Source organism: Aotus nancymaae, unplaced genomic scaffold (assembly GCF_030222135.1).
Source record: "Aotus nancymaae isolate 86718 unplaced genomic scaffold, 86718_ANA_hifiasm-v0.15.2.pri h1tg000029l, whole genome shotgun sequence".
NCBI classification, from domain to species: Eukaryota; Metazoa; Chordata; class Mammalia; order Primates; family Aotidae; genus Aotus; species Aotus nancymaae.
In genome coordinates, this window is record NW_026988442.1 from 33,510,363 (window position 1) to 33,798,720 (window position 288,358).

Below are 288,358 nucleotides of genomic sequence, written 5' to 3' on the forward strand. Positions count from 1 at the left end.
AATGTGAGTGCATTCAGACTTTGAATTTTTCCTAAATGCCATAGAAACCATTTTACATTAGTCACGTCTAAGTTAAGAGAGAGATAGCTTAAGTTCTAGGAGGAAGACTGCAGCTAGAAGTCTCGCCTTTTCATCCCCTATAGGGACTCTTTATTATACAGTGAACCTCAGAAACAAAAGGGTTTATTTTAGAGCCGAAAGATTTGTGTCCATGCCACAGCGCTGGAATTTTAATTCTTTCTCTTGGAAGATGAATACAAAGTAGGAGAGGTTCAAGAAGGATGAAAAGACCAAATGAGTATCAAAGAAGAAGGTGACCTCAAAATGTAATACCATGGCTCATCTTCCAATTAATAAGGATCCAGATACAGGGTGATTATCAATGAGGACCTTTCTGTATGAGGGATTTCACTTTGAAACATGTCTCCTTCAAACCAGGGTAGATTTTAAAATAGCTCTTATAATCTATGTTCTTCAGTTTATTTGTTGGTCTTAAAGGGGACCTATGTAAAAATGACCTTTTCTGTGTTTTCATAGCCCTTTGTCTATACTCCCGTCAGAGAAACTCATTCATTCATTCTCTCACTGACTTGCTCATTTAAGAAGTACTTGTTGAGCATCAACTATGTGACAGGTACTGGGTTTCCTCAGGGCATAAGACAAAGCCTGTGCTCTTCAGGAGCTAGCAATTGGGAAATAAGATCTAAAAAATAATAAACAAGCAAATGCACAATATAATACACACTATTATTAAGGTACTTTTACTTCCCTTACCCTCTCCCATTGAATGCCTCACTTTAGAATAGGTTCACACCACTCAACTCAATATAACTTACATTGAAAATTATTACAAGGTTCTTGCATCTTATTCTTGATAACAAAATTGAAAGATACCAGTGATCCAATTGCTTCCATGCTATTTTAAGAAAGGAGAAAAGACGGGGGGAGGGGGGTGCCTCTTATAGAGTGAATTGCTTGAGGCCAGGAATTCAAGACCAATGTAGGAGACATAGCAAGAACCTTGATTTGTCCAGGTTTTGACACATCAACTAAAAAGCATGACTTGAAACCAACTGGGAACATTTCAATATGGCCGTGTATTGGATAATATTAAGAAAATGTGTGTGTGTGTGTGTGTGTGTGTGTGTGTGTTATGAAGGAAATCTTAGAGTTTTAAAAAATGTTTATTTGTTAAATTGACAAAAATTGTGTATATGCATCATGTACATGATGTGTTGAAATATCCTTATACTGTGGAATGGCTAAATTAAACTAATGAATATATGTATTGCTTGACATATTTTATTTCTTGTGGTGAGAACACTTAAAATTTACTCTTTTAGTAATTTTCAAGAATAGAATACACTGTTATTAACCAAAGTCATTGTGTTGCACATTAGATATCCTACATTTATTCGTTTCATTTAACTGAAATTTTATGTTCTTTCACCACTGTCTCAGCAACACTTCTTCCTCAACCCCAGTCATAGTAACCACTATTCTACTCTCTTCTTCTGTAAGTTCTTTTTTAGATTTCACATATAAATGAGGTCATATGGTATTTGTCTTTCGGTGCCTAATTTATTTTATAATGGTAAAAGACAATGCTTTCCCCTAAAATCTTTAAAATAACAAGGTTTTTCACTCTCACAACTTCTACCCATATTGCACTGGATGTTCTAGGGCAATTAGGCAAGAAAATGAAATAAAAGCCATCTATGCGCGAAAGGAAGTAAAATCACCTCTATTCATAGATGGCACAATCTTGTAGAGAGGTCATCCTAAGGAATCCATCAAAAAACTATTATAACTAATAAATACTTTCATCAAGATTTCAGAATGGTCAATTATATTTCTATATATTAAAAATTAAAAATCCAAAGGGAAAATGAAGAAAACAATTCCATTTACGGTAGCATCAAAAAGCATAAGGTACTTAGAAATAAATTTAACAAAGGAATTACAAAATTTACTCTCTGAAAACTATAAACATTGTTAAAAAATGAAAGAAGACCTAAATAAATGTAAAGTCCTATTTAGAACAAGATGGGCCATAGGTAATGTTTGATGCAACAAAGTTTTATTGGGTAAATTTGTACCAAAAACTATTCTAAGACCTGGTTATTTTTTTAAATGGTAAGACCTATTTACTCTCTTCAAACTTTTTATAATTTAAACATATATTTTAATTTTCATAGTCGTTAACAAGTCTACGACTTACTAGCTGTTTGACCTTGGGCAAACTAGTTAACATCTTTGGGACTCTTTCTCTGTCTATGTGTGTATGTGTGTACTAGCTTATTCTGGAAAGTTTTAAACATACATCAAAGTGCAGAGGATAGTGTAATGAATCCCCCAGGTATCTATCAACCAGATTCCGTAACTATCAACTCATGGTCAAATGTATTTTTTGTCTAAAGGACCTCCCTTTCCCATTTACCCCTCAACTATTGGGTTATTTTGAAGTTAATCCTTGATTTCATACTATTTTGATCCATCAGCCCTTCCTTAGGTACATCTAAAATTTATCATAACCATAGTGCCATCATCACACAGGGAAGATCATAATTCTTTAATTTTACAAACTATCCAGTGTTCCAATTTTCTTGATCACATCACACATATTGTCTTTCAAATCAGGTTCCAAACAAGGTCCACACATCACGTTTGATTGATACGTCTCTTAAATCTCTTTTAATGTACAAGTTCACATCTCTCTCTCCAAAACTCACTCTTGCAATTTATTTGTTGAGACAACTAGATTGTTCTGTAAAATTGCCATCCTGAATTTGGCTGATTGCAGCCTGTGGCATCATTTAGTACATCACTCTGTCCTTTGATGTTTTTGAAAATTGAGTCAAGTCCTCTTCCCACACTAAGGATACTACCTAGGTCATAGGTGGTGCTACGTGCATCCTGCCAGAAGACCCAGAATGCCTGGTGCTCTGCTTCTTCCAGGCCATGGTTGATGAGTGGGTTTAAGTATTGTCAGCCCAATCCATCTATTAGTAAGAGTTTCTTAATAGCTTTTCACTTCATAGCTTTTGCAGTCCTCAATCTACTATTTTAGTAGGAGTTGGAAAGTGGTAACTCCTCCTACATGCATTACCTGCCTGGAACTCTTCTGTGCTGAAAATCTCCCCTGATCTATTGTATGGTTACGTTGAGATACAGTCCATACCTGGATAGCAGGACAAATGCATGTTTTTTTCCCTCTTTATTCACTAGAATTCCAAAAAGTTGACCAGTGAGGTTTCCTTGGTTTGTGGTTTGGTTTTAGCATCATTTTTGAGGATTACAATAGTTCCCCTCTTTTTCTGTGGTTTCACTTTCTGAGGTTCAGTTATCCATGTTAAGCCTTGATCTGAAAATGTGATCTGCAAATGAAAATTTCTAGATATAAACCATTCATAAGTTTTAAATTGCACACAGTTCTGAGGAGTGTGATGAAATCTCATTCTATTTCGGCTCCATCCTGGGTGGTTGTGAATTATCCCTTTTGCCAGCATCTTCACACTGTCCCCTGACCCCTTGAGTCACTGAGACACCCTCTTGGTCATCAGATGAAGAAAACAGCACATATAGTCTTCAGAAAAGGGAGGACTACTGTATTATGGATGTATATTTTTGAAAACACATTTGATTTTCAATCTTTTTGTCTTTTTGTTTTGTTATGTTTGGTTTTGAGACTCAGTTCTTTTTATCTTTAACCAAGGGGAGCTGCTTCATGTTGGCTTCTGAGACTTTTGGACATAATTTCAGGAATCTCATAGCTTTCTGGATTTCCTATCCTACAAGATGCTTCTATTCATCCTACATTTTCACTGCCCTAGACCCAGGATCCCCCATTTCTCCCAAGAGCTCTGATTCTTCTCAGAGGAAAATGGCATTCAAAGAGCACAGTCTAGGTGCTGGGGTTACCTAGTAATACAGAGCTGGTCTTTGCCTATTGGTCTTTTCAGTGGACAGAGACAGGAAATATGTTTGTTTATGAAAAAAAATGTAATGAGTTTATACTGCTATTAGCAAATTAAATATATGGTTACAAGGTTATTACTTGATTTCTTTGATTTAACATATAAATCTTTATACTTTTATACTAGAAAAATTAGTTCTTAATGATATTTACATAATCACCTATTTGCTTTAATTTTTCAGCTTTGTTGAGGTATAATTGACAGAAATTGCTTTAGGGTGTACAACTTTATATTTTGATAAACATATATATTGTGAAATGATTACCAAAATCAAGCTAATTAACACAACCATCATCTCAAATAGTTACCTATTGTGTGTGTGTGTTTGTGTGGCGAAGGCACGTGAATCTACGTTCAGCATATTTCAAGTATATGTCATTATTAACTATAGTCATCATGTTATATATTAGGTGTCCAGTACTTATGCTTTAATTTTAATCATGTTTATCTATCTGGTGCATGTGATTCATCATATATGTGTGTGCATGTGAATGTGTGTCAGAATAATAATACCACTATAATCATTTGTGTGTATACATATATATATGATTAATCATATAGATATATATGTGTGAGAGAGAACAACACCACTGTTATTACTGAAACAATTTTGCTCTTATAATGTATCTCATTAAGGATATACTATCAAATTACCATGTTTTAAAGTCACTTAAAATAATTTTTTTCTGTGTGGTTGAGCTACCAATCAATACCCATTAGGCTGGTTTGTTTTATTTCACTTTTTATTTTAGAGATTGCTTTTTTATAAGTATTTGTTTCATTTTTATTTTAAAACTGAAACTTAAATCAAGACATGCTCAGGGAATATCTGGATTTACATCTCTGCCTCTTGACCTGTTTCTTCCTTTGCCCTGTGGATAATCTATTATTTTTAACATTCTAATTTGTCCTTTCATTGATTATAAAATAGACAAATGTATATATGCATTCGTATAATACCCATTTCTTAGATAATATGTGGATACTATATACTGTTCTATACCTTGCTTTTTCACTTAAAAATATATTCAGGAAGTCACTCCATGGAAGCATATTAAGATATTCCCCTCTTTTAAACAGTTGCATAGAGCTCCATGGTGTGCACATTCCATCACTTATTAAATCCGTTGTCTATCGACGGACATGTGACTTGTTTCCAATCTTCTGCTGTTTTAGATAGGACTGCAGTGAATAGCCTTGTGCATATGTCTTTTTAAAAAATATTTTTAGATCTACATTTTTTGGAGAGATTCCCAAAAGAGGGAGCACTAGTTGCATAGATAATTGTGTTCTACCTTGCTACATTCCACATACCATTTTATGTTTTAACCAGCAATGTTTAAACGTGCTTCTCTCCCTACAGCAAAACCAAGAGATGCTTTTTGTCACCCTAATAAGCAGGCAATAACATCTTCTTTACCACAAAATGTCAGATTGTCAGAGCAACTCGAGCAAGTCATTGATCTTACCGACCACTAGACTAGACTAATGATTCAAAAACTAAAGCAAGTAGCAACAAAGACTCAGCGTGTTTCTCTGTAGGGACCCCAACTCATCAGATGCAGCTTCCAAAAAATAGCCCTCATTCTCACATTGAAACATGTTTCGATGTCAGAGTAAAACAAATATTAACAATATGTGTGATACACATCAGCTCAGAGGAAGCTTTAAACACTTTGGTGCTTCTTTGTTTTTATTCTCCTGTTAGTCATGCAGAAAGAGAGTCTATGCAACCCAGCTTCCATTTTGCCACTAGCTCTGCTCTATATGTTAATAAATTCCGGGTCATTTATGACAGACAAGCTAGAGAAACCTGGTGTATCTTGGTAAAAGCCTTAGAAAGTTTAAAAGGAGATCTATTGAAGATTAACCCTCCCAGAGTGAGAGGGAAAGAGTCACAGATCTGCTATTCATTCTTTCCTTTCCAAATGATGTTTAACTAGCATCTTATTTATGAGTCAAGTTTGAACATTTTATATTATGTTAAAGTATATTTGTATTTTTACTGTGAACCATCTGTTCATATCCATTGCTTGTTTTTCTAGTAGATTTTTGAACTTTTTTTAGAGTGTTTTTCTGTCTTAAGGGTATTAATTCTTTAGTATAAATTGCACATATTTTTCCTGCTTTGTAATTTACATTTTTGCTTTGCTTATAGTGCAAAAGTTTATTTTAAAATATTTAGATTCAGAATCATTTCCTTTTGTGCATGCAGACTTTGAATTATAGTTAAGAAAATTTTCTCATAATTTATAGAGATTCATCAATATTTCCTTATATTAATATTTGTATTGTTTGATTTTTTCATTACATGTAAATCTTTGACCACTTGAAAATCATCATTGCACACAGTTTGAGAATTATATCTAACTTTATATTTTTCATAGAGTAATCCAGTTATTTGAACATCACTTATTAAAACATTCCTTTTTACCCAATTGAGTTATAATTCTAATTTTTTGTGTACTAAATCTGTTTACCTAATTGGATTAATTTCTGGATTTCTATTCTGATTCATTGTTCTCTATATCCACCCATGCACCAGTGTCACACCATTTTATTTGAGAGACTTTATATATGTTTTAATATCTGGTAGGATTGGCTGTTTTTCATTCCACCATTATTCTTTTTTTTAAGGGTTTTCCTGACAATTTTTGCTTTTTTGATTGACCAAATAAGCTTTATAATAAACTTGTCTAGCTCCAAAAATGCTTTTGTATTTTTACTGGAATGATTGTTGAATTTATAAATTGAGTTACAGAGAATTGACATTTTTATAATACCATTTCTTCAAATGACACTGTTTCTTTTTGTTCAAGTCAATTTTTGTGTCCTTCAGGAGTATTTTATAGTTTTCTTAATAGTTCTTAAACATTTCTTGTTAGGTTTACACCTAGATATTTTATTCATTCATTTATCTTTATTTTCCTTCTCTTTCATTTTATCTTCTACAGTTTGTCATCTTATATACAGTAAATCCTCACTTAATGTCATCAGTAGATTCTTGGAAACCTCAAGTGAAACAACATGTAATGAAACCAATTTGACCATAGGCTAGTTGATATAAGCAGTAACTAAGTTCCTACAGCCAATTTCTGGTCACAAAAACATAACCAAACTTCAAAATAAAGATCAAAACATTTCTAATATTAAGCACTGAAATAAATGTGGGCTATACATACATTTTAAAAAGGTTAATAAAAACAAGATAATTATTTATTCAATGATTCTAGTTCAGGGTCTCAGGTGGCTGGAGCCTGTCCCCAAAGCTCAGGGCACCAGGTGGGACCCAACCTGCCCAGGACCCCATCCCATCACAGGGCACACTTACATACACCCTCACCCACCCACTCACACTGGGATCAGAGTCAGGCCAGTTCACCTAATGGGCACAGCTGTGAGATGTGGGAGGAAACTTGAGTAGCCAAAGAAAACCCTTTCAGACACAAGGAGGATGTGCCAACTCCATGCAGACAGTGGCCCCAGCTGGGAGCTGATGATTTTTTTCTCATCAACATAGTGTAACAGCACTAAATGAAGCAACATTATTCAAAGACCTGCTGTACACATAAAAGCTATTGGTTTTAGTATGTTGATTTTATACCTGTTACTTTGTTATCGTTTGTAGAAATTTTTTCACTGTTGTGTTTAGGTTTTCCAGATACATAAATTTGTCATCTGACATAAAGATGGCAACAATAGAAACTGGGGACTACTGAGGGGAGGGGAGTAAGGACTGAAAAACTAACCGGCGGGTACTATGCTCAGTACCTGGGTGATGGGATTAATTGTACCTGTAGCCTCAGAGGAACGCAATATACCCAGGTGACAAACTTGCACAGGTGCCCCAGAATCTAAAATAAAATTAAACTTCTAAATGAATAACACCTAAAATTAAAAAGTAAGAAATTAAAAACTAAAAGTATTTTCACTTCTGGAAAAAACTGTCATTTGCATATAGGCATCATTTTGCCTCCTTTTTTCTAATTCTTATGCTTCTAATTACTTTTTCTTATTGTGCCAGTTTCTTAAACTGCAAAATGAAAACAATAATTTTATCTATTTTATAATTTTGTTGTGTGTATTAAAGATATAAAGTATGTGAACTGCTTAGAGCAATGCCTAGAATGTAATAAGCCCCTAATCAATATTGCACAATTATTTCAACATATATGCATATGTATATCATATATGTTAATATGTATATAAATTCTTGTATTTGATAAAATAAGCTCTCTAGAGTTATGCATTTTTTTCTAATGTCAAGCCTTTGCATACCTGCAATTTGCAACTATGTACATTAAAATCACTTTCTGAAGAGATTAGTCTTTGCCAAACTTTGGTCATTTATGTGTCACCTTCCCAAGTTTTGCCATATCCGTGTGTCATATTATTTCTTTTCTTTTCTTTTCTTTTTTTTGGAGATAGAATCTCACTCTGTCACCCAGGCGGGAGTGCAGTGTCGCGATCTTGGCTCACTGCAACCTCTGCTTTCTGAGTTCAAGCGATTCTCCTGCCTCAGCCTCCCAACTAGTTGGGAATACAGGCACCTGCCACCATGCCCAGCTAATTTTTGTATTTTTAGTAGAGACAGGGTCTCACCATGTTGGCCAGGCTGGTCTTAAACTCCTGGCCTCAAGTGATCTGCCCACCTTGGCCTCCCAAAGTGCTGTGATTACAGGTGTGAGCCACTGCACTTGGCCCCTATATCATATTATTTCTATTCTTATTTATTTAATGTTTTTCTTTAAATGGACAAGTCCTCTTTTTTCTTTACATGTGTAAATATATATGTGACTATATAATATATATACATTAATACAAATATAATATGTCACTGGCTTAAGTGGAGAAACAATCTTTTTCAGATACATATACAAATAAAGGCATTAGTTTTTTGTCTTTCTTTTTTTTAAGTTCAACATCTGAAGTCACTCCATATTCAAAATTTTGGGAAACTAGCGAATTTACACTTTAAGCAAGAGTCTTCTCTTCACCATGTTAGATAGTTGATAAGCTTAAGTTTAAAAACCTCTTGAGTGGATTTTATAATCACTTAATGACAATTAGAATATAAATTCTACAAAGGTGAGACCTTTGGTTTTATTTTTTATTGTCGAAACAGGGTTGTATGAGTGATGTATCTCTAGACAGACAGAAATGATAGGATAGATGTATATATATAAAGGGGAGTTTATTAGGTACTGTTAACTCACATGATCACAAGGTCACACAATAGGCCATCTGCAAGCTGGAGAGCAAGGAAGCCAGTTCGAGTCCTAGATCTGAAGGACTTGGGGTCCGATGATCAAAAGCAGGAAGCATCCAGCACAGGAGAAAGAGATAGGCTGGGAAGTTAAGCCAGTCTAGCCTTATTACACTTTTCTGCCCACTTTATATCCTGGCTGCACTGGCAGCTGATTAGATAATGCCTACTCAGATTAAGGGGGAAGTCTGTCTTTCCCAGTCCACTGACTCAAATGTTAATATCCTTTGGCAACACCCTCACAGACATACCCAGGATCAATACTTTGCATCTTTTAATTCAATCATGTTGACACATAGGATGAACGATCACAAGGGTCTTGCTGTGTTGCCTGAGATGGTCTTGAACTTTTGGGCTCAAGAAGTCCTTTCGCCTTGGCCTTCCTAGAAGCTGGGATTATAGGTGCATGCCACTAACCTAAAGGTGGGGTCTTTGGTCTTATTCACTGCTCAACAAATATTTGTGGAATTAATTAATTGATTCAGTTATTTACTGTCTTCACTTTCTCTGGGCCATGCTTTGTGAGTGAAATGGGAATTGTGACAACATGTCTCACTATAATGGTTATGGTTTTAGGGCATTCCACAGAGGAAATGGAAGAATTGGGAAACCTTGGGTCACCTATAGGAAATTCATAAAGAAATAAAAAATCCCGTTGTTTGTGGCTACTTGTGTTTTTAGGAGCTTTTCCTCGGGATATTTGGCTTTGATACTGAATCACGTCCTCATTCACATTTTTTCCCTTGCTTCTGGAAGTTTCCCTGTAGATTAATTTGAGTTATGAGGTTTTAAATTTCTGCAGAGGGTAGTGCTGATGCTATCACAATATAATTGGAAATTTAAAAATGTGGGGTAAAATCCAGCTAGTGTATATTTGGCTTTGGTTGGATCTGCAACTTATATAACCAGTGATAACTTGGTCCCAAATGCTGAATGTTGCCTATAATTAGAAAGACCCACTTTTATAATTGAGGGTTAAAATTATTGTAAACAGTGTTTATTGGGCTTACTTAAGGTATTCTTATAATCAAGATTGTGTAGGCTTCCTGTTTATGCCCTTTGAAGTAAGATTCACAAAAATTGTCTCTTTAAGAAAATAAGGCCACTTTATAAAGCATGATTCTCTTATGTTCTACTTTGCTAAATGACATAGTTTGTAAGTTTTCAAAGAGCCATCTGCATTCTATAATTAGAGCAGTATATTTTTTTTCCAAACATTTGACAAATTAAGGATCCCAAGGTCTCAAACATAACTTTTCACAGCATGTGCATAATGCTAGAAGCTGCTGTATATATCAATTCAAGATTAGCATAGGCCATTAGTAGGAAAAACAAGATTAAAAGAAAAAAAGAACTAGACTTGCAGCAATACTTGAGTTAAAGTCATAGCTCAGTCATTCACTAGCTTGGGAAATTCTCTGAACTTCAGTGGACTTCAGTTTCTCTGCAAAATTGGAATAATAGACCAGGGAATATAAGAAAGGGTCTAAAAGGGAGAGTAGTTCAGTTCAACAAATATTTTTCTGAGTATCTACCATGTGTCAGGTTATTCCTAAGTTTAGAGGAGACAGAAAAATAGGATAGACCCCCTTATCTTCAGGAAGTATATAGTCCATTTTGCAAGACAAGAAAATAAAGGTACTTATAGAGAGGTAGAGAGTGTCAAAATATGAAGTAAATGTGGATGAGAGGCCAAAGGATAAGTAGATAACAATTTCTTCATTTAGTTATACAACAGATATTGATGGACACCTTTTCTGTGCCAGAGACTGAAGACACTGGAGATGCATCTCTGAGTAAAACAAAAGATGCCTCTGCTTTCATGGGTATGTGCCATTTCATACATGCCATGGGTTGGCTGGGGGCACAAACACTATGAAAAAGAATAAAGTAGGGATAAAAAACAGAGAAGGAGGAAAGGGTAGAAAGAAGGAGACCTCTGTGATAAGAGGATGCTTAAGCCAAGGCTTTCAGGAGGTAAAAGAGTGAAATGTATCAGAGTGTGTTCCAGCAGATGAAAGTGACCTGCAAGCTCTGAGGTTACTTGGAGAATACCAATAAATGAGAATGTAGCATAAATATTTTAAGGCCTCACTGGCTGTGGAAAGGATTTCAGATTTACTCTGTGGGTAATGGGGGCATTAGGTTCCCTTTTTTTTTTTTTTTTCAGATGGAGTCTCACTCTGTCACCCAGGAATGCAATGGCACGATCTCGGCTCACTGCAATCTCCACCTCCTGGTTTTAATTAATTCTCCTGCCTCAGTCTCCTGAATAGCTGGGACTATAGGTGCATGCCACCGCACCAGGCTAATTTTTGTATTTTTAGTAGAGACAGGGTTTCACTATGTTGGCCAGGCTGGTCTTGAACTCCTGACCTGGTGATCTGTCCGCCCCAGCCTTCTAAAGTGCGGGGATTACAGGTGTGAGCCCTGCACCCGGCCAGTTCTTTAAACAAAGAGTGACATGACTCTGACCTCTGTATGAGGCAAGATTATGAACAAGGAAAGAAGGTGAGACAATTGAACAGATAGCAGATGCTATGACTCCCAAAGGAAAGGGTACGTTTACATCTGGATGTAGTGCAATGGCTGGAGAGAGGCCATAAGAAGCTAGGACAGTGCTGAGCCATGGCTTGGCCTGTGGAAAATGGGGTGTGGAAGAAAGTATCACTCTCCTTCAATGGTCTACAGAAATACAAAGACTCCAGTTGATGCCAATAAATAGAACAGATGGTAAGGAGGTAGATAAGGAGGAAGTAGAGAGATGCATGGTGATGATTTAACTGGTTTTCCAAGAATACAAGGTTTTGGAAGAGGGGAAGAAGAAAGAGGTAGAGAAACACAAAACAGTACTTGGATAAAAAGCATTTACAGGAGAATAGTTGTCCTGAGGAGCTTCCATTTTCAGTAGCAACAATACATAGCTGGGATAGAAGAGTTAATGGACATAAATTGAGATTCAAGGTCCAGTGCAGCTGTGGAGTCTGTGAAGGCAATCTTTCAATAAATGCTAATTTAAAACTATTTATTTAGAAGTTTTCCTACCATACACAAATCCTTTAACATGATAATTTCATGTTTCAGAAATGTATTATCTAAAATAATTAAGGATTTGGGGAAAGATTTAATTATAAATCTATGTAATGCAGCATCATTAATAAGAATTTAATTTTTAGAGTCAATGAGTATATATTGACTCTAGCAGTATATATTGTTTAGAGTCTAGCAGTATATATTGTTAAATGTATAGTAGCATATCCTCACAACATGTACATTAGCTCACAATATATACAATATTATATTCAATGATATTTAATAAAATAGAATATATTTATGATACATTATTAATCAAACAATGCAAGTTAAAAACAATGGTTTCTTATTTTTCCATTAACATATAAGGATCTTCACATCTCATATCTGAGATTTCTTTATCAGAAATATGTGGTTGAAGAGAAAGTAAAAGTTATATACTGATTTTATATAGTATAAAACAGAAATTAATAAACTACATCAAAAAGTAGTCCTTGCTTAAACCTTGCTCCCTTCTCAAAACCATCACAATAATGTTCTAGTTGTGATGCAAAGTTGACTTTTGGCTATTATAAATATGAGGGAACTTCAAAAAGGTTATGGAAAAAATGAATTAATATATAAAAATAAAACATATAAGCTTTATTTTTCAACATAGCCTCCATCAGGTTCAAGACAATTTTGTAAGCAATAATACCAATCATTTAGTCCATTCCTAAAGAACTGAGGGTCTTGGGAATTTATATCAATGCAACATCTTTTTCATTATTAACTGAGGAAAATTGGGTGCCCTTTACAGTTTTTTTAAAGATTAGGCAACAGGTAAAAGTAAGAAGGAGCCAAATCAGAACTCTGAGTTGGCAGCGCATGGTGGTTCATGCTTGTAATCCCAGCACTTTGGGAGGCTAAGATGGGAGAATTGCTTGAGCCAGGGGTTTGAGACCAGCCTGGACAACATAGTGAAACCTTATCTCTGCAAATAATTAAAAAATTAGCTGAGCATGGTAGCATGTGGCTGTAGTTCTAGCTATTTGGGAGGCTGAGGTGGGAGGATTGCTTGAGGACAGGTGGTTGAGGCTTCAGTGAGCTGTGATCACACCACTGCACTCTAGCTTGGTGACAGACTGAGACCATATCTCAAAAAAAAAAAAAAAAAAAAAGAATAAAAAGAACTCTACGATGGATACCTACTGATTCCCCAGTGAAACACTTTAAAAATTGCCTTTTTTAAAATAAGGGAAATGAACAGGAGCATTGGTGTGATAGGGAAGGACTCTCTGGTGAAGATTTCCAGGGCAATTTTTGTTTTTTTTTTTGCTAAAGCTTTGGTTAACTTTCTCAAAATACTCTCATAATAAGCAGATGTTATCGATATTTGTCCCTCCACAAAGTCAACAAGCAAAATTCCCTGGGCATCCCCTAAAAAACTGTTGCCATGATCTTTGCTCTTGTCTGGACCACTTTTGCTTTGAGTGAACCACTTACACCTCTTGGTAGCCATTGGTTTGATTATGCTTTGTCTTCAGGATTGTACTTTTAAAGTTCTGTTTCATTTCCTGTTATGATTCTTCCAAAAATGTTTCAAGATTTTGATCCCACTTGTTTAAAATTTTCATGGAAAACTCTGCTCTTGCTGCAACTGATCTGGGTGCAATGGTTTGGTACCCATTGAGTGGAAAGTTTACTCAACTTTAATTTTTAGTCACAATTGTGTAAGCTGAACTAATTGAGATGTCTATGGTGTTGGCTGTTGTTTGTACTGTTAATTGTCAGTCCTCTTCAATTAGGGCACAAATAAGATGAATGTTTTCCTTGCAAATTGACGTGGCTGGCCTGTCACTGCAGGCTCCATTTTCCATATTGTCTTGTCCTTTCTTCAAACAACTTGTCCATTTGTAAACTGCTGATTTCTTTAGAGAATTGTCCTCATCAACTTTTCACAAAGCATCAGTGATATCACCATTCTTCCATGGAAGATTCATGATCAATGTTTGTTCTTGCTTCAATTTTAGCAGAATTCATGTTTCTCTGATAAGTGCTCTTTTTTCAAACTTATGTCTTACCCTTCTTAGTGCCTCAAATTCAGACATTTGATAACAAATTAGTACAATTTTATTTTGGTGTAAAAAATTTTTTGAAATCTATACATACGTTTTTCATAATACATATTTTTCATGACCTTTTGGAAGACCTCTTATATCTGAAGGGGTTCACAAAAAGGACCAAATGTGTTCACTGATTATTGTAAACCATGAAAAGGGCCTTAATATTCACCAATTTCAACTCCAGAATGGGGTTCTCCATACATTGTCTTTCTTGATGCATGCGATTTTTTGACACACACCAACAAAGTTTTTTTCTTGACCTGGTTCATCTATGGGTTTTCTTATTGTTCCAGTACCAGGCAAAGGCAGAGGAGTAAAGACGAGTCTTTCAGTGAGGGCAGAGCAAGATGGATATAAATTTACCAATAGCAACCTTGGATTGTGATGAAGGCTCAGATCTTCATTATCCTCTTTGCTCTTCCTTTTTCATCCCATCGGCGAGGTAGTGTAATAAGGGAATTAAGAGCCAGACTCTGGAGTCAGACTTCAATTTTTAACTAAACAAATGTTCTTGGGTTATTACTTATTCTCTTCACTCATCTATAAAATGAAGTAAAATATTTTATTTGTTTCATAGGATGAATGTGAATCTTTAATGAGGTGGTATGTGTAAAGTGCTTAGGACAGAGATGATCACATATTAGGCTTCAATTTTATGTTAGCTACCATCTCCACCATGCCTGAAACCAACACCATCATCTTCATCATCACACCTATCACCATGAATATCATCATCCCCACTACCATTATCATTGCCATCCAATCAATGGTGCTAAGTGACAATGTCCACTTTCAAAATCAACCCTTCTAAATAATTTTCATTGTTTGATTTATTTAAACAATTATGTTTAAGCTCACCAGGTGGGCCACAATATCTAATAATTTACTAGTATCTTCCATATCATACTACCTTTACTATTAAATGTTTAGCGTTCATCAACCATCATTATTAAACAGCTAAAATGATAATATTAATATTTGACTTGCTCCATTATTCCATTTCCATCTTTCAGATAAAAGCCCTGAATTTAAGTGTTTGATTTTTCAGAGTATTTGAGAATAAATCTATAGTGTTATATGGATTTAAAGTCATAAATTTTACCATATAAAATGCTTATCTTCCATTTCTGACCCATATAATCTTGCATGTCTGCCTTCAATATTAAAGGAAATTGATGCTTATAATATCTTATTAGGGCAGAAGTTGCCTACTCAATAATTCTTCAATTCTTCTTTCTTACTTGGTTTTGATGAGGACAACAATATATCCAACTAAAAGTGCATGTTTCCCATCATCCCTTGAAGATAGGGCTTGCCATATGGCAAGGTCAGGGTAGTGAGCTATGAATGGAAGTCTCTTAGTAGAACTTCCTGAGAAAAACCTAAGTACTGAAAGGTACTCTTTTGTCCATTCTCCTCTTGCCTTTCTAGAATGCAGATGTAATGGCTGGAACAGCAGCAGCCATATAGCTATTATGAGGCAAGCTTGAGAATAAAGCCGTACATTAGGAACAGTAAAATGGAAAATTAGGAGACTGAGATGTAAGAATAATCTGCATTATCTAGACTGCCTTCAGGCTTCCAGTTAAATAAAAGAGAAATAAGCCCATGTTTTTTGGAACCAAAAAGAGTTCACATAGCCAAAGCAAGACTAAGAAAAAAAAAATCTGAAGGCATCACATTTCCTGACTTTAAACTATAATATAAGGCTATAGTCACCAAACCAGCATGGTACTGGTATAAAAATAGGCACATAGACCAATGAAACAGAATTAAAAACCAGAGAATCCAGAAATAAAGCCAAATACTTCCAGCCAACTTATGTTTGACAAATCAAACAATAACATGAAGTGGGGAAAGGACATACTATTCAACAGTGGTGCTGAGATAACTGGCAAGCCACATGTAGAAGAATGAAATTGGATCCTCATCTCTCACCTTATACAAAAATCAACCCAAGATGGATCAAAGACAAATGTAAGACCTGAAACCACAAAAATTCTAGAAGATAACGTCAGAAAAACCCTTCTAGACATTGGCTTAGGCAAAGACTTCATGACCTAGAACCCAAAACCAAATGAGATAAAAACAAAGTAAATAGACGGGACTTCATTAAACTAAAAAACTTCTGCACAGCAAAAGAAATAATCAGCAGAGTAAACAGACAACTTATAATGTGGAAGAAAATCTTAGCAAACTATGCATCTGACAAAGGACTAATGTCCAGAATCTACAAGGAACTCAAAAAAAAATCAGTAATGAAAAATAAAATATTAATAATCCCATCAAAAAGTGGGCTAAGGATGTGAAAAGACAATTATCAAAAGAAGATATACAAATGGCCAAAACATGAAAAAATGCTAAACATCACTAATCACAGAAATGAAAATCAAAACCACAATGAAATACCACTTTACTCTTGCAAGAATGGCCATAATATAAAATTTAAAAATAATAGATGTTGGCATGGATTTAGTGAAGAGGGAATGCTTTTACACTGCTGGTGGGAATGTAAAGTAGTACAACCTCTATGGGAAACAGTATGGAGATTTCTGAAAGAACTGAAAGTCCATCTACCATTTGATCCAGTAATCCCACTACTGGCTATCTACCCAGAGAAAAAGAAGTCATTATATGAAAAAGACATTTGCACACACATTTATACAATCTGCACAGTTTGCAATTGTAAAAATATAGAACCAGACCAAATGCCCATCAATCAATTAGTGGATAAAGAAAATATGATGTGATTATATACATATGTATACACACACACACACACACATACACACACATGCTCCATAGAATACTACTCAGCCATGAAACGGAACAAAATACAGGCATTTGCAGCAATCTGGATGGAGTTGGAGATCATTATTCTAAGTGAAGTAACTCAGGAATGTAAAACTAAATGTTGTATGTTCTCACTTATAGGTAGGAGCTAAGCTATGAGGACACAAAGCCACAAGAATGATGCAATGCACTTTGGGGACTTGCAGGGAAGGGTGGAAGGGGAGTGAGGGATAAAAAGACTACACATTGGGTACAGTGTACCCTGCTCAGGTGATGGGTACACCAAAATCTCAGAAATCACCAGTAAAGAACTTATCCATGTAACCAAATACCATCTGTTCCCCAAAAACCTATTGAAATAAAAGAAACAAACCCATATTTTTAACCCATGTAGTTCTTCTTGCCGCTCTTATTTTTTTCAATATAATACACTTACTAAAATAGACTATAAGAATTTGCCTTCATTTCTATCTGGCAGGTTAATGCTAACATACTGCTTTTTCATAACAAAAATATATTTTTGACTCTTATAACCGATACATTAATAAATTCGTGTTAAGAAACACAAACTCTCTGCCAATAACTGTGATAGACATTGTGAAGAATGCAACGATTCCTTCAGATTTCTTATGAACTGGTAATAAGCTGCTTATAAACTGAACATTTACAAACCAGTGTGTAGTTTCATTACATTAATACATTAGCATCCAAAGCCTGGATATTGCAGAAAAGTTGTAATAGGAAAGGTCTAGCCAGATTTCCCCTGAGATATTAAAGCAATATATTTTTGGCGCTTAATATTTTGTAAGAAGACTAAAAAATGCATCTTGCAGGTTGTCATGACTTTTTAAAGTCCCTCCTCTACACATAAAGCTATTTTCCTATGACAAGGAAAGTGCATTTTAGATGATTGTCCTAAAACTAGGCATTTCCTGTGAAAGACATTACTATACATAGGAAATGTCATTTTGAGCCATAAACGTTTGTGAAAAACCCACATTCTAAAAAAAAAAGAAAAGAAAAAAATTATATCCAACTACATTTAGATCAGCAACCTGTTTATTTCTCTAGATGTTTTGTGGCTTTCTGAGCCTATCAGAGTGCTCTTCAATCCACAGAGCCTGAGTCCTTGTGGGCACAGATGTCAGAAGAATGTGTATGATTAAAAACAATCCCATCTCCAGGGAATTTTTGGCTAAATTCACAAAGGTCATTTTTAAGGTGTAAGAATGTCCTCAGTACCGTATTTATGTAGTTTAAACATTGCAAAAAACGTTAAAATGTAATATGGTTCATAAACCACTGGATTTTTACAAATAAACATGGATCTGGGAAAGACCTGAGGATTATTAGTTTTTGTAGCACAGTCCTGCTTTGAGACATTTAATGATTATAAACTGTTGCTTCTTTTAATGAATATAAACATTTGCTTCTTTAATATCCTCATGATATTAGCATGACTCATTCATTCATTCATTCATTTATCCATTCAGCAATATAGCTATTCCAGGCATCCTTCTTAGTGCAAAAGTTACAGCAATTAACAAGAAGAGTTACTCGCATCCTAATCGGAAGGAGAAAAACAAAAATAAAAATTTCTAAGTAAATAAAAAGTAATAATTTTGGGTAATTCCATGAAAAACAAAGATATAAAATAAGTGATAGGGCCAAATCTTGATAGAGTGATAAGACAAAGTCTTTTTAAAGGAGCGTATCTTATCATAGACTTGAATTATGAACAGTAGTGAATTATGCAAAGATCCACAGAGAGAGCATTCATATAGCAGTAACAGTAGGTGCAAGACTAGGCACAGTGGCTCATACCTTTAATCCCAGCACTTTGGGAGGCCAAAGTGGGCAGATCACTTGAGGTCAGGAGTTCAAGACCAGCCTGGCCAACATGGTGAAACTCCGTCTCTACTAAAATTACAACAACAAAAAAATTAGTTGGGCATGGTGGTGCACACCTGTAGTCCCAGCTGCTCAGGAGGCTAAGGCAGGAGAATTGCTTGAACCCAGAAGATAGAGGTTGCGATGAGCTGAGATCACACCACTACACTCCAGCCTGGGTGACAGAGTGAGACTCTGTTTCAAAAAAAAAAAAAAAAAAAAACTGTAGGTGCAAATGCCCAGAGGCAAGAATGAGCTTGAACTGTTCATGGAGCAGAATAAAAAATGGGGAGATTTTTGATCAGGCTAGAAAAATATACAGGGAAAACACGTAGGGTTTTAATGGCCACAATTAGGAGTTGGCATGTGATTCTATTGTATTGGAGGGATTAGGAGCAAGAAGACACAGTCTAATTTCTAAAATCTTGTTCTGGCTGCTGTGTGAAAAATGAATGAATAAATATAGGGTGAGAGGGAACCAGGGAGACTGGTTAGGGGACTGTGGCCATCAGAGAGGAAAGAGATTGTGGTGGTTTAGACTTAATGAAAACCATGGTGATTGCTTATAATTCATTAGATGTTACACTTGTGCATGAAGAATATTAAAACTCACAACGATGTTTTGAATAGGTGCTATTATTATTCCTGTTTTTCCGATGAGGAAATTAGAGCTCAGAGAGGTTTAAAAAGTTTCACATGGTCATCTAGTTGGTGAGTGGCAGAACCTACACTGAATCAGTGAACCTTCAAAGAATTATGCTCTTAAATGGGCCATTATCATGACTTCAAGGAAACGGATGCTATAGATTTTCACAGAAGGGACGATGGGAGTGAAGACCATAGGGTCAGGGTGTGAAAGCATCTGATTCTCACCTAAGGAGAAAATTTTGCTCCACAGGCCTGTCAAGACTGTAAAGGGTCTGAGGGTTTATCCTACTTGCAGACAAAGTTTCATACAGCTGGCAGAAGACATGATGCTTTTGGGTCAGAAACAAAAGACTGCATTATGCACAGCAAGCATCATGAGCCTCACGTTTGTATTGGCTCCTACTGCCCTCCAAGTCTCTTGGCTGGGAGGACCAGGGTGGTCTGCATAGAGGGGACCGAGCAGGTTTGCATTGCAACTGAGAAATATTAAGCTTGAAGAATTCACTACTGTTATAATAGTGAGCAGTAAGCAAGCCTATTTGTTGTCTAGGAGGAGAGATGACCTCATCCTTCAAAGTTTCTTACTGCAAACAGAACCCTGAAAAGTGATGTTGGTCAAGAGCAGTCAGTGTCTTTCATTCTTGGCATCCCTGCAGGAATGAGCAAGGGTGTTCAGAGCCCATGGCCACTACTCCTTCCTGCTCAGACTTTCAGCTCATCTCAGAGGGAAAAGAACCATCTTTGGAAGAGCCGCTTCCTCGAGATTGATACAAGAAATTGCAGTAAATTTAATTTCACACCGTTTTAGAAAAAGGCAGGGAATAATAGAAAATCAGAGTATAGTTGACTCTTGGACAACAAGGGGGTAAGGGGTGTTGATCCCCTGTGCAGTTGAAAATCCAGGTATAACTTTGATTCCCTGAAAACTTAATATTAATAACCTACTGTTGACTGGAAGCCTTACCGATAATATACACAGTCCATGAACACACAGTCTCTATGTTATATGAATGATATACTGTATTCTTTTTTTTTTTTTTTTTTTTTTGAGACGGAGTTTTGCTCTTGTTACCCAGGCTGGAGTGCAATGGCGCGATCTCGGTTCACCGCAACCTCCGCCTCCTGGCTTCAGGCAATTCTCCTGCCTCAGCCTCCTGAGTAGCTGGGATTACAGGCATGCACCACCATGCCCAGCTAATTTTTTGTATTTTTAGTAGAGACAGGGTTTCACCATGTTGACCAGGATGGTCTCGATCTCTTGACCTCGTGATCCACCCGCCTTGGCCTCCCAAAGTGCTGGGATTACAGGCGTGAGCCACCGCGCCCGGCCGATATACTGTATTCTTACAATAAAGCTAACTGGAGAAAAAAATGTTATTAAGAAAATTATAAGGAAAATACATTGATGATTCATCACAGGGAACTGAATCATCATAAAGATCTTCACCCTTATCATCTTCATGCTGAGTAGGCTGAGTAGGAGGAGGAAGAAAAGGCTTGTTTTTGCTGTCTCAAGGGTGGCTGAGGCAGAAGAAGTTTCATGTATAAGTAGACTGGTGCTGTTCAAACTGTGTTGTTCAAGGGTCAGCTCTCACATAAAGTTATTTAATTTCTCACAGAAAACAGAGTTCTGGAGGAAGGTGATTTTCTGGTGATGGTTCAGTAGTTCAACCCTAGGCTTCAGGCCAGCTTCCTGAAATTCTCTAAACCCTCCACTTGCAGTAACAAGATAGTCCTGACACTTCATAGCATGATGTCTTTAGCCAACGATTTTGAAAGCAAGGAGTAACAATTATACTATAAACTGGGTAGCTTATAAACAACAAACTTCTATTTTTCACACCTCTGGGACTAAGAAGTCCAAGATCAAGGCACCAGCTAATGTAGTGTCTGATGAAGGCCCATTTCCTGTTTTATAGGCACAGTCTTCTTGCTGTGTCTTTGCTTCATGGAAGAAGCAGGGAAGTTTCTGGGGTCTCTGATATAAACACATTCTTCTAATTCATGGGGTTCCCACCATCGTGACCTACTCACCCCCGAAAGGCTGCATCTCCTTATACCATCTCATTAGTCATTAGGTTTCAACATAGGAATTTTGAATATGAATATATGATTACATGACTATGAATACGTGAACAAACAGCCAGACCATAGCATAAGGCGACGTAGGAAAAAAGTTGCTGGCCTTTCGGTTGGCATCCTTCTACCCCAGTTTCTCTCTGGCATTTAGACAAGGGCACTGAGCAAGCAGGATGACCTGGCATGCCATCATCACTTGCGTTAGTGATTGTTACCCAGGGGTAACAATGAAAAGGATTCTGTGGTTTACACCAGCCTGGTTGAAGATGGATACGGAGGCTGCCAATTAATTTGGCAAACAGCTCTACTCCAGTGAACTTTAAATAAAGAGCACAAAAGAGGACAAGTGGGAATGATTCTGTAGTCTGACTCAAGCCTGGCGTGTTCCTGAGTCACTGAACAGAGCAGGGAGAAGGTCCTCTTGGCATATGCTGTCAACGGGCAGAAAGTAGAAGGTAGTGGAGAGAAAGCTGTTAGTGTGCCTGGAAACTGTCACAAAAATCCCAAACAAGCAAAATGAATGCTACGTTTCTCAGTGGGTGACACAGCCCAGCATCCAGCACAGTCTGTTTGCTTGCAGGTTTAGTCAGCGTTATTTTCCTCCTTTTAATAATATTCACCATATTGACAGTAATTTGCAGATTTTTAAGTCCTGCATATGTTCCTACTGAAATAATCCTTCTATTTTGCTTTCCTGAGACCTTGTTGAAGAAACCACCTGCACTAAGCAAAAGAAAGAAAGAAAGAAAGAAAATTGTACATTAATCAGAAAACATCCTTGAAAAATTCTCCTAACTTTTGCACACAAAAAGTCTTGCCCCTATTGAAATGACAACAGCAACATTAAAAAATTTCTTGTTATGAATTGGAATTATAATAAAAATATATATACTACAGACCTAATAGTGTACAATAATTCTCAATGAGTGATTGTACACTATTAGGTCTATAGTATACATTTTTTAAGGCTTACAGAAAACTTCTTGGTGTTTTTACTTGACAAACACAGGACATTTATCACACAGTCTATTATTGTCATTTATTAAAGGTCCTAAGTGTACCTACAACTATGAATGTGTCTTTACGTGGACAGGTGTGTGTGTGTGTGTGTGTGTGTGTGTGTGTGTGTGTGTGCTTATTTGTATGTAGTAAATCTTAAAGGGACATCAAGGGTTGATCCATATTGGCAACTGATTCAAATATTGGCCCAAATAATAATATACTTAAAGTAGAGAATTATTGTAGATCCAGTAGGTCTACACTAGAGAATGGTTGAGAGTATGGCTCTAGGTTCTATTCAGACTGTGAGATTCCAATTCTTACCCTGGTGTTTGACCTGAGAAAGTTACTTAATTTCTCTGAGACTTAGTTTCATCATCTTGGTTAGTAACAGCAAAAACAATATAGTAGTAGCAGCAGTACTAATGATGAGCTGACGGTAATGACACTATTATCTAAGTTCCTGAGAAGAACGATTCTAAGCACTTTTCATGGTTTCACTCATTTGCATTTTTTCCAGCTTTATTATCATTGACAAATAATAATTACATACATATTGCACATATGGCTTTAAATTATGCATTTAAGATGTACAACTTAATATTTTGATTTATTCATACACTGTAAAATGATTACCACAACCAAACTAACATATTCATCACTCCACGTAGTTACCGTTTTCATTCTTTTTTCTTCATTTTTTGATGGCAAGAACACAGTTTCCAGTATATAATATGGTCACTGTACAATACAGTCACCACTTAACAATGATCACCATGCTGTACCTTAAGTCTCCAGAATTCAGTTGTTTTATGTAACTGAAGCTTTGTATCCCTTGACTAATATCTTCTGTTTTCCCCTCTTCCCTCCTCCCCAACAACCACCTACTCTCTGCTTTTTCCCATTCTACTCTCTGCTTCTATGAGTTTGACTTTTTTAGATTCCACAAATAAGTGAGATCATGCAGTCATTCTGTAGTTGTGTTTCTGTATTTGGTTTATTTCACTTAGCTTAGTGAAATAGACTTAATATTTCACTTAGTATTTTGTTCATCAATTTAAACGTCCTCCAGGTTCATCCATGTTGTTGCAAATGGCAATATTTCCTTTTTAAATATTAATAATAATAAGAGGGGTTTGTTAGGATAAAATGCAATGTTATGTGTTCAGTTCAGTACTTCATTTATTGCGACTATTTAAAAATACGTATTAACCAAACATATTATTAATTGAATGAATGAATTAGGCAAGCAAGTCAAAATGGGACAGACCAATTACACGTCTAGATCCAGCCAAAGAGCGCCAGTTTGTATTGTTATTTAATTTTAAAGGCAATGCCAAGCCCTTCTGGGCAAAAGATTTTCAAAGTACATCCTACCCTGCTAGAATTCACAAAAACATGTGACAGCAAAGGAACTCTTACCTAGATTCTTTTAAAGTAGACACTGAAAGATTTCCACGTTTGAATGTAGATCTGGTTATTTCTAGCTAGAACCTCAAGAGTTTAATTAAATATTTGCACAACAGATTTTTTAAAAGAACATTTTGGAAGGAGAGTCGCACCACCTGCTGCAATTCCAGATTGGCTCATCACCCAGTTGGCGTTTTCTGTTTCCATGTCTGGCACGCAGTAGCTGAGGACACCCGGCCCTCCCCACGGGAAAGGTTCAGATGGGCTTTTTGTGCCTCCTGGTTTCAGCTGAGTTGCTAAGCCCTTCCCTGTTGACTTTTTAATAATGAGCACAGAAAACTGGCTATCACCATTCATTCATTCATTCTCCAAAGAGTACCCAGAGAGATCTTTGAAGAAAGTAAGTCAAATCTCTCTCTCTCACTTTTTTTTTTTTTTTTTAATATTTAAAAGATTTGGCAGTTTCTCATAGTAGCTAGAAGAAAAGCCCAGCCCATTACCCCACCAGGGTCCCTGCCTCACCTGGCTCTGTCCCACATCACACTCCCTGTGGTGTTGATTCACCTGCCTCTGACTTACTGCCTTTCACCGAACCAGTCAAACTCACTCAGCCCCAGGCCTTGACTCTATACATGTTTTACTCCACTTTTTCCACAAGTTACCCAGCTCAGATATTTCTCCCCGGGGGATTGCTGTCAGAAAAGTGGGTTTGGGTGAGTTTTCTTGGATAGTTTTCATCCAGGGCAGGTGAGCCCCAAAGTGGAGCTTAGCCCATGAGGGTTCTTGGCTTTGCCTATGAAAGAATTGAAGGGCAAGCCAGAAGTAGAGGAAAACAGCTTTACTGAAGAGGTAGTGTTACAGCTCCTGGAGTGTTGCAACTCGGACTGCTTCTGAGGAGCAGAGCTACCCCATAGGCAGAAAGTAGCAGCTCAGGACAGTTCTGCTGTCATATTCATGCCTACTTTTAATTGCATGCAGATGAAGGGGTAGTTTTTGCAGAAACTTCTAGGGAAGGGGTAGTGACTTTTGGGTCATTGGGTCATTGCCGAGGAAAGGGGCGGCAACTCCTGGATGTTGCCATGGCAATGATCGTGTCCGATTGGAAAGCTGCTTCCGTCATGGCCTCGTTTTAGAAAGTTCTCAATCTGGTTTGGTGTCTGAGTCCCACCTCTGGAGGTGTGTCCTGCGTCCTTCCTCAGTTTGAGATGGATTTAACAATCATTTCTGGTGATTGCTTCTGCCTGGGATGGACTAGGACCAAAGGTAACTTGTTTCTCTAGAACTAGATTCTAAGAACTTTCGTGCTTATGGCAGTTCTATAAAGTAGGATTCTTTCTTTCTTTCTTTCTTTCTTTTTGACGGAATTTCGCTCTGTCGCCAGGCTGGAGTGCAATGGCGCGATTTCGGCTCACTGCAGCCTCCGCCTCCCGGGTTCAAGCGATTCTCCTGCCTCAGCCTCCTGATTAGCTGGGACTTACAGGCACTCGCTAACACACCCGGCTAGTTTTTGTATTTTTAGTAGAGATGGGGTTTTACCATGTTGGTCAGGCTGGTCTCAAACTCCCAAAGTGCTGGGATTACAGGCCTGAGCCACCACGCCTGTTCAGGTAGGAGCTCTTATTATTCCCATTTCATGTATGAGAAACCTGAGTTATGTGGAGGATGCATGGGTTGTCCAGGTTCTTAAGGCTGCTAACTGGTCTAACCAGGAGTTTTCAACTGAAAGTTTGGCTCCAGACTCCAGACTCCTAACCAGGATTCTTTTCTGCCTTCCATGGCCAGTGTTTGCTTTCTGTGAATGTCATGAGTTGATCACTTACAGGCATTAAGTTAATTCCTAGTTTGCATCTTTAGATTTTATTCCTTTTTAGTCCATCATTTGTTCTCATCTCCATTCGGTCTTTTAGGTAACAAATGACCACTTAAAGAACATCTGCAAGGCCAAATTCATAGATTTGAAATGCAGTGCCATTTAAGGTAATTGTTCCTAATATTTTTAGCTTCTAACAAAAAAGTCAGGCTTGCTTTTGCTGAAAGGTTAATAAGCAGAAATCTCGACTTCATAGAATATCAGGACAGAAAAATGACTAGATGAACAATAATGCAAAATTATAGCCTAGTTTAACCCTACTGAGTTTGTTCTTGACTCTTGGATCAATCTTGCAAAAGGTTAAATGGAAAATTAAGGGAATAGACAATTTATGTTCTATCTCCTACAGCTCACAGGAATAAACAGTCATGGCTTACAATTAAAGCAGAAATAGAAGAATTATAACTAGAGAGTGATAATTGTCTCCTACTCAAATGCAGACTGACTCAGAGAACAGGAGACTTGAACTCAGACTTATTTTCCCCAATAACTAGATATAAAATCTGGGTAAACGGGCTGAATCTATGAATATGTATCAGTTTCCTAGGACTGCCTTAACAATGTACCACAAACTGGGTGACTTAAAACAATAAAAATGTTTTGTCTCATGGTTCTGGAAGCCAGAAGTCTGAAATCAAGGTGTCAGTAGGGCAAGGTTCTGACTGAAGCCTCAATGGAGAACCCTTCCTTGCTCCTTCTAGCTTCTGGTATTTGCTAGCAATCCATGCATTCCTTGGCTCACAGATCCATCCCTCCAATCTCTGCCTCTGTTGCCACATGACCTTACCCCTGTGTGTCTCTGTCCCCGTGTCTCTTTTCTTATAAAGCCACCATTTGTATTGGATTAAAGGCCCTCTCTACCTACTATGACCTCACCTTAACTAACTACATTTATAATGACCTTATTTCCAAATGACGTCATATTTGGAGGTGTTGTGGGGAAGACTTTAGCCTAGACTTTATTTCTAAATAAGATCACATTCTGATGTGCTGGGGATAGGTCTTTAACCTTTCTTTTCAAAAGATATGATTCAACCCACAACACAAGGATTACATGTTCTCATTTGTTTTAGGATGATAAAATTGCCTTCCTCATTAGGGTACTAAGAGAAAGTATTGAGATTTAAGTGCTTTGAGGAAAAAGTGCTGTTAATTATTTTAACACATCACTGCCAGATTAATCCAAAAGATGAGGGCCTATTCACAAGACAGTCTTTATGAAGCCTACAATTCTTTAAAGCTGATTCCATCATCTTCCTTCATACAAAAGATAAGCTCCCCAAGATGCATTTTTTTGCCAGAATCACAAGTAACTTAAGCTCCCCAAGATGCATTTTTTTGCCAGAATAATAAGTAACTTCAAAATAAGTGAGATATACACAAAAGGATCATAATTTCTGACCTAGATGTGATTCTGCAGCAAGTTTCACAAATTGCTTTCTTTATTTATAGGCTGGACACTTCTTAAGAGAAAACCTGTTTCTCTCCAGAGATGCAAAGGAGTGTTTCTTTTGATTATTCTGGAAGAAAAGGAAAATTTCATCAACACAGACTATCCATATATATTTTTTTTTCACCAAACTTATAGAAAAGAATAACATTCAGACCACAATTTAATGGAGGAAGCAGGAAGTACACTCAGGCCTCTTAAGATGTAAGGTTTGCAGGAAACTGAAAAAAATATCCCATAATCTTGCTTTGGATTTTCTTGCTCATTGATTCACCTCTTCAACAAATGTAGGGCACGCTAAATGTCAGACACAGATATCAGAAATGCAAGGATAGATAAGAAGTGGTCTGTGCCACAGGTGGGCAGGGAATATATGTTAATGAGACAGCCATGCTATGGTGAGTTCCACTGAAGAGGTGATTCCAAAATGCTGTGGTTACAACTCATGCCATTGACAAAAATAAGGGAAAAGTTTTCTTGAGGCAGAAACAAAATTAGGGAAAGTGACTATGTGTATTAGACTGTTCTCATGCTGCTAATAAAGACATACCCAGTACTGGGTTATTTATAAAGGAAAGAGGTTTAATTGACTCACAGTTACACATGGCTGTGGAGGCCTCATAATCATGGTGGAAGATGAAGGAAGAGCAAAGGAATGTCTTACATGGTGGCAGGCAAAGAAAGAATGAGAATCAAGTGAAAGGAGTTTCCTTTTATAAAACCATCAGATCTCCTGAGACTGACTTATTCACTATGAGACTAGTATGGGGAAAACTGCCCCTATGACTCAATTACCTCCCACTGGGTCCCTCCCGCAACATGTGGGAATTATGGGAGCTACAGTTCACGATGAGATTTGGGTGGGGACACAGCCAAACCCTATCACTCTGAAGAGGCCAAGGGGTATAGATTCCATGTTATTTTCTCTGTGTGGCTGGGGTGTAGATTTGAGATGTGTGAGGAAAGTCAGTCAGTGAGAGATGAGGGCAGAGAGCAGGCTGGGCCATGTGGAAATATTTTCTTTATGCCCTGCCAGAGAATTTTGATTTTGTTGTAGAGTAATAATTTTTTTTTCATTTCATTAATGCTACTTACTTATTTATTAATTTATTTATGAGACAAGGTCTCACTCTGGTGTCCAGGCTGGAGTACAGTGGCATGATCACAGCTCACTGCAGCCTCCACCTCCCAGGCTCAAGCAATCCTTCCTCCTCAGTCTTCCAAGTAGCTAGGAATACAGGTTCATGCTCAGCTTATTATTTTGATTTTTTTTTGTAGATGGAGGGTCTTGCTGTGTCTCCCAGGTTGGTCTTTAATTCCTGGCCTCAATCAATTCTCATGCAGTGGCCTCCCAAAGTGCTGAGATTGCAGGTGTGAGCCACTGCACCTGGCCTATTTTTTTTTTTTATTTTAAATTGATCTGAGCTTTTTATACAAAATGTAAACTGTGTAAAAGTATCAATATAAAAATTGGAATAATCTTTAATCTCAATATCCATAGATAAAATTTTTCGTGTTTAGTATGTAACCTTCAGCATTTTTGCAATTAAACAAGTACAATGTATTTTCTTCATTTTTTGTTTACTTGTTACCATGTTAAATTTCTATAATTACGTCTACCTATCTATCTAGAGAATTATGTCTACATTTTTAAAAGAAGATTAATTCTGGTGGCTAGGACAGGTTCTAGAGTCATGGGTAATATCAAGATAGCTTTTGCCAAATAGTTTTGAACTGTTATCATTCCTAGCTATAGAATTGATTCAGTCTTGATGTATTTCAATCTATGATGTGATACAGAGAAACAAAATATATGTTTCCTTTTTTGTGAGGGGGAATTTTAAGTGATAAATGAAACAGAAAATATCTTGGGTAGATCAAGAAAAACAGCAAGGTTGGAGCATTGCATTGATTTTCTAAAAATAAACATCTCGCTTTAGTTAAACTTACAGCCTGACCATGTTAAAGATGTGATACCTTAAGCCTAAAAACGCTGTTAAACTGCATTATTACAAGGCACATAACTTTGCTGGCAATATTGTAAGAATCTTAGATAATCTGCTTGAACAATTCTTAGATCAAAATAATATCATACATCAGATATTTTATTTCTCCTTGAAATTTAAGATGATGATAATACCATTAGAAAGAATCAAAATAGACCCAATGGGCATTAAGTAAAATAACTGTGCACATGAATGTGGAATTGTACAATGCATCTCAGGCTTTGTCTAACTCTAAGATGCTTTAAATTTTTTTGACATGAAAAATCAGTAGTTTGTTGCAAGTAGTTTGTTGCAATTTCAACAATATTTAATGATATTCACAAATAGTGCCAATCAAGAGAATTCAAAATAGTGAATCAAAATGTGCTTTTTTGCCTTGCCTTAAATTAGAGATTGTATACTACTTTTAATTTTTGTGTTTTCTTAAACAAAAATAGAGACAGGAATCTTGCTGTGTTGCCCAGGTTAATCTGAAACTCCTGGCCTCAGTTGATCCTCCTGCCTCAGCTTCTCAAAGTGCTGGTATTACAGGTATAAGCCACCATGCCTAGCCATAGACTATATTTTAAAATTCACGTCACAACAAATTAATAACTTTTATCTATGATAACTTTCATATCTTCAAAGATAAAGAAAAATTACTTACGTGTCTAGAGGGAAAAAATCAAATTATCTGTAGAGAAATAAAATTCAATGCCTTCTGGGACTTCTGGGAGTGGGGGACTTAAGACAGGGCTTCCCATTGGTAAAAGATCATTTTTAGACAGAAACAAAATCACAGCTTTTATATACATATAAAAATGAACATGTGTTAAATATTTTATTTTACTCAAGAATCCAGGCTGATGTTATAACTGGTTCAAAGGGAAAGTCAAAATAACACGATTTGCCTAGAGTAAAGGAATATCAAGATGAATTACAAACAAAGACAAAAACTGTTTTCTCCACAGGGTGGGAGAGGAGACCTTTTGGACTTCCACCAGATAAGACATACTTTGCATATCTTCTGGTTATCTGCAACTTACAGAGTTGTAACATAGCTCAAAGTAAAGGAATAGAGCTAAACTCTGATAACCCAAAAGGGTATGTTATGGATGATGCATAGTCTTCCGTGGAAACCCAATTTTTTCATTTTGCGATGCCCTCCTTCTCCTCCTGGTTCTGTTGTCTTATCAGTCCTGTTATACCAGCCTTCTGCAATACTAACCTCCAGAATTGAATGAAACGATGCCTACAGATTTAGGAGAAAAAAAGAAAAGAAAAGAAAGCATGACTGTAAGTCTCAACATATTACTGTTTCTTCAAAGGCAATGGACAGGTGCTTTCCCATAGCAGTAACATGTTCCATGAACCCAAGAACTTTAGTTGTTTGGCCCACTACTAGTGACAGATTCTGTTTATTGTTGTCTGATACAATAATTACAGCCCTCCTTAAAATGGAAAAGAATAGAAAGTAATGAATACAGAATTAGGTACAGGGCAAAATATTTACTTAGAATGAGAAAACAAATCATTAAATAAATCATAAAAAATCATAAATACCAAGTTACAATTTATTTTAAAGTTGATAAAAACCACGTTACAAAGTCTAGCAGCATAGCATGTTATTCATTTTTTTTTTTTTTGTAAATAATGACTCACACCTCTGCAGTACCTTTCCCCTACTTTCTTATGGGCATACCTTTTAATCATTTCTTCATGTGACAGTGATTTTATAATATTTTCTAGAGGGAGAATCGAAAGCAAATTCAGTCTTTCTTCTACTATGATTGACGATCTCTATTTTGAGGGCAGTTTTGTGTGCTGTTTTGTCTGGGTCCATGAGACTTCATCAGGACAAGATGTGTCAAATAAGCTGAGATACGATTTAATATAGTGGCACTCATACCTTGTAGATGGTACACTATAAGTTCAAGGATTCTGAAATTCCATATCTCATAATTCTCAACAAAAGAGAAATGAAAATGTGTGGTACATTTATTGTCACTTATGCTATGTTATGGATTCTTAATAATAGAGACCTTTGTGTCAGGGTTTTCCATAGACTGGCATCTGACTGTGAACATTGAAATGTCATTTCTCCTCCATGTCCCACATACTTTTGGGGTCAGGATTACGTCTATTTTTGATATAATTTCTGTCCTCTCACTCAAATTGGTCATTTGATTTAATTTTGCTTTCTTCTCCCACTTCTCGAAGCATATTACATTGTCCCTTGTTAACTCAGACTTAAGAATTTAATGGAATTTTAAATACATAAATGTAATTTCTGCTTAAGGCTGAAGTCTTGGCATATTCATGTCATGATGCCAGTATAGCCAACCGAGTAGGCACTGAGAATGTCTCAACAGGCAACTTCTACATCAGAACAGTCAGCAAAAAAGTGAACACATCAATAACTATGAATCACCTAAATATATCCCACTAAAACCAAAATTAATGTATCCTACATTTATCTCTCTCTTAGCCAGATCCAAACAAAATCTATGATTACTCTCATGATGTCATGATGCCAGGATAGTCAACCTAATATGCACCGAGAATCTCTCAGTAGGCAATTTCTACATCAGAACAGTTAGCAAAAAGTGCACACATCAATAACTATGACTCACCTAAATATATCCCACTAAAACCAAAATTAATGTATCCTAAATTTATCTCTCTCTTAGCCAGATCCAAACAAAATCTATGATTACTCTACCACCATCTGATGAAAAAGAAAGAGTAACAAACCCGCAGTTGGTGGGGTGATGGCGAGACAGCTATCCTATGTAATTGTAGTTAAAATGTGTAAAAATATACAAAAATGTTGTCTGTGTGAAGATATTGCTAGTAACCCTCTCTCATTTCCTGCCCTATTCCCAATGTCTTGCCCTTTACATTAACTAGGCACTTAATAAATCTACATTTAAGTACTAAATAAATTATTGATGAAAGAAGGATATACTCATGCGAGGTTTTTGTTGCACTCAAAAATGGCTAGTGCATACAGAAAATACTGTTCAAAAGGTTTTTAAAAACTAGTATTCCATTCATTAAGATTATAAGTGTGAAAGTAAAACTAGCTCTTTCTTAACCTTTCAGTGTAGCTCACAAATTTATTATTATTTTTATAAATTCAGTAGATTTTAACAGCCAGTTTCAAGGAAACTTTGACAGTATTTGGTTCCTTTACAAGCTTACACAGCAATAGCATTTTCAACATTTTAAATAAATTTAATGTATTTGCTGTTTTTAATGATTTTAAAAGCCCGGTTTAATAAAAACAGCCTTCTGAATATTTACCAAGTATTTTTCATTGACTAATGTTTAAAGTTATAAAAATATAATATTCTCTCTCTCTATATATATATTTATATGTTTTTAAAGAACTTGGAGATTTTTTTAAAACTGTGTACACCTTTGTTACATAGGTATACACGTGCCATGATGATTTGCTGCACCCATCAACCCATCATCTCTATTAGGTATTTATCCTAATGCTATCTCTCCCCATACCCCCACCCCCTGACAGGCCCTGGATTGTGATGTTCCCCTCCCTGTGTCCATATGTTCTCATGTTCAGCTCCCACTTATGAGTGAGAACATGCGGTGTTTGGTTTTCTGTTCCTGTGTTAGTTTGCTGAGTATAATGGTTTTGAGCTTCATCCATGTCCCTGCAAAGGACATGAATTCATCCTTTTTTACTGCATAGTATTCCATGGTGTGTATGTGCCACATTTTCTTTATCCAGCCTATCATTGATCGGCATTTGGGTTGATTCCAAGTTTTTGCTATTGTGAACAGTGTTGTAATAAACATACATGTGTATGTGTCTTTATAGTAGAATGATTTATAATCCCTTGGGTATATACCCAGTAATGAGATTGCAGGGTCAAATGGTATTTCTGGTTCTAGATCCTTGAGGAATCGCCACACTGTCTTCCATAATAGTTGAACTAATTTATACTCCCACCAACAGTGTAAAAGCATTCCTATTTCTCCACATCTTCTCCAGCTTCTGTTATTTCCTAAAGCAATGGCAACAAAAGCCAAAATTGACAAATGGGATCTAATTAAACCAAAGAATTTCTGTACAGCAAAAGAAACTATCATCAGAGTGAACAGGCAACCTACAGAATGGGAGCAATGTTTTGCAATCTATCCATCTGACAAAAGACTAATATCCAGAATCTACAAAGAACTTAAACAAATTTACAAGAAAAAACAAACAGCCCCATCAAAAAGTGGGTAAAGGATATGAACAGACAGTTCTCAAAAGAAGACATTTATGCGGCCAATAAACATATGAAGAAAAGCTCATCATCACTGGTCATTAAAGAATTGCAAATCAAAACCACAATGAGATACCATCTCATGCCAGTTAGAATGGAGATCATTGAAAATATAAGAATTTTAAAATTTCTTGAAATATTTCAAATGTATAGTTATGTCCACATTTACTATTTACAGAAAAATAGTATTATTATGGTTTTGTTAGTCATAATTTTTATGCTTAATTTTAAAATGCAAGAGATGTGTTACCACTTAAGGGAAATAGTTACCATTCCAATTCATGACCAGAGGTTTCAACCAAAACAGTTAGCAGAAGATTTCCTGGACTTTTACTGGCTGCCCTGCTGAGACTCACTGAGCACTGTTTCACAGTTTTCTTGTCCCATTTCCATAACTTCAGAATGTCGCCAATTGGTCTATTTTCTCAAATTCAAGTTATACATGTTCACTAATTCATAAGTCTGTTCACTAGGTTCTGTAACTTTTCTAGTTTTTCAAGAAAGTCGGTCACTATATTTGATTTTGCTTTCCCCCTCCCACCTCCTGAAGCATATTACATTGTCCTTTGCTAACTCAGACTTAAGAATTTGATGGAATTTTGAAGACACAATTTTTGCCCAAGGATAAAGATTTGTCAGTTTTATGATATTACTTTTTAACATAATATTTTTAAATCTATACAACTGATGTTTATAATGATATTCAGCTGAATTTTGTTTACCTCACATGGCCTTTGTTTGATTTGCATTTAACTCATGAGGTTATTCTCCTGTCAAAAAAATAAAGGTATGTTTCCTGAAGAAAAATTAGACATCCTCCTGCTATTGATAAGAAGGCATCAAAGTAAATAATTGCAAGGCCAGGTATGGTAGCTCACACCTGTAATCAATCCCAGCACTTTGGGAGACCAACGTGGGCAGATTGCTTGAGTCCAGGAGTTCGAGACCAGCCTGGCCAACGTGGTGAAACCCCATCTCTACTACAAACAAAAATTAGCAGGGCATGGTGGTATGAGCCTGTGGTCCCAGCCACTCAGTATGCTGAGGCTAGACATAAGAATCGTTTGAACCCAGGAAGTGGAGGTTGCACTCCAGCCTGGTCGACAGAGCAAGACTCTGTCTAAAAAAAGAAAAAAAGAAGAATTTCAGAGAGGGAGTATGGCAGTATTGAAAAACTAGAAGTGCTCACGAGAGATATGAGATGTAATTTAATAGTAGGATTTAATTAAATGTTATAATAGTGAACAAAATGTATTTTGAGTGAGAAAATACATGAAAAAACGAATAATAGATCTATTGACTGAAAATCTCACACTGAGCCTGGCACAGTTTCTCACACCTGTAATCCCAGCACTTTGGGAGGCCAAGCTTCAGTGAGCTGTGATTACACCACTGCACTCCAGCCTGGGTAATAGAACAAGACCCTGTCTCAAAAAAAAAAAAAAAAAAAGTATGTGGTTTGGGTCTAAAGCACTAAGAGATATTAATTATTGAGTGAATGACTTAAGAGATGGGTAGAGAATAACTGAGTGAATCTGGAGAGAAAGGGAAAAGGTAAGTTTGGGGAAGGCTTAGAAGGTATCAGAAGATGGTCTCCCAAATCAAATGTGAGAAAGCAAATTTAAAAAGGGTGTCATTCTGAACATCAGAGAGAGTTGTATGGTTCAAGGGGAGAAAGCATGTGCAAGAATTCAGGGTTCCTGACAAACACACTGGTATTTAGACCCAGATAGCAAACGGTTACAGATCTCCAGCACAGGGGCAAAAACGCATTATCTTTCCCCATCTACTGTGAGGTTCATGGCTGACACTCCTGTAGCCAAACACAGACAAACAAGAGACGAGCATAACAAATTTATTTAATAGAAGTTTACATGATACAAGAGCCTTCAGAAATGAAGATCCAAAAAAACAAAGGAAACGGTACTTGGAGGAAAAGTGGCAGTTTTGGAGACGTGTGTTTGGACCAAAGCGGGTGGAATCTAATGGTAATAAACTTGGGGAATTTAGCAAGCCCTGATGGTTGATATTCCTCTTGGCCTCTCTCTGTGCCATTCCTTCTTTCCTGGTATAGGGCAGGACCTCTCTGGAGTGAGGATCTTCTGTTCTACTTTCAGAAGAAGTAAGTCAGAGGATTCTTTTTAGGGCCTTGGGGGAGAAAAGTGGGAGAAAGTCAGAGAGTGACCTTCCTGCTTCTGTAGCTTTCTCAATTTCCTTCAGCTTAAAATACACAGAATGCCAAGGTGCCATATTTTGGGATATCCTGTTCTGAGCCCCAACACAAGGATCAGAGAAATGCAAATTCCAATCAGACTGCAAGCTGAGTGGGAGGTGCAGACTTCTGAAATGCAACAGAAGGATGAGGACATTAAATGTAAATTGAATCCAGGAACGGGATCTGAGCAACCTGGAAGAGCATCCCTTTGGCTCCTCTGTGGGTTCTGTGACTTGGAAACTCTAAAATGGGGCCCAGTGACGCCAGGAAAGTTGCTGGTAAGAATCAGCCAGCACCCTGGGCCTTAGGAACCTCTAGCCTGAGAAGCAGACCACCTGTCAAGCTAATGGGAATAATAGTAATCATTGTTTTGTTTTAGTAATTGGTGATGGCGGGAACTTCTGAAGCATGAGGCCTCATGCCTTGTGTGAACTGAACTGGTACTTACAGGATATGCTTTGTGGAATCCAGGAAGATTTAGAATTATAGATTTAGGATATAGATAGGCATAGCAGAATCAAAATTACAGAATTATCATTTTGTTACATATTTAGACTTTTAAAATCTACTTGTAACATTTAAAGAATTTAGTCCATTTGAGTGAAGGATTTTTTAACTCCACACACATACACAAAAGGGTATATGAAGAATTGATTTAGGCTTCTGACTAAATTGGAATGGTACTAAGCGTTGAGATATTTAAGAAATATTTAGGCACACATATTTACCCATTTTAAATAGATACAAATTATTTGTATTAGGGAAGATGTTATATGCTAAGGTAGACAGTTGTACTTAAGAAGGAAATTGAATATATTCCATTTATAAATACAGTTTAAAATCCTTTAAGGTATTGAATTAAGTTTGGAAATGAAAGCAATCATCCTTCCAAGACTCCCTAGAAGTGACAGATAAGTTTTGAAGAACCAACAAATGCAATACTATTTTTTTTTAGAAGTTGAAGTTAAAAGGAACAACCAATTAAAACAAAAAACTTTATTTGGAAATTCAAATTTGCAGAAAGTTGCAAAGATAGTACAGAAAGTTTCCCTCTATCTTTCACTCGAGTTGCTCTCATTTTTTTCTTTTGTCTCAAGGTTTTTAAATTTGTAAATTCCCTAAGTTGAATATTACCAAAAATAAATGAAAGAAAGAAGAGTTCTGGATATTATTTTAAACACACAAACACATACATGGCTATATACGTTAGAATGCATACAGACATTATTTTAAACACACAAACACATATGTGGATACATACATGAGAATGCATACTCAATCCCTCTCAGGACACTGAAAAACCTCATTAACAGTCATTTATATTGGAACATCTGAGCGGAGTTTGAGAGGGCCAAGGGGCATGGAGACAGAGCTGTGGAATATTGGCAGAGCTCTCTGGTCCAGGGTGTACACTCCACAAGGTTCCATGTCGTGACCTGCCTTCTTTCTCCACACAAGGGCTGTGAGATGTTAACCTGTCTGTGCCACGACATTCTCCTTGGTGACCACAAACGATAATGGTGGTGCCTGCCCACCACCAGGACTGCTGGAAGGATTTGGTGAGCAAGTGCATGGCAGACTCCTGGGTCATGCTCGGCACACAGTATGTACTCATCATGCGTGGGCTGCTATTAGCATAAATATGGTTGTGGAACCCGAGAGAGAGGAAATGACACAGATTCACTCTTTAACCGAACTCTAGCCAGGGTCCTCTTGTTACAGTAAATAGGCAGACATGAGCAGGGCAGGAGAGGCCCCCTCCCTGCTAACCAGGTGTGTCAGGTGACCATCAAGCGACGGTCAGGCAGTTGTTAAGCTGTCTCTCTAAAATAATAATTGCTTACAGCCAGAGCCAGGGAAAGGCAGTCTCCCAGTGGATAGAAAAACCTGAAACTGGTGATTAGCTTCCTGATAAGATCTCAGGAGTTGGGCAAATAGGCTCAACCATGCACACTAAGTGGCAAAATTGGTAGAGTCTAAGTGGTCTGTAACCACATAGGAATACTCAACTGGTAAGGGAAAAATGCCTCAAGTGCGCATGTGCAGTTTCAGTAAACACTGTGCATGTGGCCCCCTCCCAGGTGCTGGCAGGCCCCCGTGCATGCGGACAGCCTACCCCAAGGGGAGAAGTAACTCAAGACCCTGGAAGTATGCCAATATATAAAACCCCACTTTAAAGGTCAAACAGTGCACTTGACTCTCTCAAGTCACCTGCTTGGGCCTCTTCCAAGTGTACTGTACTTCCTTTTGTTCCTGTCCTGAAAATTTTAATACATTTTCACTCTTGCTCTAAAACTTGCCTCAGTCTCTCACTCTGCCTATGCCTCTTGGTTGAATTCCTTCTTCTGAGGAGGCAAGAAGTGAGGTTGCTGCAGACATGCAGGATCTGCCACCACTGACACTCTGAGCCCTCTTCTCTACCAGGCCTCAAACTAGGCCTATAAAAGCTGCCGACTCTCAGCACAAACCCTCTCATCCACCCTTCTGCCCCCTTAAAAGACCTAAACCAACACTAGCATCCTTCCTAATAGCTCAAGGTGGTACTCCAACCATGACCTGATGCCTTCTTAAAGTGCCTGCCTAGGAAACCTCCAAGTCACCAGAAACATTTACCGTCTGTCCTACCCAACACCTGACATAGGCACCTGACTTTCTTGCTTAGAGCAGTTACTTAAAGGACTTACAACTGTGAATCCGTTCTCCATCCCTTTGAGATGTATGTGTATCTCTTCAGTTTAGGAGTGTCTTTTTCAAAGACCTGAAAGCCATTCCTTCATCAGGATGGATGGGGCCTCTGCCTCCAGAGCTTTGTGGGAGGACAGAATCTTAACTTCCTCAATTGGCAGCTGACAGACTCAGCTGGCCAAATTGCATTTACACTCAACTCGTTGTCATTTTCACTTCCCTGACCCTGCCGTGGCCACCCCCACCTCCCCTCTCTACTCTCCATTCTCCCTTTAAAATGTCCAGTCAGCTCCACACAAATCAAAGTTGAGTTCAGTCTACAGTGGACCCTCTTTCTGATTGCAATCATGTATTATTTATTAAAATGTGTCCTTGTTGCTTTAGTCTTCAGCTTTGTTTATCTTTGGCAGAAATCACAGTTCAGAAATGTATTTGGGAAGCCTATGCCTATACAAGGCAATGGAATCCTAGAGAATGTGTGTAGAATGAGAAAATTTAAGAGTGCTTTCACCAAACCCCAAAGCACACCAGCAGTTAAGGTACAGAAAAAGGAAGAGAGCCTACAGACACAAGCAAACAAATAATGAGAAGGAGAAGACTAGAATGAAGGAGGAAAAACAATACTGAAGGAAATAAAAATACTTTACTTTAAAATGTATATATTTTGAGATGGCTGTTCAGGGGGCCAGCACACAGAAGCAACCTGCAAAGCTGTCTTCTGCTGGGGAGATTTGCATCTGTAGAGAACGTGCATTGAGGCAGCCAACCCTTCCCTTGTCCTGATCTAGGGAAGATTGACTGAGAGTCTTACACCTATAAAGAAGAAACAGTTACCCTCTATTCTGAGGGCTGCTACCTGTTTGGTTCCATTTATACAACAGGACAGCCTTTGCTAGCCAAGGGGCCTCTTCTTTGCCTCCCATGACCTGTCTTGTCACTCTAATCTGGTTTACCAGCTGATACGGTTTAGCTGTGTCCCCACGCAAATCTCATCTTGAATTGTAGCTCCCATAGTTCCCACATGTTGTGGGAGGAACCTGGTGGGAGTTAATTTTATTATAGGGGATGGTTTCCCCCATACTGTTCTTGTGGTAGTGAATAAGTCTCATGAGATCATGGTTTTAATAAGGGGAAATTTCTTTTGCTTGGTTCTCATTCTGTCTTGTTTACCACCATGTAAGACATGGCTTTCACCTTCTGCCATGATCATGAGGCCTTCCCAGCCACATGGAACTGTGAGTCCATTAAACCTCTTTTTTAAAATAAAATAAAATAAATTACCCAGTCTTGGGTAAGTCTTTATCGGGAGTGTGAAAACAGACTAATAAACCAGCATAACCTGTTTTTGGCCATGCTCTGAGCCCCGATTCTTTCTGTAATCTCAAGATGGTTTATACGTTTCTGCACCCCATATGAAAGTTGGGGTATTCACTCTGTGGTTCTTGCTTGTGTGCACATTAATACATATGTATACCTTTTCACCTGCCGTTTGTGAGTTGATTTTTCAGCAGACCTTCAGAGGGTAAAGGGGAAGTTTTCTCCTAGCTCCTACCACAGTGTGAAAAGAAAAACTTCAACTGAATTAAATTTAAAGGAGTTTAATGGAGCAATGAACGATTCACAAACTGGGCAGCCCCCAGAATCACAGCAGATTCAGAGAGACTCCAGTGCAGCCACATGGTGGAAGAAGATTTACAGACAAAATTAAGGAAAAACAAAAAGGAAGTGGCATACAGAAACTGGAAGTGAGGTACTGAAACAACTGGATTGGTTACAGCTTATTTATGCATTTATTTATTTATTTGCCTCATTTGAACACAGTTTGAACGCTCCGCAGTGTATGGGTAGCTGAAGCATGCAGTGGCCAAGTCTCAGCCATTATTTCAGGCGCGTACTCCTCAATTAGGTTTTCAATCTTGTCTACCTATCAAGTTGGGTTGCAGTTCATCCACAAGGACTCAAATATAGAAGTACAGAGTCCTTCTTAGGCCATATTTAGTTTGCTTTAACCATAGAAAGCATGGTCACAAAGTAAGTGGGAATAAAACTGAATGTCCCCAAACAGATTCATATGTGGAAACTTGATCTATGACCAATGAGACATTGTAGATAAACACGGAAAGGTTGCTGCTACCAGTGGTTTCCACATGGAAATAAATAAAATTGGATTTCAATCTTCCATGGCACCTCTCTTTCAATAAAACAATAATTTCCAACAAATTAAACACTTACATATGAAGGAAAAACTTTAATTATGGAAGAATAATACAGGACATTTTTATAACATTAGGATACTAAAGAGTATATTAAATAAGGCTCAAAAATGACTATGAAAGAAATGATTGGTAAGTTTAATTTCAATAAAAATTAAAGCCTGTTCATTGAAAGACATCACAAAGAAAAAGAGAAAAGATTTTTGTAACACTTTTTTTTTTGAGACAGAGTCTCGCTCTGGCACCCAGGCTGAAGTGAAGTGACCTGATCTCTGCTCACTGCAACCTCCGCCTCCCAGGTTCAAGCAATTCTCCTGCCCCAGCCTCCCAAGTAGCTGGGACGAAAGGCGCCTGCCACCATGCTGTGCTAATTTTTATATTTTTAGTAGAGATGGGGGTTTCAGCATGTTGCCCAGGCTGGTCTCGAACTCCTGGACTCAAGTGATCCACCTGCCTCAGCCTCCCAAAGTGCTGGGATTACAGGCATGAGTGACTGTGCCTGGCTGATTTTTGTAACACTTACAAGTGATAAAATACTTCATGTATAGTATATTAATGAAATATACCTATAAATAAAAAATAAATAGAAAAAGGGGCAAAAGATATTCCCATGGAATATAAAACATAATTAGAAAGTATATAAATGACAATGCTCAACCCCTATGGTCTCCAGAGAAATGAACATTAAAATCTTATGTTGCTCTCCAGGGGAGAACATCTGGCTAGCGGGATTGCAAAGATCCAGTTTGGCTGGTGAGGACATAGCAAGAAAGTCAGTGTACTACATCTAGAAAGCCACAGAAAAGAAGGTAGAAGATGATCACAGAGATAGATCATTAATTTCCATGTCTCATAATTCAATCATTGACTTAAGAGGTCAAGATTGATAATAATAAAAATTAAGAAATTTGAGCATATAGTGGTCAAACTAATTTTTAGAGAGGGAAATAAAGTGATAGGAAAGTATAAGGTGTTTGAAACAACAAATATTTAAGTTAATTCAGGCAACAGTTATTAAACATCTGCTAAGTGCCAGGCCCTCTGTCAGGGACTGAAAATTCAAGGATAAAGAAAGAAACACTCCTGCCCTAGAAACAACCACATGCCAGTGAGATACAAAAGTGGTTATCTGTATCATATGCAATGCTCATAACAAAAGCAATGTTTATTTGCAGACTTTTCATGCTCAAGGTCCAGATCTTGGTGCCTTAAGCACATCTTTACTAATCTCCACATTAATCTTACATGACTAACAACATCTGTTCACCTTTTACAGATGAGAAGGTGGTAGTTTGTTTAGAGCAGGATTTCCCAACCCCAGCACTATTGACATTTGGTGTCAGATAATTCTTTGCTGGTGCTGCCCTGTACATTACTGGATGTTTAGTAGTATCTCTGGTGTTAAATCACGTTTAGCCTAAAGCTGCCTCCTTACATATTTTAAGTTATGCCTAAAGGTTTTTCTGTACACTGTGAACTAGAACAAGTGCAGATATAAACAGACATAGCCTACACTTGTGCCAGTCACCAAGTTTTGGCCAATCAGATGTAGCCAACTGTTCGAACTGTGTTCGGATAAGGCAAAAACACCAACCTGTAACCCATCCACTTGTTTCTGGATTGGTTACCTCACTTCCGTTTTCTGCCCATCACTTTCCTTTTTCTGTCCATAAATCTGTTACATGGCTGCGCTGGAGTCTCTGAGCAAACTCTAGCTCGGGAGGCTGCCCAATTTGCAAATCTTTATTGCTCAATTAAACTTTAAATTTAATTTGGCTGAAGTTTTTGTTTTATCACTGGCCTCTATCCACTAGATGCAAGTGGCTCCCCTCCCTCCAGAGTAATGACAACCACAGTATCTCCCAATGACTGTCTCCTGAGTGGCAAAATTGCCCCCAGTAGAACCACTGATTCAGAGACACAGGAAGTGGTGGCGCAGGAATTCCAACAAAATGTTTGACTCCCCAAACGATAGTTGCTGGTTGTTTTTGCTTATTTGTTTCAATTTATTTCTTCATCCAGTATACAATGCCTTTATGGAAATAGGTCTATCTTGAACACTAACACTGGCATTTAACTACATAAGTGTAAAGCAATGCAATGAGGAAGAGTCTTTATTCACATAAATGGCTCGTGCTGGAGGAAGATAGAAGTGAGATGATAGCCAGGCATGGTGGGTCATGCCTGTAATCCCAGCACTTTGGGAGGTCAAGGTGGGTGGATCACTTGAGGTCAGGAGTTTGAGACCAGCCTGGCCAACATGGCGAAACCCCATCTCTACTAAAAGTGCAAAAATTATCTGGGAGAAGTGGCACATGCCTGTAGTTCCAGCTACTCAGGAGGCTGAGGCAGGAGAGTTGTTTGAACCCAGGAGGTGGAGGTTGCAGTGAGTTGAGGTCACACCACTGCATTCCAGCCTGGGTGACAAGGGCGGAACTCCATCTCAAAAAAAAAAAAAAAAAAAAAAAGCAGTGAGATGATAATGATATAGATATTATTTTAGGTTTCTATTATTCAACATCTCAGGACACATAGATTATCAATAGACTCCAAGAACTGTGTGTATTGCTTTAATTCCATTCATTTATTCATCCATCTATCCATACATTCATTCAGCAATGCCAGGGGTAGTCCTAGGAACCGAGGCTCTCCAATGCACAAGTTGGAAAGGTCCCTGCTCATGCTTGGTCTTGGGCAGGTGGAGAACAGACAGGAGACATATTAATATATCATTAAACAAGATAATTTCAATTCATGATAAGTGTTTTGAAAATAATAAAAGTTTTATAAAGGTGAGTGACTTGGTTGGAGGGAGGGTGCTAATTTGGATTCAGAGGTCTAGAAAGCCTTCTCTGAGATGATGCGAGCTGAGATCTAAATGAAAAGAAGGAGGCAGCCATGTGAAAACATGCAAGAAGAATATGCAAAAGAGGGGAACAAGCAAATGCTAAGATGCTGAAGCAGGAGTGAGTTTGGTGTATTTCAGGAATGGAAAGAAAGGTAATACCAGGGGCAAGAGGAAGGATATGACGTCAGGGAGGTGGAAGGTGGATAAGGACCCAGGCATATGTGCCCTTGTAGGCCATGAGAGGAGTGTGGATTTCTTTCTGTGTGCAAATGGAATATGATCTTGTTGAGGCCACTCCGAAAGGAAGGCCAAATGTTAGCTTTCATTCCATCAAAATACTAGTCCTACACGTTCTTGCTTCTTGCGGTCATAGTTACATGTCTGCAGTTATTTAAATAGACTGATGTGAGAGTTAAAATGTGAAGTTTACAGGGGAAATCAAAGAAATATTTAAAATATATTAGTTTAGTTTTTATTCTCCCTATAGAGTTTCTGCAAAATAGACTCTTTTATTGCACTACTGTCTCAGAAGGTCTATTGAGTATTTGATTTCATTTAGAAAAGCCCATGAGCACCTATATTTTTAAGAATTCTGATACTCAGTGTCAGTGACTGCCAGTGGTTTTAGATATTTTTTAGAAAGATATTATTGCAGTGATGATCTTATCCCATATTTTAGGCATAACAATTTAAGGCCTATTGCTGGATAGGGATAAAATGGAAGTAATTTAAATGTTTATCAATGAAGAAAGCAGAAAAAAGATGTGTTATTGTCATACAATGAACTATAATTCAGCAGTTTAATGAACCAGATCTCCCTATAGTCAATCTGTGCAGGTCTCCACAGAATGGAGGGGGAAAAGCTAGGTTGTAGTCAAATAGATATAGAAATACATTATTTTTTAAATGTATAAATAATTCACCATATATTTTCATTCATATATTGGATTGAAAAGGTACACATGAAGTCATCATCACAGTTTCTACTTGAGAAGGCAAGAAATGGATGGGGGAGAAATATGGGGTGATTTTAACTTTATTTGTTATGTTTTATTTAAATCAAAAATAATCTGAAGTAAATATGACAAAACATTGATATTTGTTAATTCTGAGGTCTTCCTTTTATATATTTTTTGAGACAGGGTCTCACTCTGTTGCCCAAGTCGGGTGCGATTGTGTGATTATAGCTCACTGCAGACTCAACTTCCCAGGTTCAAGCAAGTCTTTTACCTCAGCCTCTAAAGTAGCTAGTAGTAGCTTTGGAAGATAGCTATCTTCCAAAATTAGAAAATTGTAATAACATCATGCACTAAACACAACTACTGAGTGCAAACTTTGTGAAACATTCTGCAGGTCAGTGTGGTCTGTGTCTTCATGGAGAGATTGTGGTTTGGAATGTCTGACCAAAACTGCCTTTGCAAAAATTGTAACAGTGAGAAAATTATAACAGTGAAAGAGATCTGACCCTGCTTTCAATCTCCACGCTACCCTTGTTTATTCCTGAGCGTAAGCTAAGCTAAGTTTGGGATGAACTTACTCTATAGTTTAACTTTGAAACAAAGATGATAACAGCCCTTCCCCAAACAAACTCCCTTCTTGCCTGGGGACATTAGTCACAGGATTAGAAATTATGGTTTAGGAGTCATGCAGCTGCAGGTCACAAGATTGCAGACCTTTCCAATTTCTCCTAGGGATAACATCACTATTGTAAAACCAAAAATTGGTACTCAGGATATTTTTTTCAGACCCCATATTATAATGTACCAACTGGCACCACCCAGACTGGTAATCTGGCTCAACCATTTCTGTGATCCCACCCAGGCACAGAAGAGAGCAAGAAGAACCTACTTCCCCTAAAATTTCATCTCCAACCCAACAATCAGCACTCCCCTCTCCCTGTCACCCACCCACCAAATTATCCTTAAAAAAATCCCAGTCTTCAAATTTTCAGGGGGACCGATTTGAGTAATAAAACTCCAGTCTCCCACTCAGCTAGCTCTGCCTCAGTGTCAATAATCTAGTTATTTCTCTGTTGCAGTTCCCCTGTCTTGATAAATCGGTTATATCCAGGCAGTAGCAAGAATAACTCATTGAGCTGTTACATGATAAGCACATAAAAATATGCTTTATATCCTTAAGCATCGGAGAAATAAATATTAAAACCAGGATGAAGTATATTTTACTGCTATTAGAATGGATAAAATTTTAAATGACTGAAAATACCAAATGCTAGTAAGGATATGAGTAACTGAACCTCTTGTAATTGCTAACCACTTTGAAAAGCTGTTTGACAGTTTCGTACAAGTTAAACATAAACCTTATGACCCAGCAATTCTTTCCCTAGGAATTTGCTCAAGAGAAATGTAAAAACATTCATACAAAGCCTTGCCTAAAAATGTTCACAGCAGTTTTAATCTTAGTGGCTAAAAACTGGAAACAACCAAATGCAATCAATGAGAGAGTGTATAAACAATTATGGTGTCTGCATGCAATGGAACACAATAGAACAATCACAAATAATAAGATAATTGATATACAAAATAATGTAGATGATTCTCAAAAACATTATGCTGATGAAAAGAAGCAAGTAACTACTGTTCATTTATACTGCATTTCATTTATATTAATTTCAGTTCTATGAAGTTCTAGAATGTACAGTCCGTAGTGGTATAAATTAAAACAGCAGTTTGCTCCTGGGATGAGAGGGATGATGACTAGAAATGGGCATGGGGAAATTTTTTGAGTTCATGGAAAGATTCTACATACTGACTGAGGTGTTGGCTACATGGGTATACGCTTGTCATAACTTGTCCATTGCAGATACAATTGTTTTGTATTTTATTGTATGTAAATTTTGTCTAAAACATTAGAAAATTAAAACCAAGGAAGAAAGATTGTGCCATGAAGAAAACATTAAATAAAAGGGTTTCTCTTGCCTTTTGACCCCAAAACTCCATATCCTAAAATTTATTCTAAAACAAAAAAAGACCCATGCACAAAATAATATTTATTGACTCACTAAATATTTATTGAGCACATTATGTGCCAGGAACTCAAGGCATAGGCACAAAATGGTTAGCTAAAAACACAATAAAAACAATAAACAAACAGTAAGAAACATGATGTAGAGTTTAATGAGAAAGAGTCATTCATTATAAAGTCACTTAAATTGATGTGGAATCGCACTTGTGCTAAGGGCTGTAAAGAAGTGCATAGTGATACGGCAGCATTGAGTTGAAAATGTTGATCTTGTCAGGAGGTTGGAAAGATCATCCATTACGAAAAGATAATAGGGCTGGGATGTGAAAGGCAAATAGGCGTTTGAAGGGGAAGAGTGGAAAGAGTTTTGCATGCATAGGAAATAGCATTTAAAATGTCCTGGCAGCAGTTTGGGTCTTGTGAGAAGGAAAAGCTAAGATGGGACTCAACATGTGAGGGACCTATTTGGAGAAAACACCTGTGAAGGCAGGGGATGCATTAATCGGGATTCCCCAGAGGAACAAAGCCAGTAGGATATATATTTCTATATTTATATTTATAGGAAGGAATTGGCTCATATGTTTACAGGCAATGACAAGACCCAAACACTGCAGTTGGCAAGCTGGAGATTCAGGAGAGCTGACAGTGTAGCTCTAGCAGGCTTGCAAACAAGGAAGAGTCTGAAGGCAGGAAAAAAAAAAGCCAGTGTCCCAGCTCAGCAGGAAGGCAGGAGAAGTTCCCTCTCACCCAGGCTTTTTGTTCCATTCAAGCCTTCCACTGACTAGATGAGGCCCACTCATATTAAGGAGGGCAATCAACACTATTTAAGTGTTGATCTCATTCAGAGACACCATCACTGATACGGTTTGGCTGTGTCCCCACCCACATCTCAACTTGAATTGTTTCTCCCAGAATTCCCACATGTTGTGGGAGGGACCCAGGGGCAGGTAATTGAATTGAATCATGGGGGCCAGTCTTTCTCATGCTATTCTCGTGATAGTGAATAAGTTTCATGAGATCTGATGGGTTTATCAGGGGTTTCCGTTTTTGCCTCTTCCTCATTTTTCTCTTGCCACTGCCATGTAAGAAGTGCCTTTCACTTCTTGCCACAATTCTGAGGCCTCCCCAGCCATTTGGAACTTTAAGTCCAATTAAACCTCTTTTTGTTCCCAGTTTTGGGTACGTCTTTATCAACAGTGTGAAAATGAACTAATGCAGTCGCAGACACACTCAAGATGATGTTCAACCAAATATCTGGGCACCTTGAAACCCAGTCAAGTTGACACATAAAATTAACCATCCTAGGTAGCAAGTAGGAGTAGACAAGGAAGGGCTTCAGACCAAGATACTGATTGGATCTATGAAGGGAGAGAGGGAAGGAAGAATTAGGTAGGAAGAGCCTTCAGACCTCAACAGAGCATTGAAAAAGTCTTTGGTCAAAGGAAGTCCTTGAGTCAAAGTTGTTCATTAGAGAGGATCTGAATTGAGCAGAAATGGTGTGATTTTGGTAATCCTGCCATACTCTATCTTGGGCTGAGAGCAGCCTCCAGAAAGTGTTGACTGATATGAACAAGCACAGTGGATCCAAAGATGTGGCAGCTGGAGGAGGTCACCAAAGATTCTCCTAAAGGCAACTGCATGGCTATCATGATCTTATTGTGATAAAGGGCAATGTCGACAATGAGGAATTATGGAAAGGCCACACAGAGAAAGGAAAGAGCGTGTCTGAGAAGAGAGAGATGTCCTGGAAAGACCAGGGAGAAGTCTTGTGTTCCATGCTATGAATATATGTCCGAGACACTGCATGTTTTAAACAGTGTGGGGAAGTAATGAGGCTTATTGTTTGAAAAGATCACTGGCAGCACCATGAAGAATGGACTGAAGATATGTCATATTAATAAAGAGTAAGTAAATTGTTAGTCCAGCCAAGAGATGGTAGTATCATGGTCTAGGGAAGTAGAAATATAGAGAATTGGAAGTATCTAAAGAGTATTTGAGGAACAAAAGTAGTGGTTGAAAAATAGGCAAGTATATGAGATGCCTCCAGGGTTTTCTGGATTATAGAGGTGGATAGAAGCTTGTAGCAGTCATGAATTTAGATGAGGCTGCCATCTTAAGATGTCATTAAGAAAATGCCATTTTTCTTAATGTTCTCAATGTCAATAATCTTTTTTTTTCCATTGTAGAGGCTAAAAACAGCAAGATAGTTATTTCTCCGTCTTCTGTTGTAGTCATGAGGCTACAAAGTATGTAAGGGGTATGTGTTGGAGGGCTTCTGGAGAGATATGTATTTTCAGCTAAAAGAAGTGATGTAAATCCTAAAATGACAAATATTTATTGCTAATAAACCAACTAAGGAAATAAAAATGAATAGTAAAAAATTCACACTTAATGTTTAAAAAGAAGACAAAGAAAAAGGGAGAAAAAAGGAGAACTGAGACCGAGGGCTAAAGCTGGGAGATTGGAAAAATGCAGACCACTAGGGCGTTACTCATTGCTCCGGGTCTGATCTGCTGTTGTACCAGGGGATTAATCAGGCCTGTGTCTGCCTCCTTCTTGAATAGCCCAGAGAATTCATCTAAACAGCCTTTCTACAGCAGCTCCCCAGTCCAGGTGGCCTGATGGTAGTTCCAGACCAGTGTTGTCTCCTGGGACATTGACACAGCAGCCAAGTTTATTGGTGCTGGGGCAGCCATAGTTGGTGTGGCTGGTTCAGCGACTGGCATTGGAATGGTGTTTGGCAGCTTGATCTTTGGCTATGGCAGGAACCCTTCTCTCAAGCAGCAGCTCTTCTGCTATGCCATTCTGGGCTTTGCCTTCTCTGAGGTAATGGGGCTCTTCTGTTTGATGGTTGCCTTCCTCATCCTCTTTGCCATGTGAGGCTCTGTGGGGGTCACCTGCCTGTCCCTGCTGCTGCGACTCCATGCCGTTGGTGCTGGGGTGTGCTAAGCTTTACCATTAAATGCAATGTTTCTCTAACCACCCCCCCCAAAAAAAAGGGAGAAAGAAGAATAGATGGAACAAACAGAAAACAAATAGCAAGATGGTAAACTTATAGTTAAATGTAGCAATAATTACATTAAATTATAATGGTCTAAGTGTCTCAAAAGAAAGAGATTGTCAGATAGTATAAAAATGGAAGACCCAACTATATGATACCTGCAAAAATCAACCACAAAACCACTTAAGATAAAAAGGCACAAATACATGAAAAAATATGGACAAGGATATACAGGCTAACTCTAGTTAAAAGATGAGGTGACTGTGTAAATATTCAATAAATATTTCAGATCAGAGAATATTAGCAGAAATAGTAATAAAGAAGACCATCAAGAGGACATATAATTCTGAATGTTTATGTACCTCATAACAGCACTTCAAAACACATGAAGCAAAAATAGCAAGAAGAAATACACAATTGCACACTTACAATCAGCAAGTTCAACAGGCCTCTCTCAATAATTGACAGAGTAAGTAGACAGAAAATCATCGACTTGATCTGATATTTATAGAACGCTGCCCCCAATTACAGTAGAATATACATTTCTTTCAAACCCATATAGAATACTTATCAGAGTGATAATATTCTGGATCATAATAAAGTCTCAATAAGGAACTCAAATATACAAAGTATCTTCTTTGACAATGATGAAATTAAATGAATCAACAACAGAAAGGTATGTGGAAAATCCTCAAACCAAATAATATACTTTTAGTAACTTATGGGTCAAAGAAGAATTCAAAATAAAAAATAAAAAATATTTTGCACTTAATATATGGAAATACAATATATGAAAATTTGTTGGTTACCACTAAAGCAGTAATTAGTGAAAACGTTTTAGCACTATGTGCCAGTATTAGAAGAGAAGTCTCCAGTGACCTCAACGTCTATGTTAAGAAGCTGCAAAAAAGAACTAATTACACAAAAAGCAAGCAGAAGAAAGGAAATAAAAATCAGAGTGAAAATCACCAAAATAGGAAAAAGAAAACCACTCGAGTAAATCTATGGAAACAAAAGATGGTTCTTGGAGAAGATAAAACTGATAAACCTCTAGGCAGGCAGCTCAGAGAAAAAAGAGAAAAGAACCAAATTACCAATATCAAGAATGAGACAGCTGGAATCATTCTACAGATATAAAAGGATAATAAGATAGTGTCTAGAACCAACTTATGCCAATACATGGGTTCTAAATACAATTTGAAGATGTGCCTCCATTTTATCCACTAGTAAGGAAAAAATACCAATAACTTACCTTTTCATATTAATGAACAATTATGCTTTTTGGACAAGTTTCATTGGGGTATAATTGACATACAATAATCTGCACATACATAAAGTGTATTTTTTATTTTGAATTCTTCTTTGACCTGTAAGTTACTAAAAGTATATTATTTGGTTTGAGGATTTTCCATATATCTTTTTGTTACTGATTCATTTAATTTCATCATTGATATGTCATGGATGCATCTGAAAATAATGGACAAGTGCCTTGAAAGGTACCACCACCATGTGACCCAGTCATTCCACATGGAGGTATTTGCCCACGAGAAAAGAAAGCTTGCATCTGTACAAACACTAGTACATGAATGCTCACAGCAGCTTTATTTACAATAGCCTAAAATTGGAAAGAACCTGGCGGGGCACGGTGGCTCATGCCTGTAATCCCAGCACTTTGGGAACCTGAGGCAGGCAAATCGTGAGTTCAGGAGTTCAAGACCAACCTGGCCAACATGGTGAAGCCCTGTCTCTACTAAAAGTACAAAAAATTACCTAGGCATAGTGTCAGGTGACTGTAATCCCAGCTACTTGGAAGGCTGAGTCAGGAGAATCTCTTGAACCCGGGAGATGGAAATTGCAGTGAGCTGAGATCGTGCCACTGCACTCCAGCCCAGGTGACAGAGTGAGACTCCATCTCAAAAAAAAAAAAAAAAAAAAAAAAAAAAAAAAAAAATTGGAAACAACCTAAAAGGTCATTAGTATGTAGAAGGATGAGCAAATTGTGGTGTATTTGTAAAACAGAATACTACTCAACAACAACAACAACAAAAATGAGCTATTTGGTACACTTAACAATGTGGATGCATCTCAAAATAATCATGCTGGTTGAAAGGAGCCAGATAAAACAGAATACACATGTATAATTCTATTTCTATAACAATCTAAAATATGCAAAAATGATTTATAGTGACAGAAAGCAGATTGGTGGTTGGTTGGGGACTGGAATCTGGTGAAATGGAGAAAGAGATTAAAAAGGGGCATAAGAAAACTTTGGAAGAGTGAGGGATATGTTTATTACCTTGATTATGGTGGTGATTTCACAGGTGTGTGTGTATATATATATATATGGCAAAACTTATAAAATTTTACACTTTATGTATTTGCAGACTGTTGTATGTCAATTATATCTCAATGAAGCTTGTTCAAAAAGTATAATTGCTCATTGACGTGAAAAGGTAAGTTAGTGCTATTTTTTTAAAATGGAGGTGCATCTTAAAATTGTTGGCATCTTAAATTCAATAAAAGGTGGCAGTAAATGCCTTTGATCTGAGACTCTGGTGGCTGAGCTTCATGCTATTTTCAGCTAAAAATGTAAAGTGATAGAATTGGCAATACTGGCGATCATGTTGGGAGGATTGTGAATTTGTTTTTAGGCATATTAAGATCAGGGCATTTTGATTAGGGCTGCTGGTTGTCCCTCAGTAGCTTCCTAACTGGTCACTACAGCTTCTTCTCAGTTTCTCTCAGATCCATTCCTCACACAGCAGTCTTTCTTCTTTTGCAGTAGACTTCCAAACACGGCTATATTGCATAAAGCCTACATTTTTCCGCCTCTGAAGATGAGGTCATGTGACTAAGTTCTGGCCAATGAGATAAGAGTGGAATTGACATGTTTAGCTAATTATAGTCATCGGTCTAGGAAAGGAGTCCCTAAAATTGCAAATGGGTCTGTCACATTACATTGTAAATGTGTCTGGCTTTTTACCTGCATATAATTCAACGCCACAGAAACTACATTTTCAAAATGAAAACATTCCAGACACAATTAAATGGTATTTTATAAGTGCAGTTAAAATGCTTATTCTGGAGATAGCAATATTGCTGAATACTAATCCCCAAACTGAAGCAGTCTTCTTCTGTCTTTGGACAAGTCATTTAGTCTTTCTGCTTCAGGTCCCTGAGCTGTGAAATGTGGATAATATTACAGGGCTTGAGGGTGCTGTGAGGATTAATTAACATTGGCAGAGCACTTTGAACATAAGACTTTGCCCTCTTCACACATTTTATCCAGGGACCTCAACAGACCGTACCAATAAGGCTGGTCCCATTTATCTCTGTTTTCCAGATCAGGTTATGAAGCAGGGAGAAATTAATGGCTTGCCCAAAGTCATTCTGTGAACCAGAAGAACAGCCCTGAGGAGTCCTCTGGAATATTGACTTCTAATCTTCCTGCAACAACCACTGGATGCACGCTTCATTTTGAAAAAGGGTCTCAGAAATACCAAATACCTATGTTATCTAGTTACTTCTCTTTGGTCTTTTTCTTGTGTATTGGCCTAGATTTTTTTTTTTTTTTTTTATCAGTTTTCCAGTGGCTTACAGAGAGGAGGGCTCTTCTCACTAGAAAAGAAACTCAGAAAATATCTGGGAGAGTTTAATGATCAGAAGAGTCTTTATGGTATCCCCATCAAGTTCACTAGAGGGATATATTTGTTTCTGTGTCCTTAGTCGCAAAACTTAAGATTTGAGGCCCACTTGTGCAGAAAGAAACAGTCATTCTGGTTCCTAAAAATTGCATTTGGAACTTACTTTTAAGAAATCACACGGGAGAAAACGAAAATCTCCACTACTCCTGCCAATAATTAATAACTGTTGCTAATATTTAATGTCAAGATATTCTGATTTTTTTCTACATAAAAAGTATACTATTTAAAAATGGGACCATATTGTATACATAACTTATAACATAGGAATCTTGCTATTCTCCCAGTTCCAGTCAGCCTGACCTTGCTCTACCATATGTCATTCCATTGCTTATGGTGTCACATCACCCTCTCTATGTTTTCCTGGATAACAGCACCTCTTCCTTCTCATCTCAGCTCCCTAACTGCTCCATTCCTCACTTTCCAAAGGGGTCAGGTCCTGTCTTCTTGTTCTGCCATTACATGATATCCTGTAATTTTCCTTCGTGTATAATTTTACCCTTATCTATTTTTATAATATCTCTCACTCCCAGTGGATAGCCAGCTCCACGAAGGCAGAGAGTGTGGTCTCCTTCTCTCTACTCTATTGACACCTAGGTAGCCAGCATGCCTGGCTAAAATTTAGCTCAAGTAATATCTGCTGAATGATCAAATAAGTGAAATACTTTCCACTCATTTTAATGGCCGTGATTTGGATTTGTAACAGAATGGTAAATGTGACTCTTCCTGCTGATTTCATTTCAGTAGAGTCTTAAAGGCCCAGGGGGCAAAAACATTTAGAAAACATTCTAAAGCAAGGTGCAGGACCATCTGTGCAGAAATTGCCAAAAATAGTAGTTCAAAACTGTTTTGTCTGCATAAGTTGATCATGTACCTCCAGCCTAAATAAGATATTGAGGGTAAAGAGATTAAAGAGGGAAGATTTCTTGGCAGAGACCTGGTCTTCTCTTTCCCACAGGGACAGATAGGGGAGCTTGCCCTTTATCTTAAAGGAATGGAGCTGTTTTCAAGAGAATCACTCAGAGGGCCAGATGTGCATCCCCTCAAGTGTTAAGGACACGGGGACAAGTGCCAGACCCGTCCCTTAGGAGTCTAAAGGTGGGGGCTGTGGATTGGCTAGTTGCCCTGACTATGGCAAAGCAAAGAGTGGTGGCTGCCATAGAAGTGAGCTGACCATTCATGTACAAGGGCAGCAGTGAGTGAGATTCTCCTCTGGCTGGTTAAACATACAGAGGAAACCACTAGAGGTTATAATAGAATAGATGCCACCAAGAGAACCATAAGAAGTGCAAACAGAATTCAACATTCATCTGGGGCACTGGGATTTGGGAGGTGGAGGAGGTAAAAGAGTAGCCATACTGACAAAGGAATTGCAGACGGACCATCTAGCAGGTCCATCTCTAATGGATTCACAAAAGCTCCTTGACAGAAAGAGCAAAACGTTCATCCACCTGCTACCTACAGCAAAACCTAGGACAACTCCAAAGCAAAACCTACGACAGACAAAACTTTCTCATTTGTTTATCATAAACAACACTGCAGGGGACATTCTTAGAACTAAATACGTGTGCCTTTGGATACATTTCCAGAAATGATATTGTTGAAGACCAAGGATAGGCAATTATTAACGTTTTTTTTTTAAAATAAATATTGTTACTTGTGCTCCAAAACAGTCATGTCAATGGGTATAAATTCACATTCTTATCAGCAGTTCTATTTCTCTTTTTCTAAAGATATTTGAGTAATGACTTTTAGATGTAGGTTTTTATATGATCTCACCATTTCCAGTCCAATCCCTTCTAATTCATTTTTATTCATCAGACAGTCTAATACTTAAAAAAGCATAAATCAGATGCCACTTCATGATTTCTATCTTTTAAATAAAATGCAGGCCCTTGCTGTGGCCTACAAAGACCAGAAATTGCATTGCCCCTTCCTACCTGGTTCTAGGACTACATTTCCCATCACTCCCTCCTTCTCTGAGCTTAAGCCATAGGACCCTTCCCACAGCTCCTTGAACTTTCCACGCTTTTTCCTGCAAGCTGGTCTTTTCAAGCCCCCTTCACTCCAGCTGGAATGCATGTCCCCTGACATTTACCACAGTTTCTTCTCATCTTTCCTATCTTAACTTATATATCACCTCCTCAGAGAAGCCTTTCCTGGCTCTCTCTCATCTGAAGTAGAATTCTTTGTTACTCCTTACAAAGCACAATGCTGATTCCTTTTCACCACCATCTATAGACATTTACACTGTTTATTTACTTGTTTATTTTTTTCTGAGATGTAAGCTCCATGGGGACTGAAACGTTTTTTTATCTGTGTAGGTGTGTGTGTATGTTTGTGTGTGCCAAAGTTTATTGTAGACAATGTTTGCTCATAGCAGATACCCAATACATATTTGTTGAATGCAGAAAGGAAGGAATGAAGCAATGAATAACTGAAGCAGAACTGTTTCCAGGTTCTCCTACCTGATTTGATGTCATCTTCCAAGTCATTCTTCTTTAGCTGGCTAAGGACTGATAGAGGGGAGAACAGGCTGTACAGCAAACAACCTCCGTTGTTGGTGATAGCCAAGTCATTTTCATGAGCACCGTCTCACCTTCCAGAGGAAAGGCTGCATATGTTTCTGTGACACTCCGACTGTGAGCAGCAGGCAGCGAGGCCAAAGCTCAAGTTATTTTTGGTAAGGGTATTGGAGAAGTGCCATTCCAGCTTCAGCCTTGGTGCTTTGTGGTGCTTGGTGAAAACACAATCTCTTTTGGTGAAGCTTGGGAGCCCATCCCTGCTCTGGAAAAGTGTAGAAATCTCTGGATTTTTGTACATAATTTCCTGCCCTCAATAGCTAAAGAAGAAGAATGACAACGATAAGGATAATAATTGGCTGAATGAAACGCAGAGAGCAGGGCAAGGGTTGTCCATATGTTTAAACTGGAGTGGATTTCTGCTTTGAATGTGGTAGACCAGATGACCCGTGGATTAACTTCTGGCTCTGCAATGCTATGGTTGGAAGGTTCTGTTTGAGTGCGTGATAAGTTTTGTATCCTATCAACAAGATGCCCACATAAAGAAAGAGTACTACTATGTGCATTGTCTTTTGAACTCTTGTTCATTTCATTTTAATTAATGCTTTTAAAATAAGGGTAGTATGAGGGCCTGCCTAGGATAAAGCAAGTCAAGTGACTATAGTGCAAGATTTAGGGATGCACTCACTCTCAGGGTCATGCCAATGAAGGCTCAGCACTCACAAAGCCCTGATAGTGAAAGCTTCCTTAAATTTTATGTCCTAGGTGCCTCACCTCCACTACCCTAGTCCCAGCCCTGGGGAGTGTGCTCTCTATAAGCCAAATAAGATGAGCTCAAATAGGCTGGGCATGGTGGCTCATGCCTATAATCCCAGCACTTTGGGAGGTTGAGGCAGGTAGATCACCTGAGGTTTGTAGTTCCAGACCAGCCTAACCAACATGGAGAAACCCCATCTCTACTAAAAATACAAAAATTAGCCGGGTGTGGTGGCAGGCGCCTGTAATCCCAGCTACTTCAGAGTCTGAGGCAGAAGAATCTCTTGAACTTGGGAGGCAAAGGTTGTGGTGAGCCAAGATCACGCCATTGCACTCCAGCCTGGGCAACAGAGCAAGATTCTGTCAAAAAAAAAAAAAAAAAAAAGAGATTGACTCAAATAAATACGACAGAACATAAAATGGTACATGCTACTTGGAAGTCCAAGAGGTAGTTCTAGCTTCAGGCATGGTTTTATATCTAGATCTGTCTCTGGTTCCATTTCCTTCTTTCTTCACTTTATTCTCAGCCAGTCTCTCCTTTTGGAGGCAAGATGGTCAAAGCTAACTGCAGACCATTAGGGGTGGGGCCCTCATGTTTTCATCTGTTTACTGTAGGGAAAACTTTGATTGGATCCCCTCTAGGTCACATGCTCATCCCTGTGCCAATCCCAGGTGGTGCGTGCTGAATGCCCAGCCTTGATCAGCTGTCTGGCCCTGTGGTGAGAGTGACTGGGGCTGTACTCAGCACTCATGCCACCAGAATCACTAACTGTTGGGAGTGGTGAAGCAATTCCCAGACAACAGAGGTAGATCAGTGGGCTGAGGTTGCTTTCACTTCTTCAGTCTATAGCTTTACGGAAATGCCACAGAAAGTTTTGGAATTTTCTCAAGTCATCTGAGCCTTATACATGTGTCTGTACACAATTGAGTTGAGATTCTTGGGCTTCAAGTCACAGTGCCATGGCACCTTAGGCTGGACTCCTTTGGTGGTAAGTAACAGAATATCTTAGTTTGGGGGTTTAAGAGAAAACAGGAATTTTCTAGTTTGTGCAATTAAATAGTCTAGGTGTGGCACTAGTGAGGTACGGTGTGCTAATGGACCTGCCCATTTTTGATTCATGTTGTTCTTTCAGTAACAGACCATGCCCAAATGGAAACTTCATTCTCAATTTTCCTGTGGAGCCAGGTGTGGCCATGTGACAAAACACTAGTCTATGAGATGCAAGAAAAAAAGATGCTTGAGATATCTGGATCATATTTTATTAGAAGGTTATTTTCCCTCGGGGTTTCCCAACTTCCTGGGAAACGACAGGGTATTGGTCTGTTTTCATGCTGCTAATAAAGACATACCTGAGTGAGACTGGGTAGTTTATAAAGGAAAGAGATTTAATGGACTCACAGTTCCACATGGCTGGGGAGGCCTCACAATTGTGGCAGAAGGCAAAGGAGAAGCTAAGGCATGTCTTACATGGCAGCAGGCAAGAGATCTTGTGTCGGGGAACTCCCACCTTTATAGAACCATCAAATTTCATGAGACTTAGTCACTACCACAAAACAGTATGGGGGAAACCACCCCCATGATTCAATTATCTCCACCTTGCCTCCCCCTTGACATGTGGAGATTATTACAATTCAAGGTGAGATTTTGGTGGGGACACAGAAAAACCGTATCAGACAATAGCTAGACCCAAGGATGACAACTATGTCCTGAGGTGCCAGAGTTGACCCACAGGCTTGTATCCCTGGGTGGCCTTATAGGACTAAATGTTCTACTTGCTCTGGATAAACTATCCTCCCTGGATTGTTACATGAAAAATAAATAAACTTTTATCAATTTTAAATCATTATATTTTGGGATCTGATCATTACAAAAGCTTCACATCTATTTAAATAACTTCTTGGGGTGCTGGATGAGGGGTTCTAACAGTTCATCAGGATCTGGTTTACAACTCTTTATCTCTTTGTTCTGCTTTTTTTTGAAGGAAATTTTATAACTTTATTTGATGTTTGGACAGTCAGTGATTAGTTCTCATCCACATTAACTGTCGGTCGATTTTTGAAAGTGTTAACAGGTACATAGGTAACCAAAGTATAGAGCTTCTTTGGTGAATCTTCATCTTCATTACGTTTTCTGGACAACCACACACGGATTCAGTATGGGACATTCCTTATTCCTTTGGCCCAGACAGCTTTGTTGAGCCTGGTATCAATGTGCACATCTGGAGTTCCCATCTTCACGGCAAATTTCCGAATCTCTTTGAGTGCCCGAGGGGCATGCTTCTTGAAGCCTACTCCATGGATACACTTGTGAATGTTGACCGTGTATTCTCAGGTCACCACATCGTTGATGGCAGAATGGCCCTTTTTTTCTCACCACCCTTCGTTTCGGGAGTCATTCCACCAGGTCGAAGTAGGAAAGCTTCTTTAGCGTGGCCTTCACTCTTAGATAAGCCCACCCCTGGGGTATCACGATATGTGACAGCAGCTCCTGATCTTCTTCCATCCAGATTCCATTTCATCTGGAGTGTGAGGCTTCCTCCCAGTATTCAGTAAAAGTAACCCAATTAATTGTTAATTGGTCAGCTTAGGTCATGTGCCCATATCTGAACCGATCGCCAACCACCAGCTGTCCAAAGGAAGGCAATGGACAGGGTTGCACATGTGAACTGGAAGCAGGGGATAAGTATGGTGACTACTGTGGGAAGAACAAAGTCTGGATGCTGAGGAAACAAACAGAAATGCATACTACAAATAACAAGCTCTAAGTGTTCAAAATTGAGTGAAAAACACAGAATGAAATTGTATTTTTTTCTGTCAGACATTTCAAATGAAACTAAATCATGTGTGATAGTGTTTGTTTGGCAGCATACGGTTAGGCAGGTTGTGCACTGTACAACTGCATACGTGCTGCTTACATTGCCTACCTCTGTGAATCATGCTTTTCCCTTTCTACCAGGGCTGTCTATTGCACAATTTGGACGAGTATAAATGTCCTGTGGATAGTATATCATAGTCTGTACAAGTTGCATGTGTCAATATGATTTCACCAAGCAAAACCATATATTGGATTCCATCTTAAATATAATGATTTAAGATGGATAAAATTTTATTTATTTTTCATGTAAGAATCCAGGGAGGATAGTTTATCCTGGGCGAGTAGGACACTTAGTCCTATAAGGCCACCCAGGGATCCAAGCTTGTGGATCAACTCGTGGGTCTTGCAATTTAAAAAAGAAATCACTTGTTCCTTCACATCTAGTTTGCTATTTTCTGGTTTGATTCTAGTTTCCTCAGTTCCAGTTAAATTTTTTATGGATGTTGATTATAGTCAGCATTAACTATCAAGGGATGGATTTCTCGGGTTTAGTTTTTGTCAGTAATTATTTCCATTATTGTGGGCCCTTCACTTCGGATTCCTTATGCCTTAATTTCTTCATTCTTTATTTCTACAACACTGTGGTTTTGGTCTATAAATGATGTGTTAGATAAATGTCTTCCATGAACACCTCTATTTTACAGCAACCATGGGGAGCATTTTTTTTTAAGTTCCAATCCTTCAAAAAGAACTCTCCAAATCATTTTACCATTTCATCTCTTTTGGTGAGAGATTTAAAATTAAAGCATCATTTTCCATAGAATGGCAACATGAAGACAGATGGTTTACTATGTAGCAAAAATAGTTCTCCCTGCCAGAATATTTCCTTTTTGATTGTCCCTATTTAGTCTCCTGTGACACATTCTTCAGGGATTCTGTTCTTTAACTGAAACTCATCAACCCAAGGTGACTAAAAGCTAATGTTCCCAGTGAGAAAGGGAAGATTCATATAATCCTAGAGTTGAAAGACCTGTGGAGGTCATCAGGTCAAATGTTCCACTAGTAACTGGATCCTCTTCTCAATAGCTCTGAGTAGAGATCACCCAGCTTTAGCTTGGTCCTTCCAGTGGGTAAGAATTGTCTAATTTCTGATATTATCTTTGCCTTTGTGAATAGTGCAAATGATTAGAAAGATCTTCCTTGGAAATCAACTAGCACCCTCTCTTTCTGTGACATCTGCTCTTCAGAAGAGGAACAGGAGAATGTTTAGAAGCAGAGCTGGGTTCTACACACACCTGCCTTCAATCGTAGCTCTGATAGTGGCCAGCTGAGAGACCTTAGCAAGTCCCAGGGGCCTAACTCTTCTGAGCTTCAGTCTGTAAAATATGGATGCTGGTACCTAACTCATTATTCCCTTAACGAGATTAGCACAATGCCCAGCAGACTGGTGCTCAATGTGTGTTGGCAATTATCAACTCAAGTATGCTTCAGGGAGGTAATGCAGTCAGGGGCAGGTGAATGTAAAATCCAGTCCCCTTCTTAATCTTACCGTATAGGCAATATCTCATGATGGCTATGAGAGCTCTACTGCCAGGCTAAGGAGGCTTAAATATGGGCCTGGTATGTACATAATGGGGCACCTACCTCAAAAAGTGCAGGGGAGTTTGAATGAGTGAATCCAAGCAAAAGGCTTGGGAGAGTGCCTGGCGCCTAGTTGGCCATCTTGATAACCACAAGGATTTACTGAGCACTTGCTCTGGGCTCAAGCTTTGGGGACAGACAGTGATGAGGCCACGTCTTAGCCCCCTGGAAAACACATTCCAGGGGGAGAGACAGGCTCAAACAGGGAAACTATGGCAAATGACACCAAAGAGGGTTAGGTCCATGACACCAAGGAAATCCAATGAAGCATTTCGCTTAGGCGGTGACAATAACCCTCTCCTCTGATGCCAAGGTCAAGGCGAACCGCGGCCACGGCATCTCCCCAGACACACACTCAATGTCAAGGCCCTTCTCGGGGAAAGGGTAGGGGCCGAAGGGAGAGCCGGGGTAGGCGGCGGCTGGGAAAAAGTGAAATTTCCTCTCCTCCTAAAATAAGTCACAGGAGCGAGGAGAGCGAGCGTTATCTCGTCAGGCTGTAGGCGAGGTGCGGGGGCGGCGAGGGCACGCTCCGGGTCAGCCAGGAGGGGAGGGATCGGAAGGGGAAGGGGGCAGGGAGAGGTGTGTGGGAGGCGCGGGGAGGGCGTTCCAGCGCGCTGCTCGCGGGTGGCCGCAGCCCGGCGCTCGGACCCGCGCGGCTCCTCCTCTTAGCCCCCCACCCCTTCCTCCTCCTCCTTCCTCCTCCTCCTCCTCCTTCTCGGCCCCGGGAAGAGGCAGGGCTGGATCCCTCAGCCGCCGCTCCTCCTCCTGGCAGGCCGGCCGCGGAGTCAGCTGACGCCGGCGCTCCAGCCTCGCCTCCCCGTGCCGCGCTCTGCGCTCCCCGAAAGTGGCTGCGAGCCGGCAGCCCACTCTCGGGGTTCGGAGGACAGAGAAAGTGATGTGCGCCCTCTGAAGCCTCGCCCAGCGCCGCCGAAGCAGCGTCACCTCTCCAACTTTCTCCCCCCACGACTCGACCCTGCCCTCGACCCTCCCCAAAGCCACTTGGGGTGCGCGCTCCTGGGTAAAGGGGGGTCGCCGGCTGTCGGGGATGGCTTCCAATTTTAATGACATAGTGAAGCAAGGGTACGTGAGGATCCGGAGCAGACGTCTCGGGGTGAGTATCGATCCTCTCCGTTTTGCGGCTCGCCGGTTCGATGGTCTCTCTCCCGAGCCAGCATCCCCGGAGGGTGGACGGAGAGTCTCCCGCCGCGCGCCGGGGAATTGCGCGGTGGCTTTCTCAGCCGAAACCCGCGTCTCCGGGGCTGCCACTGTCAGGCCCGCGTCTAGGTGTGTAATGGATCTATCTTTATCTCTTGGATGACTTGGCTTTCTGATGGTGGCCGCGTGTTGGGCTTCAGTGGCCACTGGAGCCCATCTACTGGAAGTAAATATTTCTCAGTAGCCATGGAAGTTGGAGCTGAGAAACCCGGGCGGGGGTGCCTGCCGGATGCCCCCAGTTCCCCTGTCTTCCCGCCGCCAACTTAACTTTTCCAAGGGATGGACCAGCTGGTTGAGACGCATACTCGGTGTGAACGAGGTCACGAACCCTGTGACCCCAGGGAGAGATTTCTGCCAAGCATAATGTGTCTTTGGACCCCCCTACCTACCTCTGACCCAGGTGTTGTGGCAAAGGCGGTGCGGAGTGGCCTTTGGCCGGGGGTGCCAACTTGAGTAGATACTTGAATCTGGATTTTCCCTGGTCCTGAACCGGGGTGGTGGATTTCTGTGCTAGAATAGATGCTGGAGATCCAGGGGAGGGTTATTTAGCCTGGAAACTAATACCTGGCATAACGCAAGTGCTCCCTACATATGTCCTGAAAGGAAGAATGAATGAATCTTGGGGCACTTGGGGACAGATGTTGACAAAGGCCAGCTCCTTTCTTAAAACTCCCTCTCTTTCGCCCCTTTACCTCTTGGCTCTTCACTGGGGGAGGCTTCAAGAGAGAACCCACCCTTCCTCTCCTTGGGCCTGAATGATGGTGAAAGAATTCTTGAGACAGAGGGAAGATACTGGAATGATTTTTTTATTTACTAAAATTTACAAACTAGGTCCCTCTTATCTCTTTGCCTCCTGTCAACTGTTGTCGCTGTTAGAGTTGAACCTGTGCGTTTGGACCAGACATAGAGGGCGAAAAGTGGTGGGGGAGGGTATGCGGGGTGGGGGGTGGGGCGGGGGGGAGAGAAAATGTCCTTTCGTAACGCCTGAAATAATTATAATGTCAGTAATGGTATGGAATGCCCCTGTTGCTAATGAGTGATAAATTGAATGGCTTTCTCTACAAATCTGTGTCATTTGGCATCTTTCTCTGATTTGGTCTTTAGACTGTTTTAATGTGCCAGATACTTTTACTGAAAATTGAAAAGAAATTTCACAGTAGTAAACCCAGCTAGGGAGGGAAGCCCTGTGGGGAGGAACATCCACAATTATTATAAAACTCTTGCCTAATTCGTTTTGGTCTTTTTCTTTCTTCTTTTTTTTTTCCCCTGCTGGTGACCATGTTTTAGCAATTATGTCCTGTGTTATTGTGAATATGTACATATATAATTAGGGAGAAATGTAACAGAACTCACCATTTCTATCAGCTCTGCCAAAGTTTCCTTGGTTCTCTTTTCTGCCATGCAAATGTTCTCATCTGCGAGAGGAATCATTGTTGGGGTACTTCACTGAATGACTCCCAAGTAAAGCGCAAACAATAATAGCAACTTTCTATTTTTAGTATGCTTATAGGCTGGCCAAGTGTTACAATTTTAAGGGGAGTAAGTTAAAAAAAAAACAAAACACAAAACCACATTCTAATTTAGCTTTACTCCATCATGTCAATGGAAGGAATTGGTACGAGACATCCATTCTGTGTTAGGGAGCATTCCAATGGGAAGAGGACATACATTATTAATGCACAAAATATGAATTATTCATAAGGATCAGAGTTTATGCCAAATTGTGACACATGGTAATTTATCTGAAAGACCGGTTACCATCACTTTCTTGTTTGTGGTAACTGAGATAATTTTTTCTAAATTATTACAATTGACACAACATAGCCCTGTGTGTGTGCCAACATTTATGGACAGATATTTGAAGCAAAAGGAACCGAAATACAGTTCAGTTTGTATTTGTTTTATATTTTACAGCATTTTGGGTGCTAGTGAGCAGTATACTTTCTCAAGATTTATTCTTTTTGTCTGTGTTTACATTCAGACTTCAGAATATCTATTGAATTACGGTTATTGCTTGTGGAGAGAAAAGGTCAAAAATATGATCAAATAAATCTGAACTTATTAGCAATGGTTTTCTCAACAGTTAATTTTTAAAAATATTCTTATGGTATAATTTACAAAAGAGGCTGATTACATAGTTGCCAGAACACATTGCAAACCAGAGTTTTAATGGAAGCTGAACATGCTGGGGAAGGATGCTTCAGGGAACAAGCATGGGGACCCTTTGTCCACAGTCAGGAATGCCAGTGGTATTAATCTAGGCACATATAGCCTAGAACAGCATGTGACATGTATATTCTAGGAACATGTGCAAGTCTCAAAGAGAGGTAGGGCATTTATTTTGTCTAGCACGGAGTGGGCACTTGGTAAGTTCATGTTGAAATATGCGCTGAACTCTGTAGTGCATGCCTGGTCTTGCCATTTATAACCTTCTTTAGGAACTAATACAACAGTGGTTTTATGAATGGAATCCAGACCATGTTTGGGAGGGTTTATAATTAAATAAGAAAACATTTAATGGTAAGCAGCTGTTCCTTGTGCCAAGGAATGCTTCTTCAGATCTGGAAAAAGATGAGAAGGGAGCACATTCTGCTTCTATTCCTTGTTGACCTTTGACCTTTCCTGGCCTCAGTTGTTTGGTCTGTACAATGAATACCATGTAAGGATGTTCTTGGGAGCATTAAATGAGACATTCGTGAAAATGCAATGAATGTATAGAATATTGATTCTGCTTGTTGCTTGTATCATTTTCTTCAATGATGTGTTAGGATTGGTGGAAGGATATAGGAATTATGTATTTCCTTATCTTTCTATGTAGAAGTGTACAAAGAAATGTTTAATGCAGCTCCAGATTTTTTCATTGATTGGATGAAACTTTTACAAATTATATACATATATTTGTATGTATGTCTATTTTTATACATAGGAATGAATACATACATAAACATATGTACATATCGTATAATAAGTAATATACATATATATTTATATATGTGATTTTTTTAACAGGACAGGAAACAGTCTAAAAATGTTCCCATTCAAATGGGTCACAGATAAGTGGTCACCTTCATTTGAAATCCTAAACAGTTTAAGTGATGAAGCAATTAAATATGTATAGATTTATTCTCTTCTTTAAACAGCAAAAAACTTAATGAAATACAACTCATTTAACTCAAAAGTTTCAGTATCTTCACATCTGTATTCCCCAGCTTAATCCCCCTGGGTTCCTGGAGGTCTCCAGCTGTGCCCTGAGTACCGAATTTGTTCAGGAATGTCGACATTACTATTTGGGGAGCAGGGGGCAGGAGTGGGGCAGCTGGCTATAATTATCTGACTAATCCACAAAACGCACTAAAAATTTCTTGTTAGGGGAGAGGCAAATCAGGCAATTTGTTCAACATTAACCTGCTGAATGTGTGACTCAGATGGCATCATATAACAGCTCTCACTTCGTTTCTTTCCTTGTAATGGAGAGAATTTTCCAATCAATCATTGTCATGGCTTGCCCACAATGCAAGCTTCAGAACTAAAACTTGGGTCTGTCTATCTGCACACAATCCCTCAGTTGCTTGCCTTTAAGTGACATTTCTGTGCTCTTGTCTACCAAGGACATATCAGCTTGGACCTCTTCTCTGACCTCTGCTCGTGTAAATTCTCCTGTCTACCCCACATCTCCTCTTGGATGACTCACAGACCTGCTGCTCCTAGAGTCATCTCCATCTTAGCCTCTAGAGGTCCCAGAATTTTGGTTGCATAGGTAGGTAAAAATCACAAGGAAACCTTGGTGTCATTTCACTCTTCTCCCCTCATCTCTCACCCCTACAGGCAATCCATCAGGAGATCTTGCGGGCTCTGTCTTTGAAGTATATCTGGAATCCGGCTCTCATTGCACACCACCTGGTCCAAACTCTCATCGTCTCCTCCCTGTAACATTGCAACAATCTTCTAATTTGACTTCCTGCCTACATGCTTGCTCCCATCAGTCCCTTCTCAATATAGCAAAGTGTTCCTTTAGAAATATACGATAGGTCATGTCACCTGGCTACTGAAGCTGTCAGAGGTGTTTGAACCAGAGCAACTCCATCTTGAATAGGAGCTGGGTAAAATGAGGCTGAGACATACTGGGCTGCATTCCTAGACGGTTAAAGCATTCTAAGTCACGGAATGAGATGGGAGGTGAGCACAAGATACAGGTCATAAAGACCTTGCAGGTTGCAGTAAAGAAGCCTGCTAAAACTCACCAAAATCAAGATGGCCATTAGAGTGACCTCTGGTTGCCCTCACTGCTACATGGCACTACCCCCACCAGTGCCATCACAGTTTACAAATGCCATGGTAACCTCAAGAAATTACCCTATATGGTCTAAAAAGGGGAGGCATGAATAGTCCACCCCTTGTTTAGCATATCCTCAAGAAATAACCATAAAAATGGGCAGCCAGCAGCCCTCGGGGCTGCTCCATTCTTTTATTCCTTTACTTTCCTACTAAACTTGCTTTCACTTTACTCTATGGACTTGCCCTGAATTCTTTGCTGTGAGAGATCCAAGAACCCTCTCTTGGGATCTGGATGAGGACCCCTTTCCTGTAACAAAGCCATTGGTGACTTTCCATATACTGCTGAGAAGTCTTACATCAGGCCATGAGGCCCTATGCTGCCCCAGACCCTTCCTTTCTTTACTGTTCTCTCTGCTTGGAATGCCGTTTGTCCAGGCGTCTCCTCCTGGCTCACTCCCTTACCAGCTTCATCCTTGTCTCAGCTGCTGCCTTCTCAGTGAGGCCTTTCAGAACACTCTATTTTATTTCTTCTTCCTCTCCTTTCCTTCTTTATCTGCACTTTTGTTTTCCTCCCTGGACTTATTACCCCCCTCCCTCACTTTTTTTTTATATTGTCTGTATACTGCCAAGAACATGTGAGGCTCCATAAGGTCTGGGACTTGTTTTTTTCTCCCTCCCTCCCTTCCTTCCTTCCTTCTTTCCTTCCGTCTTGCTCTGTTGCCCAGGCTGGAGTGCGGTGGCACCATCTTGGCTCACTGCAACCTCCACGTCCCAGGTTAAAGAGATTCTTCTGCCTCAGTCTCCTGGGACTACAGGCACGTGCCACCACACCCACCTAAGTTTTGTATTTTTAGTAAAGACAGGGTTTCACCATATTGGCCAGGGTGGTTTCGAATTCCTGACCTCGTGATCCGCCCATCTCAGCCTCTCAAAGTGCTAGGATTACAGGTGTGATCCACCACTCCCGATCTTCTCTCTCCTTTCATCATAGCTGTCCCCTGGTGCCTAGAACAGGTCCAGTGCAGAGTGTGCACTTGATGAAGATTTGTGAAATAGATTAATGGCCTCATCACTGTGTAGTAGCTTAAGAGACTAGGCTCTGACGTGTGACTCTTAAAATCCCAACTCAGTGACTTGTTATGTGACTTCCGGTGAGTTATTTAATATTTATAAGCCTTTGTCTTCTGTAAAGAAATGGAGACTCACTGCTCACCTAATAGATGATGACCATAAAGAGCTTAACACGATGCTTGACACAGTAGAAATGCAATTAATGATGATTAGGTCTCTCACTCCTGCTTGCAGTGTGGTTACAGACAATGACACTTAGCTAGTTATTATTTTCACTGTTTGTACAGCAATTGTTCTTATCCTCAAAGAACTTGTTTTTTAGTTAGGAAAACAAACTTAATATCCATGAAATAATTTACAAGTACCAAATGTTGCTTGGCATTGATAGTTGATACAGAAGGAATTTAGAAGATTTCGCCTTTTGTAAGATTTTCCATGATTATACACAAATGGCAGATATGAAATAAGAAGAAATACATCTTCATATATCTTTAATTTGAGTGAATTCACTGAACTAGAGGTATTTTTGTTTAGTTGGGGACCATTTTCTTTTGTGGCAGAGAAGACATTTTAAAAATTGGTCAGCTCCTGTCCAGATTTAAAAAATAAATATTTTCTAATGCTTTCATTTTACAGTTTCATCTGATCCGGTATGCCAGAAAGGCTTTAATGTTTCATTTGAGATTTTTAGATTTAGATGTTCAGGAATCCATGCATTTTTTTATGGTACCATGACAAAGTCATAGTCATAATATGAAAATTATACAAATAGAATAAACTCATCATATACTATTCCTTTTTCCTTTTGAGATGGAGTCTTGCTGTGCTGCCCAGGCTGAAATGCCCTGAAGTGACCTCTGCTCACTGCAGCCTCCGTCTCCCAGGTTCAAGCAGTTCTCCTACCTCAGCCTGCTGAGTAGCTGGGACTACAGGTGCATGTCACCACACCTACCACACTTTGCTAATTTTTGTATTTTTAGTAAAGTTGGAGTTTCACCATGTTGACCAGGCTGGTCTTGAACTCTTGACCTTAGGTGACCCACCCGTCTTGGCCTCCCAAAGTGCTGGGATTACGGATGTGAGCCACCGTGCCTGCCCTCATCATATGCTATTGTTATGTAAGCATATGTATGCAGATGCACATATACACATATAAACTCATGCAACCATTCAGGAAGATATGTGAAGTTCCGTTACTCTTTAAGAACGAGAGGCTTTGGGATAACTTTACTAGTAGGAAAATTTATGGCCAGATAGACTGTGTATTTATACGTGCATCAGTCAGGACAACTCGATTATCTTGGCTCCATTTGAATCAGCTTCACTGACGTGGTTTCTATGTCAGAAAGGCTTTCCAGCTGGTATTTCAGTCATCTTCATTTGATTGTCCATGTGGATGATATGATTAATTGTGCATAAAGTCAGCTTTTACATCATCTTCAAAACTAATTTAAGCAAAGAGTGGCCAATTTAGTGACTTTGTGTAAAGACATAAACCAAATTAGTGATATGATTTCCCCCACATCTGCCAATGTATTTTTAAAATCATATTTATTAGAAGACTAGAAATATTTATTTATAAAGCAGCTTTGCAATTTTTGTAGGGAATTTTTATCTTTGGTATTTTAAGAACTTAGTTTTCCTGGGAATATATTTTCTTTCATTTATTTTATCATTCGTTAAGTATTTCTTGAGTACCTATTAGTGTTAAGCTTAATATAAACCGCCTTAAATAAGGCAGATACAATCACCATCCTCAAGGAGTTAACAATTTAATTTTGGATTTGTATTATTAACAAGAGATTAATGTATTCACTATAGTTAAAGAGGAATTAATCTGCATTACAGGTCAAATATTGAAGTGAAAAGATACCTGCGGATATTTCTCTGTTCTATTGTGGAATGAGGAAGGGCAAATTTGAGGAATTTGATCCTAGTGGGGTGGAAATCAAACTTTTGGAGATTATAAGCCATAAAGAGATTACGATGCCTCCCTCCTGCAAACCCCCCTGTGAAATTCAAAATAAAATTGTGAGTTTAGAAATGCCACATGATATATGTGTATGTTTAAATTAAAATAGCTTCTTTCTAGAATGCAGATGGCTAAATTTTGGATAAGTATTTGGAAGCTGGTTTTTGCAGAGCAGTTGTGGAGGCTGTCTTCATTTTACTTGTGTTCTCATCCTCTGTTTATATCCTGGAGCCCAGAGAACAAAGACCTTAACTGTGTGTTTTGTGTTCTTAAACTGAGTTGTTAACGAGGTTCTAATGAGAGGATGTAGGTGACTTTTCTGAGACAATGCTTGTAGCTTGTATGAGATTCTCACAGAAGTCTGGACCTCCCTCCCCAGCCTCTTCCACTTCCCACCTGCTATGCTTTGTTAAATATTAAGATCAACATTTCATTTTTTTTAATTGAATTTTTATTTTTAGATAATTGTTATGTTCAAATGCAGTTGTAATAAATAATATGGAGAGATACTCCATGCCCTTCACTCAGTTTCCTCCCAATGGTAACATCTTTCAAATTTGTAGGACAATATAACAACCAAGATATTGACAATGATATAGTTAAGATACAGAATATTTCAAACATTTCATCCCCTGGAGGATCCTTCATAGCCTTCTTATACAGCTGCCTCTCCTGACCCTGTTTCCCATCCCCCTAATCCCCTGACAATCACTAATCTGTTTTCCATTTCTACCATTTTGCCACTTCAAGAATATTATGTAAATGGAATTTAGTCCAGGCTCGGTAGCTCATTCCTGTCATCCCAGGACTTTGGGAGGCCAAGGCAGGAGCGTCTTAGGCAACATAGTGAGACTCTTAGGCAACCAGTCTTAGGCATCATAGTGAGACTCTGCCTCTACAAAAGACAAAAATAGAAAATTAGCTAGGCATGGTGGTGCATGCCTGTAGTCCTAGCTATTTGAGAAACTGAGGTGGGAGGATCACTTGAACCTGGGAGTTTGAGGCTGCAGTGAGACATGACCATACTACAATACTCCAGCCTGAGGGACAGAGCAAGATGAGACTGTCTTAGAATTTTTAAAAAGGATATAATGTAAAAGAACCATACAGTATGTAACATTTGGGGATTGGCTTTTAAAAAACTTCAATATACAAAAACAAGCAATGGGGAAAGGATTCCCTGTTTAATCAATGGTGTTGGGAAAACTGGCTAGCAATGTGCAGAAAACAGAAAACAGACTCCTTCCTGACACCTTACACTAAAATTAACCCCAGATGGATTAACGACTTAAACGTAAGATCTAACACCATAAAAACCCTAGAAGAAAACCTGGGCAAAGCCATTCAGGACATAGGCATAGGCAAGGACTTCATGACTAAAACACCAAAAGCATTGGCAACAAAAGCCAAAATAGACAAATGAGATATAATTAAACTCCAGAGCTTCTGTACAGCAAACGAAACAATCATTAGAGCAAACTGGCCACCAACAGAATGGGAAAAAATTTTTGCAATCTACCCATCTGACAAAGAGCTAATATCCAGAATCTACAAAGAACTAAAACAGATTTACAAGAAGAAAACAAACCCATTCAAAAGTGGGTGAAGGATATGAACAGACACTTTTCAAAAGAAGACATATATGAGGCCAAGAAACATGAAAAAATGCTCGTCATCACTGGTCATTAGAGAAATGCAAATCAAAACCACATTGAGATACCATCTCATGCCAGTTAGAATGGCGATCATTAAAAAATCAGGAGACAACAGATGCTGGACAGGATGTGGAGAAATAGGAACACTTTTACACTGTTGGTGGGAGTGTGAACTGGTTCAACCATTGTGGAAGACAGTGTGGCGCTTCCTCAAGGACCTAGAAATAGAAATTCCATTTGACCCAGCAATCCCTTTACTGGGTATATATCCAAAGGACTATAAATCGTTCTATTATAAAGACACAGGCACATGTATGTTCATTGTGGCACTGTTTACAATAGCAAAGACCTGGAACCAACCCAAATGTCCGTCAACAATAGATTTGATAAAGAAAATGTGGCACATATACACCATGGAATACTATGCAACCATAAGAAATGATGAGTTCATGTCCTTCATAGGGACATGGATGAATCTGGAAACCATCATTCTCAGCAAACTGACACAAGAACAGAAAATCACACACCGCATGGTATCACTCATAGGTGGGTATTGAACAATTAGAACATGTGGACACGGGGGTGGGGAGCATTACACACTGCCGTCAGTTGTGGGGGACTAGGGGAGGGATGGGGGTGTGGGGAGAGTGGGGAGGGATAACATGGGGAGAAATACCAGGTATAGGTGATGGGGGGAGGAAGGCAGCAAACCACCTTGCCATGTATGTACCTATGCAACAATCCTGCATGATCTGCACGTATACACCAGAACCTAAAGTACAATAAAAAATATATATATATATATTTTAAAATAATGTTTATAACTACTAGAAATCTTGCTGGGATACTGTCTCATTCTACACACACAAACAGAAAATTTATTTGGTGCTTTTTTTTTTTTTTTTTTTTTTTTTTTTGCAGTGAGAATAGCTTAAGTTTGAGGCTCTCACTTTAGTTTGGATCTCAAGTTGGCCACTTATTGGCTCTGTGGCCTTAGGGAAAATTGCTTATTCTTTCTGATCTTTACCTTACTTATATACAAAAAATAAGGATAATATACGAAAGATGAGTATACCAGGCTCTTAATCCTGTGCCTGACTCATAAGAGGAACTCAGTGAGTCATACTATTGATTTTTATTTTTTATTGGTAAGAGGTTGAAATGATATTTTTAGTTTATTGTCTGTAAGAACCACAGCCTGGTAGATTAATTCAGTCATATTCCAGCAGAAGAGTCATGTTTTTGATAATAAAAAAATAAGGTTGCGTTCTGTCTTCTTCTTGCTGTTGACCTCCACAATATATTTTTGTAATATTGGGTTTATTTAGGAGCCACCAATGAAATCGTATCTTAGAACATACAGACTTGAATATATTAGCCAAAATGGCAGATCTTTGATTAAAAGTCTGGCCACAGTATTTTTGTCTGTTAACTCTAACAGTGCTGTTCAAATGTGAGATTTATATGTCTGGAGAGATAATTTTAGGGTAGTAAACATTCAATCATAAAATGAGAAAAAGTATTATTTATTGTTCAACATATCTCAGAGTTGGTGACTGCTAGGTCTTTTCTAGAAAGGACCATCCTCACTTAGGTGTGGAGGTTCAGGGTGACAGCATCATATTTCATTGTATTAATTACTTTTATATTATGTTACATTTTATTTTTTCTTTCAAGTGATACTGGTTACCAATTTCAGATAAGAGTGTGTGCTTCCTCTTTAAATAAAGCTTATTTATTTAAAAGAGTAAAGTAACTCAATTAATGTTAACTTACAGTGCAGGTATTATACTACCATTCAGTGGCAAACATTTTGGAGGTAGGTGATGGTACACAGGTGCAGCGCAAATCCAAAGGATGCGAGACTGAAGCTGGGAAACTGCAGACCATTGCACTTATTTTTCAAAGTGGGTTTTCTTAAATTTCTTTACTTATGGCTGCCATATGGCATCATTTTATATAAACGACTTAAAAATTAGGTGCTTAGGGAAAAACTCCTATGTACCCAATACCATCCTCTTACAAAACTTTCCTCTGATGTCACCATGTGTATGTTACCTCTCACCCCCCAAAATCTGTACAACCTTATTTCAATTTTGCCCAAGCCCTTATTTTTTCTTCCCTTCAGTCATATGTACAATGGATACTGCTGTGATTAGCAGAAAGAGAAACTAGTGAGTCTCATGAATGGACTAACTCAAATTAGTTGAAATGCTGGTATTGAGTTCAATGCATTTATTTAATACAAGTTTCAATGTTTAGAAGAGCAATTAAACTCTTAGAATTCAGTTTGTTATCTTAACACCATACATTAATTCAATAAAAAGAAATTTATTTTCCAACTTTTAAGAAATCATACTTCTTTGCATCTCCTAGCAAAATCAACTCTTTATATTAATTTCTTGGTTTCCAGGTTTCTTTCCACCAAAGTACAGATATTTTGGCTAATCTGTGAAAGAGCCACTTTTTGAGTCTGGGTTACATTCCACCAGCAGTGGCATAAAATCTAGACGTTATCATGCACCTAGTCTAGTCTTCAGCATCCATTAATTCAATGTGGTTTAAAGTGAGATTCAATAGGAACATTTTCCAGAGACTTTGTCCTCTTGGAGATGTCTTCACTGGTTTGAATCCATCTTATCCATTAACTGGCTGTTCTTACGTCTGATTTTCTCCTGTTTAGCTGTCTGTTGGCATCCATATTCCTGCCTCAGAGCGGGTTGCCTTAACCACTACATTTAAAGTTGACTCCTCACATCCGTCTAGAACATCACCTAATTTAAATCCATGTATAGAACTGAATTTTTTTTTTTTTTTTTTTTGAGACGGAGTTTCGCTCGTTACACAGGCTGGAGTGCAATGGTGCGATCTCGGCTCACCGCAACCTCCGCCTCCTGGGTTCAGGCAATTCTCCTGCCTCAGCCTCCTGAGTAGCTGGGATTACAGGCATGCACCACCATGCCCAGCTAATTTTTTGTATTAGTAGAGACGGGGTTTCACCATATTGACCAGGATGGTCTCGATCTCTTGACCTCGTGATCCACCCGCCTCGGCCTCCCAAAGTGCTGGGATTACAGGCTTGAGCCACCGCGCCCGGCCTAGAACTTAATTTTTTTTGTGCCATTCATTTCTCATCTCTCTCTGTTTCTATATACATTTTTTTTCGTTTGTTTTTCTTCTCCAAGAGAGGGAATGAACAAGATAGCCAAAGTCTCTGGCTTCATAGAACTTACTCTAGAGATATAAGTTTTATCTTACATATATTGTTTGCATCTGTCTGTCTCCCTTATTCCCTTCCTCCCTCCCTCCTTCCCTCCTTCCCTTCCTCCCTTCCTTCCTTTCTTCCTTCCTTCCATCCATCCATTATTAAATATGTACATGAAGTAGGTGTTATTTTATGCCCATTTTATAAATTATTTACATCTTAGAGTAAGATCTCTGAGGCCAGAGACTTTGGCTATCTTGTTCACTGCTGTATCCCCAGGTTTTAGTCCTTAGTAAATTCTCAATATTTGTTGATTGAATGGATGAGTGGTTTTACTTCATGTCAGAAGAATGGAATGGTATATTCGGATGTAAGAAGACAAATAGAAAACTATCCCTATATCCCATCTGATTTTGCAGTAGATTCTATTCTGAATGGTAGAACATTTTAGAATTTCTCATAGTTGTTTATATATAACCTGCAAATTCATCATCAGGAAATACAGCAATTAATATCAAAGGCTTGGATTTACTCCATTAAAATTAAATTTTATTTGATTTCTTTTGGAGTAGGTAATATGTACATTTGGTACAAAGTTCGAGGGTACAAAGTTTATACACTGAAGACTCGAGTTTTCTTTCACCTCCATTTCCTAGAATCATCTACTTCCCTTTTTCAGAAGCAACCACTGTGAATAGTTTCTTCCAGAATAGTCTCTATATAAGTAGTTTTGTGTGTGTGTTTGTGTGTACGTGTGCATGTGTGTCTGTATGTGCATTTGCATGCAATATATACTTATATAGTCTTCTGAGCCATGGATTTCTTATTTAGTGATGTATCATAGTTTTGAATATTTTGATAGGATTCTCCTGTATGGGGAATATATTTTATTTGATTATTTATTTATTCTTCTTTCCTTCCTTTTATTTGTTAAATATGTGCATAAGTAGGTGTTATTTTATGCTCATTTTATAAATTATGAAACTGAGATACTAAGAGGTTAAGTTGTTGGCCACTTCACACAACCATACGTGGCAGAGCATGGGTTTGAATTCAAGGTGTATCTCCTTTGCGGAACATTGGGATAAATCCATTTTTTTTTCCTTGATTACAAACAGTGCTACTGACCACCCCTCATCACATCCAGTGGAGAGCCTGGAGGTGAATACATTCTTGGAAATGGGACTTACAGTTCCAATTATTAGAAGTGGGACTTATGGTTCTATATTCACATGTAGAATTTCATGAAAGTTGCTTTGGAGGATGTTCTCTAGCAATGTACAAGATAGCCCATTTCTTCTCATTTTGCCACTCTACTAGGTGAGAAATGGACTCATTTGTGCATAGATTTCCTTAACTTGAGGCTGAGTTTTAGGGCATTTTATAATTAGAATTTTTTCTTTTTTTTTTTTTGAGACAGAGTTTTGCTCTGTCATCTAGGCTGGAGTGCAGAGGCGTGATCTTGGCTCACTGCAACCTCTGCCTTCTGGGTTCAAGCAATTCTCCTGCCTCAGCCTCCCAAGTAGCTGGGATTACAGGCGCCCGTCACCACGCCTGGGTAATTTTTGTATTTTCAAGACATGGGGTTTCACCATGTTGGCCAGGCTGGTCTCGAACTTCTGACCTTGTGATCTGCCCGCCTTGGCCTCCCAAAGTGCTGGGATTACAGGTGTGAGCCACTGCACCTGGCCCAGTGTTTTTCTTTCAAGAGTAACATTCACTCAACTCAAAAAGTAGTTATTTAGTGAGCATTTAGAAACATATGCCTCATAATTTACTTTCTTAAAGCACACCTTCTTGAGAAATGGCTGTATGGAAATCTTTTACCTAGAATATAGGATAAATCACATGTTAACTGTTATTCTACTCATTTTTACTCAAAATTAAATTATGGATTTGCACTTTTGATAAATGTATGTTAAGTGAAATGATACATATATACGTGTGTGTGTGTGTATATATATATATATATTTATTTTAAATTTAATGAAATAAATACATATTGACTAACCCAGTCTGTATTCCGATCAGTCTTGTAAAATGCTTCAAGTGTGTCTAGCTTTGTGGCAGGAGTGGGAGGGTAGGGGGTGATGTGAATCTTTGTACTGAGAGCTAGATATACTTTCTGAATGTTACATTTATGTTGTTCCTGGGTATCTGGTATCTTGAGTCTCTCTTTTCCTTTCTCTCTAAGTTCTGGCAACAGCAGCTCCTTTTCATTCTTCAAATGATGAAGTCTTTTCCGTTCGTGTCTTTGCCATCTCATGCTTGCCTTTGTCTGGAACTTTCTTCCATGCAGGTTCTTACCGCATTGTCAGGTCAAAAGCCCCCTGCACAGAGAACTGTTTGACCATCCAATCTCAGGTGGTCTCCTTTAGGTATTCTCTGCCTCACTCTCTTTTAATTGCATACAGGATCGTGCCTCACAACTGTAATTATTTCTTAAATTATTCATTTCTTCGTTGCTTGTTTCTTCTACATAACAGTAAGCACTGAGCGGGCAAGGTCTTTTTCTGTTTTGTTCATGGCTGAATTCTTAGTGGCTAGAAGAGTATCTGAGTACACAGTAGGTGGTCAATAAATATTTAAGTGAATAAATAAAAACTTGAAATAACATCTTGCATGTTAATTATGAAAGAGGCAAGTCACCCCAGCATAGAATGCATACACATATTCATACACGTCAAGAAATTCCAAAAGGTTTGTGGAAGTCTATTGTGTGATTCTTGATTGTAGCCTTTTTGCAATGATCACAGCTGCAGTCCCCAGGGCAGGCCAAACTGGTAGAAGAGAGAAACCTGGCCAGAGTGAGAAGGGCCCAGTTTTCACCCCTGTCCTACTGCCGGCCTTCTGCCGTGAGCAGACCATGTCACTGAACTGCTCACACGTCGGCTTCCACTGCAGAAGATGGAGACAGAAATGCCTGCTCTACTTCCCTCACCAGCTGTCCACCTCTGTGCAGGAAGTGTGACTGTGGATGTGAAGAGCATCTCAAGTACACAGAACATTCTATTCAGTTCCAAGTGGGTCTCCCCAGCATCCCACCATTGGCTTCTTGAGTCGAAAATAGCAGAGAAAACTTGGGATTTTTCTCCAAAATTGCCATAACTTGTATCAGATCCCATACAGCAGCTGATGACTTTTAGAATGTATTATTTACTTTAGATCTCAAGAATGATCTGATCTTACAAAAAGCAGAGTTCAATTTCTGGCAAAGAATTGCAAAGACTGTCAAAGAAAGAAAGACGGAAAGAGAGAAAGAAAAAGAAAGAGAAAAAGAACGACAAAGGGAGGGAAAGAAAGAAGATGGACCCACTCTGTATACAACAAAGGATATCATGTATATATGTCATATATATAAATTATTTTAAATTAACTAGTATTTTATATTACATACATATGGTAGAGAAATAAAACAATGCAAAAAAGGATAGAATGAAGAGAATATTCTTTCCAACCCCAGAGTGGTCTCACTTCCTGGGGTTAGTCACTCCTAGTAGATTCTCGTATATTTATACAAAGACGTTTATTAGAGGCAAGCATTACTTGTGTGTATATGTATAGTTTGTTTTACACACATGGGTTCACGTTATACAATCCTGTTATATACTTTGTCCCTTTTCTTTTAACTTATGTTGAAACACTTTTCAAAAATTTTTATGAATGCCCAATATTCATTTTTTTCTATGTCACAATTTCTTGAATGCAGTCCACCAACAATGGACATTTTAAGGTAGTTTCCAGTTTTTGCTATTTAAATAATGAGGTAGTAACATCCTTGGGTATACACTCATGCATACTTGATACTGTATTTCTAAGATAAGTCTAAAAAGGAAGTTATTCTTACAAAGTTGTGTACATTTACACTTTTGAGGAATAAAATGAAATTTTCTTCAAAGAAGTTGTACCGGGTATACTCTGATGAAAAGTGCTTGTAAGGGTATGTTTGGCTCTGTGTGTGTGTGTGTGTGTGTGTGTGTGTGTGTGTGTATGTGTGTGTTTTAGTGTTTTACGAGAAGAGGAAACAAAATAACCTTTTAAGGGATGTTCTTGGCCAGGTGTGGTGGCTCACACCTGTAATCCTAGCACTTTGGAAGGCTGAGGAGGATGGATCACTTGAGGTCAGGAGTTCAAGATCAGCCTGGCTAACATGGTGAAACCCTGTCTCTGCGAAAATACAAAAAATTCCCCGGGCGTGGTGGCATGCGCCTGTAATCCCAGTTACTTAAAAGGCTGAGGCAGGAGAATTGCTTGAACCCAGGAGGCGGAAGTTGCAGAGAGCCGAGATCCTGCTGCTGCACTCCAGCCTGGGTGACAGAGCGAGACTCGGTCTCAAAAAAAAGGATGTTCTTGTCCCTCTGCTCCTTGGCTCAATCCTCCCCAAATCTGTTCTCTTTATGGCAAATTGACCACCTAAAAACTAAACCTAATCCTAGCCTACCTTTCTTACAACTTTCCAGTGCCTTCCCCTTGCACATGAATATCTGAAATGTACTCAGGACACTGTGTGATCCAGAGCCTGATGAGTTCACTTGCTGTGTCACACCGTATTCCCCCAAACGAGTGCCTGAGCCCAACATACCTCCTTTAGTTCATCTAGTAGCCACAGGCCCTTTCCTTTGTCACTGTCCTTATATATGGTCTTCCCATGGACTAGCAAGTTTTTCCACTTATTCTTAGTTTCTCTAATTCCTGCTCATCCTGAAAATCCAGGCTGGGATGTCATTGATTTGAGATGCTTTTTCTGACACATCCCCATCTAAATGGTGGGGGTAGCCACTTGCTACCTGTGAACATGTAAATTTAATTAAAATTAAATAAAAATTTAAAAACCCAATCCTTAGTCATACTAGCCACATAGTCACACACATAATTACCAGTGGCTACCATATTGAACAACACAGATATAAAATATTTCCAGGCTGAGTGCAGTGGCTCAGGCCTGTCACCCCAGCACTTTGGGAGGCTAAGGTGAGAGGATCACTTGAGGCCAGGAGTTTGAGACAAACCTAGGCAACATAAAGAAACCCCCATCTCTACAAAGATTAAAAAACTTAGTTGGGTGTGGTGGTTGGCACCTTAGTCCTAACTGCTCAGGATGCTGAGGTGGGAGGATTGCTTGAGGTCAGGAGTTTGAGACCAACCTGGGCAACATAAGGAGACCCCATCTCTACAAAAATTAAAAAACTTAGATGAGCATGGTGGCTGGCACCTGTAGTCCTAACTAGTCAGGAGGCTGAGGTGGGAGGATCATTTAGGCCCAGGAGTTGGAGGCTGCAGTGAACCGTGATCATGCCACTGCACTCTAGCCTGGGTGACAGAGTGAGACCCGGTCTCAAAATAAAAATTAAAAATAAAATAAAATACTTCTATAATTGCAGAGTATTCTGTTGGACAGTGCTGCCCTATTCACAGGGGCACAGCTTGTCTTGCTTCTTGCTTTTTCCCCACATACTAAATGTTCAATAACTATCTGTTGAATGAATGAATGTGTGAATGAATTAAATAATTCCTCCCAGCTCTTAGCTTTATTGTTGTATTCTTAATATTCAGTGGACCTTCTGAGAAGGTGCTGAATGTTCTACGCCTTTTTTTTTTTTTTGCCTAAAGTCAAGCCCTTTTCTTTTTTTTTTTTTTTTTTTCATTTCATTGATTTATTGCTGACATTTCAGAAGTATTATGACTTAGATCGGCAGTGAGACAAAACAGAATTCAGAAGTTAGAAGCTGAGACACTGAGACACAGAACTGTAAACAGTAATGATTCTAATTACTTTTCAGAGAGGTTTTTTTTAAGGGTCAAGTGAATGGATAAAAATATTGCATCACCTCAGTGCACAAAGTGAGCTCAGAGCTTCCCCCCGAAAGCCAAAAGTTTCGACCTGAGTTAGGTCAGCAAAGTCCTGAATCTTCGATGTGTAATGTTTCAGAGTTAAGCCTTCGAAGTTTTCTTTTTCTACCCCACATCCATTGTCTGAAACTTCAATGAGATCCACTCCATAGTCCTTAAGCTTTAGATCAATATTAGTGGCACCAGCATCCAGACTGTTTTCTACTAACTCCTTCACTGCAGTGCTTAGACTCAGTACCACCTGCCCAGAGCAAATCTGGTGGACTGACTTCCGATCGATAGGTCTGATGGCCTTAGCAGGTTCTCGAGCCCTCAGCTCGCTCCATGGATGCAACAACCGATCCGCCTCGGGGACTGGGAAAGTTCTCTTCCAAGTCAAGCCCTTTTCTTGTGGAGAACCCATACTCAGTGACTTTTGGGATAACTCTGAGAGCATTCAAGTTCCTAGGTGAGGTGGAGGATCTTTGGAAGTCTTTGCTGAGAGTGCATCACAGCTGACCCCTGCCCGCCCTTGACTCCCTCCAAGGTGCTGATCCTGAGAGCCCTTCCCAGTGAACACCCCACCTGCAGGTCTCCTTCTCGGTATCTGTTCCTGCAAAACTCAGTCTCCAGCAACCTGATGCATAATTGCAAATCTGCAACGTTAGACCAAACTTCTAAAGAGGGATTCAAGACCTTTTGCAAGAATGTCGCTTGATTTTTTGGCCCATGGTTCTCCCTTTATTTTACCCAGTGTTCTCAAAACTAAAATGTAAAATGGCTTTTTTATTTTATTTATTTATTTTTTTGAGACAGAGTCTTGCTTTATCGCCCAGGCTGGATGTAGTGGTGCAATCTCAGCTCCTTGCAACCTCCACCTCCCCGGTTCAAGTGATTCTCCTGCCTCAGCCTCACGAGTAGCTGGGATTACAGACACACATCACCACGCCCAGCTAATTTTTGTATTTTTATTAGAGATGGGGTTTCACCATGTTGGCCGGACTGGTCTTGAACTCCTGACCTTGTGATCCTCCTTTGGCCTCCCAAAGTGGTGGGATTACAGGCATGAGCCACCACACCCAACCTAAAATGGCTCTTTAGTTTAATTTTCATAAAATGGAAATTTGGTGGATCATATTTTATTTATTATGTTGTTAAAATGCCCCAGTCTCCTCAGTAGATTCATGCACTGAAAAATAATATATAAAATACCTTAACTGGTTCATTACATTGAATTTGCACTGGGTGAAAGGTCAGCATCAACCATGTTTTTTGCTGGGAGAAAGAAGCTCCAAACAGTAGGCAAGATTTCTATGCCTTAAAGAAATGTTACTTTAGCTTTTCTGGCTTCAGAGGCCTAATAACAGCTCTTCCTGAGTACCTGTTTATCCCACCATAAAAAGGGAATGCTGGTTGTAGCTCACTGTAGCCAAAGGGAAGAGAGATGCTGTTGTCTGTGGGGTTGATTCCACTTCAGTCCTGAACAGGGCATTTGGCCTTCAAGCCTACTGACTGAGGGAGACAATTTGATTTTAATTTTTTCTTATAACTGTCAGTTTCATTGGGCAGCTATACATTTCTGGGAATATGTGTATAATAGATAGAATTATAGAAGTTATGCTGACCAGCAGATGTTTTGAGATTTATTAAAGATTTAAAAGAAGTGGCCGGGCATGGTAGCTCACGCCTGTAATCCCAGCACTTTGGGAGGCTGAGGCAGGCAGATCACCTGAGGTCAGGAGTTCAAGACCAACCTGGCCAACATAGTGAAACCCTGTCTCTACCAAAATATAAAGATTGGCCAGGCATGATGGTGGGTGCCTGTAATCCCAGCTACTTGGGAGGCTGAGGAGGAAGAATCGCTTGAACCCAGGGTGGAGATAGCAGTGAGCGTGCCATTGCACTCCAATCTGGGCAACAGAGCGGAACAAGACTCTGTCTCAAAAAAAAAAAATTTAGAAAAAAGTACGTTTCCTGAGCTGCTGGGGTGCCTCTTAATGAGACCAACAATTTTACACATAGGACTGAAAAAATTCTTTATCATACAGAAATCAATTTCTGAAGTTAAATTCATTTTAGAGAGACAGACACCGGATCAAGTGTGTGTGAAGGAGATCGGACATTTTCTTGGCATTAAATTTTGAAGCTTAGTTTTCAGACACAGATGAAGTTGAATATTATAAAGATAAAGAAAAGACCTTTTGTTAGACTAATTGCTCTGATATTAACTCAAGAATGGGTCAAGTTTCTGCTAGTTAAGGTCATTCTAGGGAATTTGATCTTGATTTAAATAGGCGTTATGAATACAAAGTTAGAAATACCAGTTTCTCCTTTTATCTTCCAAAGATTTAGACTGAGAAGGGCACTGGCATATTAGCTGGAGAAAGACTAATAGGGAGACTATAAAGGTTATTAAAAAATGTTTCTTACGATTCTCTGATCTAGCGAGGCATGCAAGTGAAAATTATATTAAATTTAAGGGAGAACATATTGAAAGAATAACGTCAGTTCAAGTTTTGAAATCCTAGAAAAGAAAAAAAAGGAACCAGCATAAATAGACATTCAGAGTAGAGAGAGATTTGATATTAACTTCTTTGATCCCTGTCTTTACTGATGGGGAAACTGAGTGCAAGTGAGATTTCATGATTTCTCTAAGATTCTGGCCTCTTAATAACCACATTTTAAGGCTGTAAAGGATATAACCTGGTGACTTAGAGCATGAAACACTGGGAGGTGGTGGACAGACAGATCTTTCTTTACCACGGATACACTGTTACTTAACATGTTACTGACATGTTACTTAACCTCTCCTAGTTTCTGTTTTCTCAGTTAAACAATGTCAATAATTATGGTTCTTGAATCACAGGGATGTCTTGAATATTAAATAAAATAATTGCTGCAGAGCCTTTTCATAACCTATTAGCTACTTAGAAAAGCAAATTCTGGCCAGCCGGGTGTGGTGGCTCAGGCCTGTAACTCAGCACTTTGGGAGGCTGAGGTGGGCAGATCACGAGGTCAGGAGTTTATGCTCTAAGCCTGACCAACATGGTGAAACGCCATCTCTACTAAAAATAGAAAAATCAGCCACGTGTGGTGGCTGGTGCCTGTAATCCCAGCCACTATGGAGGCTGAGACAGGAGAATTGCTTGAACCTGGGAGGCAGAGGTTGCAGTGAGCAGAGGCTGTGCCACTGCACTCCAGCCTGGATGACACTGTGAGACTCTGTCTCAAAAAAAAAAGAAAAAAGAAAAGCAGATTCTGAAGTTGGGGACCATGGCTGGTTGTTCACCTGGATTCCTGAGTCCCGGAACGTGGCAGGTCCTTAATGAATCCATGAGTGAATAGCACAAACCAAAATGTAGAGACACTGCTTCATGCACTGCGTAGGTTAAAATCGCCTTGCATTTAAAATGTCAGTTTAAACAGTCTTACATTTGCACAACATGTAGCTACTTTACTTTCAGAATATCTAGCTCCGAACTCTTATAATTGAAGTGTAAACTTGTGTAACATAAGCATAGGTAACATCTTCTAAATGGAGGAGTGGACAGTTAAAAGGTGACATAATCTGTTATAAGATTAAAAAAAAAACAAACACCCACTAATGAGTTTTAAGTCTTCATGTTTTTCTCTATGCTATGTTACTCCATTTGCTATATCTTGTAGAAAATTGTCCTGACATATTGTGAAGTAGGAGGAAAAAAGCAAGTGTCAGAAAAAAAGGAATTCTGGCACAAATGCGTCCACATATATATTTCCTCATGCTTGTAGGAAAATGAAGAAAGGAATGGCTTCTGATAGTAACTATGGTAAAGGAACTGTGTTTTCCTTGAAGTGGGGGGAAGTGAGTTGAGTGGTCATTGCTTTTTTATTTTTGTGCTTTTGTATGTATTTATCTGCTTGTCTAGTAATCTCTGTTGCTTATTCATCCATACAGTGTACATCCTTACCTTTTGTAATGACAATAAAAACAATATTATGACCGTAATTGACTAGAGACAAAGAACAGTGGTTGAGAGATAGGATTTTTTTAGTGAACCTATTTTAGTTAAAATATTTTGAAAATACCTACTCTATGTGGTAAGGGTTCATACTCATATATTGTATTGTGTGTTGTCTTAAAAGACATCATGCAGTAACATCGTCAACCCTTTCTCTTATATATTTTTTGGGACCTTGGAGAGCGACAGATCACGTTCATCCATATGTAAATTAATCCATTTGTCACTTTCACTGTATATTTTGTGTTGCAGGAGAATTAGCGAGGTGGTGTTACTTTCTGCACCTTAGCATAATTATTGTGGTATTGTCAAAAACAGTATAAGGCATCTTGACAATTACGGTAGAATATATTTTCCTTTAGTGACCATTATTATTGTTGGTTTAATTAAAAGCACTGACAGCTCAGGGTTTTCAGCAACATCTCTCTCACTGTCATAAATCAGAGAATTAAATTGTCTTATTTCATATCCTACTAAGTTTACCAACGAAACAATAGCAATTCTAGTTTGTCAAAGGAGAGAAAGATGGGATTCGGATTCATCTACTCAACATTTAAGAATTGCAGCTTGGGTCGGTGAGAGACTGTCGTTAGATTGAGCAATTGGGAAGAAGAAGTTGGGTCACATTTTCAGAGTAAATCGAGCTGATTTGGAATTAAAATGTACCTTGATAATTTGTTTACTTTTAATTTTTGTCACTTTGCAAGTGTTGGTGTTTGTTCTTACGTAGCAAAATAACACCGAATATTTAAGGGCCATGATCCTGGTGAACTATAACCAGCATGTTTTGTTTAGGACAATAATAGAAAGTGGGGAAGGAGAAAATCTGTTCTTTTGAGTTTATTTCATTCACAAATTAATATTTTTACAAGTTTTGACTCTTTAGCCAAATAAGACATTTTTCCCCCTGTGGAAGAATAAAACCATCTAATTGTCATTTAAGTTGAATCACTTGTAATGCAAATATTGAAATACAGAAATATTAGCAGATATGAGCTATATACATCAGCATTCTAAGTTTGAAATTGATAATAATGAGACACTGACTAGTAGCTGGTTCTGTACAGCACTGTATGCGTGTACAGGGTGAACAGTTACTAGCAGTGACCCTGATTTCATGGATGAAGGAGTTGAGGATCAGAGCACTGTCAAAGCTTGTCCTAGGCCATGTGGTCAAGAGAGATGCACCTAGAATTTGAGCTTGGAAATGTTTAATTAATTCTTAATTTAACTCTTGGGATAAGGTTTAATGATTACTGTTACTCCCTTGGGAGGGAGAGGATGATTCTTACATGCCATGCTAGATTTTCTATATTCATCATCTTTTTGATTCTCTTCTCACTAATCCTTTAAGGCATGTGCTATTAATTTCATTTAAGGTTTCATTAAGGTTTCAGGCTCCAAGAGGTTGGAAGTTGTCCAGAGTTACAGACAGGGTAAAGGACTGGATAGGGTTTGAATTTGTATTTGTGGTACTGGTGTCCATGCTAGTTCTATTACTTATACCTACCCTGATACAGACAGACCTAGAAGTCTCATCAGAATGCTGGATGGATGAGGAAGTGTGGATGAATCAGGCATCACCCACAGAGACCACATCTGTGAATGCTCTGCTAACATGGCAGGTATTATACTGCTATGGGAGGCTCTCTGTTTGACTCATGTTGTCTCTTTGGCCAATTTAAAAGGACCTCTATGTACATTAGTAAGGTTAAGACACAGATTAATTAATCAAGTTTACACAAATAAGATGCCCACATCCACATTTATGGTTAATCACATTACTTGACCAAGTAGCAGTAGAGCATAATGGTCAAATCTGGGATTGAATTGAGTCTCAGTCTATTATGATGTGTTGTCATTGAACTCATTTTGCAGATGAAGTTGGGGCTTGGAGGAATGCACAATTTACTGAAGATTGCCCAGCTCTGAACTGGAGGAGCGAGGGCTTCAGAGCTATACCTTCTCTGCTTAATCTCTGCCATATTGATGCATAGCCCTCTAGCCAATCCTTGTCATTTTAATATTAGTACCAAGGCTAGCTGAGTACCTCAGGTTACCACTTGAAGATTGCCTCTTTTAGATATGTTCTTGAAATGCTTTATTTACCTGAAAATGAGGAGAAACTTCAAGAAGTTGCTAAATAAAAGTGTTAAAAAGCGGATTTCAAGGAAACCAAAGTGAATGCCATACAACTGGCTTGAAAAACAAAGAAGATGCAGCAGGGGGTTTGAGCACTCCTTGTAGGTTTATTTCTTTAGGAAAAAAAGACTGAAGCTAAATTCCAAAGTTTGAACCTTTAGAAGAGTCTTAATAACCAAGATCATCTCCAATATAATAAACTAAATTTGAACACTGGACATGAAAAGAATAGGGAGGAAGACCACATAGATGTCAATAAATGGTTTTATTCTTTTTATTATCATTGTTTTGCTGAATTTTACACTATTTTCCCTTTAATAACATAATATAAACCTACTGGTCCAATACAAAATTATCATTTTGGTATGTTTCTTCCTATTTATTCCCCTAAATATTGAAACTTTCACATGGTTACAACGATCACATATTTACACGATCATACCCAGTATATATTTTTAAATGCGTTTTATGTTGTGAACATTTTCCCAAATTATTAACTTTCAAACTGTGAGTTTGCAGTCTATGATGACTAGGTACATAATTTACTTGAGAGTAAAAACATTTAAATTGTTTTTAATTAAAAGTGACACTCAGGCTTGTAATGTTGACCATGTTTTAGATTGTTTCTTTGGAATGGATGTGATTATGAAGCTAGAGAGTTTGAATATTTTTATGACCCTTAATACATATTACAAATTAACTTCCCTATGGACCACAATTTACACTGCAGCCAGTTTTTAAGGCTAGAAATCTGGCATCATGCCACAGAGGAAGCTGATGTTCTATTTGTTTTACAGTCATCCATGTTCTGGTTATAGGATGTGGCTCAGGCTCCCAAAGTAAGTAATAAAACAAAGTCATGTGTACAGTCCAACATGTATGTTTTGACCCTTAGCATGAAGATACATACAGTGTTTTGTGACTTCCATAATTTAGAGTCTCTGTAAATTCTTTAACCCATTTAGGAATTTCATTATAACCAAAGAAAACTTAAATATGACTTAGCAGTGGTGAGCTGTGCTGTGTCAGCACATTAATAAGTGCCACCAAATGATTTCAATGAACATTTTGATTTCCTTTGTTCTGAAACTAGAAAGAAGACACTTAATCTTGGTTTCTGACTTTTGAGCAAATTTTAGTTCCTCGGTTAATACTCTGAATGTAATATACTTGCTGTACTTGCTAACAATGGAAAGCACTGAATTTGGTTTTGTGGCTTATGCTCTTAATCAATTATATGCCATTGATAAAGCTATCTCCCTCCACTGTAATACTGGGAAGGTTAATAAAGAGAGAGCACGTTCATTTTAGTAGTTCTGTACTGACTGAATGTGCATCTGTGGCTATTTCTGGTGTGTGTATGGTCTATCAGAAACTACAGTAACAATTGAGACCAACTTAATCATTATTATACCAGTCATCTAGTCATTCTTGTAATTTAATATATTTAATGCATTTACATTCATTTGTGGCTCCATGTATATCACACATTCATTCATTTATTCAATGACTTTTCACTGAGTACCTACTATGTATAAGGTAATTCTTGGTACCAGTAGATAACTGGTGAATCAGAGTAAACCAGAAAACAGATAATGGTAAGTATTATTCCTTTGGAATGCACTCATTTAATGAGTCATTTTAGGATTACTATAGCAGCACTATTTAATTAAAAATTTTGTGGTTATTCACATAGCGCAAAATCCAATAATTAAAAATTCAAAGGGGCATACAGGAAAAATTCTTTCTCTCACCCATCTACCCAGAGCCACCAATTCTCCTCAAGGGGGCAATCAATTTTATAGTTTCTTCTCTTGAAACTATATGCCATATTTATCTAAATATATGCCATATTTCAAGCATATACCAACATATACATATTTAGATATATTTGCATATATGTGTATACACCTCATTTTTTCCCATAAAAATAGTGTGCGTGTGTGTATATATATATATATATATATATATGCTATATCCATTATTCTCTACCTACCTTGTGTCACTTAATAAATTTTGAAAAGCTCTTCCAATTATTACTTAATTTGACTACATTTCTTTTTTTTCCTGTCAGCATGATATTTCATTATGTTAAATATTCTATTAATTTTGAATTCTTGTTTATATTTTTATCATTATTATAGATAACACTACAATGCATATCTTTACATAAGTTTGTTTCATTTAGATTATTTTTCCTTAGTAACTAGAATTGCAAATTAAAGTGGATCAAGTTTCTATGGCTATTGAAAAATATTCTTCAAATTATAATCTGGAAATATTGACCTATAATATACACAGAATACTATATTTTGTGTAAGATGTGGGGGTAAGACTGTATTTGTATTTGTATATATGTGCTTGTGTTTGCACAAGAAAATCATGCATTTAGTTGTGAGCCAGTGACTGTGTCTGGTGCAGGGGTAGGAAACAGAGGTGGGAGGCAGGCTAATTACTATATACCTCTGAAATAATTTTGAATTTTGATCCATGTGAATGTATTACTTTTTAAAAAAATTAATATTAACTCTAAAATTAAAAATTAAAATGTATCTCTTTATTCTGCAATTTTCAATATATGAGTACACGTGGATTTTTTTCTAATAATTTTATAGACTGGGATATTGAAAAAGTAGTATAATAAAGTGGAATGCAGGAAGTCACAAAGTGGACCTGGTCTTAGAACTTGTTCAATTGATTGGATCTAATTCAGAGTTCTGTTGCTTTTATTCCTGATTTTTTTTTAAAAAAGGAAAAGTAATGAAGTGTTTTCCAAATGTCAGTCATTTGTGCTTCCCCGCCTCAGTCTTTGTCATATCTGTGAATAGCTTTCACTGTTATTCACTTACTACTTCTCTAAAATAATTTATTTTTCTTTATTTTGAATTTTTATAGCAGTTCCATTAGTGAAAAACCAATATTATTTTCCATGAGTAGAGGCTGCATACATTGGAGTCCTTCAGAGAAGAAGAAGCACTAGGAAATATTTATTAGAGGTTTGGTTTGGGGATTATTATTATTATTATTTTTGAGACAGTCTCTCTCTGTCACTCAGGCTGGAATGCAGTGGTGTGTTCTCAGCTCACTGCAACCTCCACCTCCTGGGTTCAAGTCATTCTTCTGCCTCAGCCTCACAAGTAGCTGGGACTACAGGCACACACCACCACACCCAGCTAATTGGTTTGGGGATTATTTCTTTTGCACTTGTAGGGGCCGGTTTGCAGGGTCTAGGTGCTCCTAGTGCTGTAGCCTGACATCAGAAGTGAAGGTAGACATAAAATGAGGGGATCAAAGACAAAGTGCAGCCTATGAAGATGGGCTGGAAGCATCTGATTTACGATGCTCTCAACCCACCAGCTTCAAAGATGGGATCATCCTGTAAGAAGAGCTAAGCAGGCACTTGGACAAGGTTTCTGGGAGCTGAAGGAAGATCTGGAAGGAGCTAAAGTAGTTGCAGCCCATCTGTCGTCCATGCCACCCTGGTGAACCAGCACATCAGAGACAGTGTGCATGAGTGACAGTAGCGTGCACTGACCTGAGTTTCCATCGGGTAAGGCAATATGGCTACCCTCACCTTCTCACATTCTGCAATATGGCTACCTATGCCCACCTTCCAGATCTCTTGTGGTCCGCCCTAATTCTGACCTGTGCAGGGAAAGCAATTCTTTGATAAATAGTTCTAGCTTAACTGAGCTGACATAATACAGATCCATTGCAAAAGGTAACTAGAAATAAATACAATGAAAATGAAACAGTATTATTAAATTGTAACCAGACACATTGCTCAATGAAAACACTGAGTCTGAGGCTTTCCGTTTGTTGAAAACGAAGATTAGCAAGTTTTAGAGGGGTTTTAAAATTGTTACCCACTGAATGGAACTTCTCCTTGACTCATTCAGAGGGACTGACATGAAAAATGAAAATCTTTCTCACTGTGAGGTTCTGTGCCATTTGATGCCTCTCCCAACACAGTTTCTTCTCCTCCTCCCCCGACAGTTGAAGGAGGATACAGGGGTAAGTGGAGATGGTGTCATGCTGTCCTTGGCCTTATCTGCATTTCTACTTCTTAAATGAATGAAAAGATGAGCTAGATGATCACATGGTAGACAGAAGGGGAAAGAGTGATTTTATTTTTCTATAGACAGAGTTCACTGAAGACCTGTCACGGGCACACATCAAGGACAAATGTGTGCATCAAAGGTTTGTTGGCTTTTGAGGTGGTGGGTGAGAAGCAAGCATAGTTTGGCTCATATCTGTGAAAAGTATTTTGGCATCTCAATACTCACTGGAGAATTTTGTGTGACGAAAGAGACCTCATGACTTTGAGTTTCTGGCAGACCTATAACTGTGAATGGAAGCACCACGGACTGGCTTCTCACTGAGATGCTTCCATTCGTATCTGTCCCAGTGGCATTCCCCAAGTGGTGTCTCCCGGATCCCCTCCATCCTTGAATCCGTGCCTCATCCCACACCCCGCTGCACAGGTGTAAATTGGTTCTGCAGTTTACCAGTGGTTTAACCTGGGGCAAGTCACCTCAAGTCCCTGCAATGTAGGGATATTATATATTCAAAATCACTGGGTGGTTGTGAGGATTAAATCAAGGATTGCTCAATTATGATCCAAAGGCCAAATGTGCCTCTCTCTCCTGCTTGTTTTTGCAAATAAACTTTCACGGGAACACAGCCACACCCGTTAGTTTACGTGTGATCTGTGGCTGCTTGCACATCGCACAGCACAGTGAGTTGAGCAGGTGTGGCAGAGACCCTGTGGCCCACAAAGCCTAAGATATTTCCTGAGAAAGTTAGCTGACCCCTGGATTAAACAAGTGAATATCTATAAATTCAATTCCCAAATGTTTATGGGCTACAGTGTTGAGGTACTGAGCATGTAAGAGTGAAGAAACATAGACAAAAGTCCCTGCCTTCATGGAGCTTACAGTTCAAGAAGAGAAACAGACAACAAAGCAAAAAGAAAACCTCTGGAATGTAAAATATATGTAAAGTGATCTGGTGGTATGGAGAGGGAAATGCAGGAAAGAAAGAGAAAGAGAAAGAGAGAGAGAGAATATGGGGGGGAAGGTGCAATTTTAATTAGGTTGATTAGAGAATCTTCACTGAAAGAGTGACATGACATCAGAGCCATGTGGACACATGAAGAAGAGGGTTCCAGGCAGAAGGAACAGCCGGCATAAAAGGACAAAAACCTTGAGGTGAGAGTGTGTCTCTGAGTGTTCAGAGACCAACAGGAAGGCCAGTCTACTCAAAGCCCACTGGGTGGTGGAGAGGAGAAAGCCGAAGATGCTTTCAGTCGGGTAGGACTACCTTGGCCACAGCCAGGACATTGCATTTTGTTTGGCATGGGAAGGAAGGCACTAGTGGCTTGTGAGCTGGGGATGATGAGCTTTGGATTGCATTTTAAAAGCATCACTCTGGCTACATATGGCAGCCACTGCGGTGCTCCTGGTGGCTTGAACTGGGGTTAGAGCTGTAGAGGTGGCAAAAAGCAGCCCAGCTCTGCCTATATTGTAAAAATAGAGAGACGAGAATTCCCTGGCAGATTTGGAGTGCATCAGAAAAGGAAGATAGAAGTCAGAAAGAATTTGACATTTTGACTTTGTTAGCTGAAGGAATGGGATTATGATTAATGCAATGTGGAAGACACAGAGATAGGGCAAGTTTTGGAGCCAAGGTTAAGAAGTCAAAATCGAATATGTTAATTTTAAGCTGCCCCTTAGACATCAGGGTGGGAATGAAAATGCTTAGAACGATGTCTGCCATGTAGTAAATTGTCAATAAATGTTAGCTGCTATTATTACCATGATTGGTGTTATTATTGAGGGCTTACTCAATACATGTCATTTTATTTTATTTTTTTATTTTAGTTTATGAGACAGGGTCTTTGTCACCCAGGCTAGAGTGCAGTGACACTATCATGGCTCACTGAAGCCTCCACCTCCTGGGCTCTAGTGATCTCCCACCTCAGCCTCCCAGACAGCTGGGACTATAGGCATGTGCCACCATGCCTGGATAATTTTTAAATTTTTTTTGTAGAGATGGAGTCTCCCTGGTTGCCCAGGCTGGTCTTGAACTCCTGAGCTCAAGTGATCCTCCCTCCTTGGCCTCTCAAAATGTTGGGATTAGAGGCATGAGCCACTGCTCCTGGCCTGATAAATATTTCCGAATACCTACTATGTGTCAGCACTAGAGAAACAATGATTGAGTTTTGGTTTCTGTCTTCATGGGGAGATAGACAATTCCTGGCAATCATATGTGAGGTCACTGCTCTGAAGCAGTGCAGCTCCGGGGGACTCACAGAATCTGGCTGGGTCCTAAACATGATTTTTTTGAAGTTGTGCTTGTCCTCATCTATAAAATGGGAACATCAACTTTATTTGGATAATGCATCTAAAGTGCTCAGTAAACATCAGCTCTTAGTACAACATAAAGGGTTCTATAAAATCAGTCATTTGTTTCATAAGCATTTTTTGAGTACTTACCACCATGTTTTAGGAGTTTGGAAAGTACTTGGGATACAGAATGAACAAGAAGACCCTGCCTTTAAGGGGATCGAGGGGGACTGAGTGGGGATAAATATATGAAAATGATAGGTCGAGGTAACAATTACATGTAAAATTAAAATACATATGTTCTAGAGCAATACTGTCCAGTAGGAATATAATTTGAGGCCACATGTGAGTCACATGTGTAATTTAAAATTTCCTAGAAGCCACATTAAAAATAAAGTGAAATAGGTGAAATTAACTTTAATGCTGTGTTTTATTTAATCATATATATCCAAAATATTTTAACCCATAAAAATATAAAATTCTATATTCTCTTTTCTACTAAGGCATCAAAAATCCCATATTTTACACCCTATGGCACAATTCTTTTCAGTCTAGCCACATTTCTTTTTTTTTTTTTTTTATTGCATTTTAGGTTTTGGGGTACATGTGAAAAACATGCAAGATTGTTGCATAGGTGCATACGTGGCAGTGTGATTTGCTGCCTTCCTCCCCTTCACCTATATGTGGCATTTCTCCCCATACTATCTCTCCCCAACTCCCCACCCCCCGCTGTCCCCCCCTACTCCCCCCAACAGGCCCCAGTGTATAGTGCTCCCCTCCCTGTGTCCATGTGTTCCTATTGTTCAACACCTGTCTATGAGTGAGAACATGCGACGTTTGATTTTGTGTTCTTGTGTCAGTTTGCTGAGAATGATGGTTTCCAGGTTCATCCATGTCCCTACAAAGGATGCAAACTCATTGTTTTTGATGGTCTAGCCACATTTCAAGTGCTTGAAAACTACATGTGGCTGTTGGTTGTTGTCACATTGCATAGTGTAGGTCTTGAACGATGAGGTGTCTGCTTTAGATTGAATGGTCAGGGGAAGCTGAGACTTTATGACAAAGACCCATATGAGAAGGACCCAGCCATGAGAAATTTGAAGGAAGCCCTCATGTGTACAAGACAGAACTAGGCAAAGAACCTAAGGCGGGAATGGGATTCTTATGATAATTAAATCAGATCAACAAAGCCACTGAGATTACATCTTAGAGGACAAAAAGGATAGTCATAGCACATTGGAGCTGTATTTGGGGCCAGATCTTGTAGGAATATAAAGAGTTCATGATGAGGAGTGTGGATGAGCTCTAAGTGTATTGAGAACTAGTGGAGGGTTTTAAGAAGGGAAGTGATATGATTAAGCTATCACCAACTATTGTGCAGAGTGGAATATTAACAGCAAGAATCTAAGCACAAAGCCGTGAGAGATACATCCTGTCCAGCTATAGAAGCTCAAAGATGGCTTGGAGGAAATGTGTCCTAAAGAGGACTTATCTAGGCCAAAGTTGGGTTGAAATGGGGTTTTCAGAGTCAGAGGGTATTTTAGACCCATAGACGTCAAACCTTTCTGATTACACAATGCATTCAATTAAAAGTAGCAACTCCCACTATTTATATAGGTGTTTATTCCCTGTACATGTTCTCTGCTCTGTTAAATTTTACTTAAAATTTTCTTATTTATCCCACCTCTCCATCATACATAAATGAAAGTTTCAATTTTTTTTGTTTTATTCCACTGCATTTTGCTTTGGAAGTGACTGTTCCAGGCAGACAGAATTACACAGGCAAAGGCCTGGGGATATAATGATGCTTGTCACACACATGAGATGGCAGGAGCTTGTATCTGGAGGGTGGAAATAAGGAAGTGGGGAGGGTGATGGTGAGAGAGTGTTCAGAGAGGCTTCTGGAGAACTGTGCAGGCCCACCTTATGAAGAGCTTGCAGGCTTTGGGAACATTTTTATTTTTTAAATTATTTTTATTTATTTATTTATTTTTGGAGACAGAGTCTCACTCTGTTGCCCAACCTGGAGTGCAGTGGGGTGATCTCGGCTCACTGCAAGCTCCATCTCCCAAGTTCAAGCAATTCTCCTGCCTCAGCCTCTGGAGAAGCTGGGATTACAGTGTGTGTCACCATGCCCAACTAATTTTTGTATTTTAGCAGAGATGGGGTTTCACCATGTTGGCCAGGCTGGTCTTGAACTCCTGACCTCAAGTGATTCGCCCATCTCTACCTCCCAAATCCCTCCTGGGATTACAGGCATGAGCCACCATGCCCGGCTTAATTTTTAATTTTAATTTTTATGTTTTGAGACGGAGTCTTGCACTGTCACCCAGCAAGAGTATAGTGGTGCAGTCACAGCTAACTGTAGCTTTAAACTGCTAGGCTCCAGCAATTTTCCCATCTCAGCCTCCGAAGTAGATGGGACTACAGTCACGCACCACTGCACCTGGCTAATTTTACAATTTTTCTGTAGAGACAGGGGTCTTGCTTTTCTTTTTGCCCAGGTTTGTCTCTAACTCCTTGCCTCAAGCAATCCTTTCACCTCCGCTTCCCCTAATGCTGGGATTACAGACATGAGCCACCACCGTGCCCAGATGGGAAAGATTTTTAACATATTTTTATATATGATGGGAGGCTATTGCTGAGTTTTAAGCAAGAGATGGTGTCTAGTATTTTGGTAAGCACTTTACATGCATTTTCTCATCTTATTTGTCTTAAACATCTGCAAAGCAGGAGCAAATGAAGGGGTTTCAAACAAGATGGTGACAAGAGCATTTATTATTGACTAGAATTTTCTCCCTTTTCTCCTCTCCACTTCTCTAATTAAATTCTGTAAGTTAAAAACTCATGCTGGTAAAGACCAAGCTTTAATCACAGAGAGAAATTTCATTCTGGGACCGACTGCTTGCCTGCTCACGCTGACCCTGCCTCCACCTCTCCAGAAGACACATGCTGCCTGGGGGCCAGTTGACTAAAAACCACCCAGTTACACTGCGATCTGGAAATGTCCACCGCAGGCTTTCAGACAGCAATACCTGTGCTTTTAAAAATACACATGGTGGTGAGGTGGTAGGGAGGGAGAGCATTAGGAGAAATAGCTAATGCATGCTGGGCTTAATACCTAGGTGATGGGTTGATAGGTGCACCAAACTACCATGGCACATACTTACCTATGTAACAAACTGCACGTTCTGCACATGTATCCCAGAACTAAAAATAAAAATTAAAAATAAAAACCAATTTACATTTCCTTTTGTTTGCGTTCTTTATTCACATGGGAAATCTGCTGCTATAATAAACAAAGCTATTCATTGTTCTTACTATAGGTTCTCCTTTCTGCCTTCCTTGATTAAACAAACTCACCATAGAAGGGGCTGTTTATCCACAAGCTCTCAGTAATTAAGAGTGACACTTGACACTTAATTTTAAAATATATGTACAAAAAATAATGTAAGATTTTTAAAACAGCTGATTTTAATCTTTGTGTTTGTACAATTTTTAGCTTCTTATTAGATTTAAAGAGAGAAGAAAGCCATTTTATGTTAAATTTTTGGTCACTGTTAAAAGAGTTGTTTTATTGCTAATCTCTGTAAACCACAGCCAGGGAGGTATACTCAGACACTTACTTTATATAATGATGACTAACTGGAAAAACTGATAATATTATTGAAACATTGAGAGAAATGTTGTGAGGGCTTTTAAAATGGATTCAACATAGGATCCCATGGCCTAGTTTTGGAGAGAGCATCTCTCCTTCCTGCTCTGCTGGAATCCAGTTGGCCCAGCCCCCTCTGCCTTGCTTGAGTTCACTTACATTGCCCTGGGTTGTGTTGACTTGGAAGGCCGCCTGGCCTTGTGTGCTTGCTGGGTCGAAATTACTCTTCCTGCTTGGCTATTGGGAGCAAACCCCATCTACAAATTTGTCCACTTGATTTCACTCCTGGGCCTCTGGAGTTGAAAGATCAGCCCATTTAAATGGGAATGAGCCAGAGGGCTCCGCAGGGCTGGCTTGATCAACACTGTCCGTGGTGCTCAGCAGGACAACACAGAATAGCATTTGCGTCTGAGGACAGTCAAACCCACGCCACCAGCCTTCAACAACAACAGCATTTATTATTTTCTGTGGGCTTATTGCTGAGCTAAATATTTTCGTATGTTTTTTCATTAAGCCTTACCTTGACTTCATGTGCTCGGTAGCATCACGTTGGAGGATGAGGGTGCTTTAAGTCACACGCTTCCAGGTATCAATCCTGCACTGACCACGTCCTAGCTTTGTGACTTTGGGCAAGTGGACTAACTCCTGGAGGCTCACATTTACCCATCTTTAAAATGGGGATACACTACATAGAGCTGTTGTATCAAGTAGGGTACTGTAGTGCCTGGTACATTGTAGGTGCTCAAAAAAAGTTATTTAGGGAAGTGAAGTCACCTGTTCAACGTGCTCATGCTCATACAACAGATATTTCCTCTGGCCTCATCAAAAGATGAAGCAAAGAAAGTAAAGTAGAAAAGGTGGTATATAGCTGATAATTTTTTTAAAAAAATGTGTTTCTGGTATGTTAGTAGGTTATATATAGTTTCTTGGAGAATTTAACAGCCACTGGCTTAGTCTTCATTCACTGTCAACTAACACTAGGTAAAGATTCATAGCTGGAATTTATATTAGTCATGGTGCAAATGGCAGAAAATTTGATCCAAACTAAGCAAAGAGGAAGGTATTGGGTTATCAGTTTCAAATGCCCAAGGGTGCATCTGGCTTGAGGAGTGGCTTGTTGCTGGAGTCAAATGAAATTGATGGGACCTGATTCTCTCTTGGCTTTGCTTTCCTTCATTCTCATACGGGCTCTTGTGGGCTTGCAAGATGACTGCAGTGGTTTGAAAATTCCTATCCTTTCAGGTTCTTACCCAGTGAGGGAGACAATGTACTTCTTTTTCCTAATGTTTACAGAAGCATTTTAAAGCCTAGCCTTCATTGGCCAAATGTCCACCACTGAACGAATCATGTGGCTCAGCTGATGGGGTAGGAGGATTGGGTCAGACGATTCAGTTTGCTCTGTTGAACTCCTGCTTAGTTCTACCTTATACACACCAACTGAGCAGAGGTGGCTTCACCAAAGAAATGTGGGGTGCTGTTTACCTGTGTGAATGAACAGATGCCCCATGACATAAGCAGTAGAAATCCACTAGACTACGGAATAACGATTAGATTCACCTGTGAATGTTGAGAGGTCTGCTTCCTTTCCTTTTTTATTTCCTGAAACTTTTCTGCAAAATATACTTATTCAGAGAATAAAGAAAAAATAAAGACTTACCCTTCTCAAGGGAAAACAGTCAACTATAATGCAGCCTTTTAGATTTTCTGCTGGTCCCGTGAATACTGTAATACAATGCTTATATTCAGACCATCATGGCATTTAATGGTGATTAGCAGGAACTCAAAAGGCACTGATTGACCTGGACAGTTACAATTTGTTAAAGATATGCATTGTTAAAAATGCAAATGTGCATTGTCAATTTAAGAAGTTGATTCTGCCATTTATAGAGAGAAGTTTATTTAGCTATGGTAACAGCAGCCAATGGCTTAATTATAGGCCCATTGATTCTTTGCCTTTGGGAGAGTGAGAGTGATAAAACATGGATTTTGTTAAGAAAGTTTGGCATTTTTAGTGGTATTCTTTCTTTCTTTTTGAGATGGATTCTCTCTCTGTCATCCAGGCTGGAGTGCAGTGGCACAATCTTGGCTCATTGCAACCTCTACCTCCTGGGTTCAAGCAATTCTTCTGTCTCAGCCTCCTGAGTAGCTGGGACTACAGGCATGCACCACCACGCCCGGCTAATTTTCATATTTTTAGTAAAGATGGGGTGTCACCATATTGGCCAGGTTGGTCTTGAACTCCTGACCCTGTGATCTGTCCACCTCAGCCTCTCAAAGTGCTGGGATTACAGGCGCGAGCCATCGCGCCCAGTCAGTAGTATTATTTTATGTTAAAATGTTGTACTTTGCTTTACTCTTACAAAAACACTTTTTTAAAAAAAGAAATTTGCTATGAAGGATAAACTGCATTTCAGTGATGTATATTGGACTTTGGCCTGAGTCACTGAATGGTTCTGGAGTAGTATGGTTCTGGAGAAGGCCATCACCAGAGCACCTGACAGCTGGAAGTGGAAGAGGAGTGCAAAGGATTAAGGGTAGGAGAGAGGAGCAAGAGCAGACATTTGTGGGGGCTACACATGTTTCAGAAACGTTGCATCAACTCTTATTTCCTCATAACAAACCCATGACATAGGTTTGTTTTGTAGACACTGCTGGAGATCTCACTGATGTCTCTTTCCTCCTTATTTACCAGCAGATCCTTGGGTTGTTTGGGATCATGCTATGCCCAGCTAAAGTAACTACATTTCCCAGCTCCTCAGCTTATGCTCGGTCACCCAGTAGGGCTTCTGGTAAAGCCCTTTAATAAGGGGCAGAGTCTGTTGGCAACTTGTCTTTTGCTTCTTCCCAGAGTGTACCCAGGGATGCTCCTGAAGATTGAGCAGTCATCTTGGGACTATGGGCTAATAAGACATAGTAATTAGCTTTCTGTTACATTCAGCTGAATGCAATTTCTAATTAGAAAAATATTATTCATAGTAGTTAATTGAGCTTTTCCGAGGGCATGCTATCTGCCAGGCACTATGCCACATGCTTTCTATTTATTATTTTGTTTAATTCTTATTACAACCACATTGTCAATGGTATTGGAAACAGCATCCCTATTTTGCAAATGAGGAAACTGAGGCATAGTGATTCTAAGTAATTTGTGAATGTGAGTCTATTTCACAGCAAAGCCTCTTCTCTTAAGCAAGATGTAAGTTTCACTTTTTATAATGGGCTTCTGTTACATTCGTAGGTAAAACTGAATGAAGTAGTAAGCTAAACAAACAAACATAACCTCCACTTTCTTGGAAGTGTTCACAACTGTACTCTAATTCAGGAGCAATAAAGAAATGGTGTATTCCATTTGACAAAGTAAAGAGCCGAGGTGTTAGTTAAATTTCTTTGTCCCAAATCTTAAAACTGATCAGCATCTATAGTCAGAATGGCTTCCAGGGATTGAGAAATCCAATTTCAGTTATTACCACTACTTAACTAGCTGGGGGCTAATTAACTGGCAATGAGGATTAACCAAGCTGCTCCTTTTCATTGTCCATCATGACCTCTCTATTACTGACTTACCTTGAATCTGTCCTTTTCAGGTATGTATCATTGACAAGCATTTTACCCTAGTTGGAGACATGGCTCAGTGTAGAGGACATACATGCTTTTGTCCCCCAAATAATTTATATTGACATTCCCAGTTGAGTTTCCTATTCTCAGAACTTCAGTTCTGTGAAGTGAGAATAACCATGATACTCAGCCGATAGGGCTATAGTGAGAAATATGGAAATTAATGGGTAATTGATGCACAGTAGATGATATTAATCCCAGGTGACTAACACATAGTAGGTACTTAAAAATGAGCTGTCGTTGTGGAAGACATAATTCCAAAGAGTCAAAAGCTCAGTTATCGTGGGGCAAATGAGGAGGGCTGCATAGAGATTATGAATACAGATCATTGCGCTATCTTAGTTAAGCAGTTGCTTTTTATATCTAGCCTGGGACCCAGCTTCATCAATTTTTCCAGTTTTTAAAAACAAAATTGGAAATCAGCTTTAATGTAAAATTTTGTCTTAAAATATTGGTTTGTTTTGTTTGCTTGTTTGCTTTAAATACTCTGAACGAACAAAAAAACATCCATTTGTAGGCCACCATTTTGCTGCCACTGATCATGTATTGCTTTCATTTATTCATTCAACAAACCATGGGGAGATTGGAGGTGATTTGGAAGTGCATCACTAAAAGGCTAGAGAATAAGACTGTCAAAGGAAGATTTTTTAAACGTGAGATTATTAAAGTTGAAGAAGAGTGGGCTGTGCATTGGCTAGTTAATAGTTTTCAAATATACAAAGGGATTTTAGACAGCTGATATTGACTGTCCTTTATCTTCTGGAGCATAGGGTAGAAAAGAAAACACATTTATTTTTCAGGAGAGGAATTTTGTATAAATACGAGAACAGTTTTCTGGATGCTGATATTAAGTTTCAGCCGAGGAAAGGGCTGTTTTCCTTTATTTTGCAAAGTTTCTTTTCTTTTCTTTTTTTTTTAATTAGGGCAGATTATCAGAGACACATTTGGTGGTTTTGATGAACTTGGAATGACCTCCCATTTGGAATTTTGAGGTTCAGATTACTTATTCTGAAGGGATTCAGTAGCTACACCCCACTTTTTGTATTCATTGTACACTGCAGGATGCAATTCAAGGGAATAGCTGGGAAGTCCAAAATGGTTTTGGATTCTGTTCTTGAGAGTCGCTGGTCCCTCCTAAACCATAGCTGTTCCAGTTGAGGGACATGTGGCTTTGAATACAGGCTCCTTTTGGAGTCCCCCCTGGGAAGTCACATCTTCTGGTTTGACAGATGCCAAGTTGACATTTTCCTTCTCTTTCATTATTCTGAATAATTTTGCAAAGCCCGCATCCTCCCAGTACTGTACTAAGTGTGAGAATTTGCCTTTTCCACTTGTGAAAATATGTCAAGCATTTGTAGGAGTCCAAGGTCATGCTTCAGTTTTCAGACAGAAGAGGAATTCCAAGAATTCCAGAAATGGCAGGAGATCTCTTTTCTTACTAACTTTGGTTCAGGTGTGCTTTAAAAATTCAACATTTAATGGGTTCTTAAATATTCTTTCCTTCTGCTGAGGAACTTCAAGTTATTTTAATATATATTGAGGGTTGCCCAGTAACTACAGCTTTACTAGCTTACTGAGAGAAGTTTTACTTTTTTTTTTCGCTAAAGAAAGACAATCAGGGAAGAGCAATTGGAGATGGGGTTCATGGAGAAAAGGAGGAAAAATATGGTGTCTCTTGGGTCTTGAGGGCATGTAAAAATGATGTTAGAAGAAACATGTGTAGGTCTTTGAGGCAATTGGAAGCAAATTCAAGGAAGCCATCTTCCACTTAATCTTTGCTAATGCTGAATAGTTTGAGTGAATTGTATCACAGGGAGTTGAATTATGGAAATGCTTGCCTGCCTTCCCTTTCTTCTTCTCTTCTTCCTTCATTTCTTCCTTTTTTTAAAAAAACAAAACAAAACATAGATAGGCTGGGCGCGGTGACTCACATCTGGAATCCCAGCACTTTTAGAGGTTGCAGCGGGCAGATCACAAGGTCAGGAGATCGAGACCATCCTGGCTAATATGGTGAAACGCCGTCTCTACTGAAAATACAAATATTAGCCAGGCATGGTAGCAGACACCTGTAATCCCAGCTACTCAGGAGGCTGAGGCATGAGAATTGCTTGAACCCGGGAGATGGAGGTTGCAGTGAGCTGAGAATCGCGCCACTGCACTCCAGCCTGGGCAACAAGAGTGAAACTCTGTCTCCAAAAACAAAAACAAACAAAATAAATAATCTTAGCGTTCTATGGACCTAACTTCAACTCTGAGATATGTGTTAGTTATAACTGATTTTTTTTTTTTTTGAGGTGGAGTTTCATTCTTGTTGCTCAGGTTGGAGTGCAGTGGCGTGATCTTGGCTCACTGCAACCTCTGCCTCCTGGGTTCCAGCCATTCTCCTGCCTCAGCGTCCTCAGCCTCCTGAATAGCTGGGATTACAGGCTCCCACCACCACTCCCAGCTAATTTTTTGTATTTTTAGCAGAGATGAGGGTTTCGCTGTGTTGGCCAGGCTGGTCTCGAACTCCTGAACTCAGGTGATCCACTTGCCTCGGCCTCCCAAAGTGCTGGGATTACAGGCGTGACCCCCTGTGCCCAGCCAGTTAGAACTGATTTTGTAACTGAATTATTTCTTTTCTTAATTCTGCTTCTTTTAACCTAGTGGAAAACAACCACTGAACAAGGTGAAAATCCAGTTGGAACCATCACCTATTTTCCTGAGTCAGTCCAGGTTTTTAACTAACTTGTAGATGATCTCAATGTTGAACTTTGCTGAGTTTTGTAAGGACGTGGAGATTTTATAAGCCAAGGATGTGGATATCTCTGGGGGAACATTTTTCTTGTCTACCACAGTACATCTTGTTGATATTGATTACTAAATCCTTACTTTGAAATCTTAAAACTGGGAACATCCTACCAATGTCAGTTCAGATACAAATTTGTTTGAGCTTGTGTTCTCTCTTGATTAATCCATGTCAGAAAGTTAATTCATTTACCAAGAAGAAAATCATTTCTTCTATTGGTTACCAGTGAAAAGTGGCGTAGTCCAACTAAAGAGAGCATGCAAAGATGGGTTTTGTACCTCCTGAGGAGATGCTGGCTACCCAGAAACGTAGACTAATAATACATAAGACTACTGGCCATCAGCCAGTTTTGCCAGGCGATGGCATGAATGTTCAACATATGCTTTTATGCAATTCTGTGATGCTGCAGTAATTGGGGAATGCATTAGCTGACAGCAGTCCCTGATTCCATCCATCTCTTTCTGGCTCTAGTTACTTCTGACTCATAAAGTGGACAGGGAAAGCAAAAAGAGAAGTGTGTATAATAGTAAAATGTTCACTTGCATTGTGTCATGTACCCTTAGGCTAAAGATAGACAAGCATCTCAGAATCTAGCTCCCATAGTCTCATTTCCCCGTATGTAATTCCTTAAGTGGGCAGAAGCGTATCTGGTTATATAATCCTGTTACAGTGGGAAGAGGAACGATATTTAAATATGCATGTGGAGAAATCATTGTCAGCTACAGATACATATTTAATTATGGTAAGAAAAAAAATCTATGAATTTGAAAATGATGTGGGGGTGGTTTTATTGAAATTGGGGTTCTAATTCAGTCTAAAAAAACTGAGCAGTGTTGTTGAAATGATTGCCTCTTAGGAGATAGTATGTGTATATGTATTCTATAGCTCTGCATTACTTAAAGAGGCTTTTACAACAGATGGAAAGATATAGTGAGAGAAGAAAATAATTTAAATTTAACTGTTTGTAAGTTCTCTAGCTTTAAGGACATATTGCCTTCCTTGGGTTGTGGGTAGAGTATGCTATCGTATGTGAACTGTGTGTTCCCCTTACAATATTCTGTGCTAAGTGCTCATGCTCCCCAAAATTCACGTCCCTTCAAATGATGGTGATGGGAATCCAACTCAGACAGTTTGACCCCAGCTGTGTGCTTTACACTGATCCAAGATATAGCCTAGCAATATATGATGTACAAATTAACATTCACGCATTGACTCAACTACAAATAGGTACTAAAAGTCAAGCTTTTTGCTAGATCCAAGAACATAGAAGTTGAATTTAGTTCTTGCCCTCAAAGAATGTACAGTTTAGGGGGTAGACCTACTTCTAAACTAGCAATTAAGTTTTTAATATCTATGCATTTATTCTACAACACTGAATTTAAAACAGGTTTTTCTCAGAAGCAATTCTGTTTCTACAAACTGTCACCAGGGCTTAGAATCCCTCATGTTACCAAGTTCCTTGAAAACCATGCTTATTGCTTTTAAATGCAACATACCTCAGGATTCATGTTTTTGCTCTATAGCAATCCTTCAATTCCCTTTTTTGTTTGAGAATTTGGAAATAATGTTGTATGCAAATTCACTAAAGAATTAGCAGAGCTGATTTGATTCAAATATAACTTCCCACCCTGTGTGCAGGGTCATGCCCCTGAGTTTCATATACATGAGTTCTAACCCCTTCTTTTCTCTTGCCAAGGCTTATCAGCATTTGGTTAACCTGCTTGGCTTAGCTTAGCTCCATTTTCTTCATCTGAATAATGGGCATAGGTATGGATTCTCAGAAGAATCAGATGCTATTTTGTAGAAGTCGTATAACAAGCTTAAGTTCTGAAATAAAACTAAAGCATCATGACGCAGGCAACATGAGATAAAATTATAGCCTAACCTCTGTGTATGTTGGAGTCACACAACTTGAATTACGTAGTCTTTGAGGTTTCATATGCTTAGTTTAAAGGCTGGCTGGCTTAGCCATTTGTAAGCTGTGTGGCTTTGGGTGATTTATTTAATATTTCTCTGTGTTAGTTTCCTTGTTAGTAAAATAAAATAATAATGTTTCCTTTTATAGGCTTGATAATGATGCTGAAGGTGCTAGTGGAGATGATAAAGTGATGATGATAATGATGGTGGTGATGACAGTGACTCTGCAATGGCTTGAAAATTTATGCACCCCCACCCCAAATTTAAATATTGAAATTCTAACCCCCAAGGATTTGGTAATAGGAGATGGGGCCTTTGGGAGGTGATTAGGTCATGAATCATGAATGGGAGTAGTGTTTTTACAAAACAGACCCCTGAATAGTCATTTGTCTTTTCATCACATAAGAACACAGCTAAAAGATTGCTGTCCGTGGACCGTGAAATGGGCCCTCACCAGATCCTGAATTTGCCAATGTCTTGATCTTGGACTTCTCAGCCTCCAGAGATGAGCAATACATTTCTGTTGTTTATAAGCCATTTAGTTTATGATGTTCTGTTATAGAAGTCCAAATGGACTCAGCCTTTTAGTTATTAAGTCCTTCCTTCTTGTCAGGTACTGTGCTGAGTACTCTACGTGCATCACCTCATAGCATTCTCAGTTGCCCTCTCTGGTAGTTACTATAATAATCCCTGTTTTCAAAGAGAAGTTGAGGTTCTTAGAGTTACTTAACATGTCCAGGCCCACCTAAGGCTCCAACCTAAGTTTGATTAACTTTAATACTTTTAATATATACTGTGTCTCAGCTAATATTTTTATTGTGCTCTGATAGTTTGAACTACATTCTCTTGTATCAAGAAACTAGGTGCAATAAAGATTAAAAGAGACATGATGTATGTTTAATATTTAGCATCTGTTCCATAGTAAATGCTAAATAACTACTAGATATTTAATTAGTATTATATCTATTTCTTTTTTAACTTATAAATGATAATAGTTATAGATTCTAATATTGCCTTTAAAATTTAAAACCATTCTGAAATGATGAAATGGTTTATTCTCCTCTACAAGGATGCAAAAGTTACTATTGCCCATATCACTGAAGATGAGGGAATGACAAGATTTTTACAATGTCTACTAAACAGGAAAAATAGATTCATCATTTAGGTTAAAGTTTCAAGTTTGAGTAAGGCTTGTTTTCTTTTTTTTTCAAATAACTAGCTTGTATTTTTAAATAAATATCTTAAAGTCTATAATATCATTATCTTATGATAAGGAAAGAGAAATAAGCTGTCTAAATATGATGCCATATGGCTGGGTGCAGTGGCTCACGCCTGTAATCCCAGCACTTTGGGAGACTGAGGCAGATGGATCACCTGAGATCAGGAGTTCAAGACCAGGCTGACCAACATGGAGAAACTCTGTCCCTACTAAAAATACAAAATTAGCTGTGCATGATGGTGTATGCCTGTAATCCCAGCTACTCGGGAGGCTGAGGCAGGAGAATCGCTTGAATCTGGTAGGTGGAGGTTGTGGTGAGCCAAGATTGCGTCATTGCACTCCAGCCTGGACAACAAGAGTGAAACTCCGTCTCAAAAAATAAATAAATGAAATAATAAATAAATGTGATGCTGTGCAAATTCATTTGCAAAAGAATGATGCATTTAGTAACTATATTTGTGAATTCGGCTCTATGCTATGAGATAACCAATTTGTCTTACTTTATCCTTGAATTAACACTGTTTAAGCTTCAAGGAATGTGAAGCATTAGAAATTGCAGATTATCTGTGGCGAATATGACTCCAAGCATTTAGTAACACCTCATTTCAAATTCTCAAGAGAGAATCCTGTTGTCTTAATGTTTTGGTCTTTGATATCCAAGTGTGTTTTAACTTCAATGATGCACATACCTGCCCACCACTGCTTTTTGACCTGCAGCCTCACTGAACATTTGAACTCTTGTTGCAATGCTTATGTTATTGGATCCCTCCACGTCCTTGCCACAGTTGATGGAACCAAAGGCATCTCAGTAGAACACTCCTAAGCCTGCTCCCTAAATGCGCCCCACAAGTCCTTGTCATCTCAATAAACGACATCTCCATTCTTCCACTTGCTTAGCCTATCAACCTTAAGTCACTCTCGACTTCTCTCTTTTTCTCACATTTCTCTTAGCAAAATCTGTTAGCACTGTGTTCAAAATACATCTAGGCTATAGTGATTGGTACTCCCGTTGTTTCTACTCTAGGACAAGATTTCATATAGAATCACCTGGACTATTGCAATCACCTTCTAAGTTACTTCCTTTTCTACCCTTGCCCATTTTTGATTGAGATGATATTTGAAACTGTAAGATCATGCCACTTCTCTGCTCAAAATTCTGCAAGTCTTGGCCAGGCATGGTGGCTCATACCTGTAATCCCAGCACTTTGGGAGGTCAAGGCAGGAGGATCTCTTAAGCTCAGGAGTTTGAGACCAACCTGGGCGACACAGCAAGACCTCGACTCTACTAAAAATAATAATAATACATTAGATGAATGTGTTGGTGTGTGCATATAGGCCTAGCTACTTGGAAAAGCTGAGGCAGGAGGACTCGTCTGAGCCCAGGAGGTTGTGGCAGCAGAGAGCTATGATCATGCCACTGCACTCCAGTCTGGGCAACAAAGTGAAACCCCATCTCAAAAAACAAAACAAAACAAAACAAAAAATACAAAAAACCCTACATGTCTTATATTTTACATAGAATAAAATACAGAGTCCTTCATGGCCTCTGGAGTTTCCCGTCGTTGTGTGTCTGCATCCTTCTGTGCTGTGGTCTCTTAATACCCTTCCCTTTACTCTGTAAGCTGACTTGCTTTTTCTTAATTATGGTAGGAACACTTGCCCCAGGGCCTTTGCACTTACTCTCTCCTGAGAATGATCTTTCCCTGCTTGTGGCTTGGCTTGCTCCCTTATGTCACCTGGCCTTCTGGTTGAATGGTGCCTGCTTGGGAGACCTTCAGTGAGCAAACTTTGAAGCAGCACCTCTCTCCCTCATGGCCCTTGCCATCTGTTATCTGGTATCATGCCACTTATCACCAGCTGTGGTATCCTTCTTTTTTTTAATGACATGACTTCTGACATCACATTTGCTGTTCTCTTTTTCCATACCAATGTTCTAGTTCTCTAATAATAATTTGTGCTCAGCAATTTAATTCAATGCTGGGGTCGTACAGATCCTGCTGATTAAAGGCTCAATCCCACAAGACTGTCCCCATGTCAGACACCAGCCACAAATGGGTCCCAGCCTGCCCCCATCCCCCGCCTCCCCGTTTAGCAGACTAGAAATTTCTAGGTTCCCATTCTCATGTTTAATAATTCACTAGAACAACTCACAGAACTCAAGAAAAACACTTTACATACATTTACTGGATTTTTATAAAGGATTCAACTCAGGAACAGACAAACAAAAGAGATGTATATGATACGGGGTGTGATGTGAGGAGCTTCCATGTCCTCTTGGGGGATGCCATCCTCCCAGCATCTCAGTGTGTTCACCAGTCTGGAAGCTCCCCAAATCTTGTCATCTAGGTGCTTTTATAAAGATTTTATTACTTAGGCCTGATTGATTAAATCACTGGACATTGGTGATTAGCTCTATCTTTAACCCCTCTCTAGTTGGAGCTGGGACTGAAAGTTCCAACTCTCCAGTCACAAGGTTGGTTCCTCTGCCCAATTCAGAGTCACCTCATTAGTATAAACTCAAGCCTGGTTGAAAGGGGCTAGTTATGAATAACAAGAGACACTCCTAAAACTCCAGTCACTTTTGTCACTCAGGACATTCCAGGGCTTTGGAAGTCTCTGTGCTGGAATCAGGGACAAAGATGAAATATATATTTCTTGTTGTTCACACCAGCCAAACTGCTTCATATTGTTCTTGGGTGCTGTCTGTTCCCACTTGCAAGAACTTAGCTCTACAGAAATAAGTCACTTTTGCCAGTTTTACTACTGGTCTCATTCAGTACCCAGAGCAGTGCCTAATATACCAGAGACCAGGGGTGTCTAATCTTTTGGCTTCCCTGGACCACATTGGAAGAAGAAGAATTGTCTTGGGGGGACCACACATAATATACACTAAGGATAAGGATAGCTGTTGAGCTTTATAAACACACACACACACACACACACACACACACACACACATACACCCCTACCTCATAATGTGTTTTTTTTTTTTTTGAATTGTACTTTAGGTTCTGGGGTACATGTGCAGATCATGCAGGATTTTTGCGTAGGTACATACATAGCAAGGCGGTTTGTTGCCTTCATCTCCCCATCACTTATATCTGGTATTTCTCCCCACGTTATCCCTCCCCACCCCCCACCACTCCCCACTGTCCCTCCCCTAGGCCCCCACAACTGACCGCAGTGTGTGATGCCCCCCTCCCTGTGTCCACATATTCTCATTGTTCAACATCCGCCTATGAGTGAGAACATGCTGTGTTTGGTTTTCTGTTCTTGTGTCAGTTTGCTGAGAATGATGGTTTCCAGATTCATCCATGACCCTATGAAGGACATGAACAGAGGCCTCAGAAGCAACACCACACATATACAATCATCTGATCTTTGACAAACCTGACAAAAACAAGTAATGGGGAAAGGATTCCCTCTTTAATAAGTGGTGTTGGGAAAACTGGCTAGCAATGTGCAGAAAGCAGAAACTGGACCCCTTCCTGACACCTTACACTAAAATTAACTCCAGATGGATTAAAGATCTAAACATAAGATCTAACACCATAAAAACCCTAGAAGAAAACCTAGGCAAAACCATTCAGGACATAGGCATAGGCAAGGACTTCATGAATAAAACACCAAAAGCAATGGCAATAAAAGCCAAAATAGACAAATGGGATCTAATTAAAATCCAGAGCTTCTGTACAGCAAAAGAAACAATCATTAGAGTGAATCAGCAACCAACAGAATGGGAAAAAATTTTTGCAATCTACCCATCTGACAAAGGGCTAATATCCAGAATCTACAAAGAACTAAAACAGATTTACAAGAACAAAACAAACCCATTCAGAAGTGGGTGAAGGATATGAACACTTTTCAAAAGAAGAGATATATGAGGCCAACAAACATATGAAAAAATGCTCATCATTACTGGTCATTAGAGAAATGCAAATCAAAACCACATTGAGATACCATCTCATGCCAGTTAAAATGGTGATCATTAAAAAATCAGGAGACAACAGATGCTGGAGAGGATGTGGAGAAATAGGAATGCTTTTACACTGTTGGTGGGAGTGTAAATTAGTACAACCATTGTGGAAGACAGTGTGATGCTTCCTCAAGGACCTAGAAATAGAAATTCCATTTGACCCAGCAATCCCATTACTGGGTATATATCCAAAGGACTATAAATCATTCTATTATAAAGACACATGCACACGTATGTTCATTGTGGCACTGTTCACAATAACAAAGACTTGGAACCAACTCAAATGTCCGTCAACGATAGATTTGATAAAGAATTGTGGCACATATACACCATGGAATACTATGCAGACATAAAAAACGAGTTCACACCTAATCATGTTTTAAGGAAGTTTACAGATTTGTGTTGGGCGACATTCAAAGCCATCCTGGGTCACATGTAGCCCATGTCTGCAAGTCTTGGTTGGGCACGGTGGTTCATACCTGTAGTCCCAGGACTTTGGGAGGTCAAGGCAGGAGGATTTCTTGTGCTCAGGAGTTTGAGACCAGCCTAGGCAACACAGCAAGACCTCGTCTCTACTAAAAATCATAAAAAATTAGCTGTATGTGTTGGTATTTGCATATAGTCCTAGTTACTTAGAAAGACTGAGGCCAGAGGAAGAGTTTCTACCAAAAAATACAAACTGTATTTTTTGGGCCAGGCTCGGTGGCTCACGCCTGTAATCTCAGGTCACAGGTTGGACAAGCTTGCCATAGATACTCAATCAGTACTTCTTGAATGAATTGTTTACGTTAATTAAATTGGACATTAGTTAATGCAATAGTTCATGGAGGAAGACCACAGGTAGAGGCAGACATGAATGGAAACATGTTCCACGAGGATCAGAGACAGAGAAGGAGAAGAAACAACATTGTTTTCTTTCTTTTTTTTTTGAGAAAGACCCTCACTCTGTTGTCCAGAGTGGGGTCCAGTGGTGTGGTCTCGGCTCACTGCAACCTCTGCCTCTCAGGTTCAAGCAATTCTCCTGCCTCAGTCTCCTGAGTAGCTGGGATTGCAGATGTCTGCCACCACACCTGTCTAATTTTTATATTTTTAGTAGAGACAGGGTTTCACCATGTTGGCCAGGCTGGTCTCAAACTCCTGAGCTCAAGCTGCTTACCTTGGCCTCCCAAAGTGCTGAGATTACAGGTGTGAGCCACTGTGCCTGGCCCAAAGGTGTTTTCTGAAGAGCTTTCTGGTTGGAATTTTACTTTTTCATGATACTTTGTTTTACTTCTTTCTCTTGGAAAATTCCCTGAGCTTTGCCTCTGTCCTGAAAATAAATTCTTTTCTTAAGTAAGGTTGAATGGGTTTTCCATTTGTTGCAAGCCAAAGTGCCTTGGCAAATGCAATCCTTCTGAGCCTATTAGAGTAAAAGAAATACGCTGCATAATAGGTGTTCAAAAATATTTGCCGAATGAATGAATGATTGCTACGAAGAGAAAGGCTTTTCCTATTGGCTCCAGGGAGAAAGCTCCAGCACACTTGATTGCTGTCTATTGTAGTGCCAAAATCAGAAACGCATTAAGCATTCTGAAAGGAATCATCAGCCTCTTTGAGGGCACTCTCCACTTTGAGAGGAACCATCAAAGTGGCCTCTTTGAGGGCACTGAACTTCAAAACTCCAATAGAAATGTTACAATTAACTGTATTTTTTGGGCCAGGCACAGTGGCTTACACCTGTAATTCCAGAACTTTGGGAGGCCGAGGCAGGTGGATTGTCTGATGTCATGAGTTTGAGACCATCCTGACCAACATGGTGAAACCCCGTCTCTACTAAAAATACAAAAATTAGCTGGGTGTGGTGGCCCATGCCTGTAATCCCAGCTACTCGGGAGGCTGAGACAGGAAAATCACTTCAACCTGGGAGGCGAAGGTTGCAGTGAGCTGAGATTGTGCCACTGCACTCAAGCCTGTGTGACAGTGACTCTGTTCCAAAGAAGAAATCAAATTAAATAAATAAATAACTGGTTTTTATTTTGTTTATTTATTTTTTGAGACGGAGTTTCGCTCTTGTCGCCCATGCCGGACTGCAATGGTACAATCTCGGCTCACCGCAATCTCCTCCTCCTGGGTTCATTCTCCTGCCTCAGTCTCCCAAGTAGCTGGGATTACAGGCATATGCCACCACACCCAGCTAATGGTGTATTTTTAGTAGAGATGGGGTTTCGCCATGTTGGTCAGACTGGTCTGGAACTTCTGACCCCAGGTGATCCATCTGCCTCAGGCTTCCAAAGTGTTGGGATTACAGGCATGAGCCACCGTGCCTGGCCAAGTAACCATATTTAAGGTCAGCATTAGGGACTGAATTTGTTCTGCCCCAGAATTGAAAACTTTGTTTGGATGCTGTTCCGTGAATCTCCTGCAACAACGGGCTTGAAAAGTTGTTCTGGACTAAAAGTTTGTTCAATGGGGGTTATCAGTGGTTGACCCTGTTCACCTCTCATCCATCCTATTCCATGCATCTCCCAGATCTAGCCCAACCTTAATGCCCTCCCATTGTGAGATGATGGAAGGCTGAGGGGAGAAAAGTAGTGTGGTGGAGGAGGGGAGGAAGATTGTGCTGGGGAAGTCTGGGACTGAAGCAGCAGAAGGGTGTTAGTGCTAAAGAAGGATGAAGTGAGAGGCAGCTTAGCTGCAGGTGGAGATCCAACTTGGGGTGTTTCTCGCTTTGCCCCTTTGTTCTCAGAATCAGGGTGGTCCACTTGACAACCTTATATAGATGCTGATAAATGGCCCATTAGAATGCAATGAAAATGAGCAGGGTATGCCCTTTGAAACTGCTACAGTTCTGGAAGCTCCTAACTCTGCTTTTCTGACCACGGGCTCCACTCGAATCTGATTTTAGGAAAATCCATTACCTGTGACTAACGCTGAAATAGCCTATTGTATGCCTCAGGACCTGCCTTCTCTCCTGGAACCATACTGTGGGGTAGCTCTGAAGATGTTGGTTGTATTTCCTTCATTATTCAGTGGGAAAAACTGAGACCAAGAGGAGTTAGAGAATGTGTTTGCCCAAGGTCACACAGTAGAAGGATAGCTGGCTTTCAAACTCAGCTTTCTCTGACTATTAAAGCAAATTTATAACATACAGCATTTCTTGAAGTTTTAATATTCTTCCTCTGCTAACTTGTTTTATCTTTCTTGATAACTAATTTTCGCTAAGACAATTTGCGTGCTCTTGAGCTTATAGCTGAAAGTGTATACCAGTTTGAAAATCTGTACCAGTCCTTCTTTAATTAAAAATCAGGCCTTAAAATTGGATGGAAAAGGTTGAGTTTTTGTTACGCTTTGTAGCTTGAATGTTATCGTGCTTGGTTGGGATTTGTTTTCAGCCAGAGGATAGCCCTTTGGAGAAGAACATTCTTTGGGGATGTTCCCAAGCGGGTGATGGTCACTGTCCAGTGGAAGAGCAGGCGGAAGTTCTTGCCCTACTCACGTGTTAAATATTCCAAGTGGCATTGCTCTGAGCACTTGTTTATTTATAGTGGGTCTAATTATGAGTGTCCTTGCCCTGAAAGGAAGTTGTTTTCCCCAAGGGTGGGTGACAGACCGACAAACTAGTGTGCTCTAGCAGGAGTACATGGAATCCTGCTCTCTTAGTTGGTTGAAAATCATTATAATGACCCAGCCAATTAACTAGGAGGTATAGAGGAATATTACAGTATTACAGGGACAAACGGAAATATATCGAGTGGGTGAAAATCAATTCTCCTTTGGACTTGAACATTAAAATTCTTATTTTATTTTCAAAGATACATCCTTTGAACGTATTTATGCAGGGAATATGCGCTGTCAGAGAAAACAGTCATTGAAGCACCGTGAAGCGCAGGTAACACGGTAACACGTGGTGCTTTTGTTAGTTTTTATACTGTACTTTATTTCTGAATGGCTGATAATTGTGAGCCACTTAAGGCTACAGATAAGAAAGAATATAGAAAAATCTCGATGCAGATCTGGTCTTGAGATGTCAAAGCCTGTTACTTAAACTGTTATGAGTCTCTTCCTGTATACAATGGAGACACTAATAATACTAGCCCAGAGAGTTAAATAGGCTACATTTATGTAGAAATCCAGATTTTAGGCTTTTACTAAATATTGACCGTTATTATTATCCATTTGAAAGTAAACCATGTTTTGCTGCCTATTTTTATGCGGTAAAATTTTTTATATCTTTGAAAAGGTAATTTAGGCAATCCTTTGATCTCTGCTGAAATGATAGAGGGATTTGTTAGGAGTTGTATTCAGGCCTCCTAATGCTTCCCATTTGCTGATTCAATGCATTTGGAAGATTTGCCTACAGATTTGGGGCCAAACATTAAGACTCAAATAGACTTTTTGTTTTACATTTGTGCGCTTGAGTGCGATATTTTTTCATGCCAGTTTCCAGCGACGGGCTGCGTTGTTTCTTTTCTGTGGCAACCAGTTTCCCTCACTAAGTTTTAGTCTTTACATTTCACTGCCTCTCCCAGTTGAGGTTCACTCTTCTCTGATCTCTGGCCCAGAAGCCTGCTTGAAAGTAAACCAATATATATGTTTTTTAAACTATTTCCTGCATTTCTCTCTTTTAGGTTTGATGGGGTCAGATTTCAGAATTGCCAAGTTGTTTCCTCCTTCCTCTATTCATAATGTTGGATAAAGACGGGCTGTTTAAAGAGCACTTTCGGTCTGAGGGGCGTCTTTTCTCTACATTGTGAAGGATGAGGCCCCAAAGCTAGGAGGACGACAGCATGGTGCCAGGATCCGTGGAGTTTTAGCTAGTGAATATTCAGGAGAGAAACGTATTTGTGTCCTTTGATCCAGAGCTGGCTACCCGGGGTGCTGGCTGGCAAGTGAAAGGAAATGTGGAAGCTGACGAGTTAGATGTTAAATAACATTAGGAGTCATGATCCTCTTCTTAGGACTCAGACTGAACTTTCTTGTTGCGAACACTTGGTTTGATTATGAAGCAAGTGAGTATTTGGCAGAAACCAAGCATATGTGATTTTTAAAAACCCCAAAATTTAAGAACACAAAGATGTCCAATTTCTAGAAGTTCCCTAGAGCCATGTAATTAAATTAAACTTTGTGGTTTTTTTCAGAAATACCTGGAAAACCTCCATTTCCCAATAATAGATATCTATTTATACACACGGCTGTGTCTGAACTCCCAGAGAAAAGAGTGGGGCTGTCTGTTTTCAAAAAGCAGTCTTTTTTCCCTTTCTGAATACCAGTAAGAAAGAAAAGCGTAATTTCTTATTCAGAGGTGGCGATGCTTTAAAGTCAGTTGCTTAACTAGAGGCAGGTAATGTCTATGAAACAATGAGGTTGTAGTGATTATAGACCATGTTACATATTAAGGTACAGTTCTTGTTTATTTTGTTGTCGTTGTTTAATTTTACTAGAAAGTGATTCAAAATAGTTGAGGTTTCTGTATAGGTCTGATAAGGATACTGAGATAATTGTACTTTTAGAGGAAAGAACAATTCACAAAAGCTATTTCCTTAATATTTGTGTCTAAAATTAAAAGCTTGAGCAACTTGCTTGAAAACACAGATTTTGAATGATGTATGGGGTCTGTTTTATCCATACAATTGCAGTTCTAACTCCAGTGGCAAATTTCAGGATCTTTCGTTCGAAATTCACCTTCTGTTTGAGAAGGACCATTAAAAAAATTTATTTTTGATTCAGTTTTTTTCCTCTACAATTCATAGCTATTTTATCGTTTGACCAATGAAGATACATTGCAAGTGTATGTTCATGTGCTTAGGATTTTATGAAGCTCCCTTAAACTTGCAATTCCCTGGTGGTTACCAGGAAACAGCCCTCATCTTGCTGCTTCCACAGAAGTATATGTTGTCATGGCATCCACAGCTACATTCAAATCAAAGAGCAAACCTCTCAGGTTTGTGTGCTATTAAGTGATATATGCTTCAGTCTCCACTATGAGGGAAGTTAACCCCAGAGAGCTTTTTGTTAGTTTCCCAAAATGAAAGCTGGCACACAAAGTTACTTCCCTAAGAACAAAGTAAAATTTAATGCCCTGGGAAGGTGGAAGTGAGTAGAAATGGATTTGGGAAAGAGAGCGTTTTAAACAAGAATTCAACAAAGTGGCAAAGGAATACAGGGAAACAGTTTGTGTCCACCAGTAGGCTTTAAGGTCAGTGTATCCTTGCAGTAGAAAGTTCTGTGTGCATTAAAAAGCAATTGTTAGAGCTATGGATATTAAGTGAAAAGTTGTCTTTGATTTGCTTTCCACAGGAAGAGTAAAGGAGACCATTATGGAACATAATACTTGATGTGATCCTCTTAATTTTTAAAAACACACATATGCCAGGCGGGGTGGTTCACACCCGTAACCCCAGCCCTTTGAGAGGCTGAGGTGGGTGGATCACCTGAGGTCAGGAGTTCGAGACCAGCCTGGTCCACATGGTGAAAACACATCTCTACTAAAAATACAAAAAATTAGCTAGGCATGATGGTGGTCACCTATAATCCCAGCTACTCCGGAGGCTGAGGCAGGAGAATCACTTGAACCTGGGAGGCGGAGGTTGCAGTGAGCTGAGATTGTGACATTGCACTTCAGCCTGGGCAACAAAAGTGAAACTCTGTCTCCAAATAAACAAACAAAACAAAACACTACCACCAACAAACCACACATACATGTATAGACAAATAGGAAGACAGAATTGTATTTCTGTTTGAATTAGGTTTGGCTGCATATATGCTCTGACTCAGAATAATAGTGGCTTATTAAGGTCGTTTAGTTTTCTGTCATGGGAAGGAAGTCAAAGTTAGTGTCGTAGTTCCATGGTCAACAGGAAACTTGGTTTCTTTCACATGTCTGCTCCACCATTCTTGTATATGGTTTCCCACCTAGAGGTTACCTCAAGGTCCAAGATGGCTGTTGGACGTTGAGGTAACCCTCTGTCCCTTCTCTTAAAAAAGCCTTCTTGGAAAGCTCACACAAAACTTCTTATATCTCCTGGACCAATATTTGGTCACTTGGCTTTACCTGGAAGAATAGAAAATGCAGTCTCTTAGCTGGCACACTGCCTAGGTTTTGTACTACCAAATAAAAAGAGAATGGCTGTTGGGAGGCAGCTTTTTGAAACTGCTGCAGGTGACATACTTTGGGCACTAGAAGTGGAGATGGAGAGCAGGAAACCCTCCATTTTCTTCTTTATATACTTTTGTACTGTTGCATTTTAAATAATCAGTAAAAAAAAATCTGAGGGATGCATATTTTAAAGAAGAAATAGGGCCGTTAAGTGGAGTTGTGGTAAGTCATCAGTCCAAGATTAGCGATGCAATAGGAATAATGATTCTCCATCTTGCTTGGACACACTCTTAAATGTTAAAGCATCTTTTTATCTTTGAATGAATCACCTCCTGCATGACCTTTGCTGGGTCCTGAGTGGGGTTAGACAACCAGGTGTATACACGATTTAGATTTCATGGTCTTTTAATCTCTATTAAAACTATCTGCAGAGATGCAGTTCTAATGACAAATGCTAATTATTGGCTATCACTTAGCCTTCTAATGATTAAATGCAAAAGGCCTTAGGGTGCTAAGGAGGATAGACATAATTATAATAATAAAACTAAAATATATGGAATGATTTATTGAAGTAGTATACTCCATTGAACAGGAGTTGCTCTTCAATTGCAGTTTTAGTATTCTACACCTCAATTTCTCACCTTGAAATACTACTACTAATAATAGTTTCTCTATATATCATGGAATTGTTGTAAGAGTTAAAGAGGTTTATGCTGATTAGGTGACTGACACTTAATAAATGCTCAATAAATGCAAGATGAGGATGATTTTGTTGTTGGCATACCATGTGCCAAGCATTCTGTAATTATTTTGAATTTTACCCCCAACAACAAGTTTGTAAGGGTGACTTAAAAAAAAACAGCATTATCGGGATATAATTCATATACCATAACATTCATCCTTTCAAAGTGTATAATTCAGTATTTTTACCATATTCTTGCTGTTGTATAACCATCATCACAGTGTAAATGTAGAACTTTTTCATCATTCCATAGAGAATTCCCCTATCCATTCACAGTAGTCACTTCCCGTTTTCCCTTCCATCAGTTTCTGAAAACCATAAATCCACTTTCTGTTTTCATACATTGGCTTCTTTTGGAAATGTCATATAAATGTCATATATAAATGTCATAAAAGACCATGACCCTGCAATGCATGGTCTTTTGTGTCTGTCTTCTTTCACTTAGTACAATGTTTTTGAAGTTTCATCTATGTCGTAGCATGCGTTAGTACCGTGTTCCTTTTTAAAGCTAAATGATATTCCATTATGCGAATAGACTACATTTTTGTTTATTTATTCATTCATTTATATATTTGGGTTTGTTAAATTAAGTTTAGCCTACAGCTGTCTCTTTTTATATATTTTCAGTTTAGTCGAAAGGTTTTTTTGTGAACTGTAGTTGACTCTTGTGTCAATTACTGAGTTTTGGCTGATCAAAGATGGCCGACTGTTTAAATCATGTTCAAAGAAGGCAAGTGCCATGGTTTAACCAATTTGGCTGTTTTTGTATCTCACTTTTGTTTCTTTGTCCTTTTTTTGGTGTGTGTCTGTAATCCTTTTTTACTATAGGCTATGCTAAAGTCTCTGTGAGCCTATTCTTGCTTGGGAGTCTGCCCAATTACTCTTATTTATTTGACATATTTTGAGATGGCTGTTCAGGGGGCCAGCATGCAGAAGCAACCTGCAAAGCTGTCTTCTGCTGGGGAGATTTGCATCTGTAGAGAATGTGCATTGAGGCAGCCAACCCTTCCCTTGTCCTGATCTAGGGAAGATTGACCGAGAGTCTGACATCTTTAAAGAAGAAACATTTACCATCTATTCTGAGGGCTGCTACCTGTTTGGTTTCATTTATACAAGACCATCTTTGCTAACCAAGCCTCCTTTTCTCTGCTTCCCATGACCTGTCTTGCCATGCTAACCTGGTTGACCAGCCTAACCTATTTTTGGCCATCCTGAGCCCCTGTTCTTTCTGAAACCTCAAGATGGTTTATAAGCTTCTGCACCCTATTGGGGAGTTTGGGTAATCACTGTGTGGTTCTCTCCCTTGTGTATGTTAATACATTTGTAGGCTTTTTCCCCATTAGTCTGTTTTTTGTGAGTTGATTTTTTAGACAGCCTTCGGAGGGTGAAGGGAAGCTTTCCTTTCACCCCTGCAATACCCTGTATACCATCATTTCCCAAATGTAAGACTATATATGACCCATATAGGAATATAAGAATAAAGGGGTAAGCTAAATTCCTGTGAGTGGAACTGCAGGGTCAGAGGATGTGTACATTATGGGGAATGATCTTGTCAAGTTGCTCTTCTGTGGAGATTGTCTGAATCACACTCCTATCTGTTATGAAGAGCTTGAGGCAATACTTCTGTCTGGACCAATTATAAAGAGTTGTTGTGACTTTCCTCAGTAATTGGTTTGTTTTTGTCTTATGGAGAATGTTATTCACAACTTACCAAGTTTGAATTATGTTGCTTGCTTAGAGCCAGATTTGTGGTCCATCATGAATGTCTGTGAAACTGTATTCTGAACTTTTGTTAGTGTCACTCCACTTTTATATATTATGTGGTATTGGAAAAGAATTTCACTAGAGCTTAAAATTCTCATTCAGATGAATCTTGAGTCAATTTCAATTCTAGTCATAGAACCCCAGAGCTCTAAAAGACTAAAGCTACAAGAATCTAGTTTATAGCCAGGAAAGTTTTTCAACTTTGAGTGAGTTTGAGTAAAATTCACTAAAGATAGAATACCTAAGGATAAATTGATATTATAGGAGAAATAAATCACCAGCTTTTCTCATTTTATAGCAAATCAGAGTAAGAATGCCATTCCAGGGCTTTGCAATATTCTGCAGCTTCCTACAAACTTCTTTTTGTCTTTGAATACAAGGAAGATAAAAATTGAGTCTCTTGCATCTGTGTATTACTATTGGAGACAAAGTCTTGGGGAAGTCATGTTCCAATTAGTTTCTAATGGAAAGGCTCTCACTTCCTTCATATCATTTGAAAAAACAATCCAGTAAAACTTTACAAAGACAAGTTTCCGAGAAAGCACAAAGAAAGATTTATATGAATGCTACCGTCTCTACTGATATTATTTATTCTTTAAGTTGGGCATTCATTCATTTCTTCATTTTACTTGGAAACTGTTTTGTTTTGTGCTCACCATGATCCAATTACTATAATTTGAGTAGTGCATGAAGCAGGCTCTGCCTCTCATAGAATTTACAGTCTACAGAGAGATAATTATACAATTACCTTAAGTGTAGTTTGTTTATGATGGAGAAAGGTTAAGGTGCTCTGAGTGGAGATGAGAAGGGCCTCTCGTGTAATTTATTTATGCAGCAAGTATTTATTGAGTACCCACAACATGGCGATCACTTTGCTAGAGCTGGGGATACAATAATGAAGGCTATAAACAAATACCCTCCACTTCTGGAAGTTGGAGTCTAGTAAGAGCATCTCTCATTTATTAAACACTTATATTCCAGGCCTTGTTCTAAAGCGCTTTAAATGTAGTAACTCACTTGATCCTCTATGTACATTTTGCAATTAACCTAGGCAGGTGGGCTCCTGAGGTTGTGTTCTTGACTTTCATTGTATATGCTTCTCCCTATGCTGTGTTTATCGAGAAGAAGGTATTAGGGAAGGTTTCCTAGAAGAAGTAAGATGATACATAAAAGATAAGTAGCCAGGTAGAAGGGTGTGGAATGGGAAGATGATTCCACATAGATACATTAAGGTGGGGCAGGTGGGAATAGTTTCATGAAAGAAAAGAGCCTGGTGTGTGGGAGGCTGGAGGTGGATATATCTTCACGGCTTGGCAGAAGTCTTGTAGGTTGCTTGCAGACTCGAGACTTTATGTGTAGGGACTGCTGCTGTTCTTAGCCTCTGTTTTGTTTCTTTTCATACTGGGTGATCTTCACTGTGTAACTTTTTCTCTTGTTTTCTGTGTCTGGGTGCTGACAGTGACTTTGCTAGCCAGGATCAAGTTTGGGCAAAATGCCAGGAGGCTCAGAGACCTGCAATCTGAGAGGTATTTCCTCAGGCCTTGTCCTGAGGACCTCCTGGCCCAGAGCTAATTGTGCCACCTAAGTTTGAAAATTCTTTAAAATGTCAAATATATCCTCCTGGGACAACTGGCGTGTCTTGGCTTGATAAACAAGTTGATATCTGTGTCTGCCCGATCCCAAAGCCTTTGCCATGCTAATTTGACATCTTGATCTCCATCATGACAAGTGCTTTGGTTGTACACTGCCTCATCCAGTAGACTAAATTCTGATTAATTATTCCTCTTAAATCTGGGATAATGGCTTTAATTTAGAAAATCCTCTTCTTTGCCTAACATCTTCCTTTTCTCAACTTCAACACCATTGACATTTTGGTGCAAAAAGTTCTTTGGTGGGAGCTGTTCTGTGCATTGTAGGATATTTGGCAGCACCCTTGGTCTCTACGCACGAGATGCCAGTAGAAACCCCTTTCCAGTTGTGATGTCCAAAAACGTCTCCAAACATTGTCAAATGTTCACTGGGGGACACTATCACCCCTAGTTGAGAACTACTTGTCTAAGCATAAAGGAAGAGTGTTCTTCATCTACAGTTCTGTGTCATTCTGATATCGATTGTGTTTATGAACTGGGTGATATAAGAGGCCATTTCACAGCGTTTCAATAATTTGAAATTTAGACATTTTTTCTAACCTATTGTAATTAAATTAGTAGTAATAACAAAATAATAATAAAACATCCAATCAGCGAAAGAATGCATAATAATAAAATAATCACTAACCTTATTAAGCACTAGTATCACATACCTTATACACAGAGCTGTAAGTTCTGTACTACCATTATCATCATTAACAGATGAAAAAACTGAAGCTCAGAAGGGTAAGTTATTTACTCAAAGCAGACTGATAGTATTTTTTTTTTACTTTAATTCTATCTCAAACTTTCATTTTTAGAGCTTGAGCTGGACCTCTCTTAATATTAAATTTGTGATATAATAAACAATGTTTTAATTTTTGATTTTGTTTATTATTTGCTTGATTCCAGAAGGTAAATTATTGCTTTTTCAAAGTAAAGGTCCAGATTAAAAGATGACAATTATATTTTTGATTAATACTGTAATTTTAGAGAAAGTAGGTTCCCAAGATGCTGATCACTGTTTTCAACTAGCAGTATTTATCATAGCAGCCATACTATAACTTATTTGATAATTATCTCATTTTTGACTATTTTTCTAATGACTTATTGAAGTATCACTTTATTATCAGTAATAAATTCAAACAACGAAGAATGAATTCAAAAAGAAAATAGCCAGTATGGCTGGACCACCCGTTAAAAAACACAGATGGTGATAAAGATTTGCTTCTGAACAAACCTTGGGAATTGGAGTTCAGGGTGCAAAGCAGGGCCTAGGAGAGAGGTGAACTTGATTTCAAATCTTTTTTTTGTTTCTTTTTTTGAGACAGGGTCTCACCCTGTTGCCCAGGCTGGAGTGCAGTGGTACAATCATGGCTCACTGCAGCCTCCATCCCTCTGGGCTCAGGTGATCCTCCCACTTCAGCCTCCAGCGTAGATGGGACTACAGGTGCACGTCACCATGCCCAGATAATTTTTGTGTTTATTGTAGAGATGGGGTTTGGCCACGTTGCCCAAGCTGATCTTGAATTCCTGGGCCCAAGCAATCACCTGCCTCGGTCTCCCAAAGTCCTGAGATTACTGGCATGCGTCACTGCCACATTTCAAACGTGACTCCATAATATATTAGCTGTGTTACCTTGATCACATTGCTCAAATGTCTGAGTCCTAGTTGTTTCATTTGTATAAAGTGGACATTACTAGGTCTTAGCTCACACAGTTTGGGTGATACTTAAACGAAAGCATACATGTGAAATACTTAGTTGAATACCTGTCAACTAAGCAGTGAATATGTGAGGATGATGATCTATTTCAAATAGTGTGTCGACACTGCTTACTATCTCTCCTCCTTAAAACAAAACAAACAAGAACAAAATATCTTGCAGGTGCTGTCCCTTTCATATGTCTTCACAAGAAGAATAGATTTTGAAAACTTTTTTTTTTTTTGAGATGGAGTCTTGCTCTGTCACTCAGGCTGGAGTGCAGAGGTGTGAGCTCAGCTCACTGCAGTCTCTGCCTTTGAGGTTCAAGCAATTCTCCTGCCTCAGCCTTCTGAGCTAGGATTACAGGCATGTGCCAATACGCCCAGCAAATGTTTGTATTTTTAGTAGAGATGGGGTTTCACCATGTTGGCCAGGCTGGTCTCAAACTCCTGATCTTATGATCCGCCTGCCTCTGCCTCCCAAAGTGCTGGGATCATAGGTGTGAGCCATCGTGCCCGGCCAACATGTTTCTTTCCTGGAAGTTGTCCGTGAAAACCTGCAACTGTCTCCTCTGTGGCCACCCAGGTTTTCTTCTCTTAAATTGTTGGCTTAAAATTTTTTACCACATAACTATTATTCTTCCCCTTCTGCCCTTTTCTGGCAACATCTGTTCCTTGTTGGTGTTTTTCTTTAAAGAGTGCTTTCTCAACCATGGAATTCATTTCTCTTCCCTCCTTTGAGAGTGACATTCTAATTTTCTGTACTGAGCCTTCTCATGAAATGTCTTTTACTCAATGTAGCTTTAATGAGGTGGAGGTTGGGAGACTGAACCTCACTGAAAAGTTTCCTTCTGAAATTATTACAGTGATTCCATTTCAGAATAGACATTTTTTAATGCAAAGTCCCTAATTTGGGATTTTTTTTTTTTTTTTTTTTTTTTTTTTTTGCCACAGTAGAGCGATGTATCTCCAATTTGGCTAAAGCTTGTTTTTAACAAATATATTCTGTATTTGTTTTATCTATATGACAATTTATTCATTGTGAGGTTCTTTGGTTTTAGAACAAAACCCACTGATATTTGAAAACACTGAGTGACAAATAAGCACCAGAACCCTTCTCCATGGTATAAAAAGTAGCATTTGATACAATGAACTTTTTAAAGAAAAATGTGTTATACAATTGTTTAAACTAATGTTTCTCTTAAAACAATGTCTCTCAATATGATTTGAATATTTGTACTCTACATATTCTGGGCTTATTTTTATTATTAGTTTTTTTATTTTTTGAGATGGAGTCTTTCTCTGTTGCCAGGCTGGAGTGCAGTGGCACTATCTCAGCTCACTGCAACCTCTGCCTCCTTGGTTCAAGTGATTCTTGTGCCTCAGCCTCCCGAGTAGCTGGGACTACTGGCGCGTGCCACCATGCCTAACTAATTTTTGTATTTTTAGTAGAGACGAGGTTTCACCATGTTGGCCAGGATGGTCTCAATCTCCTCACCTCGTGATCCACCCACCTCAGCCTCCTGAAGTGCTGGGATTACAGGCGTGAGCCCCAGCGCCTGGCCTCTGGGCTTATTTTTTTAAAAAAAAACTGAATCTCTCATGTTAATATGTTAAGGAATGTTTGGAAATGTCTGGCCTATTCTGAGGCTTTTTGATCCAAGGGCCTCATTTATGAAATTCTGGGAATTTCATGAGTTCTTAGTATGACTTTTGCCCACTCATTTTTTTTTCTCATTTATTTATTCAGTCGGCCATTCAAAGATAAAGAAATGAGAACCTAATGCTCTTCTAGGCCTTGAGGATTCAAAGTGATTTACATAAAATATAGTATGTTTTTTATATTCTAAAGAGGAAGGCAAAAAATAAAAATGCCGACAAATCAGTAAGCAACATAATTTCAGATATTGACGTGAAGTCAATATGCGGAGGCCTGGGGGCTGCTTTAGATTTAGGAGGTGGGAATGTCTCTCTGAGATGGCGACATCATGGTGGATTGTGAGCACATTAGTGGCCGCAGCCACTGCCATGATCTTTGCTCTGTGACTTTATTGTCTCCATCAGTTCTGACTCTGGGTTTAACCAAGTGGGATAAACGATGAGTGAACTTGACACAGCAAAGGCTTAAAGTATTTACAGGCTTCCACTTTTGGGAACAGTGAGTAGGTATACCTTTTCTTACTCCTCTTGCTGAGACTATAAAGCTGGGACATTGAATATAAATCAAACCTAAGAAGACTCTGAAAGGTGGAGAGAAGTTAGCCAGACTAACTTTTGCCTCATAGATCCCACACATGGAGCTGAAGAAGTCAACAATCTAGAAACCCCAGCAGGCACAGACAAAAAGAGTCCCCACAAAAGCCTGCTCTCTCTGGCCAGAGGACCAGGAAATGCAGCAGCCTAGCAAGGCAAGAAACTTTTAGATAAGAGCTGCTCTACACCATCCGAACAGTAAAGAAAATCCTATGAGCTGGGCACAGTGGCTCGTGCCTGTATTCCCAGCACTTTAGAAGGCTGAGGTGGGTGGATCACCTGAGATCAAGAGTTCGAGACCATCCTGGCCAACATGGTGAAACCCCGCCTCTACTAAAAATACAAAAATTAGTTGGGCATGGTGGCACGTGCCTGTAGTCCCAGCTACTCGGGAGGCTGAGGCAGGAGAATTGCTTGAACCTGGGTGGTGGAGGTTGCAGTGAGCTGAGATCACGTCACTACACTCCAGCCTGGCAACAGAGAAGGGAAAAGAAAGAAAAGAAAAGAAAAACGAGAAAAGGAAAAGACAAGACAAGACTATGGCCCCACCCTCTCCCATGAAGGCCACGTAAAGGACCTTGTCTTTCACTGTCGTGGGACTGTAATGAGTTATCCCAACACTTCACCAAGATGATGTCTTTCCTACCCTTTCCCGTATTGTATCAACATTAGAGGAATCCTGTTGAAACTGATTTATTTAAGATTTAGAACCTCATGACATAATGTGCCAATTACTCAGGTTTCAATTAAAAGTACCCATTATTTCCCAATGAATGCCAACACAGAGGTGATAGAATTATCTGACAAAGATATGAAAGGAGCTGTGATAAAAAATGCCATGAGGAGCAATTACAAACATGCTTGAAGCATGAGGAAAAAAACTGAAAATTTTCTCAAAAGGAATTAGATATGAAGAAGACAAAAATGGAAATTTTAGAACTGAAAAAATACAATAATTTAAATTGGAATGGCTTACCATCAGAATAGAGAGAATGAGGCAAAATGGAACAATAGTAATCACCCAGTTGGGAGAACAGAGAAAAAATAGACTGGGAAAAAAAATCACAAGCATTTCAGGGACCTGTGGCATTACAATTAAAGATCTAAATTCATGTCAACAGGGCCCAAAAGGGGAGGAGAGAGACATGGGACTGAAAAGTGTGGGAAATCCTCACCTAACATTGCTGACAGAATCTAGGAAACTGTGACTTTAAGTGAAATGATGTACTGCAAGTTCTTGAGTAATGTTGTTTCATTGTAATGGTGAGAAAAAACGTGGCTTTATTTTGCACGTTTTTTTGCTTAAAATCACAGTTTCCAAGAACCTATTGACATTTAGGGAGGACCTAATGAACTCAAAGAAATAATAGCTGAAAGGATTTGATAGAAGGAAGTTTACTCATTCAGTGCTAAGAGAAAAGAACTGTCAACTTAGGATCTCATACCTAGCAAAAATGTCCCTCAGGAATGATGGGGAAATCAAGACATTGTCAGATGAAGGAAAATAAAGAGAATTTGTCACCAGCAAATTTGTCTACTTTAAAATAGAATTAATGAAGATTTCTAAACAGAAACAATACAAGAAGAAACTTTGGGACATCAGGAGGAAGAAGGAAAATTGGTGAGCAAAAATATGGGTGAACACAATACATTTTCCTTCCCCTCTCAAGTTTACTAAATTAGGTTTGATGGTTGAAGTAAAAATTAAAACACTGTTTTCTATATTTCTAAATGGATATAGAAAAAATTATTTAGGTCAATTATAAATAGGAGAAGTAAAATTATGTTAAGGGTAGTAAAGTTTATCCCAAAGAAATGATGACTTTGGTCACACAAAAATATGTGTTCAAATGTTCTTAGCAGCTTTATTCATAAAAGTCAGAAACTGAAGAACCTAGATGTCCTTCAGTGACCAAATGAATAAACAAACTGTGTTACATTAGTACCATGGAGTATCACCACCTGGGTCAATCTGTAGAGAATTATGCTAAATGAAAAAAAGCCAAACTGAAAAGGTTACATACTGTTTAATTACATGCATATAACATTGTTGAAATGCCTAAATTATGTAAAAGGAGAACAGATTAGTGGTTGCCAGGGGTTAAGGAGGGCATGGGGCAGGAAGGAAGTGGTTGTGGTAATGAAAGGGCAAGTGAGGGATCCTTGTGGTGATGGAAATTGTTCTGAATCTTACCTGCACCAATGTCTGTATCCTGACTGCATTATTATACTATAGTTTGAGGGATGTTTCCCTTAGATGAAACTGGTAAAGAATAACTAGGATCTCTCTGTAGTATTTGCTGCAACTGCATGTGACTCTACCATTATTTCCAAATAAAAAGAGTAATTAAAAAAAGAAAAGCATTTCTGGTTTCTGCCTGATCTCATGGGCTCCTGCTTGCTCCAGGAGAATAAGCCCCAGATATGCTACTGAGAATCAGACACCCTGAGGTGCCGAACTAAGTCATTCCAGGCAGCCTCAGGACAACCCAGGACTTGACTACTCATGCATGAATGAACCAAGCCATGATTAATGAAGACAGGTCAGATCAGCAGAACTGCCCAATTAACAGTTATATTCATGGGAAGTGATAAATTATTATTTAAGAAACTAAACTTTGGAGCGACTGGTGATGCAACAATAGCTAACTGATAGAGAAATTCCTCCTAAGACCTGAAGAAGGAAAAGGAGTCAATCATGTGAACTGCAGGGGAGAAATTATTCTCTCATCTCTTGTCAGAGAGGCACATAACATGTTGGAGGCTGGCCTATCATGAGTTAAGTAGGAAGTGGTGGGATATGAGACTTAATGAGTAGGCAGGGGTCAGTTATTTAGAGCAGGCTAAGCAACTGGAATTTAGTCTTGGCGACTACTCAGAAGACCTCTCTGGAAGTCCCTTTGGAAGCCCCAGAAACATCATTGCTTTTCTTCAACTCTACCAAAATACTTACTGGGTGCATACCACAAAATAAAGGCTCTGCAGAGATAGTCTATCATCATTATTACCACAGACCTGGCACTGTGTGAGGGGCTGGGGTACTGTTATGTGTCCCTGTGTAATAAAAAGTAAAGTTTCTGGACTTTGCTTTGTGTACCGCTCTTTATTCATTGCTTGGGACAGTGTCTAGCTCATACTAGGTGCTCAGGAGATATTTGCAGAATCAATGAGTAAATGAAGGAAACAAAATATGTCGCCCTTGTTTGCGTGCAAATCATCACCTATCTGGATGGTATGAACTGCTAACCACTATGGAGTACTTACTATATACCAACCAATATGCTAAGTATGTTATTAATTTATTTATTGAGACAGGGTTTCTGTTGCCCAGGCTGGAGTGCAGTGCACGAGCATGGCTCACTGCAGCCTCAATCTCCTGGGATCAAGTGATCCTTCCCCACCTCAGCTCACTTAGAGCTGGGACCACAGGTGTGCACCACAACATCTGGCTTATTTTTTTATTTTTCTATTTTCCTGGAGATGAGGCATCACCATGTTACCCAGTTTGGTCTCAAACTCCTGGCCTCCAGCAATTCTTCCACCGTGGCTTCCCAAAATGCTGGAATTACAGATGTGAGCCACTGTGCCTGACCCTAAGTACTTTAAATGCACCGACTTATTCAATTCTCATAACAGCTCTATAGGGAAGATAATATTATTTCATTTCTAGAGTACAATAAAATCTTGTATATACAGTTTCATATACACAACATATACAGAACTACTTCATTATGTTTAATAATAATATAATTTTTATACAGACTTAGATGTTTAATAGGTGTGACAAGCTTAATATACCCATCCCCAAATTCCACACCCTCCCTACTAAACTTCATCCTTTTCCAGGCTTTCTCAGCCAATGGAAACTCCATTCTTCCACTTGCTTGAGCTAAAAATTTTGGAATCATCTTTGACTTTTTTCTTGCCCTTACCCTTACCTTCAATCCCATCAGCAAATCCTGTTGATTATAATTTCATAATAGATCCAGATTCTTAGCACTTTCCACCTCTCCTCCACTTTCATCCTAGTTCAAGGCAGTGTCACCCCCTGCATGGTATGTTGTGACCCTCTCTAACTGGTTCCCCCGCCTGTGCCTTTCCTGCCCAACGGTAACTGAAGTTGGATTATATCACTTCAGTTCAACTCTTTGTCTCACTTCCCATCTTAGAGAAAAAGCCAACGTCTTTACTTATTTATTTATTTTAGGTTTTTTGAGACAATCTCATTCTGTGCCTAGGCTGGAGTGCAGTGGTGCAATCTCAGTTCAGTGCAACCAATAAATATTTGTTGAATGAATTAAGGAATGACATCAGCTCTCAAATTTTTGCTTAAATAGAATGCCTACCTGGTATTTTAGATTCTCTGGCATTTCTTTAGAGTAGTATGTTTACCTTTTTCTATAAAACTAGTTAAAAATCAAAGCTAGAAAAATAAATATAACAAATTACGGCTTCTTTCTGCAGTGCTTCTGCTTTGGAGAAGAGAAAGGCATTGGAGAGAGAGAAGGAAAAGCATACATAACTTTCTGTTTTAGCGCTAGCTTGGTTGACATTGGTCAACTTTGCACTGACAAAGGAAGGGTTCCCTATGTGTGGCCAGAATGGTCTGAGCAGTTCATGGCAGATATTGATTGCAGGAGAATGTTTTCAAAATAATATATTCTTTTTTTTATATACAAAAAAACACAAACTACAGGACATATATTTATGAAAGAAGAATAAAAAATGAAGAAAGCTGAAAAATAGGTTATAACATAGGGAGGTGCCAGTTCTTGAGGGTTCTGGAATGTCTTGTTAAGATATTGATTTTTGCGCTAAAGGCATCAGGCAGCCACAGAAATACTTTGGGTAAAGGAGCAATGTGTTCAGATTAGTGTTGCCAAGATCACCCCAGATCTTAGGTACAAAATGGATTGCAAAGTAGCAAGAATAAAATAAGGAGCTCTCTGAAACTCAGAAGATGGTGGCTTAGATTAGAGTAGCAGTCCCTCATAGAGAAATACAAATATTCCAGGTTTAGCTAGAGGGTAAAAATACACAGAATTTGGTGACTGATGAATTGTATTAAAAGATAATTTTCAAAACAGATAAAATTATGACTTTCATACAAATGTAGAATGAACATGTGTTGAAGATTCTACTTAACTCATTAATTAAATGAGGGAACAAAGTTGAATATTGTAACTAGTTCAAAGGGTAATTCAAAGAACTCACACATTTGTATATCCAGAATGATGATGAAATGAATATTCAAAAGGAGGCAAATCTAGCTTCATGGACACTGAGGGTGCGATGGGTGGGATTCAGCTGAACCTCTACTGGACAGGACAGAATTTGCCTCTTAATAGACTGGAATAATTTTGCATTCTTTTCACTTTCCTACAATTTACAGAGAAGTAAAATAGTTCCCACAGAATAAAAAACAGATAATTCTAGAAAGGTGCTTGCTAGAGAATGCATAGTTTTCCATTGAACCTCAGATTACTCCCTAGAATTGCTGTGTGTGTGTGTGAGAGAGAGAGAGAGAGAGAGAGAGAGAGAGAGAGAGAGAGAGAGAGACAGAGAGAGAGAGAGAGGGAGGAGAGGGAAGGAGAGGATTAAATATAGCTCATATCTTGTGTGAGCAACTGCAACCTGCACCTTATTTACAGAATGAGTGTACACATATATAAATTAGAAGAGAAACATTAAAAAGCAGGGACAAACTTCTTTATATGCTTAATAACTTACTAATAGTGTTTTCTATGGTACGCATATTATTTTACGACATCATTTCCAATGATGGTAACCTCCAGGTTGCAGATTTGCCATGATTAATTAAACCAGTCCTCTGAAACATTTAGAGTATTTCTAGTTTTTTCTCCAAAGAACCCTATTCCCGTATATGTGCTTATTTCCTTAATTATTTCCTCAAAGGGAAGTTCCTGGAAGTAGTATTTCTGGGTCAAAGTGTAGACATAATTCTGCCTCTAGAAAGGTTGTGATAATTTACTTCACCACCAGTAAAGAGTTGACATAGCTAATTTATTCCCTGTAGATGCTTTTTAAGTATTTTTAATCCTCTTTCTACATATTTTATTTTATGATTAATTATCCCATTTTTGCTGGTATTTTTCTTTACAGTGAATTTAAAATGTATCTTGATACCCACTGTGCAATTTTCTCCAAATTAGCATTTCTTGCCTTACAAATGAAGGGTATACATGAATCTTAGGCATAGAATCATTTTATTTACTCATTAAAAAGATCTTTTTTCCCTTCATAAAATATGTGATCCTGACCCAGCTCATTATTTTGGTAAGTAGAATTGGTAGCAGCCTGTATATTATGATTGGGGGAGGCTATAGAAATCACTCTTTTGTAGTCTTCAAGCACCAACTATGAAATCCTGTCATGAAAGAGTCATTCATAGGACTGGAAACTTCTAGCTTTCTTGGCCTCAGAGATCATCCAGCCCAATGCTCTTGTAGCTGCTCAATGGGTTTATTTTAATCACTGCCCAGGTAGAGACAATTTATCAAGACAGAGGAATCACAATAGAGAAATAGTTTAATTCACACAGAGCTGGCTGACCAGGAGACAAGAGCCTCTATGAAAATTTGGAAGCTAAGGTTTTTCAGGGATAGTTTGATGGGCAAGGGAATGGGTGCTGCTGATTGGTTGTGGATGCAATCATGGGAGTGTGGAAAACAGTCCTTGTGTACTGAGTCCACTTCTGGGTGGGGGCCACAGAATCAGTTGAGTCAAGAGTCATGAATCTGGGTGGGGCTCTTGGTGGTCAGCAATGCAAAAGCCTGAAAAGATAACTCAAAGGGCCAATCTTAGGCTCTACAGTAGTGGTGTTATCTGTAGGAGTAATTGAAGAAGTTGCAAATCTTGTGATTGCCAGAATAATGGCTGGTACTTTATACCTACGTCTTAGCAGAATAGCTCCTCTCATCCTCCTAACCTGGTGGTCTTTCATAAGCTTTACAAAAGCCATTTAGTTCTGAAGAAAAGTGATTATCATTTAGATTATAAACTAAATTTCTCCCAATATTAAGTTGGCCCAAGCCCAAGAATGACTAAGGGCAGTTTTGAGGTTAAAGGCAAGATGGGGGCTGATTAGATCAAATCCCTTTCACTGTCTTAATTTTCTCACTGTCATAATTTTTGCAAAGATAGTTTCGCTCTTATATTACAGAAGGATAAATTTACAGAAAATGGCAGATGGAATGAAGGAGTATTACCAGTGGGGCAAACTCCTATCTTCTGGTTCTCCTTGGTTAACATCTCCACCCTTGATTTCTAGATTGTATCAACCCACACCATTTTTTGTGCCTATTGAAAAGTCTGAAAGTGACAGAGGAGCCTGAGACAATAGTGTCAGCCAAATGGGAGGGTTGGGCACTCATAGAGAAGTGACTGGTCAGCCACGGGTAGTGGACTATCCAGGCCAGTGGGGAGTCACTTAGCCTGAACACTAGTTTGCCATCACCATGGCAAATGAAGAGCAAGAGGCTGAGAGTTAGAGAAATAAGGAAGTCTAGGAAGAATTGAGAAATTGCATGAGGTAACATCTAATTCTAATATAGTTAGAAAAATACTTAGCTTGGGTTCCTGTGCTTCTGTCAAAGACACTGACTATATTGTCACTTAAGGAGAGATAATATGGAGTTCTTTTCAAAGCAAATACTTATGGCAGATTGCTAGGATACATGGAGTCCTGGATTAATGTCTTAAAACCCCAGCTTCGGAAAAACGCCCTTCAAAACTATCACTGTGGGTGAACACTTAGTGCCAGTGAGTGAACTTAAAATCACAAATGCAAATGTCACACTGAAATAGATTATCTATAAAGTAGTCGTCCAGACGAAAGAGCATATGGTTACAACTAAGTGTCTCTTTTTAGATCATGATAAGTGTGAAAATAAACTTCTTACAGATGGATCGACCATCAGCATGAGTTTATGCATCCCTAAGAGTACAACTTTTCTGAGAAAGATCCTGGAGTAGTGCTTAAGAGCTTATTTTCCAGATTCAGGCAAACAAAGGTTGGAATCCTGGTGTAGTTCTACTAGTTTTTGACATTGAGTAAGATGCTTAACCTCGCTAAAACAAAATTTGCTCATCTGTGAAATAGGAATAATAATAGAATATGCCAAACAGGAATGTTGGGATGACTAATTGAAATAATGCACATAAAGGGCTCAGTATTCCACAGTGCACAGAAAAAGAGTTCAGCCAATGCTAGGTAGGCATTAATATTAACATCCTGCCTAAGAAAAATTTTTGATTTGTTTTGTAAAGTAGGTGCAAATAGGAGTAGCATATGATAACTGAGGCTAATCCAGTCAGCACTGTGAGGATATACATCTTTAGAGTCTGGAGAGAATGCTCTGAGAAGAAAAAGTCTATGTGATTGCAGAAAGGGAATCATAGCAAAATGGAAAACAATTTTCAACTACTTAATTAATTTGTTCCTTTACTTCATAGGCTATAGAAACCTAACTGCAGCCCAGTGCTAGAGATAGGTTTGCTAATGGGTCTGCATGAGAACGTGCTCTTCGGGATGGCATCCACATTAATTGTAGAACAGTGACTCCCCATTAGTGGACAGGGAGACCAGACATTTGGTGGAGGGGGTTGAAAAAGCCTCAAGTCAACATATTAATATAATTTTATTGGAGTAGAATCTTGACTTGTGGGGAGATGTGGAAGGTATAGGGATTCCGCCAAAGGCATAATAACTTCCATTTCTCCCTGGAGAGACTTGTCAAACAGATTTCTATAAGATCTAAGCTTAAAGAGTTGAGAAATACTACCATAGACCAGAGGTTGGCAAACTATGGCCCACAGGCCAAATCTGGCCCACTGCTTGGCTTTGTAACTAAAGTTTTATTAGAAGGTAGCCATACCCATTCACTTAAATATATTCTATGGCTTCTTTCCTGCTGTATCTGCTGAGCTGAGTAGTTGCAATAGAGACCTTGGGACTCTCAAAGACTAAAACATTTACTCTTTGGTTCTTTACAGAAAGTTTGCCAATTCCTAGATTTATATAAAATATAAAGGAGACAGTTGAATGAATTAATTTTTAAAAACTGCCCTAAACTGTTAAGTGCATGGGATTATTTTCAAATTGTCATAAAGGCTTAAACAGACCCGTCTTACTCTCTATAATTTGCATGGTATTTTGTGACCAAAATTTGCTGTTATCTTCATAACTGCCCTTGAATCCTTTAGAAGTACAATTTTGACTCTGTTCAAGACATTGTGAAGGCTTACTATTATAGTAAAATTAGGAATTCTAAGCAAATTCTTAATTGTTTCAAGCTGCTTTTTGGAACTGGAAATTTTGGTGAACCTACTAGAATATTCTTTACTAGGAAAAGAGGCCGATACAAAACATTAGAGATTTTAAACCAGGGCTAAGCAATTATTAAGGGTATCAAATTTTAAAGGAAGAAAAGACAAAGGAAAGTGGAACACATTATACATGGATTGGTGACAATTTAAGACTGAAGGGTATAATAAAACCACCACCACCAACAACAAAGTACACGCTGAATGAGATTTTCATGTAACTACTAAATCTGCTGTCTATCCACTCAGGTTGTTGGAACTGTGTGATGTGCTTATCTGCTTAAGCTTTGACAACGGCTTGTGGGGATTGACTTGTTCAAATCAGAGGCTTTGAAGATATTCACAAAGACACATATTTTTCAAATGTACAATTTCAGATCAGCATGCATTTAGCTGTGGCAGTGGTTCTCATTTTGCCCCCCAGAGGATTTTCGAGAATTTTGGTTTTCAATGGAGGTGAGAAAATTTGCTACTGGCATTTAGTGGGTGGAGATCAGAGGTGCTACTAAACATCCTGCCATGCACAGGAAAACCCCCACAACTATAAATAATTTTCTAGCCTAAAATGTCAATTGTGCTAAGTTGAGAAACATAAATATACAGGAGGTGAGATATTTCAACATGGAAATTTTACCATCATTGAATTCTCATACAGTGTATTTACATTAGGATGACCTATTTTTTTTTTTTTTTTTTTTTTTTTGAGATTCCGTCACATAGGCTGGAGTACGGTGGCACAATCTTGACTCACTGCAGCCTCCACCTCCCTGGGTTCAGGTGATCTTCCTACCTCAGCTGAGACTACAGGCATGCACTACCACACTTTTTAAAAAAAATAGAGACAGGGTTTCACTGTATTGCTCAGGGTGGTTTTGAACTCCTGGACTCAAGCAACTCACCCACCTTGGCCTCCAAATGTGCTCGAATTACAGACATGAGCCACCACATCCAGCCAGGATTAACTACTATTTGTAGGCAGTGAAACTATTATAGTTGGAATATAAAGATTTCTCTTTTGATAAAAATGTTATTTTAATAAGTCAATTTGATGTTAACTAAATAATACTATAAATGACAAATAGATTTATATAAAATATAAAGGAGACAGTTGAATGAATTAATTTTTAAAAACTGCCCTAAACTGTTAAGTGCATGGGATTATTTTCAAATTGTCATTCTTTGAAACAATGCCAGTGTTAATCCAAGTAGTCCTCACATGCTACCATATTTAGTAAGTTTTCCTGCTTTGTTTTCTCTAAATATTGAGATGTTTAGGATAAGCTTTTAGTCCTCTGGACACTTGGTGGCTCTTCTGGTGTTGTGTTCTTAGAACAGTGTGCTGGCAGTTGAAATTTCGAGTTTAGTTTAATGGATTACATTTCACCTTCAGTGTCTCTCTGAAACTCAAGATGGCAGCTCCTGCTGCTCTGTTTAAAAGACCATCGTGTGCCACCTTTTGGAAGCCGCCCATCTCAGATGCCCTCATCCTGAAACACTTTTAGAAGTCTTTGTCGGCAGCCCCAAGAGGGAGGCATAGCATCGTCTGAAAGTACTTTATAAATATTTGTGGCATTGGCTTACAAATTACAGATAAAATACCTGAAAACATGGTGAAGAGCAAATTTGTCTGGTCCCACCTGAAGAGGTTTTGACTCAGTAGGAATTCCTCTCTAGGAATCTGCATATTTAACAATTATCCTGAGTGATGCTGGACCACATGGTGACACTCACTGATGTATGATATATGACAATAAAGGAAAGATCTTGATTGCACACATTGCTCTCAACTTTGGTACTATTTTTGTACCGTGTGTTTGTATGTTACAGTTTGATGTCACAGACTGCCTATTTGTAAACCAAATTTGAGTTTTCATTATCTTCTAACGCACCAATGTTTTCATTTGTCCTTACTACTTAATAAATCAAAAGAAAAACAAGAAATGAGAAAAAAGTCACCTAGACTTAATATAGATGGGTCAATTTCAGGCATGCTGAAATTGAAGAACGCTTAGCTTGCATTCAGCAGCTTTTGGACATAAGCCAGGCAAATACTGGTTCAACTGTGAAGAAAATGAACACATTTAAAAAAATGTTAGAAATGCTTTCATTGAAGTTTGGGTCTGAAAAATGGAGGTAATGTAAAATATCTTTCTTGGTGCAGATATTTTTTTCTTGCAGTGGGCATAAGTTTCGCATGCCTTTATCATGTTCAATTTTGAGCACATTCTTGGGGCATGTACAAAAGCAAGAGGTTGCCAATACTAGAATGAAAACAAGAAACCTATTTTTCACGTCTTTTATCTGAACAAGCAGAGTGACAGTCATTCCCACTGTAATTATAGTCCTCAGGTGGTGGTCATATTTTAAGGGAGCCAATTGTCTCATCTGTTATTCAGACATAAGCAAGATGTTGATAAGACTCTCCTTGCCAACCGTAGTATTGAGAATGTTAATTTTCATGGCTGAATCTCCACTCTGAAAGGGATTTTGTGCTTGAACTCTTACCAATGGCTCTTGTAACTTGCTTTCTTAAAGTTACTCAGTCTAGTGGTTAATTAGACTGTGATGTGATGGCAAAAAAAAAGGGACTGGAGAAGAACGTAGATGACATTTGTCAGATTAGGCTGTAATTTTAAGATCTTGCTTTAATATCTCTACATCTTACTGTCTTTTTAAAATTTAATTAAACATTCTATTTTGAGATAACTGTAAATTCACTCTCAATTGTAAGATATATTACAAAAAGATCCTATACTCTTTACTTAGTTTCTCTGGTAGTAAAGCCTTCCAAAACTACAGTACAGTATCATAACAAAGATAGTGACATTGATGTAGTGAAGCTACAGTTCCATTGCCTCAAGGATCTCTCATGTTAACCTGTTACAGCTCAAACCTACATCCCTGGGCTCCCCCTGCCCCTTGCCACCACATTTCTAACTTCTGACCGTCATTAATCTGTTTTTCCATTTCTATAATTTTGTCACATAAAGAATGCTATACAAATGCAGTCATGTAGTATGTAACATTTTAGATTTGGCTGGTTTTTTTCACTCAGCATAATTCTTAGAGATTTAATTTAAGTTGTTGCAGATATTAAGAGTTAATTTCTTTTTATTGCTAAGTAGTATTCCATTGTGTGGAGGATGTACCACAGTTTATTTAATCATTCACCCACAGAAGGATTTCCACGTCACGAGGCTTCCAGGTTTTGGCTATTTTGAATAATGCTATGAATATTCATATACAGATTTTTTTTGTACGTGGGGACATAAGTTTGCATTTCTGTGTTATAAATTCCTAAGAATGAAACTGCTAGTTGTGTGTTGCTTGTTTCGTTTTTTAAGAAACTGCCACTGTTTTTCAGAGTGGCTGTACCATGTTACCTTCCCACCAACTATGTATGAGTCATCCAATTTTTCCACGTCCTTGTCAGCATTTGGTGGTGGTGGTATTACTGTTATTGCAGCCAATCTGATAGGTGTGTATTGGTAGCCATTGTGATGTTAATTTGCACTTCCCTCATAGGCAGTGATATTGAACGTGTTTTCATGTGCTTCTCGAGCATCTGCACACCTTCTCCAGTGAGATGTCTGTTCATGACTTTTGCCCATTTTGTAATTAGATTATTTGTTAGTTTGTTTTACTGTTGTGATTTGAGGGTTTTTTTTTTAACCTATCCTAGATACTAGTTCTTTGTCAGAAATGTGGTTTACACATCTTTTCTTTCAGTGTCTGACTTGTGTTTTCATCCTCTTCACAGAATTTGTCACACAGCAAAAGTTTTCCTTTCGATGAGGTCCAGTTTATCAAATTTTCCATCTGTGGATTGTGCTTTTGGTAACAGGTCTAAGCACTCTGTGCAGACTGTGATCCCATGCATTTTCTTTTTTTTCTTAAAAGTTTTATCATTTTATTTAATATTTAAGTCCATTTTTTAGCTAATCTTTGTATAAGGTGGATGTTTTAATGTTTAAGTCAGCGGTTTTTAAATTTGTTTCCCCCCAGTGGATGTCTGGTGGCCTCAGTACTGTGCACTGAAAGGTTGCTTTCCATCCACTGAATTGCTGCTCCACCTTTGTCTCCATTTTTTTATATTGCTTGGTGGATTTAATAACTGTGCAGGATGAAAACCAGTAGAATTGAGTATACTAATACCTCTGGGTATTTAAGAAATAACAGACTCCTTTTTCATTTCATTTACAGGGTTTTGTGGTTTATTTACTTATTTCTTTTTTAGATAGAGTCTCTCTCTGCCCCCAGGCTGGAGTTCAGTGGCATGATCTTGGCTCACTGCAGCCTCTGCTTTCTGGGTTCAAGTAATTCTTGTGCCTCAACATCCCGAGTAGCTAGGATTACAGGAATGTGCCACCATCACAGCTAATTTTTACATTTTTAGTAGAGATGGGGTTTCGTCACATTGGCCAGGCTAGTCTAGAACTCCTGACCTCAAGTGATCCATCCATTTCAGTCTCCCAAAGTGCTGGGATTACAGGTGTGAGCCACCGTGCCCAGCCATACATTATTAACTTTTATTAAACTAACAAACAAAACCCAAAACCTATTCTCATGATCCAGAGAAAACATGGTTAACTTTTTGGGGTTTTTTTTTTTTTTGGTCTTTTTCCATGCATTTTTAGTATAGTGGAGATTATGACCTAGAAATTTTATATTCTGCTTCACCTCTCCCGACAATAACATAATGTAAACACTTTCCTGTGTCCTTGGAAATTCCTTCTGAAATTTGTTTCAAATGAATCACCTATGTTATCCTACAGATAGATGATATATGCATTATAGATGTAGTATAATTTACCATATACATATTATGTATACTGTCTATATTACTACTTTTTTTTTTGAGACAGAGTCTTGAACTGTTGCCCAGGCTGTAGTGCAGTGGCGTGATCTTGGCTCACTGCAATCTCTGCCTCCTGGGTTCAAGCAATTCTCCTGCCTCGGCCTCCCAAGTAGCTGGGACTACAGGGATGCACCACCACATCCAGCTAATTTTTTTGTATTTTTACTAGAGAAAGGATTTCACCATGTTGGCCAGGCTGGTTTCGATCTCCTGACCTCATGATCTGCCTTCCTCGGCCTCCCAAAGTGCTGGGATTACAGGCATGAGCCACCGTGCCTGGCCACTATTTTTTGTAAAATAATTATGTATGCTATCTTACAGATGCATAACATTTATTATAGATATATTCTACATATCGTCAAATATGCTACATATTTACTATATGTGTACCATATTTACTACATATAACTACTGTTACTCTATAGATAAGTAAATATATTACATTATATATCACAGAAGTGTTATAATTTACTTTGTCACTCCTTATTGTTGAAATGTGAGTAATTTCTAATTTTTTTTATCGTAAATAATGTTGCTAACATTTTATTGTACATTCGGTGGCATCAGACACGTATCTTACCCTCTTTATTTAGAGCTAAACTTCAGAGTAGAGTGGATTTCATTTTTTCACCCTGAACAAAATAGTTAACTTATGTTCAAGTTTCTGAGACAGAAGAGAAAAATGGAATATATTAAACATTGCAGTTAAATAGTAAACTTGAATTCCTCACCCATTTGCCAGGTATGATATAATTATAAGAGGTTTTTTAATTGACTGGTTTGAAGAACCAAATATCTTATGTAGACTTTGTTTTGTTTCTTCTTACTAGCTCAGAGGTTCTTAAACTTTCTAGTACATAAAATTTATTTATGGGTCAAATATACAAAATTTACAAAATTACATATATATGGTAATTCAAGGTGATTTATGGATCAAGGATAATCGTAACTGAAGAGCATCCACCCATCTGCACTTGAATATGGAATTAATTTTGTATTGTTTGATGCATTTGGGGATTTTTCCTTAGGATAAATTTCTATTTTTTTTAAGTTATTTATTGTCAAATGGCCTTTAAAGATCATCAGAAGAGGATAATAGTGTCACTCAATCATTTGTCATCAGTAAATATTACTATTAATTTATAGTCATTAATTTTTAGGTTTAAAAAGCTTCATTTTATTTTGCTTTTGGAGAACATTGTTTTTCATCTGTTCATTAGCTCTTTGCATTTTCTCTCTTTGGCATTATTAATATTTTAATGTACTAGTATACTTTTTACTAGTTATTTTCTTGAAGGTAGTTTTGAAGACCCCCATTCAAACTAGCTTAATTAAAAGTTGCAGTGATGTTGATGGTGATGGGTTCCTGGGGGTACAGATGATTTCCAAGAAATCCAGAGGAAAGGCTAGATCTTAATATTAGTTATTGAAAGATAGCAAATAACTAAAATGTCTCTTACCTAGAGTAGAAATGATCTAGTTCCCTGTAGCAGGTTGCACTGTTTAACTGTCCTGCAAGTGATTCAACATGGCAAACAACCTCTGTTTAAACCTACCAGCACTGACCTTTCAATTTGGTCTGCACCTCTGGAAGTAATCTTCAAGTCTCTGGGTTGAATATCCTAAGCAAGAATCTGGTTGGTGTTAATCAGCCAATCATTAGCTAGTTAGTTTAGTGTCTGGTCCAACTCTTCACCATCCATTATGAGGAATGTCACATGATGATAACCGTAAGCTGTCAGATTCTAGGATGGGCAGTGAGATCTTTAGCACAGACCAAGCCCATGGTTTTCAGATTTAATTGCATTTTAAATTCTAACATGTGCCTTGAATGCCTATTTTATTTGTACTTATTTGGGATTTTTATCTCTGGGACTTTTTCTGAAATATGCCAGTGATATTTCTATCATAGCATGAAGAAATTTATCTTCAAATACTGATTTTCTTTTGATTCCAATAATTGTCTGAATGACATATAATATGCCCATTGTGGAAACAATTTTGATTTTTAAAACTTTATTTTCCCAAAGCAACATCACGTTTCTGGCTTGCAAATATTTCACAGATGAAAACATCAGAAAGAAAACATTTAAATGCAAATGTCAGTCAGTGGAGATGCCAAGCTCAGTCTTTGTATTTCCTTCCAGATTTATCAACGATGCTGGTTAGTATTCAAGAAAGCTTCAAGCAAAGGTCCAAAAAGACTGGAGAAATTTTCTGATGAACGTGCTGCATATTTCAGGTGTTATCATAAGGTAAGACTCCATTGCTGTAGCCTTCCGGAGATCTATTTACAGGGAGGCAATTGGAATTATTGAGTCTGAAAACTTGCCGAAATTATTTAACAAAGGTGCAAGCAATACCTTTTCTAAAGACAGGATACCCTTAAAATAACATCTGCTTGCTAATCGTTGAAAGTAATTGACTAATGTAAAGTGACTCTTCTGGTTTCCTGCTATTTGCTGTTGCTATTCTTGTTTTCCAGTCTCTTCTATGGGACTTCCATGTTGTTATACTCCCTATGCTGAAGCTCCAGGAGGATAAGGACTAGATCTCATTGTATCTTGGACTCTGCCTGATGCAGAAAGATTACTCATTCAATGCTTGGGGAATTTGGGGAGAGAGGAGGGAGGGAAGGAGCAGAAAACAGGTAACTGTGGACAAGGAGGAAGTTCGACCCATTTGTTGGTTTCTTTAAGTTAGATGACTAAATTTTCTTAGTAGTAGTGAGAATTCCTCATTAAAAATAGTCACTGTGTGTTAAAACTCATTAAGGTAAGTACAAGATTTACTTATCACTTGGATTCACAAATTAGCTAAGTATTTCCTTCTACATGGCAATATATTTTTTATGGTCCTTGTTAACACGCAGCCTATGTATTTTCTTTTTTCATGAAAACGTGTGAAAGCACATGGTTGACACTCCTCTGAGGCTCTGGTTATTTTCATATGGAGAAAATACTACTCTTTTGTCTGTGAGGGAACTATGCTTATTTTTATGATAGAACATTTTAATTCTGGCTTCCCATCTTGAAGAGTCTTTAAGTCTCATTTGGTGAGAATTTACTGGGACCAGGCTTCTTTGCCATTTAAAATTGTACCTGAAACCAGTCGATCTACTAGAACAGAAACTTGGCTAGGTGGGGGAAGTGAACAGTTTTTCCTTTTGTGCAAATTCACCAAAAGTAGTGACTTTTTGACATCTTACAAAGGGTCTATGTTGACACCTTGGTTTATATGATGACGAAAATGGTAGAGGAGGCTGCATTTCTTCTCAAATTAGAGAAATAAGGACTATGCTATACTTTATAGGCACATCTGTATGTACATAAGGGAAAAATAAGCACAAAACAAGCTTTTGGGACAGGTAGAAAAGGGAGTCAGGGGTGTCATCGTCCATGCATTTCATTTCCCTGTCACCCCATGAAGCTTCTCCCACTCCTAGCCTTCCTTCTCTCCAAAGGAGAACCCACTTATACCTTTTTGAGTCCAGACTTCCTCTACCATTTATCTTTAATAGACCAAATATGAAATGACACGATTCAAATATATACGTTTTGTTCTCAAGGAAGAGTTGTTGAATTACAAATGTATTATTTAGACACAGTGATCTATGAAGCCCGTGATGGCATAACTCTGAACCCTGCAAATAATCTCGAGCCAAACTCTCTACTTCTGTAACACTCCAAACTATTTGTATCCAGTCATTTTGAACCAGATGTATCATGTCCCAGTTATCCCTCATATATCCAGTATTTTACGTAATAACAAGATGGTGAACAATGCTATAGGGATGACTTGCTTTATTTTTGCTCAAACAGCTTTTTCTTAAAAGGAGGATCAAAATACTCAGGAAGATGTTTGGCTTGTTATCTAGACACAGACAGAGCTTTAGGTGGCCAGAAATTATAGTTCCACATCAGGTCTTCCCTTGAGAACCTCAGCCGGTCTGTAACTTTGGAATTCACCCCGAGCCCCTGCACTGTCTGGTCATTGTGTATGGCCATTGGTCCTTTTGTTTTGGTAGAGTTCCATATATGTCTGGAAATATCTGATTCTTCACAATTCCATATGCCAACCTTTCTGAATGTAGACAAAATAAGAAATAGGCTATGTTTTACTGACAGACCTATATATACCTAAGAGAAGAAAAAAGATGAGCAAGGAATATAAGAACTCCTCAAATCCTATCCATCAGCAAATGGTATTGGCTCTATGCTCAAAATGTGTGGAGACTCTGAAGACAGCTCACAGCCTCTCCTGCCACCACTGGGGCCCTAGGCAGTGGGCTGTTGAATTCTTGGGCCTGTAGCGTCTGTTCAAATCACTTGTATCACATCACAATATTCTTTGCTGCAACATCCTTAGCCAAGGTCTTATAATGGTCTACGCCAATGGTCCCCAGCCTTTTTGGCACCGGATCGGTTTCATGGAAGACAATTTTTCCACAGACGAGGTTTGGGGTGGGATTGGTTTCGGGATGAAACTGTTCCACCTCAAATGATCAGGCATTAGATTCTCATAAGGAGCATACAACCTAGATCCCTAGCATATACAGTTCATAAGAGCGTTTATACTCCTCTGAGAATCAGGAGGCAGAGCTCAGGTGGGAATGCTTGTTCACCTTCTCCTATGTGGCCTGGTTCCCAATAGGCCACAGACCAGTACTGGTCCAGTACCCATCAAATCATGTAATTGCAGGGTTCCCTGGTCTATGTGATTACATGATTTGATTTCCTGTTGCCCTTTTAGCCTCATCTCTGAGTTTCCTGAATCCCACCTTCCTGTGATCTAGGTGCCCCAGGCTCCTCTCTTTCCTTAGAAGATGCCAAGTGCCTCTTGCCCTTTATACCTGCTCTTCCCTCTTCCTGGAATGCTCTCCCTCAGGTACCCACAGAGCTTACTCCCTTACTTTGTTCAGGGCATTGCTCAAATTGCTCTTCTAAGTGTGACCATTTCTTGACTCCCTTGTTGGAAATAGAGCCCACCTACTCACTGCCTTCCACATCCCTCTTATTGCTCTTCTTAGGGGGCATCATAACATAACATGCTTGGTTGTTTCCTATTTTCTTCCCCTTTCCTCCACATAAAATAAGGTCTGCAAAGACAGGAATCTTTTTTTTGATGGTGAGGGGGCAGGGGACATGATTCACTATTAGTTACTAGAATCAAACACAAAGTTTAAGACACTTTTTTTTTTGAGACTTAGTCTCACTATTGTCCACCAGGCTGGACTGCAATGGTGAGATCTTGGCTCACTGCAACCTCCACCTTGCGGGTTCAAGGGACTCTCCTGCCTCAGCCTCCTGAGTAGCTGGGATTACAAGTGTCTGCCACCACGCCAGCCTAATTTTTATGTTTTTGGTAGAGACGAGGTTTCACCATGTTGGCCAGGTTGGTCTCAAACTCCTGACCTCAGGTGATCCGCCCACCTCAGCTTCCCAAAATGCTGGGATTACAGGTGTGAGCCACCATACCTGGCCAGTGAATACTTTTAAAAGTATTGTCTAAAAGGCAAGGCATGTTATCAATAGAGGAAATGGAATCCATACAGATGTCTATGTGTCATACTTTTATTTAGCTTAACAGAAGAAATCTGTACTTGAGGCATATGAAACCAGGAAAAGGAATTTTGATTTGGAGAAAATGGGGTGGGCAGTGATGGAGACAGAAAAAAACCAGGATTTGGATGTTTTAGGACAGACAAATATAAAACTAAAATGGATGAAAAAGCTCTTACTTGAATGTGAAATGAATAAAGGGAAGTTGAGGACAAACTTGCCCTATTTCAGACTTCTACCTGCTGGACTTGGAATTTAATATGTATATCTTTGGGGAACTTGGTAAGCCACATTCTCTTTCATCTATAATATTCATTAACCAAAGTTCAAAGCATTAGAGTGGAAGAATTATCTACATTTAGCCTCCAAGCCCTTGATGAATTCCTGTAGCTGATTCATCCTCTACTCTTTTAGATCTGATACATTTAGTATTAATCTCTTGGGGCATATAAAAAGCTGGAGTAATTCTGAGATATGCATTTTTCATCTAAATACTGTGTAATTTATGAATCTTGATAATAAAATACTGGGGTTATAAGTAGCACACCGTGACAAAATTTTAGAGTTTATTCTAATATAAATAAAGGAATTTCCAAAAGAAATGAGGAAATCATGCTGTTTGATCAATATGGAGGTGGTGTGGTGCATGTAGACATATCCTTCCCGTAGGAAATCTGTAGCATTTATAAGAGCACAGTACTTCTCCCATTTTATTTTTAAAGATATTAAGAAAAAAAAAATGCCAGTTTTGCATATCTGACTCTTTTTAGAAGTCTCAGCATAAGAAATAGACTGTAGATTTTAAAATTTGGTACCCCCTCACTGAAAATGTAGCTCAAGGTACACTCCTGCAAAAATTGGAAAATAAATATATGAATAATGCACATATAGAACAATTCATTTTTCATTTCTTTACTTCCTCCATGAAGCACCCCTCAAGCACCCATAGCTGTCAGAGATGGCTGTGAATTTGATTAACTGTCATTGCAACAATAGTAAGGCTCCAGTGACTTTAAATATAGTTCCTGACCTTTTTGTTAAACACCAGTTCCCTGTTTTCATTCAGAAAATAATATTGCTTATTCTAATTTGAAGGGATTGAAAGTTTGTGTGCATAGTTTTACTTTTTCTTTTTTTGAGACGGGGTCTCACCCTGTCGCCCAGGCTGGAGTGCAGTGGCACTGTATCGACTCACTGCAACCTCCGTCTCCTGGGTTCAAGCGATTCTTCTGCCTCAGCCTCCTGAGTAGCTGGAATTACAGGTGCCCACTGCCATACCCTGCTAATTTTTGTATATTTTAGTACAGACAGGTTTTCACCATGCTGGCCAGGCTGGTCTTGAACTTCTGACGTTAGGTGATCCACCCACCTCAGCCTCCCAAAGTGCTGGGATTACAGGCATGAGCCACCATGCCTGGCCAAAAGTTTGTGTGCAGAGTTTTACTTTTTCAATGAGTAACACTTGAGAGGAAATTGAATAGAAGGAAGACCATCTACCGCTTTAGAGACCAAGGCAAATGATGTGACAGGAAGTATGCCAGTCCTGGATTTAGGAAGCTTGAGTTCCAATCCCAGCTTTGCCATGGTATATGTCTCCGACACATCACCCTCTTTCTGTGTAAAGGTGGCCTCTAAGGCAAGTCACATATTTCCTTCCTCATCATCACATAGGGCTGAATCTGCAGGGATTTGGTTCACCTTGGACCAGAAGGACAAGTCCAGCAAATCATGTGTTTAGTGTTTCCCAAAATGTGTACAAAAAAGCCTTTCATGATTAACAATGTCGTGTGGTCAAAGAAATTGGGAACGGCAACATTTACGGCCTCATCTTTGAGATTCCTAACCCCCTGCAGCCCCTCACAGTCTCCTACAGTTAAGAAATTGGAGTGACTTTGAGTCAGCATTTCCAAAATGATTGGGCCATGGAACTAATTTTTTAAAATCATGTGTTCCATGGAACAAATAAATTTAATTCTAGGGAACACAGTCTGGGATATGTTGCTTTTATGTGTTAACTTATTGTTGTTCCAACAGTAAACCACTAGGGATTATCGTTTCTACTTTACCAAAATCAGGGTTAACGTGTAATAAATAAATGTGAATGTATTTGAAAAGTGAACAACTCTCTCACTGTAGGGATTAATTGCCATTATTATTTTTATTCTGCCAAACACCTTTAGCCTTATTTGTTCTGTCATTCTATCCTTTATAGTGACTAGGTCACTTGTATCTCCTAAATTTAATGTCAGACCTTGTTCTTGCTCTCTGCAAAAATAGGATTCTAGGTTCTGCACAGTGAGCTAATGTCCTAAAATTTATTTCTCTGGAATTTTACCCAACTTATCTGTGTGTGTATGTGTGTGTGTGTGATTAGTTTTTCTGTACTAATGATTCATTCTTTTTTACTCAGTTTCTTTCTCATCTAAAACATTTCTTCCTCCAATATGGCTGTCTACAATATGTCTTTTCTTTTATTATTATTATTATTTTTTGAGACAGAAAGTCTTGCTCTGTCACCCAGGCTAGAGTGCAATGGCATGATCTTGGCTCACTGCAACCTCTGCCTCCCAGGTTCAAGCGATTCTTCTGCCTCAGCTTCCCAAGTAGTTGGGATTACAGGCACCTGCCACCGTGCCTGGCTAATTTTTGTGTTTTTAGTAGAGATTGGGTTTCACCATGTTGTCCAAGCTGCTTTCAAACTCCTAACCTTGTGATCCACCTGCTTCGGCCTCCCAAAGTGCTAGGATTACAGGGGTAAGCAACCGCGCCTGGCCTACAATATGTCTTTTCAAAATCATAAAATGTCATAGCCCTCTCTTTCAATACTCAGATATTTACTTTGGAGTCATCCCCTCCTCATGCAAGAAACTACCCACCATGCCATGTTCTGGAACTTTCCTAAGCTTATGCCAAAGAGGACACGACTCTTCACATCTCCAAAAAGTAAATTATGGGTCATTACTCTGATGTTTTTCCCAGGTGACAAACAATTCCATACCCACATTTCTAAGGCATAGGTAAATTAGATAGAAGAGGTTAACTGTAGTACAAAAAACCCTATTTTTCCAGTTTAAGTACTTTTTCTAGTCAAGGAAGTATGAGTTTGTGTTAGAATGCCAAAGACTCCTGAAACACATTCAAAACTGAATGAACACTTTTCTACCTGAGCTTAGTTTCTTTTCTTTTCTTTTCTTTTTTTTTTTTGAGACAGAGTTTTACTCTTGTTACCCAGGCTAGAGTGCAATGGTGCAATCCTGGCTCACTGCAACCTCCATCTCTCCTGGGTTCGAGTGATTCTTCTGCCTCAGCCTCCTGAATAGCTGGGATCAGAGGCAAGTAGCTGGGATCACAGGCATCCACCACCACGCCCGCCTAATTTTTTGTATTTTTAGTAGAGACAGGGTTTCACCAGGTTGGCCAAGCTGGTCTTGATCTCCTGACCTGAGGAGATCCACCACGCCTTGGCTTCCCAAAGTGCTGGGATTATAGGCGTGAGCTACCATGCCCGGCTTGAGCTTGGTTTCTTTATGGGCTTCCATCGCTCATTGTACGGCATCAAAATCCATTCTGTTATTCAAGGCAGAAGCCAGAGAGTTGTCTTTGACTTACTCTCTTCCATATTCCCTCCCAAATCCAATTCGTCACCAGCTTTGCATGCAGCTCTCTACTGTAGAGACCCCTTTTCTTTCCTGATCCCTGTGGCAAACATTTATCAGTCCCTCAAAATCTCTGCTCTGTCTTCACCTCCCCATGAGTTTTCTCGACGTTGCCTGAGGTAGTTCCTCTGCTGAGCCCATTCTGCCTGGTTGCACTGGTCACACTGAATGCAGGGCTTTATTTATTATAGTATGCATTTAATGGGGCTGACTCCTTCTTTGGTAATGAATGTCTGACTTCTAGTTAGACACAAGACAACCCATAGTAAAGACCCCTGTGCAGCGAGATATGTCTTTGCAACTGATTCTGGGCCTCAAGGGAATAAGCACAGAAGACACATGTCCTTCTTTGTCTCTTGCTCTTTTCTACTGATTTGAAAATGAGCGTCAGCCAGCTATAATAAGATTTTATTAGAGATACACACATTCTTCATGAAATATTATTTTGGTCAATAACACCATTAAAACTGTCAAGGATAAATTTGTGTCTGTGCCTCCTCTGTGAGAGTACCCTAATTGTGATTGGAAAACTGAATATTTTATATGCCAGAATGAGAGGTTTCAAAGAAAACGCAAAGAACAAAATCAGAGAGAGAAAAAAGATACATGTACCATGTAGTATGACCATGGTTGAAACAAGGTGAAAGGTGATGTCAGTCCCATGTCGTAACATCTACAGAGGCATGAGTCACAAACACTGGATCAGGTATCACCTGTGAGATGCAAGTACAAGGTGGTGTCGAAGCTGTGCCTCTGAAAGATTTTTTTTTTGCGGCTTCCCATCATGCTTAGAATGATATCAAAGCACAGTGCCAATTCCCTGGGCTCCGAGGCCCTGCATGATTCTGCTCCAGCACATTTGTCCGACTTGCCATGTCACTTGTCACTTTGCTACGCTGATCTCCCTTCACTTGTCCTGTCTCAAAGCCTTTGCAGTTTTGGTTCCTTTGGTCTATCAAGCTTTTCCCCCATTTTTTTTCTCTTCCTCCAGGGATTAGCTCAATTTCAGTGCCTGAAAAGGGCCTTATTTGAATACTCTATGCTACTCAGAGTCACATTTCTTTAGTGCTGTACTGTGTGGGATACATTCCAAGACCCCAGTGGATGGCTGAAACCGCGTATAGCTCTCAACCTTATGTATTCTGTTTTTTTCCTATACATACATACCTGTAATAAGGTTTAATTCATAAATTAGGCACAGTAAGAGATTGACAATAACTAATAATGAAATGGAACAATTATAACAATATACTGTAATAAAAGTTATAGGAATGTGGCCTCTCTCTCTGAAAATATCTTATTGTTCCATACTCACCTATTTTCAGACCATGGTTGACCGTGGGTAACCTGAAACCTCTGAAACAGAAACTGCGAACAAGAAAAACGACCATATATTAAGTGCATAGCATTGTGTTGGCCAGGCGTAGTGGCTCATGCCTGGGATCTCAGCATTGGGAGGCTGAGGTGGGAGGATCACTTGAGCCCAGGAGTTTGAGAGCAGCGTGAGCAACATAGCAAGACTCTTGTCTCTTAAAAAAGAAAGTCGTCTACTTGTATATTTGTTTACCGCTAGTGTACTGTAAGCTCCAAGAAGCTTACTGTCTGCGCGTTGTCACCTGTAGGTTCTTGTATCCACCACCACATTAAGATGCTGAACATTTCCATCAGCAAAAGGACTTTGTGTTGCCCTTTCGTAATCACATCCTCCAATCCTCCCGCCCCAGCAGGCACTAATCCGTTTTCCATTTCTTTCATTATTTTTTCTTTTCAAGAATATGTAATCGTTTGGGATTGGCCTTCTTCACGCAACATAACTCCATTGGGATTTATCCAAGTTGTTGTGCATATCAATAGTCCATTCCCTTTTATTGCTAAGTAGTAATCCATGGAATGTATTACCAGAGTTTGCATACATTCATCCATTAAGGAACATCTGGACTCTTTTTAGTGTCTCATCATTACAAACAAAACTGGTATGAATATTCAAGTTCATGTTGAATGAACATAAGTTGCCCCCCATCCTCTCCATTTCTATGATAAATTCTGAAGAATGCAATTGCTGGGTCATAGGGTAGTTGCACATTTAGTTTTGTAAAAAGCTGTCCAACTGTGTTCCAGAGGGGCTCTACCATTTTACAGTCCCATGAGCAATGTATGAGTAACCCAATTTCTCTGCATTCTCACCAGCATTTGGCATTTGATGTTGTCACTGTTTTTATTTTAGTCATTGATTTTTTTTCAAGACAGGATGTGTTACCCAGGATGGAATACAGTGGCATAATCATGGCTCACTGCAGCCTTGAAGGCTTGGCCTCAAGAGATCCTCTCACCTCAGCCTACCAAGTAGCTAGGACTACAGGCATGCACCACCATGCCTGGCTAATTTTTTAATGTTTTGTAGATATGAGGTCTCACTGTGTTGCCCAGGCTTGACTTGAACTCCTGGCCTCAAATGATCCTTCCTCTTCAGCCTCCAAAAGCACTGGAATTTATTTTAGTCATTCTAAAAGTGACATTTCACTGTGGCTTTAATTTGCATTCCCTAATGGCTAATGATGATGAACATGCTTCTGTATATTGTCTATGAAATGTCTCTTCATGTATTGAGTTATTTTCTAGTTTCATTTTTTACTATTGAGTTTTGGGAGTGTGTGTATATGTGTGTGTGTGTGTGTGTGTCAGTGTGTGTCAGATTTGTGCTTGCAAATATGTTCTCCCAATGCATAAATTTTTCTATACATCCTTTTAACATGATCTTTTGCAGAAGAAAATTATTAATTTTGATGAGATCCAATTTATGAATTTTTACTTTTTTTGATCATGTGATCATGCTTTTGTTATCAAGTCTAAGAACTCCTTGCCTGAACTTAGATCCTAAAGATTTTCTTGTCTTTTTTCCTTAAAAAAAGGTATAGTTTTAAGTTTCACATTTAAATATGATTCATTTTGAGTTTAATTTTTGTATAAAGAGTGAAATGTAGGTTGAGTTTAATTCTTTTTCCCTGTGATTGTCCAATTACTTCACTACCATTTGTTGAAAAAAATTCTTTTCTTATTGAATTGCTTTTCTACCTTTGTCAAAAATCATTTGAGCATATCTATGTGAGTCTGTTCCTGGATTCTCTATTCTTTCCCATTGATCATATATCTATTTATCTGCCAATACCATACTCTCTTGATTACTGTGGCTATATAATAACCTTAAATATTGGTAGACTGATTCATTTCACTTTATTCTCTTTTTCAAAGTTATTTTAGCTAATCTAGTGGCTTTGCCTTTCCATAAAACTTAAAAATAAGCTTGTCTACATCTACTGAAAATCCTTGTTGAGATTTTGAAAATTATGTTAAGCCTATAGATGAAATTGTGGGAGAATTAGCATCTTTTCTATGTTAAGTCCATTCATGAACATGGTATGATTCTCCATTTATTAAAGGATTTAAAAATTTTATTTCATCAGCATCTTCTAATGTTCAGCTTTCATATCCTGTATGCTTTATGAAATTTATATCTGATTATTTCATTTAATTTGTAATACATTTTAAGGTCTTTTAAATTGAGTATCTAATTTTTATAAGCCAGTTATTTTTGGTCTATCATATGACAAAACAATCATCTCATTTAAATGATTTTTCTCTCCTACCCTACAATTGTTTAACTCATTTTAGAAATGATTAATTATCTTTGCATTTTGGGAAGAGTCCCCGGTTTTTAACAGTTTATAAAAGTTTAATTTGTTTAGTCTGTCATTGGACTATTTGTTCTTTGTTAACTTATATTCTTAAGAAACACACAATACACATAATGAAATAAGAAAAACAAGACAAAACCAAACTTTACTGATGAAGCGCATTGGTGATAGATATTCTTCCTCCATTCATATGTGTTTCTTACATGAATTTCTTAATAGCGTATATCTCTAGGATACAATCTATCCAGTTTCACATTTGTATGCATATGTGTATAAACACTTAAACATAATCTGAGCACACATAAATGATGTGTGCTTTTTGTAAATGATGCCAAAAGGAAAGGGTTGGTCTTCTCAACCCTTTCAGTTTGGGGGAAATCACAGGCTATTATTAGCAAGACAGTCATTGCTCAAGAAATTCTGTTGGCAAAAGATGGAAATCTACTCATCTGTTTAAATTTTTTTCCAGATTTATGTTTTTCTCTTTATACTTCTTATTGTTTAAATCATTAAAAACATGTTTTCTATAACAAATATTAATAATTCTGAAATGTATGAACTAAAATGAAAAAAATCTGATGTTGGATCCTAGTCCCTGCCATCAGAAAAAAATACTAATAATTTAATGTACATTTTTCAACCTCTTTCCTCTGACTACATAAACAGAAGCATATTCTCACATACACATAAATTAGTTTTAGAGCTAAAAATGGAGTAATTCATTACATATTATACATATTATATTTAAGTAGTCCATAAATTCAGGTTTCTGTAGGACACATTTGGTGAGCCTGTGGTTCTTGCATAAATTATAATGTCAATTCCTTTCATATTCAAAATATTGTGGTTAATAAGATAAATTATATGATCACACAAATTAGTCCCCTTTTCCTCATCTTTTAACTATAATTCTAAGTCAGTAATTAATGACTATATCACCTTAATGTAACAGCTCTAGGGTTCTGTTTAATATCAGTATACCATAATCTGTTTAAGCATACCCAAATTGATGGACAAAAATGTTTCCAATTTTCTGCTAATACAAATTCTATTACAGTAAAGAACTTGTGTATCTATTTCTATGTACTCAGACTAATATTTGTGGATGAAATCATCTTAGAAGTGAGGCTATCAGGTAATATCCTGCACCTTTAAGATTTTTCTAGTTACTGCCAGGATGTCTCTACAAAGGTTATATAAAGTCATACACCCACTGACAGCTTATGAAAGTCCTCCTCATGGCAGATTCCATTTTCTCTGTAAATTTCAGATGTAAACTTTTCAACTTCAGCACTTTTAAAGGAAGACACAATGCACAAATGGATTGTTTTAGTTATTTCACATGTACAAATAAAGATCCACTCTTCAAGGAGACATCCACATTTATAACTCAGACAGGTGCTAGTCTGGTTTATTTTAAGTGACCAAGGGCATGTAGATATTTTTGGAAAGAATGAAACCATGTATATGAGGACTGGAATATAACTGTCTAGACTGGTTCTTTCTTAAGAAATTTTTAATAAAACCTTTGCTTAAACTGCTATGTTCAGGGGTCCTGGGAGGAGCTTGTGGATAAATGTCTTGTGGATACAATTTTGATGAGAACTGAGCGTGTTTCTCTTGGTTTCTTTCCCCTGCTTATTGGCACTGTGTATTTAAGTCATTGGTGCTTTTTTAGAAAAGATAATATGAAAAGCTTAAAAGTTTTGGAACATGTTATACAAAATCTTTTGAAAATTTTTAATAGAAATGCTTATAAAAGTATTTTAGAGTACTCTGAAATTTTAAACATACTTACATAAAAATCATTGTCATAATTTAATTGGGTTATTTATTAACACCGCAGAAGCATTGTGGACTCAGAAATGGATGCCTTTCATGTTATTATTTTTTTTTGAAGACAACCGACAGAAGTTAAAGGGACTTGCGCCTCTTTATTTTCGGTAGGATAATTACTTTAATTTTTTTTAAGAATGAAATAATTTGAAGCTTCTGCAGAGCTTTGCAATTTGCATAAACAAAGTGAATTGCTCACTTAATTCATTCAGTCCCACAGGGAAAAAATAATTAGGATACAACGTACAAAGGTAAGATGGAAAATCGCCTTTTAGGTAGCAGTCTTGTTTTAACTTGGTAAACATAAATAAATCATCATCTGTAAATTACCATCAACAAAAGAAAGGGAAAATTGGAATTCAGATCTTGGTTTTTTAAAATGGCTTTTGACTTTGCAGCACACTAGAAACATAGTTAATATTCCCACAAAATGCAGACTAATTGCATATTTCTAACAGGAATATACCAGTTCCTTAAGGGAATGTGTTTTTAAAAATCCCATTGTATTAATCTTTTTGAAACAGCAGAATACATTTCAACAGTTTCCCTGTCTAGTTACAAAATAATCCATTTGGAAAATTGAATTGTATAATTTGCAATTGTTTTCCAAGTTGTTAATGCAAAACTGTTATCGGTAGCAAATTAAACTTTTAAAGTATGACCACTTTGTTAATTGTTGGCTGTTAAACATTTATTTCCATGAATACTATCATTTATGATGAATAAGACATCTGGAGTATGGCTTTAAACAGACAAATTAATTTGGCAGTCCATTTTTGGAAATTCCTAATTGAATGGCATAAAGATTTATCTGTAATTTAGGAGAGTGTTGAGTATTTCTTTTCTTTGATGGAATCACAGTACTTTGTGTATTTGATACTCAGAAAACTAGAAACCAGGAACTGCATAGTAATTAACTATTTCTTAAATATCTCCCTGCTTTTTTATTCCTCTTTATTCTTGCCTAGGTGAAAGTCTTCATCGCTTTTTGCTGTTTTGTCTGCTGGGCTTTCAGGACCTCATCTCCCACCCTCAGGTCCTGTTTCCATCCTTCCCATGGTTAAGGGTCAACATGTGTGGCCAGGCCAGCTGGACAACCTCAAATCCAGGAGGTGCCATTCTGAGAGATTCTATTTGAATAGTGCTTCTTATAGTTACGTGATGCAGCTGCCTTGTTCATTGTCCACTTTTACTGTATATGACATCAGCACTGTTGACATTTTGGTTGTGAGAGTCTATCCTGTGCATTGTACGAGGTTTGGCAGCATCCCTGGCCTTGACCCACTAGATGCCAGTGTTACAGAAATTTGAGCCGAGAAGAACAGAGACTGAGAGACATAACAGAATCTCTTTATTGGAGCTCCAGCTGACGGTGGCCTTGCTGTCCGTATGGCTGCCAGTCCTGCATGAAGGAAAATACCTTGCTTATATAAATTTTGATGCGGAAAGATAAGGCAGGGAAAAAAATGAATTTAAACAAAGACAGTTAGTCATTGACTTGTGACGCGTTTTACAACCTGGAGAATATATACACTCTCTATGTGGTATCTCGTTTCCACAACTGGCAGCTGGGGAAGAAAACAGGTCTTTACAGAAATATGCTTGTGGGCTGCAGGTAGAAAGATATGCTTGGGTGCCTTATCTTGGAGGGAGGAGGCTACGCTGGGTCTGCTTTAGCTAACTGCAGGCCATTTTAGGCTGGAAGGGATGGTTTACTTGCTTCTCTGTTCTTTGTAATTATTTGTGTGGCCTAGTCTTAAGCTTATTATCTATTTTAAATTATTTTCCATTTTTAATTTTATTTTTCCTCCTCACCAGGAGCATCTTCTCAATTCTGACAGCCAAAAATGTCTTTAGACATTGCCAAATATCTCTGGGGAAGGGGGTGGGCAAAATCTTCCCCAGACTGAGGATCACTGGCCTATGGAATCATCTTTCTAGAGCATAAATATGACTGTTCCATTTCCTGCTTAAGCTTTTCAATCTGTGCTCTTCAGATGTTACAATTCACCCTAAACTCCTGAGTGCAGTGCACCAGGCCCTTTAGGGTCCAGCTCTGGTCCGCCTGCTCCAGCCTCATGCTCATTGGTTTCCCGGTGCCACCTTCCTCCCATCACTCTTCCCTATGTTTTCATCATACCAAACCCTGCCTTCTTATGATTGTGCACGTGTAGGTTCTTTTGCCTGGAAACTCATCTTTGGTTTCTTTGCCTCATAAACCTGTGCTCATCCTTCGAGACCTACCTTAGGACTAACAAGGCCTAACTCAGAAGTGATGGCCTCTCTGATCTTTTTCCCTGTACTCATGTGTTGGTTTAGTAAAGAGTTGTTCAATTTTCTGCGTTTGAATTACTATCTCTGCTATTTGCCAACTGTATGAACAAATTAACCTCTTTATGTCTCAACATTCCTATATGTACAATGGGAACACAATAGTGCCAGCCCATTAGAAGATTGGAAAAAAAATTAAATGACATGATTGCTGTGAAGTGTTTAGAACTTAATACCTGGCATATAATTAAGAACCAAATGAATGAATGTCAGCCATTGCCATTATTATTGTTATTATGCTATCATAAAGTCTTTCGTTTAAGGTTCTACAAATGGCCCAGAAGCAAGGCCGGGAGCCCCCTTTTTTTCTAGGTCTTGGAACCTTTGGGAGCCTTATAGATCAGATTATTGGATCTTTCCCTTTGTGTGGTTCTGCTGCACTTGTGCAGACTTGGTCTAAATAATCATTCTTTGGAGTTCACCTGCCTCTGCCCACTGGTTGGGAATGGTCCAACCCTGGGCATGTTAATGACATCACTGTGCCTCTCAGCCTTTCTGCTGTTACAGTGGGGGTGATGCCAGTATTCACCTCTGAAAGCACAACTTTAATTTAACAAGCACTTACTGAAGGTCTACCCTGTACAAAGCATGGTTCTTGGCACTGGGGCTATGGTGGCAAACCCAGCAGATGAAGCCTGCACTCTACTCCACTGGGGAATAGAGGGAGACAGAAGGGAATACGTATAAGCAAAATATATAGTGTATTGGTGCCAAAGAGGAAATGAAAGCGGGAATAGAGGATAGGACGTATGGAAGGAGAGGGTTGCAGTTTTAAGTAGAATAATCAAGAATGGTCTCATTGAGAGGGTAATACACAAGTCACTGACTGTAGGGTGAGAGTGAGCCAATGGCGTATCTCAAGGAAGCGTTTCCAGGCAAAAGAAGAGCAAGTGCAAAGCCCAGAGCAGGGAGAGTGCTTGCTGGGGGCAACAGAAAAAGACCACACAAGTGAAATGGATTTCAGTTGGACTTGAAAGATAAAGTCGGGCTCTTATGTTAATAAAATCAGTTGTGCGTTGACTTTATTTCAGTAGGTGTTTCTCTTCCGCATAATGACTTCTAGCATCACAATAAGGCCATGTTTGCAGAGAAGTGTATAGGAGCTTTCCGAAAGTTCCAAAGAGCTGGGTAAGCAGAACTTCAGTGCTCAGCTTTACTTCTTCCAACTATGCAAAGAGAGCCATTTCTTTCAGAGGAATTCAGAGTGTGTGGGAGGAACACATGCAGTTGGAATATATCTTGAGAAGAGAGAATCAGAGTTTGTTCAGACTGATTTTTCTGGCAGTGCCATCCAACAAAATCACGTGCTGCAGCCAAAAAGCACATCACCAACAAGGTAGCCTTCTGTCATTTCCTGCATTGCTCCGGGACAGGTGAGCCGGACTGCCTTCACCATCTGCCACAAGTCTCTGTTGAAGGAAGGATGCTGTGCTGCCTGGGGAGGTTTTGAAGGCCCAGCTAATGACGGAATGCAGGTGCCACCAGAAGGACTGAGAAGCAGAGCATCACCCATATCCCTTCTCAATGGGACCAGATAAACACCTGTATCCACCTCTGCTTGGTTTTCTTCATATCCTCAATAAGTATGGTTCCAACTTGTGATTACAGCCAGCTGGCTATTTCTGCTGAAATGCCCATGAAGACACTGATGATGATGTGATGTTTTAATGCCACTGTTCCTTGTTTTTCTTTTCTTTTTTTTTTTGAAGGGGTGGGGACGGAGTTTCACTCTTGTTTCCCAGGCTGGAGTGCAATGGCATGATCTCGGCTCACCACAACCTCCACCTCCCGGGTTCAAGTGATTCTCCTGCCTCAGACTCCGAAGTAGCTGGAATTACAGCCGTGTGCCACCATGCCTGGCTAATTTTGTATTTTTAGTAGAGATGGGGTTTCTCCTTGTTGGTCAGGGTGATCTCGAACTCCCTACCTTGGGAGGTCTGCCCACCTGGGACTCCCAAAGTGCTGAGATTACATACAGGCATGAGCCACTGTGCCTGGTCCTGCCATTGTTCCTTTCTTGAGGAAGCTACCTGAGTGTGTATAGCAGTGCACCTATTGACACATCTAAGTTAAAAACTGAGGATGAGGATGTCTGTGTGTGCAAGGGCTGTATGGTGGGCACTGATGCCACCTAAGCATGCAGAATAAACTCTAAAGAGTTGAACTTGCTCATGTGACTAAAGGCAGTAGTTACACATTTTTGAAATTTAAAAATTGAATAACAATGGTGACTCTAGTAATAATCTGGATCTCTGCAGATTATATTAGTGAAAAGCATTGTGGAGTAGAAACAGGAAAAATGTCCTCAGTCAATGTTTATCTTGAACCTGGCAATCATAGACATGTGTGCTTAGGTGGACAAATGGGGGAATAAAAAGAATAGCATTTTGATACAGAGGAGAGCCCTAGGTGAATGCTAAGACTGTTTGCTGAAATGATTGGGAAAACTCTATAGAGAAAAATAGTATTGAATTTCTATATATACCCTATTAAAAGTGGATGCCAGATGGAATAAAGACTTAAATAAGAAAGGTAAAATTAAAAAGGAAATAGTCAGGTGACACGAAAACATCAGCTGGCTCTAATTACAATTAGGAAAATTGCTATTTTACTATGAAGAGAAATGGCAGCTACCTCCAAGCGATCAAGCTGAGCCTCATTCATGGAGGGTTTTCCGGCATTCTTGGCCTTCTGATGTGATGTCGTGTGAAGTCCTCAGCGTCACTTACAAAGCGTTCTTAACAAAAATGTTTATCTGAATCTCATCAGACTTTTAAATGTAACTTCCATTTCAGAAGAAGCACAGGGAATAGAAAAATTAAGGGCACTGGGGGAAAACAGACATATCTAGAACACAGAACATTCTCCAAGAAAACTGACACGATCTTTTCAACAGGCAGGAATCATTTACAAAATGTGGACTCTTCTTAAAAGTGACTCAGAGATACAAAGAAATGCAAGGCATGAATCCTCATGGGATTCTGGATTGGATTGAGGGTGGACAGGGATGGGTATGGCTCTTAAAAAGTGGACTTTTAGGGAACTTTGGATATGGGATGGAAGTGAAATATACAAGGAACTATTGCCTATTTTCTTAGTTGTGTAAATGGCTTTGAAGTAATGTGAGAGAACCCTGTTATTTTATTTTATTTTATTTTATTTTATTTGAGACAGAGTCTCGCCCTGTTACCCAGGCTAGAGTGCAGTGGCAGTATCTCAGCTCACTGCAACCTCCACTTCCGGGGTTCAAGTGATTCTCCTGCCTCAGTCTCCTGAGTAACTGGGACTACAGGCGCCCACCACTACGCCTGACTAATTTTTGTATTTTTGGTAGATACAAGGTTTCACCATGTTGGCCAAGCTGGTTGCAAACTCCTGACCTCAAATGATCCACCCACATTGGCCTCCCAAAGTGCTGGGATTACAGGACAACCACGTTATTCATAAGAAATATTTGCTGGAGTTGTAAAGATAAATTATATTAATGCCTATAATTTACTTTCAAATCATTTAACCAAAAGCAAGTATGTGTGAATTTGTGAGCACACACCTGCACACAAACGCTTATTACCTTTATATGTAAAGAGAGGATAATCAAAAAATAAAAGTAGCAAACGTTGATAATTGTTCGTCCTAAGTAGAGGATAAATTGGTGTTTGTTGCATTATTCTTTTAGTTTTTCTGTATTTGAAAATCTTAAAAATAAAATTTTGGAAAAAACATTAATGAACACAGAATTCCTGGAGAAAAGAACAGAGGCAGAAAACAAAGACTATCTTTTTTCTTAAGAAGCATTAAAATAATTAGGAAGAATAAAAGAGGTCTGAGAATATTCCCAAAATGTCAGTCATAATAATTAATTTAAATTGACTTGACATCTATGTCAAAAGACAATGCTTTAGATTGGATAAAAATGTAATAATTCAACTTTGTATTTCTTAAAATCAGTTATATGTTTCTATAAGAGATACATGTAAAGCAAAAGCAAATAAAAATTTAAGACAAATTTTAAATAAATAAAATGGTCATTCACATAATGGACTATTGTACAGAAGCCAGAACTTCTTATAACTTCAACTGCATGGATGAATCTCACAGACATGATATTGGATGAATGAATCCAGACACAAAAAAATGTGATATGATTCCATTTATATAAAGTTTTAAAAGAAAGAACTAATCAATGGTGATAGAGATCAGAGTGGTGGCTTTATATGTGGGCAGTAATGACCAGGAAGGGGCGGAATTGACTGAAATTGTTTTTATATGTTGCTCTGTGTGGTGACTACACAGTTGTGTACACAAATGAGGATTCACTGAACTGCAGTCTTGAGATTTCTGTTCTTTACTATATGTGCTTTGCCACAGGACCTGACGTGCAGATATCTATGCTGTGTGTCTTAAATTTCATTTGCGTGGTAGCCTGCCTGGGCTTTAAACCATGGTGCCGTATATACCCACAGAAAAGCAAGTGGTTTTGAAAAGCTGGGTTTTCTTACGCATTTTAAAGTCCAAGTAGGAAATACGAGTTTAGTTCGGACTGCCTTCTTTTGAATTGACAAAATATTTTTACTTAGAAATTAAGATTTGCATTCATTTTTTCCCACTTCCAAGTGATGTGCTTTGAAAGATACAGTTTATGATTTGCAGAAATATCCTTTAACATATTTGCCCCTAAGACCTTTTGCATCTTTAATTTTATTCACTTGCTCATTTACTCAGCCTGTCATGTATTAATTCATATTACGTTATTTGATCTTTAAAAAACACATTCTATGGAGAGTAGTATTAGGAAAATCATACTTGTTTTAGAAGCCAGAAGTTCTAGATTTGAGTGTGGCTCCATCCCCTCCTTTCTGTGAAATTATAATTAAGTTACTTCTTTGATTATCACTTTATTGATACTTATAATGGGCTTAATAATAGTTTACCAAGGATGTTATGTCATCCGAAGAATTTAGTATCACTTTAAAAATCATTCGGTATTCTGTGTTTAATTAAAGTGATTGGGCTTCTTTCTTGAGAAGTAGATTTATAATTGTTACTATTGGGAAGAGGATTAGAGTGGAATTCATTTCTTTATTATACTGGCTGTGCATCCATATAACGGGACACTGTGTTAGATTTCCTTTGAAAATTGAAAAGAAAACATGATTCAACTGCTAAAATAAAACTGATAACCAATGTTCTAGTAGACTTTCTTGATATTAGGTATTTGGCTAGGAAATCTACATACGAGAAGCAATATTGTTCACACAATGGGATTTGAGAGAAAACTCTGAAAATCCTTGACCAAAAGTAAATCAAACAGAGTGTGTATTAGCCAATGTCTGCCATGACAATAATTCCAACATCTTAGCAGGTTACAGCAACACATCTTTGTCTCTCGCTCTTGTTACATGAGGGGTCTGGATTGATTGGCTGTGAGTGTACTGAATACACCTGGATTAGTTCAGCTCAGCTGAGATTCACCTGTCTTAAGAAATCCAGGGAGGGCAATGTTCTTCTCATGGTGGAAAGTTGAAATTCAGGGAGGGAGGGACTGACCTAATTACGTGCACTTAAGACATGTTAGTTCACATTCTATTGGCCAAAGCAAGTTGCATGAATAAGTCTAAAGTCATAGGAAGCAGTTGCAAGGGCTGAGAGAGAATGAATGATTCTTGATAAATAATCAAGGACAGAAAATGAAGGTTGCTGTGAGCTGCAGAATTAAATACCCTTGAATACTAGGGATAGAATCATTTTTGTCAAGCTTTATCTTTACTGAATCTTTTCCAACCTCCATGATCGTTAAGTATACTTCATGCATTAAATACCTTCCCATTCAAAGTTCTTTATCTTTTACCATTATCTTCTGTGAATTCCTAGGTAGTTTATGATAATTTCTGTAAGGAATTACTTCAGGATGTCCAAAATCAGACTAAATATAAAGTTAAGCTGGGATTTTGAAATCAAATGTCTGATTTTTGGAGAAAATCAAGTATTTCAAAGGTCCTAATGTTGAAATTTTTAGTAAGCCATATAGACACTTCTGGTCTTCTCTGATAGCTACAAATTTTAGTTCCATTTCAAGAGAAAGAACTCTAGAGCCAGTAAGCCTAAATATATCCTGAAAAAAGAAAAGAAAGTTGAGAAATTGAGAAGAGTCAAATGATTAAATTGAAAGAATAACCAGATAGGTAACAGCCCAGAAGATACACAGAAGTTATTTTGATTTTCTAAGTTGGTCTGCTGTTGTTTTAGCAAAAAGATCATATACAAGGATGGCTACAAATAAATAACTATTTACGCATCATTTTTAATAATAAAATTTGACTTACCTTTCTTTTCTGTTATCAGAACTCTTTCTGTTAATAATGAAAATTTATAACTGCATCTCCTTTAGACCTTTCTTTGCAACAGCTGTTTTATCCTTTAAATCATAATTCTCAGACATATTTCAGGTTTCAGTCATGGAGCTTGAAATGCTTTATATTCTCTGTTGCTTGCAAAATACAATTGTTAAATGGGCGAAAAAGCACAAGGAAAACAAATGGCCCCATTGAGATGGATGGTCTTTAAGATGTCAAATGGAAACCAGATTGTCACCCAGTTTCTGTTAAAATCTATTGTCATGCCTCTGCTAAGCAACAGAGACTCGTTCTGGGTGATTATATGATGTTATTTATCTGCTGTACCATTGACTCAGTAGGAAATTAAATGAAAAGAAAGTCAATTTCATAACAGTAGTTAACAGTATCTTTCCTGACTTTTAGTCATTTGTCATTTATTTATTATTTTTTCCATAATGACTATCACCTTAAGTCTTATTTATATTTTGTTTTAAATCAGCTGGGTTTTTGTTTAAATAAATTTACAATAAAAGAAAACTTTATTATTACCATATTACCATTAATACAAGAACAGTATTATTTGCCATGAAGGAATAGAAATTAACTTAAGAAAAAAATACAATGGATAGAAAATAATATTTTAAAATTCTGGATATCTTTTGCTGCCTATGTGTGTGTGTGTGTGTGTGTGTGTGTGTGTATGTGTGTGTGTGTGTTGGCAGGGGGGTGGACCAAGTGGTTAAAAAACATAAGATTACCCACTTAACAAACTTAAGTGTATAGTGCAGTATTGCTAATTACATGTACATTGTTTTACAGCAGATCTCTAGGGCTTTTTTTTTAATCATGTGTGACTAGAATTCTATATTCATTAAACAGAAACTGCCCATTCCCCTCTCTTTCCAGCCCCTGGAACACCATCCTATTTTCTGCTTCTATGAGCTTAGCGACTTTAGATAACCTCATATAAGTGGTAACCATGCAGTATTTGTCCTTCTGTGATTCTTACTTCACATAGCATAATGTTTTCAAGGTGCATTCATGTTGGAGCATATGACAGAATTTCCTTCTTTTTTAGGGTGGAATAATAGTGTATTGCATGTGTACACCACATTTTCTTTATCCATTTATCTGTCAATGGATACTTAGGTTGTTTCCCTGTTTTGACTATTGTGAATAATGCTGCTATGAACATGGAAGTGAAAAGATTTCTTCAAGACCTTGTTTTCAATTCTTTTGAATAAAAACTCAGAAGTAGGATTACTGAATCCTATGGTAGTCTGTTTCTAAGTTTTTAAGGAACCTCCACACTTTTTCCCTAATGGCTGCATCTTTTTACATTCCCATCAAAAGTGCATAAAGCTTCCAATGTCTCCACATCCTTGCTAACACTTGTTATCTTTTAGGTTTGTGGGGTTGTTTTTTTCTGATAATAACCATCCTTAAAGCTATGAGGTTGTGGTTATCATTTTCATTTGTCTTTTTCTGATGATTGGTGACATTGAGAATCTTCTCATGTATCTATTGGTCAGTGCATGTCTTCTTTGGAGAAATGTCTATTATTGAATAGATATTTGTCCTTTTAAAATTGGCAGCCTGGGCACGGTGGCTCACACCTAAAATCCCAGCACTTTGGGAGGCCGAGGCGGGTGGATCACGAGGTCAAGAGATCGAGACCATCCTGGTCAAAGTGGTGAAACCTCGTCTCTACTAAAAATACAAAAATTAGCTGGGCATGGTGGCGCGTGCCTGTAGTCCCAGCTACTTGGGAGGCTAAGGCAGGAGAATTGCTTGAACCCAGGAGGCAGAGGTTGCGGTGAGCCGAGATCACGCCATTGCACTCCAGCCTGGGTAACAAGAGTGAAACTCCATCTCAAAAAAAGAAAAAAAAGATTGACTTATTTATTTTTATTTTTATTATTTTTGCTACATATTTTTTATATATTTTGGCTATTAACCCCTTATCAAGTATATGGTTTGCAGATATTTCTCTCATGCTGTAGGTTGCCTTTTCACTCTGTTGTTTCTTTTCTATGTATAAACTTTATAGTTAGATGTAGTTCTGCTTACCTGTTTTTGCTTTCATTGCCTGCTGTTTTGGTCTCATATCCAAGAAATCATTGTCAGAACCACTGTCATAAGGTTTTTTTCCCTCTGTTTTATTCTAAAAGTTTTATAGCTTCAGATCTTACATTTAAGTCTCTAATCCATTTTGAATTGATTTTTGTTTATGGTGAATTAAGTGTACAATTTCATTATTTTTGCAGCACCGTTTGTTGAAAACGATGAAAATCATTTTCTCATTATGTAAACTTGGCATCCTTGTGAAAGATCATTTTATTGTATAAACATCAATTTATTTCCAGGATCTCTTTTTGTTCCATGTGTCTATATGTTTGCCTATGTGCCAGGACCATATTATTTGGATTATTGTAGCTTTGTAGTATATTTTGAAGCAAGTGTGGCTTTGTTCTTTTATGTTAAGATTGTTGTGACTATATAAGGTTCTTTGTGTTTTCATATGAATTTTAGCATTGGTTTTCCTATTTCTGAAAAAGAAAAGCCACTAGGATTTTGATAGAGATTACACTGAATCTGTAGATTAGATAGTATGAAAATTTTTAACAATATTAAGTCTTTCAATCTATGAAAACAGAATGCCATTCCATTTATGTGAAATTAATTTCTTCAGTGTTTTCTAGTTTTCAGTGTACAAATATTTTACCTACTCGGTTAAGTATATTCCTAAATATTTTGTGTTTTTGTTTGATGCAATAGGAAATGATACTATTTTCTTAATTTTCTTTTGGGATTGTTTATTATTAGTGTATAGAAATACAACTGATTTTTGCATGTTGATTTTGTATTGTACAATTTTACTGAATTTGTTTATTCTAACTTTGTGTGTGTGGGTAGAATCTTTAGGGTTTTCTACATATAAAATGGTGTCATCAGCAAATGGAGATAATTTTACTTCTTCCCTTCAAATATTGATGCCTTCTACTTCTCTTTCCTAATTGCTCTAGCTAGGAATTCTATTACCTTGTTGAATAAATGTGGTGACAGTGGCACCTTTTGCCTTGCTCCTGATCTTAGGAAAAAAAAAAAGTTTCTGTTTTTCACCATTAAGTGTGATGTTATATAAGAACCTTTTATATATGGTCTTCATCATGTTGAAGTAATTTTTCTTTATTCCTATTTTGTTGAATGTTTTTTATCATGAAATGTATTGAAATTTGTCAAATGCTTTTGCTACATCTGTTGAGGTGATGATGTACTTTTCATCCATTCTTCTGTTAATGTGGTGTATCAGTTGATCTATCTTGCTAGGTAGAACCCTTCCATCTGAGAGATAAATCCCACTAGATCATGATACATTATCCATTTAATATGCTGCTGAATTCAGTTTGCTAGTATTTTGTTGAGAAATTTACATCTATATTCATCAATGATATTGGCCTGTATTTTTCTTTTCTTGTAGTGTCATCTGGCTTTGATATCACAGTAATGATGCCCTCACACAATGAATTTGAAAGTGTTAGGTTGAGAAGAATTTGCATTAATTCTTCTTTAAATGTTTGGTAGAATACAACAGTAAATCCATCTGATCATGTGTATTTCTTTGTTGGAAGATATATGATTAATTATTGACTCCCTTAATAGTTACATATTTGTTCCAAGTTTCTGTTTCTTCATGATTCAGTCTAGATAGGTTGTATATTTCCAGAAATTTATCTATCTTTTCTAGGTTATCCAAGCTGTTGACTTTTTCTTGGTGTAACATTGTTCACGGTAGTCTCATTGTCCTTTTCATTTCTGTGGCATCAGTTGTAGTATCTCCTTTCATTTCTGATTAGAGTCTTCACGTATTTATCTTAACCTACCTGTTTGTCAATTTCATTGATTTTTCAAAAAATCAATTCTTGGTTTCACTGTTTTTTCCTAGTACTTTTCTATTCTCCATTTCACTTAGTTCTAGTCTAATTTTTACTATTTCCTTTCTTCTTCTTACTTTGGGCATAGTTTGCTCTGTTTCTAGTTCCTTGGGTATAAATTTAGGTTGTTTATGTGAGGTCTCTCTTCTTTTTTATTGTAGGCATTTACCATTATAATCTTCTTTCTTAATACTGATTTTGCTATTTCACACAAATTTTGGTATGCTATGTATTTGTTTTCATTCAGCCCAGGGTATTCTCCAATTTCCCTTTTGATTCCTTCTGTAATCTATTGGTTGTTCAAGATTGTGCTGTTTAATTTCCACATACTGCGATTTTTTTTTCAGTTTTCCTTCTATTACTGTTTTTCAGTTTTATTCCTTGGTGGTTGGAAAAGATACTTAATTCTGTTACTGTTTTTTAGTTTTATTCTATTGTGGTTGGGAAAGATACTTAAATTCATTAAGACTTGTTTCGTTACCTAACACATGATCTCTCCTATGTGCACTTAGGAAGATAGTGTATTCTGCTGCTATTGGCTGTATTTGTCTGTTAAGTTTAATTGGTCTTCAGTGTTGTTCAAGGACTCTGTTTTCTCATTCATATTCCATTTGGATGTTCTATCCATTATTGAAAATGGGGTATTGAAATGTGTTACTATTATTGTGTTGCTTTCTTTTTCTCTCTTCGATTCTATCAATCAATGTTTGCTTGATATAGTTGCTTGCTCTAGTATGGGATACATATATATTATAATTGCTGTATTTTACTGGTGAGTTCACCTTTTTATCATTATAGTGTCCTTCTTTGGCTCTCATGATACTTTTTGACTTAAAGCCTATTTTATCTAAGTATTGCCACCTCCACTCTTCTTTTGATTGCTGTTTATATGGGTTATCTTTTTCCATCCTTTCACTCTCAGCCTATATGTGTCCTTAAATCTAAAGTGAGTCTTTTGTAGGCAGCATATAATTGGACCTGGTTTTTAATTTATCTTTTGATAGGGCAATTTAATCTGTTTCCATTTAAAGTAATTACTGAACCAGGCATGGTGGCTCATACTCTGTAATCCTAGTACTCTGGGAAGCTAAGGTGAGTGGCTTACTTGAGGTCAGGAGTTCAAGACTAGCATGGCCAACATGGCAAAACCCTGTCTCTACTAAAAAAAAAAAAAAAAAAAATTAGGCATGGTGGTACGTACCTGTAGTCCCAGCTGCTTGGGAGACTGAGGCAGGAGAATCACTTGAACCCAAGAGGCAAAGATTGCAGTGAGTTGAGATCACACCACTGCACTCCAGCCTGGGTGGCCCAGTTAGCCTCTGTTTAAAAAATAATAAATAAATATTGATAGGAAATTACTTACTTTTATCATTTTATTGTTTTCCATCTTCCTTTTAACTCTTTTGTTCTTATCTTTTTCTCTTGCTATCTTATTTGTGATTTAAAAAAATTTTTAGGGTCCAATTTTCATTCCTGTCTCATTTTCTTTTGTGTGTCTCCTGTAGGTATTTCCTTCTGGTTGCTGTGGGGCTTATGTAACTCATTTTATAGTTATGATAATCTATTTTAAGATGATAACAATTTGACTTCAATCACATACAAAAACAGTGCTATTCCACTAGGCTCTTTATATTATTGTTATAAAAAATTGCATCTTTTTATATTATGTATCCATTAACATAATTTTATAGTTTTTATACTTTTTTCACTTCTGTATCAAAATTAAAAGCTGTTTATATATTTGTAATGTTACTTGTAATACAATGTTACAGTACTATAATATGTATTTGTCTATGTGTACACACACACACACACACACACAAACACACACACCTTTACCACTAAGTTATATATTTTCATTTGCTTTCATGTTGCTATCTGGTGTCCTTTCATTTCAACTTGAAGGACATCATTTAGCATTTCTTGTAAGGCGGATTTCTTTCTAAGAGGACTGTTCTGTCTTGCCTTGGTTTTATCATTTGCAAAATGGAATGGTAGTGGCAATCAATACATCTTGGAAAAGTTTTATATGACTTGTAAATATCTCTGCAAAATTTAGTTATCATAATTATTACTTTAGCATGTACATTGAGGAAGTTTCCATTATGACATTATGAGTTAGTGTAGATTGCAAGGCTTGTGTAGTGTGTGTGTGTGTGCGTGTGCGTGCGCGCACGCGTGTACACATGCTCACTGAGGTATAGTTCTGAGGTAGAGACAGAGACAGTTGCTTTGAAACCTGATTGTCCTTGGACCCATAAAATTATGACCCTGTCTGCTCTGGGAACAGTCACTTGCTTCTCCTGAGCAGGGGTGTTCAGTTGCTGATTTCCTAAACCAATTTCCTAAATGGGTAATTGTGTTCTGACTCATACAATTCCCTCTACATTTCCTGACTATTTCAGGTGACTGTCTCTTCCTCTTTGCCCTTAATGGGTATGTAATGAAGTCACATGATTCAAAGTTGTTGCTGTGTTTCAGGCTGGGGTGGACGACTCTTAAATAATGTCTCACTAGAGGGTCAGAATAAAGCTGGCACACATGTGGTCTACTTCCACCTCAATTTCTAACCATATTGAAAAGAAGGTCTTAAAATGTGTGTGGCATTCAGGGGCTAAAGATCCTCTGGTTGAAAGTTTTTGGTTAGTCATTAGTATTTCAGATGAGTTAAATGTTCAGGCTTTAGGATCAGTTTTCTTCATTTTTTTAAGCTGCGAACTTGGTTGTATGACTTTAACCTTTTGCAGTCTAGTTTCCTCATCAGTAAAATGGTGATAATAATAATACTTATTTCACAGAGTTTTTATGAGGATCAAACAAGATATTCTCTATAAAAATGCTGGCCTGGCCGGGTGCGGTGACTCATGCCTGTAATCCCAGCACTTTGGGAGGCTGAGGTGGGCAGATCACTTGAGATTTAGAGTTTAAGACCAGCCCGGCCAACATGGTGAAACCCAGTCTCTACTAAAAGCACAAAAAAATTAGCCAAGCATGGTGGCACGAGCCTGTAATCCCAGCTACTTGGGAGGCTGAGGCAGGAGAATTGCTTGAACCTGGGAGGTGGAGGTTGCAGTGAGCTGAGATCAGCCTGGGCGACAGAGCGAGACTCCATCTCAAAAACAAACAAACAAAAACAAAACAAAAAATCTAAGCATGTTATGTGGCATATGTATGGAGGACCAATGCATGTTGGCCTCAGTATGATTGTTTTCATTGGTTTGGCCCTTTAGTAGATCGTTGCTGAGCAACTCAAGTCTATCTGGGAGTTGGAGAGAGAAACAGATTAAGTACAACAGATAATACAGTAGAGTTTTATGCAGCATACCTGAGAACACAGGAAAGAGAATAGTTAGTTGACACTAGGGTCAGGGCATGTTTCCCAGAGGAAGTGGATCTTAAGGGAAAAGTGAAATTTCCCTGGAGAAAAGAGGCAGGAGAGAGAGAGGTATTTGCCTTCCAGAAGCATCATACAAATAAATTTATGGGTGAGTTGGGTCTTTCATTCATATAGTCTACATATAATTATTGAGTTCTCACTATGTGACGGGCTCTGTAACACAATGATGAGGAAAAAAATAAAAATAAAAATAATATCCCTGCTCTATGTAACTCTCACTTTTTAGGCAAGATGGGTGTGAAACCTTTAGGAAAGGTGTAGGTCATCATTGGATGGTACAGCCTTGAGACTGACTAGGTGTTAGGATGGGAGGTATCCAGTAGGACCTCTGTAGGCAACTGAGATTTAAACTGAGACCAATGTGGGAATGGGACTGAGGTAAGAAGAGGCAGAGAAGGCTCTGTGCCAGGAGGACCATGGTGTCTTCTGGGAACTGAACAAAGTCCACTGTGGCTGAGACATAGAGCACATGGGAAAGGTACAGAGAGGACACTGGTGAGATAGCATGGGGAAGACCACAGGGGTTCCTGGTGGTCATTCCAAGGATGCAGACTTTTGTCCCAAGTGCAGTGGGAACTCACTGAAGTGTTCTGTTTATGCATAGAAATGTTTCAAGATTTAGGTTTTGAAAAAAACAATCTGCTATGTGCAGCATGCATTAATGGGGATTAAAGTGGAAGTGGAAAGACCAATAGGTAGTTGTGACCGGATTATAGTGGCTTGAATTGGGGTAGTGGCAAAAAAATAATAATAAACAAATCAACAGTTGTATCTGGTGAGCTCTGAGGCACTTGGTATGGTTGGAGAATAAGATACATGGTGCTGAGTCACTGACATGACTGGTTTGGGCAGCTTTTGAGGAGCGGTGGTGTGACTATTTCATGCTAAGAAATTTGCATTTATACTATAAAAAGGACTGATGGAGGTTAAGTAGCAGAGAAATGAAATAATCAGATTAGTGTATGTGTGGAGGATATTTCTTTTCCCACCTACTTCTTGAGCTAGGCATTTATTGAATTTAGAAACTGTACAGCATCGGTGCAGGCAAAGATCGATGGAAACCAGATTCTTTTGTATAACCGCACAAAAGAGATATATGAAAGGGAGGTTAAACTTGTCAGTGTGAAAGGCTATTGATCTTGTAAAAACTTAACCCTGAAGCCACCTAAGCCTTCTCTCAGGCACAACCCAAATATTCCAAACCTTCAGTGCAGCTGAGGATGTGGGTGTAACTGGAGGAGGGACGACCACTGTGGAAACGCTGAGCCAAGACACTTTGTGGGCAGGGAGGGGTTTACAAAAGCGTTAAAGGAGTCAAGGGATTATGGGAGAGAGAGAATGTCTAGTGGGGACGGCTTTCCTTTCTGCTAGTAAGCAGGTGGCACTGGGTAGTGTTCTCAGAGTCTAAAACAGAGGCCCCATGACCATTGAGGAGCTAGGAATAAATCAGAGACAGTGGGAAAATATTTGGAAAACCAAATTCATTATGCACTGTCTATGATTTGGACCTCAAGTCAGGGATGATTTCCGAGACTCTTGACACTCTATATCTGACTGGCCAAGAGTGAAATAATCTAGTAATGAATTGGACCACTCTTCCCTTCCCTTCCTTGGGTTGATGTGTTTAAGACACTACATGAGGAGTGCTCTGAAGGGATGGAATATTTGGAGGCTTTTGCAGTTGACTGAGAAAGAAGGCTGTCCACAGTGACTGAAACAGACATAAGAACTATTGATCAGGTGGAGTCTTTGGGAGGATTAAAAAAACTAAAGAAAATGTTGAACCCGGCTGAGCTGTGCCGGGGAAAGAAAAAAAAAACTCAAGAAAAAAGAAAAACTAAAATGTTCTACCCCAATGAAGTTTTAAGCCTGTTCCACATAACACACTTCCAAAAATTTAATAAGTAAGATAATTTGTTAACCATCCTTGCTGTGTGTTACAGATAACTCTAAATTCCCTTAAATACATCTTAGCTTTCAGACAGTAGGCACTTTTCAACAGCTTGTGTGCAGCTGTGATGTGCCATACTCATTTCTGTGCCTCACTTTTGGTGTTGTATATTGGAGACATTCATTCAGGGCGTGGATCAAACTTCTGATTGTTCGTTTTCAGGTTACAGAACTCAATAATGTGAAGAACGTAGCTCGATTACCAAAGAGCACCAAGAAACATGCCATAGGGATTTATTTCAATGACGATACTTCCAAGACTTTCGCTTGTGAATCAGGTTTGTCTCCGGCAAGGCTGCGGGGCTTTTGCTTTTAGATTCTGAGTGGGTGCTGGACACACAGATTAATCTTTTGGACATTTCCACAGATCTTGAGGCCGATGAGTGGTGCAAAGTACTCCAGATGGAGTGTGTAGGAACACGGATCAATGACATCAGCCTTGGAGAGCCTGACTTACTGGCCACTGGAGTTGAAAGAGAACAGAGTGGTATGTAAAGAAAATTCTCTTCTCTCTCTTTCAAAACTGCTTCTATCTCTGTATAATGAAACATAGGACATCTTCATTATGTAAAGTTTTTGGGGTATAAAAATGTATAAAGAAATAGGGCCAGGCACGGTGGCTCATGCCTGTAATCCCAGCACTTTGGGAGGCCGAGATGGGTGGATCACGAGTTTGAAACCAGCCTGGTGAAACCCCACCCCTACTAAAAATACAAAAATTAGCCAGGCATGGTGGCACGTGCCTGTAGTCCCAGCTATTTGGAAGGCAGGAGAATCACTTGAACCCGGGAGGCAGAGGTTGCAGTGAGCCAAGATCATGCCACTACACCCCAGTCTGGTTGACAGAGTGAGACTCCATCTCAAAATAATAAATAACATAAAGAAATAAATAAAACAACCTTTTATCTAAAGTCACAACCTGTCTTAACATTTCAGTGTATTTTTTTCTTATTTTTTTTTCCAATTCATAACATGAATATATCTACATTAATAATATCAGTTTGAAATTTTTGGGAACCTGTTATGTGCCAGTTTGGTGGAAGATGATCCATTCATCTCAGATTATTTATTATACATTTCACAGCAGCCCTGTAATGTAGGTATAATTACTCCCTTCGTTTTGCAGATGAGGAAACTAAAATTTACAGGAACTAAAGACCTTGCTCCAATTGTGTTAACTCACTGGTGTTTGATTCTAGACTGTATCATTGGGCTCATATTTGCAGTGTACAGATTTTAAAATGTCATGGGCATTTTTTGGTCTTGCCTTTTTCACTTAAAATGTTAGCAACAACTTTCCAATGCTTTCAGTATACTTCAAACTTCATGAATATTTCATCAAATTTAAACCTATCTAAAAATCTGTAATTAAAAAAATATATCTTTTATTGAAACACTTGAGCTGACTCTGAGCTCAGCACTCAATCTGGGAATAAATCATTTAAAATAATAGTGACCAAAATATTCACGAACACTTTGGCAAAAATCAATGTTGACTTGCAGAACAAACCTGGAAGTGAGGAATCATTTCTTTGTCTCCTAACAGCTGAGCCTAGGGACAGGGTAGATCAGATCGCAGAGTTCTGCTTTAGCTGGCTGACTTGATCTATGAGGGCATGTCACCTTAGAAAGGACTTTGGTCATCCGGTCTGATTATGGACATGGCAGAGACAGAATTGTACTGACTTTCTGTTGGTGCACACTCCAATGTTAGTAAAAAAAAATGCTGTCCCTCCCAACCAGAACTATGTCTTCATGACACATTTATACTCTGTGACTGTTTAAGAGGCACCATGTCTACCATAACCCATCTCCACAGAAGTGTTATTGACCAAGACCTAGAAGTGCTGGGTAATTGAGAGGAACCTCTTTGTAGATTGGAAAATTGAGCTACAGAGAGATTAAGTCATTGATGGGGTCACACAACCAATCCCCACGCTCTTCCTTCTCTGGTTCACTAAATCAGGATGCCCCAGGCAGAGAGGATACCTGGGAGCCAAGCGTAAAGAAAACCTGGCAGGTTTTGATTGCTATTCTTTTTTTCACCTAGAGTGCTCAGATCAGCACTTTTCACAGATTTATATCTGGGAAGTAGCATCCTGACAGCATCACAATCTGAATTTAAGAATTGGCAGTGCTTAGGAGATACCTTTCTCATGGCAGTTTTCTATGCCTCAGTTTCCTCTTCTGTTAAATGGAAACAATACCTCTGGTCTATAAGTATCAGGGATCATTATAAGTTCAACTATGTCCTCTCAGGCCCTTTACAATGTTAATTAGTTTGACTTCAAGTGATTGCAATTAAAATGGACACTCCATCACTATTATTAATGTTATTCTTTTTAAAATTTTATTAATATTTTTCCCTACTTCTCCCCTGTTATTATTCTTGGATAAGGTAGGACTAATAGAACTTCTAAGCAAATAAATTGATAATGATCTCTCTTTTTACTTAATATAGACAGTCGTTCTTACTTGGAACTGTCAAAGGAGGGAATATGCTCAATTAGAATATATATATTTTTAAAGAGTTACTAGAAATCAACAAATATTTGCATATTGGAAATATGAAATAATTTAAAATTTTTGAATAGTAGATGGCGGAACATTTCATAAACACAATCTCGGCGTTAGTATTTACTAAATTCAACTAAAATCTATGAAAATTCAAATGACTATTTTATTATAAAACAATGTATTTAGAATACTGCTAATATAAAATTGTTAATGTCACATTGTCAGATGTAGGCAGTCTACCAAAATGATGCATAGGTGGAAATATACTTGCTATAGTAATATTCTTTTTAATAGTTCACTTAAAAACTTTGACCCTAATACTTCTTAATGAATTTTCCAGAAATTTAACAGAAATATGGTATTATAACAAAAACATCCTTGTATCTGCAGGGATGAAAATTAGGTTGCGGTAATCAGCCAAGCAGTTTATGGAGAATAATCTTGGTTGCATTTTAGCAATTATCTAAATATGCAATGAATATTTCTTTCCAGTATTTGGCTAAAGAAAGCTCTGTGTTAAAACTAGTTCAAATATATGCATTGGCATTTCCCCAAATTGTTGGCCAGTTAAGTGCATAGTATTACTGTGGAGCTTTATTTAAATAATTTGAGATACAGTTTTATTCATTTAGTTATAGAAATTACAAGTTGGTCAACTTAACTTTAATATCATTAAACCATGACGTAATTGTTTTTCACCTGCATCTTTTGTGAGCACAAAAGTGTGGATCTAGTTAATGTGTTCTTTGCAGGAAAAAAAAATTGCTTTTAATGGTTTCATTGCTTTAGTCTTTTACTGGCATACACATTTTTTATTATGCAAATTTAAAAATTCTAAAATTGGTCTTTGCTCATGTAAATAGTGCTTAGTGTATGTTGACAGTCAGGCTGTATCATTATTATGTTACTTAATAGGGTCTGCATTTAAGAAATCATTTTCTGGGACTGTTATTTTATGGAAAAGGTTTATCTTTTTGAAAATGCAACCAAAATCTAGAATGTGAACTTGAATTGTTTTTAAATGCCTCTATGTTCCTACAATGTCTTTGATGTTTTATTCCTGGGGATTTTAGACTAACCTTTTGTTTTTCTCCCAGAGAGATTCAATGTGTATTTGATGCCATCTCCTAACTTAGATGTACATGGCGAATGTGCCTTGCAGATTACATATGAGTATATCTGTCTTTGGGACGTCCAGAATCCCAGAGTCAAACTCATCTCTTGGCCGCTAAGCGCCTTGCGGCGGTATGGACGTGATACTACGTGGTTCACTTTTGAGGCAGGGAGGTGAGTTTAATTACTTTTAATGACTATTTTTCTGGGTTTTTCTGTTGTTGTTGTTCATTTTTACCAGGCTTGTATCATATGAGGCGGTAGGTTTATATATGATACCCAACTGAAGTATACTTGAAGAAATTCAGAGTTGCAATTATGTAATATGAGGGGTCTTGTAAATATTTACATATTCAATATGGCTTTTTCCCTGTGGAAGATTCTAATGCTTCACACACATGATAGAAAATTTCATTACACAGTTTGGTTCCATACCACAAACTGAAGTTGAACAAGGTTAAAAATGTTAAAAATGTACCATTTCCTGGTCCAAGCTGAACAGAGGCCAGCTTCTTGATTTTGGAAAACTTCCATATTGTTATTTCACATGTGTTTCCTTATCTGAGCTAACCATGGTAGATTAATATGAGGGTCCGTGGACTTTTTACCAGCTGCAATTTCTTGAGTTTCATCTATTTGGCTTACAGTATAAGGATTCCTATGAATATTGAAAGAGATTAATGCTAAAACTAGCTCTTTGTGATACCTGCTAAGCACTTCCAGGGTTTTCTCTTTTTCCTTTTGGGGTTAATCTGGGAGAGATAAAATAGTGCCAATAATATATGGGTTGATTGCTACTTACCAAAAGATTTCTGTAGTCAGAATCCTATTTTCCTTGTCCTTCACTTTTCCCTCAGAATTTTGGCTTCATTTTGGAACACTGCAGATAAATTTTATATTTTAGAATTTTAAATGACTAAATTTTAAGAAATGTAAGTTCTTCTGTATATGGCCTGACATTACACTCAAATAGAAAGTATTAAACAAAAATTGTTTGTGAAAGCAGACAGCTATTCCTGACAGGAATATGACTCCTGATGGAAGGAAAGTAAAAACAAAGTTCTAAACACCCCAATTCATGTGAATAGATAACAGTAGTGGTCACCTCTGACTAATCTGTTCATTCCATTTTAATCAAATCCCAATTATTTAAAATTTACATTTCAGAAATATGACCAATTTGATGTTCTTACAACTATCTGGGAAAGTTTTTACTTTATACTTTTCCTACAGCTCTTTTCTGGTTTATTTCATTTTTAAGTACCTAGAAACAAGTTGGTGAATCTTCCAAAGACTATAAAAGTTATCACAAAAAGTAAACCTTTAATGTTTAAAACAATGTTCTTATTTTGTGAGAATTACTTATTTATTCTTCTTATAAGAAAAATCCCAGGCCAGGAACAGTGGCTTATGCCTGTAATCCAAACAATTCTTGAGGCCAAGACAGGGGGATTGCTGGAACCCAGGATTTTGAGACCGGGCTGGGCAACATAGGGACACCCTATCTTTCCAAAATTGTTCTACTATAAAAACACATGCACATGCATGTTCATCACAGCACTATTCACAGTAGCAAAGACTATGGAATCAACCCAAATGCCCATCAAGGATAGACTGGATAAAGAAATTTAATACATATGCACCATGGAACACTATGCAGCCACAAAAAAGAATGAGATCATGTCCTTTGCAGGGACATGGATGGAGCTAGAGGCCATTATCCTTAGCAAACTAATATAGGAACAGAAAACCAAATACTGCATGTCCTCACTTATAAGTGGGAGCTAAATCATGAGAACACGTGGATACATAGAAGGGACCAACACACACTGGGGCCTATCTGAGGGTGGAGGATGTGGGAGGGAGAGGATCAAGAAAAGTAAATAATGGATACTAAACTTAATACCTGCATGATGAAATAATCTGTACAATAAACCACCATGACACAAATTTACCTATGTAACAAACCTGTACATCCTGCACATATACTCCTGAACTTAAAACAAAAGTTTTTAAAAAGGAAAATAAGAATACCTATTCATTACTAGGTATATTGTACAAAAAAATAAAAGCTAATTAAATGAAAAAAAAAAAATTAGCCAAGCATAGTGGCACACACCTATGGTCTCAGTTACTCCAGAGACTGAGGTATGAGGATCACCTGAGCCTGAGAGGTCAAGGCTACAGTTAGCTAAGATCGTGCCATTGCACTCCAGCCTTGGGTGACAGAGTGAGACCTTGTCTCAAAAAAAAGAAAATCCCTATAGAAAATTAATAATTTTTTGGTAAGGTTGGTACCTTTTTCCCTTTGTGTCTCCGAAATTATTTATATATTAACTATAACCAGTGAAATCTAAGTTTAGACAATGTTTTATGATATAAATAGACTTTTCTATGACTGTACATCTCATATCACCCCCATTCATATTTCAAATTGATGTGTAAGATAATTCTGCATTGATCAAGAGTCTTTGGATCTGTTTTGGGCAGCACTTATTCAATTATTAATATTTTTAAATAATTTTTTGATTTACTATTTGCAGGAAATATTAGTAGAAAAATTATGGTAGTGTTTGAAGACCAAAACCGTAGTAAACTTTATTAGTATCTCATATCTATTTTAAACTTGAAAAACATATTATCTTATTAATTTTCCAGGTATAAAATGAATCCTATACATATCTTGCAAACATTTAATTCATTTATATTGAAATATAATAGAACTGCTAGGGATTTAGGTGATTACTTAAAAGATGTTAATATTTCTCCTAAGTGCTGTTGGAAACCATAGAGATTTGAAGGCAGGTATGTTTGTGTCTCTGTGTGTGTATGAGATGTGTGTATATGGTGTGCATGTGTGTATGATGTAATTGTATTAATATTTTATAAAGGTCACTTTGACCACATTGTGAACAGTAGGATAGTGGGGACAGATATATGGACGTGGGAGTTATTCAACCGGCTCAAGTGAAACACTGGTGGATGAAAAGATACATTGGTGACATAAATCCCAGAATTATTTCAATGGTTTTTACCAAATGCTGACATGGAAGACATAAGTGTTTTATTCCATGACTTTGATGACCCCTTTAGGGTCAGTCCATTTGCATATTTCATCAAGAACTCCAGTGGTTAGATGACTATAATATTAACAATCCAGGTCACTGAGTGTTATACTTCCAATATTGTAGGGACGTAGAATATGTCTTGATTTTGAATAGCATTATTTCTTATGCATTGGTCATGTTTTGCAGGGCTGGTGCAAACTTGAGACTGAATGGTCAGAAAGGAAAGTGTGGAAGCTGAGTGCTTAGGATCTTACTCATTTCTCAAGCAGCATGAAATAGTATACGAAGCACTGAATCAGAAATTAGAGAGACTCTCAGTAATTTCTAGTTTTTGCTAGCTGCTAACGTTGGACAAAGTTCTTAACCTTCCTTGTAAGTTTATCGGAGTAATAACTTTCTTGCAGAGTTGTTATAAGTAAAGGTGGAAATGCATGTAGATGTGTAAATGACCTGGAAGGATGCTGGGCTTCTCCTAAATAGTATCCTTGGTATTCTATTATGATTACTTTTGGAGTAGAACTTGAGCTTGTGGGATACAGTGTTAAATACAAGGTAAAATTACTATTTTATGTTTTGCCTGAAACTCAAATAAAGATGAATTTTTATAGTTACCATCAAGATGCTCAAGATAATAAGATAATTCGTGTTCCACCAAGCATGAAGCTTTCATGTCTGCCTTGCTTTATTAGTGAAGATAATTTTTTCTTTGGCTAATTTTGGATATGTTGAAATGAGGCAGTTTCATAGTAACCAGTATAATTGCCCCCCTCTCTCACATAAAGAAGTGAGCAGGAGTTGTAGAACACAGGGAGTCTTTCTTGGACAAAGTTCTGCTCATATTCAGCCTCTCTTAGAACTAGAACTGAGTGTTATTCCTGCTCAGTGGCCCCATTTCACACCACCAAAGCTGATAGTGGAGCATGTGTAATAAATTGAACTGGAAGTTGGAGGAAATGAAGTAAAATTACAGTTCTGTCACTAGCTGTGGGAACACGGATATGTCACCTAACTCACTGGGCTTCTTTTCATTGCCACCTGTAAATTGGGAACACATATATTACTTATCTCACAAGATTGCTATGAAGATTAAAGAAAGGCACAGGCAAAGTCACCTGAAATAGCGCCTGGCACTAGTAGGCAGTTGTATCAACCCAGACTAGTACTGAAAAGAAATTCATTGACTTACATAAACTCAAAGTCTGAGGAGTAGAGATGGCTCCAGTCTTGGCTTGGCTCAGTGTCCAAATGGTGATCCTAGGTTTCATTTGACAGTTCTGTTTCTTCTAAAATAGGTTCATTCTAGCCCCATATGGTGACTTTCAGGAGCTTTGAGATCTCCCCACACTATCTCAGTAGAAGAGAGGTATGCTACTACTATCTGCTGACCATTATATATACTATGTGTCAAGCACCGCACTTTACACAAAGCTCACAGGGTACAAATGCAATGAGGAGGGTTCTTTGAAGGCACAAAGAGGGAACTGTTGCCATCAGAAGAGGAGTGGAGGTGAGGTTTTTAAAAACTAACGAAATATGTACAATATAGCATTTAATAATTGCTCAAAACAAGTAAGGTCAGGAGGCTACTTGACTGTAATTAGCATTTGTACTCACAATGGTATTTCCAGAGCAGTGATTCTTAACCAGAGCTGATTTTGCTCCCAGGGGACATTCAATAACGTCTGGAGACATTTTTGATTGTCATAACTTGGGCAGGGGGTGTTACTGGCATCTAGCACAAAAAGGGGCCAGAGTTGCTGCTAAACATCCTATACTGCACAGAATGGTCCCTGATAACAAAGGATTATCAGGTCTAATCATGCGGTTGAGAAATCCTGCTCTGGCAGGTGTATGAGCCATTGAAAATCATCAATAACATGTATTGAGACCTTACTATATGAAAGCCTCTGTGCTAAGAGGCTCATTATCTCATTTAAGCTACTCATTATCATTTAAACTAGGGGATACAGTTATTTTCATCTTAAAATGAAATTTGGGCAATGGCAAGAAATCCAAAGACTAAAGGCTGATAAATTCAGGACTCATGCTCAGATCTTTCACTTCCAAACTCTATAGATTTATCAGAAGGCCCACCTGCTACTGGAGGTTAGCCTAGTTCTTCATTAACTTCTGCAGAACTATGGGAAAGAAAGCATGTTGACGTAACCAAAGCTTGCTAAGTCCATTTTGGATAATCTTGTGAGCATGTTATCCTTTCCCGCTGAAGCTGCCTCAATGTGAGGAAGGCATCTGTCAATAAGCCACAGACTTGCAAAGATACTGGTAATGTAAATATGCCTCCTGAGCTGCACACTGGTGTGTAAATGTTCTTCGCTTGACTTGACTTTTTGGAACCCCCCTATATGTTCTCTTAGCTTGGAGTGCAGGCATCTACAACCAGGATTGTTCATCTTTCCTGGGCAGCACTATGCAAATCATAGTGCTGGCCATTAGGGTCTTCTGCATGCTGTTTTTCTCCTTTTCCTCCTGGTCTCAGAAAATCTGACTATATTCTCTATTTTTTGAGGAAATTCAGAATTGAAATATAAAATTTTGTAATAAGATGAAATTGCACAATTAATTACCCTGGGAGATAGAGAACAATTAGTTTATCTTGGGGGCTAAGAGACATATTGCTTATTTTGAAGCTTTTTTAGTATTTTGTTTGTTTCTTTCCACTTCGAAGCCCTGAAGCCACATGGAGGCACATCAGATGGGCAGGGGCACTCATTTTTTATTGGAAGCTCCAATTGACATGAAGTTCTAACTGCAGCAACATCCCCCTTGGAACGAGTCTTGCAATGTGATTGTGTAGAGAAGGGTGGCAGGTGTCCAGTCCATTTCTCTGTTAACTGTACAGCTTGCTGCTGAGTTAGCATGCTTCAGTGTCAGACTTCGCCTTGCCTCCTGACTGATTTAAATTAATACCCCAGGTTTCGCACCTGCAGGAGCTAGAGAAGCTCAGGTGACATTTGGCAGAACATACTAAATAATTACCACACATGAGTGCCTTTCTTTACCAGCCAGAGAGAGTCTCTTGTGTGCTTTTGACATCGTTTAAAGAGAAACTTTTAGGTATGCCAAAAATAGGTGAAAATCCAAATTGCATATACAAATACTTTTCCTTAAATGGAGTTCACAAGTGGTTTTTTAAAAAGATTTTTATTTATTTGGATATAAAGACATCTGAACAGCTTTAGAAAATATTTTCTTGCATATTTCACCCTAAAACCAGCCTAATTGTTGAAATAACTTTTCATTCAAGAAAAAAGCTGTTTCCTCCTTTAATTGGTGAGTTTGCAGGTAAAATGACAATTGTTTTGATAGCTTATGAATATTTTCTATTTATCTATTTGAAAATCTGAAATATTTGTCTATCTGAATATTTGAAAGCTACATATTCCCAATTTATCTTACTGAATGTTAGCTTCTTAGCAATCTCTCATTTCTGAATGTTTTACAGAGCATACACTTATTGAAGAATTTAAAGCAAGTAAGCAGCATGGTCTACTCAGCTCCCCCAACTATGTTGAGTATAATGATGAGAATACACATGTACACATGTGCTGGATCTAACGCAAGTTTGCTCAGGAGAAGTAAAATCCTCTTCTTTTGTAAGAAAAAGGGAACTAACATTGTGTCATTTAAGTAGCCACTCATTCATTAGCATTTTCCTAAAAAATAATTTCAATTACAAAGATAATACACACATTATAAATATTCTAATAGTAGAGGCATGTATGAAATCGGAAGGAGAGTTTTCTACTCCACAGAGTAACATCTTTAACAATCATCTTAATAGATGTTTCATTGTTACACGTCTACTGTCTACCATACACTGTGTTAAGTGAGAGGTATGAAGACAAGCAAGACAAGGCCACCGTTTTAAGGTGCTTAGTTAGATCCTGTCCACCTTGGAGCTTCTGTGATTTTATTAAATAGCGTGTGAAATTCTTGAAAGAAAGGATGACTTTCTTCTGATCTTTGAGGCAAAATTAGGCACTCAGCAATATACCACCTTGTCTGTGGTCATCTTTCATGTAGGTAAGGGCCCACTGGTGTTTGTGATTACTTTATATGAGATAGTATTTTGGAATTCTAGAAAGTTCTAGTAAAAATGAATCATTCCATCCTTCATCACCTAATGCCTGGTGTGGTTTTAAGCACTGCAGTTGTAGCAGTGAAAACAATGTACAACTTACTCAATAGAAGAGAGAGATACAGACAGTAACAAACGTTTTAAAAGGTAAAATAGATGTTGGATTGAGTCCCACAGTGAAAAATAAAGTTGAGAAGGACAATAGACAGTGCCAAAGAAGGGGTGCAGTTTGAAAGAGAGTTAGCAGGACTGGCTTTACTAAGTAATGTTAAGACGTGAGAGTGTGAACCATGTAGGAATCTGGGGAAAGAGCATTCCTTCCAGAAAGAAGATGGAAGAAGATGCTGAAGAGAACGTATTCAAAGAAGAGCCAGGAGGCTGATGTGTCTGAGAAGAATCAATGAATGGGAATCCATACATGACATTTGCAGCAGGGTCAGGCTATGTGGCTCTTGAAGGTGGTTGTAAAGAATTTGGCTTTTAGTCTTAGTCTGAGCAGGAGCCATCAGGGGCTGTGTAGAGTTGGACAACTACAGAGTTTGAGCAAATAGTTCCCAAAATGGCTCTCATTTCTGACACCAATTGCAGGTTCATGGGTTTCTAAAACTACCCTAAGATTTAGAAAGTCACTAAAATGACTCCCAGAACTCACCAAAAGTTATTCAACTCAGAATTATGATTTATCACAACAGGGCGTATAGATTGAAATCAAGCAAGCAAAGAAGTGCATGGGAGGGAGTCCAGAGAAGTTCCAAGTGTGGGGCTCCTGTTTTGTTCTCCCTGTGGAATCGGGGCATGCTGCTTTCCTCCTGCCGACATGGGACATTACGCATGGAGCACTGGCAACCTGGGAGACGCCCCTGAGCCACCACTCAGAAAGATTATACTGGGCTCTATTATGCAGGCATGATTGATTGGTGGCACATGTGGTGGATCTCAGTCTGCAGGCTGACTGATATCACATGACCTGAATCATATTGAATTGAATCGTATTGTTCCTATCTGTCTAGCCCAAGTCTCCCAGATAGGCAAAGATTACCTCGCAGGAGATCCTAGCAAAGGGCTGTTTTTAGACGAGATTGCGTTCTTCTCTAAGCTGGAGAGGTGTTAGGCAAAGAAATGACATAATATTTTTTTTCTTTAAGACTTTCTCAAGCTAAAACCAGTTACAGGGCATTGTAGTACTCATGTGAGGGACAGGAATGGCTGCAGGCATGTGAGTAACAGTGAATATGGTCTTAAATGTTGAATAATGCTAGGTTTTTAAACTAAAGCCAGAAGGATTTACTGTCAGATTGGATATGGGCTAAGAGGGAAAGGGAAGTGTTAGGGACCCTCCAGGAGCACCTAAGACTGCAGAGAAAGGTGTGGAGTGGGCACTGGGGCTGAGGATGACCCACAGGTCACTTCTGGATAGGTTAACTTCAGGGCTCATTCAGCAGTTTATCCCACTTACTAAACCGCCGTCTCATCCTGTCAAGGGATTAGTAAAGCCACACATTGTGTTCGAGTTCAGAACTGTTAAAAAAGCACTGCTAATTCCAACCCATTTCTTATAAACTGCTATTTCAGGAAGAATGTGTGAAAATGCTTTCTTCACACAGGGAGTTAGATCACATCATAAAACAAAAATGGAAAAAAGTGATCTTCCTTTGACTTTCTGTACATCATAAGTGACTAAGAACAGATACAATTAATAAACAACCACTGTCTGTTATACTAGATTTGTTCTATGACTACAGATAGTAGTTAACTTATTCTTTTGTTTGTTTTTCCACAAACCCTCAAGTCCAGACTATAAGTATTAGAATTTATATCTAAAGGCAATAGCAAAGATCTCTGTGCACCTTTGTGGGGACTCTGGCTGTTAGGAAACCCGTGCTAGTGATGATGAAATGGCAGGAGGAAGGTCACAGTGTGGCCCTGCACAATCTGCACTGGGGTCTTTCTCTTCACCCTGAACACCAGCCAACAAGCTTTACATCTCGTAAGGTGTGCTAATCCTCCAGCACAAACGCTGTGTCCTTCACTGGAGCTGGAGAAACAAAACACCCAATTTTTGCATCCTAGTTTTTCTTTAATTAAAACTGATTCTTTTCTTAGAGGAGATTCCTATTTCTGAATTCATATTTTCATTCTCAAAGAAGAGGTTTATTTTATTGTGCCCACCCACCTTTTCTCTCAACATCACTCTTTCTCCCAGCCACACACATTCCATTCCCATACATCTCAGTCATTCCTGCTTCCCTACTGCTGTTCTGGGTGCACCCACATTGCCTTGAAGGCAAAGATGTGGTTGTGGCTCTCTCATGAGGATTTTCCAGAGCACCCTTTTCTGTTTGACTTTGACATTTTAAAGGGTTAAGATAGCAACAAGGACAAATCCTAATTAAATGCTCATTTGATGCTGGATCCTTTGCTAAATACAAAACGCCACCTCTCACCATCCTGTGTGGTTTCTGTGACCTTGTTATTCACATTTGAAATACGAAGTCATGGAGACTTTGAGAAGAGGAGGAACCCATTCAAGGTCATGTTTGCATCATGTGAGGGAGCTGGGATTGAGACTTCTTTTTTTTTTTTTTTTTTTTTTTGAGACAGAGTTTCAGTTTGTCACCCAGGATGTAGTGCAGTGATGTGATCTTGACTCACTGCAACCTCTGTCTCCCGGGTTTAAGTAATTCTCCTGCCTCAGCCTCCCGAGTAGCTAGATTACAGGTGCCCACCACTATGCCCAGCTCATTTTTGTATTTTTAGTAGAGATGGGTTTTCACCATGTTGGCCAGGCTGGTCTCAAACTCCTGACCTCAGTTGATCCACCCGCCTTGACCTCCCAAAGTGCTGGGAGGTCACCAGCATGAGCCACCGCGCCCAGTGGAGACTTCGTATCTTCCAGACGTCACCCCACACACCTGGAGCAGGTCTCTAGGAACTAGACCTGCGTTTCCAAAACTGTGGCGTGATTTTGGGCAGTAGAGGTGATGTTAAATAAATCTGAGTCTTACAATGATAAAGTCATTTTCTTTTCAGTTTATTTTTTGATCCTTTTGCTTGAATAATGGAGAAACATTTCAGTTGGATGCTGCATGTCTGACACATCTCTAAAATTTTCTAATGTACTTGTGTTACTAAGAAGTGAGCAAACTTCTAGCTCAGATCTTTGACAGCAAGAGGGTGTAGCAGAGTTTGATAACAATTTTTTAAATGTGTTTTTTAAGCTTGCTTTCAACTTATAACAGGGGATACTGGTTTGATATGGATGTGATAATTCCAACTTACAAAAATAGATTCATTTAAGGAAAATAAAGCAAGTTGATTAAAAATGAATTACATAGGTGGCACAAAGATTTGACAGCCATCATGCAAGTTGTATGTGAATGATGGATGTTGACAGCGTCCCATGCTCAGAAGCCTGAGTGGCAAGTGATATATGATCTGTTATCTTACACTGATTCCCATTTCTCACCCTACCGGTCACAGAAAGGGCTAGGAAAACAATTGCAATAGCAAGTGGGCCAGACTGCCCTGATCTCCAGCAAGCACATACACGGGGCACTAGGAGAATAGACAGCTGGTTTATCTTAAGCTGAGATCAACTAGGCAGTAATGCCAGTGATTGGAACAGGAAAGACAGCAGAGGTAGACAAAGCGGAATGTCCTTGTCATCCAGACTGTATGGAAACAACAGTTCCCTAAACTCAGATGCTGCCCTGTATATGAAGCCTCTTACCATGTACTCATTACTTGGGTTCTCCCTTGTCCTCATGTTAGTCTGTTTTGACGATTTTTTTCTACTGGGGACATTTGTCAATGTCTGGAGACATGTTTGCTTGTCAAACTATGGGGTACTACTGGCATCTAGTAAGTAGAGGCCACGGATGCTGCTCAATATCCTTCAGTGCTCAGGACAGCCCTAATGACAAAGAATGATGGGACCATGTCAGTATTGCTGACTTTAGTAGAGTTGAGATCAAGTCCACATGACAAGCTCCTTAGAAATTCCTCCCCAGTCCAGGCATGGTGGCTCATGCCTGTAATCTCAGCACTTTGGGAGACCAAGATGGGTGGATCACCTGAGGTCAGAAATTTGAACCCAGCCTGGCCAACATGGTGAAATTCCATCTCTACTAAAAATACAAAAAAAAATTAGCTGGGTGTGGTGGCGGGCACCTATAATCCCAGCTACTCAGGAGGCTGGAGTCAGGAGAATCACTTGAACCCAGGAGGCGGAGGTTGAAGTGAGCCAAGATTGCACCGTTGCACTCCAGTCCAGGTGACAGAGTGAGACTTTGTCTCAAGAAAAAAAAAAAAGAAAAAAGAAATTCCTCCCAAATTTCTTCCTCAAAATGAAGCCCCTAGAACCCACATGGTTAGGCCTGTCGTTTCTTCATTTCATGTCTGTGCAAGTGTTTTTTCTTGTTATAGTGCTGTTGGCATTGCTATAGCCTCAGGCGTGGGGGAAGGGGATTGTACTCCACTTGTTCAAACTGTATTTTTAGTTCACCTCACTTTCACAGACAAAAGTAAACATTCTGCAGTTTTTGTTTTCCTTTTAATTTTATATCCCTCTCTGTCAGGTGCTTCGGATCTGTTTCTCTCAGGTTTTTGAATTCCAAATTTTCATTTTACCAACACTGACACCCACCCTTCTTCTCAACTGTACATTACCTTTTTTAATTGCCGCATCAGTATGGTTCATGCAACCATGATATTATTCTCAAACGTTTTGCATATGTAGATCTTGTCTCTCCAAATTAATTCTAAGCTTCTCAAAGAGAAAGCCTATGTTTATATCCTTCACAGCGGCTGTTATGCTTTGTCTCTGGTAGATGTAACAAGTACCTTATTCTTTCAATTATAACGTGATTGTAAATGTAAAATACAACATTGATTTAATAGCTGCCTTGGTAGGGGTGGAGAGAAAGAAATGCCTGCGTTAAATATACACGTTGTGGTCAAATTGTGTTCTGCTTTTGGTAATGTTCATATATTCTACACACACACACACACACACACACACACACACGCACGCACAGACACAGATAGAGAGAGAGAGAGATACAAAGAGAGGCAGTGCACAGAAGACATCTTGAAAGCAAGAAAATATGAAACTTACTGGCCTACTGATTTCAAATGTTTACTTATACTGCCTACCATGAGATAATTTATTTTAGTTTCCATAATTTCAACCCCATTAGTATTTTTCTAATAAAATATGTTGGTGTGAAATGTTATGTGCAAAAAGAGAAAACAGAGTTTCTGAAGTTGGGTACTCAGTGTCGGTGAACCGTAGTGTCTGGGTCTTGAATCTTCACAGTACCGAGGACCATGGTCCCAGCACATGCTCACTTGTGCTCCACCCATTTGTGTTCCACCCACTTGCACTCCACCCACTCGTGCTCCACCCATGCCCTCCTCCCCACAGGCTACTCCTCCTCCCATCACCTCCCCAACATGTTGGCTTCACTTCCCTGTGTCCCACCTAAAAGCTTTATATGTGCAGTTCTGTCTGTCGAGACTGTTCTTCCTCCCCTCTTTCTCAAGCCACTCGCCTCCCCAGGGTAACTCAATGAATTCTCAGTGTCAGTAAAATTTGTTCAAGGAAGCCTGGTTCAGGTTCCCAGCTACACCTTTCCTAGCACTGCCTTCCCCTTCACAATTCATTCTACAGTTATGTATCAGCACCAAATGTAAACCAAGCCATGCTCTAGGCATGAGTGGAAAAGCTGTGAATAGATCAGAACACATTCCCTGTCTACAGGGAGCTTACATTCTGGTGGAGTAATGGAAGCTCCCTTTACTTGAAGATATAATTGTGTACTCTGCATATCCTATTTAATACTTGCAGTAAATCTAGATGAGAGTTCTTAGCATTCCATTTGTTTACAGATGAAAATGCAGATTTAGACAGGTGAGATAGCTGTCAGTAGATCACAGAGCTGGTGAGATACCAGGCCAGCCAGGTAATCCCTGCTCACGCTCCTGTGTTCTATTATGTTGCCTTGACACGTATTTGGTGTGTGGAAGAATGAATGGTTCCCGGTGTTTTCGGAGCTAATGGTTCCCTCTGGATTCTTGAATAATTGAATAATCCATGATTTGGAGTGACAGGCATTTCATTTAGGCAATTACTGGGAAACTGAAAACTATACCTGCATCTATATGGCAGCAATATTATTATATTTGAATCTTTATCTTCACAGAGGAAATTAGAAAGGCCTAACGTAAACCCTTTTTTACATTCTCTGGGTTTCCAATTCACTGGTTTTCATTAATATCCAGAGTGTTGGGTCATTTGGGACCACTTTGGTTAAAGGAAGAGCATCCAGGGTAAAAATCAGTGGGTAAAGAGAAAGGAGGAATTGGGACCATCGGAAGTCAAAGCAGGTGACTTGGCTATTCTGCTAAAGGGTGAACCCATTAAAACATCTTTGTTCTGTGCTGCATTTTCTCTGGAGATGAGAAGCAGACATTGCTGTATGAGATTATGTAAGACCATTAACCTGTTTGATGTGCCTTTCTTTTCACTTTCTTTTTTTGATTTGTTTGTTTTCTTCTTACTGCCTTGGGGAGTTAGCCCGTCATATGATTTTGATGGAGGCCTGTAGTAACATTTTAGAGTGTTGTAAAGCTGCTTATGAAACAGTTCCAAACACATCAATTGGGAGGGGTGGATAAGATAAAAGAACCTGTGGGTAGAGTATTGAAGACACCTGATGGAAAAGCATCTGAAGGTCAGTTTGTGGTCATTAGCATCTTCCTGGGCCAGGCTGTCCAATGAAGGACACATGCCTTTGAGCGATAGGAGCAAAAGTCTTAACAATTTACACCAAAGGCCTCATTTATGTTCTATTTAGAGCTCTTAATGCAATTTGTGTCTTTAATGCACACTGGTGATTTCTTGGCCACATCTGGTTGATCAAGGCCATTTGACTCTCACAAATTAAAGAGAAAATGAAACAAGTTGCTGACGTATAAAATTCATGTGACTTCACATAAAAGTCAAGATGTCTTGCTTCTCTTAAACAATCAGAAACTGTGAGTACCTTGGATGCATATTTCCCCATTCCCTCACGTAGACACCTGATTAGGGCTGACTTCTGGCTACTATGCTTAGACGGGACCTGTGCTCTCTGCTAGCGGCACTCTCGCTACCCTAGGTCATAGTGGGTTTGAGCACCTTTATGCATTCGTGTTCTCTGCCTGAACTCTAATGGAATTTGAGGTTGTATCTCCTATTCTTTTCTGTTAGTGGTAAGTGGGATGTGTCTGTGTGTGTGTGTGTGTGTGTGTGTGTTTTCCAGATCTTCAGGCAGAGGAGAGGGAAATCTATATATATAAAAGAAGAATGTTTGGTACTATAGTCGTTTTGATTTCATTTATTTTTGATTACAATATTTATTTAAAGACTTAAATGTCATTAAAGGAAGGTTATAGATGTATTGGTGTATTATGTTTCTTAAAAGTGGGCACTGGGTAAGAGTGATTTTCCAAGAGTAAAATGAATGGATTATGATATAGATTAAGCATTCCACCACTAGTATTAAAAATAAGATAGAAAATATTAGCATGTTATAGATTGATAGTAGAGAAATTGTTAGGTATACTGGCTAAAAATCTAAATTATATTTTCTATGGTTGGTTGCAGTAAATAAAGACTTTGAAAGCCACTAGATCATCCAAGCTTGAGGAACATAGCTGCAAGGTGTGGTATTAATCTGTCATACTACAAGTGTTTCTGAGTAACAGGTACCTTCAATACTTCTGGAACCAAGGTTGGCATTTAAGGAAGTAAATAAATATACAGAGACCTCTGCCCCAGGGGAAACCAGAGGCCACTTTCTCCTCTTAAAGAATTTATTAGGATTACTTCCTCCTCTTAAATTAATATTTCCAAATTTGATGGACAAAAGATGTATGAAAAACAAAACCTTACAGAATTACATGCCAAGAATACAGTCAAATTTGTATGGTGGCTTAAATAAGGAAGAGGGAGCAGAAAGGGTTTAAGTATTTTAAGATGTCTTCAGGATAGGACTTGATTGAAAATGCCCTGAATTTCAGTTTTAGATCTTCTTTGGATTAAAATGACTTAACAATTAAAATCACATGATCAACCTCATGAGCTAGTTCTTTGTATTAGCTTATTGAAAGAGCCATCATTTTTCCCTCTGTTTCTTCTTCTTCTTCTTTTTTTTACTGAGGGAGAGGGCAGGGATGGAGTCTCTGTCTGTCGCCCAGACTGGAGTGCAGTGACACGATCTTCGCTCGCTGCAACCTCCATCTTCCAAGTTCAAGCAAATTCTCCCTGCCTCAGTCTCCTGAGTAGCTGGGATTACAGGTGCCCGCCACCATGGCCTGCTAATTTTTGTATTTTTTAGTAGAGATGGGGTTTTGTCATGTTGGTCTCAAACTCCTGAGCTCAGATGATCTGTCCACCTTGACCTCCCAAAATGCTGGGATTACAGGTGTGAGCCACCGTACCCAAACTCCCTCTGTTTCTTCATACATGGCTCATATTCATGAAAGTTATGAAATGTAATTCAAATTTAATGGGTTTTGGCCCATTACTTAGGCCATGCCATATATGTAGAAAGCTGTCATTTGTCTGTGGTACTGGGCCAACTTCAAAACATTAAATAGGGATACAGCTTCCTTGTTCTATTGCATTAATTGCATAGACTGGGCTAGACAAAAAATAACAGAGGTTTGGCTGAAAGTTTGCTTAGTTTCTGTGTTGTATTAAACAGTTCTTTAGATAGGGGCAAAATTCAGGCACTAAAGCTACTGTTCAGTTTTTCAGCAAGCAATTCTGAAATGGAAGGAGTGGCATTGTGTCTTAGAATAATTAAGTGCTTTAAAAGAAGCAAGCAAACGAAACAATCTTTTAGTTTACTGTTGGCATATGTATGTATCAAATTCAGAGCTTCTTTTAATATCCCTGCATATGATTTTGTCCAAGTTTAAAAAAAAATTGATAATAATTAAATATATTTTAGGGTAGTTTTATATATATACACACTAAAACATATATATATATATACATAAAATATATATATACATAGCATATATATGCACATATGTACTAAAATATATTTCGATAAAAAGCATTTCTTTATCTCTTGCCTAATTGTGGGTACCAATCTTCCCTTATTAATGAAATTTATTTCTCTTTGTTTACCATCTGAGGTACAGATGCCCTTCTTCTTAACACTTGATGTTAATTATCCAATTATACAGTTTTCCATGAAGAACTTCCCTAATGTTCCAAATATTAATTCAGCACAGTCATGCTCAGTGAAAAAAAATTAACTGCATTTGACCGATCACACTGAATGAAAGCTGGAGATCTAGGATTTTAGGAGGGAAAGAATCCTTAAAGCCACGGTCTGTAGGGAAAGCGAGAACAGAATCTAAAAGAGACGTAGAATCTTCCTCACCCTCTGTGCTGACTGGCAGTTTCTGATGAGGAGTTATTCACAGACTGTACAAAGGAATGCACTTGCACAGGTGTTTGTCTTTGAGAGTGGTAAGGTGAAGGATAAGGAAGGTAAAGTGTTATACCTTCACCTTCCCTATCAAGAAACAACATTTTATTAAATTTCTGTTTTACTTTGTGATTAAAAGCATTCAGCACAGGTTAGCCTGGTCCCTTGGTCCCCTGCCCTTGTTAATAACAATTAATTGAACACTTTGAACATTTCGATTCTAGTTAACTTTGTTTAGCAAATGTGAACAAGAATCTTAATCTCATAAAAAATAATAAACAGGCACAGCCTAATGGAGTGTTCCAGGATCTTAGTGCATTGAACTTCTAGGCGCTGGATTTTCAGAAGTTGTTTTGTTTTTGTTTTCACAGGATGTGTGAGACTGGTGAAGGGCTGTTTATCTTTCAGACCCGAGACGGGGAGGCCATTTATCAGAAAGTCCACTCTGCTGCCTTGGCCATAGCCGAGCAGCATGAGCGCTTGCTACAGAGCGTGAAGAACTCAATGGTACGTTTGCAATTTCTTCCTCGTGTTCTAGTGCATATCACTGCAGAAAGCAATTGGGTCATTTTTGTGCTGGAAAATATGGTCAGCATTGTTTGAGCAGATGATTTATTCCTCTTCTCAACAGTGTATCGCTTGGATTAAATGCCATTCCGGAATGCCCGATGTGGGCCATTGGTAACACCATGACCAAGCATCCCCTTATCTACTTTCCAACTCAATCGTAAGGGTGTTTCAAATCAATTTGCTTGTGTACAGACATCTATAGACACAACCATGTGGATCGTCTACCTATGGATATATGTCTTGCTATATCAGAAGTTATTTCAAATGTCAACAGGGGCCAGAGAGAAAAATGGAAATGAAAGATGAGGGCTGAGGGAAGCTAGAGTGAAATATCAAAAGCCTGAGACCAGACATCCCTTAATATGAGAACATGAGACTGTGAGATCCATGTAGGTAGATCACTTGATTTTTCAAGGGAAGCCAAAGATTTGCGTCTGGACGTAATACCTGCCAGTTGGTAAGTGTTGGGAATTAATTCCAATTAAGACTCCAACACTTTGTGGGTCAAAGAGAACCTGTCTGCCGTGGACTGCTACCCAGAGCCATGCATGTGCCGTTTCTTCATAGTCATTGGTGTATAAAGATGCCCAAACAGGAACACACAGCACACAAAAACAGGCCCTCAGAACACTTGCTCTTTGCTTTACATCATGCTAGTGACTTGGATTACACAAAGAATTACGTTCATAAGGCCAGGTGTGGTGGCTCACTCTTGTAATCCCAGCACTTTGAGAGGCTGAGGCAGGCTGATCGCTTGAGCCCAGAAGTTCGAGACCAGCTTGGGCAACATGGGAAGACCCTGTCTCTATAAAAATACAAAAATTAGCCAGGCACGGTGGTGTGCGACTGTAGTTCCGGCTACTCAAGAGGCTGAGGTGGGAGGATCACTTGAGCCCAGGAGGTGAAGGCTACAGTGAGCAGAGTTTGTGCCACTGCACTTCAGCCTGAGTGACAGAGTGAGACCCCCTATCTCAAAAAAAAAAAAAAAAACATTATGTTCATGAGTTTCTTCTTTAAGGGGTGTAAATTCATGAAATCATAAATCATAATAAATGAATGCATAATGGTTAAATAATGCACATCATGCATTGTGGCTGCAAACATATACATAGAGATTCACATCTGGAAGGAAATATACAAAAGCAAATTAAGTGGGTTGGCATGGGAAGATTAGGGTAGTTTGAAACTTTTTGATTGAAACATGTGGGGTGGTTGGATTTAAAGGGTGGAGGGGCAAAGCATGCCAGTCATGTGATCTGTTCCAGCACAGCCCCAAGTTATCCCAAACGATGTCTATATGCAGCACTCTGGGATTTTAGAGCAGAGGTCAGCAAAGCTCCCTATAAAGAGACAGATTGTAAATGCTTCACGCTTTGTGGACTGATATGGTCTATAAGTACTTAGCTCCACTGTAGCACAACTGCAGCTATGAGAAAGATGTAATCAAATGAGCATGGTCTTGTCCTCAAACAAACTGTATTAATGGACATTGATATACATATTTTATATAATTTTCACGTCATGAAATATTACTCTTCTTTTGATTGTCTCCCAACCGTTAAAAAGCACACCTTTTGCCTACAGCCATACCACCCTGAATGCACCCGATCTTGTCTGATCTTGGAAGCTAAGTAGGGTCGGGTCTGGTTAGTACTTGGATGGGAGACTACCTGGGAACACCGGGTGCTGTAGGCTTAAAAAAAAAGTACACCTTTTTTTTGTTTTTTGTTTTTTTTTGCATATGGGTCAGTCAGAAACAGTGAGGAGGCTGGATTTGGGCCACAGGACGGAGCTTATTGTTGGAAAAGAGCAAGTGCTCCTGTGAGCCAGGGCTGACTTAAGCATTTGTGAGAAACTGGGGCTGGGCTTGAAGACATGTGTATGATTTCAGAGCTGGCAGTGGTGGGCATGCTGAGGAGGCCTGGAATGAATTAAAGGGTTTTGATTTGTGTATGTGTGAGTATGTGTGTTTGTGTGACACTGAGTTTTTTCCTGTTGTCCAGGCTGGAGTGCAATGGTGTGATCTTGGCTCACTGTAACCGCTGCCTCCCAGGTTCAAATGATTGTCCTGCTACAGCCTCCCAAGTAGCTGGGATTACAGGCACCCTCCATCATAACCAACTAATTTTTGTATTTTTAGTAGAGAAGGGGTTTCACCATGTTGGCCAGACTGGTCTCAAACTCCTGACCCTGTGATCTGCCCACCTCAACCTCCCAAAGTGCTGGGATTACAGGTGTGAGCCTCCACACCTGGCCCTGATGGTTGTTATTTTTTTTATTTTATATATATATATATATATATATATATATTTTTTTTTTTTTTTTTTTTTTTTTTTTTGAGATAGAGTCTCAAACTGTCGCCCAGGCTGTAGTGCAGTAGCATGATCTCAGCTCACTGCAATCTCTGCCTCCTGGGCTCAAGCAATTCTCCTGCCTCAGCCTCTCGAGTAGCTGGGACTACAGGCACGCGCCACCACGCCCAGCTAGTTTTTTTGTATTTTTAGTATACGCGGGGTTTCACCATGTTGGCCAGGATGGTCTTGATCTCCTGACCTTCTGAGCCACCTGCCTCAGCCTCCCAAAGTGCTGAGATTACAGGCGTGAGCCACCACGCCTGGCCGATGGTTGTTTTTATATGTCAACCTGACTGGGACATAGGGTGCTTAGATATTTGGTTAAACTTTCTTTTGGGTGTGTCGCTGAGGGTGTTTCTGAATGACAGTAATGTTTGAATTGATAGATTGAGTAAAGCAAATTGCCCTGTGCTATGTGAGTGGGCCTCATCCAATCTGATGGAGGCCAGAATAGAACAAAAGGCAGGGTAAGAGAGAACTAGCTCTCTCTGTTTCATGATCTTGAGTTGGGACATTGGTCTCCTTTTGTTCTAAAATCCAGAACAGAAATCGTCACCATCGGCTTTCAGGCCTTCAGACTGCAGATCTTGGTGTATATATCCTATTTCTGTTTCTGGAAAACTGTGACTAATATAACTAATTTAGGGGTAGGCACAGAAGAAACAGAGATAAAGGTCAGTGCTATCATACTGTGTTCAAGATCGTGGCCCGTGAAGCCAGACTTAGTTCGAACACCAATTCTGAAACATTCCAGCTTTGTGGAGGAGAGCAAAGTTTTTGATATCCCTGAGCTCATTTTCTCCTTTCTAAAATGGGAACGGTAATAGTATTTATCTTGAAGTCCCCTCTTAAGGTTTAAGTGAGATATGCTCATAACATGTTCCACCCAGAGCTCATTACAGAACTTCCCATGAACTGTAGCTGGTATTACTGTTGTTAATAGTTGAGCCATCATTAGCATTGCTGTTAATGGTTGAGCAGACTGGTTGGTCCAGTTTGATCCTAGCAATGCCTGATGAAAATGGCTAGACGATTATCTAGCAACGACATCTAGGTCCATTTGCATCTGCATCTCCATTCTCTCTCTCTCTCTCTCTCCCCCTCGCCATCTCCCTCACTTTCTCTCTAAATGTCTAAGTAGAGCAAATGTAAAATTAGATCGAGGAGTAGGGAATCATGTAATTTAATAGATTTTAGAGAATTAGAAACTACTAGAAGAAACTATAAGAAATCATTGTATTTATTATCTCCTTATTTCAAAAGGAATCTATGAATTATTGAAAAATTATACACAACACAGCAGAACAAAAAGAATGTAGTAAGTCATCCCTCCGCCCACCCATAAGAATACACTCATTACTCACTTTTGAGTATGTAGCTTTCCGGTATTTTAACTAGGTAGATGTGGAAAATAGAATTATATTGAATACATTACTTGTACTAGCTTTCTGCAAAAATATATTTACATATTGTCTCATTAAATATCATCTGCAACATCATATTTTGTGGTCCTAGTTTATTATATGGATATTTCATAGATTATAAAAACTATGCATCAAGATTGGGCACAGTGGCTCATACCTGTAATCCCAATATTTTAGGAGGCCTAGCCAGGAGGATCACTTGAGACCAGAAGGTTAAGATAAGCCTGAGCAAAATGGTAAGATCTGAAAATTTAAAAATTAGCCAGGTACAGTGGCTTGTGTCTGTATGACCAGCTATTCAGGAGGCTGAGGCAGGAGGATCCTTTGGGCCCAGGAATTCAAGACAGCGGTGAGCTAGGTTTCTGCCACTGCACTCCAGCTTGGGTGACAAAGTGAGACCCCTTCTCTAAATATATATATATCCAAAAAACAACAAAAAACCTGTGCATCAGCTCAGTGCTCAGTCTGTATGCATCAATGACTGTCTGTTTAAGATAAATTATTATTATTATTATTTTTAGTTTTTTTTTTTTTTTTTTTTGAGGTGGAGTCTCGCTCTGTCACCCAGGCTGGAGTGCAGTGGCGTGTTCTCGGCTCACTGCAACCTCCGCCTCCGGGTTCAAGTGATTCTCCTGCCTCAGCCTCCTGAGTAGCTGGGATTACAGGCACGTGCCACCACACCCAGCTAATTTTTGTATTTTTAGTAGAGACAGGGTTTCACCTTATTGGCCAGGATGGTCTCGATCTCCTGACCTCATGATCCACCCACCTCAGCCTCCCAAAGTGCTGGGATTACAGACGTGAGCCACCATGCTGGGCCTCTGACAAATTCTTAAGAATGGATTGCTGAATCAAAGGCTGAGAATGCTTTTAAGGATTTGCTTTTCTTTCCAAGTAGCCTTCCAGGGAGACCTTCTTTTTGAACTAATACAATCTTGGTATCTATTTCCCCATCTACTTAGGAATGCTGGGTATTTCAATAAAAAGAGATCAGTGGATGGATGAGAGAGAGAGAGGGAGGGAGCCAGGGCGAGCTGTGAAGTAGAATTCAAGTCACTTTAAACTTACAGGGCAACGTGTCATTGCATTAGTGTTGTGCAGCTATTCTATTAGATCCCTTCAGGCATCTGCAGAAGTTTTGCTAAGATCATCTTATTGGCAAAGCCATCAATTAACATAAATTGTTTTGTACTTGAAGGCAGGTTCTGCGTGCTCATTCACGTGTTTTTCCATTTACAACCTCCTCATTATTTCCGCTAAAAATTAATCAGGAATATGAGTAAATCGTTTGGATTATCCCTTTGCAAATTTAACCAGAAAATAATGTCACTTGCTTTTAATTTGCTGTATGCCTAATGAGTTCTATGAAATAAATGTGATTTTTAAAGCCACGGCATCCTGTTTTAGATGGAAGTGAGTAAGCTTCAATGTGGGATCTGAATCTTAAGGAGGTAAAGGAAGGATTGTGAAAAGCTTAAAATCAATGTACTTCAATCAATCTCTGATTAGGGGCTACCATGCTCAAACAACACAAATGAACGCAACGTTACGGGCTCACCCTGCCTAGGTTACTGTTTTGCCTTTTCTGGTAATTAAGAGTGGATCCACATAGACCTGGCTACATTCCACTGGGAATTGCCTTTAATGACTGCTGACTTGCTTCTATGAGATGGCCAAGGTCATAACTGGAGAAAGATGGCGAAACTCGTATCTGGCCTTAGCCTCACTATTTGGAAGACCTAACTCACTGTTAACTGTCACTGTTGTAACATTCCCAAGATTGCATCTACAGACAGAGGCTGCACTTTGGGTCCCTACCAGGCTGAAATTACAGCCTGGAGTGAATTGATTTGAGTCAGCCTTATGACCCTCAATCCCAAAGGGCCCTGTGGGTAAGATAACAATAGTAACAGTTGTGGGAGGCTGAATAAGGGCTCCCCAGATATGTCAACATTTGAATTTCTGCTCTCCGTGAATATTACCTTACAAGGCAGAAGGACTTTGCAGAAGTGACCGAGTTAAGCATCCTGAGATGGCGAGATTATCCTGGCCTATCCAGGTGGGTTGAATGTAATCACACGTGTCTTTAGAAGAGGGAAACAAGAGGACCGGCGCAGTAGCTCACGCCTATAATTCCAGCACTTTGGGAGGCCGAGGCGGGCAGATCGCGAGGTCAGGAGATCAAGACAAGCCTGGCCAACGTGGTGAAACCCCGTCTCTACTAAAAATACAAAAATTAGCTGGGTGTGGTGGCGGGCAACTGTAATCCCAGCTACTCGGGAGGCTGAGGCATGAGAATCCTTGAACCCAGGAGGTGGAGGTTGCAGTGAGCCAAGACGGAACCACTGCACTCCAACCTGGTGACGGAACGAAACTCTGTCTCAAAAAAAAAAAGAAGAGAGAAACAGGAGTCAAACAGAGGGCAAGGCAATGGCAGAAGCAGAGAGAGAGAGAAGGGGTGGAGAGGAAACTTTTAAAATGCCACGCAGCTGGCTTTGAAGTGGAAGAGGGGACTGTGAGCCAAAAGCTGTTGGTGGCCTTGAGAAGTTAGAAAAGGCATGAAAACAGGTTCTCCCCCAGAACCTCCCGAAGGAACCAGCCCTGTTGATGCTTTGACTGCAGCCAAGTGAAACTGATTTTGGACTTCTGATCTCTAGAACTGTAACACAATAAATTTGTGTGGTTTTATGCCACCAATTGATGGTAATTTGTTTCAACAGACATAGAAAACTACTATGATAATTTCAATAATAATAAAACAAGAATGTGTCATATCTCTGCTCTGTAACAGACAATATTTTAAGGATGTTTTGTGTAATTTCTAAACCTCATGAAAACTCTTGCACTGAAGGCCCCAAACCACCAGCTTAGAAGCTAGTAGTGTTCAAATTTGGAACAGGTGTGCTGGCATCACCCTGCCTGACACTGTGTATTTGAATCCAGCCCTTACACATGTTTTCTTTACCCTGCATTGAATTTTTAAAGAGGAAACATAGAGGAGAAATAATAACTCACTGCTATTCTGAAAACTCCAAATTAGTGACTGACATTTAAAAATTAAGAGCTTACACATAAATCTCAGATTTTTTTTTATTTTTATTTTTTTTAGACAGAGTCCTGGTCTGTTGCCCGGGCTGGAGTGCAGTGGCACAATCTCGGCTCTCTGCAATCTCTGCCTCCCGGGTTCAAGAGACTCCCCTGCCTCAGCCTCCGGAGTAGCTGGGATTACAGACACATGTCACCAAGCCCAGCTAATTTTTTGTATTTTAGTAGAGACAGGATCTCACCATGTTGGCCAGGATGGTCTCGAACTCCTGACCTTGTGATCCACCTGCCTCAGCCTCCCAAAGTGCTGGGATTACAGGCGTGAGGCACTGTGCCTGGCCAGATTTTTATATTTTCTGGAAAAGTGGAAAGGTCTGGCAATGCTGATCTTGCATCCCGACTTGGCAATGCTTAGATACACCCAGTGGTGTCTGCCCTCACACGTCCTTCTCTGGGACCTTGCTCCCGATGCTGTGGCTAATCGATGTCTATATTACTACTTGAATTAATTTTCTATTGCCATGTAACAAAGTACCACAAACAATGCACCATTAAAACAACACACATTTATTATTTCACAGTTTCTGTGGGTCAGGAGTTTTGGCATAGCATAGTGGGCCTTCCTCATCAGTTTTTCCAAGGGCTGTATAATGCAGGTTTCTGTTGGGGCTGCAGTCTCATCTCAAGGTAAAAGTGGGGAAGGATCCACTTCCCAGCTCACATGGTTTTTGGTGGAATTTAGCTCCTTGGAGTTGTCGGATTGAGGGCTTCAGTTTCTTGCTGGCTGTCGGACAGAGGCCACCCTTAGCTCCTGGCCATATGGACCTCGCCAGTATGGCCACATACTTCATCAAAGCCAGCAAGAGGCCACAATCCTATGTGTCACAATCGTGGAAGGATTATTTTATTCACCTTATCACTCTGCCATTGTCTATCGATTTTTGGTTCTTTTTTTTTTTTTGGAGATAGAGTCTTGCTCTGTTACCCAGGCTGAACTGCAGTGGTGAGATCACGGCTCATGGTGGCCTCAACCTCCTCCCACCTCAGCCTCCTGAGTATCCAGGGACTATTGGCATGCATTGCCATGCCTGGCTCCTTTTATTTATTATTTATTTTTTGTAGACGTGAGGTCTCCCTGTGATGTTGCCCAGGCTGGTGTCAAACTCTGGGTTTAAGGAAACCTTTTTCCTCTGCCTCTCAAAATGCTGAGATTACAGGCATGAGCCACTGCACCCAGCCAGTCTATTGATTAAAAGCAAGTCATAAGCCCTGTGCATACAAAGGCAGGGGACCACAAAAAGGGATGCCCACAAGGAGGAGGAGGTCATGGGGCCTCCTCACTGTCTGTCCCCTGCACCATGAAAATTTCTGAAATAGTATTTACTTAGTGGTTTGATTTTTTACTTTTAAATATTTTTCCTACTTTATTGCATTTGCTTATAATACTGTGTATTTCTTGAACATCTACGATATGCCCAACTCTTTGTGATAATAGCCACTGTTATTTTTCAGGTCTCCTACAATATAACAGAGACTTTACTTGCCATTTCTCTAATCACCACAATAACTCTGTGGAGTAGATTCATTTGTTCACTCTCATTCATTTGACCATTTAAACATGTTTATTGAGAACCTACTATGTTCTGTTTTGTGCGCCAGGATAGAGTGGTAAGTAGGCACTTGAGGCCCATGCTCCTACAAGGCTTACAATGGAAAGGAATATTTTATTTGTGATCACTGACCTGGAAGGAATCAATGTCCTAAGATATAGATGAGGAAAGAGATGCTCAGCATGGTGAAGTCATTTGTCTGCAACTATACAGCTCATTACTACTGGAGCCAGGAATGCAGGATGGTTTTATCTGGTTCCTAAAACTTTACCTCTGGTCATGATGCCTCAGTCCTTTGAGGGGTTTTAAAGCTCTTATGTCCCCACTGAGCATGGTCTTAGCATTTTTAAATGACGTTGATAATCAGAGCACCTTTCAGAAACATCTATCAATGTGTAATCTATCTTTTAAAAAATCGCTGTTAGGGCTGAGCACAGTGGCTCACACCAATAATCTTAGCACTTTGAGAGGACAAGGCGAGAGGATTGTCTGAGCCCAGGAATTAGAGACCAACCTGGGAAACATAGGGAGACCCCTTCTCTAGAAAATATTTAAAAATTAGCCCAACATAATCGTGCATGCCCATAGTTCCAGCTCCTGGGAAGGCTGAGGCAGGAGGATGGCTTGAGTCCAGGAGGTCTAGGCTGCAGTGAGCTGTGATAGTGCTACTGTCCTGCAGCCTGGGCAGCAGAGCAAGACCCTGTTTCAATAAATTATGTAAGTATACATAATTTATTTATAGTTTATATATAATTAATATTATATATTACATTAATTATATATATTTATTATATATTATATATATTTTGCTATATATAAAAATATATATATAGCAAGACCCTGTTTCAATAAGTTATATATGTATATATAATTTATTTATAATTTATATATAATTTATATGTATTATATTAATTATATATTTATTATATATTATACATAGCAAGACCTTGTTTCAATAAATTATATATGTATATCTAATTTATTGATAATTATATATATAATTTATTTGTAATTTATATATCATTAATGTTATATATTATATTATATATATTTATTATATATTATATATAATTTATTGAAACAGGGTCTTGCTATATATATATTTATAGATATAAATTAAAAAATGAAATCTCAATTATTTGTATAGTGTTGGCTTTAGATAGTAGTCTTACCATCTTATTTCTCCTCTACATTTCCACTTTAAAAATTCAATGCATTGTTATTATTCACTCTAACGGAGGTGCTGGAAGAAGGTGGGATGGGCCTGGAGTATGAGGTGGAGGACTAACTGTGAATGTGACGGGGAGCCGAGGACTGCCTTGTACCAGCTGCCAGCTGCCTTGCTGGAGAAGCAGCAGTCAGACTTTGGGACAGCTCAGGCACTCCCTTGAGCAGCTAGCTATTTTTGCCACCTTGGAGATCAGTGTCTATGACAAAGTCTAATTTTGGAACAAGGAGTGGCAATGTGTGGGATGTTCCTCATTCCACGACGGGGGTTGTTATTTTTAGACTTTCCTTCAAGGCGAGAGCCTGAAGGTGAAGAATGCCTGATAGTTAACAGGTTTTCCCAGGGGCTCTGGGTGGAGTGGCGGGGGTGGGGCTTCACTGACGGTGACATTCAGGCCCCTGAGTGACTTCTGCCCTGTACTCTGGAGCCCTGATTTACACACAGGTTTGAGAGTTCAATCTGAAGATTTTTTTTTGTCACTTCTTTGTGTTTCTTTGTTTAATGGATTGATTTACTTCCAAGCTGGGATTTGCAAATACAATTTGCCAATGAATTTGTAGAATTCAAGTGGCATTCTTCCGCAATTCTTGAAACCAAATTAATTTATATTCAGTCTAATTTTAAAAGGAATATGTTACACAATTTCTTTTCTTAGATATAGAGGGCATCAAAGAAATCATAGAATCAATTTCGTTACTATTCAGACACTAAAGCAGACCCTTGCATGGTGGGGTCTCATGTGTGTAAACACTCTTCTCACAACTCAGCATCTCCCCTGTCCTTGCCCCTCCCCCCGACATAAGAAAATCTGTCTTTACCTCTTCATTTATGTGCTCTGGTTAATTGGGTTAACTTATAGATTTTAAAAAATATACTGCTTAAAGCAATTATCATTTTTCCCTCCTGAATTAAACCCTTTTTATATCCTGGCATATTAATTATCCTTCAAAAAACTTCTATGAAATATCTATTTGCTTGCAAAGCAATGTGTTAGATCTTATGGCAAATATATAATAAAGCATAATTTGTTTTCTTTCTTTTTTTTTTTTTTTGAGACAAAGTCTTGCTCTGTCGCCCAGGCTGGAGTGCAGTGGTACAATCTCAGCTCACTGCAACCCCTGCCTCCCGGGTTCAAGCGATTTTCCTGCCTCAGCCTCCGAAGTAGCTGAGATTACAGGCACCCACCACCACCCCTGGCTAATTTTTGTATTTTTAGTAGAGACAAGGTTTCACCATATTGGCCAGGCTGGTCTCAAAGCCCTGACCTCAAGTGATACACTCACCTCAGCCTCCCAAGTGCTGGGATTACAGCCGTGAGCCACCACACCCGGCATTTGTTTTCATCTTAAAGGAGCTTACCATTTAAATAAGAAGTTCTAAATGTACCCCTCATGCAACAGTATAATTCTGTGGGTTCAATTTGCTATGGTCTCTTTGGAGGACAATGTGTTCTTATTTATTGAAATTAAATTCACACATCTTTTTATTCAGCAATAGTACTTCTAGGAACTTACTCTGAAGTAGACTAGCAAAAGTGAAGATGACGTGTACACAGATGTTCATGGGAGGACTTGTTCCCTTATTCTTAGGTTCCTCTTTCCAACAAATATTTGCTGAGTCCTGCTATCCACTAGATCGTATATGAGGTCCTGGGGAAATGACTCTGAAGAAGACAAAGGTCCCATTCTTGGGGAGCTTATTTGTAAGAGCAGAAATAACTAGAAAGAGGTTAAGTGTCCACCACAAGGGGACAGATTGTGGCACACGATGTAACAGGAATTACATGAGGCAGTTCACTAGAAATAGAGGAGAGTCACTTGTAGTAATCACCACATGGAGAGAGTCATGTCTTACTAGGCATTAGACAGGGCATAGTAAGACTCAACACATGTGAACTATTACAGTGATTTCCCTTTCACTTACACAAACCAGTTATGAGTTGGGCCAGGAGAAAGAGACTCACCTTGAAGCAGTGGGGATGTGAACAGGCAACACCAGGAGTTATGATGGGGCTGAGAGCTCTTGTTTCCTTAAGACCCTGATGGCGTTTGTGCAGTATCAAAGAATAGGGCAAGCATGACCACATGGGACTGTGAGGTAAGGCCCCTGCCTTCTGTGTGGCTCATAGCCTAGTTCTCAGCAGGAATTCCATAAATACGGACAGTCAATTATACCTGCTTTCTAAAGCAAAGTGCAACGATAAAACAATGCATTAATACCACGTGATTCTGCCACTAGCCCACCCTTCACTCTGGCATGTGCTTGGCATCTTGTCACAAAAGCACCTGCTTCCACTGAGTGTGAGCCTGGTGTTTAAAGGGACAATCTGATTATATGGGACTTTCATCTTATACATTAACTTTAAAAGCTGACCTCTGAGTAAGTGACAGCTCTGCTCGAGGCTGTAAACCTCTGGAGGACTGGGACAAGGTCCCATGGGTGTGTCATAAGCTCAGAGTCTGGCACAGGACTTAAAGCTTTGTTGAATGAACAAAATAGGGATCAAATAAATTACTATACGAGCCAAGAGAAAAAGAAAAATGAAGCCGAAATACCAAGTGCAGTCCTCTCCTACTGCCCAAACAGGGCACAGGTTCCAGGCAAGTCTGCTTTAAAAGGCCACAGAAAATTCGGTCCCTGAGGATGTGTACTTCAATGTACAGGTGGGGGAAAGGATTTTTTTAGTAAGGAGGAGGAAAAAGTTAACAGAGGCAAAGGGAGCAATGAATTTGTTTTATGCTTGTGGCTGAGAATTCAGATGGCTCTGAATAAATCGATGCAAATCACTTTCATTCCCCATGAAAATAACCATTTGAGTGCATCTGGTGCTCTGCAACATGCTGCACTTGGAAATTTGGCCCCAAATGGTTGATTTCACTAACAGTCTGCTTTGTCAAAGCTGTAAGCCACAATGGAGGCGTTGTTTCCGCCAGAGCTCTGCCTGCTGTGTAGTGTCTTCGCTGCATTTTTTTTCCCCCTAGCAGGAAAGCAGTGTTTCTTTCTTATCCACTTTTTTTTTTTGTATTTTCTAACATTGAAGAAGTAAGCCTCTACTCTGTCTATTTTCTTGACAGTTTCATAATATTCTGTGATATCTTGGTAACATTTGGATGATAGGAGTACTCATCACTTTTCCTCCAAATGTCAGAACTAAGGAGAGGAGTTGGGAAAGTAAAGACAGCTCTTTGGGTGGTTCCTGCCAAACATCTGTCAGAGCTGGAATCAGAATTAGGCAGCCCATGAGGACCAGTTCATTAGAATGTTGGGGAAGACCACATGTTTGGCAGATCGTTAATTTTCACTTGAAAGAAAGCCCCTGGGACAGTACGGGTCCACTGGCCTCAGAGAGGTTCTAATATCCTGTTTTTCAAGATGGTGGAGGCATTGTCATCTCCTTGCAGCCTAGACGTTTGGGTAGTTGCCATTTTTAGGCTTTGGAAATACAATTCAGGTGCCTTTTATCATTTGGAACAGAGTATATTTGAGTCCATCCTTTAGGGTCTGTATAATGCTCTCAGTACTTTCTATGAGAAATATGTGAGATTGTGTTATGAACTATAGCTCTGGAGTAAGAGGCCAGGTCTTATATCCTGGCTGGATATTTTACCAGCTCAGGGTCCTTGGGCTACTTACTTTACCCCTCTTAGTACTAGCTCCCCCTTCTGCAAAGTGTGGATTATATTAGGTGAGATAAGGCAGGTAATTTCTTGGCACAGTGCCTGGTACTTATTAAATACAGAAGCAACCTGAGCTGTTATTATTACTGACTTGTAGTAGAAGAATAAAATAGCAAGGGGAAGGCAGATTATAGGAATTCCCATTCACACAAATGATTCATTCATTTCTGCTATCAATTAATCCATCTGTAATTCAATTATCCAATCCATTTTTATTAAATCAATGCCTACTATGTGCCAGGAATCATGGTGGGCACAATGAGCATATACAAGAAATCTCTGCCTTCAGGAAGGAGAACTCTGCTGGGAGGAGGGTCTTCCCTCTTTTTTAGAGGAAGGAGCACCATTGTGGAGGCAGACAATGATATATCCAAAGCTTGGCTTTCAACTAACTCTGTGGCCAGACACTCTTAAATCTTGGGAACAGAGAAAGTGTGTTTTATTAATCTTAAGTTTCCAGCCCCTAACACAATGTGTGGCTTATAAATGGTGTCCAGAATATATAAATGGAATGAGGAAATGAATGAACAGAAGAACACTGAGTGCAGAGTTAATCGAAAGAGGTGAGGGAAAGGGTGGAGGTTTTTAGGTAGGAAGCATGTGAGCCGAAAACCCAGTTAGGAGGCTTCTTCTAATTGAGGGATAATTAGAGTTGGAATGAGCGGCTCCATCTGGCTCTTTGCTGAGAGTCTGCCTGCTTTATTTCATTCAATTTTCACAACTATCCTTAGAGATAGAGACTAGTTTTTGAATCTTATTTATTTTTATATAAACACATGTCTGTAAAATTTAACTAACTGTAAAATTATCATCATATAGATGATGATTAGTGCTCTATTTTTTCTTTTTATAATTTGTTTATATGCATCGCTTTTCCCCTCCTGTCTCTTTATTAGCAATTCCTAAACCTTGTTAAAAAGTTCACATGTACCTTTCCATGTTTTCCTGTGTACCCATATAAATCCTATCCAGATGTGCACATCTGTATACATACATACATACACACAGACACATACAAAATATGGGTGTCATGATGCAAATGTTTATTTTACAGAATTGTCATCACATCACACAACGAACCCCTAGTTTTCCATTCAACAGTGAATATTGAGTGGAAATAGTTTGAAGTCTTGTAGTATAGCTCTAATTCAGAGGTTGGCGAACTACAGCCCAGGGGTGAAATCTGGCCTGTGACTGCTTTTGTAATTTAAATTTTATTGGAACACAGCTACACCCTCCCTGTTCGTTTATGAGTTGTTGTTCACGCTGAAACAGCAGAGTCAAGTAGCTGGCGATGGTATGGCCTGCAAAGCCATTTACTATCTGGTCCAAAACAGGAGAGTCTGCCAACTTGGTTCTTATTCATTCTTTTTGATGGCTGCATGATATTGCAGAGTCTTAATGTAACATCATTTATTAAACCTGTTTATAAGAATATCAGATTTTTGCCATTAAAGCAATAGTCTTTGGCCGTGAAGTGAGTCCCTGAAAATAAATCAAAATGAAGCAAAGCAAAACAAGAAGAAAGCCGGTACAGCAGTCATCCTCGTACACAGTTCTTACAGATCGTTAACCTTCTTGAACCGAGTTCGTGAACTTTAGTTAACTGAGTTTCCTAAACTTAGGAGTAGGATTGCTGAATTAAAGGGTAAAAGTAGTTTTTAAAAATATTTAAATCAGTGTTCTTGCATTGTCTTTTGAAATACTGGAGTACCTTGCATTTTATTGTACATATTAGTAGATCCACTTGATAATGGCGGAAACTGAGGCTCAGTGGCTCACCCTGCAGCTAAGTAGAGAGTCATGATGGGAACCAAAAGCCCTGGACTGGTACTCACTGGGAACTGAAAGGAAGAAACAGATTTGGGAGACTTGTCAGAGGTTAAAAGCAGAGAGAGCCTCTAGGGTCTGGGTGTAAATGTGTCTGTGGTTTGGGTAAAGGTGACAGGGTGAGGGTAAGCGAAAGAAGCAGTGGATTTCCAGCTTACTGTGCATCACAGTCATCTGCAAGGCTTGTAAAGCCACAGATTTCTGAGCATTACCTTGAGTGTTTTTTAATTATATTTTAAGTTCTGGGGTACATGTGCAGATCATGCAGGTTTGTTACATAGGTATGCATGTGCCATTGGTGGTTTGCTGCACCCATCAACCAGTCATTTACATTAGGTATTTCTCCTAATGGTATCCCTCCCCCAGTCCCCTACCCCCTGACAGGCCCCAGTGTGTGATGTTCCCCTCCCTGTGTCCATGTGTTCTCATTATTCAGCTCCCACTTATGAGTGAGAACATGTGGTATTTGGTTTTCTGTTCTTTTGTTAGTTTGCTGTGAATGATGGTTTCCATGTTTGGAATTAACCCAAATGCCCATCAATGACAGACTGGCTAAAGAAAATGTGGCACATATACACCATGGAATACTATGCAGCCATTAAAAAAAGGATGAGTTCATATCCTCTGCACCTTGAGTGTTTTAACAGGCCTGGGGCAGGGCATCGGAATGTGCATTTCTGATAAGTACTCTAGCGATGTTGAGGTCACCAGATCAGATAACATGCTTTCAGAACCAACGCTCTGAAGAGAGCTTTAGGATCCGGCCCCTTAGTCCTGAAAAGCACAAAAAATATATATTCTTGAGAAGTGTTACTGTCTCAAGAAAAAAACAAGGGATAGAACGGGAGCTAGAGAAATCATAGCATGTACCTTGTGCTTCTCCTCCCTTCATAATACAATGGTTCACCATGGGACATACTCACTGTTCAGTAATCACGTCCTGTGCTGAGAACAGAGTCAATTCAGGCCTAATTTTCTACTTGTCTCATCACACTGGACACTAACCAGCCTTTAATGTGTGTTGACACTGCATGTTCATAAGGTTGTAAGTGTTTAGGGAAACAGGAACGGGTTGTAAAGTGGTTACGTTTTCTCATTGGAGAAAATTGGATCCTTTTAAGAATTCATTCTTCCTGTAACACAAAGGGGAGTTCACCGAATCCAGCAGATGGAGGAAAGAGGAGGAACCAGAACTGAGATGTGCAGGTCTCTGTATGCCCGAAGAATGACTTGCTCTTCTCATCAACCACGTGGTGGCCCCGCGATGATCACAAAACGTGTTCGATAACATCTGCATCTCTGTTCCGGAGGAATTGGTTACTGCCACTTAGCGTAGCAATTCACATTTTAAGCAGTTTGCATTGATCAAATGAACCTACTTCATCAAGTAGAACGAGCCACCCAAAATACAGCTAATGTATTTTTCTCAATAAATTATGCCCCATACCAAACCGTACAAGATGCATTTGTGAGAACTTTAGGAAGGTATTTTACAGACCTCAGAAATAACGACTTTTCAGACTTGGTAAATAGATAACACACTGTACAAACTCATTTTTGATTTATAATGTCTTTTAGAAAATGTGTTGTCTATGACCATCATTCTCTTTTAAGGGAGATCATTTGGTTTGAATCTTGTAGAAATACATGGAACATTTTAAGATTCAGTTAAAAACATATTTGATATTCATGAAATATTTGTAATACTTCTTTCTCGTTAGAGGCTCAAAATTATGTTTGGTTTCTTTGAGGACTCTTTGCTGCTCTCCTCTGAATTTCCCCTGGCTTTTATTTTCTAGTGTCATTTGGAGAAAACCAAAGGGGTTAGGGATGGTGCTGGGAGGAGGACCTATAAAACCACAGGGCGTGAAGTAGAAAGATGCTTCCTCTTTGTAAGACTGCGTTTAGAGGAGTAATGCAGTTAACATGTCCCTCTGTGCCTCACTCACAGATCCAGAGTCCTTTAAACTGGTGAACAGAATATTGTGCAAGTGAGCGAGGAAGCTGTGATTTATTCTGATATGCATTCATTTCAAAATAAAGCATTTGGATTAAAAGATTTTATTGGCAACAGGATATAAAACGCAAATAGTGCAAAAGAACATAGACTATAAAACATAGTCATCCCAGACTCCCAATTTACATTGTCAGAAGCAAACACTTTACCAGATTCCTTCGAATCTTTCTAGAATATAAATTGTTTAATAGATATAAAACATATTTGTTAATACATTCATTTATTCTACACATATAAGTACCTGTTCTCTGTAAGGCGTTGTTCCAAGAAGCAGGAGTATGACAGAGAACAAGAACTAGTCTTTGCCCTCAAGGAGTTTACTATATTGCTGTGGGAGAAGAAGCCAATCAACAATCAGTATGTAAATCTATATCAAGAATTGATGGATGCTATGAAGAAGACATAAGTATAAGTCAGAGGGAATGACCAGGAATGGTAACTCTGATAAAGTGATACCCAGGCAGACAGCTGAGATAAGTGAAAGAGGAGTCTTGGAAATTCTAAGGGCCAGGTGCTTCAGGCAGAGGGGACCTTAAGTGCCAAAACCCTGAGGCAGTCTGTGCTTTGCATGTGTGTGTGCAAAGAGGCTGGTGATTTTGGAGCAGATGAAATGAGGAGAAGAGCATAGTAGGTGAAGTCTGAAAGAAACTGTGAGCCGGGTGCTGTCTGACCCTGTAGCTGTGAGCTATGGATTTTCCTTGGGGAGAGTTGCGTAGTCATTGTGGGGTTTTGAGAAAGGGGTGATGTTCTTTTTGCTTTCGAACTGATCACCCTGGAAGCTGTTTGGAAAAAACTGGGGTTTCCCAGAGCAAGGGTACAAGCGAGAAGATGAATTAAGAGGTACTGCAGTCATTTGAGTATCTGTGATCCATCTTGGGGCATGGACCAAGACGGTGGTGATGGAGGTGAGGGAAAGTGGTGGATTCTGGATATGTTTTTGAAAATTGGACCAGTAGGATTTGTTGATACATAAGAAGTCTCATAGAGTAGAGAAGACAGTCAATCTCAAGGTTGTAGTTGTTTTATGTGTGTTTTAACCAGAACAACATGTAGCGTGGAGGAAACCTCTACTTTGAAGGGGAAGAGGTTGAGGGAGAGGAGCGTGAGAAACAGCAGTTCAGGACGTGTTAAATGGGAAGTGCCTACCAGTCATCTGGGTGGGTGTGGGAAGTAGTCTGTTAACTATACAACGAGATTTGGGGGAGAGATAAGGGTTGCAGGTTTCCAATTGGGAATTGTTGGGTTGTAGATAGACAGTATTTAAACCTGTCTGAATGACAAGCTCTCTCTGTGAGTCTGTTTAGATTAGTAATTGACTTCCTTTGTTTTTAAGATTATTTCATATCACTGCACAAAGATTTACCTTTTCTCTTCTTATTGGTTACAGATTAGTCTGTTAGACAATAATGTGAAGTTAAGACTTCATTGTGTAAGAATAAAATGAAATTACCAACTCGTTTACTTTTTGTAATTTTTGAGTCAGTCTAAAATCCATTTTAACATGCAAATTAAAATGAAATTCTAATATTCATTTAAAAACTGGTTATCAGAACAGTCGTCAATATAGTAGATCCCAGGATGAAAATTGTGGTCAGCAGGAAAAAAAAACGTTACAAAGGAGATTGGGTCAGAATTTAATTTTACTGTCTCATCTGGTAAATTAAAAAATGGTTAAGGAAATGAACAAACAAAGTATGATACGGCCAAAGGATAGACAAAGATCCAGGCATTAACATGGTGCTGTAGAAGCCAGTATTTAGGAATGTTAGGATATGTTCATAATATGCTAAATGAAAAAAGAGAATGGTGTAAGAATATTTACACTATCCAGTTTGTGTTAAATATACATTATGTATGTACCTTTTTAAAAATACTGGCCCCGGCAACATGGCAAAACTCCATCTGTACCAAAAATACAAATATTAGCCTGACATAGTGGCATACGCCACTTATGTATGTAGTCCCAGCTGCTTGGGGGACCGAGATGGGAGGGTCACTGGAATCCAGGAGTTTAAGGCTACAGTGAGCCATGTTTGTGCCATTGCATTCCAGAAGGAAGGAAGGAAGGAGGGAAAGAAGGAAAGAAAGGAGGGAGGGAATGAAGGAGAGAAAGAGAGAAAGAGAGAGAAAGAAAGAAAGGAAAGAGAGAGAGAGAAAGAAAGGCTGTAATCCCAGCACTTTGGGAGGCCGAGGCGGGTGGATCACGAGGTCAAGAGATCGAGACCATCCTGGTCAACATGGTGAAACCCCGTCTCTACTAAAAATACAAAAAAATTAGCTGGGCATGGTGGCGCATGCCTGTAATCCCAGCTACTCAGGAGGCTGAGGCAGGAGAATTGCCTGAACCCAGGAGGTGGAGGTTGCGGTGAGCCAAGATCACGCCATTGCACTCCAGCCTGGGTAACAAGAGCGAAACTCTGTCTCAAAAAAAAAAAAAAAAAAAAAAGAAAGAAAGGAAAGAGAGAGAGAAAGAAAGGAAAGAGAGAGAAAAAGACTGGAAGAAATAGACTAATATGTCAAAAGTGGTTTTTATTTCTTTGTTTTGTTTTTCTGGGTAATGGATACGGGGTGATTTAAAATCTACCTTATATGTCTTTCTGTATTTTCTGAACATAATAAAAAATATAGCAAAAGGTAAAATATAGTTTAAAAAACATAATTCATTACTTGTTAAAGAATTAGTAACAAATACCACAAAAATACGCATCCTTCCCTGCTTTTTAGTGCCAGACAAAATACTACCAGACCCAAAGATAGAGCTCTCTTGGAGAATGTAAACTGCCTGCAGGGGTTGTGGCTGAATGTGAGGGCCTAGAGCATTTTGTTATTTTCCTGTTCCTGCAGTGGTTCCATACCTATAGTAGCACCTTAACTCGCGTTTGTTCCTTGGATTCATGAGTTCATTGTACACCTACTGACACCAGATGATTCAATGTATTCTCTAAGCATATTGTTTGGTGGTTTTATGGAGGGCTTTTTTGTCATCATTGCCTAAAATCATTTTAAATCTTCTGCCCTCAAGCTAGAAAAACAGTCCAATATCAGATATTTAGATTTGAAAAGAGAATGTGAATATTCCTATTATGACCTTGTTCAGAAATTCTTGCTAAAGACAATATCACAATATAGAGCTCATTATAACTATGGGTAATAAGTATGGAATTCCACAATGAATTATGCCTGGCCTAAGAATTAGCTGCAAAGCGAGAACTATTTTCTTTCCTTTTTACTGACAAGATATTAAGGACTAAGGGAGATTAAGTAACCAGCTTAGGGTCATGCAGTTATTAGTGGCAGATTCCAGACTTTAACTCAGATTTTCTGACTTTCAAGTGGGCTGTTACCACAGTGAATTATCTCTCAGCATGATTGATCTAAAGGTAAGAAATAGCACAGGACAGTAGTTCTCGAATCATGGTTCCCAGATCATTAAGACAAAACCATCTGGGAACTTGTTACAAACTACAAATTCCTGGCCAGGTGCAGTGGCTCATGCCTGTAATCTCAGCACTTTGGGAGGCCATGGTGGGTGGATCACCTGAGGTCGGGAGTTCAAGACCACCTTGGCCAACATGGTGAAACCCCATCTCCACTAAAAATACAAAAATTAGCCAGGTGTGGTGGTGCACCCCTGTAATCCCAGCTACTTGGGAGGCTGAGGCAGGACTCTGAACTCGGGAAGCAGAGGTTGCAGTGAGCCAAGATTGCACCATTGCACTCCAGCCTGGGTGACAAGAGTGAAACTCCATCTCAAAAATAAATAAATAAATAAATTCCTGGGCTCCACCCTGGAAACTCTAGAAGTGGGGCCAGGAAACTGCATTTGAAGAAGCCCTCCAGGTGATGCTTCTGCTCGCAGTTGGGATAGCTGAACCGCTGACCCAGAGCCCAGAAACCATAGGGAGATCATGTTTCCAAATATTTCCACAGGAGAATAAGTAGGCAGAACCCAAAGATATTGTTCAGGAAGTCACCTGGAGAATGTCAGTGAAGGGAGGATAGTCTAGATGAGAGCCGAGATTTCAGCAGAATGAATTTTTCTCATTCAGCAGAATGAGAAAAACAGGTGTTCAGAGGCTGGCTTCATTTGGAACGTGGTTTTGCTGTTTCTCTCTTGGACTGAGCTGTCCCTTCTGACTCAAGTTTGACCATGTTTTGTGCTTGAGATATTGGTAGAAAATCAGTTGGTTTATATATATGAAATGGAAGATATAGTTAGAATTGGAAGTTTCTCAGGTTGAGAATATGTTCAGGCGTGGATGCTTCTGACTCAGCCAAATCTTATCGTCAAGACAGTGTCCTTATTCAGCTGCTTTAGGGCCCAGGTTGAGTGAAAGGAAAATTACAATACGATTTGCATATGCAGAGTTGTTATCGGTAAAGACCTCACTTGAGTTACGAAAACTTTAAGGAGCAACCTGATGAAAATTTAAGAGCCCGATGAGGATGAAATTAGGTACTGAGGTCCTGATCTGTTTGCCATAGTGAATGTTTGCTCGTTTCTGAATGAATCCGGACTGATGTCACAAGGATGGCATATGGTACTCATGATTGACTGTAGCAGAAAACAATTACATCCTGTCGTGCTGTTCCATTTTGCAAAACACAATGCTCTACCATAAAAACAGTTGGATCCCAGAGAAGGACAATATGGTGCAGTATTGCAGCTGAGACCTGCCACTGCTCTGCACTCTGGTCTCAGACTCATAAAAGAAGTGCACTAGCAACAAGTAAGTGTCAGCCAAACCGAATGAGGAGCAGGAAAACCAGAAATGCATTTGGCAGGTGTGGGAGACAGTTGTTTTCCTTTTCTCACTGACAAGCTATGCACAGTGGTCTGGTCATTAGAATTTTTTTCTCTCCCAAGAGGGCTGATAGAATTTTCTCACCATTATAAGGAAAGGACCTTGGCAATCAGCCCTTCACTCACTGTGAGCACTGGGAAGTTTTTACAAGGCTTTTACTGTGCAGTTAATGACAATAACGGTGGGGGACCATGCTTTAGCCAGTTGTCAGTTGGGTCTTCCTTCAATGGTACTTCCCCTGGGAATGCTTGGCCAGAAGCAGCCACTCACTAATTCATCATATTATGCTTTTTAAATAAACTTCAGGGCACATACTAGTATCAGCTTTTATTTTTTTGGTAACAGGCTTATTAAAATAGGAACATACCATATGTACTGTACCATACACATGTACCCTTTCAAACTGTACAGTTTAATGGTTTTAATATAGTCAGATCTGTGAAACCATCACAATCGGTTCCAAAACATTTTGATCACCCTAAAAAGAAACCCCACCTCCTTTAGCTATTACCCCTGCACACCAAAAATAAAATTCTAAGCTCCTCAGTCGACTGAAAGGACCCCTGTTCTCTGCTAAGGGCATTCAAAAGTTAACCTGATCAAGAGATCGAGACCATCCTGGTCAACATGGTGAAACCCCTTCTCTACTAAAAATACAAAAATTAGTTGGGCATGGTGGCACGCGCCTGTAGTCCCAGCTACTCGGGAGGCTGAGGCAGGAGAATTGCCTGAACCCAAGAGGCGGAGGTTGCGGTGAGCGGAGATCGCGCCATTGCCCTCCAGCCTGGGTAATGAGCGAAACTCCGTCTCAAAAAAAAAAAAAAAAAGTTAACCTGAAAAACTAGTTCAGCCCATGATGGGAAGTAGGGGTCAGACTTTGGAGTTCAAGTGTTGAAGTGCAAGAAGGCATTTGTTTGACTTTCACAAAGACTTACCTTTCTACTCTGGTGGGATCTTGAGCTAATGCTGCTAATAGAATCAATCAATGTGCAATGCTAAACTCCCCTGCTGTTGGACAATCCTAAGTGATTGTGCATATACACATAAGAAAGATCTTTTCCTAAGGCCCTGCTTCTGTTCATCACTTGAATGACAAAGTAGGGTGAAGTAGTCTCATGGCCATGTTCCTCACTATCAGTCACAGCCAGGTTAATTTAACCTGGACCTAAAATTTCGGCATGAATTCAGCCTTGGGCCAACAGTGCCTCTAATTTGATGGCTTGGTTAGGATTTATTTTTGAAAACTATTTTCTGCTACTTAGGCAAAGCCCAGGTTTATTCATTCATTAATTCATCACACATTTATTAAGCCTCTGAAGGCTCTAGCCAGGTGCTGGGGATAGGATACAGAGATAAAAGATCATCCCTGCTTTTCAACAGTTCATAGTCTAGAGCAGGAGGTAGGCTAGATTAGTGACTATCACAAAACAGTGAAATGATGAGGAATCTGGTAGAAGCAGCCGATGCTACTAAGGGAGAAGAAGAGATGTAAGGAGAGTATCTAAAGGAGGCGATTCCTAGGCTGACTCCTGAAGGGAAGTAGAGGTTAACCAGGTAAGAAATGGGGAGCACCTTTGGGTTTAGGAGCAGATGTGTAATGGATGTCCTGGTGGTTGGAATTGACTGGGCTAAGTGATGTGGTTTAGGCTGTGTTGAGGCCTGAGAGGGGAAGGGTAGCAAGATCAGAGCACCCCGTTCTAAGACGTTTGGCCGTTAGTGTGAGGATATATAGTCTTTTGTCTGGTTAACTCAGGAGACTTGGCTGGATGTTCCCCATGGTTCTCCCAACTCTAATGTTCCATGATTCTTTAAAATTTTCTGACACAGGAAACTAAATGGATTATTTGTAATTTTTGTGGTGGTTGTTTTTTTTGTTGTTTTGTTTTTCTGAGACAGAGTCTCATTCTGTTGCCAGGCTGGGGTGTGGTGTGGTTTTGTGTGTGTGTGTGTGTGTTGTTTGTTTGTTTGTTTTGAGATGGAGTTTTGCTCTGTCGCCAGGCTAGAGGCAGTGGTGTGATCTCAGCTCACTGCAACCTCCGCCTTCTTGGTTCAAGAGATTCTCCTGCCTCAGCCTCCTAAGTAGCTGGGACTACAGGCACATGTCACCACACCAGCTAATTTTTGTATTTTTAATAGAGATGGAGTTTCACCAAGTTGGCCAAGATGGTCTCAATCTCTCGACCTTGTGATAAGTCCGCCTCAGCCTCCCAAAGTGGTGGGATTACAGGCATGAGCCACCACGCCCAGCCTTATGGTTGTTCTTTTATAGAGTTCAGGGACATGATTTTAGTAGGCTATATGGGCGCAGGAATGTGGTATGGTATACCGTTTATTCCACTATAACACCATTTCTATATTGCCACTGAGCTCAGATGTATTTGAAAAATTGGAGATTTATTACAATATTAAGGTTGTATTGGTTCCTAAGCCACTTTTCCTAAGAAAGGGAAGCCCAGATTAGCAGGAGTGAAATTATAACCTTATGTTGGAAGGGAAAAGGTAATTAAAAAGTCATGCACAGGCAGGGCCTCTTCCAGAAGATGAGCTGTGAGCACAGGTCCCTGGACCCCCGCCCTATAAAGGGTTTGGCCAGCCTTTGCTGTCTTGCTCAGCTCCTGTTCATGTGGCTGCACACCCGCTAGTGCCCGCTTTCTGCAAAAGCCCCTTCTCCACCTCTTTCACCTGGACTTCCTCAAGCCGACACTTCCAATCAAGTGTTTTCTACATTTTTTATAACCCCAAATCAACCTCCAGTCAGCTGGGCTGTGCAAGCTATCCCCCAAAGTAACAATGAGTCTGGTTGTACATAGGCATCCATTTGAATGGTCAACCCACCCCATGACTTTTCCTACAATTTTGTGAATGGGAGGTTTCTCAAGAATGTCTATGTCACCTTATCGGGTAAATCCCCTACTTTACAATTCTATGGCTTGGGGTAATTTTTATTTTTACTTCTTAATGCGAAGATATTATGTTTATTATAAAAAAAAGCTATATAAAATATATGTTTAAGTAGGAAGACTAATCCTTCTCTCCAAATACAGAAAATCTTCATTTAACATTGTTGATAGGTTCTGTGACTTTTAGCAGAAGGACGTATAACAAAACCAATTTTCCCATAGGCTGATTGACATGAGGAAGAGTTAAATTCCTGTGACATATTTCTGGTTACAAAAACATTACCAAACTTCTAGATAAAGTCAAAAACACTTGTAATGTTACACATTGAAATAAATGTGAGCTATATGTACATTTAAGAAAGATTAATAAAATCAAGATGATTATTTACCCAGTGTTTCCAGTTCAGGGTCGTGGATGACCAGAGCCCATCTCTGCAGCTCTGGTTGCCACAGGGGGTGCCCAGCCTGGACAGGACGCCCTCCCATCGCAGGACACACCCAGACCCACACCCACAGCTACACCCACTGAGACAAGGACCATTTAGACACACCAGTGAAGCCAACAGGCAGAGTTTGGGGATATGAAAGCAAAGCACAGGACCCAGAGAAAACCCAAGCAGGCATGGGGAGAATGTGCCATCTCTATACAATGACCCTGCCAGGAATAGATTCTATTTTCACATCAAAGTTATAATGAAACAAAGTCTAATGAATTGACGTTATTTGAGGACCCGCGGCACCCAAGGTAACCCAATTTAACTCCTCCAGAAATGAGTTCTAACTTCTTTTTCCACCAGTGCACGTGGTACATCAGCGCTGCTCACTGCCCTTCACTGGTGGTTGATACCAAGGACAGAGGGACTCGGAGCATCACAGAAGAGGGAAACCCACCTGCTGGATTCTCACCAAATGACTCCCTAAGTCTTCTCTCCCTTACACAATTATGCAGACATTAATGCATTGTTAAAAGGCTTTTCCTTTTGTCCAAAGACAATTAAAATGCTCCTTTCATAAAATTAGGTATTTTTTTCAAAGGGTTGAGAAAGAACTAGAAAGCCAGGCTTTGTACTATTCTATTCTTTAGAACTCGACATTGCTGTCATTTCACTCTTGTTCCCAAATCAGCTTTCTAAAAATACAGTCAAATCATGCTGAGCTGCCTAAATATATTTGCAGTGAGGTAGTGAATAATTTGAAGTGACTGGTATTCCACAAATGTTTTCTTTATATTAAATTTTCTGTTAAATAGAATCTCCTTATATTAAGAAAATCAAATAACCAGCACCTCTAAATTGAGTTCTTTTCCTTCTTTTATTTTTGGAATTCCATGCAAATGAAACAGAATGTTACCAAAAGTCACTGGTAAATAGTTTAGGGTTTTTTAGGCTTTCATGTATATAGAAATAACTGCTATGAGAAATTGATGAGGTGAGGGATATGTTAATTAGCTCAAGTGAATCTTTTTATAGTATATACATAGTTCAAAACACTACACTGTACTCTATAAATATGCATACTGATTATTTGTCCATTAAAAATAAATTAAAAAAATTGAAAACAAGAAACAGCCACAGAACTTTTCTACTAGTTAAGTACTTAGCTTTTTTTTTTTTTTTTTTTTTTTTTTTGGTGAGTTGGAGTCTCGTTCTGTCGCCAGGCTGGAGTGCAGTATGGCATGATCTAGGCTCACTGCAACCTCTGCCTCCTGGGTTCGAACAATTCTCCTGCCTCAGCCTCCTGAGTAGCTGGGACTACAGGCACATACCACCACACCCAGCTAATTTTTGTATTTTTAGCAGAGATGGGGTTTCACCATGTTGGTCAGGCCGGTCTCTAACTCCTGACCTCATGATCCACTCGCCTTGGCCTCCCAAAGTGCTGGGATTAAAGGCATAAGCCACCTCACTCAGCAGGATTTAGCTTTTGAAACTTTTAATTTAAGAGTTTACTTTTAGGAAAAGTTGTCCTCATGGAACCTAATGCTTTATAATTCCACTTGGGGACATGTTTTGGTAATTGTGGAATTATGATAGGGACAGGGAATTGTATTCAGCAAATGTAAATTCAATGCATGTAAATTAAATTATCTTTTGAGTGAATATTATAATCTTTTTTTCAAGTTGAATCTCATCGACTACAATGAGTTTTGGTCTTCAGCCTATGAAGCCTCATATTATTTTGGCTTTACTGAGTGAATATACAGATATTCCTGAAACTACCATGCTGATGAGATATGCACAGTGGAGACTTTTCTTTCTTTAAGAGATTAAAAAGATTAAAAAAAATCTTAAAAGTGGGCATTGCAATTTCTAACTATCATCATCATCATCTTCATTTTTCCCCTTTACCTATTTATTGCCAGGCAAGGCTAAGTAGGTATCATCTCATCAAACTCTCATACTTCCCAAATGGATAGGTGTTTAATGCCAGCTATTTTCATATGAGCAACTAAAATGACATTGCCCTAGGTCTGCAACCCCCTGTGTTTCCTTCATGGTACAGTATATAAATGTTTCCTTTCCAATACATGTAAATCTTCCATCTTTGTCAAGTATTACATGTGTCTATGTGTAGTTAACGGGGCCTTGAATGTGGGGATACTTAAATAGCCGCCAGCTTTCACCAATGGCAGAGTACTTCCCAGTGGACATCTTGCATAACTCTTTGTGGGTGAATTTTTTTAAAGACGAGAATGGATTATTTGATATTCCATTATCCAGGAAATCCAACTTTGCAAATAGTGACTTCCTACATGATGGCATAATAAACCTGTATTGTGATTATGTCTAAGACCAGGGCTCAGATACGGGGGTGCCTGGAGGGCTGCTTCCACTTGCACCCCCATTCTTCTTGAATGCATTGACCCTGTTCACCTCTCCTTTAATTTTACCCATCCTACAGGCGCTTTTCTCTCTGAAACTTTCCATTTCTGGTACAGTTATTTTCCCAATGTGGTCGGTCAGGCCACTGACTACTCTCTGATAATCTGGGGACTCGAACTGTGTTTTTACTCTTAGTTGCCTGTTGCCAAAAGCCATTTCATCTTTTTTCCTCCCTCAATGTCTGGAACAATGATTTATCAAGAAAAGTTACTTGTTCAAGCAGATTTTTCTTTTTCTCTCTTTCTGATGCTAGAACACCCAACACAAGCCAGTTTAAACTGATAAGAATTAGGCTGGATGCAGTGGCTTACACTTGTATACCAGCACTTTGGGACGCCAAGAAGGGTAGACCACCTGAGGTCAGAAGTTTGAAACCAGCCCGGCCAACATGGAAAAACCCCATTTCTACTAAAAATACAAAAAAAAAAAAAAAAAAAAAAAAATTAGCTGGATGTGGTGGTGTGCACCTATTGTTCCAGCTACTAGGGGAGGCTGAGGCAGAAGAATTGCTTGAGCCTGGAGGTGGAGATTGTAGCGAGGTGAGATTGTGCCAACACACTCCAGCCTAGGTGACAGAGCAAGATTCCATCTCAAAAAAAAAAAAAAAAAAAATCGAAAACTGAAAAGAATTAAATGGCTAATACAATTGAAAAGTCTGGTCTGGGGCCAGCCTCTGGATTCAGTGGGATCCAGGGTCTCAGTGGAGCTTGTCAAAACCTCTCTGTCCTTTTCTTGGTTGTCTTCTTCTGAATGATGTCTACTCACTGTCACCTTGTCCCTTTGTTGTTCCAAGATAGGCTCCAGTCCCGTCTCCAGTCCTCAACAACTCCACAGGAAAGTTCATTCATTCAACAGGTGTCACTCATACATCTACTACGTGCAAGGCGATATTCTAGACTCTGGGGGTAGAGCAAGGAACAAAACAGTCACAAATCTTTAGCTTACTTCTGCTGATTCTCTCTTCCACAAAAAGTCTCATAATGTCTCAATGAATTATTTCGGACTGGTCTGGCAGGGGTTGAGACATTGATCACTGAGTGAATCCCAACAACGTGTCATCAGCCCAACCCTAAAGTCAGCGGTGGAATCAGCCCCACCAGGACTGGAGGGACTGAGCTGAGTTGGAGGGAAGTTCCCCAAAGGAGCATCACCAATGCAGTGTTGCCAGCAGGGTAAGGAATGGATGCTGTGAAGTAAGGAAAAGTAGCCGCTGGCCACCGTGCCCACCGCCATCAGTAAAGGCTCATTGATTTGCAGCCTGGCCAGCTTTGCGATTCTTGCACTCCATGCTCTCCTGTTCCCTCAGTTGGGCCTCTTTCAGCCCCCGTGTTCCTAACGCACAACTTTTTTCCCTTTGGCTGCAGCTCCAGATGAAGATGAGTGAGCGGGCCGCTTCGCTGAGCACCATGGTGCCCCTGCCTCGCAGCGCCTACTGGCAGCACATCACACGGCAGCACAGCACGGGCCAGCTCTACCGTCTGCAAGGTAAGCGCGGGGCTGCCTGTGTCTGGGGTGTGGGCCAGGCCTGGCAGTTCTGGGGAGAGGGCTCAGCTGAACTCCCAGCTGCTGCGTGCCAGCTGGTCAGTGCCCTTCCTCCAAAGGTAGGACCCCTATCAAGTCCTCACAACATGTGGCACTTAATCTTTCTAGAGCCATACTTCTGAGATATTTGCATCTCTCACGGTATCCTGGGGGAAGTCATTTAAAATGCAGATTCTTGGGTTTCATCCCCAGAGACTCTAGATTTTAAGGCATAGAATGTGGCTGAGTGATCTGCACTTTTAACAGACCTCACACCAGGTCCTGGTGGGGGCCAGGGACCAGGCTTGAAGAAGTGACTTAGTGGATTGATGAACAACAGCATCAGCATTTCTTGAATTCTCAAATTTTTATGCCCTTCCCCAGACCTACTGAGTCTGGAGCTCCGAGGGTAGGGCCAGGCCTCCTGTATTTGAACAGGCTCTCCAGGTGATTCTCCTGAGAGCTCAGGTTTAGGAGCCAGTGTTTCTGTAGACCCCATCCTGGACTGAGGCCAGAAGTCATGGCTTCAGGTTTGCTGAATGACTTTAAGCAAATCCTAATAAGCCCTTCTTCTAGAGAAGTGGTTTCTGAAGCATGATACACAGCAGCCCATAGCGGGGACAACACGAACAATAAAAAATCCTATTTCAGCTGGCCGGGCGCGGTGGCTCACGCCTGTAATCCCAGCACTTGGGGAGGCCAAGGCAGTGGACCACTGAGATCAGGAGTTCTAGACCAGCCTGGCCAACATGGCGAAACCCTGTCTCTACTAAAAAAATACAATATTTAGCCAGGCGTGGTGGCACGCACCTGTAATCCCAGCTACTCGGGAGGCTGAGTCAGGAGAATCACTTGAACCCAGGAAGCGGAAGTTGCAATGAGCTAGAATTGTGCCATTGTACTCCAGCCTGGGCAACGAGGGCGAAACTCCATTTCAAAAAAAAAAAAGAAAAAAAATTTTATTTACACCTTCTCCCATCCTTTCAAACATTTTTTTTTTTAACACTTCATAGTACAAAGAATAGCTTATGCACATATAATTTATAAACAAGTAAACAAACCGATGTGGGGGACACTTGCAAAAAAAACCTTTTTAATGATGAGGTGCAAGATCCCAAACTTGAAATAGCGTGCGCTAGACTACCTGTAGTTTACATGCAGAAATTTGCTGAATAAATGAATGCGAGAATGAATGAATGACCACAGAAGACTGCCGCCTCAGTCCTCCACGCCCGCTCTGAACCCTGGTCACAACAGCGCTTTTCTCAGTCTGCTGTTGGTCCTTTCTTCCCTAGGCAGCTTCTCCTGTATGCTGCGCCCGTCCCTCATCCTAGCTGACTCCTGCTCACCTCCAGGTCTCACCTCCAGTGCCCCTCAGACCCCAAGGAAGCCCTCCAGACTTTATCGTAACTCGTGTGGACATCTCTGATTACGTGCATTCATAAGATGCAGATGATGACCAGTTTTCATTTCATATTTAATTACGTGGCCCCTTGACTCACGGTCAGCTCTCCCAGGAAGCAATAACGTCCAGGAGGGCAGGAGAGCTGCACCTCTTCTATCTTTATCATTTTCTCCCCCGCTGCCTTCCATGCCTTCCATTAGTGTCTGGTGAAAGAAGGCATAATGTTAAGAAGGCACTGGGGGTATTTACATTTTAGTTTTCATTTTAGTTTAGAACGGAGCACAACGGAGACTCTGTGCTCCGTTCACTAGCAGAGAGCACGGTACATAGCAGATGCTGCAAAAATAGATTCTGAGTGCCTGTATGACCAGCCGAGCGAATGACTGAATTAGTAATTCACAAATAAGCTTACCTTCCAGGATGCCTCTGCAGAGAGAGTGGGTTAGATCGAGTTGTCACAAATGCCATTGATTCCCATTTAAACTTCCCCCTATGTTTGCAATATTTGAGTTATATCATGACAGTTTTTGTCGTATACATACCAGATTGTTACTCAGTTTTACTCGCTTCTATCTTAATATACCTTTTTAAAAAAGCGTATTTTACTACCTTAATACTGTTGTATCCGCTGGTTCTAGTTTTTGTTGTTGAGACAGGGTCTGGCTCTTTGCCTAGGCTGGAGTGCAGTGGTGCGATCATGGCTCACTGCAGTCTCAACCTCCTGCCTCAGCCTACTGAATAGCTGGGACTACAGGTGTGTGCCACCAGGCCCAGCTAATTTATTATTTTTAATTTTTAGTGGAGAGGGAATCTTGCTATATTTCCCAGGCTGGTCTCAAACTTCTGGGCGCAAGCAATCCTCCTGCCTTGGCCTCCCAAAGTGCTGGAATTCTAGGTATCAGCCACTGCACCCAGCTAGTTATGCTTTTTAATCGACCAGAAAATAAATAGTAAGTATTGAAGATGTAAAAGATGTTCATAGAGTCCCTAAAATTCTCTTGCTTATTATGGGTGGCTATTTATATGACAAGTAAATTTTTTTAAAAAAGTTTTATTCTTCTTGTTTCCTCCTTTTCATCCCCCTTAGAAAAAGAAAGTAAGATTGGGAAAAGTTAATGACTTAGTGGCCTGGTGTGTGCCGTATAATGAATTTACAGAGCCTTTTAATTTCTTTTTGTTTTACTGGTGATTATGGGTTGTAATTCCTCTGGCCAATAAACGTACATTAATAAATTTCAGGCTGACTTTTTTTTTTTTTTTTTCCTGGCAAATTTGGAGGTTAACGTTGGAAATGATACAGACCCTTATGGAGGAATTTACCAAATTGGTTTGAGAATAAAGGCCATTTTCTCCCCAAATTTAATCTTTGAGAGCCACCTGCTGGTTGATTTGGGAATTATCATTTTCTTTTTCTTTCTTTTTTTTTTTTTTTTTTTTGGCTGAGCAAAGGGGACTTTATTGATGGTACAGGACAAGGTGGGGCTCCCTAGACCCCTCCCTCTTCAAGGGGTCTTCATGGAAACTGTGAGGAGGGACAATTCATCATTTTCTTACCGTTTTTGGTGGGGAAAGGGAGGTGCTGGTTTTGACAGGTGCCACACAAGATATTCTTAATCTACCTTCACTGCTTTTCCCACTTCATTTTAAAATTTTCATAGAAATTCTCTTCTATGATTATAGAGATACAAAATCAATATTGGAAGTAGGTTTATAATGAAAACTGGCCAGGCGTGGTGGGTCACGCCTGTAATCCCAGCACTTTGGGAGGCCAAGGTGGGTGGATCACCTGAGATCAGGAGTTCCAGACCAGCCTGGCCAACATGGTGAAACCCTGTCTCGGCTAAAAATACAAAAATTAGCAGGGCATGGTGGTGCATGCCTGTAATTCCAGCAACTCAGAAGGCTGAGTGGGGAGAATGTCTTGCACCCAGGAGGCAGAGGTTGCAGTGAGCCGAGATCATGCCACTGCACTCCCGCCTGGGTGACAAGACTGAAACTCTGTCTCAAAAAATAAAAAAAAATAAAAAAAGAAAGAAAACTATGGAAGAAACTTACAGAAGCATTGAACAAGTTTATGTTGAACACTACACACTGGATTCTTTTAGGAATTCATTGGATAAAATAACAGCAGTTACAACCGTAGCTGTATTCCCAAATTGTGTTCTGTGGAAAGCTGACTCTGGTAGACAGCACCTTCCGCCTAAGAAAAGTACAGTGGTCAAATGAGTTAGGGGGAATGCTGCATTTTAAATTCTCACGGAGAGTCAGAATACGAATCAATATTTTCAGGGCTCTGAGATGTCCTGCGTTAGAAAACCTCTTGAAACTTGTTTAAACCAAAGCTCTGCACATCTTTTTGGATCCAAAACCTCTTCTCCCTCTTGTTATATGAAGAAACGTTCACATACCACCATTGCAGTGCTGAAATCTCAGATTTCATCCTTCCAAGGGAGACGAGCCATACTCAATGGGGTCTTTCTAAAAGCTACTCTTTCTGAGGACCTACTGTGTGCCGACTTTCCACCGGAACCTAACATACATGATCTCATTTAGATCCCAAAACAGCTGCCTGACAGAGTAATTTATTCTCATTTGCTGTTAGAAAACTGAGAATTTGAAGGGTTAGTCCTGCATCCAAGATTATCTCTCTAGTAGGTAGCAAAGATTTTAAGGTTTTTATTCCTCATTCATTAATCCATCCATCCATTCTTTGCTTACTCAGTAAACGTTTATTGAGCATCTCGTGTAGGCCAAGCGCTGTGCTAGATGACAGACATACCTGGGGCTCCTAGGCAGGCACGTTTCTCCCCACTCGGAGCTTATAATCTAATGAAGAGTCACAATCCATAATCAAGCAGACATAGTTAATTTCAGATTTGGCATATGGAACAGTGGAAACGCAACTTTTTATGATAAAGAAAGTGAGGCAGAGCTGTAGGTTTTGAGAAGACGTTGACAAGGGACTTCTTGAGATGGGGTAGTCAGCGGAAGACCCTGGATCACCCCAAGACCTTAAGTCCAGAAGAGGCAGCCATACCGAGAGCCAGGGGAAGACATTCTCCATAGAGAGGCCAGAAAATGCAAATGCCCTGAGTCAGAAATGAGCTGCAGGCATTCAAAGATCAGGAAGAAGCCAGTGTTGCTGGTGCCTAAGGGGCATCAAGAGACAGCTGGGGTGGTGATTATAGGTTATCAAGGCTTGCTTATTCTAAGTGTAAGGGGAAGCCTTAGAGGGTCCTCAGCATGGTGGTGTCAGATGTAATTGATATTTTCATTCAAGGGATTGCAAGAGGACAGGAGAGGAAGTGGGAGACTAGCCCCAAGCCTCTGCACATGAGCACAGGAGTGTCTGGCTTCAGTGCAGTTTCCTCTAACACTCTCACTTCCTTCTCAAAGTTATCATCCCCGCTGTCTTTACCCTGATGCCAAAGTGCTCCATTGCTCCAGTATTTTCAGAACTCCTCTGATGGAATTGCCTTGGAAGATGGTATCACTTGTTTCAAAACAAAAACAAGAAAAACTGGGCCCCTATATCATTGACTGGACTTCACATAAACTGAGGAAATCAAAGAGTGGCACTCAACGGTTGTGTCACTGAACTGGGCATCTTCCGTGTAGCGTTATGTGCTTTTCCTGATAACCACTGGAGTTGGCGAGAATGGGACTCTCTTCTCTATTTTGATGACTGAAGAAACGGAGACCTTCGGAGGTTAAGGTCTTCTCAAGGCCACGTGGCTGGTGGATGCAGGCTCTGGCGTTAGCACCTCAGTGCTCTGACATTTAATCCGGGGCTGTTGCCTTCATCATCTGATCTTAACTGTGGGAGGAAATCATGCCCCCATGGGTGATTCAAATGCAGGTTCCCTGAGACCAAAATGCCTCCAGAGGATCCATTCCAACCCATGCAACAACCCGTGCAATTGACATATTTATTTTAAAGGTGATAGATTCTTGGAGCGAGGGGCTACTTTGGAGAAGTTCGCATTGTTTTTTTCAATATTAATTCTAACACAGCCACAAACCACATATGTGCAGAAGTTAAAAGGTAAATAATAGGTTCAGATCCAAGCAAATGTAAAAGGTCTCAAACGCCCACGTCTACAGGCTCCAGGCAGGCTATGCAAATGAGTAAATGGTGCACGTATAGGCGGGCAGGGTCCCTGGTGGATGTCAGGGACACCAGGCAGTCTGCTCTCTGTAGTTGGTCATGCTTAGCACAATGTGGGGCTAGTTTTGCTTTCCAGTTTTCCAGGAGTAGAGAGAAATTGACATCTTTATGGACAATGAGCAGCTATTTAAATATTAATAAGCAATTCCAAATGTCTTATGAGCCTGTGCAGGCCAGAGAACAGGTCTGGACCCAGATGTGGTCTGCAGGTCATTACCAAGTTGTGACTTGTGTGTGAACTGAAACCATGTGGGAAGGGTTGGGAAGCCTTTCGTTCCGTTTACTGGCCTTATACTAAACATAGCATTCAAACCATGCAGGAAAGACTCAGCCCTCAGGATAGACACTGTAAGGGTTTTCGTTTTGACTTGACCTCAAGTGAATGCTGTCAGTCATTTTTCTGTGCAGTTGACTAAAAATGTGGATTCTGCACTAACAATATTTGTATGCTCTGCTCCCTGGAGATTTTGATAAACTGTAATAAAGATATTCCTGGATTTTTACTTATAGTACTCAAACTCATTAATGCAATTTTTCTGCATAATAGTGTGTGCCTGTTTCTGTGTGTTGTAAAGAGAATAGAATAGGTGTTCAAACTGCTTGGGAGTTTGGGAGAAATGATTTCTAATTATTTGGGATATTTTAATATTCAGGACTTAGCTAATAGTTATCACTGGTGTTGTGTGCTAGCAACTATATGACAGGTTCTATCATTTTCCTTTGGTTCAGATTTGAGTCTTGCAAGTATCTGAATCTAAGATGTTCTTTTTCGCTTGTTTCTGTTTTGGTGTTGTGACCATAGTAATCTATTTGAGACTGTACAGCTCATGAAGCCATGTCTGTTTCCTTTATTCTTCAACAGTACTGTGAGAGCGGGAAACAAGTGTTTTCTTCCCATTCCCTAGGAGTGGAAAATGAGTCAGAGTGATGTTCGTCCTTGTCTAAGTTCATGCTTCTGGGAAGAAGGTCAAATGGGACTTGAACTGTAGTCAGGGCTGTTTGTGATAAAATGGTAGCGCGTAAATTTAAGGCTGAAGGGCCACATGCCACCGTAAACATTTTTGCATGGTTCCGTGCTTAAAAACAACTTTGCCAGGTGCGGTGGCTCACAGTTGTCATCTCAGCACTTTGGGAGGCCAAGGCAGATCACTTGAGCCCAGGAGTTTGAGACCAGCCTGGGCAACATGACGAAACCCCATCCATACGAAAAATACAAAAATGAGTCATGTGTGGTGGCACACACCTGTCCCAGTTACTTGGGAGGCTGACATGGGAGGATCACCTGAGCCCAAGAGGTCGAGGCTACGGTGAGTGAGATCACGCCACTGCACTCCAGCCTGGGCGAAAACAAAAAAAAAAACCATAAAAATAACATTGTTTTGAATGTGTGTGGGTGGGGAAGACATGCTCCACTGGCTTCAGTCCTGTTTTTTGTGCCTGCTTCATCCACACATTTACTCACCAGGGCTCTTGAAGTCTGTTATGAAGCTTTGTTTGCCGAGTCCTGAGTTTTTAAATCTAGCCGGGTAAATTTCTTTGCTTGTGGCAACTCTTGGCCAGCAGATGGCAGTAGAACCTTTAGTTTGTATTAAATTAGGGCGTGTATCTACAGGGATTAGCAAACTATGGGTTGTGAGCCAAATCCAGCCTGCTGTCTGTTTTCATTAATAAAGCGTTATTAGAACGTCCTCGCCCATTCATTACGTATTAACTATGGCTGATTTTGTGCCACAGGCAGCAGAGTTGAGTAGCAGCAGTGAACCCCTGTGGTCTGCAAAATCTAAAATCTTTAGTGTATGGCTCTTTCTAGAACTTGACAACTCCTATATTATTAATTTGTCACAAAGGGGGCTAATAAGGGTGTTTCGTGTTGCCTTCTTGACTTTTTAAACTCTGTTTGGCCTGAAATCTAAACCTGAAATAATAAGGGCTGGATGAATTTTAGGAAGTTCTCCTTAACATTTACAAGATTACCAAAGTGTAAGCCTAAGAATGCTCGGGTTTCCAAAGAGTATTCAAGCTAAAACTTTCCATAGTCCTGTTTCTATCTCATCTCCCGTAAATATCCTAGATATATGGGTTGATGCAGATGAAAAATTAAGGGAAAAAATAATTGCTAATGGACTGACCATAGCTCAGCCCAAAGGCCACATGCAAATGATATGCAAATCATGCAATCTCTGTGACTCATTTACATATCATCGTAAGTGGCCTTTGGAAAAAATTCTACCTTAAGTACATTTACTTATTTCTGTTAGAGAGAAAGTTGTTACCAGCTAATTTGATTGTGGACTTTCCTGAAATGTAACTTGCTTTTAAATTCTTTTTGGAAAAGATGTTGCCAGCCCTCTGAAGCTTCATCGAACAGAGACTTTTCCAGCCTACAGATCTGAGCACTGACAGTAACTGCCAAGAATTGTTAACACAGTTGTGATGTGTCAGCCGCAGATCCACCCAGGAGGTCACAGAATGACAGCAAGGGAAGTGACAAAGAAGAAAGGAAGCTTAAAGTTCTGGCTAATTGTGTGGTCATTGGGAAACTCTGCAATACAACAGTTTTCTTTGTTTCCTTTTTCTTTTTTAAATTCTTAGTGTAATTGAAACATGCTCTATAGATATTGACTTTGTGTTCCCTCTTTTACAGCTGGACAGCAAGAAGTCAATGTCATGAAATGATTTTCTATTGTAGATAGCTTGTCCCTTGCACTTCTCTGGATCTGTCCTTTTGTGGATTCTTGTGATTTTCCTTCCAAGTGTTTCAGTTGTATAAGAGTCAGTATTGACAATAAAGTGGCTTTTAATTATTTGTTATTTGTTTACACCCTATTCCTCAGTTATTAATACTGTGGTTCTGATTAACTACTGGAAATTATATTTGATTATATCACCAATTAGTTAAATCAGTGCTTTGACTCACCCTTACCTGTTCTGTTCAAGACTATTCTTTCAAAGAACCCGATAGGATTGTTTACAGGGTTACAGTTTCTCTCTCATATGTTTTCTTCACCCTGTCACCCCCTTTTTTAAAAGGCTTTATTTTGTTTGAAGTATCTTCATAAAACATTTGAAAATAAAAGATCATTCTTCACCCATATGGTCTTTGGATTCTGGCAACATGTTTTTGTCTATCCTAGGTATGGGTGTGTGGACATTTTGCATGTGAACTGCGAGTGTGTTGTGTATTGTGTTTAATATGAATTCAATCATTCGTGCATTTGCTCACTCATTCAGGTGGGCTGCATTGAGCATCTGTGGGTTTCAGGCACTGTACTGGAGTCCAGGGATGTGGAGATAAAAAGACACGGTCCTTATTGCCAAAGACCTTAATTCCAGAATAGTACCACAAGAAAATAAAGTTCCAAATACCATACAGTGACACCTGCTAAATGGGCCCCCAGTGGCCATGAACTTGTAAAGAGAAGCAGTGCTGGATGTGAACTGAATTTTGTGAGCACCTAAAGTTAGAGTTCCTCTAAAGGTTCAGAGCGAGCAGGGATTGCGCCTGCCTGGTTCACTGCTCCTTGCCAGATAAAATATGAGATACCCACTTAAATCTGAATTTCAGATAACCAGTGCATAGTTTTATAGATCTGAGTTAGCTGGGATTTCCAAGGACACTGCTGGTCAGGATGTATTTTTTAAGGGGTTGAGAAATATTGGGGAAAGGATTGAATTCAAGTAACAATTAATTAGTAGATTAGGTGTGTATAAATTGTTTAGTGCTAATGGCTTCCCCGAAATGCATTTGTGTTCTCTCTGGGTTCTCTGAAGCTGCTCTTCACACAATTTTAGCTGATCCTACTTCTCTCAGGGGTCTTCATTTTTGTTTTTTAAAAATTTGGTTCGCCATGCACATTTGATAATTACCTCACTGCTCATTTCCCTGAGTTTGTTTGGTTCTTGTTTTATTTTCTTTCTCGTCTAATAGTGTCTCAGAAGAGATTCTCCATGATTCCCAGGGCCTTGGCAGCCAATGTGGGGATTAAGTTGAAGAAGTAGATAAAGGAAATGGAATTAAAGAAATAATTATAATTTTAATGAAGTTCAAATTACTGAAGCAAGCCTCAAGCTGATGAGTGTGCAAAGAAATGTTGCTGAATGTAGGTAACTGTAAGTGAGAACCTCTTTTAGGATTTTTAAGAAACATTGACAGAAAAGAGCATGTGATTAGGTTTCACTGTCAGCTTTATTTATTGCTGGGCGCAGTTCTAAGTGTTCTTGTGGTATTATCTTAGTTGCCTCAATAGCTCCATGAGGTAGGTATACTTATCTTCATATTGCACATGGGGAAATTGAGGCTCAAGGAATCTAAATTATGTAATTAATATGTTCAAGATCTTTTACCTACTAAATGATTGATTAATGTTTGAACCCAGGCGATCTGATTCCTGAGTCAGCTCTGTAACTCCCTAAGGCAAGCTTCCTTAGGGGAAAGCAAATTTCTTCTGTAAAGAGTTGGGATGCAAATATTTTAGGCTTTCTGCGTCATATGGTGTCTGTTGCCTTCTAGCGCAAAAACAACCATAGACTGTTTTCTCTCTCTCTCTCTGTGTGTGTGTGTGTGTGTGTGCGTGTGTGTGTAATTTTTTTTGAGATGGGTCTCACTCTGTCACCCAGGCTGGAGTGCAATGGCACGATCTCAGCTCACTGCAACCTCCACTTCCCAGGTTCAAGCAATTTTCCTGCCTCAGCCTCCTGAGTAGCTGGGATTACAGGCATCCACCACCATGCCTGGCTAGTTTTGTGTGTGTGTGTTTTCGGTAGAGACCGAGTTTTACCATGTTGGCTGAGCTGGTCTTGAACTCATGACCTCAAGTGATCCGCCTGCCTTGGCCTCCCAAAGTGCTGGGATTACAGGCATGAGCCACCATGCCCAGCCTGCTTTTAACATACATAAGCATACATAATATACATAAACAAATAGTCATGACTGTTTCAATTAACTCTATTCACAAATACCAGTGGTAGACTTGACTCTTATTTCTAGATCCCCTGCTTTAAAATAAAAACCTCAAATACGATCTTATATTATTTTCACAGTTTCAGGTAGAAAACATAAGAAACTTAAATACTTTAATATTAAGCCTTAAATAAGAGGAATGATGATTTGGAGTGATTTTGATATTTTTCTAAATCCCTATCTCAAGTAGTGAACGTAGTGTGAGAACGTTTTTCAAAGCTCTGGTGGATTTTTACCTAATGCAAACTAAATTCTAAAGCATTCATAGCAACTTGCAAATAAACTGGGATCTGGAGGTTAAACTATGATATTTCTGTTTTAATTATATATTGGAGAAAGCAACATTTTTCTTTTGGTGGGAGGTAAGGATGGGGGTAGGGAAGTAAATCTCACATTTCTCTTTGCATCTTTAACTCTGTTAAAAATATGTTTTACCCAGTTTAAGGCAGAATATTGCAGCAGTGATTAAAATGCTCTCAAGTAAGACTACCTGAGTTTCTGAAATTTATTCCTTCATTTTCCAAGTACTTATTTAACAGCTCTGTGGGTATGCCAGGATGTGTACAGGAGAAATGTGTTTGCCTTCACTGTGCCTGATCCAGAGACTCAATTTGTAAGCCAGTTGCTCAGGAAACAGAAAAACTAACAAGAACATACATTTATATGAGGAGACATTTGACTATTTCTTCTTGGGACCATCTTGACTTTTGAGAGAGAGAATACTGTATAAACTAGAAATACTATATAAACTATATTAACAAAATCATTTGGTGCTAGAAAAAAATATAGTGATGTTCAGATTCCATTAAGACAGCAAACTTGAAATTTCCCTTTCATATTCAGCTTTTAAATTCTGTAGGTTAAATTCTGGACGAAGGTAAGGCTGCCCATCTTCTCATGAGAATCAACAGTTGGCTGATTTCATTGCAAACTCAGTGGATCAATCTGTTGTGATTTGATTCAGCCAAGGCAGGACCAAGTGATCATCTTTTGCCTGGATCTGCACTAAATAAAGTACCATCACCCACACTCCCCTCTCTAAGCTAGCAGTTCTTATATGTTGTCAAAGACACTTACTCACTTGATCTAGGGTGGAGTCCATAAATTTACATTTTCAATCAGCGTCTCTAGGTAATTCCAGTGTGTGTGGTAAATGGCATAACATCTCATTTTAAGAAAGCTCGAGAAGACAAATGCAGAGAGTACCCATCAGGTAACACTTGGCATCTGGAGGCAATCAGCATTGTGCTTTTATCCAAGTCACCTGTGAAAAGTCAGGTGGTAGAGCCAAGCCAGTGACTCCATTCAAGTGGGCTGCGTGAACTGTTTCCCTCCTCAGGAAATGCAGAATTCTGGCACACAGGTACAAATGCGACCGTGCCTGGGTTAACACACGGGAAGGGGAGATGTGCTGTAATTGCAGCTCCAGAAGTGGGTTTCCAGGTGGCATTTTCAGTGCCTCTGCAATATTTTCTTTGTTGCTATAACAACTAATAAGGAGACTTGGTTTGACCTTCTTTGTTTCTCTGAGATGTCTGAAGTTTCAGGCCTTCCCACACTGTTCTTTTTAATAGGAAAGAGCCAGCCGGGGTCTGCTTGTGAAAGCAAAGCAGAGGCTACAAAAAAGGCAGTGAGGGTGAGGAAGGGAAGGAAGTGAGCCCCCAGCTGCTCTAGCTCAGGTGTGGGCACTGAGCCACCAGCCAACCTGTCATGCGCCCCCGCTTCCTTTCTCCAAGTTCTTCTACTTTTATCACAGTAACAGTTTTATTATCTTTGGCCTTTGGTGAGGCTGCATTCTGTCCTCTACAGAAAAGCAGGCGTCACTTAGGTGGATTTACAGATATTGCACATGGGTAATGATATGGTTAGGCTCAAATCTCGTGGGGAATTGTAATTCCCGGTGTTGAAGGAGGGACCTGGTGGGAGGTGACTGAATCAGGCAGTGGACGGACTTCCCGCTTGCTGTTTTTTTGATGGCGTTCTCACAAGAACTGGTTGTTGGAAAGTGTCTAGAGCTCCCCTACCTCACTCTCTCTGTCTCTTCTGCCACCGTGTGAAGAAGGTGCTTACTTCGTGTTCACCTTCCACCATGATTGTCAGTTTCCCAAGGCCTCCCAGTCAGGCTTCTTGATAAGCCTGTGGAACTGTGAGTCAATGAAACCTCTTTTCTTCGTAAATTACCCAGTCTCGGGTAGTTATTTGTAGAAGTGTGAGGACAGACTAATACAGATAAGGCTTAGTATTTTTGCTCTGCGTGTTTTTGTTTTTTTTTTTGAAAAGCCAAAGTTTACATATATAAAGATCATATATTAAAAAAAATGAGTGGGGATTGAGTTATGCCTCTACAATATAGGCTGTGAATTAACTTCAGCATCTGTTAAAATGCATCAACTGGGAAACATCCACATCCTTAATCAATACAGGGATCAAATGAGAATAATACCTGGGGATGCCACAACATGTAAATTTGATAACCCCAATTATCTTAGAGAGTTACTATACATAAAACAATCAAGTCTTCCTTTTTTTAAAAATGTCGACTCACTGCAACCTCCACCTTCTGGGTTCAGGTGATTCTCCTGCCTCAGCTTCCCAAGTAGCTGGGATTACAGGTGCCCGCCACCACACCCAGCTGATTTTTGTATTTTTAGTAGAGATGGGGTTTCACCATGTTGGCCAGACTGGTCTCAAACTCCTGACCACAGGCAGTCCACCCACCTTGACCTCCCAAAAAGCTGAGATTACAGGTGTGAGCCGCTGTGCCTGGCCCCTGTGCCTTCCTTTAACCATGAAAATAGTACCATTTTTGCTTGCATCCTCTATAAATGTGGTACCCATTGTGCAAAAACATCTCACAGTGGGCATTGATTCCTTGACCTAATATATTAAAATTAAATATTTTCCATTTTCAAATGTTCTTGGCAAAATGGGAACCTCTGGACCCACCAGTTTAAATAAGTTAAAATGGCTACACGTAATGTTTTAGAATATGTAAATGTTTTAAAGGTTATTGGTTATTCCATTTCATCAGTAATGGAATTAATTAAACTCCTTTTGTAGGTGTTGGTGGATTGTGTCTTTCAAAGAATTAATTGGTTCAACTAATCTAGTTAACAAATTTGTGGTATGCTGTTTATAATGTTTTTTAAATTTCCTTTCAGTGTCCATGGGATCAGATGTGGATAGCCTGGCTTTTATTTTTGATATTAGTAACTTGTATCTTCCCTCTTTTTTCTTGTTTATTTATCCATTTTATTGTTCTCTTTAAAGTGACAGCTTTTTGAAATTATGTATTTATTTTAGATTTAGGGAGTACAAATGCAGGTTTTACGTCACTGTTGCATAGTGATGATATCTGGTCTTCTAGTGAACCCGTCATTCGAATACTGCACATCGTACCCATAAGTAATTTTTTGACCCTCACCCACTTTCCAATCTCCCCATTTTTGAAGTCTCCAATGTCTGTTATTCCCCCTATAGTCTTGTGTACTCATTTGTTTAGCTCCAATTTATCAGTGAGAACATGAGGTATTTGACTTTCTGTTTCTGAGTATTTCACTTAAGATAATAGCCTCCAGCTTCATCCATGTTGCTGCAAATGACATGATTTCATTCTTTTCTATGGTTGCATACTATTCCATGGTATGCATTTATATATATTATTTATTTATTTTTATTTTGTATATATATGCTATATATAAATATGTATTTCTAATACATTCTCTTTTATCTCATAATCTGCTGATGGACTCTTAGGTTGATTCCATGACTTTGTTATAATGAGAAGTGCTGCAATAAACATGTAAGTAAAATCATCTATTTAATGTAGTCATTTCTTTTCCTTTGGGTAAGAATCCAGTAGTGAGATTGCTGAATGGAATGGTACTTCTATGTTTAGTTCTTTGAGAAATTTCCAAACTCTTTTCCATAGATTTTATACTAATTTACATTCTCACCGTCAGTGTATAAGCAGTATGCCCTTTTCTCTGCATCTTCACAAATATCTGGTTTTTTTTTTCTTTTTCTTTTTTTTTTTTTTTTTTTGTGAGGCAGAGTCTTACTCTGTCACCCAGGCTGGAGTGCAGTGGCGTGATCTCAGCTCACTGCAACCTCTGCCTCCTGGATTCAAGCAATTCTCCTGCCTCAGCCTCCCAATTAGTTGGGATTACAGGTGCATGCCAACATGCCTGGCTAATTTTTTGTATTTTTAGTAGAGATGGGGTTCCACCATGTTGGTCAGGCTGGTCTTGAACTCCTGACCTCAGGTAATCCACCTGCCTTGGCCTCCCAAAGTGCTGGGATTATAGGCGTGAGCCACCACATCCGTCCTTGTGTTTTTAATAATAGTCATTCTGACTGGTGTAGGATGGTATCTCATTGTGGTTTTAGTTTGCAGTTCTCTGGTGGTTAGTGATGTGGAGCATTTTTTCATGTTTGTTGGCAGCTTATTGGTTGTCTTTTGAGAAATTTCTGTTCATGTCCTTTGATCACTTTTAATGGGATTATTTGTGTTTTTTCTTGTTGAATTGCTTGAGCTTTTTGCAGATTCTAGATATTAGCTCTTTGTTAGATGTATGGTTTGCAAGTATTTTTATTTAAGCTCTGAGTTTTGGCAGACCATGACTACTCCTCTCTGTTTCTATGCTGTATTTACATTTGCTTGTTTACATAGAAAACCCTAAAACGCCAAAGACCAGACTTAATTGTTTTTGTAGGAGAGAGTTACTCTCTCTAGGCCCATTTCTGTAGCAAGACAGATGAGGAACACATGGAAGGCCTCTATAGCAAGGGTCTTCAAACTCTGGTCTGAGGGCCAAAGCCAGCGTATTCCCTGCGTTTGTAAGTAAAGTTTTATTGGCAGACTGCCATGTCCATTTGTTAAAATATTATCTGTGGCAGCACTTGTGCTGCACTTAGAGACTTGAGTGGTTGCAACAGAGACCACATGCCCTCTGCAAGGCAGTTCGGCCAAGCTCTCCTCTATATGATCCCCACCCTCAAACACCAGTGGATCATCCAGGCTCCAAGCTACTGCTCACATGTTTTGCCACATATATTACCTGTGAAATTAATGTTCTCCCTGTAATGGAGCATTTAGCCATTTGCTCAACGGCGCCTGCTCCCTCTCACTGCAGGAGTCGCTGTTTTTTATGATCCTTTTGCCTACAAAAATCCTCCACTCTTTCAAAAGTGATACTTTCTCAGACTTCAATTTAAGTGCCAGGAACTCAGAAATCCTCTCTGAGACCCCCAAGCCAGAAGAGAAAGTGGCCACCTATATGCTTTGATTTTGTTTTATTTTATTGTCTTTGAGACAGGGTCTCACTCTGGAGTAAAGTGGCACGATCATGGCTCACTACAACCTACATCTCCCAGGTTCAAGCCATCCTCTCGCCTCAACTTCCAGAGTAGCTAGGACCACACATGCATGCCGCCACCCCTCGTTAACTTAAAAACAAATTATATAGATGGTGTCTCACTGTGCTGCTCAGGCTGGTCTTGAACTCCTGGCCTCAAGTAATTCTCCCACCTTGGTCTCCCAAAGTGCTGGAATTATAGGCATGAGCTACTGTGCCTGGCCCAGCTACATGCTTTTAAAGTATTCTGAACACTGCATGTGTCCCACTCATAACTGTTTTAATTACACTTTTGTGCAGTTGTTGTGTTCTCTGCTGTCTCCATACCTCTGCAAGCTCTCTGAGGGCAGGTGCTGTATCCATCTGGTTTAGCTTTATAACACCAGTAGCAAACACAGTGCCTGGTTAACTGAGCAGATGCTCTATAAATATTCATTTCATAAGTAAATAAATGGAAAGTGAGATAACAATGAATACATTATAAAATTATGTTGTAAGGCAGTGTAGTTTCTTCCTCGGATGAGTCGCATAGGAATAAGTGCTGGGGATGTACGTGCTAGAACCATTTCTGGAACTCCTGCCTTGTGCCATGACAATGCTTAATGTCCCCCACCCCAGCCCCCACCACTGTGTTTCATGCTGTAGAATCTAAAGCACTGAGACTTAAAGCAACTTGGCTCCAGGGCTTAGGGGGCAGGTGGCAAACCCAGGACAGTCTGGCTCTAGAGTTCACACTCTTCTATACTTTCAATTCCTAAATGGTATGCCAGGGTACCCCCAGAGGACCACAGTAAACTCACTGAGGTGCTATGGGATCCATTACATTTTTGTAGGAAATAGTGATTCTCAACATCTCTTGGAATTACTGGTTTGAGGCTATTCAGTTTTAACATAAGATCACATGAAATTCATTTTCATCATGTCACATTTTTTGTGAAGCTGGGTCTTTGGTGGTAGTTCTAATTAAAAAACCAAATACTGGCCGGGCGCGGTGGCTCATGCCTGTAATCCCAACACTTTGGGAGGCCAAGGCGAGCTGATCACAAGGTCAGGAGTTTGAGACTAGCCTGGCCAATATGGTGAAACCCCGTCTCTACTAAAAATACAAAAATTAGCCGGGCATGGTGGCGGGCGCCTGTAGTCCTGGCTACTCGGGAGACTGAGGCAGGAGAATCACTTGAACCCGGGAGGCAGAGGCTGCACTGAGCCGAGATTGCTCCACTGCACTCCAGCCTGGGTAACAACAACCAAAAAGGCAAATACTATGTAAAAATCAATGTGGATCAGGAAACGAGGGAGGTGGTGTCCGATCTGATTCCCAGGTTTGAGGGACTGCAATGCTCAACACATACACACATCCCATGAACAAGTAATTGTGGTTACTGAAGAATGAAATAAAAGTTTTCTTTTCTTTTGATTTAGGTGTTTTTAATGGCTATCAATTTATCAGGAAATAAACACTACATTGTTTGGACTTCACAGCTTAATAAATGGAACTGGTAGATGTTTCTTTTGGCCTAAGAATGCTAGGAAAAGAATCACTGTGACATTAAGAGCACCATGGACAGAGGAAGCAGGAGTGCTCCTGCTCTGCCTTGCGTTCTGCCTGGTGACAGCCCTGAGATGAAGGTTCTGTGGCTTGAGCGCCTAGTCCTGTTGTATAGGTTTCATGGGTGTGCAACCCAGGCAGTTGCTCAGGTCCCCATGCTAGAAGGGTCCCACACTTGGTTTAATGCTCTGCTGTCACCTTCTTGAAATGATCAGTGTTTCCATCTTTGAACTTGTGTTTTGTAAGTAAAGTCTGATGGAACAACGGAGCTTGCTTGTGAGCAGAAGAGATACCTCCAGACTGAGTGTCTGAGTGTCTTGCAGTCTTATTTGCATGTAGCATTTATGATGCCCCATGAACACAGAATTCCAGGGGACCTGAGGTGTGTGGCAGTGAGTCCCAACAAGTACAAACTGTGAAAAGAAAATAAATCTTGGGATGAGAAAAATCACGAAGGCAAAGGGAAAAAAAAAAGTCAAACCTGGAACTGCTTAGGGCAAACCTACCTTCCATTCTCTTCCTAAAATTGATTTAAAAAGTTGCATACTTCCCTCACTAGGAATTTCCTTGTGAACAAAAGATAGACAGAACTCAAAGTCATCCCTCTGCTCACTTAGATAAATGCATATCCGATTGCCTCCTCTGGAAAGGCTAATCAGAAACTCAAAAGAATACAACCGTTTGTCTCTTATCTACCTATGACCTGGAAGCTCCCTCTCCATTTCAAGTTGTCCCGCCTTTCTGGACTGAACCGATGTACAGCTTACATGTATCAATTGATGTCTCATGTCTCCCTAAAATGTATAAAACCGTGCTATGCCCTGACCACCTGGGGCTCATGTCCTCAGGACCTCCTGAAGCTGTGTCATGGGCATGCATCCTAAACTTTGGCAAAATAAACTTCTAAATTGACTGAGACCTGTCTCAAATATTTGGGGTCCACAAAGGTGAGTATGTCACTTCTGTCACTGAGTAAGAGGGGCCATGGCCCCCAAGAGACCTTTCCTTTGAATCAGAACTTGCTTCAAATGCAGAAAGAAGGCAATGGCATCCTAAGAAATGGAAACATTGAAGGAAGCCTATTTCATCCTTTCTTACTTATGTTGCTTTCTTATACAACAGAAGGAAAAGCAAATCTGGAGCAACCTAGATTTCTTTCCTAGTTCATTAGTAAGCCAGTGGTAGTGTTACCGGGAAGGGGTCCCGATCCAGACCCAAAAATAAGGTTCTTGGATCTTGCACAAGAAGGAATTTGAGGCGAATCCATAAAGTGGATGTAAGTTTATTATGAAAGTAAAGGAATAAAAGAATCGCTCCTCCATAGACAGAGGAGCCCCAAGGGCTGCTGGTTGCCCATTTTTATGGTTATTTCTTGAGATGCTAAATGAGAGGTGGATTTTTCATGAGCTTTCCAGGAAAGGGGTGGCAATTCTTGGAACTGAGGATTCTTCCCCTCCACCGACTTTTTGTCTTTTTTTTTTTTTGAGACAGAGTCTTGCTCTGTTACTCAGGCTGAAATGAAGTGCAGTGGCATGATCTTGGCTCACTGCAACCTCCACCTTCTGAGTTCAAGTGGTTCTCTTGCCTCAGCCTCCCAAGTAGCTGGAATTACAGGCATGTACCACCACACCCAGCTAATTTTTGTATTTTTAGTAGAGACAGTGTTTCACCATATTGGCCAAGATGGTCTCGATCTCTTGACCTTGTGATCCGCCCACCTCGACCTCCCAAAGTGCTGAGATTACAGGCGTGAGTCACCGCGCCAGGCAGATTCTTTCCCTTTTTAGACCATCTCGGGTAACTTCCTGACATTGCCATGGTATTTGTAAACTGTCATGGTGCTGGTGGGAGTGTAGCAGTGAGGACGACCAGAGGCCACTCTCATAGCCACATTGCTTTTGGTGGGTCTTAGCCAGCTTCTTTATTGCAACCTGTTGTATCAGCAAGGTCTTTATGACCTGTATTTTATGCAGACCTCCTATCTCATCTTGTGACTTAGAATGCCTTAACCATCTGGGAATGCAGCCCAGCAGGTCTCGGCTTTATTTTTCCCAGCCTCTATTTAAGATGGAGTTGCTCTGGTTCAAACGACTCAGACAGTAGAGTGTCGGTAGAATGTGTGCACATCAAGTAATGAGATGCAAAGAAGTGGAGTCGTTTTATGCAGCATTTCTGCTGTTTTGGCAAGAACAAAACACATAGGCAAGTATGAGCTAGGAAAAATGGATTGTGTAATTTTCGTGATTCAGCACATGAATTACACGTTCTTATGTTAACATTCAGAAAGGACATTGTACAATATAAATTCACGCCCATAATTTAAAATTTCAGTTTTTTGTTTTTACTTATGACATTAAATAGCAGTTTTTAAAAAAAACCACCCCACAATGAGAAGTTAAGAGGAAGAAAGGAAAACTCTTTGTATTTTAGTTCCTTTGACCACACTTTTTTTCCTGCTTTTGGAACAGGAAGTTCAGGTTTTCATTTTGCACTGGGTCTCCTGATTCCGTAGCCGCCCTGTGTGGAAGGTGCTCCGTGAGAAGAAGGCAACTGAGTGGGACTGAGGATTGTTCGTTGACTTTTTCTGTCTCTTTTGTGCTGCTTCATGTGGCTCCCACCTGGGACTGATGCTCGCCTTTTGAAACTTGCAGTCCAGTCATTTAATAATTGACCTCGGTTGAGGACAGGAGCCACAGGGTTCCTATTTTAATCAAATGCTCAAGCCAGTCACAGTGACTGCACAGAGCTAAATACCATAGAATTATTTTCCTCATCACTGAATTCCTTTTAGAGTTGTACCTTCAGAACAAAGAAAGAAAGAGGATCATTTGGTTATCAAAGGGAGCCAGCCCCCCAATTTATTTTCCTTCAGCTGTCATGCAAATTTCAAGCGGAGCCCTAGCAGGATGGCTTTGAAGATAAAGATCACAGTGCAGTCCGAGGGAGGCTTCAGTAGGGTTTCTGATGATCCTGTGATTTACTTGGAGAAGGAAGAAAAGAGCAGACAACAATAGGAAGAACTCAGCTCTGAAGGCATAAAAGCCAGTGTCTAATTCTAGTCGTCTCTTTGCCTGGAGGAAATGTCAGTTAATAGTGAGAGGGTCAGACAGGGCTAGTCTAGGATTTCCCCAAGTGTGTTCCGTGAGATGCCAATTGAGGTTCCCGAAAGGGAGGAAAATGTTTGTTCTTAAGTGAATTTTTGGTAAATGTTGAGTCAAACCACGTACTTTGCAGGGTCGTTGGAGCCTTACGTTTAGTAAACAGAAGGTCGGATGCGTATGGGAGTTGCAGCATTTTCTTGGCAACCAATTTGGCTGGTTGTGTTTCCATCAGTAGTTTCTTGTTTCCTATTGGGACTCAGAAAAATAAAAATAATTCAGTAGCTTCCAATAATTAGGAGGTAAGGACAGTTCCCTTTACTCTCAAACATGGCCATCAGTTCATGGTTTTCAATGCAAATTGTACCAAATTTCTAGATGCTTGTTAACGACCATTTGTCGGCAGATGCAAAAACAGTGATATGGGCTGAGCAGTGAGCTCTCTATACTTTCAAATGTTCTGCCTGTATCGTGTGGGAGAAACTTCCTTGAGGCCAAGAGGACAATAGTCTAGCAGTAAGATGGGTTCTAGCTGGATGTGGAGAAGTCTCACAGCTTTCAGTTCAAATGAAGACCAGTTGGGAATTCTATCGTGCTTACTTGGGCCCACAGGAATTGTCCTCCGTAATCCCACAAGGAGTGGGGATGTCCACAGTGTTTCCAGCCATTTCCTTTACCCTTGCATACCCCTTTATTCACCAAGAAAACACTTCTAAAATCCCTTTGTTCATTAACAAAGCTTCTGGTGTTGACAAGGTATAAAAATAGCAGAAACCACTTCTGAAGTAAGGAGTTTCGATTCCTGTGTTTTGTTGCATGATTTTTTTCTTTTTTCAAATGCCAGCTCACAACTCCTGGAATGCAAATGTCCAATTAGGGTATTGCAAATCTAAATGGTATAAATTAACACTAGCACATTCATATGTTATACTGTCTTTGTTGTCTTTGCTATTTTAAAGTATATTGTAGATTCTAGAATACCTTTTGAAATTTAGGAGAATTGTTTTCCTTGAAATATCTTTTAGGGTTGAGCTTCTGAGGATGCCGCTTTAGGAACCGTTGTGTGGGAGGGAGGGAAGGCTCGTGCTCTGTGAGACCTCTCAGTTGTAATGTGGCTGTGTTACATTGATCATTGATTGCTTTCTCATTTCGGTACTGATAATAATGTTAATTTTTTAAATGCCTTTCAAGGAGCTAGAAGGGAGAAAAAAAAAATCTTTCCTCACTTATCACTAGGCTTATGACTGAGACCTCTGTAACAAAAGGCAGATTAGCAAGAAAAAAAGCATAATAAATATATTTAGTAGAAACTTTCCTTAACATGGGAAACTTCGTTAATAAAAACTCAATGACCCGGGAAAACGATAATTTTACAGATAGAAGTGTGAGTGGAGGACAGAACGGTGTGATCCAATGGTAATAAACTGGGGGGAGCTTAGCAAGACCTGCTTGTTCTAATTCTTCTTGATTTCCCTGTGTGATGCTCCTTCCCTCTGCATATAAGGCAGGACATCTGTCACAAGAGGATTTTCAAGGGGGAAGAGGAGGAGAACGTAGAGAGTTACCTTCCTAGATTTTATGGCCCTCAGAGAAAGAGGGACAAGGGGAATTTTCATTTCTGTGGCCTGCTTTAGGGTAGAAAGTGAAAAGAGAAGGTCAGACAGAGCTTTCTGCTTTTTCTCTTTTTTCAGTATCCAAGGTGCCATCTTTTGGGGTTACTATTTCGTGCACCCCACCAGTACCATAAGAAAGAGTCAGGGCCAGGCATGGAGGTTCATGCCTGTAATCACAGCACTTCGAGAGGCTGAGGTAGGTGGATCACGAGGTCAGGAGATCAAGATCATCCTGGCCAACATGGCGAAACCCTGTCTCTACTAAAAATACAAAAATTAGCTGGTCATGATGATGCGTGCCTGTTGTCCCAGCTACTCAGGAGGCTGAGGCAGGAGAATCACTTGAACCCAGGAGGCGGAGGTTGCAGTGAGCCGAGATTGTGCCACTGCACTGCAGCCTGGCAACAGAGCAAGACTCTGCCTAAAAAAAAAAAAAAAAAAGAAAAAGTCAGAATTGGAAACATTCCATTGGTAGCTGGAATGCAGGGTACCTGATCCAATATCCCCATTTGTAAAATGATAGCTACTATTCTATCCCAGAGCCTGTTTAAGATCAAATGAAGTTGTAATCATGGAAATTCTTTGGCAATTGTTAGATGACTCAAATGTGAGGTGCTTTTAGGGTTCATTCCAAATCAAATGCCTCTCTTCAATATGTCATAAGGACTAAAATGAAAGAGTATGTGTAAAATAAAAGATGCTTATGGTCTTATAAATAAAGACACCCATAAATTCCATGTTATAGGGGAGAGAAACGGAAGTAATACTTACTGAGAAAGCGCTTGGTTCCAGAGATTTTGTTTTTTAAATAATCCTACTTGATGCTCACATACATATGAGTATTTTATTTTTGGGGGTGGAAACTGAGAGCAGAGAGGGGATGTACTCAAATTTTGATAGCCAGGAAGTAGGAATGGCCTTGAATTGAGCCAGTCAGAGTTCTAAAACTGCACTTATTCCAGCACACTGTGCAATCTCGTTGCTCTATTTGGCCTGGTGTTCCTTGCTGTATGATGGGGCAGTTCTGGCTGCTCCCCCAAAGTGTGCTAGTGGGGATAAGTGAGTTTTTCATTATGTCAGCTTTGGTCCATCCTTTTTTAAGACCAATCATCTAAGTAAGAATTGAGCTATCCATCAGTATTAATGAGAGGCAGAATACCTTTTTAAAAAATTTTAACTAAGAAAATTTGCTATTCTTATATTTCAGCCAGGGCCAAAGTTCAAACGCCTATGGTGGCCGGGCAGGAAATGTCCATGTGTGAGGTTGGGCCTGCCCGGAGGGCAGCGGGGCCCATGGGGACTGGGGAGCAGAGCCCCTGCTGAATGGGCAAATTCACTCAAATCCAGTCAACTGCTACTATACGGGAATGTGGGCCCCAAAGTGTCTAAATCTTCAGAGTTTTTGGTTTTGTGTTTTTGAGTAATTAGAAGCTAAAACTTCTAATATGTGCAGTGTCACAGCTTTTAAGAATTGAAAACTAATGAAAAATAATCTTGTGTTGGTTAATACGTTGTAGGTGAGAGAATAGAAGAAAATGTCGGCAGGTCGAAATCAGCAGTAGGCCTTCCATTTAAACACTCCAACTTAAATTGGGTTGCTATCGAGATTGTTAATTGTATATTAGCCATTAATATTATTTGTGGAGAAAGACGTAGTGATGCACGTGTAACATAGTAGCACCTACTGACCATCTGATTCCCAGGGTAGGGTAAGGACATCGATCTTCCATGAATTCAGCTTTTCTAATCATTTAATATTTTTAGTCTTTTTTTTTTTCCCCAAGCAACTCTGAGACTTTAAAGCTCTGACCCCTTAATTCATCTTCTTTAGCACCGTGAATGTGGGATGTTTAATTATAACCATGACAGTGAGGTAAATACCTTCGTCCAGATGTTACTAATGAAATGATAGATGTGAAACTTGATCGCACTTATCTGGAAAGACTGAAAATGCTGTAAGTTTAGTTTTTGCATGAAAGGCCCTTAAAATAGTTTCTGGTTTTTGGTTATGAATCAACCTTCTTATAGAAAACCAAACTGATGGAATATTGCTTTTCTGCTTTAACATTATTTGATATGTAGCGTCTAACGTCTGTCAAAACAGGAAAGTTATGTTTTCAAGTGGCAGCAGCAGATTGGATGCAACATTGAAGCAATGACAAATGGTTGTTGAAGTCAAGTAACTTAGAGAAAGAACTTAAAGGGAAATAGAAAATAGAGACTTTCCCCACAGGAGGTTGTGTCCCTGGAGGTTAAAACTGCGTCCTGAAATTCAGATTCAGATCTAAGTCTGAATCTCACCTTCTGCCGCCTACTAGCTGCATGCATTTAGATAAGTAACTTTAACTGTTCGTGTCTCCGTTTCCTCATCTCTTAACTAATTAAAACAATGCCTAACTCTGTGTGGTTAGGATTACTTCATGAAAAAATAAGGCCCTCGGACCGGATCTCTCATATAATTGGTCTCAAGAATGGTATCAGTTTTGAAAAAATGTGTATTGATATGGTTTAGCTGTGCCCCCACCCACATCTCACCTTAAACCATAGCTCTTGTAATTCCCACGTCTTGTGAGAACATACCTGGTGGGAGATAATGAATCATGGAGGTGGTTTCCCCCCATACTGTTCTTGTAGTAGTGAATACGTCTCACAAGATCTGATGGTTCTATAAAGGGAAACCCCTTTCACTTGCTTATTCTTTCTTGTCTGCTGCCATATAAGAAGTGTCTTTCACCTTCCACCATGATTGTAAGGTCTCCCTAGCCATGTGAAACTGTGAGTCCGTTAAACCTCTTTTTCTTTATAAATTACCCAGTCTCAGGTATATCATTATCAGCAGTGTGAATGGCTGAGACTCTTGTCACAAAAGACATATTACAAGAGAAAAGTATACAGATTTATTTAATGTGACACAGGAGACTTCAAAATGAAGATTTTAAAGTTTTATGTGACACAGGAGATTTCAAAAATAAAGATTTTAAAGAAACAGGAAAATCTGTGTATTTCTCTGGACAGCCATAGAGAAGGACAAAAGGGTAAGGGTGTGATCCAACGGTAATAAACTGGGAGGAACTTAGGCCTCTTGGTTCAGATTCTTCTTGGATTCAGAGAGTGACCTTTCTAGGTTTTATGTCCTGCTTCAGGAAAGATGAGGGGAAAGTAAGAGGTGCCTTCTTCAAGTGCCAAGCTGTCAGATTTTGGGGTAGTTTTCTGAGCACCATCAGCTATCAGTTTTGAGGATTGATCAGTAGTACAGGGTTCTTGGCTTCCTAAATACTTATCTGAGCATTTCTATACTATGTCATTTGAATGTTAGAAAATTCCAGATCAGACAGAATAAAACATTGGCATTTACTAATGATCATAATGCTCTTTTTTTTTTTTTTTCCCCCCGAGACGGAGTTTCGCTCTTGTTACCCAGGCTGGAGTGCAATGGCGCGATCTCGGCTCACCGCAACCTCCGCCTCCTGGGTTCAGGCAATTCTCCTGCCTCAGCCTCCTGAGTAGCTGGGATTACAGGCACACGCCACCATGCCCAGCTAATTTTTGTATTTTTTGGTAGAGACAGGGTTTCACCATGTTGACGAGGATAGTCTCGATCTCTTGACCTCGTGATCCACCCACCTTGGCCTCCCAAAGTGCTGGGATTATAGGTGTGAGCCACTGCGCCTGGCCCATAATGCTCTTCTAAACAGTCAGCTTCACAGAGTTCTAACTGATGTAATATCTGCTCTTTTGTAAGTGTAGTTTGAGGAGTTTTAACAAAGGTACACAGTCACGTAACCACTGCCACAACCAAGATACCAAGATTTAGAACATGCCATCACCTCAAGGAGTTTCCTCCTAACTCTTTATGATCAACTCCCCCCACCCTTTGGCCATAGGAAATCATTTATTTGCTTTTTCACTCAAGTGTTTTGTCTTTTCTAGAATTTTATGTAGATGGAATTATACAGTATGTATTTTTTTTTAAAACTGTGGGTGGAATCAATTTAATGTGTTGCAACCAGCATTTTCTAAATATGACAGAAAATATCAGAGCGAATTACACTTCATACTGGTGTGTGTGTTTTGTGAAACTTTGTTTCCAGTGTGTATCTCTGCATGTATATTTTTCTCTGTGACCTGGATCATAATATAAGCTGTATTCATCCCTGATATATGGAAACAACTTTCATTTCACCTATTATTTGAGCCAGTTTTTTTTTTTTTGTCCAGAGGACTAGAAATTGGAATGATGAGAGCAGATATGTCATTGTGTGTTCTCCTTTGTGCCAGAGAAGGTGATCAGGAGTTATCTCATTTAATCCTCCCCACAAGCCTATCCGGAAAGCACATCTGCCTTTTGCAGGGGAGGAGGCTGAGGCTCAGAGGAGCGAAGTTCAAGTTCTCATAGCTGGGGAGAATAGAAGCGAAAGTCGAAACCATGGGCAATTAACTCCAGAAGCAGCCTGGACTCGTGGCTGATAAGACTGGAGAAGGGGAAGAATAGGCATACAAATATAACTGTACGCGTTCGCTTGGCTGTTGTTAGCTTATCAAATTGCTAATGGACAAGTACTAAGTGCTACGTGCCGATCCCTCCGCAGGTTGCTCCAAGTCAGAGCAGGCAGAAAGGTGTGTTTTCTGCCCACAGATAGGATGTGAAGTCGTCCAGAACTGGGTAGCAAAGAGTGTGGGCTTGGGTATCAGCCCCAGACTCTGGTTCCTGTTCTGCACTTACAGGTTCCTTGACCCTTAGCTGGACCCTTGGTCTCTCTGAGGTTCAGGTTCCTACTTTGTAAAATAGTGATTTGTAGGACTTTGTGAGGATTCAGATAAGGTGGGCTTTCTCCCCATCGGCGTTATTGATCATTTGAGCTGGATCATTATCTGTGTCGGGCGCTGTCCTGCGCGCTGCAGGGTGTGTAGCAGGGTCTTTGGACTTCACCCACTAGAGGGCAGTAGCACCCCACCAGTTATAATTACCATAAACATCTGCAGTCATTGTCAAATGTCCTGGGGGGCTGGAGAGGGGACAAAATTGCCCCCTGTTGAAAACCACAAAAATAACTCATGAATAAAATGTCCCTTCCCTGCTGGGTGGGATGGCTTGCTCCGGTTGTCCCAGCTACTCCAGAGACTGAGGAGGCAGGATGGATTGAACTCAGGAGTTTTGAGTCTTGCCTGGACAGCATAGTGAGGCCCTGTCTCTAAGAAAAGAAAACAAGGAAAAGAAACAAATACAGTATCCCTGTCCATAATCACATGGACAAATGGGATCACATCAAGTTAAAAAGCTTCTGTACAGCAAAGAATCCCCTTCTCTTTTACCATTATAAAATGAAAGTTCTCCCGCATATCAGCAGGTAACAGCCGATGGAGGGGTAGGGAACCATCTACCCAAGCAGCAAATGGACCTCAGCTCACATGGTCCAACATCTCTGGGGGATCTGAGTGAGGCAGCCTTGAGTCCTGATAAGGAGGTTGTGTTTGAGAGCCAGCCTGCCTGGGTTTGAGACCAGGCTCTGCTCCGTTAAACTTTAGGTAGGTTATTTAAACAATTTGTATCTCTGTTTTCTCATTTGTAAAATGAGAATAGCAATCATCCTTTCCTTTTAAAGTTCTGGTGAGGACTAAATAGTTTAATAAATGTAAAGTCTTTAAGATAGTGCCTGGTACAGGGCTATCACTCAATAAATGTTTGTTTTGTTGATGATATCATTTTATATAGGTTCTAAGCCACTGCTGCATAAACATTGTTCTCACCAGGACCAACTTATCCTAGCTTTCCCTGGACTTTCCTGCTCATAGCGTAGAACATCCCAAGGCTGGGAAAAAACCCCTAGTCCTGGGCAAACTAGGACATGTGGTCACCCTAGTCATATCCCAGCAGAACAGTCAATATTTTGTTGAGTCCTGTCCATAGTTTTTTCCACAAACACTGACTATGTGATTTCATTACCAAGGATTGTGCTTAGTATTCATGACAACAAAGATAAGGAGTCAATGTAAATATCCCTCAGTGGATGAATGAATAAACAAAATGTGGAATATATACACGATGTAATAGTACTTGGCCCTCAAAAAGAATTATGGCCAGGCACAGTGGCTCATGCCTGTAATTCCAGCACTTTGTAAGGCCGAGGCAGGCGGATTACTTGAGGTCAGGAGTTCAAGATCAGCCTGGCCAACATGGTGAAACCCCATCTCTACTAAAAATAGAAAAATTAGCCAGGTGTGGTGGTGATTGCCTGTAATCCCAGCTACCCAGAAGGCTGAGGTGAGAGGATTGCTTGAACCCAGGAGGCAGAGGTTGCAGTGGGCTGAGATCATTCCACCCTGGTGACAGAGGATATCGAGAATCCATCTCAAAATAAAAAAATAAAAATAAAAAAATAAAGAAAAAGAAAAAGAAATCATATTATTTGCAGCAACATGGATGGAACCGGAGGTCATTATCTTAAGTGAAATAAGTCAGGCATAAAAAGACAAATATGGCATGTTCTCACTTATGTGGGAGCTAAAAGATTGATCACATGGAGGTAGAGAGTAGAAAGATAGATAGCAGAGAGACAGGGAAGGGTGAGTGGGATGGGGAGGAGGATGAAGAGTAGTGGGTTAAAGGGTACAAACATACAATAAGATGGAAGAAATTCTATACACGACAGCAGAGTAGAGTGGTTATACTTAAAAATGCATTCTACTCGGGTAATGGGCACCCTGAATGCTGAATACCCTTACTTGATAACTACACAATATTTGGCACATGTTTGACACTCAGCAAATACTTTTTTTAAAATCACCTTCCATTTGGCTGTGAGTTGCATGTCTGTTGCACAGTCCAGGGAACCCTGGGATCAGGAAAGTGGCTTCCTCTAGGAATACAGTCCCCTACCTTTGGAAAAGAGCCATCCTTTTCTTGCATGTAATTAGGACCCCTTGCTTCTTCTCACAATCATGACCGTGAGATTCCATCATCTTCTCTCTAATGACTTTGTTCTGTATAACTGTTTGTAAAATACATTCCCTACACACAGCAATCAGGCAACTGTGTAACATCGGTTAACTCAAAGACCCACTTTTCAACTCTCATTGGAAGATGCTGTCAGGATTTCAAATATGGTTTTTTGTTGTTTTTGTGGGGACTTTTTTTTCCGCCTTATTATAACTCCCTTACAGATCCAGCTGTGTAAAAAATCAATTGGTTATTAGAAAAATGTACGTTTCCCCATTATAATATTATATTGTGCCTCATCAGAGTGCACTGAAGATTTTGTAGTATGTCATAGAAGTACCAAATATAATTTGTATGTAAATGTGTTATGCAAAGTCCTACTTTTATCTTTCTATTGCATACAGAGAAACGCGCCAAGTGAATTTGAGGCAAATACAATGATAGATTCCACTGTGATAAGAAAACATTCTAATGCAAAGTTGCCAGTAGGGAAGAAGAGCCTTCCCTTGTGTTACTTTGTTTAGAGTCTGTATGAGAAATATCGGCGCTGCTTTTCTCCAGCAGACAGACCTGAGGTTTCATTTCCTCTTCTATCGAATGTGCCCATTTCAACCCATTTGTGTCCTGCCTGGTTCAGGAATTTTAAAGAGACACCGTAGAGAATTGTGTGCCATGATATTCCACCCCGGATGGGAATATGATCCTCTTGACACTGCCTTGTTGACAAGGAGCAAATTAACTCCATGATTACGAAATCTTTTCCACTCTCCTGTTGTGTGGACAGGGTGTAGCTGGAGAGGCAGCACTGAGATAAGTCCTCATGGGACCATCCTAATGGCTGGACACTCCCTTCTTTATCTGAACTGTGATTGGATGCCTAAAGGGTGCCTGGCAGTGGATGGGGGCAACTGCTTAAAGAAATCAGGTGGTTTGAAGCTCTAAACACATTCAACACACCATTTAACTATGCATACAAATAATTTGAGAAAACTAAGAATGCCTGAATCTCTCAAATATGTTCCTATTGTGTCTTCCATTTCATATTTTCTCAACCTATTGTTTTGCTGAAAGCCAAAGCTTCCTGGGGAGCAGGGAGTCATAATTTATGATTCAGGTCAGCTCTGTGTCCACACCCACATCTCACCTCCAATTATAATCCCTACCTGTCAAGGAAGGGACCTGGCGGGAGGTGATTGGATCATGGGGTCAGTTTCCCCCATGCCGTTCTCTCGTGATAGTGAGTGAGTTCTCATGAGTTCTGATGGTTTTATTTATGGCAGTTTCCCCTGCTCTCATCCTCTCACTCTCTCTCTCTCACTCTCTCTTGCCTGCCATCAGGTAAGACATGCCTGCTTCCCCTTCCGCCATGACTGTAAGTTTTCTAAGGCCTCCCCAGCCATGCAGAACTGTGAGTCAATTAAACCTCCTTTATAAATTACCCGTTCTCAGGTAGTATCTTTATCACAGTGTGAAAATGGACTAATTCAATTTATTAAGAGATCACATCCTTTCAGTAAGACAGCTTGGAGTAACACATATAATACATTCATTCATGCATTTATTTATTCCTCAAATGTGACTAACACCTTAATATGTGCCAAGCACTGTGTTAGGTTTGGTAGTCTTATGAGTCAGAGTATTTAGTGGAGCCTAAAGAGATGACCCCTGCTAGTGATACTGTCTTAGAGTCATAAAGAACTGAATCTCAAACCTGTGCTACCTTGATCAACTTACTCAACTGAATTCAACTCTTTGGAACTAATATTCCTCATTGTAAACTAGGAAGCATAATAGTACACAATCCCTAGGTATTATAAGGCTTGAATGAGATCATGGACACAACAGAATCTAACCCCAAAGTAAGATGTCAGTAAACAGTGGTAGTTGTAGTCATTTTGTAAAAATTAACATTAATATGATTAACCTGCTATTCCATTCAGAGCTGAATTCATGGATATGTGACCTATGCAGTCACTCAGGGCTCTGCTCTTAGAAAGGTCCTATGCTTGATTTAATGCTCTGAGGTCTTTAACCTGAGATTCTTAATAATTGAACTGTTGGTTCCGCATTTTGATTTTGCAGAGGATACCACCAATTAGGTACCTGGTTTGGATTACAGTGTAAGATGTGCCTAATATGTTAATTATGTTTTACATAGAGCCTGGAGAGTGGTTTAGGTGCTCACCCAGAAGTGGAAAAAAGGGAGGAGGAGTTGGATAAGGAAGAATCGGCACTAGTTCATATGTATGCAAAACATCATTTATTCTTCACCACCGTTTAATAGGGAAGTAACGCTTTTATATCCATTTTATTGATAGGAAACATGAGTGACAGAAAATTTAAGCTTTCCCAAATCACTGGGCAGGTGAGCACTGTCTTAGATGGCTCTCTAGTTTAGAGAGTTCAGGGAAACACTGTGCTCACAGGTTTCTGCAAGTCTATGTGTAACCAGTCTTCTCTATAGGGTCCTCTTGTTTGAACCCGGGGGAATGGGGTCCTCTTTTCTGTAAGCTGGAGAGTCCATTAAGTAAACGGTAAGCTTTCCACGTCTGGGGCTCTAGAGACTTTATACGAATAAAAAAACCGTGCTCACACGAACTGGCAAAGAATGGTCTCAGTTTTGTTTCTGCAAGGCTTTGAACAGTGCATAATGATGGGACTGCTTCAGGCGCTCAGAGCTCCGGTCTCCCTGTGATATTTTCATGTCCTCATTAACGTGCACAAGGACAGATTGGTTGCTGGCACTGAACTCTAGTGATGCATTTTTGTGGATGCTGTTCTTGTAGGCCTATTTGGTATCTTGACTGTTGTCAAGCTCTGACTTACGGGAAAATGATCGTTCTGGTCTCTCAGAGCAAAGAGAATTGGTCCTTAAGAGTTTGGGTCCTGGCTGCGGAGGTGGACTGTTCTGGGCATACCCCGTATCTTGCATCCCCTTACGCTGTTCTTAGATAGAATCTTCTCGGTAATGAGAGCTTAACTTTTCTGATTCCTAACCTCACCTGGTTGAGTGCCAACCATTCCTTGTGTTTTCCCTCAAAAGTGACTTCCTGGAATCTCAAGATTGGGTGTGAGTCCTTGCCAGGGCCCCTTTGTCTAGTGAACCCGATGTCTTTTTGTCTCCTCACTTTCCATTGCCCGCATTAGACTTGACCCTTCAGAAGGCTATTTCCCATTTCTTCACACCTGAGGAATTGTTGGCAAATATTTCTTGAAAGCACTCTTTGGAAGAATTCAGCTGTGCACATTAAACCTTAAGATAATCTACAAGATCACAGACCCCTCTGAGGTGAATCATGCACAGGTCCATGGATCTCAGTGCAAAGAATATCCCTTCAGTGCCTAGTATACCAAATATTCTCATCTTCACGACAAAACTCTGCCAAGGGTAATCCAGACACCATTTGGATGCCTCCAGTGATGGTGAGCTGACTATCTCTTTGAATATCCCATTGAGACCACTTAAATTTTTGGAAGCTGGCTGGCCGGGTAGAAGAATGAATGAATAGGCGGGTGGATGGAGAGATGGATTCATTGACTGGATAGGTTTTATTAGGAGCCTTCTCTGTGTCAGGTCCTTTGCTAGTAAAACAGAGTGGGCAAAATCAAACCCCTGCTCTCCAAGAGCTATATTTTAAGAGATAAAACAGACAACATTCAAACAAATATTTAACATAGTGTCAGGTGTGGTTCCTGCTATGGAGGAAGTAAAGCAGGATAGACACTGTGGCAGAGATGGGAAGCAAAGACTATTTTAAATAAACTGGGCAAGAAATACCTTCCTGAGATCTGTAAAAAAATTAACAAAAACAAAAACAAAACAACAACAAGGAGAGGACTGGGAGAAGCTTTGAGGGGCTGGTTTTTCAACAGAAGGAACAATAAGAGCAAAGACCCTGTGGCAGGAAGGCCAGGGTGGTTGTAGAGGAAGGGGCAGAAGTGGGAAGAGTCAGGTGCCAGCTGCTGCGAGGACCACAGGGATTTCTTTTCCTGGGTTTGATGAGAAGCCACTGGAAGGCTTAAGGAGGAAAGTGGTGGTCTGATTTTAAAAGGATCCCTCTTTTGTGGAGAGGAGCCTCTAGGGGAGTGGGGTGGCAGCCTGAAGCTCAGTGAGAGGCAAGTCTGGTCTTCCACGTGAGATGTGGTGGTTGCTTGAACATGGTTTTCTTCGGCTCAGCCCAGCATTAGAGTTCTATCCCTCTCAAATGGAAAGCCACACCATTTCCCAAGGGAGATGGCCTGTCCCTGGTCCTGGCACTTGACTCTATTGACATGACTGAGGAATAAGGGCTAGCGTGGGAGTAGGTTTCCACATACCTCCTTCCTAGTCAGATTGTACAGTAGAATGGCTCTCAGTCTGCAAGCTTGGATAGACCAGAGAAGACATTTTTAACTTTCCTTCTAAATAAATGAAATTCCTGTCTGGTCCCCTATCCAGCTGGATGGGTAGATAAATGGATTTCAGCTACCATCAGGGCTCCTGTCTCAGCTGGATTGTGCAAATGTCCTGGGGTCCTTTGCTAAAGCACTAAGAAGTGGCTGCTGGGTACCTCTGAGATAACCTCTGCTTCACTTTTTTGTCCTCTGAGGTCCTGTGGCTTAGCCAACTCTGTTCCACCTTTAGGGCACAGAAAATTTCAGCAATGCTAGAAGACCCTGTTTGAGACAGATGACATGGAGATGACACTCATTATAAAACGGGGTATAGTTTTAAGTCAAAGGGATTTAATCTCTAATACTAATACATTAATTAGATAATTAATTGATCTAAATTAATCTCTAAGTCTGAAAATATAATCTAAGTGGAATTGTGTTTTCTTTCATTCAGTTAAAGTTCTCCTTCTATCCTTTTTGGAAAGAGAGCATAAATAAATAAATACATTCATCTTTATTAAACATTGAGCTCATGGTTCTCCAGTGCACAGTGAGCTGATGAAGACATCGATGTATACTGCAGCTGCACACACCTTTGTAGAGAAGGCGGGCAGAAGCACAGCTGTGCTGCAGCATCCGTGGGCATAGACAGGTGGGCAGCAACTGAAATTTAAGCAAGGATGTTTCTCTTACTGCTGCAATCACAGCAAACTGGTATGGTCAGAGTGACCTCAGGTGTGGGATACTAAGTTCCGTCTGTGAATTATGCAGGAATGAGCTGTCTCCTTTCCATATCTTTCCCAATGTGATATAATTACAAAAAGATTCATAGATTCATTTATTGAGCAACAGTTATTGAAGGTTAAAAAGTACCAGGAATTTCCTATCTTCATGGATATCTTCACTCCAGGGAGAGAGATGATAAGCAAATAAATAGAAGTAGCTGATGGTTTTAAAATGAAACATGGAATAATTTTTTAAATAGAAAAGAAATATCTTACAGTCATAAGTTTCATGAAAAAGTTATAGTCAATTGGTAGAGCATGGAGGAGGAATGCTTTGTACGTGTTGGGGAAAGGTGGGGGGGTCATATAAAATCTTTTTTCTTTGTTTTAGATGGAGTCTGGAGTGCAGTGGCATGATCATAGATCACTGTGGACTTAACCTCCTGGGTTCAAGTAAAATCCTTCTGCCTGTCCTCCCAAAATGTTGGGGTTACAGGCATGAGACACTGCACCTGTGCACCTGGCTCATGTGAAATCTTAAGAAACATTCCAAGCAGGAGCAATGGAGAAGTGCGATGCAGCAGCATCCCTGGAATTTTAACATTAGTTAATTCTTACTGAGAATTAGTTTATATAATACATAAATGAGTAGACAAGATAAAAACGGTTGTGGCTCGCACTTGCATTCCCAGTGGTTTAGGACGCTGAGGCCGAGGTGGGAGGATCACTTATAGCCAGGAGTTTGAAACCAGCCTGGGCAACAAAGCGAGACTCCATCTGTACAATCAATCATCAATAATAATAACAATCAATAATGAATAAATAAATAAAAAGTTTCCAGTGTCTGTTGCATAGGCAAAGGGAGGAAGGAGCAGAGGCCTGGACTGGGCAGGGAAAGCATTTTGAACAAAACTCTTGCGGGAGGTGTAGAGTTTCTTACTGCAAACCAGGGCTCAGGAATTCAAATGCTCACAGAGGCCAGATAGTTAACACAAAGAAATAAAGTGCATTGTATGTGTGTGTATTATATGGGTATGATTCCCAAGAAATCGGCTTTCTGCCATCGGTGTTTGGAATATGGGCTCCGCTTGGGCTATTACTATTTTCCTACTTTCAGTAGAGACATGGCTATAAAATATTTTCTCAAATATAAGACAAAGCTCAGAGCAACAACTGAAATTCAGACTCCGCATTAATGAGACATCAGAATGCGGTGGGCACTGTGGAAAAATGATAACAAGTCTACTCCCTGTGGAGTCAACTTTGGCAGATGTTAAGAGGTTTTAGAAATTATGGAAGTCCTGAGCTGGGAGTGGTGGTACATGCCTATAATCCAAGCTACTTGGGAGGCTGAAGCAGGAGGATCACTTGAGCCCAGGAGTTCAAGATCAGCCTGAGCAACATAACAAAACCCCTTCTCTAAAAATTAAAAACAAAAGAAATTGTGTAAATCCACATTTTTATGCAAAATCTCCCGATTTTGAAACAATGGATATTGTTTTGTTTTACAATGTGCAGTCAAAACCACATCTTTCTCCAGGCTGGACTGTCTCTGTGGCTTCTGGCTTGAGACCCAGGAACTCATACCTTAGTTGAGGAGAAAATTCCAATAGCTCAGGAGCAATGAACAGATCATTTTTTAAATCTCCCTTTGCCTGTGCAACAGACACTGGGAAATCTTTTTATTATTGATCATTATCAATTGATTATCGATTATCTTTTGGCACACACGGAGTATTAGAACGTCAGAGGAGGGAGAAAGCAAGTGGATGCGGGAGTCTCGAAGACTCAAGGAGATGGGTAGTGTACTAGCCATTAAATAACGGGTAAAATCCAAGTAAGTAGCAGCTAGGAGAACAGGTGTTTCTGGAAGACAATATCCAGGAAAAGACAAGAGTTGTAGAAGAACAAAGAGTTTGTAGGAGATTTGATCTCCTGGGAACCAGAGGCATAAAAGGGACTCTAAAAGGTCAGCGAGTAATTTGAAACCTGAGCTCCTTCTATTATCTGGAGTTCCTTCACTCTGCCAAGCAGCTGACCTCTGTGGTCAGGTCTGGGTTTAAATTGTCTTTTGCGTTGTTTCAGAAATTGCTGGTGAAGACATTTCCCGCCAGGTGGCGATGTTCTCATTTGGAAAAAAAAAAAAAAAGGCGCAAAAGAATGAGCAAGTTTCTTTGTTTAATGATGCTGACCGGGTTGTCTGATCCCCGCCTAAGCCTGAGTTTATTAAAGCTAATAAAATAAAAATAGCTTACACACTTTTCTTTTCCTATTTATCTTATGGAGCTTTCTTCAGTTCGTGCCACGCCAAGCCCGTAATATTTATGTCTGCAGCAGTTGCTATGCAAACTGTATACAAGGAGAACATCTGTATGATTCCAGGCATTCTCTGGAAGCATCACTAAAAAAAGGAAAGAACAGAAGCACAAGTTAATAGGTGGTCAGAGAACTATGCTGAGAGTGAGAGGAGAAAAAAATGAGCAGCCTCTTCCATCTTCCAGCTTCCCAAGGCATATGGATTTCCACAGAAGATCTGCTGCGGAAAACTCGTTTATAAGAAATCGAATATGGAACTGTTTTAAAAAGATACGTTTTCAGAAGCTCAGCCCCAGAGCACCCAACCAGAGGTGATGGCCATTGGCCGTGTCAGAGGCCAGCCAGCAGGGGGACAAACACCAGAGCTGTGACCAGGCTGTGGCCGCAGAAGCAGTGACAGTCAGCAGGCAGAGTTTAAAACAACTGTTATTTATTTCTCTGACTCCCGATAGGGCGCCCCCATGTAGATTTTCTGACTCCAAAACACAGAGCTGAATCCAGGCTGTTCCTTAGGAGGGCGTTGCCAGCCCTCACAGCAAGCAGCAGTTCTAATGGTTCTAATTTCTTTTTAGAAATTATTTTTTGTTTTCTCTTTCCTTTTTTTTTTTCTTCCTGCTTACACAGGCACTGGTCTGGCCCCTTCTGGAAGGAAACTGGTTAAGCCTGTCCTTCATTTCTCCAGCAGCTTTTCTCTTGAGAAAAAGAAATAGGACTGTTTTGGGCACCATACGTGTTTTTTTTCTCACTGGCATCCTTCCCAGCATGAAGTAAGAGGTTGGGCAGGGGCTGTGCAAAGAAGAAGAATAAATTCAGGGGGCAGGAGAAAGGCATTTGAAAAGGCGAGAGACGGGTGCAGCTCTTCTGGAAAACAGGCAGATCTTTCTTCTGACTCTTCAGCTCAGCTTGTACCTGGCTGGCTCTGACTTTGTGCTGTCTTCCTTGACGTGGGAAGGATGATGGGCGCCGGCTCCTGTGCCAGGGGATGAGGGAACTGCCCGGGAAGTGCTTTGTCTGAGGCCAGCGTGTGTGAAGTGTGCAGAGTGAGTGTGAGCAGTGTCAACCAAGCAAATCACTCTAAAGTGATCACTCACACTCACTGACCTGTGCTTCCTTTCTCTCCTGCACAAGGCATTGGGGTGACTGAGATCCTCCTCCTCGCCCCAGTTCTACTTTCTTCCTCCTAGTTTTCACCCCTTTACCCAATTCTAATTATTATTTGTGTATAGTCAGACCCTGCTTCTCTTCCCCTAGTGGGAAGAAATATTGTGTCCTTCGTTCGTGGAGCATTTCTTGCTCTTCCCTATTGGCCCCTCACAGGCCAGCATCTCTCCATCTCTCTCCCTCTCTCCTCCACACTTTGCTGTTGAATGGAAAGGTGATGCTAGACACTTGCTGCTTCCACGCCTGCTGGAGCTCCCACTGTCAAAAAAAAAAAAAAAAAAATCTAGGCAAGCCTGTTTCTTGTCTACACCAAAACCCCCTTCTCTGAGCAGACCTGGACCCTGCCGGGGTGGGGAGGGGTAGAAAAATGGGGAGCGAGCTAGAGGCCTGCCTCTAGCATCTGGCTGGAGAGAGGTGGCACAGGTGTCCTGCCTGCTGTCCTTCGTCCCAGGAGGCCCTGCTGGGCAGTCACAGGGCGGGCCCAGGTGGCATGGGCATCCTCCACTCTGTCGTACAGTGCCCACGAGCTTCAGCGACTGCCTCCTGACTGTGTAATTTCGATGTGCGCCTTGTCCATAAGGCTCCATGTCTGCAATCAGCTGGTCAAGTTTATTGCTCAGCTTGTGCCTCTGTGTTTGTTATTAGTGGGTCTAGCTCCTGGAGGCTTCAGCCAACCTGCCTAGTGAGAAATGCCAAGACTGAAAACCAGGGATACATTCCCTAGTACAAAGGAGTGTGCAGCCAGGTAGTGAGGAGGCCCCACTCACCTCTGCTCACTGGGTACCACACACCTGCAGGTCTGAGAACCTCACTGACCTGCTTGGGAATAATCGCATCTAGAACCTCCCTCACAGGCTGTACTGAAAGGGCTGTCTGCCAAAGTGGCTGTCTGTCTGAGCTGTCTGTGTTAGACTGTGATGTTACTCATGATTTTAATTTCAGGGCTTGAACTTGAGTTCAGCCACGCGGCTCAGGTGTGGTCTTTCCTTCTTGGCAGGAGGGATGGGTGAATTACCATTTTCAAATCCCTGCCTGTGCTGAACTTGGTGGCTGGCAATACTCTACACCAGTTGCACCAGGCTGAGCCTCATTCATTCAGCAAACCTTGGAGAGCCTCCCTGACACTATTCTGGGCACTGTGGATCTAAGAAAAGCAAGATAAAGTTCCTGCTGCCATGGGCAATTCATTAGAATGGGGGTGGATACATGTAATAAGTGGTACCTAGGCCGTGTGTCAGATAGCAGTAAGGCTAGGGGAAAACCGAAGCGAGGGAAAGGGTGGCCAGGGAAACCTACTGGGCAGAGAGCTGAGGAGTGAGCCAAGTCGTTCTTCAGAGCCCCATCATTCCAGGCGGGGGGAGCAAAAAGTGCAAAGGCCCTGACGTAGGTTCAGGAGGAATGTGTTGGAGGAACGGCAAGGAATCCAGGGTGGCTGTGATGAAGTTAGCGAGGAGAAACTGCGAAAAGGAGGGCGTTCAAATGAAGCTGTGTAGGCTTTGGAGACCCTGGTAAGGCTTTTGTATCGCATTTGGAGTGAAATGTGAGGTTTCTGGAGGGTTTTGAGAAGAGGTATGATCTAGTACTTTGGCATTTTCAAAGGCCCATTCATTTTCCTCACTTTTTCTAATGCAGAATGTGATGTGTGTGTGCACGCATGTGAAGTTATGTGTGTATATATCTACATAGGTATGCATATATATTCATATATAGAGTTAGGTGTGTGTTACACATATTTGAAAATAATTGGAGTCCACGTCTCTAAGCCTCCATTTCTTTGAAGCTTTGCTGCACACAGATCCCTATTCCTCAATTTGTTTACCTCTGAAAGTAGGAAACTCATTGTGAAAGAGAAAATGGGAGCCCGGAAATCCTCTGAGGCTCTGACACACCGCATAGGCCCCCTTGAATGTCTTAGCAGAGTGGGAACCTACACCCTCCCTTTCCCAGGCAGGAGGTAGCAGCAGAGATGCTTGAGATAGTGAGGGAAAGGCTGGAGATGGAACCGGACAAAATGACTTTTCAGATGTCTCCATAAATGTATTGCTCCGTAAGAACACATGGGAAGATATGGTGTTCCTCATTACACACAATGCTCGTTTCTCCACAAATGTAAAATGACTCAGGAGACAGCCTTCTGGTGTTAATGAAGGACAGTGTGTATTTTTAGAAAAATTCCTAATAAAAGAGGAGATTCACAATAAGAGCGCAGGATGTTTTAGATAGAAAGTGTGTGTGTGTGTGTGTGTGTGCCGTGCATGTGCATGTGTGGACATGTTTTTAAGATGGAGATTTCTGTAAAAATAGCTCTTATCGAAAACAGATTTTCAGATTCTATTATGACTAAAGTAATCTATTTTTTTTTAAAGTTTCTGTGGAGAGTATTTTGTCCACATCAGGGAACTGCTCAGGTATTTTTGGCCCAAAACTCTAAAAGTTGGCTGCAAACCTATTTGTTCTACCCTAAGTATCCTCTTAATGGACCATCTATTTAAAAGTTGACTGTAACTTACTGGTGAAACTGGACTCATCTGAAAGTATTTTTATAGATGCAGGGAGGAGTTTAATGAGCTTTTCTTTGAAATCTTTCAATTAGGGGATAAACCCAAGGGTTCTCCAGTCAAGTTCACCTGGATTTAAATGTTTTATAAATCAAATTTGTGTAGCAGGACGCTTCTGATTTCCTCTTAATGTGATTTGAATCAGAAATGTATGGGACATCAATCAAACAGAGTCTCTGTTGGGAACCTATGCAAAAACTCATCATTTTAGCTAAATGTGGAGAAAAGAAATAGTCAAAAAGTCAATCAAAAGTTGGCTTCCACAACAGCTTCCTTATGAGTCACCAGTGTCTCTTGCCCAGCTGCCCACTCCAATCCCTTCTCCCTGCTACAGCCATTGGTGGTGTTCCTAAAAGGCCTAAATGATGAAGTTCTAAGTTCCTTAAAGGTACCTGGTGGATGTCAGGCCACACCCTCCTTCAGGCTCACTTGAGCTCCCTCCTCTGTGGAGTACATTTCAGCCACAAGGATGTCCCCCTGTTCTCCATTCCTCCCCCACTTCATACTGCCTGGCTCCAGCTCAACCCTGAGCCCCCACATGCCAAGTCTTCTGTCCTTAGTGAACCCCCCACTGCCCCACCTCTGCAATGAACTTAATTCAAACAGCTGTTTCCAGAGGCACATTTTCTGACCAGATGGCAGGACACTGAAGCCCATTCTGTGCTTTCTCTGCATTGTGGATTTCACCTTCATAGAACTTATTGGGACTGGAATCAAGTAAATAGTGGAGTGATTAGTTGTTGAAGGTCTGTTTCCTCCAAACAGCTTTATTGAGGTATAATGTATATACTATATAAATATATACTATACCCATTTTTAGTAAATTTATAGTTGTGCAATCATCACCATACTCCATGTTTAGAATGTTTGCTTCACTCCCAGAAAAGTCCCTCGTGCCCATTTATAGGCCATCCCTGTTCCCACCCCCAGCTCCAGGCAACCACTAGTCTGTTTTCCATCCCTCTGGATTTGCCTATTCTAGGCCTTTCACAGAGAATCACATGATATGTGGTCTTTTGCTTCTGGCTTCTTTCGCTTGCTGTGTTTGCAGTTACTCCATGTTGTAGTGTGGATCGATAGTTTTTCCTTCACTAGAATTTAACCTCATTGGAGGCAGGAACCTGGCACACTGTCCAGTTCATGAATACTTATGGTATAGCTCACCCACCACGTGCCACATGCTGAGGGCATATTTATTCATAAGCAATACCCATCCTCATCATGAGTTATATATTCTTTTGGGGAACAGAAAAAAAAAAGTAAACAGACACACTTTAAAATAGTTGGAAGTTGTGGTAGGTTAGTTACAGTAACAGGTAAGGAGAGGGGTTCAGAAAAGTTTTTAGGGGTTTGCTTTAGCTTGTGGGGGGTGATTTGTACCTCCAAGAGATTGCAAAAGTATTTAAATAAATGTTGAATAAATGGATGATGATATAATGTATCTAAAAAGGCACCAGAAGGTGTATACAATTACCATGCTTGTTTTCACACATAAGTGTTACTATCCTTAGTGACTTTCAGTGCTGAGGCCCTGGTGAGCAGAAATCCCATGTGAGGCCTGGCTTCATGAGCCTGAGCCAGAGAGAATGTGACCGTATGACACAAGGTTAAATAGCAGAGAGAGTCAGTGATATGGTTTGAATGTTGTTCCCTCCAAAACTCATATTGAAACTGAATCCCCAGGGTAAAAGTATTAAGAAGTGGATCCTTTTAGGAGGTTATTGGGTCATGAATGAACTGCCCTTATGAATGGATTAGTCCATTCATAGATTAATGGATTAATGGGTTATCATGAGATTGGGTTGGTTATCATGAGATTGGGTTGGTTATCATGAGAGTGGACCTGTTATAAAAGCCAGTTGGCTGTTTCTTGTGGGTCCCTCACCATGTGACGACCTGTGCCACCTTGGGACTTTGTAGAGAGTCCCCACCAGCAACAAGCCTCTCACTAGATATGGCCCCTTGACTGTGGACTTTCCAGCCTCCAGCACTGTGAGAAATACCTTTTTTAAATAAGTTACCCAGTCCCAGCTATTCTGTTGCAGCCACAGAAAATGGACTAAGACAGTTTGGGAATTAAATAATCATAGTACAGACCGGTAAGTCTGCAAAATGGTACAGGCATACAATGGAAATTCTCAACTCAGCACTGACAATAACTTTGTGCCTTTGGCAAAATCACTTAATAATAATAATAGATAAAATATATTGAATTATTTCTATATATTTTTACTAAGTATTTAACATATATTAGTTGATTTTCATACTAACCCCTTTATGTGGTTGTTAAATATGTTATTAAACAATAATGACAATAATAATGATTATAAAATTTTTAATACTGTGATAATTACAATCATTATTATTACATGCCATACGCTGATCTAAGCACTTTACTAATATTCTCCACTTAATTTTCACAGCAAACCTAGGAGGTAAGTATCACTATGTCCATGAGGCTCCATGAAGGGCAAGAATGCCTTTGTTTATTCTTCACTGTAACTTCTAAGCCAGCACAGCACTTAATGAATATCTGTTGATTTGGTTTGAATCAAGGACTCCCAGTTTTACAGATGAGGAAACTGAGCCACCGTATGGTATCTAATAGCTCACCCAAGGTCAGGCAAGCAATACGTAGTCAACTCAGATGTAAACCTCGTGTCTCTAAATTCAGATGTCATACACTTAAACTTTGTATTTGTTATGCTTATTATTACTTTTTTAGAGACAGGGTCTTACTCTACTGCCCAGACTGGAGTACAGTGGCATAATCATCGCTCACCGAAGCCTCCAATTCCTGGGCTGAAGTGATCATCCTGTGTCAGCCTCCTTAGTAGCTAGGACTTCAGGCATGTGCCACCACACCTGAGTAATTCCTAATTATTATTATTTTTTAGATGGAGTTTCGCTCTTGTTGCCCAGGTTGGAGTGCAATGGCACAATCTCAGCTCACTGCAACTTCTGCCTCCCAGGTTCAAGCAATTCTCCTACCTCAGCCTCCCGAGTAGCTGGGATTAAAGGTGCATGCCACCATGCCCGGCTAATTTTTTGGATTTTTAATAGAAACGGGGTTTCACTATGTTAGCCAGGCTGGTCTCGAACTCCTGACTTCAGGTGATCCACCCACCTCAGCCTCCCAAAGTGCTGAGATCGCAGGCCTGAGCCACTGCTCCTGGCCCTTAACTTATTTTTTATAGTTGCAAGGTCTTACTATATTGCTCAGGGTGGTCTCAAACTCCTGGCCTCAAGTGATCCTTTCACTTCAGCCTCCCAAAGTGCTGGGGTTGCAAGCGTGAGCCACCCACCTGGACTGCTCAGTTCACTGAGTTCTTGTTTTCCTCTTCTGCAGAACGTGACTTTTGCCTGTAGTGATCTTGAGGTCCCCTGGCTCTAATTCTCTACATCGAAACTATATCACAGCCCTGTGTACATGAATTATATGCCTCCCTGGAGGTGAACCGGGGAGATATAAATTTAGGAATCTAGGCCAAGGAAAGGTATTGGTGAGGAAACATTCCTAAAAGTCTCTCTGAGTCCTTCCCAGCATGTAAAAATAGAATAGTTATGAAAAGACAACTATCCCATCTACACAGCCCACAAACTGGAGCATGTGCACAGTGGTCACTCAGCTTCCTCCATACCCAACCCCGTGTGTTTGCAAGATAAGATGGAGCATCCTGTCTCATACCATAACCTAATCATGGGTGTGGCATTTCATCGCTTCTGCCAAATTCTGTTGATTAGAAGCAAGTCACATGATCTGACTGAGCTCACAATGGATGAAATTATATAAGGACATGACTCATTGGGGGCCCCCTCAGGGTGTGTCCTACCACAAGGTTACTAGATTAAATGATAAATGCAAGTAAATAGTCCTAGACGTGGCTCCATATGACATAGCATAAAGCCTACAGATTCCCTGTTCTGAATAGCAGTTTATGAGATTATCGGCTCCCTGATTTCCTTGGTATTATTTTTCTAATTTATCTATCTTGCTAATTTAGAGAGATTTAAGGTTTAATGACTGGGTTACTCTTATTCGATATTGCATTTGTTTAAAAGTCACAAGTGAGTGGATTACAGCACAGAACAGTGCTTCAGAGATCAGGAGAGAGAATTGGTTTGGTTTGCTCTGTACAACCCAAAGGCTATGAGATCGTGAGAAATTTATCAACTTCTCTGAACCTCAGTTTTCTTCTCTGTAAAAAAAACATAAAAATAATACTGACTTGTTGGCTATTTAATGGCATAAAACATATAGATTACTTAGCCTAGCACCTGGCAAATAGCTCGTAATGTACTGAATGTTTGCTGTGATTGTTAGCCTATCCTTAGCAGCAATAGTATCTTCAGCATCATCACAAAGTTGTATGTTATACCTCTCTTTTTATGAGACAGGATTTTGCTCTGTTGCCCAGGCTGGAGCGCAGGGGCATGATCATGGCTCTCTGCAGCCTTGACCTCTCAGGCTCAAGCAATCCTCCCACCTCAGCCCTCTGAGTAGCTGAGACCAGAGGTGTGTGCCACCACACCTGGCTAATTTTTAAATATTTTGTTCGGTTGTAGTCTCACTATGTTTCCGAGGCTGATCTCCAACACCTGGGCTCAAGTGATCCTCTCACATCAGCTTCCCAAAGTGCTAGGACATGAGCCACCTGCCAGGCTTGTAGTACCTTCTTGTTTTGTTTTTGTTTTTGTTTTTGAGACAGGATCTCCATTTCCCAGTCTGGAGTGCAGTGGCTGGATCTGGGCTCACTGCAACCTCTGCCTCCTAGATTCAAGCAATTCTCCTGCCTCAGCCTTCTGAGCAGATGGGATTACATGTACAAGCCACCATGCCCGGCTGTATTTTCTGTATTTTTAGTAGAGGTGGGACTTCATCATGTTAGCCAGGCTGGTATCATGACCTCAAATGATCCACCTGCTTCAGCCTCTTAAAGTGCTGGGATTACAGGCGTGAGCTACCACACCCAGCCCCAGGCTTGTAGTACCTTCTTGATCAGCCTATGTGTCCTGGCTCTCAGAGATCTAATGATAGTGTCTGTGTACTTATATACACTCTTTATGCGTTTATATCTCCCTGAAGTACAAATTGTACTAAAGAAGACTTAAGTGGTATATATTATATATTAAACCACTTTACTGAGATACGATTAACATATAAAAAACAGCACGTCTAATTCATATATCTCCATGACTTTGAGGTGAGTATACACCCATGAAACCATCACCACCATCAAGGCCATGAACATACTCTTCATCTCCTAAAGTTTCTTCCTGTCCCTTTGATTACTAGTTTTTTTGGGGACGAAATCTTGCTCTTTTGCCAGGCTGGAGTGCAGTTGGGCCATCTCGGCTCACTGCAACCTCCGCCTCCTGGGTTCAAGCGATTCCCCTGCCTCAGCCTTCCAAATAGCTGGGATTACAGGTGCACGCCACCACTCCCAGCTAACTTTTTATTATAGTAGAGATGGGGTTTCACCATGTTGGCCAGGATGGTCTTGATCTCCTGACCTCGTGATCCGCCCACCTCAGCCTCCCAAAGTGCTGGGATTACAGGTATAAGCCAAAGGGCCTGGCCCTTTTTACCTTTTATTTTTAACTTCCCACACAACACCAACATATATTTTTATCATGGCTGTTTTTTTCTCTCTTTTTTTCTTGGTAAGAATATTTAACATAAGATTTATTCCTTAGTAAATCTCAAGTATGCAGTATGGTATTGTTAGATACAGCCACTATGCTGTGCAGTAGATCTCCAGAACTTATTTATCTCAAGTGGTATTTTTAAGCCTCATTTTGAAATACTTTTTTTATCCAGTGGTTGTTTTATTTTTTTCTGAGTGTCAGAGTTACTTGCAAATCAGTGATATTAAACAGCCTTTCTTTCTCTCCCTCAAAAAGTCTTGAATTTCTCATTACACATTAAGCATTATTTGCCTACTTTTTTGTTTTTTACTCAATTTTCCCTATCTATCATAATAATCCCTTACAGTATCAGGAGAAATCATTCAATAAGTTTGTCGAGCTATCTTGCTTATGAGCCATGTGGAATAAATGCCTTAGATTGAATCTGAGGACAGGTCTCATGTAGTTGGGGTGGACATTTTTATTCTTCTGACAATCGATGATTTACTGATTTGGGTTTTATATGGGCAGGAGATGAAAATGGCTGTGTGTATATATATATACACACACACCTACCTAGAGAGAGAGACTAAGACGACCGCAAGTCGAATGCTGAGCTTGAATCTCTGACCTTGCAGAATCTTTTTTTTTTTTTTGAGATGGAGCAGAGTTTCATTCTTGTTGCCCAGGCTGGAGTGCAATGACACAATTTCGGCTCACTGCAACCTCCACTTCCCAGGTTCAAGCAATTCTCCTACCTCAGCCACCTGAGTAGCTGGGATTACAGATGCCCACCACTACACCTGGCTAATTTTTGTATTTTTAATAGAGACAAGGTTTCACCATGTTGGCCAGGCTTATCTTGAACTCCTGGCCTCAAGTGATCTGCCCACCTTGGCCTTCCAAAGTGCTGGGATTATAGTCGTGAGCCACTGCACCCAACCAGAATCTTGCTTCTTGACTGTTTTAAAACTCTATTTATTAAAAACATAACTTTATTAAAAGTATAACTATACAGAGAAGTGGCAGATCATGTTTCAGGAGAGAAAGTCCTTGTCTGCTTTGTGACTGAAAATATTGGTTGAAGATTCAGGTCCTGATTCAGATGGACTCAAATTTTGATCCTAGATCTGCCGTGAGCCATCTTTGCCAAGTTACTGTGTATACTGAAGGCACAGGGTCATAATTCATTAGAGTCAACAAATACCCAGGGAATAAAGCCCGCAACTTCAAGGACTTTATGTGCCACTGTCAGAGTGAGACAATAAAGAAATAATAAGTATACAGGTAACATGATGCCGGTTAGTGATCAATGAGAAGGACAAACATGCTGGAGGTTGAGAATGCGCTTTAGGGAGGATGCTGGAGTAGGCCTCTTCCAGGTGACACAGAGGCAAAAATCAGAGGTAAAACCTACTTTATAGGATTGTTATAAGGATTCACTGAGTCTACAAAGCCTTTGAAATAGAACCTGACATCTATACTTGAAATATTCTCTTCTTCGTGTGTGTGTGTGTGTGTGTATGTGTGTGTTTGTGTGGGTGTGTCCTTTTATAATGACACATATCCATTCCTGATAGTCTTACAATAAACAGTTGAGTTTTGGAGCTAGAGAGAGCAGACCCATGGACAGTGAGATATGAATGTTCAGGCTCAAATGTTGAGGTCAGGGAAGAGAAGCTAGAATTCCATAACTGGGTAGAGTTATTCCAGGAGAAGTCACAGCAATGTCCCATCTTCTCTGAGACCAAAGGAAAAGCACATGCACTGATGTGTGTCCATGTGTGCATGCTTGCACCTGCACATACATACATGCACATATGTGTTCATGTGTTGGCAAAGAAGGCCCTGTAGGCTGTTCTTGGGGTCAACCCCCTCAACCCCTCTCTGGCAGAGAGTGTTTTCCCCTGCTCTACTCTATCCTGCATTTTTGGAAGTTATCTTAAGTAGCCATATGCAATGCAAATTTCATTTAGATTTGGTTTGGGGCAGACTATGTCTGTTATTTCTGCCATTGGCTTCTCAAATGGATTATTTCACTTACTAGTTTACACAGTGATGCGAAATCAATCCAAAGTCATTTGTTTGTTTTTCCTGCAGGACACGTGATTGTCAAATCCCAGCAGAAGACTGTTTAACTTGTGTGATCTACTGCTTAAAGTGGGACAGAGCATTTAATTACAGTTTAACTATCTTTGCAGATGTGAAGCTCAGTGGTGCTTTGGTTGGTTGGTGGGCAGTGGTAGCATCTGGGTTTCCTGCTGCCTTTTCTGAGAGTGAACTTGTTTGTAACACAATCAGATTTGCAGGTTATAGCTTCCCAGGCCCTATCAACTGAGAATTTCATTGCTTTTAAATTGCAAGCCTTTTGTTATCACAACTGTGAGCCAGGCAGTCAGAATCAAAGCAAAAAGAAATGCCACCATATGAGGAAGATTGAGTCATGGCTTTGGTCTGCTCCAAGTTACAGAGAATGCAACTTCCAGATTGTTTGCAATCCCGATTCCGTATCTATGACATCATGCGTTGCTTTTGCCTTTTATTTGCAATTTCCAGTACATATCAATATTCTTGAGTGAAGTTTAATTGTGGCCTCTTTGCATTTTTGCAGCAGTGGTACCTGAAATTTTTAATATATATTCTTCCCTCACACAAAGAAAGGGAGTAAAAACTGTTTTCATAAAAAGAAGATACAGGAATATAAGCATTGTGTTGTTGACTCTGGAATCTGTCTGCATCTGGTTAATAGGATAACAAAAACAGTTATCAGAGGGAAGAGCCAAAGAATAAAATGTAATTTTGCAGAGCCGGGGCTACATTTCTATTCGTGATTTCAGTTTGCTATGCATTAAAGCACAATCGAGCCATCAGGAGAGAATGAACTTTGCGGTAGGAAAGTTTTAGCCGCGTTTGTCAGCTGTCACCGGATGCGAGGGGACCGTAGCTGGAGCTGAGCTTGTCACTTCAACTTCTGCTAGAAAGGTACCATCAATTGGATTCGGGGACAAAAAGCAATGTGATCAAAATGAATCTCCAAGATTGAGGAGAGACTTTTAGGACCACAGAACCCAGGAAGATGTTTTAGCAGGCTGCAATAGGAATGCTGCTGGCAACATGGTTTCTCTCTCTAGCTTCCCCTTCCATTCTCGGTGATCGTGTTCCTAAATAAGCTGCCAGGTGTCCACGTGCTGAGTTATGTCGATGCGCTTTGCACAAATATTGAATGCTCAGGTGGTAGTTGTTAGGCAGCATTAGCGTGCCCTTCTGTGGAATAAAACGTTAATTTCCTGTTACTCGTTTGCACAAACCTATCTCTGACTTTATTCAGATTGATACCGATCTAGGGTTGCTCCAGAAAGAAATAAAAGGCTAGAATCCATCAAAGCAGTTCTGACAAATGAAACAAAATTCCGAAATCTCTGTTCTCTCCCCTCTCATTCCTTGCAGCTTCACTAGAAACTTGAGTTGTAGAGAAGAAAGAAAGGCCGATTGCGGAGGTAGGGGATCTCTTTTTGACTGAGCACTGCTTGTGACTGCAAAGGAGAGAATTAACTTTGTCTCACGTCTACCTTGAAACATTTCACCTTCACCACTGTCCTGTGACATAAGAATGTCTCCACTATTTTAATAGAAGAAAAACAAAAACTAAGTATGAGACAGGTCTGGAACTTGCATAGCTAATACACAATGCACTAGAGAATATTTGGTTATGACCAGGCATACTAATTTCCTATTGCTGTTGTAAAAAAAAAAATCATCCCAAACTTAGGACAAAACAACACAGATTTGTGATCTTAAGTTCTGGAAGTCAGAAGTCCTAAAATCAGTGTGTCAGCAGGACTGGAGGCTTTAGGGGAGAATCAGTTTCCTTGCCTTTTTTAGATCCTAGAGGCCTCCTGCACTGATATGACCTGAGATCACATCTTCCATATTCAGAGCCACGACCTTTAAAATCTACCTCTGACCTCTGCTCCAGTTGTACATCTTTGCCTCTGATCCTCCACTGAACCCATATGGATAATGCAGAACAACCTCTTTGTATTAATCCATTTACACAGAACTGTTAAAGACATACCCGAGACTGGGCAATTTGCAAAAGAGAGAGGTTTAATTGGACTCACAGTTCCACATGGCTGGGGAGGCCTCACAATCATGGCAGAAGGCAAGGAGGATCAAGTCACATTCCACGTGGATGGCAGCAGGTAAAGAGACGTTTGTGCTGAGAAACTTCTGTTTTTAAAACCATCTGACCTCATGAGACCCGTTCCTCTCACGAGAACAGCACAGGAAAGACCCGCCCCCATGAGTCAGTCTTCCACCGGGTCCCTCGCACAACACAGAATTATGGGAGATAAAACATGAGATTTGGGTAGGAACACAGAGCCAAACCATATCACTCCTCATCTCAAGATCATTGACTTAATCCCATCCGAAAAGTCTCTTTTGCTGTGCAAGGCTGCATATTCATAGGTTCTGAAGGTTGGGATGTAGTTTTCCCAGGGAGCCATTTTTCAGCCTACCATCCCAGGTTGTAGAAAATGGTCTTGGGAGAAGACCAACTCTATTCTTCCAGGTATCTTCAGACAGAAGATTCCTTGATCTACAAATTTTGTGGAAATTTCTAGAACTGTACAGGGTTATTTTAAAACTAACAATAAGTTTCAGTCATAAGATTTGTTTTTCTTTACTGCATAATCTATAAATTTCACATACCCAGTTTCAAAGCCTTTCAGTGGAGCCAACATTTAAAAAGTTGACTTAAATTAGAAACAGGTATTTGAGGACATTGAATGCAAATGCCTAGTTCCTTGGAAATTTTGGTATATGTAGATGCAGACTTCATTTCTGGGCACTAACACAGGGTCAGTTTGCATGTTCAAAAATGCAGAAATAAATCTAGTGCTTTTTTTTTTTTTTTTTAAGTTTCCCAGCTATAACTGGCTCAGGAGGCCATAGCAGACCTCATTATTTCTGCAGCCTCTTGTTACTACAATGTTTACATCTTCAGGTGGCGCCATGCTTAATCTAGAGAATGTTTTCCTGGAAAGAACAGAGTTAAGTGCGTGAGTTCTAGCGCTATCGTGCCTGGGTTTTCATCTGGGACTCAAACTTTGCTAGCTATGTCACCTGGGCAAAGGTCTTAAGTGTACCTGTGCTACATTTTATTACCTTTAAATAATCATGCTAACGATGACTCTAGAGTATTACTGCAGTAAGATTTACAGATTGAATAAGACGCTTCTGCCACATCAAGGATGCTTAATAAATGTTAACTCTCATTAGTATCACTGACAAACCATGCCAGTATTTAGCGGAGACTTCACACAGAAGAGATATCCTTTTCAATGCCTATTTCTTTTCTTCTTATTTTTAAAATGCAGTCTAGAAAGGAAAAAAGAAAAAAGAATTTTTCTTTTCTGACTTCTTTAAAGCTACCTTTTACAGTCATTAGTTTTTATAAAATCTTTTTTACCTCATTTTTCTCTTAGAGGCTGCCTCTCCTTGATCTGACTGGATTATTTGAGTCTGCAAGGCCCAGCTACCTCCCTCCCGGAGTGAGTGATTACTGAACATCTGCCCCCTTAGCCTTCCTCACCCTACCACATGCCCTTTGTATTTCTCTTCATACCAGGAATCAGACCCTGTCATTGAAAACAAAAACATAATTCTAGGAGAGAAGCAGCAGCTCTGTATTTCTTTCTGCTTTACATGCATTTCAAAGTTTGTCATCAATTCCTTGGGTAGTAAACTTTGTTTCTCGTTGTTAAGATAATTTGTGACTAATGTGCTTTCTATGAACTGAAATGTGTCCTCTCAAAAGACATTGATGAAGCCCTGACTCCCAGTGTGACTGTATTTGGCGACAGGACCTTTAAGGGTCAGTTAAGGGTAAATGAGGTCAAAAGAGTAGGGCCCTAATCCAACAGAAGTGATTGGTTCCTGTTCTTGGAAGAGGTACCAGGAGTGTGTAGGCAGAAAAAGGAACACCAGTGAGGACGTGGTGAGAAGGCAGCCGTTTGCAAGCCAAGGAGAGAGCCCTCACCAAGAACAAACCCTGTTGGTGCCTTGTTCTTGGACTTCCAGCCTCCAAAACTACGAGAAAATAAACCTCTGTTGTCTAAACCTCCAAGTCTGTAGTATTTTTGTTGTGCAGCCCCATCTGATTAATGTACTGCCTAATGAAGATTTATTTTAAAAATAAGAAAGCAGCCAGGCACGGTGGCTCCCACCTGTAATCCCAGCACTTTGGGAAGCTGAGACAAGTGGATCACCTGAGGTCAGGAGTTTGAGCTCAGCCTGGCCAACATGGCAAAACCCCACCTCTACTAAAAATACAAAAAATTAGATGGGTGTGGTAGCTGGCACCTATAAACCCAGCTACTTGGAAAGCTGAAACAGGAGAATTGCTTGAACCCAGGAGTCAGAGGCTGCAGTGAGTGGAGATCACACTAGCCTGGGCAACAGAGACTCCATCTCAAAAAAAAAAACATTAAAAAATAAGGAAGCTTAGCTGGTAATATGGTTTGGTTGTGTCTACACCCAAATCTCATGTTGAATTGTTGCTCCCATAATTTCCACATGATGTGGAAGATGACTGAATCATGGGAGCAGTTTCCCCCATACTGTTCTTGTGGTAGTGAATAAGTCTCATGAGATCTAATGGTTTTTTAAGGGGTATCCTCTTTTGCTTGATTCTCATTTCTCTCTTGTCTGCTGCCTTGTAAGACATGTCTTTTGTCTTCCAGCAAGATTGTGAGGCCTCCCCAGCCACATGGAACCGGGAGTCCATTAAACCCCTTTTTCTATCTAAATTACCCGATCTCGGGTATATCTTTATCGGCAGCACGAAAATGGACTAATACAGCAGGTGTCAGTTACTTTGCTTAATCACATTCTGTGCATTCGCTCATTTAATCCTCTCAGCATCCCTGAAGAGGGTACCACTATTGCTGTCGTTTTAGAGACAGGCTGGTTGAGGCTTCTAGAGATAAAACCACTCATAGCTAGTGCAGTGCAGGGTTGGGAAGCAAACACGGGTCTCTGTGAATCCAGAGGTCATGTACTCAACTGCTGCATATATTATCTCCTGTGTGAAGGGTGGGAACTGTGAACTGAAATACCTAATGGTGCTTGGCAGCTATGTTAAATGAGTAAAGCAAGGAGGTGGCTAAGGAGACCACCCTCTTAAATAGGGAAAGTACAGCCTGAATCCAGCTGATTATTGTCTCTTAGAAATGTGGAAAGATTTCTCTTACCTTTTTATTTTTTAACAGAAGTGGAGAATCTGGATTTTTTGTGTGTGAAATTTTCTAATATTGATGACAACCTATTAAAGTAAACATGATATTTCTTACCTGTTATCATGCAGGTCAAACCAACATGGCTTCAGGATAGACGTGGCCTGTGGGCAGCCAGTTACAATTTCTAGAACACCTTTCTTTTTGGTCAGAAATCCAGCATAGGTAGCTAGGTGTCAACTGAATTCATAATATACCAAATAATTAATTTGGTTTATGCAGCCAACCCATGAGTTTGTGAAACTTCAGTCAACCTGGTTTATTAAGAGATTACCATGGCAGGGTCCTTTTCAGAGCCTGGCTTATGGCAGATATCCAATGAGTATTTAATCAACAAGTGAATGATAGAGAGGACTTTTTATTAGCCAGGACTATAGGGAGAGAAGACAGAAGACACAGTGATAAAAACATACAGAGCTTCCTTGGAAGTTCTATTTTTGAGCAAATCTAAGTGCAGCTTGATTTTCCTGTCAGTGATCTTATTCTTCTAAAATGTAATTTTAAAGGAGTTCATTGAAAGTTTGCCTATACTAACTCATTCTGTTGATGTATGAGTACCTGTCTATACTGCAGCAAGCTCTGTGCCAGGAACCGGTGATATAGATATGAACCACGTAGCCTTGGTATCTACTCCCATGGTATAGCAGGTGAAGAAAGCATGTCTACCTTCTGAATCATAATGTATCTTACCTAGATTCAATTTTCAGTATCTTGATCAAATTAGGTTTTATGGTTATGTGTGAAAGAGTTCCCTTCATAATTGTGATGTTGTCAGGATTCCTATGTATTTCAGATTAGATTTCCTGAATGAAGAGAGATAAGGTGGTTATTGTGGATACACCCTAAAGTCAGGGTCATTCTTTAATGACTAATTTACACAAACTCTGTTTTTCTCTACACTATCCTCTAAAGAACACCATGTGATAGAGGTGATAGAGATGTGTATCCCAATCCCCATTTGCAGGAAAGTAATGAAAACTCGAGTTAAATATCTTCTTTAAAGTTACTCACCTGGTAAGTGGTTTTATTAATCAAGATGCTTTAGTCACAAGAGGGAAAAATAACTCAAATTGGATTGAGAAAATAAAAGTAATTTGTTGGTTTGTAAAATTGAAAATCTCAGGAATAGGCCCAGGGACCATATTATTAGATTTCTGTCTTTCTGTATTTCTTGGTTCTTCTCGATTAGCTTGATTCAGCATGCACGTTTTGTTAGAAGTGCCAATATCCACCTAGCCTCTCTGCATATCTAAAGAAAAAGAGCACTTATTTTACAGTAGTTCTAAGAAAAGTCTTAGGATTTGGTCTTGGAGTGGAATTCTAGTTCCTGAACCAAGGTATGTGATCAGAGAGGTGCAATATGCTGATGTGGAAGATGATATTTTCCAAAACTGTACACAACAATAATTGGGTCTGATAATGTTGCAAAGCCTTGTCACAGCCTATTGAAAGGTAGAGTCTATTCTTCTCTTTGAATCAGGTGCAGTTTTGCCATTTTCTCAATGAAGAAAATGTGGTGGAAATGAGGCCGCACAACTTCTGAGCTAAGTCATAAAAATGCCAGACTCCTTTCATTTGGATCTCTGTCTCTTAAGGCACTCAATTTTGGAACTGCACCATATTGTAAGGAAACCTAGGCCACCATGGACCAGCTTCGTGTGGATGATCAGGGCAGCAAACTTAGCTAAGATCTCAGCTCATAGCAAATCTCAGTGACCAGACCTGTGGGTGAGTAAGACTTTGAATGATCCCAGCCCCTGCCTTCAAGCTGCCCCAGCTGATGCTGAGTGGAGCAGAGATGAGCTATTCTCACTAAACCCAGCCCCAGTTGCACATCTGTGGGCAAAACAGATGCTGTTGTTGTCTTAAACCACTGAATTTGGGGCAAATTTATTTTGCAGCTGTGGTAAATGGAATATTGATCATGACTAAGCTGCATTACCATCCACAGAACTGGAGCTAGGAAGCGAAAGGGGAGAATGAACCTGGAAGGACCATCTATAGGGACAAAGCATGAAGGAGGGATGGTTGATAACATAAAAATCAAAGCGACATGAGGATTAGCAGACACAAACAACAGATGCCATTTACAGTGGTAAAGGAAGCTTCAAATATTGTCTTTAAAATTCATGCTCTTTTTACTTCCTGATGATTTTCTTTCCTTACCCTCAGCTGCCTACAGTCAGGTTGGAACAGAGTAAATTACAATATAACATGAAAGGTGATTATCCTTTCCACTAGAGCAGATAATTGAAGATTGGTTGCATTAGAAAGCATGCATTCTGTTTTCATATCTCAGCCTGTGATGGTGTAGCCTAGCAGGACTGGGATGGCCCTTGAGATATATTGAGATATATATTCCTCACCCTTGTGTCTATATGGGGACTGGTTGCTCCAAGTTGTATGTCATGTTTTCATTGTGTATTTGTATACATTTTAACATCAAAAATGCAGTCTGGGGCCAGAAGGCAAGTGGTAAATGTTAATTAAATTATTTTGAGCTTTTTTTCTAAATCATTTTATGTTTTCATGTTATATTTCTTCCTGGATATTGGTCCCCAGGCATCAGTGGTAGAATAAGCACATGTTGCCTACATGAATTTTGCTGGAGCTTGGGGAAGACGTGGCTACCACAGCATGATGATAATACATTAGTAATTTGTTATGAACCCCCAAATGGCAACATGCTTCAGAAATGCCTTTTGATAGCCGCACAAGGACAGAATAATTTATAAATGTAATCAATCATTTAATATTCCATTTCCTGATGGCAAGACACATTAACACATTTTAGGGAAATTAAAATTCCTCCCAAGATCTAACTGGTTATCAGTTGTCCTGCCAATGTTCAAGTCAGAAAATATATCTTGCAAATATTTTTACATATTAGATGGAATAATCGCTTTCCTGCTTCTGCTCATTCAATGCAAATTTACTGATACATCTTTCCCACTTCCAACTAATTTATCTTTGTACAAACCAACTGACTGTATTCTATCACCTGCTTATAAAAACAAATCAAGTCATTGGTTCTGTTTCATAAAGCTTTTTTGAGGGCCTACACAGCCCTTAGCCCCCATCCTACCTACTAACTTTTCTGTCTGCTTTATGGTTTTCAAACTCCTCACTGCTCCATGAGCACAAGCTGTGTCAGGTTATCTGTTGCTTAGCCTATGACGATTTCTTTTTCAGAAGTGTCTGTTCTCCAGTTTCCTCATCTAATATTTAACTTCAGTTTTCTAGATAGTCCAAGACATTTCTTGCTTTCTCTATATTCCAGCATCACAGTACATGCATGTGTACACACATTATATATATATATACACACACACACATATATATGTGTATATGTATATTATGCATTTATATATTTGTATTTTAATTATTTTGTTGCTGCTCAAAGCCACAACTAAACTGAGAACTCCTTGACAATTAGATTGTGTCTAGTTCCACTTTGTATATCCAGTACTCCATTCAGTGCACAGATTATAATAAATAGTGGATGAATGGATGGGTGGATGAACAGGTGGATGGTTGGATGGATAGATAGATGACTCACTGACAGAGGGAATCATAATCAAGTGAAGGTTACAATTAAAAATTGTATAAAGTATATATGTCAGCCACACACGGTGGCTCACGCCTGCAGTTCCAGCAATTTGGGAGGCTGAGATGGGCAGATCACCTGAAGTCAGGAGTTCAAGGTCAGCCTGGCCAAGGTGGTGAAACTCTGTCTCTACTAAAAAGACAAAAATTAGCTGCATGTGGTGACAGGCACCTGTAATCCCTGCTACTCATGAGGCTGAGGCTGGAGAATCTCTTGAGCCCGGAAGGCAGAGGTTGCACTGAGCTGAGATCCCGCCATTGCACTCCAGCCTGGGCAACAAGAGCAAGACTCCACCTCAAAAAAAAAAAAAAAAAAAAAAAAATGCATATATGTCGCTAGCCTTTCCCCATTTCCCGGTTCATTAATGAAAACACTTTCCTTGCCCTTTCATTTTTCCTTTTCTCTATGGAAGAGAATATCTGTGTCAGACCTTCTCTGGACATTGCCAAGGAAGAATGAGAACACACTCAGTAGCAAGACCAGAGAGATGGTGAGGTGACAAGACATATGCAGAAGATTAAACTCAGCTGGGAATCCCATGGGTTATAAACTTGCAGGCTGTTCACAAGAGATTTCCCTTTCCCGAGGAATGTGTATAACCGTAGGAGACTCATGAGCTCTCCATCTCATCAGACTCCACTGGTCTTCTACTGACTCATGGGCAATTGGAAATGGGGAACCAGGCTTTCACCCCCTAGATATATCTGCCCCCAAGTCCGTGCTCATACACTGAAAGGCTGAGTCCCGCTGGATCAGTCCTGGATTCTCCTCTTTTTAAAATGTGTAGTTTTTTTCTGGACAGTCACAAATCTTAAACTTGAAATTAAATCATTAGAGATATCTTTATATGGTAGAAAATAACATTCACAAATGCCAAGAAGTAGAAATCTTGCCAGCATCTTCCCTTAATGAATTTTGACCAAATATTTTCTTGATCATAATACTTTTCTTTCAAAACTCTAGATGGTCCTTATGTAAAAATTTTGTGATTCATTATTTTTTAAAAATCGTATCTAATTTTTTATTTTCTTTCTTAATGTTATATACTTTTCTGGATATTTTATAATGACAGTTTTTTAATCCAGAGAGAAGTTGAAAGAATTACGAACACCTGTATTTCCAGCAACTAGTTCCACAATTAGCACCTTATCACATATTTCTAATTATTCATTTTCTATTGTCTATTTTCACCTCATCACATCTTTCTCTAATTATTCATCTCAAAGTTTGTCAATCTACATTATTTTTATACAATTAAAAAAATAAAATGTAGACATCATTATACTCTACCCCTGAGCACTTTTGGTTCCTCTCCACTGCCTTCAGGCAGTTGTTTTTTATACTTTGAAAGAAAGTGTAGAGTTGTTACATGTAGGAAGTTTGATTCAAAAGGAACATTCCTGTCAGTAGTAGAAATGGAATCCTCAAGTTGCTTTTTATTTTTTGAATTTTTTTTTTTTTTTTTTTATTGCATTTTAGGTTTTGGGGTACATGTGAAGAACAAGCAAGGTTGTTGCACAGGTGCACACCTGGCAGTATGATTTGCTGCCTCCCTCCCCTTCACCTATATCTGGCATTTCTCCCCATGCTATCCCTCCCCAACTCCCCACCCCCCCACTATCCCCCCTCCCCCCCAACAGACCCCCGTGTATAGTGCTCCCCTCCCTGTGTCCATGTGTTCTCCTTGTTCAACACCCGCCTATGAGTGAGAACATGTGGTGTTTGATTTTGTGTTCTTGTGTCAGTTTGCTGAGAATGATGTTTTCCAGGTTCATCCATGTCCCTACGAAGGATGTGAACTCCTCCTTTTTAATGGCTGCATAATATTCCATGGTGTATATGTGCCACATTTTTCCTGTCCAGTCTATCATCGATGGGCATTTGGGCTGGTTCCAGGTCTTTGCTATTGTAAACTGTGCTGCAATGAACATTCGTGTGCATGTGTCCTTATAGTAGAACGATTTATAATCCTTTGGATATATGCCCAGTAATGGGATTGCTGGGTCAAATGGAATTTCTATTTCTAGGTCCTTGAGGAATCGCCACACTGTTTTCCACAGTGGTTGAACTAATTTACACTCCCACAAACAGTGTAAAAGTGTTCCTATTTCTCCACATCCTCTCCAGCATCTGTTGTCTCCAGATTTTTTAATGATCGCCATTCTAACTGGCGTGAGATGGTATCTCAATGTAGTTTTGATTTGCATTTCTCTAATGACCAATGATGATGAGCATTTTTTCATATGTTTGTTGGCCTCATGTATGTCTTCTTTTGTAAAGTATCTGTTCATATCCTTCGCCCATTTTTGAATGGGCTTGTTTGTTTTTTTCTTGTAAATCTTTTTTAGTTCATTGTAAATTCTGGATATCAGCCCTTTGTCAGACGGGTAGGCTGCAAAAATTTTTTCCCATTCTGTTGGTTGCCGATTCACTCTATTGACTGTTTCTTTTGCCGTGCAAAAGCTGTGGAGTTTGATTAGGTCCCATTTGTCTATTTTGGCTTTTGTTGCCAATGCTTTTGGTGTTTTGGTCATAAAGTCCTTGCCTACGCCTATGTCCTGAATGGTTTTGCCTAGGTTTCCTTCTAGTGTTTTTATGGTGTTACGTCTTATGTTTAAGTCTTTAATCCATCTGGAGTCAATTTTAGTGTAAGGTGTCAGGAAGGGGTCCAGTTTCTGCTTTCTGCATATGGCTAGCCAGTTTTCCCAACACCACTTATTGAACAGGGAATCCTTTCCCCATTGATTGTTTTTTTCAGGTTTGTCAAAGATCAGGTGGTTGTAGATATGTTGTGTTGCCTCCGACGTCTCTGTTCTGTTCCATTGGTCTATATCTCTGTTTTGGTACCAGTACCATGCTGTTTTGATTACTGTAGCCTTGTAGTAGAGTTTGAAGTCCGGTAGTGTGATGCCTCCTGCTTTGTTCTTTTTGCTTAGAATTGACTTGGCTATGCGGGCTCTCTTTTGGTTCCATATGAAGTTTAAGGTGATTTTTTCCAGTTCTGTGAGGAAGGTCATTGGTAGCTTGATGGGGATAGCGTTGAATCTGTAAATTACTTTGGGCAGTATGGCCATTTTCACGATATTAATTCTTCCTAACCATGAACATGGAATGTTTCTCCATCTGTTTGTGTCCTCTCTTATTTCGTTGAGCAGTGATTTGTAGTTCTCCTTGAAGAGGTCCTTTACGTTCCTTGTTAGTTGTATTCCTAGGTATTTTATTCTCTTTGTAGCAATTGTGAATGGCAGTTCGTTCTTGATTTGGCTCTCTTTAAGTCTGTTATTGGTGTATAGGAATGCTTGTGATTTTTGCACATTGATTTTGTATCCTGAGACTTTACTGCAGTTGCTTATCAGTTTCAGGAGATTTTGGGCTGAGGTGATAGGGTCTTCTAGATATACAATCATGTCGTCTGCAAATAGAGACAATTTGACTTCCTCCTTTCCTAATTGAATACCCTTTATTTCTTTTTCTTGCCTGATTGCTCTGGCTAGAACTTCCAGTACTATATTGAATAGGAGTGGTGAGAGAGGGCATCCTTGTCTAGTGCCGGATTTCAAAGGGAATGCTTCCAGTTTTTGCCCATTCAGTATGATATTGGCTGTTGGTTTGTCATAAATAGCTTTTATTATTTTGAGATACGTTCCATCGATACCTAGTTTATTGAGGGTTTTTAGCATAAAGGGCTGTTGAATTTTGTCGAAGGCCTTCTCTGCATCAATTGAGATAATCATGTGGTTTTTGTCTTTGGTTCTGTTTATGTGGTGAATTACATTTATAGACTTGCGTATATTGAACCAGCCTTGCATCCCCGGGATGAATCCTACTTGATCATGGTGGATAAGCTTTTTGATGTGCTGTTGTAATCGGCTTGCCAGTATTTTATTGAAGATTTTTGCATCTATGTTCATCATGGATATTGGCCTGTAGTTTTCTTTTCTTGTTGAGTCTCTGCCGGGTTTTGGTATTAGGATGATGTTGGTCTCATAAAATGATTTGGGAAGGATTCCCTCTTTTTGGATTATTTGGAATAGTTTCAGTAGGAATGGTACCAGTTCCTCTTTGTATGTCTGGTAGAATTCGGCTGTGAGACCATCTGGGCCTGGGCTTTTTTTGGGTGGTAGGCTCTTAATTGCTGCCTCGACTTCAGACCTTGTTATTGGTCTATTCAGGGTTTCGACTTCTTCCTGGTTTAGGCATGGGAGGAGACTACTGTCCAGGAATTTATCCATTTCTTCTAGGTTTTCTAATTTATGTGCATAGAGTTGTTTGTAATAATCTCTGATGATGGTTTGAATTTCTGTGGCATCTGTGGTGATATCCCCTTTATCATTTTTTATTGCATCTATTTGGTTATTCTCTCTTTTCTTTTTTATTAGTTTGGCTAGTGGTCTGTCTATTTTGTTGATCTTTTCAAAAAACCAGCTCCTGGATTTATTGATTTTTTGTAGGGTTTTTCGTGTCTCTATCTCCTTCATTTCTGCTTTGATCTTAGTTATTTCTTGTCTTCTGCTAGGTTTTGAGTTTTTTTGATCTTGCTCCTCTAGCTCTTTCAATTTTGATGATAGGGTGTCAATTTTAGTTCTCTCCTTTCTTCTCATGTGGGCACTTATTGCTATATATTTTCCTCTAGAGACTGCTTTAAATGTGTCCCAGAGATTCTGGTATGTGGTGTCTTCATTCTCGTTGGTTTCGAAGAACATCTTTATTTCTGCCTTCATTTCAGTGTTTATCCAGTCAACATTCAGGAGAAAGTTGTTCAATTTCCATGAGGATGTGCGGTTCTGGGTGGGCTTCTGAATTCTGAGTTCTAACTTGATTGCACTGTGGTCTGAGAGACTGTTTGTTATGGTTTCTGTTCTTTTGCATTTGCTGAGGAGTGATTTACTTCCAATTATGTGGTCAATTTTAGAGTAGGTGTGATGTGGTGCTGAGAAGAATGTATATTCTCTGGATTTGGGCTGGAGAGTTCTGTAAATATCTATTAGGTTTGCTTGTTCCAGGTCTGAGTTCAAGTCCTGGATATCCTTATTAATTTTCTGTCTCGTTGATCTGTCTAATATTGACAACGGTGTGTTGAAGTCTCCCAGTATTAATGTGTGGGAGTCTATGTCTTTTTGTAAGTCTTTAAGAACTTGCCTTATGTATCTGGGTGCTCCTGTATTAGGTGCATATATATTTAGGATCGTTAGCTCTTCTTGTTGTATTGATCCTTTTACCATTATGTAATGTCCTTCTTTGTCTCTTTTGATCTTTGTTGCTTTAAAGTCTATTTTATCAGAGATGAGAATTGCAACTCCTGCTTTTTTTTGCTCTCCATTTGCTTGGTAAATCTTCCTCCATCCCTTTATTTTGAGCCTTTGTGTATCCTTGCATGTGAGGTGGGTTTCCTGGATACAGCACACTGATGGGTTTTGGCTTTTTATCCAATTTGCCAGTCTGTGTCTTTTGATTGGGGCATTTAGTCCATTTACATTTAGGGTTAATATTGTTATGTGTGAGTTTGGTCCTGTCATTTTGATGCTAGCTGGCTGTTTTGCCCGTTGGTTGATGGAGATTCTTCATTGTGTTGCTGCTCTTTACCATTTCGTGCGTTTTTGGAGTGGCTGGTGCTGGTTGTTTTTTTCTATGTGTAGTGTCTCCTTCAGGAGCTCTTGTAAAGCTGGTCTGGTGGTGATGAAATCTGTGAGTACTTGCTTGTTCACAAAGGATTTTATTTTTCCTTCACTTATGAAGCTTAGTTTGGCTGGATATGAAATTCTGGGTTGAAAGTTCTTTTCTTTAAGGATGTTGAATATCGGCCCCCACTCTCTTCTGGCCTGTAGGGTTTCTGCTGAGAGATCTGCTGTGAGTCTGATGGGTTTCCCTTTGTGGGTAACCCGACCTTTCTCTCTGGCTGCCCTTAGTATTTTCTCCTTCATTTCAACCCTGGTGAATCTGATGATTATGTGCCTTGGGGTTGCTCTTCTAGAGGAATATCTTTGTGGTGTTCTCTGTATTTCTTGGACTTGAATCTTGGCCTGCCTTGCTAGGTTGGGGAAGTTTTCCTGGATAATATCCTGAAGAGTATTTTCCAGCTTGGATGCATTCTCTTCGTCACATTCAGGTACACCTATCAAACGTAGATTAGGTCTTTTCACGTAGTCCCATATTTCTTGTTGACTCTGTTCATTCCTTTTTACCTTGTTTTCTCTAATCTTCCCTTCTCGTTTTATTTCATTGAGTTGATCTTCAACTTCTGATATCCTTTCTTCTGCTTGGTCAATTCTGCTGTTGAAACTTGTACATGCTTCGCGAAGTTCTCGTGTTGTGTTTTTCAGCTCCATCAATTCATTCATATTCCTCTCTAAGTTGTCCATTCTCGTTAGCATTTCGTCAAGTCTTTTTTCAAGGTTCTTAGTTTCTTTGCATTGGGTTAGAACATGTTCTTTTAGCTCACAGAAGTTTCTTATTATCCATTTTCTGAAAGCTGATTCTGTCATTTCATCACACTCATTCTCCGTCCAGTCTTGTTCCCGTGCTGGTGAGGAGTTATGCTGCCTTGTAGGGGGAGAGGTGTTCTTGTTTTGGGTGTTTTCATCCTTTTTGCGCTGGTTTCTTCCCATCTTTGTGGATTTATCTGCCTATTGACTTTGTAGTTGCTGTCTTTCTGATTTTGGTAATTTTAAGTCTGCAGCAGCTGAACTCATAAACCCCCTTTTCTTCTCCCCAGGTGTTCTGGCCCAGGGGTTTAGCACTTTATGTTTTTCAGCTGTGTTGCTACCGTTTTCCCTGCCCACAAGGTGGCAGTCTAGTCACACTCAGCCTGCATAAGCTTCGCTGAGCTGCTGTGGGCTCCGCCCAGCTTCCGTGTGAGCTTCCCAGCAGTCCTGTGGGTGTAGTTAGAACTGCTTCCGCTATGCTGGCCCGCCCCTGTAGTGACGGAGTCTCTGTAGTGGCGGGTTGTCTTGGTTACGGAAAATTGCCCTGGGAACTGCAGGGTGTTTCCCGATGGAGGACGCCCCTCCCCCACATAGCTGAACCTTCCCGGGTTCAGCCGTGTTTCTAGAGGGGCCCTCTTTGTCCTGTAATCTCTTGGCTTGCCTCCTTGCCACAGTTCCCCTTGCTGGCCCAGAGGGGACACAGTCTCGTTCACTTTGTTCAAGGAGCCGCTGCTCCCCGCCCCCCGTGCAGGCCGAGCGGCTGCTCCGGTCCAACCAGCGGCGCTGGGAATGCGGGGAGCTTCTCCGCGCAATTAAAATCCGCTGCCCTGTGTGCCGCTGCGTCAGCCGAAGCAGCGGCTCTGAGATTCGTGGCACTCCCTTGCCCGGGGGTCTCCTGGCTTGGCTCCCTGCTTCAGCTCCCCTTTCTGGCTCAGAGGGAACTCTGTCTCTCTCGCTCTGCGCAAGAAGCCACTGCCCCCCGCTCCAGGGCGTAGGCTGAGCGGCCACTCTGCTCAAACCAGCGGCGCTGGAGACCCGTGGGGCTTTTCCTCCTGTGAATCTCCTGGTCTGTGGGCAGTAAAAGTCCGTCTGGAAATGCGGCGTCCACTCACCCTCTGTGCCTTCTCTCGGAGCTGCAATCCCGACTTCCTCTTAAGTGGCCATCTTGGATCTGCTCCTATTTTTTGAATTTTTATAGACTTTTTCTAAATGAAGGAAAGAGAGACACCAGAATAGGCCTAGGTATTAGAATCTTTTTATTAAATAATTTGACCGTGGGAGAAGCCTTTTTCAGCCATCTGGTTAGAAAAGATTGTTTTAGTCTTCTAGTAGCTGTTAATTTAGCTCCAGCGTGTTTCTCTGTTTTCTGCACTATTTGAGCTTGACTTCTTCAACCTGTTTCTCTAGTTTTTGTCTTTGTTTCTCTTTGTCTCTGTCTCCTCTCTCTCTCGTTTCTCTCCTCTCCTCTCTCTCTCCTCTCTCATTTTCTTTAATGCATTTTTTTTTATCCTAAAAGTACTTTGTCTTCTACCACACTAATTCATCTTTCTACAGCAGCCAATACGTTCAGTGCTTCCACCATGCCTCTGTTACGCTTCTTGGTTTAGCAAATTTCTTCTTCTACGTATCTATTATGCTTCTTCGTTTAGCCAATTTCTTAATATACTTGCAATGCTTCCTGATTTCAAAGCATTTTTTTTTTTCTGGACCATATGCCCTAAGTTTCATAGATGTCGTATTTTGTTCTTCTTTATTTTGATAATAGATCCAAAAATGGCCGGGCGCGGTGGCTCATGCCTGTAATCCCAGCACTTTGGGAGGCCCGAGGCGGGCGGATTGCCTGAGCTCTGGAGTTTGAGACCAGCCTGGGCAACACGGTGAAACCCCGTCTCTACTAAAATACAAAAAGTTAGCCGGGCATGGCGGCGTGCGCCTGTAGTCCCAGCTACTCGGGAGGCTGATGCAGGAGAATTGCAAAAACCTGGGAGGCGGAGGTTGCAGTGAGCTGAGATCGCACCACTGCACTCCAGCCTGGGTGACAGAGCGAGATTCTGTCTCAAAAAAAAAAAAAAAACCAAACAAACTGAAAATATGTTCTAAAATAATGTGTTTCTAGTAAAAATTTAGTTCAGAAAGTCACCTTTTTTTGATCACATGCTTCATTTCACGGGAGGAGAGAGTTTTTCTGTTTGCTCACCCCGAGGGCCCCTCTTCCTCCTTCCTGTCATTCCGCCTCAGTGGCTCACCATTTTGGAAAAACTCCTATCTCAGAGGCATCCTTCTTACTTAGGATGCCTGTTTATAAGAGACATTCTGGCACTACATGAAATTTCTCTTTGTCTAGCCTCAATGTGTAGAAGTCTTGCCATGGGGCCCTGGAGATTGTTACTGTAGGTTCCAGCAGGAGGCAACCCGCATGTCACCACACGTGCCTTCTGCCCGTAGCTGCTATTAATCCTGGGCTGCAGATTCAGTTATACGAGAATATTAACTGTTTTAGGTCAGGTTAATTTTTGACTCCGAAACCCTATTCTGTCAGATTGCAGGAAAAGAAAGCAAGAATCTTGGTTTCAGTCTCCACCTTTTGGAATTCAGACCATTATCCGTAGTTTCGGATAACGTGACCACGTTGGAGATAGATGGCATCTGGTGGTTGGTCAGCCTACCCTCCTATGAACCACAGAGGCATCATTTTTTTCTGGTCATCAAGGTCCTCCAGGACCAGTAATTTGTTGCTGTTTCATTATCACTTATTGGGTAATTTTTGTTAAAATGCTATTGCGTCACATTGCCAATATTCTTCCTCTAGATTTGTGTTTTTCCTCACTGAAAGGAATACAGGACACACTTTTATTTTGTTTTTTAGTTCCTTTTGGCACTGTGACTCATCTAATCCTTCTTTTCTCTCCTTCTCTCCTT

At 39.6% G+C, this 288,358-nt stretch overlaps 2 protein-coding genes and 1 non-coding gene across 5 annotated transcripts; all 3 read left to right on the forward strand.

Moving 5' to 3' along the window:
- The first annotated feature begins 49,209 nt into the window (after window positions 1-49,209).
- On the forward strand, window positions 49,210-49,620 carry LOC105727537 (ATP synthase F(0) complex subunit C1, mitochondrial-like). The gene is given in 1 exon segment (XM_064382191.1): window positions 49,210-49,620. A coding segment is annotated over 1 exon segment (411 nt).
- Window positions 49,621-61,875: 12,255 nt separating this feature from the next.
- DOK5 (docking protein 5) lies at window positions 61,876-230,928 on the forward strand. 3 transcript variants are annotated; one of them, XM_012467489.2, is made up of 8 exons: window positions 61,876-62,287; window positions 141,570-141,677; window positions 172,279-172,393; window positions 172,483-172,602; window positions 175,730-175,919; window positions 192,772-192,907; window positions 222,107-222,227; window positions 230,172-230,928. In XM_012467489.2, the coding sequence occupies exons 1-8, from the start codon at window positions 62,222-62,224 to the stop codon at window positions 230,234-230,236; spliced, it is 921 nt and encodes a 306-aa protein (XP_012322912.1). In that variant the 5' UTR covers window positions 61,876-62,221; the 3' UTR covers window positions 230,237-230,928. The 3 variants fall into 3 exon arrangements, with proteins under 3 accessions (XP_012322912.1, XP_012322915.1, XP_012322913.1); XM_012467490.2 differs by lacking the exon at window positions 61,876-62,287 and adding an exon at window positions 103,629-103,685; XM_012467492.1 differs by lacking the exons at window positions 141,570-141,677; window positions 172,279-172,393; window positions 172,483-172,602; ... (2 more) ...; window positions 222,107-222,227; window positions 230,172-230,928 and adding an exon at window positions 80,946-81,116 and having other exon boundaries at window positions 62,063-62,287.
- On the forward strand, window positions 194,547-194,665 carry LOC135277168 (5S ribosomal RNA). Its single transcript, XR_010344759.1, has one exon. It is a non-coding gene; the product is annotated as a 5S ribosomal RNA (ribosomal RNA).
- Window positions 230,929-288,358: the final 57,430 nt, after the last annotated feature.

Excerpts from the sequence above, each read along its gene's own strand:
- DOK5 (XM_012467489.2), top strand. The coding sequence starts at position 62,222 with ATGGCTTCCAATTTTAATGACATAGTGAAGCAAGGGTACGTGAGGATC. Across the intron at positions 62,288-141,569 it reads TCCGGAGCAGACGTCTCGGG|ATTTATCAACGATGCTGGTT; the intron begins GTGAGTATCGAT and ends ATTTCCTTCCAG. Across the intron at positions 172,603-175,729 it reads AGTTGAAAGAGAACAGAGTG|AGAGATTCAATGTGTATTTG; the intron begins GTATGTAAAGAA and ends TTTTTCTCCCAG.